Raw genomic sequence first — 288,358 nt, 5'->3', positions numbered from 1 at the left:
AAACATTGCTGACCTGATGGCTGTAAAAATGTATGTTGTTAGAGGTTCACAAATGTGATTTTGAAATGTGAACAAATGTATACTGTCCACATGCAGCTTCATCACTCCTCTTGAATGCAATACTGAAGTATAGCTGAAGTGACTGTGTAAAAAACCATGCAGGTACATTTGCTACAGCACTTCCTCTAGAGAAGATTGGTTATAGTTAGTTTTAAGATTTTCTTTTCTTATGGTTATGTCTTCTGGTCTTGGAAGACATATCTTTCAATGATGAAGTATGAAATAGAAAATTTCTAGAAGTTACAACTTAGCTAATAAAGAATGCAGGCAATAGGTCAGTGCAAAGATCTAACACATCTCATTCCAACTTCTTTCTTTCAGGTCTCTGACACTGAAGCACTGCATTAAAATGAGTTTCATAGAGGTGTACCTTGAGCATACTGTACATATCTAATTAAGTTTTTGCTGACATTTGTCTAGAGGAAAAACTAAAATCAGTTGTATCATTTGATTATCACTGGGCCGAACTAATGATGCTACGATTAAGACAGTGACAGCATTTTCATCACAGGACTCTTTAGCAGCTCAGTCATAGTTTTAAAGCTGAGATGAAATCTAGCATCTGGGATCTTACAGTAAAAGAGATTAACTTCTTTTTAATCACTTAAACAGAAATTAGTCTGGTCACTTCTGAACTACTCTGATTCCACACTCCCCCAGGTGAGATTAACTTTCATACTCTGGATTTCAGACTGACCGAAAAACCTGTGAATATTTAAATGTTTAATTAGTTTAAATACACCTGCCTAGAATCTGCTCTTAGTTGCTGAAATAAAACCTGTATAACTTACTGTTTTTACTATTAAAATAGTTTGTGCAAATACTTATCAAAAGAATGCCTCTTGGATGGAGGGACCTTGGTAGTTCCTATGCAACTATGAGAGCTAAGAAATGCACACAGTGAAATTAATTATCTGTTGGTCAAATTATTTTTCTGAGGGAAATAGGAAAAAGCTGAATGCTGTGATGTGAAATTTTGTTTTGGGCACAGTAATTTATGTTGCTAACAGATTTTTAACATTTTGCTTTAATCCCTCTTAAGCAAAGAATAAGATCCAACACTCCAACATGTAGCTGGTCTCCAACAGGCCAGTTAAAATTGACAAATAAGTTTGGCTTGTTTCTGGAATTGGTGTTTTCTATCATTTCCTAACATTGTTTTTTTTCTTAATGCCAATGTAAATTTTAATTTGCAGGATTTAGTTTCTTGTTGCCTAACTGTTGCCTTCCGCTCCCAAGTTGGAGAACATGTCTTCAACCTCTAAGTGAAAGCCAGTACTCAGACCTCCAAGCTATCTTTAACAGCATAGCTCTGCATGTCTGATGTATTCTGTCAAGAACTCGTTTATGAGGGTGGAACAATACCTTTGTTAAGCTACATTTGGCAAAACGTGTTTCCAAGCTAATGCTTTTTCCATAGGCCTGCCAAGGTACCTCAGGCTAGTTTGAAGACTGTTGCATTGTGCTTCACATGTGCTTCAGATGTACTACTACATGTTGTTCTACAGACGTGGCCAGTGTCTGTTTAAAACTAGTGTATGCAACTCCTCCCTTCAAATACAAAGAGCCTTCTACGAGGAAAACTGAACTTCTCAGCTTTTTTGTTTGGTTTTTTTTTCTGATTCATTGGCAACTGAAACATAGTTATGAGGACTAGTTCAAACGTTGTGCTCTCCCTGTTCAACAGTCTCTTTCAGCAGTTTAAATGAAAAGTTTCAATGTACTGCCCTATATGTTCATTAAAGGAAAGTTGAAGCACCAAATGTTTTTCATAGTGGCTTGTATTGTCACTTTAAATTAAAATCAAGCCACATTAAGGTATAAAAGTTGTCCTTTGAAAACAGGACAGATGGATAAAAATTTTGTATCCCGCTTCAGCAGGCAGCTCACCCAGAGTGTCTTTCAGGTATGTCTGTATCCTCTCATTCAGTGACAAATTCTAGCTAGTAGGTAGCATATTAAAGCACAAAAGATGTTAGTGTGACACTGTCAGTAAATATATAATTATTTTTCAGATTCCTTCCTCTTTCTTTAACTCCTGACATTTGGGTGGAAAATTTCTCAATTTTATCACTATAAATGTGTTAATGATGAACATGACTCCTGTGAAAGAGAGAAAGGAGCATGAATCTTTAGAAGCTTTATTCCAGTCGTGGAAAAAGAAAAATGAACATTAATTCATGATGGACTATTTTTATTTTTTCTTTAATAAAATCAAAGCCTTGTTGCTTATTCACCTTTGCTTGGTTTAATTTCCATAATCCCTGTCTGGATTCTGTCCTTTTTGGTATGGTACCTTAATTTCATCACTGAATGCAGGGTGTAATGGGTCATATTCTCTTCTCAGTTATACCCAACCAATGCCAAGAACATGAGGTCAGTGGGATTGTAGGGTTGTAACCAAGAACTTGTTTAGACCCATCACCACATTCTTTTTGGACAACAGATAGAGGCACAAGCTGGTGATACACAGGTGGAATAACCAGGTAGTCAAAGAAATGTTTGATCACATTATAGCTATGCTGGCCTCTGTGCTTTACAACCTCAGATTATTTGATGAACTTTTGACAGATGGCTTATTAAGAAATATTTCTGCTTTTGATGCATTTCCAAACTGGCTCTTAATTATTCATTATTAGTATCTTATTTTTCTATGGTAGTTCCTTGGAGTTGTAGGTTGCAGATGGTTACTACAGAAGCAATTAGGACAGGACCAATTATACAGATTCATCAGGTTCTGTAGTCCTTTGTGTGTAAACAGTGGAGCTTACTTTTCTTTTAAGATCTTGGTATGCTAGCAATGTCCTTAAACATAGTTCCCTTAAGACACGATTTATTTGGTAGCTATCTTCTTTAGGTAGAAATACACAGCCAGAATATCTGGATTTTTTTTTTTTTTTTAATATTCTTTGACCTGTACAATACGCCACCGCAGAACGCACTAATGCAGCACTGGGGCAGTACAGGTGTACATATGGTCTATATGATGTTTTCAGTGTTTTTATCTAAATATGGCATTCAGATTTGTTTTGTCTTTCCTGGAAGTAGATTTTTTTTATGATGTAGCTGAAAGCAGATGAGATTCATGAGGATTAGTTTATCACGTAACAGCAATTTTCCAGCACAAGAAGACTGTGTGGGAACTACATTGTTTATGGCCACTATGTTTTACAGTCATTCTATCTGTAAAACAGAGGCTCTCACTGTTTTAACATACACGTGTATGTGCTTCGTCTCACAGATTTGTAATGTTGTGAGCAGAGCAAAGGAATTCAAATGCCCTAAACACAGCTTGTTGTAAGGAAGTTCATCACTCCCATCTGTTTTCTTCCACCATGAGTCATCAGATACGGGAATCGACCTTTGGCTTATTCTTAACATAGAGGGCATAGCTTCACTCCTGGCCTTGTCTGGCCATCTCCTCTTCCAGGCAGAGGTCAGCACTTTCCCAGACTGCTCCCTGGGATGTGGGCTAAGTCTACAGATCTTCCTGAGAAAGTCAGGATCCACCAGCACACTGGAATGCCCTGAGGCCATAGTAGTGTTCTACGGAACAGGCAACTCACTGTGGTGACCTAGTCTGTGTTTCACCAGAACCGATGAAGCCTAAAATCTCACTTTGCACGGCTTTGCACTTTCATTGTCATCCCAGATCACCTTGCTCTACTGATGACTTTCCAGTCCAAATGTGAAGACATGAGATCAGAGTTATTATGAGACTACTCAACTTATCATGAAATTAGTGTGATCGCTTCCAAGTCTCTTCCCTTCATTTTATGCTTCAGATATTTTCTCTTATGTGAGTGAAGTGACAAAAATAATAGTTTAGAGAGAGGAGGAGATATCTTTGATTTTGTTCTGGACAAATTTAGATTCAAAATCAATGACACTTCCCTCAGGCGAACTACACCACTGTCAGATCTGGCATAAGGTTTCTTTGCTGCCAGGGTCATGACATTTTATCCTGCAATTAGCCCACCTGCTGTTTTTTGGGTGAGTTTTTCCCACCCACAAAGAGCTCACAGGTTTGTTTTGGGATGTTTACATCTGAAAATTTCTCCAGGAAGTTGAGTTAACAATTCAGTTTTTCCTCAGCCAGAAGGGTTCCCTCTTTTCTGCCAACATCTGTTGGCTATGCTGGTGCTTCATCACTCTGCAGCAGAAAATGCTAGACCAGTGTTTCCCCTGACACTCTCTGGATAAGTAACTTTGCAGCCCAACGGCTGGCACACTCCTTGAAGAACGTTCTTGGATCCCTATTCCTATCTCCATCTGTGTTGTCTGTAACCTAATAATTAAAGGTCTTTTTAAGAAGCTGAGGAATGAAGGACTAAATGCCATCAGTCTAAAAGAAGGTGTTGAATCCCAGCCTAATTACTGGCTAAGCCCCCTCATGTAAAGATTAGATGGTAGTTTCTGGGTTTTTTTATAAAATAAATGAAAGTATATATATGTTATGAAGGTCTTTATAGTTGTATGCAGAGAACTCGCTCTTCTAGGGAAGACAACACCAAGAGATCGGGTAATGTGACCACAGCCATGGGTAGGCAGTAGGCAAGAAGGAAAGGTTTTTGTACCTACATGCTTTATTTCCAGCTAGGACATGCCAAATTAAGATTTAAATTAATAAGCATGTTAAAGTGCACACACTGTATTTCCCACCAATGAGTGGGGTTTTTCTGCCTATTGTGTGCATGTGATATTGTCAGTAGAAGTGATTTAGTGGAAATAGCAAGGATTCTAAAGACTGTTTTGGCCTGTGGTGAAGGATGAAATGCACTAGTGTTGCAAATTCTTCAAACAATTTCTTTCACCAAAGCTTTGGTTAACATCCTCTTGGGTACTCATGCTCATGACTTCAATGGGAGTCATAGATTACATAATGAAGAGTGGAATTTACTCTGTTATGAGTCAGTAAAAAAGTTTAAAAGATAATATTTTTACAATTAGGCTTTTAAAACTTCTGTTTGAGTTTGTTTGTACTGTGGTTCACTCCATCCCTGAAACCCTCTATTTGAAGTGATAAATTCAATAGAACAACAGAGTTAACCTGTAGTCTGGGAAAATATTTCAGTTTGAATCAGGATGCAAAGTTAATTTAAAGCTTTACCAGCATTCCTCCCAAGAGATATTTTAACAAGGAGATTGTTTTTAAGTGGTGGTATTTTTTTTAAAGGTGGGAGGAAGAAAGGATATTGTTGATTACACTAACTCAAGGAATTTAATGTTGAAATCAAGACAGACTGAGCCAGGGTGACCCAACATGATACTTTTTTATGATGTGATTGTAGTTAATTTCTTAGAGTCAGTTTAAAATAGTTTTTTGCCTTGTTGTTATGGAATAAAACCCAATGAAGAGCTTAGCTGTTTGGAGATGTCTCCTTGCAGTTTTGAACTATTTGCTCTTATTGAACTAGGGAGTCTTAAATGCCAAGTGCTTTTGCTACTTTACTACACATGCTTTAATCCCCCTCCAGTAATTTGGATACATTTCTGTTTATAGAGGAGGATTTCTGACCATCCAACATATACCACAGTCTCTCTCATGAAGGGATTCATGAAGTGACTCAACACAAGGATAACTTTCAAACAACAAAGGAAAAAACTCTATTCTGGTAATTTTATTTCAGAATATAAAATGAATAGTGTGAAATATGTGTAGAAGATTGTCAGCTTAATAAATTCTTGCAACTCTGGACTGTGAAGTTGGAAGTGAAAATTAAATTGTAATTTTTGTCTTTATCATATTTCAGTGATGTTTATAAATTTTATTGCTGAATTTGCAAGTTAAGGGGTGTGTGTATGAAAAAAATCCTATTTGCGCAACTTGGAAACTCAGCTTGATTCCTGAACATCAAGTTGTTTTTTCCAACTTCATTTATTATTTCTAAATAGTAGAAATCAATCCTGTATTTAAACATTAATTTAAAAGAATGTTTCTAATTTTAGTGGATTTGTGCACTGGGAATCAATAGAGACTGGTGCATGAATCCTAGTGTGGAAAAGCATTTTCAGCAGTCCATTGATAATACAAAAGAAACACTACTATTTGCCTTGCTTTGTCTTCTGGTATCCTTAAGGATCAGAGAATGAGAGAAAATATGTATTTTGGCACATTCCCAGGTGCGATATGTAATTTTATAGTACATAAACAGTCTACAATATTTTTTGATAGCTATCAAGTTAGCTGATACAATACTTCATGACAGAGATGTAAGCCTGACTACATACCAGGTTCAGGTTTGTTTCATGAGACGTTCATTCACTTGTCTTTATCTCCAAGAATCTCTTTCTATAAAAATGTGAACTGTATCTGGACTTCAACTCTGTCTAGTTAAAAAAAAACCCACCTCAGATCAAAAAAAAGGTAACACCAATTTTGGCTAGTTCAATATTTAGTACTTTTGTAAACAGCATTGACTGTAAATAGAATGAATTCTGTCTAAACTTGGGCAGCCTTTGCAGACATTTGTTGGCTATTATTGATTATCATAGTTGTAAGGGATGAAAATCCTTGGGACTGAAAAAGAAAGGAAAGAAACTTATCCAAACACTGTATTGTCATAAGGGAATTCTCTGGCCACATTTGTTTCAGAGCCATACAGATATATAGTAATTTCTGAGCTTAATCTTTTACTTCGTTTTGTCTAGATGCAGCTGTGCTGGAGTAGGCATAGTGACTGAAAAGACATTAGAAACTCTTAAGAACACAGTGCACATAGAAAGTAATGCTTCCCCATGAAGCAACTTGAGGCACCTTTTGGAAAAAGTCTGTTATCTTTTCCAAATATTTTCCTGATTTCATACTAGATTTAAATATTTTTGTAATGGTGGCTCAAAAATTCATAGATATACATTTTCTTTAGATCTGTAGTTGTTCAGAACAAATTATTTTTGTGTTTCCTCTCTGCTAAGTTCTCCCACATTGTTTTACAGATGCAAAATCTTGCAGCAACAGTGTAGTTAATATGACCTTCTTGATTTGAAGGATGCTACATGGAATTAAGTGTTCCACTAGTAGCGTGGGGAGTTCTGTTCTGTGACCTCAGGATCACAAGTCACAACATTTCTAGGAGCAGTGTGGGATTTTAGATTGCTGGTTGATATAAAAGTACTCAAAAGTTCAGTTGGGTGAAAAAAAAGTGGTAGATCCTGACTTCTAAATTGTCTGCAACTGACACATCACCCGGAGGGAGACAGTACTTTACTTCCTTGAGATTTACAGTGTTCAGAAATCCAAGACATTTAAGTCCATGGGAGTTTTGTATTTCAATTAACCTTTGATACCTATTGCTTCCAATGAGAATAAATTGAGATGCAACAGATAAGTAACTTGCATTTTACATGCTTCAAAAGAATTGTTTCTATTTGGAGAACTATTCTAATGAGTTCTCATTGAGACTACACAGAACAGAATCCAAAGCAGTAACTCTGAAATAATTATTTTATATGATTCTGGGAAACTACAGGAAACAATTACAAAAAACCATATTTGTAATCTGTGTCATACTCTACATATCAATAGAATTTCACTGATTTAGAAGTTACTTTTTTGGGAAGCAATGGTTTGTATTTTATTAATTATGTGTAGCTTTAACATTGTCTAATTGTCTAGCCTTGATTTCTTTTGCTTGCTCTCATTTCTACATTATCAAAGGAGCTTGAACTTGTACATAAACTGCTGTTTGATCCTTTCTGAAAACTGGGCTGTACAGTACATTACATATAATCTCAGGGGAAAACTGTCATCTGGACTTTGATTTCTGCCTAAAACTGAGAGCTCTGATTTTACATATAGCTTGAACATGTGTTTACATTTGGAGTTAATGGGAAAGTTATTTCCTTGATTGGGATCAAAGCATGTAGTACTTTCTTAGATCAAATCCTCATAAAGTTAGGGAGTCGGATGCTGTAAAATGCAAGAAAGATGAAAATGGCTAGTATTTTTTTCACTTCTTATAACTCTGTTTGTTCTAAGTATTTCAGGGATACTTGGGTAATATGGTATATTCACCATAGAATATAGGAATGTAACAGTAAGGACCTTTTGCTGAACAAGCCTTTCTCATAGTAAATAGCCTAGATGTATTAGTCTTGCCAGATGTGACGGCAGGGATTTTAAATTGAACTTACAGACCTTGGTAATACAAAGGACATGTGATAACATCTTTTCCATTAGCAGCTATTATGATAGCTTTTTCTGCTCTCTGCGGTATAAATAGAGCCTTAATACAATAATCCCATTCCATTTCTCCGCTACTGTGGTGCATCCTCTTGTACACGTTTACAGAGATAAGAAGGAATGAGACTGGGGAGGTGGGGCTATTTTTTCCCCTTGTACTGTTTTTAAAAAACTATGCTCTTCCCTTTGTTACATTTTTGTAAGAGAATACCAGAGCCTCAGTTAACCTAAGTAAGGCACATTTGAGAGTTCATTGACAGCTTGCATTCAGATGAACAACAGAGGGTGTATCATAAAAGACAAAGAGGACACCAGCCTTATATGCTGTCTAAGAAAAATACTATTTTCAGACAAGTAAAATGTTTTCTGGAAAACAGAGCTGCAGCACACTCAGGAGAGTGCAAATGGCATTTCTGTGTGGCTTTTACAATGTGCTCAGACCTTGGTAATTCTGTGCCTTCCATTTTATTGCCAACATACAATATAATGTTCTAAAAGTAAAAAACAAAATACACTGAAGGTGAGACTAGCTGCACCACCTATTAAGGGTGTCTGTATTTTCACTGTTTCCAGTTCTCTGTGCTTTAAACTCTGCTGAACATTAATCATTTGAACTTCAACTTTCCAGGTGAGATGTGTGCTTCAGGCTAACCATAATTATGAGGAAAATACCTGTTTTCTTCAGATAACAAGAATGAACAAAAGCATGCTATTTTGTTCTTGTTAGAAAGAATTCTGGCAACTTTTCTCTGAGAAGTTCCAGCAACTTGAGTGCTGGCAGCAAAAGCTCCTTCTATGACGCATGTTCTTCTGAAAACCTTTATTAATTATAAACATTTTAAAGAGATTGTTACCTTCACCTGGAAATGGTGAAGATGTTTGTCCTTGATGAACGTGTCAAAGCCCAGAATCTGGCAGGACTTCCGTTACAGTTTCACCTGTAATCTCCTACATAGTTGGATTTGGTTGAACACTAGATACAGTAAAGGAGAGTGATCTCCTGTGCTTCCTTGATGTATTCCAATAGTACAGCAGAGCCTGCTTGACATAGACGTTGATGTGAAAATGCAAAAAGTATTGATAAGGAGCCCAGGGAGGAGGGGACGGAGGTGGAAAATGGGCAGACGTTGAAATGATGAATGAGAAGTTGGAAGTTAGTGGGTGAGAAAGAATTAGGTGATGAGGAGTGGAAAAGGTGGCACAACCTTGAACTGAACAAGAAGAAGACTAGAATGCACTGTGTTACAGAAGAAGAGAAACATATGTGATAAGGATCAGAGGTATATGGAAAGAGCTAGGCCTAGATGAATAAGAACTTAAACCACTGAGCACAGAGATGTAGAAGAAAACAGTAAATGAAGGCCACTTGTGATGAGTGCAGTTCAGGAAGAGAAAAAGAAGGAACGAGACTTGTGCGAAATCAGTAGCTGCCGCGCAAAACGGAATAAAGGAACAGTTACGTTTGGAAAAGGAATATGAAAACTGGGCAGGGATACTGTCAATGTGAAAAATTGTCATGACAGGGTGGAAAGGCAGAGGGCAAACTGGAGGGAAGAGAGCAGAAGAGACTGTGAGCAGGTAGGAAGCTGTGTTCTGCATGGAGTGCGCTCTACTCTGGAACTGGGCACAGACCTGGGGTGCTCCTCTCTCTCCTCTCTCCTCTCTCCTCTCTCCTCTCTCCTCTCTCCTCTCTCATCCTCTCCCTTACAAGCCTTTCTAAAATCTGTTTCTGTCCACATGGCTGCTGACAGCACAGCAGAGTTTCACTTGCTTCTGCTGGTTCTGTTCTTCCCTTAAGTGGCAAGGCAGGGTGTTAAGTGATTCAAAAAGTCTTAATGTGATGACTCACCCCACATGGAGATATGATGTCATATTTTAAGCTTGTTTTGTCCCCCAGATCTGAACTGTATCAGAAGTGCTTCTTGAAGATTGGAGGTAGACTGCTGTTGTTAATTATGATACTGTCTTCAATCTTAGGCACAGACTACTTTAAACTTTACCTTTCCTGATTTTTGAGCACATGACCCTGCAGTCTCACTGATTTTATTTTACTGCAGGTCTATGTATGTATTTGTGCAATGTGCAGGTGATTTGATATTACCCAGGCTCTGGTTGTGAAATACCCTTTAACAAATTTTATAGTAATAATACTAGAATGCTTCCTAATCATCTTAGGAAGGAAAACATCAGAAAGTCTCTAATATAAAAAGCAGAAGAATGGGGAGCTGCTGATTTGAGTGAGGCCCTAGCAGAAGCTGGCATGGTAGCAATATGCAATCATATACTGGTTATGGATGAAATCTAATCCACTTAAACTAGAATTTAAAATAAATAATAGCAGAGAAGAGAGGAAAGGAATGATGGTGGAAAGAGGCTTGTATAAACAACTTCCTTTATAACTAATTTGTATTATTACATTTCAACTGAACAGCAGATACAGTCCAGGTTTTTCTGAATACAGAAACCAGACGGTTTTTAAAGCAAAACATTAATCGCACTTATTTACTTCTACAGTGACAGTGCACATTTAAACAATGCATCTTTGGTTTTTTTTTCAAAGATTTATTGAAGTAGACAACTGTTAGTGACTCTCAGGAACCATTCAGAGAGTCAGATTCTGAGTCCAAACTTGGTGAGGAAACCAATGGTCTCTTCTGACAGTCCCTTGAAAAGAGTAGGTGATCCCACAGGGGAATTGGTGGTGAGGTAAGGGAAGATAGGGACAATTCAAGGCATAAATAAATAAGTGGGTGTTGTTTTGGGACTTCTTTCTGAAATTAAACGTGCTTATTTGATTTGTGACCCACTACAAGTTTATTGCATAGTATCTTTAAATGGTTTTGAAATCTCTTGTATATGGTTAATTATCTATTAGGTAGCACAGATGCCCATAATATGCAATGTACTTCTGCTAAGACATTCTTAATTGTTTTGTTTGGTTTTTGTTTGGGGTTTTTTTGGGTTTGTGGTTTTTTTTTTTTTTTCATTTTGGAGAAAAAGGTTATTACAGTCGTTTTTGCTATCAAGAACATTTAATAGTTTGATTTAATCCCTTCTGTCTAGACTAAAAATCTGACAGTCTATCTCAAATTCTTGCTGTGCTTTGAGGACCCAACACTGGCAACAGCTGTGGAGGAAGGACAGGACGGGGAGTGAGGTAGGAGGAAGCATAAATAAGCTTTTCAAGTTGAGAGATTGCAAGCAAAGTTTACCCAGGCACATGGGACTATTCATTCAACAATTCAGCTGTTGCTGAAAATTACGCATCTTTTTCTGACATCTGCCTTTAGGGATAGACATCTTTTCTAGCCCCTTTCTCCCTTTCTTCCCCCTGCTGTTTTCGATATGGAAGAAATGGGTGTTGTGCTTCCTGTAATGTACATTAGTCTGCTGAGCACCACATGAAGGATCTAGGTATGAGTAGTTTTTCAGGCCAGATAGATACGGATAGCTTCGGTGGTGTGGGTGATGTTAAATTCCCAGATAATACTGCTGCCGTTCTATCATCAGCTTAAGAAGTAGGGGGAGGAGTAGGTAAGCGGCAGCACTAGATTCATCTCCATGGCAATACGCTGATATTTTCTGCTTGTGCATGTGCAATTTTGTCAATTTGTATTTGAATAGCCTACTAAGGCTACTTCTTCATATTTAAGAAGAAAAAAATTTCAATATGAATTAATCTGGGAAGAGTTTTGTTGAGTGATTGAACAATTGTGCTACTTTCTTTGTTACTCCACTTGAAAATCTTGCTCCTAGCCTGCTCCTTGATCCTGCACTGGAGTAAATAATGTTACTGAAAAAGTGCTATTTAAAATAAGCGTGGTGGGTGGCAAACACTAGATGTTAAAACCTGACCAGGAAACTATAAGCATTTGTTGTGCAAATGGATTTGGCTTCAATTGGGCAAGCATAAGCTTGGCTCTACCAAGTAATTTTCAGAATGAGATGTCTTTAGGGAATAGTATATTCCACTTTTCTTTCGTGTTACTTTTCTAGGAAAGGTGCTTTTATTCTGTAGCAGGAGCTCTGCTGAGCACCTCCCATGAAGCTAAGAACTGACTTCAGTAAAAAGCATAATGACTACGTGTCAGATAAGACAGTGATGAACTGTGTTTCTTCAAAGAGCGAGAAGGAAACTTGCTTTCCTTCCGTTGACATCAGAAGCAAATCCATAGCCCACAGGACATTTAAAAGTAGATTTTCTGTTTTCAAAGGAGGATATTGCTGCTAATACAATAAGTGCCTCTGGCTAGTTTCCTTTGAATTCCTTTCTAATTTTTTTGTTAGACAAGTTAATTATTTCATCATTTAAATCATAAAGTGGTAGCAATCTGCTTCACAAAACATGAAGCCTTTACTGGAACATACTAATGTACAAATGTGAACAAGATTTTTTTCTTTCTTGTCTGGTAAAAATAGTCCACTCTGTTGGCTAAAGTTTTGCACCAGCTAAATGGCTTGGTTAGAAATCTTGCAGGACTGATTGTCTGATGAAGATTATGATTTTATATATTCTTTAAGAAAAAAAAAAAGGAAAACTAAGTTGCATTTTGGATGCCCCTTTACATTTATACAAAGTACATACAAAATGTTAATAAGAACACTAGTGTCCCTAAGCCGACTTTGCATCATCAAAATATGGTAATAATAAATCATAACAATGTATTATAAAAGAAAATTTATTCAGGTTAACTTTGTACTCAACATTGGTACTGATGTGCATTACCTGAAAATCATAAAGAAAGAAGCCTAGCCTTCAGACAATTTTCTGTAGAAAAACATAGCAAAGTAACAAATTAAATATTTATTATATTTTAAACTTGAATTTTCTCTTTTTTAAAAAACCTATAGAAATAAAATAAGCTGACTGTATTTGATACATTATTCAGTACAGTTGGTGTTGCCTAAAGAAAATACTTCAAATACACTCACTTCTCATACAGAAGAGTATTTGAAGTCTAGTGCTAACAATGAATTTTATAGCTTTGAAATTCTTGCGAGCCATGGTGAAATGAGTGATAGAACCTACTGCTAGAACTGTAGCCCTAGAAATATTTGGCTTTATTTTTTCTTTAATCACATGAAGGGAGGAGTTACTTTCACTCCCTTCATTGTTAGTCCCAGTAAATTTTTAGTGTTTCCTGTTCTGATAATCTGAACTGTTTGGACTTAAGCCTGTGTAATTTTTATCTGGTTTAGAGGGGTTTTTCTGGTGGTTATTAAATGCTACAGCTTGGGTCTTATTGCATGTGTTTAATTTGAAGATACTTCCTTTGTCTCAGGAGCCTGCTAGTGGAAAGTTTAGTCACTCTGACAGTAATGAGGAATTGTATCATCAAATTACATTGTTAATGTTTATGGTCCCTATTTTTTGTTCAGGGGAATGCCTGCTTAATCACAACTGAGTGATACCAAATAACTTCCCAGTTTTATTTCATTTGATAACTTGGCATACAATATGCTTGAAGTCAAAAGATCCTGAGAAGATTTTCAATGGTTTAGTAGCAGAACAAAATTTCAGTGTTTTACCTGGAAAGGAAGAGGCCTGTATTCTGGCCCTCGTCTAGGGATTATGTAATTATGCATTGTGCTTTGCTGTATTTGGATTAAACACACACAGTTCTGTGTACAACAGTCCAGATCTGTGGACTTATATCTGTGTTGCTTGCATAACACTATGTCCTGCTTGTTGTTTATTTTTAAGGTATTTTTCATATGATTATAAAGATTGATATAGATGTATAGAAGACTGGTGTGTAATACTGCTGGTTTCACTATATTAGCTGGCATAGCCCTCTTCAGAGGTAGGAGTTTCAACCCAGATCACTGATACCCTGGAAAAAACGCCCAGTTGGAGGCAGCACTCAAGTAAGCTTTGGGGAAAATGGATGTTTTTGGTGGAAGGTGAGCTCAGGGGCAACTGCCAGAGAACACCCTGTCTGGGGGTGCTCATTAGACATAAAGGATTCCCTGAGATGCTCAGACTTGAAAGGCTTGGGGTAATCCTATTGCAGCACAAGTCCAGAACTTAAGGTGGCTGGGAAGGTTTACTAAGAAAAATGTAACTGTCTGTGGGGTTGGTCATGGGTTCTGAGGATTCAGTTCAGATCCTAAAATTCTCCTAAAAAAGCCTTTTTGTAGGTCTGGCCATAAATCATTGCATAGGGTTGGGGGTGTTTGGCCATGGACATGATGAAATCTGCCGTGTTTGCCAGCCCTTTGACCAAAATGTACAAAGCAAAAATCCCACAGAACTGTTTCCTCTAAGACACAGAGATTTGTTCTCTTGGTGGGTTGAATGAGGTTGGGAGAGCTGAAAAATGATGCTTGTGTCAGGGTTAGAAGTTAGAAGCAGGGAGTTGTGACTCAGATGTTGTCTGAGCAATGGTCTCCTGGGGCTGTATCTGATATGGTGACATTATCCACAGCCCCTTGTTGTGAGCTATGCTTCATGTAATGGTGCAGCCCGTATAGAGTATAAAATGGCGTTCATCTCTCCTGTTCTGTTTCTCTGAATGTACTAATTCATGCCAAATGTTGGGCAACATACCCATAGCAGTTCATGCAAATAAAATGGATAAAGAGTGTTCCATCTGTTGGTGCACGATCTTGATTCAGGTACAGTCATGGGATCAACAGTACAGATTTATTAATTCACTCAGTCTAATTTATTCTGCTGGATATTTTTACAGTTGCTTGTGGGATTTAGTCTTCATTGTTTTGTAATCTCTGAACAGCAAGTTTTACAACTAATTGTTCTGTTATTCATATAACCAGTGTGTATGGAGAATTAAAACACTCTCAAATCCATTCTTTCCCTTGATACATACATGAATGTCTTTCTTAAGTCAATAGGAGTGAGCCATGCCTAATACAGTTGTGGAACTCATTGTCAAAGAATACGATAGGGTCCAAAAGTCTAAATGGTTTTAAAAGGATTAGACAAATTTGTAAAGTATGTCTTTTGGTGACTGTTACTACATGAGATGATCCAAGTGTTGCTTCCAACTCAGTGAGGCTCAGAAGTGCCAATGGGTAGGAGCTGGGCATCTGGGCTGTGTGATGCTCCTCCTGGTTCAAATCTCTTCCCTGAAGCATCTGTTCCTGGCCACGGGCATGTGTTGGGTTTGGGTTCCTTGGATCTTTGGCCAGGCTCAGCATGGCTGCTCTTACATTTTGATCCTATCTGTGCTGTTTTGTCTCTTGGGATTTGGACTTTTTCTTCCCCTGTTGCATTAGTTCATCCTATTGTCAGATAGCTAGCCTGGGGGGAGGAGGGGGAATAGATTCTGGCAGTCCTATTGACTAGGAAGAACATTAATTTCCAGATGGTTCTACATACTGCTTATTGATTTCCATCATACTTCTCATTATACCAATTTTGTAAGATTTATTTGCATTTATCATTTTATAGACACATGTTTAAGAAGAATAATTGAATTTTTTTGTATGTACCCTTCTGATTCTTTATACATTCATGCTTATTTCTTTCTTCAGTCAATAATGAACATCCACATTAAAGCAGAAATTTATTTAAAGATTTTATAATCCCTCAAAGTAGTTAAACACAATCTTGAAAGTGCAGATTATGCCTGTGCTGGATGGAATGGTGTAAGTAATAAATTTCATAGTGAAATTATTTTGTCATGGTCCTAAAGGTAGCATAATCACCTAAGTGCCTGATGCCAAAATGTTTTCTTTGCATGAGAGACTTCAGGATAACTATTTGCAGAGGGACGAAAGCCAGTGATGAGTGAAGAAACCTCCTATTTCACAAATATCAGTAGAATTACCCAGTGTCTCGTAGGACTGGACTGCATTATGTTGGTCAGTCTGACTTGCAAGATTCCTCTCCTATGGGTTTAAACTTGTTTTCAGTTTGCCAAGGGGAATACATCACAGGAGTACATGTGAGTCAGCATCTCAGCTGGCTAAGGCCAGAGTGTTAAGGATGCAACAGTGTACTTCTGGAAAAACATTTTTATTTTAAAACGTGTGAAAAAGACAGAATACTTATTTATATATTTTTAAAAAGGAAAAGAAAATGGGTGGGGCGGTTCTTGGACTGTTGTTCTGTTTTGGTTTTTTTCCAAAAAATTGTACATGATAGTGCAATTAGTTTAGGAAATGGTACTAGTGCTCATTCAAAAATGCTTCTGTGGGGATCCAGTGCAGACTGCAGACAAAGCATGCAGGAAACCTGTAGGCTGAAGAGAACTGCTCAGTATATGCCTTTACAGTTCGTTTTATATATGGAAGTGACACAGTGTAATGCAGATTTTCATGCTGCACATGAGAAGGAAAATGGAACAAAATGGTACAAAACGCTGTTGTTGATCTGATGAGTTTCCAGCTGCAGAATAATTCTGCTAAGCTTAGAACGTCCTCTGGCAAGTCTCAGATCTCATGCTGTCATCAGTAGGAGGGCTGCTGAAAATTAAATGGATTAGGCAAAGCTAGCTGGTCCTCACCAGTGGGGCATGTGATGCCTTCTCCTGCTCTATTGTTCAGGGTGAGGAGGCATGGCTGGGGCTTGGGGAAGAGACGTGCAGCAGGAGACAGTGATAAAAATTGAGGAGACTGCTGGTGGTCTCTAGGACTTTCTTTGAACTGTGCTTAACCCTGGGGTCAGTGGGTCAATTATTATGCCCTGGTGCTGAACGGCAGATCAGCGCAGTCATTGGCAGGTGGTGGGGGAGGATAGGGGTGGCACATTTGGGAGGTTTGTTTACAGTGTATGAGACAGTGCAAAGTGAAGAGCTGATTTACCAGAAACCATCTTGTCAAGCAGCGCAGCAGGACCTTTTCTCAAGCAGGGTAAATTAGCTCACTTGGAGATCAATGTTGTGTAGCTGGATTGCTTCCAGTTCCAGTTGGGTTAGAGCTCGATGTGTTGCCTTATGCTGTGTATGGATGTCAGTAGGGACCTACAAAGTAATTGGGAAACTGGAGAAAGGTTTTCAGTCTGTGCCAAAAAAATGATGAAGAATCAGTTTGCCAAGCTTTAGGATATTTACATGCTGGGGGCTCAGGGTTCTCCAACCTCCCTTCTGACACACAGCTCTTTGGGAACCTGATCAGCTGAAATACATGTGTAAAGTGACAGACAGCGGTGTGTATCCCCTTCCCAGGGCTCAGATGTCAGGTGTCCCAGCACAGTGTATGATTGGACTCACTGGAGCACTCTGATTACTAACTTACATGCCCTTTTCACTGGCTGTTTCCAGTGAAGGAAACCTCCTGGTAGCCTCCCCCAGAGAGGGATTAGGAACACAGTGTCCTTAGTTTACCTTCATTTTTGCTAACGTAGAAAGGCACAGCGTCAGTAAGAAGTGATGGAGTGCAGTGATGTCGTACTGCTTGAGAGCAGCTGAAGCGCAACCATCGGGCTCAGGTTCCTGCCCAGGTCACCCCCTCTGCTGGAGCTGTCTGGAGGTCAGCGTTCCCACCCGCACATAAAGGTTTATCTACTGATAAAAGGCTGCTGCAGACAAGATATGGATTTACAGTGTATCCATTACCACAAGCAGATACCCTAATAGCTACTGATTGGCTCACCCCCATGGATCTCTCTAATCCCTTTTAAAATCACTCATGCTCTTGGTCTCCAGGACATCCTGTGGCAGTGAGTACCACAAATAAAATGCACTGTATAACAAAACCAGAACAAAATAAATCTCGTCTTTGTTATATTTTAGCTTTTTTAAAAAGTTCTAAGTTGTGTCCTGATAAATTCACCAGGTGCCCTCTCTCTCTTATGACTTTATAGATCTATGACTTGTCACTCATCAACCACTTCTTTCCCAAGAGTTTTATAACAAAAATTTACAGCAAATCATTATATAAAATTTCCTCCTCATTAAATTAGTGTCAATTGCTGGATTAATATTTGAAATAGATAATTTTTAGTTTTTAAGAAAACTTTTTTCACTGTAATTGTTTCTGCAAGGAGCTCTCCATGTAGTTGTCAGGTTAGGTCATTTTTTGAGGACTTACGAACACATTTTTGAAGAATCAGTTTTGAGATATTACGAAGTTCATTCTGTAACTTATAAATATTTTGTCTTGTTTTCCAGCTTTTGCAGTTTAACAAAAAGAGTAAGACACGCCAAGCTCTCCCATTACAAAGTTAGCACTAACAATGCTGTATGTCCATCATATTTGTCACTTCTAAATAACTCATAGTAAATTATGAAAGAAAAACACTTTTTTGGTGCATTTCACTTTGCAGTACTTTGAAGATACTGCTTTTCTGATAAGACTGGATTCATGAATATAAATCTAGGTCATGGAAAGGTGAGAATATCTACCTTGTGACTGCATTTACTTTCAAAAGTGGAGAGGAATCAAAACTCAAGGAGATCCAGAGGCAGTCCCAGCCGGGTATTCTTGTTCATGCTGGTTCTTAGCTGCAGAGGCCCTTTCTTGTACAACAGTCTGTGCTTAGGTAAGGCCAATGTGGCAGGCAGAGAAACTGGGAGTTTCATGTAATGGCATCTTATGTTCAAACTTACAGGCACATGTGCCACAGGAGAGCTGACTGAAAAACAAGTGGAACTCATATATAGCAAAAAAAGTGTTAAGTGGAAACATCCAAACATTTTTCCTTGCTTTTTGCCCATAAAGGGAGAAAAGATACCCTTTTTTCCCATGCACTGAAAAAAAAAAAAAAAAAAGTAAAAAATATTCCAGTATTTTCCTTGTAATCTTAAAAAAAACAAATAAAAATGCATGCAAACTTGGGAAAACAATGTTTACTGTCTTTTTTTAAAAGTGCACAATTAAAACAATTTTAGCATACACAGGGAGTAAACCCTATGTAGGTAGAGACAAGGAGAGCCTGAGGTCAGTAAATCAAGCAGCAGGACTGCTGTAAAAAGGACTTCACTATTGCCTAAATCAGTTCAGGCCACTTACACAGTGTATCTATATTTCTAGGTACAGAAAATATTTTTTTTATAATACAAGAGGAAACATACTATCTCTAAAGAAGAAAACAAGAAATGCCATCATTTGGCATTAAGACTTTTTGCATTTTCCCTGGGATCCAAAGAGTATTTCTTCTTGTCATTCCTTTTGATAATTCTTCCTTGGGCTGATGTTTCATAATTACATCACCAGGGGAGGAAAACAGCCTCATAAGCCTTTTTTCTTTTTTTTTCTTTTCTTTTTTTTTTTTTTTTAAGAGGAACATCCTTTAAAGGATCATCTGTTGGAAATATATTTTTTAGAAAAAGTGGCATAAAGTGTTTAAAAAGTAAACTCAAGAAACCATAGGTTGTTATCTTCCTAATATATGCATTTTTAACACTTATTGTGCTGTTTTCGAGAAGAAAAATCTAAGTTTTCTGTAATTAGTAAGTCAGGCAGCGAATTGGAAACTCAAAAAAGCTGCCCTCTGTTTGCCCTGTTCTGGTTTCAGTTTGGTTAAATACACAGCCATTCATGCTGTGCATGAAAACGCCCCCCTTCAGTAGCTTGGGACCTCTCCCATGCTGTTCTCTGAGCTGTTTGAGAAGATTTAAGAGCAGATCCAGAGTGGCTGTGTTGTACATTCATTGGGTCTTGCATGTTAGTGGGGGGTTTTAGACCTTTCAACTTCATAGTGACTGCCTTCTTATGCAGTGTGAAGGCCACATGACAAATGACGTTGTAAACAAGTGCTCTTTGGACTTTTCTGGCTTGCTCTATTCCCTCTATTCCCACGAAACAATGTGACTGCTGATGCTGATGTTCAAATATAGAGTCACTTTTGGATTTTCTTTTTGGAACATCTCTGGAGGAGAGTTGAATTGGAAGGCTGAGAAAGACCTGAATAAGCATATCTGAACTGAAAAGGTTGTAGGTGAATTAATGTTAAGGACATTAGCAAAAGAGTGATAGAAAACATACATGAGGCTTCATGCCTGGATCTCACCACTACCTCCAAGAAATGAGCTCAAGCTGTGAATTTGATATGGATCCATATTTCAACCCCTTAAGACTCCAGAGGTCTTTAGCTCTAAGGGTTTGATTTGGGCTATTTCAAAGACAGAACTCAACTGAAAAACTTTAGATCTGGGCTAAAGTTTAAATCTAAACAGTCCCAGAGTTGAATAGCGTTTGAATTTGGAGTTATGGTTGGAGCCAGTGTTCACCTCTAAATACAAATTCACTCATAATACAAAACAAAACAGTAAGATATAGATGAGAAAGAAGCTGCAGTTAAATGAGAAACAGATTTGTTGCTAGCTCAAATGAAATTAAAAGAATATGGGAGCAAGCCAGCAAATATATTCTATTGTGAGAAAAAATGTTTAGTTTCCCATTTGTGATAACACTGAGAAACTAAATAGGGCCATGCTACGAATGTTCCTTGATGCAGCACTTATTGCTGAGAACTGGCAACATATGAAACCTTCCTACTTTAGGCTGCTTGCCTGAAACCTCTACCCCTGCCTTCCCTCTGAATTGATACTGCAATAGCCCTTTTGAAGACTGTCAGATATGCCTCAAAAAAGAAAATCTGGAAGAAAATTACTCGATTTTTGTACTTACATGTATTTAAGATGCCACCCAGATGCCAGCCACAACATGTGGACATTTTGCAGTAGAAGTCATGTATCTGTTTTAGCAATGGGTGCCTTGTAGTATCAGCTCTTGAAGGCCAGACACAGAAACCTTTGTTCTAAATATAAATATTGTTGGACTTGTAAATCAGTAATTTTTAAGTAGTAGAGGTTTACCTAGCTTACATGAAGAAAGTACATTTTCAAGCCACAACTTATAACACAGGGTGATCCTTACCCCATTTTCTTCCTCATGTTCTCCCCCTCCCTCCACATCATTTATTCCTTTTTTTGGGGTGTTTTTTTTTTTTTGTTGTTGTTGTGGTTTTTTTGTTTGTTTGTTTTGTTTTGGTTGTTTTTTTGTTGTTGTTGGTTTTGTTTTTTTTTTTAACCAGTGATTACAAACTACTGGATTTGGTGCTTAAACTGTGCAGGGTTAAAAGTATAGCTTTCCTCACATTTCTGAACTTTCTTCCATAAAAAAGCTTATGAAGATGATCTCTAATTTCACTTCCTCAGCATGAAAAGTAAAACATCTGGTTGTCTTAGTTTCCCACCCCAGCAGCTGACTTTCAAGAGAGCAAGTAAGCAATGACATGCTTAAGATTAAAAAACAAAAATCTGCTATGAGCATGTTGGCATGGGAGAACAGCAGTGTGATGGAGAAAAGCATACAAGTTTCTATAGCACTCATAATTACAGAGCATAGATAACAGCCTGCAGTTAACACTTTAATATATCCTGGCCCCTGCTCTATTTTTTCTGGCCATTGTCAATGGAAAGTTGATGGTAACAGCTGGTTAGGGATTCCCCTAAAATGAATATAACCAGCTGCTGCATGCTGGTTCTTGTTTCCCCCTTCCTCACGTAGACATACTTTGAGCATGTGTCTGGGTCAAGAGAAGGTTCTGCAGTGGGGACAGTTATGACAAGCAGGAGGGACTTTCAGCAGGACTTGGGTTAGAGCACTCTGGAAAGAACTCTTCCAGTGTCAACTTCCTTCAATACTGTCCACAATGGCCTTAAGATTAGGGAAGCTGGGGAAGGAGGCTCTCTGTGCTTCCATTTCTTATCATCAGGTAATGTCTGGGCCCAGTAGAGGATACGACTCTTAATTTATCCCCTTCATCCGTTCCACTTACTTGCACAGTGAAATTGAGCATTTTTCGTATTTATATTAATTTTCCAGGTTCCCATCAATGGCCAATATTATTATAATGACAGCTATAAGGAGATATTCTGATTACTTCAACTTATTTGTCCCTCATAGTGCTCAGCCAGGACAACCCATTCTTCACCATGTGTGATACAACGACACAAATTAGGGTAGGGGCGGAGGAGAGGTACAGTTGTCTTCCAGTTTTTGTGCAATGGCCGTAATTTTAGAAACAGTGAATTGGGATCATCTGGGTAATCTCTTGTGACATACTCCTCATTGACAAATGTCTTGAAATACACTTAAGGTGAGATTCTACTATGTCTGTTTCTCCACAGAAAGCCTGGCTGCTTCAGGACCTTACATTGTGTTTCTCTATAGAAGTCAATCTCCTGCAGAGGGCTGGAGAATTCATAGGATCAAAGGCTAATTATTAAGGCTAGAAGGGACCTCTAGGACAACCTCCTGGCCCAAGCAGGGCCAGTCTGAGTTTGTTCAGGGCTTTTCCCAGACAGGTCTTGAAAACCTCCAAAGCTGGAGATGGCATGGATGCTTCAGGCAGCCTGTTCCAATGCTTGACTGCCTTCAAACGGAAGCTTTTTCTCCCTATTTCAGGCTGAACCTCTCCTGTCTGAATTTGCATCTGTTGTCTCTCTTCCTGCCAACACTGTGAAAAAGCCAGCTCAGTCTTCTGTGTAACTTCCTTGTAGGTGTTGCTTTTAAGTTCCCTGGAATCTGTCCCTTCCCCAGGCTGAACAATCCCAGCTTCCTCAGCCTTAGAAAGTGCTCCAGCCACTGACCATCTTGGTGGCTATCCACTGGATTTGTTCCAGCCAATCAGTGTCTTGTGCTGAGGCAGCCAAAACTATATGCAGTATTCTAGGTAAAAGACATCCAACTTTGTTCACAAAGCCAGTCGTTTTACTGCAGAAGTCAATCAGGCTGGTCAGGCATGATTTGCTTGTGGTAAGTCCGTGCTGGCTGCTCCAAATGTCCACCTTCTCCTTCCTCTGACCAGAAATGTGCTCTGAGAAGGCTTGCACTGTGATTTCCCCATGAATCAAAGGCTGACCATCTTACAGCTTCCCAGATAGTCCTGGTCTCTTTTGAAGATGGGTGCAAGATTTGCCATTTTCCATTTATGAGGGACCTCCCTCAATTTCCAAGAGCTTTCAAATATGATAGAGTGGCCTTACAAGGGCATTCACATACATGAATTTTCCTGCAATTATCCACACTTCCTCTAGTTTCCCCTTTCATTACTAATGTGATAACACAAGAATTAATAAAGGGAAAGGGGTTGGTCTTTCTATTCCACAATACAGTCAGAACAGCATGCATTTATCCTTCATGGAACTCTTTATTTCAAGAGTGTTGAGTGACACTAGGAATAAGTTTGTCTACCCTGTTCTGGCTTATTGCCTTATCTTGCTTATATGTGTGATAATTCAGTCACTCTGGCATTCTACAGGCTCTATGAAATGCCAAGCAAATAAATTATTCATTGTTTTGCTCTTCCTCCTTTCCTACATGGAGTTTTTTAATTGCAAAAATGTAACTTGGACGTTTGTCTGTATTTGCATGGATTGGCTGACAGCGTTAGCAGTGACAATAAGATTATCAGTAATGGTTTGGTAGCTTTATCATTGTGCATCTTCCTGGATTTGCTAATACATATCAGATACCACCTTTGTTCTGCATAACTAACCTAGAACGTAGTCAAAATCTATTAATATCAGAGCTTTTCCGTTTATTTCTGTATTTCCTTGGTTTTGATCAAAACCACAAGTTACCATCTGTCTGAAAGGGAAACAGCAATTAGCTACGCTATTTACTAGCTGAATTAGAAACTTTTGTTTTTCTTATCATTCCACCATTTTCAATGTATAGAGTGAGTATGGTGACATAAATATTGTCACTCTTCAGTCAAATACAGATGCTTGATTTATGCATTCATGCAATGGATTCAATATAATGCTGATACTGTATTATATTTGCAGAATAATTTGCATTTAATGAAAAAGGTATGAGCATATGAACAATTTGGAGGGACCTGAGGTGGGGATTTAGAGCATGTTTGATACACTCTTGTAACTGCTGTTAGGCATGTTCTTGCCTTGAAATAGCATATACTTCATATGAAGTACGTTACTCTGCACTAAAAGTTGGATTACTGTAGGACAGGAAGATATATTCAGCCCTCAGCTGGCATGCTGAAGAAAGGATTAGCCATCATCTTTGTCCCTGTTCCCAGGTGAGCCATGCAAGGAATGTCCAGGTATAACAGAGGAATATCTGCTGCACCATCTCTCATCTGTGCTACATGTGTCATTATATGACGAGCCGATACAGACTTTCTCAATGACCTGTACCTTCTATTAGCAGAACAAGAAATAACAGCTTAGATTCTGTGAGAGAGCACTGAAAGAGAACACTGACAGCTCTGACAGTTTGTGCTGCCATGAAAATAAAATCGATGCATGTTTCTGAAGACGGCAAATTCCTAAGGCAAATAAAGTAGCTGTTGATCGAAAACAAAGGACGTAGTAGTTACAGCTGAGTACATGAAATGAAGTGTGACTCATCTCACATCTCAGACCAAAATGTAAACTTGCCCAGAGTGGCACACGTTTGATTCAGATTTTAATTAACTTTTTTTTCTCATTGCTGTGTACCTCTAGCTTTCTGATTTGGAATAAAACCTCAGACTAAGCACCAAAACATGTAAGAAGGCTGCTCTCTAAATACTTTTGCAAAACCAGAAATTAAAAACTCTGGCTTTATTATATTCTTGCAGGCTAAAAACCTTTGAACACATAAATGTTTTGAAGGCTGAGTTTGCCTAGGCAACAAAACTTTTGGTACTGACCTAAGCCAGCCTTTCACTCCTCTTGTGATTTGCCCATCTCTAATGATAGTGTGAGTAGACAGGCTAGTATAAAACAGGTTTAAATCCTCTTAAGCTGTAAAAGGAAAGGAACCCAAGGATGTCTGGGCTGGTTTCTTCATCAGAGACAGAAGGTACACACCCATCATACAGTAAACATCTGGACTGCATCAAACTATCCGGGTGGAGAGGGCAAATGTCTTTGCTGAAGTCTTTCATGAAAGATTAAATGTCTGCCTGCTTTTTCAAATATCGTCAGAGTAAGGTGCCTTAATTTTATATTTGAAATTAGTCTGAAAACTTAAGTTACTTGGTTTTAGGCATGGATATAAAACACAGATTTCATCTTGCAACAACAAAAAAAGAGGTTTCAATATTTTATTTTCATTTTGAAGCAGAATGAAATCTAAACTTCCTGGATATCCTGTTGCGGAAAAGCAAGTCTCTGCAACAGCCACAAACATGTGCAGCCATCATGACCATTTTACAGACGGAAAAAATGCAGATAAAAAGAAACTGAGTGATTTGATTTCCTTAAATAAGTGGGGTTTGACCGTCTCTCTCCTGCCCTCAGAATAACACTTTATCACATTTGTGTTCATCACTGGTCTCTTCTGTGATGTGATAGGAGCTTCTGCCTGATGTGATTTTAGTTGGAGAGATTTGAGTTAGCAGGTGGTTGTGCAGGAGAAGGGTAGAGCAACCCTGACGGCGCACGGCGTGTGAGGTGAGAACGACATCCTCAGATGCATCCTTGGCTGCTGACTTCCCCTCTGCACCAAGGACATTTCAAGGGCACAGCCTGGCATCCCAACAGATGAAGCACGTAACACAGTATGGTTGTCTACATCATCACCGAAGTGAGACAAGGCCAAAGAAAGTATCTGCCCAAGATTAGTCTGCTGAGACCTGGTGATTTTTTTTTTTTTTCCCTGACCTGAAAATGCCTGTTTCTGTGCACAGTGCACTGTAGGACACTCCCTGACTTTCTCAAACAAATTTAATGCTCACATTAAAATCTCTACAGGTCTGCCTGCTGCTGTGTGGGTGTAAGTCCTATCAAACAAAAACGAGTTTTTCCCAGTTGCGAGGAGTCATTGTTGGCTCCTTCAGGAGGACCTAGAAACAAGAGGGTGAGAGACCAGCCTGGCCGTGCTTCCTGCATGACCTTGGATTGAGATGCTTAATCTCGAAGAGTTTCCGTTCCCTCCACTCTCCAGTAAAATGGGGATAATAATAGCTGCCCTTATCACTGGGGTGGTGTGAGGATTAATAAGCTAATGCCTGCGAGGCTCTCTGGCACCCTGCTGACAAGGGACTGCCTGAGTGCCCTGACAGAGCACAGGAGTGCAGGAGCTCACAGAGCAAGAGTTGTTCACTCTCTAGCGTTGATTAGGGCAAAAAAAAACCAACCATGAGAGCAGGGGAGGGAAGACAACAGCCATAAAAGCTGAAGCAACTGCAGAGGGTGGGCTGCAGTGCCCAGCAAGGGTAGGAAATAGCTTGTTCGCCCACGGTGTTATTCTCACCGATTGAACGCGCATAAGTGCTGTAAAAGTTTGTGTAATAAAATTCATCCCATACCCATGAGAAGAAGTGGGTGTCTTCTGCATGTCTGCATGACATACCACATGAGACTGGAGCAACTCAAGGTAGTTCATCCACGGCAGTGGAAAGTGGTGGAAGAGAGATGGAGTAGCCGAAGACAAAGAATCCAGAACCACGTGCTTAAAGAAGTTTGTAGCAGCAAGGAAGTTTGTAGTGCCCCAAAGCTTGTGCTTGTGTGTGCCCATAACGGATGGCATAGGTGGGTTCTGCGAATGCTGAGAAGGTATCAACATAAGCTTAGGTAGGGCCAGACCTGAATTAGAGGCTGTGATTCCTAGAGACATGCCCATGTATCTTTTGTGCTTCTCTTTATTTCTTTTGATGATTAAATTATTTTGGTTTGAGGGTCTTTTTCCTTCTTTCCTCCCAGTAACTGATCCTAAAGAGAAAACAATCTTTCCACCATGAACTTAATCTATTAGCTATCAGCTACACAGAATAACAGTTTATATTTTATACAAAATGATTTATATTAAAAATCTCATATGTCAGAGTATTTGGTGGGAATTTCTGCTTTTGCAGAAGATTTTCAAAGCTCAATTCATGCAGTTACTGAAATGTTATTGTATCTGTGTGAGTATGGTCAGGACCTGATGTGAAATTTCTTGTGATCTAAATCAGGAACTACTCAAATGTCAGTCTAATGAGGATCCAGATGCGAGTAACTTTTTTTTTTTTTTTTTTTTTCTCCTTACACCACACCCTAGCCTAAGGATGAGAAACTTCCCTCGTTTCTGTGATTGCTGCTACTTGGAGGAGCAGCTGCAATGTGCAATTGCAGTGTCCAGCTGGAAAGGCAGAGAACCAGGCTGGCCTGGCAGAGCTGGTGCACTGCTTGCAGCTGAGCAGAAGGCTTGTGCAGATGACTACACAGCAGAGTAGTGCAGTGATGTGCTTTACTTCACGCTCAATGAACCTATTGTTTGTGGCTCTGATGGCTGGTTGAAGCATCATTTAAATGTGGAAGGAGAGACCTGTTATCATATAGGAGAGCTGGTGATGTGTTGCATCAGGGAGACTTTTGCAGGTGCTACCATTTATTCTGGAGGGAAATAAACACCTATCTCCTTCACTACGCTGAAGTTCAGGTGGTGGAATAACTAGTACTTAGCAGATGTATCTAGAGACAGACATGAGGGTTTTGCAAATCCTTATGCTATTAGGTTCTCGTTAATAGCTCTTTAAAGTGTTATTTTTCTGGTTCTTTAAAATGTTTTCTGTAAGTTATTCAGTAGGATGGTGTCCTACTGCTTTTACTGGTCTTACTAAAATACAGCCTGACTCAGCTGGGACTTCAAGTTTTTTTACTGCAGTGCAATAAAAAGAAAAAAGATACAAGTTTAAGCACTTAGTTTTAATGACAAATGACAATTAGTACCTATTTTAATGACAAATCACAAATAGTACTTTCTAGCACCTATAAAGCCTTTGGTCAGAGGCTGACAAACTTCATGGGAGCACTCAATGATTTCCCTATTTACATGCTTTTGAACAGCAATATCATTATAGTATGCCTTATGGCAAGGTAGGAGTGTGCTATGTCTACTCTGTTGCTACAAAAACCCCTTATGACTGTATATGGTGTGAGTATCTATAGTTCAGCTATAAATTCTGCTTAACAAACAAGCTCATTTTATTTTGGAGAGAAGGCAGAGTGAGCCTGTGCCTACCTGATTTCGTGCAGACCTACTGAATCTCAGGGAAGTCTCCCACTTTTCATCCCTGAGACATTATATCGTGACTGAGATCTTTCAAAATAACAGGTATTTGTGCACATATTTGACCAACAGGATACATGTCTTCATGGCATGTACCAACACCAAGTGTATTTGTCTATCTTTGCAGCTTTCCTCATCTTCCTTACAGCCCTGCGATGCAGGCTTTGGGAGATACTGGTAAATTGTTTCTATCACTGAGAAACGAGCCATATGCCTTTCAGCATTGCTCTATTTTTTTCTGGAGACTTCATAGTCCAAATAACTCGTGAGCAGTTGGGTTCCTTCCTGTGTAAGATGTGATGAGAAGTGATTAATTTTTATGCCTGAATCTTAATTTACTCAAATCAAGGTTTTTATATGAATGATTTCTGAAAATCATTTGTTTTGCTGAAGCATTATGGGAGCTTAAATATATTGTACAAACTAAATAGCATCATTTTCCCAGTTGTGGGGGGAGGTGTCACTAACCTATAATTTATTCAAAGGCAATCACTACACCATCTTAGTAGGTGAAAATATGCACAGGAAGGTCAATCCCAATTCACAATACACACTACAGGTGTATGTAAAACCAAAGCAGCAAAAGAAGTCTTCTGCTTATCTGTACTTAAGAAAAGAAGTCTTCTGCTTATCTTATCTACAGGGACTTGATGTGACCACCATCACAATGTGTAAAAGACACTGGTTTTGTGGCAGGAAAAATCCTGCACCCTCATCCATTTGTGTGAGGTGAGGTGATACACTGCTTGCGGGGGACACAGCCCTAAATGCACAGGGGATGCTGGAAGCTGAAGCTAGCAGTAAGGCTGATCTCTGCAAGAGTATCAAAGAAAAGAGAGTCATGTTTAGAGCTGAGACCTGACACCTCTGGTGTGACATGGGGAGAGCTTGCAATAACCTTTTTTTTTCAGTAAAGGAGGTCTGAATGCATGCTCTGTGCTGCTCGTGCAGGGCTCACGTGTAACAGTGACATCAGTCATCCCTGCTTTGCTGTTCTTGTAAGCCATGCTAGACGTGGAGAGGCAGAAGAAAGGAAAACACAATTCATCCAGAAGCAGGGACGAGAGGTCTTCTGGAGGCTGTCCCCTGCTCCCCCATCCCAGCTGCTGGCTGCCCCAGGGGCACCTGTCTGGACATCATGGGGAAAGGAGTCATGAAGCCAACTGTCAAGAGCTTTTTGGGTTGAGGGGCTGATCCATAGCACAGTGTTTTGCTTGTAACATATCTTCTGCCCCATCGGCAAGTCCAGCTCCTCCAAATTACTGGGGCTTGGCTGAAGGCATGAGTCTCCCACAACCTGATCTGTGTGAGAGGGGCCAGGTGTTGCAGACCGCTGGCTGGAGGGGTGCCAGATCCTGCTATGCCTTCATGGGATGCTCTGGGAGAGGGACCCGCTGATACTGGGTCAGGCACAGCTGCCCCAGCCCCGCTGAGGGCTGAGTTTGCAGCCGTGACTTCAACCCTCCTGTAAATCCCCCCTTGGCCACTGTAGCTGCCTTTGGCAGCATTACAGCTCTCAAATCCCTCTCACCATTCTCTAACAACCATGATGAGGTGCCGAAACATGGAAGCTGAAATCCCTGCATTATTGCTCTCCGGTGAAGCAGACTTGCACGGGAACATGCCTTGAAAACATCTGGTGTTGGGTTGGAATTAGGACCAGATATGGCTTTACGATGTCCAGATTATTGCACATGACACCACTACCAGCAACAGGGAAGTCCTTGTTTAAATTCCTCCAAAAAAACAACAAAAAAGCACATTTATTTATTATTTTTTTCTTAGCAAATGTATGCCTATGTCTGAAGACTGTATCTTATTCTGGATAAATTCAGGAAAGAATCAATTTTCTGTGATAAGCCTGGAGTAAAAATAAATAATTATTTCCTATATCCTGCAGAAATTACATGGCTATGAATGTCATTGTAACAGTTAACACTTCTAGTTCACTCTCATTCCAATACCATGCCTCTTTGCATACCAACAGCTGAGAATGAGAAAGATGACACATACCAGTTTTCTGTAGTCTGCTTAGTAAGAGAGTCTCTGATGAAAACAAGTCCTCTAATGAGTATGAATATCAGTGCTTCCTGAAAGAAGAAAAAATACCAATCTATCTTCGCTGTATTACAACTTTACAAAGTATATAAATAGGAAATCCATGTAATACTGACGTGTTTTCCCTAAAGAAAGGTGGACGTTACTTTTTTTTTTTTTTTAATAAAGCCAGCAACACAGTGACACACTGTTGACTGTTGGAGAATGGGGGCGGGGGGTGGGGTGTGTGGCATTTTTATTTTGTATTGTCTTTACTGTTCAGAATTGATGTCCTTTAGGTGCTTAGATTCTCCTCATGTCAAGATCTTGTCTGACATTGGTAATGATTCACTTTCTTCTGATTCTGAATAAAAAGTTTTCCTTGGAACAAAGGATCTGATGCTTATCCTGGAAGACATTCTCTCTCTGCCTTGTGAGCATTTCTTCCACCTCCTTCCTTGACATCCTCACTTGCCCAGCAAGCCTTTCCCACTAACAGCTCATGGCAGTGCTAAAGAAGGTATGGTATTGGGAAACAGAGGTAAGTTGCCAAGCTAGCCTCTTGTCATGTAAACACATGTGTTGAGTGTTCCCAGAACTGGAAAATACCTTGGTACTGAGGAGTCCCAAGAGTGACACAAAGATCTGGAAAGAATTGTCTCCCGTTTTAGTGGCCATTTGAACCTGTAAGAAATTAAAAATCACATTCTCTGTGGATTAAATTAGCTAACACTATTAGATTTGTCCAGAAGTCTGTAGAAGACACCAGTGTGTGGCTAATGATCTCTAGAGGTAATGCCTGCCCATGCCGTGAAGGTTAATGGAAGCAGTGGAGTGATATATAGTCATGTTGAGCCTAGTTATATCCATAAATACAAAAAGCTTAGCCCTTATAGTAAAAGATCCAGTCCAGTGCTGCACATTTTTGCTCAATTTTAGTGATTTTGTTCCAGTCACTCTACTCTCCCATTTATTCTTGGATTGCCTAGTCCAAAATTCACCAACAGAGAATTCACGGAAAATAAAATTCCTACTTCTCATTCACAGTGATGTTTGTGCCAGAAAATGTTTGCATGTTAACTGAACGAGAACAAATTCTTTTTGTATTATCTCACTGACCATAATTAACTCACAGAAGGCATATCTAATACCAAAGACAGTGAGCTGTTGGAAATCTACGTAGGCAGTTGAAAGGCAGGAAGACATGTTATAAAAAGTTCCAAATAATACATACCTTTGAAAAACTGAAACACTGACAGATATGACACATTTTGGGTGAAACTCTGACTCTTCATGAAATTCCCTATCCTTCTCTCAGTCCAGGATTTTATACTTTAGAAATAAAGTGGAGGTTTGAACTTCCTACTAGCTTGAAGGGGTGTGTTAATGTTTGAATGTTCAAAATAGTTTCTGCTCAGGCTCAGGTAAAATGGTAGAAGAAAAGGGGTGTTGTGGAGGATGAACTGTGGATGAGAAAGGCGAAGCTTAATTTTTTTTGTCTTGACTAATGTTGACAAATAAGGCACCTCACACTGGAGATGTCACAGAGCAGAATTTGGGTTTTGGATTGTGGTACTGGAATGATTCCTCACAATCCATGAATGTAACTTCAAAATCACAGGTGTTTTACTGAAGAACAAAAAAACCCCAATTTGTCTTCTGAGACAAGAGGGATCAGAACTGACCTCTTGCAAATCAGCAAGTAGTCGTGCTAACTCATCCATTTGTGTTTCTACTGTATTATAGTAACAAGAAATAGTGTAGTACATTTTGATACAGAGGCAGGGATTTTCTAAACCCACAATATAAATATAACTGGGACTACTTTCTATAAAATTTCAGTGGGAGTCTTCTAATTCCATTATAATCCTTTGAAAAATCCCACTGAAGACATAAAGTTGATTTTTAACTTTCTAAAACCTAATTTGAAGACATTTTCTAGTGCTATGCTGTATTCCAGTACAATACATAATCAAGATAAAGAAGAAATAATGTAATTTTAACCTTATCACTATATTTCTTGTCCAGAATTACTATGCTAAGGAAGAAAAAGAAGAGAAAGCAAGAATGACAAAAAAAAAAACAACCCACAAACCAAACCTCAAGAAGCTGTTGTTATATATTATCTAAAACATCAAGAAAAGATGAAATAAAATTTTTGTTCAGCGAATAATTTTTACAAATTACCACTTAGATATTACATATTGTACAAAATACTAAGAACCTCCCAGTTGAAATATTTCACGCACGTTTTGGTGCACATGACAGAACAGTTTTGGGTAAAACTTCAGCTGGTTAAAATGGGAAAAATGGTCATCTTTGTTCTTGTTCTTTTATACCGATAAAGTATTTGAAGACCCAAAGAACTTGAGGACTTGAGGGACTTGTTTTGGGGAAAGAAATTTCCTGGACACAGGAGGTTTTCACCTCTGATGTGTGGCATAAAGTATAGCTCAGCTTGAAGAGAAGGTGATAAACTCTTCTTGTTTTTAACCCCGTTTCTTTCTGAGGAAAGTATTTAAAAGACCAGCATACTTCTACGTCTCTCAGAGGTTAACTAACTGATGCCCCTAGTTTTAGGCTTATATTGCCTTGGGCTACTTTGAGATAAGGTAGAATCATAAAATCACAGAATCACAGAATGTTTTAAGCTGGAAGGGACCTTAAAAATTAACTAGTTCCAACCCCCCCTGCCATGGGCAGGGACACCTTCCACTAGCCCAGGTTGCTCAAAGCCCCGTCCAACCTGGCCTTGAACCCTTCCAGGGAGGGGGCAGCCACAGCTTCTCTGGGCAACCTGTGCCAGGATCTCACCACCTTCACAGGGAAGAATTTCTTCCTTATATCTAATCTAAATCTGCCCTCTTTCAGTTTAAAATCATTACCCCTCATCCTATCCCTACACCCCCTGTTCAAGAGTTCCTCCCCACCTTTTCTGTAGCCCCTTTAAGTACTGGAAGGACACTGAAGGTCTCCCCAGAGCCTTCTCTTCTCCAGCTGAACAGCCCCAACTCTCTCAGCCTGTCCTCACAGAGGAGGTGCTCCAGGCCCTTGAGCATCTTCGTGGCCTCCTCTGGACCTGCTCGAGCAAGTTCGTGTCCTTCTGATGTTGGTGCCCCCAGAGCTGGACACAGCACTGCAGGTGGGTCTCCAGAGAGTAGAGCAGTGGGGGACAATCCCCCACCTCACCCTGCTGGCCACACTGCTTTTGATGCAGCCCAGGACACGGTTGGCTTTCTGGGCTATGAGTGCACATTGTTGGCTCATGTCCAGTTTTCCATCCACTACTACCCCCAAGTCCTTCTCCTCAGGGCAGCTCTCAATCCACTCATCGCCCAGTCTGTATTTGTGCTTGGGATTGCCCTGACCCATGTGTGGGACCTTGCACTTGGCCTTGTTGAACTTCATGAGGTTTGCCTGGGCCCACCTCTCAAGCCTGTCCAGGTCCCCCTGAATGGCACATCCCTTCCCTCCAGCAAACAGATGTAGATCTGTTAACATTTTGCAGTGTCTTTTGTCAGAAGTGTCTATAGATGAAATCTTGAAGCCATAGGAGTTTTTGTTTTCCAAACTTAAATGCACATGTTGTTTAGATGAAAAAGTGGCATCCTGCAAGTTTCCCATTTAAGGTATGTAGAGTCTTCATCCAACCAGCTGGATTTCTTTTGCTGAACAATATAATCGTCACTAAGGGGAGAACTGGAGCCAAGAACAGGAAAAATAGCTGGTCCAAATGATCAAGTTATCTAGACTGACAAAAGGAAAATGCTGGGTGAGAATCAAGTTAGAGTTGCTTGGGATAACCATGAAAATGACTGCCAAAATGTAACCTCTTTTGTGCATCACATGCATGCTGATGTTCACTTATAGGGTTTAGTTCCTTTTAAGAGCTCAGAAGTAAAGGAAAGAACTAGGATTGTGGATGTAGTTCCTACGTGGAGCAAAGAAGATTTGGAGAGAATTGATTTCTGATCTGTATCTTCAAACTTGCTGGTGATGTTTATGAGTAGTTCAGATAATGCCTCCCAGTATGCCTTTTACTGCACATGCATTTGGGCCTTCTGAAACCTTTTGCAGGCATCACTAGCCTTAACTAAGGTAAATCATTGTATTTTATCTTCTGCCTGACTCTTCTAGCACAAGACTCCTAGGAACACCACTGTTAATCTTATCAATTGTGACTGCGGACACTCGTGTTTCCCTGTCTTGCAGGCAGGTCTTCACCTATGATTATACTACGCCTTTCACCTTGTGCCCACAGGGTTTTTATCAGTAGCCTCTTATGATAGGTCCTGTGAAAGAGTTTTTGCCAGTCCAAATAAAACCGCAGCTAAATGTCCTTTAGAACTTTTTCTTTAGCTAGAAAAGCTGTTTCCCTTTTAAAGAAGGCATTTTGGTTTGTTATTATGTTATGTTTGGAATATTGGTATGTTATGTTTTAAATCCTGTTTAAATTTATTCATAGTAATAAGGTAAATCATGGCACAGTATGATTTAATTTTAAACATTTTAAGAAATCTAAATTTAATTCACATTTTTAAGTGAAAAAAAGTCATGCAATTACCTATGCTAGCATGAGTCCACGGGTGTCTGAATTAATGGAGCAAATCATCACATGATATCAATTTTTATCCTTGACAGTTTTACTTAAAAGTATACATTAGATCTTGCCTAGGAAAAGGTAAGGTCTCGATTTAGATTAGAACCTGACTTAGATCTAATATGGGCTCTTTTCCACCCCATCTCGTTATAGCAGTCCAGTTGACAAGATAGGCACAATAATAATGCATGTCGCTGAGTTGCCATTCTCTGATGAGATGTTAAAAAATGTTATCTATCGCTTGGAAAATATTCAATAAGGAGTTTGGTGCTAATTGTTTCCACTAACATCTTATCATTAATAACTGCACAATACACGACTGAGAAAGCTGTGCCATTGTTGAGAACGTCAAGAACTTCCATCTTAGCTCATGTCATTAACATTTGACATTAGACTGTAGTAGTTTAGGCCAGCCAGTTTATATATTCTATATATACATTTTTCAAAATATTTTCTTCCATCTCGCATCACCTACAACTGTATTAAAAATCAATTTATTCACTGAGTCACAGGATTATTGTGCACATACTAAAAGTCTCTATTGAAAGGAGACTGTAGAAATGGTGATTAAAGTGTAGTACCTGGCTCTGCTTCCAAATTGTCTTTTAGATAGAGGGGTCATCTGTCTTTTTCACCAGGAAAATAATACGCTTCATAATAAATAGCTTAAGAATCTCATAAGGCAGCTTCAGACTATGGATACCTTTGCTTACATTTGATTCATTACTCTGAATTTTTACCACTCTATTTTTGAAGCAGCTTGGGGAATACTCTAATAAGATGGATAGATAGAGGCAGCAAGAAAGGAGAGATAAGTTGCAATTTTAGTAAGTGCATGGAAAAAGCCACAAAACATCTTCTGTGTTTTTAAAGCTGAAGAGCCTGACAAACTAGACAAAATGAATAAAAAAGTGTGGGTACATGTAGCTATTTTACTGCTTAAGAACGTCAGTAAAGTTAAGCATATGAGTAAGGGTTCATCTACACTGGTAAACAGATTTGTAGTATTGGTATATGAGACTCATACCTTCGTCATCTGACATTATCATTGACATGAACTTACATTCTTCTGGGTAAACTCCTCCCCAAAATAAATATGAAAGATTTTAGGATATGTATATCTCTGGCCATACGTTGTGATGGTGGCATCACACGACTTTCCACTTTAACTTGCATGGGCCTAAAAACATCTTAGACTTCTCCCCAGACAGCAGTTCACTGATGGATCCACCCTGGAGCTTCATATCCTGAAGCTTGTTATAGTAATTTACTCTCCAGAATGTTTTTTCCTGCGTAAAATTTGAAAGAGGATTTACTGTAGGAAAAGAATTGACAAAATAGCCTCCTATTACAAAAAATGGCCAGGGAAATACTGGCAACAGGACAGTCTTAAATGCTAAGTTTCAGGATTACCTGCAGGTTTGTTATACAAGAGTTTTCTTTCCAGTCTTTGCTGTGTGGATATTCATAAGTTGTTACAACATCCATCTTACTGTGTGCTAGTCTGGCTTTAAAAAAAGAAAAAAACAGTTATGAAGTATGCTGGAATTTTCTTCAAACGCAGTGTGATCCCAATCTAACTGCATCTCCCTGCATCAGAAACGCCTGTGCTAGATTTATGGTACAATAGCTATGAAATCAGAATCAGACCTACGGTTTCACACCAAAAATATTGGTACATTCAGATTTAACATGATACGTCAGAAACCCAGGTGTGAACTTTGGTTGTCCTATTACAAAACTTCACCAAGGTATATCTGAAAGATTTTATGATGCAGATATTGCTTAGACACTAAACTTCAGCGCTGTTTCCTTGCACAACTTGTCCTGAATGGTGGCTTTCATTTCAGGAGTTCAACTTCTTGGGTAGCTGGAATTTCCTGCCAGTTTTGTGCTGCAGGGAGGAAGGGGGTTGTTAGGCACTCTTAGGTGGGGAGACTTTTATGTCAGCAGTACTTATGGGAGAGTGTCAGCAGCATAAATCAGTGCAGCTTTGTTTGTGCTCAAATACGGATTTGCTGTTCATGTTGCTAAAACATGGCATTTTAGCTGTCATTTTCATTCCTGTTGTTTTCCTTCCAAAAGGCAGGTCTGTAGATTGCAGCTGGGGTGAAATTCTGACCTTGATTTTCCCCAGACTTCAGGAGCCAGCATTTATGAAAAATTACTTTCAAATGTGTAACAGGTTTCTGGGAGTTCTTCATATATTTGTATTTTTGAAAGTTCTTTTAGGCTGTGTTACATACCGAGATGCAGCAGATGTTGTTGTGCCTTCCTGCTGCTGTTGTCCTTCTGCTTAGGACTTGGACCTTGTTTCTCATCACATGCTAGTCACCAAGGCACTCTGCCTTGGTTCATCAAAGTGAAACTAAAGTTTAATTGCAGTGGGCTTATTTTTCCTGAATGTTAGCTCACCGATAGATAAGTGACCTTTCCACTAAAATTCCCTTTCCCAATTGTAACATTGTCTCTGCAAGACTTCTTCATACTTATCCACTCTCCATCCAAGATTGCCTAGTCTCTGGCCTTGTCTTTCTCTTCAGCTGCTCAAAATATTTCAGATTATTCAGTTATAAAAAAGTATTTTTTAAATCTCTATTATTTTTCTTTTTTTTTTCCCCAACCCGTGTGTTGATCTACTTTGAAACAAAAGCCACTTCAGAAATGCAACTTTTTCCACGGGGAAGAGGAATAAGTCTAGCTCTTGTCACCTCTAATCATAAATCGTGCTTCATCAGAATCTGCCCTGACTTCAGACACCTTGTGTGGTTTCCATTGCCTAAATGTCCATGTCTTGCCCTGGCCACAGAAACTGAGTATCATTTCTGACTGTTGCTCTGTGAAGGCACAGATCCTGTGTCATATTCACCAGACCAGCACAAATAGCTTGGATGTCCCAAGTTTATAAAGTAGCAGTAGTGGTCTCTTGTTGGCAATTAATTGCTCCCCTTGCATTTAACCCATGATGATGTCTACTGCTGAAGACATTCATAACGTCTACTGCAGGTTATATTGAATTTTCTAGCTGGTTTTAAGTAGTTAGCATTTTCCAAATTCTTGAATCAAAAGAATTTGCAAAACTGACAGTAATCTTTAAATACTTTTTTTTTGGGAAGAAGAATAACAAAGAGACCAAGAAGAAAGGATGAAAACCATTGAAGCTCAGATTTTATAATTAACTCAGTATTTGCTTCATAAGGAGCAAACGTGAAAGTCTACCGCATATGGGGCATCACATGCAGTTGATGACTCTTGTAGGAGTATGTCACTGAGTCTGTACAGCCATAGTAAGTGTTTTGCAGCTGGTTCATATTCACCAGAAAAAAAATGAACACTTATCAGTTCCACAGGGCTAGTCAGCGATCAGGGGAAAAGTTTGAAAGTGGTTGTGTTGGTCCAAAATTTTGGAGCCACAGTCTAGCCAAACACAGTAGTATCTACTAGATTTTTTTTGTCATATGATCCAGAGTGAGCATATAGGTTGAGATTTTCACAAGTGCTGTGGCACATGAAAATGTGACTGTGATGCTAACAACTCTCTTCACAAAATTGTTACCATACTGAGAACTAAACCCTGAATTTGTAGTGCTAAACACAATGCTGACGCAACTTAAGCTAAAACACCAGTATGTATCTCTGTAGTATCCACAGCTGGAAAATTTTCCTTTCATGAGCAGTCAGAGGGAGACACACAGCATTAGTACACTTGGGAGAGTATTTCCCTGTGCCGTAGGCTGTTCACTGAGAAAGAGGATGACAAGACTTTAGAGTTCTCTCTTTGAATCTTGTTCCCTGGACCTAGCGGAGAAGCTTGGAGCATGAGAGCTAATTATATTCCTTCTGTAGCAAGAATTGTGTGTTTCACTGGGTGCTTTATGTTTTTTTTAGAGAAGAAATACCAATGACAAGGCTCCAAAGTCTTGCCACTATGTTCCTCAATGACAAGTGTAGTTGGCCGTATTCTAGTGTCTTAGAGAAACATGTAGGTGACTAATTCAGATAAGAAATGTTATTCAAGCTTATTGGCAGCATTGGCATTTCTGGAGGAAAATTTTGAGGTTTTAAAATATTTCCAAAATGTATAATTTAGGGAGGAGTTATGCCAGTTTTACACTGTTGAGCAATCCTAACGAAGAGTAGAGTCCTGCTCTTGATGGGGTTCGTGGTAGCTTGGTGAAGATTGCTGGTTTATATGGTTCCTAGTCTACAATGACATTTAATCCAAAAATCAGTTTACATATAGTTTTAACCAACGAAGATCTAATAGTTTAAGAAGTATGTACTTTGGAAATCTGTATGAACTCTTATTACTGAAATTGTTTGTTTTAATGACCAGATTGCCAGATAAATGTCTATTATAAGTAAACATGATATGACATAAGACGTTCCTTGACATAATTGTTTTCATTTGATTTTGCAACAGTGATTTGGCACAGCTGCCATCTGATCCTGACAAAATTAAAACCTAACCATGAGGCTGGGCATTGTTCAAATAGCCTTATGGTCACATGGAATTACAAACCAGCTTGTAGATCTGGTTCTTTTGCCACATTGTTAACAGATGTTTTAATTTAAAAATGTGAGAATTTAGGCATCTCTACAGCATCTCTAAAATGATAATTCATATCCTTCTCTGTATGCATTTCTCTGAGAGACAGCTGGGGACTTGACTTTTGAGCTCTTCACGAGAATAGATTGGTAAGGTTATACTGTAGTTTCCATGTCCTTCATTATTCCAGTGCAAGTGATGAAAGCTTCTAGTAACAAAAGGACATTTGGTAAACAAAGGCCGGCTGACTTTTGTATGAAGAGCAGATCTGCCTTTTTGTCCTAGTTATACACAATGTGGTAGCCAGCTTGCTATTTGCAAAGAGCCCTGGGCTGGAGAACCAGAGACAGTCATGTACTTTCTCAAGATGATGTTTTAAAGCAGAGAGCAGCAGAAACAAGATTTTTTTGGCTGGCACAGTGGCCTTTCCTCTCAAGTTTTGCTGTCTTACCTGATCACTGCTGCTGTATGGCACCAGGGATTTCTTCTGTCCTGTGCATGGACAAGGAAGGGGTCATGCTTCACAAGTTCACCCACAGTGAAAAAGAAGCTGGTCGTTTTAGCCAGATGAGTGTTATTTTGTCATCTGCTAACTACCACAGACTCTGATTAAAGACAAGCAGCCATGTATTTGTTCCCCTACTTGATTGAATTTTGACAATTAGCCCTAACATTTGTGCAGGTTGGCAGCAACTTTTCCTGGTTTGGTTTATTCCCTACCACTTCCCTAATCATAATCAGCTCTCCTTTTTAGTGGAAAATTCCCCTTTCATCTCCATTTTCATGCTTGCCTAGAATAACGCACTGTTTTTTAACCAGATGTAATAGGAAAGAGAAATATTCTCCTATTTCTAGTCCCTTCAATTTTCTCACAGTTAAGAAGGTGAAAAAACAGAGATCTACTTAACTTCTGCAGATTTTACTGGTGTTATGTTTAATTAATCCTAGCATTTCAGTCACCCGAGCCTCTAGAAATGTAAAGGGCCTGAGGAAGGAAAGACTTTCATTTAATGTTTGTGTCATTTGTAATTATGCCATTTGATTTCCCTCATGGCCTCACAGTTTTCCTTGACTCTCTCTTCCAGGCTGCTTGTGGAAAGGAGCCCACCAAGAAGGAAACAAAAGAGCAAGAAACAATGGTCACAGAAAACTAAACCCTGAGAAAACAAACTCAGTATTCTTTCTTCAGCGTTACAGCCAGAAAAGCAACAACATTGAATATCTATCTTGCATGCATCAATAGCTGTCAGTTTTCCCTCAGAAAGAGAGGAAAATACTGGGCAGATAACCTAGGAGGTATGACAATTTCAGGTGAGATGTTATTTCTATTAGACTCAGCAGAAATAGTGTTATGTGAGTTATCCTGCAGGAATAAATTGGTGATAATCTAACATCTGAAGAAAAGGAAGTGTTGCACATGAGAATGAAACGGGGAGAGAAGAAAGGCTTCCAAGTATAAACACAATGGAGCATTATTATCACAAAATTGAGCACTGTTACCACAAAATCACAGAAATGGAGCTAAGTGGATTCAGGAGGCTATATTTGCACCTTTGACATGAATGATGTTGGAATAATTTCATACCAGTTGAAGCAGGGACCCAAGATATGACTTAAAACCATTTTGGTCCTGTTGGGGTCTTGGTATTTTGGATATCAACAGTTGTTAGATTAATTCTCAGTACAGTTGAATCTAATTTATATACTCGCTAATGGATACCCAGAAACACAGAGGAAAAACCACAGACCAGAGTGTTTTATTTCAACTTTTGTGCATTTTATTTTACATGCTCCTTCTTCCCTTCAATAAATGCATATTTTCCTCCAGTGTAGGATATTTCTCTCTCTCCCTAGTCCACACACTTGTGCTTGCCAGAGCATGTTGTTAAACTACTTCCATTAGTATTGTTGTAAATCACAAGGACAGCTAAGATTAGTTAGCACTTTTGGAAGAGGGATAGCATCCAGTTGGACATACTTTTATTGCCATTCTCTACAAGTATCATCTGGTAACATCGTACACATTTGGGGATTGTAAATTTAGTAGACATGAATGTTCTATGAGAAGCATCATTCTTTATATTTACATTGAATGGAAAAGTTTTCTTTTCCCTCCAAAACAAGAATATTTTATTTTGAAATAGGGAGTACTAATGCGTTTTCCGAGATAAAAAGTGTCAATAAGGGTCTTATTTCTAAGAAGAAAGCTTTCCAAGAGAATAAAACAACCATCTGCTGGAATAGAAGTTTTTGGAAGTAAAGCTGATTTAGGCACCCCAAGCGAGTTTGTTCCAGGTGTGCGTGCAATAGAGAAATAACATCTTGGAAGATGGAAATGACAAAACTCTGTAGGAGTAGCACAGCAGAATAGCACAGTACCTAACAATTATATTTATAATCTGTGATAAAGTGATAAAATATCTTCTTAAAGGTATTCTACTTTGAGTTATTATTTGTTAAATGACTAAGGTCTGGACTACAGTTTAAATTAACTAGTACTTGGCTAGAAGACCTCTGAGCAGATCCCACTCCTTCAGCTAATATACCTCTCTCTCTCTCTAAACACAATTTGGTGATCATTCTTCACATTACTTAATGCTAACTAATGGTCTATCTATAGTCTTGGCTGTCCTAAAATTGAAGCTGCATAAGGTGTTCCTTTCCTGCCCTGAGCTGCTAGCTCTTTTTGAGTGTGCTTAATGCTGAATGTTACTCCATGTAAACCTAGCAGGTGTTCTCACATGGTGGAATGAGAAAAGGTCTATGCCCTCCTCTAAAAAAGGTCTAAAGATCTGTTAGTGGATAGCTGAATTGCTCCAGATACCTGCAGGTATGAGAGTATATAGGTGAGGGGAATGCTGGGGCTTGAAGTACAGTAGCCTTCCAGGTGTAAGGAACTGTGTTAGACATTGTTTGTCTCAACAGTGCTGCTCCACGACCACCACTTCCTGCCCCCAGCATCCTGTTGTTCTGAAGGAGTACGCTTTGGAGGAGATGCAGAGTCCCAGAGGAAACCACGACATCCACTCAAGGCTAGAACAACAACAGCCTTGGCAGTACCTGCCAAGCTGTACTGCGCGCAAGCTGGGTGCGGGGCGAGGAAGATGTGCAAAGGCTGAAGGCACTGCAGGTCGACCCCCCACCAGCACGACCACCATGAACACCTGGGCATGCGCGCATGGAGGACCACGGGGCGGCACATATTGCAATGAGTTCCGTGGAAATGGGAGGACTCTTCGAAGAAATAGTGGGGACTGGGACAATAAAAGGACTGCGTAGTCCTCTCTTGGAGGCCCCTTCTTCAACACCTGTTACTTGGAGCTGGGACCTCAGCGGAGCTTGAAGCACCATCACTTGCAGTGTGGCTGAGCCTACGGAACATCGCTGGATCCCTGGTGGTGGCGGTAATTAGCTGCATCTCTACCGTTTTCTTGCTTAGGGATTCTGACTTTCTTTTTCTCTCTGTCCTATCGCTGTTATCAGTTGTTATAGAAAATAAAGTTCACAAGGTTGTACGGCATCTGACCTCGTTTGTATCTTAATCTCGCTCTTGGGATCGTTTAAGAACCTGCCCTGATACTGGATCGGGACACCAGGTTTCCCGGTTCCTGCTCCAGGGTGAGACTACCAGGTGTTGACGATAAATTACAGCAGCGTAAGGGCTGCTGTCTGCTGGCTAAAGAAGTACCCTAACACCAGTTTGCACCAGGAGCCACACCAGAGTGCCCTCTGTTTGTATCATATCCTTGTCACCCTCTCTGCCCGGGGTACTCCCTGATCCTAGTGCACAGATACTGGGGGAAATAAATGACCTAGAATTTGCAGCTGGGGGATTTGGGGGATTTTTGTTTTCTTTTTGGTGCCATTTTGTCTCCTTTGTGCTTCAGAATGATGAAAAGAGAATGCATCAAGTGTTGAGAAATTGATGAGGAGTTTGCAACAAAAGACCAGGCAGGGTCTTGTCTTTAAATGTATGAATTCAGTGCTGGAAGAGATCTCCAGAGACCATTGCAGACAACCTCCTAAAATAAAGTAAGATCACGCATAACTTGATGAAGAGTTTTTTTGTTGCTCCTAAAAGCTTCATGTGAAGATGCCTCAATATTTCTAATGGGGCTGTGGATTTGCTTAAAAGCATATCCATCTGTTGAAAACTCAATCAATTTTCTTTAATGAGGTCTCTAATTGTCTCTATGCCAGTTTCCCCATCAACAGAAAGGTATGCTAGAACCAGAATTATTTTTACACTGACTAATCTATCTTCAACATGCTTGAGATTTCATGCTTAAAAAAAATTGTCCATAATCTGTTTAAATATCATATTAGGAGGAATGGCAATAGAAATTGTTCAGTCACTTCCAAGGATTAAATGCTGTAATGTAGCTTCTAGAACTGGATTTAGAGGTATAAAAGGGAAGTCCAAACAGGAGTCCTGCTAAACTTTGAAGCTTGCTATCATATATCTTTGCCAGTTTAATACTGTCTAAGCAGATTCCACTTAGCCTTGTCCAATTCCTGGGCCTCAGGCAGCCTTGCCAGTACTGGCAGACCAAATGATGTGCTACCTGGCTCAGGCACATGGTGTTGACACAGAAATTTTTCAGAGGTCCTGCACCTCTTTCAGTGTTAGGGGTGAAACAGTTCCAGGAGTGAACGTGGGTTAAATAGTGATGGGACCTTGCTGCTCTCACTGAGGAGGTTGGAAGATGTATAATTAATGTGTTATGGGCTAAGAGAAGACAGAGAGCTTGATGCTCACCACAGCTACTGGGTGGCATTAGGCTACCTAATCTCATTTTTCCTCACATGTTCACTAATGTTGCTTTCCAACATTGATTTTTTTTCAAAAGTATTGGTTGATTTCAGGTATAGCTATAAACAATGGCAGTTGCTCTTTAAGTATGTGAAATGTTACACGGTGCTGAAAGCATTCTGAAATATTGTCTCTCAGGTCACACAAATTGGGTATTCAAAACTAGCCACAGATATGAAACCTCTCTGTGAGTAATCTGGAGTTTATTGTCCCGGCTATGGCAGGGCTTAAGTGAAAGGCATATATCTAAATCTAAGGAAGCAATCAGGAAGGCTTGGGACCTGGGGTTTGGGGCATAACATCCCCTGAGTGCTGAAGACAGCCCAATGTGGCTGTCCTGTGGTTTGGAGAATGAGGTAGTGAGCTCTGGTTGGAGAATTGTATCTGTACTGATGACTTTTGCTGAGAAATGTTGGCATGCTAATTGACTGCTTTGAGTGTTTACCCAGAAAGGAGACATAGGTTCTTCATCTTCCTCAGCCTTGGGTGCTCACCTCCTCTCTGGGGACAGCTCCCATTGGCCATGCAGGGAGGCACCCTGCAGCACTCACCCTGAAGCTGGGTAAGTCCAATAAATGATGAAATCCTTCGGATGACCGAAGCAGCACATGCCACTTGATTTTTTCTGCTTGCTCTCACATCTTCTCCTCATGTTGATTTTCACCAGGTATTTTGTTTTTCTCTATCTCCGCCCTTTCTCATTACGTGTTTTGTACTGTTCATCTTGAATCGATGGGGTGGTTTTGAAATGAGTTTGTCAGTCCCTAATTGAGCATGAACTTTCTGCCTGGGGAAGAGTTGTAGGGGAAAATGCTAAAGTTAGGGAGGTCTGGAGCATAACCAAATATCTAGGTCAACGTTTTCAAGACATGGACCACAGTAGACATAGGAACTGTATGGTCACATATTGCTTATGATGTGCTAAAACAGGTCTTAAAAGGCTCGTTTTCCTATTTCTCCATCTGGAGTCTGAACCCTGAGACTGATAAAGGGCAGGTGGTGGTTTTGGGACTGTTAGGACACAATCTGCTGGCTCAGCAAGGAGTTTATAAATGACTCCCCAACAGCAAATTATTTGGTAATGAAAGTGAAGAGGACCAAGCTTCCATTCCTGTGTGCAGGTCATGGCACTGGAGCACTTGTCTGTGTATTATATTTTCCTTCATTATAGCAAGGAGTGATGAGGTCTCTTTGTGTATGCATAATTCAGAGCCCCTCACCAAGGCATACTAAATAAATACAGTAAACTTGTCATAGGGAGCACTTTTGTGGTTTGTGACCCGTTTTTCCTTTAAAGCATATTTTCCAAATGTGAGATGAGTGGTCTGAATGAGTTTAGGGAATAGCCTATACTGTTATGATTCTTGTGAGCACATATTGAATCATTCCATCAGGTTTCCAAGCCAGCAAGATCATCACCTCAAATATGGAAAAGGGAAAAGCAGGGAAAAGCATGAAGTTTCTTCCTCTCCACGGTTGCAGTGTGTTGTGCTAGGAAGAGGCTGCACTAGTGTGACGGTCTTGAAGTCTAACAGATAAAAATAGGAGTGGAAAATAGATGATAAATGGGAAGAAACAGTGAACTTAACTGTTGGATCTTCCTCCCTTTTTAATTAGTTTCTGTATTTCTGCTCTCGGAGAGGAGGCACTCTTCCTTGGCAGAGCTGGACAGAGTAGCTCAGGTGTGGCTGGATTAATATCTCCGTGTTTAGGTTCCCCCAAGGTTTTAGGGTTTATCAGCTGAGTTGTCCTTTTTTTTGCACTGAAGGAAGGGGGAGAAATTTAGACATAAGACCGGAGCTTCCAGAACCAAAGAGCACAGAAGAAGAACTGTGCCTTAAGATTTGTACAGAGATTCTTGCACCATATTCAACACCATGCTACATAGCCTGGATAACAAAGCTTCTATGGCTTACATAAGGCATAATTTGGTGTAGCTACATAGTACCTTGTATCAACCAAATGCAAAGTGTTGTGGTCTGATGGTCATTTTCTCTGTCTTCTGTAAATAAACTGTGACCAGGCACTGCCAAGTCATTTTGAGTTGGTTAACTGGCATTCTGTACATGGAGTTTCAAAAGTAGTTATTTATGAATGGATTTGAAATGAAGAACAGAATGCTGTCTTATAGCCCACTGTTAGCCACTTTAAATGTATAAAGATCTGCACACAAGAGAAGAGAGTTGTTTAGAAGTTTGCTTTCAAACCTGGTGTTACTGCACAAAGTAAGGAGGAAGCGCCTTATCTGTGTCAGTGGGGAAGGAAAGAGTTCAAACAGCTGCAAAAGCAAAGGTGAAAATCTGGGCAGGACGGATATGAAGAAGTTGGTGGTGTGGACAAACCAACAGATCAGGCTATGACCTGAAGCAGCCTGATATAAAAGGATTTGTTTTTCCTTGTGAGAAGAAGAAGAGGAAACAATTTTTATTACTTCCAGTAGTCACTATGAATCCAGGGACAAAAATCTTTTCCATGCCTCTGGTCTCTGAAGGAGGGGGGTATCATCAAACTATTGATTGATGTCAAAACTTTTACCTTGGTAGACTGCAAGGAAGCAATATGGGGAAGAATACACTATCTAGTGCAATGCTCATAAACTCCTCTTGAACGAGGAGCCCAGTTCAAGCCCTCTAGCCTCAGGCACATTTCTAGTGATAATGATAATTTTAAGGGCCATCTTTGGTATCAGGATTTTATGTTAGTAATAAATAACAAAAATTTCAAATGTCAAGGATTGTTTATCATTAGGAAGGGATTTTTTTCTCTCTCCTGAAGTTTTACTAGTCTGTAAGAATCAATCATGAGAATTTGGAGTTAACATTTGTTCCAAAGAGGCTAAGATCAGTGCGCTCCCTTGGCTTCCTTTATTAGCTGGAAAGGGTGGGGGAAGGAAAATAAGCATGTAGCCTAATAGGAAATCAAAACTGTGAATGTGTGTCTGGTCTGACTTATTCATGACTGTGATACACATGTAAAATATGCTGGTGGTGCTACATAGTCAAAAAAGCAGCTTGCCAACACTGTTAAATTACTCTTTATTTCCTTCTAATTCCACTGGGTGTAACATTTATGTCCAAATACATCTATCATTTTGTTGGACTTTTAGTTAGCCCTACTACAGCCCTGAGAGGTTATTTAAGTTTTTGCATGTGGGAATGACCAGCTGTGAAGACTTTAGAATTGAAAAGGGTACTTTTATATTTTGACCTGACTTGACTTTGCTTTAAAACAACAAGTCTTTTGTGTTTTAAAACAAGTCTTTTTTTTTGCAGAATAAATGAAACCATATATAATTTTACCCTTTTAAAACCTTGCCTTCCTTTAGGGGAAAATACAGTATTTTAATCACTGAGTTTGCCAACAGTAAATGCTGTTGTGGTACGAGTGATGTGATAGTCTCCTCTGACTAGTTTATGTATGATGTAAATAGATGATGCAGAGGACGTCAAGGAGCCTGGTGCAGTGTGTTCGGATGATATGTGCTCACATCATATTCAAAAACAGGTCAGTGGCATGCCATAGAGCTTAATTAGGCCTACACAAACTGGTGAATTGGTCTACAGCTGAACCGGTCTACATAAATGTGGGAATTGACTGAAATGACGTCGCCACTGGATATGCTTACGGTTGTGCTGGAGATACAGGCTGACTGCTTCCCACTCACTTAGCTGAGCTGAGGGAAAACCTCTTTTCTCGCGGTACAGCTTCCAAAGAGCCCTTTCAAGTAAAGGAAATGATGTGGTGCGTTGAGACGCTCTCGTAGAAAGTTTTGCATTTGACAGAGGAGCCCATTAAGTAATTATCTCCTCTATTGACATAACAGGAGCTGGCAGGAGTAGTTGTGTCACTGGAAATGTTTATACCCAGATCCTTGAGAAAATACTGGTGTTTCACTCCCACGCCTGCGGGAATTACGTGAGTTAGTAACATATTCCTTTCGGAAGGTCTTTCTGATTTAGATTAACGAAGCGTTTGACAATCTTTCTACTGCTACTGGTTCTTGTGCAGTAGGAAGCAATGGATGAGCTGCAGTGCCAAGGGCTGTTTTATTTCTGAAGTCTCTGAAGCTTGAATGAAGACTCAACCTGACTGATGTTTCATCAGAGGAGTTTGGGCTCCAACTGTCAAGTAGCCAAACAGAAGGGTGCACTGTAAAGTGAGAGATTACTTACTGAGGACTACCCGTGGTCTATTAGCCAATGAACAGGTCATTAAACTTAGGCAAAAGTTGCCTGGAGATACATTATGTCTTGTCAGATATTCATTGACTGAAAAAAATAGATGTGCTTTTGGGCATAGAAACCCTTCATGTTTGAAACAAAGTCAACAAACTGAAAGCTGAGTATAGGTTCCTTCTTTGTGTGACATTTGTCATTTTAGACCTGAAGAAGATCATCCCTGTTGAAAAGCATGTGCTTTTTTCCAACTGTCAGCAGGTCTGGCAGAATGACTGTATTTCCCCATGCATTTTGCCTTGCTTATGACCTCAGGGCACCATGGAAAAAGGTATTATTTATAAAATATAAGAACTGTAGTCAAGCAAACAATTCAGGCCACATGTTCAAAACCTTTTTTTCAATGTGAGATGTATCTTCCATAACCAGTATGCTGATTGCATTGCATTACATGAGCTAAAGGAAAACTACTTTTCTAGCTAGCCAAATGCCATCAAATAACATGTGGAACATATATGGACCTCATAATGTATGTTGAAAGCACTCTTCAGCTGTTCCTGGAATGACTAACAATGTTCAAGCAAAACAAGAGAAAAGGCAGGAAAAGAACAGGCTGGAAAACCATTCTTAACTAGGAATGTTTTGACTAGATAATGTAAAGTCACCACATGAGTATGAGAAGAAGACTTAGATCACACTTTTCCTGGCTTCTGATGTTCTGAATCGCACCTCAATGACTGTGTTCAGTTTTGGGCCCCTCACTACAAAAAGGACATTGAATGACTCGAGTGTGGCCAGAGAAGGGCAACGAAGCTGGTGAAGGGTCTGGAGCACATGTCGTACGAGGAGCGACTGAGGGAACTGGGGGTGTTTAGTCTGGAGAAGAGGAGGCTGAGGGGAGACCTCATTGCCTTCTACAGCTACCTGAAAGGAGGGTGCAGAGAGCTGGGGATGAGCCTCTTTAACCAAGTAATGAGTGATAAGACAAGAGGGAATGGCCTCAAGTTGCGCCAGGGAAGGTTTAGACTGGATATTAGGACGTATTTCTTTCCAGAAGGGGTTGTTAGGTGTTGGAATGGGCTGCCCAGGGAGGTGGTGGAGTCCCCATCCCTGGAGGTGTTTAAGAGCAGGGTTGACATAGAGCTGAGGGATATGATGTAGTTGGAAACTGCCAATGCTAGGTTAATGGTTGGACTAGATGATCTTCAAGGTCCTTTCCAACCTAGACGATTCTGTGATTCTGTGATTCTGTTTTTTACCAAGGTTAGCATTTTAATCTATCAGGAAGATGTTGGTTTTCTTTTCTTTTCTTTTCGTTTTCTCTTCTCCAGAGAGTAGTTATGGCATGAATAGGCGGGGAGGAATCACTAGATCATGGTAAGCCTTTCTAGAATCAGATGGTGGGCCTTCCCACTGATGTCAACTGAATAGAACTGGAGACACTGTGCCTCTGTAATCCTTACTGGTCTACTGGGGAGACTCTGGGAAGGATCAAAAGGGTGGCTTTAACTGCAAGCAGTAATCAGAGATCCAGGCATGTTTTGGGGGGTTCGGCAGTGGGAAAACACCAGTCATAATACGGGAAGTGACAGTAATCCTCTCTGTATTTCTAACTGTCCATTGCCAAAGAGTATGTTTAATGCTGTGCTTTGCTTCTAGGCGCTGTAGAGAATGACTGCAGGTTACTTTATCTGTGAATAATGTGTTGTCTTCACAGGCAGTGTGAATTGCTTCAGCTGGTGAACAAACTGAGAGAATAAAAGTATCAGAGCACTAACAGTAATTATTTCCTCTACCACATTGCAACCTCACCTCTTAGCGACAGCTTATTTCCACTGCTCACTGGCTGCGGTTAACGAGGTAGAAAGGGCATTCATAGAACAATAACATTGTTCCAAGAACATGAAATCTTCGAGTCATCTTGGACTCCACTTTTTCTTTCCTCCTTCCCTCGCTATGTCTGCCCATTTGCTTATCAGTCTCTCCAGAACATCAGACCTTTACGGTGATCCCATCTCTTACTCATGCTTTACTCATTTCCCAACATGGCTAGTACTGCTTTTCAATTTAGTCTTCCTAAAGCCCTGCTTTGAATCTGAGGTCATTTAGAGTGCAGATGTGGATGAAAATTAATATAACATTAATCTAGCAAGTACATGCAAGGATATAAAATATTCTGCGTATTCAAAGAACAACACATCATGTTTCAGGTTTTACTGCATTAGTTTATTATTAGTTGCATTGTTAAGCAGTAAATTTGGGTTTGCATACAGCAAATAGATTGCCACATTTCGTTCCAAGATTGCAAATTTGTGCCATTTTAGCAAATTTTAGCTTGGTATACCTTTAGTGAAGCAATACCAATACAGCTGTGGTAGCACACAGCTCAGTTCAGTCCATGCCTGAGAAGGGAAGGACTTGCAGTTGAACTCCTACCCTTGCTTGTAATTCTGCCAATCCACAAGACAGCTCAAGTACGTCTCTGAGTTGCAATCACAAACATAAAATGCTGCAGAGAGCGCACACGTTGTGCCAAACACAAGATGTAGGGTCCATGCCTGTTCCTTCTGCTCATGCAACTCTTAGGAGGGAGAACACTTGGTATTTTTCAATTTGCATAATCTTGATCCAAGGTACGCTGTTTTATTGGAAAATGTTCTTCTGTAATCCTGCATTCTCCTTGTTTTCATTAGTAAAGAAAAACAGATGGGACCCCACCACTGATCTGCACTTAAAATCACAGCCTACGCCACCCTCACCTTTCATGCAATGTGTGCAACAAGTACGGATGGGGAAGCTTGACAGATGTTAGAGATGTTTAGATAAAATGATGAAGTCCCAACATGGAAGCACTTTTCTGTAGTAGTAGGCACAACTATAGCCTAAGTTGTATTTAATCACTATTGCGCTCACTCCCCATGCACCTTCCGGGACCTCTACATAGGATAAGGTGTAAAGATTTGCTGTAGTCATAAGCTCCTGTGTTTCAGCCAGAAATTCCTGCTGCTGTCTCCTCAGCTACCTGTGATAGCTGTTATCTACTCTGCCAATTTATGTAAAATCCTACAATTGTGTATCTGCCATTTTAGGCTACTTTAGCACCTAAATAATTTGGTAGTAAGCATTTCACTTCTCTACTCAGTCTAGGACTCAGAGCAAAGACTGAGTGCAACAAAAAAATATTTTCCCTGACACCTCTTCTGACAGCTCTATTGGAACTTACTATTGCTCTTTGAAAATGACACAGTTCAGGCTAAGAGTTTAAGAGTGACTTGTGGTAACGCTTTACCAAGTGTGTGTGCCCAAAGTTACACTCCTTCTCACATCATTTATAACTTGGTCAAATGTCAAGGCATTCTTGGTTTCTCATGTCACTTTTGCATGAGAAAAAGAAATCAAAGAAAGAAAAATGGCTTTAAGATTCTAACATGGGAAACCAGTATTTTCTTCCTATCTTAGTAAGAGAGATGAGGTATTAATTTGTTTAAAGCCAAAACTCATCTTGAGGCAAACACCTGCCTAATGCAGTCATTTCAAAACAACAGAATTTTGTTAGTTTTTGATTTCATATTGGTTTTGGCTACTTTTACTAGAGGCAAGTGTTGAGCGGCCCCACCACAGATGACACTTATCTGTGCCTACAATAATTTCTAACACTTGCATACAACCTAATGCTGCTGAACATATATATTGCCAGCAGCTGCTGATAAAGATGTTACTTACTTTGTTGCTAAAGTGACACCGTTGAGCAACCATGCAGCTAGTATACCACCAATATCCTGTAAATGTCATACAAAAAGGAAATAAAAAAGATCCCGAACTAAGAAATATCCGTCAACGACCTGCATTTAGGACAAAATGAAGAACTGATGCATAAGAAATAATTTTAAAGTTTGAACAACAAATGGCAAACACGAAAAGGCCTGTTTGTCTGAACTTCTTCAATGATAAAATGCTGTGAACAGGAAAGGCTTTTTTGCAATACAATGCCTTCATGTGAATAGTTCTCAGATTCTCATAACTAAAAATTTCCTCAGGTTGTTTCACTGGTATTCCTAGTCACAGCTAAACACAAGAGATAATTAAGAATTAATCAGATAACTACAACAGGTTTGGATGAATTAGAAATGTGTGAATATTATACAAACACCATTACTTATAATAAAGTCCTATAAATATTAAAAACTAGTGCATAATTGCTTAATATAAAAAGGTATCAGATGATTCTTCGCATATTTTGAACATGTATACACCCAACAGTCAAAACGCAAGACTCCTTAGGAACTTCCTTCCCCCATCTAGGAATGGCACCTTTGAAATCCAAAAATTAGTTGCTTTGACACTATGTTTGAAGCAGTATCCACATTTAAAATTACAGAAATAGATTTTGCCTCTCCTTGGATTTTCCTGCACATTTTAAGGCTTCTGTGTGTGCACAGTATGGTCATCATCATACTGCTCTGTACTCCTCTGAACCTGCCTGGTTTTACAGCCAAGGGTATTTATTTGGCCTAAATTGGAGAAATGTGTTTTTCCTGGCTCCTGATTAGAAAAGAGTTTTGGACAAGTACTTTTGATGGTGATTTAGATATGCAGGTATATGTGAGAGAATACAAAGGTAGTAAGTAATAATAATTTTCTTTCTAATGCAGGGTAATCTGAATCTATGAAATGAGTTTTTCAAACAAGAATGACAACAGTGACATACCTTTTCAGTGTGTTTTATTGCCAGCTTAGTTCATTCAGATCACACACCTTTTCAGAACAAAAAAATTCTGCTGACAGACGACAACTTTTTTGCCAAGAAAGGTTGGACCAGATGATCCTTGAGGTCCCTTTCAACCTGGTAATCTATGATTAGTGCAGTCAACATAAAGTCATTTAGTTGTGAAAACACACCTGTCAGGTGCTATTGAAGTAAGTTACTAGCTTACTGAAAGTTTGCAAAATTACAGAATAAATGCTAATGGCAAGTATTACTAAAGGCAATTGTGCTGGGTTTGTGTGTGTGGAGGGGTTTTTGGTAGCAGGGGAGGGGGCTACAGCGGTGGCCCCTGTGAGAAGCTTCTCGAAGCTCCCCTGGCTCTGAGTCGGAGCCGCCTCTGGCCAAGGCCAAGCCAATTAGTGATGGTGGCTGCACCTCTGGGGTAATGTATTTAAGAAGAGAAACCTGGGAGGAAGACATCTGTGCGAACACCAAGGTCAGGGGAAGAAAGAAGGAGAAGGGGGGGAGATGCGCTGGAGCAGAGACCCCCCTGTATCCCGTGGTGAGAGGGCTGGACCCCCCTGCCCCCATGGAGGTCACCGGTGGAGCAGATGCCGCCCTGCAGCCCGTGGAGGAGCCCACAGCAGAGCAGGCGGCTGCGCCCGAAGGAGGCCGGGACTGTGAGGGGAGAAGCACCCCCACTGTTGTAGTTCAGCGCTGGGAGAGCTGCAGCGTGTGGGGGTGACCCACGCCAGAGCAGCTCGGGAATGACTCATGTTGGAGAAAATCTGTGGAGGACTCCTGTGGGATGGACCTCATTCTGGAGCAGGGGAAGAGTGTGAGGAGTCCTCCTCTTGAGGAGGAAGGAGCGGTGGGACTGACCACAACCCCCATTCCCTGCCCCCTGCGGCACTGGCGGGGAGGAGGTAGAGAAATCAGGAGCAAAGCTGAGCCCACAAAGAAGGGAGGGGTGGGGGAAGGTGTTTTTAAGATGTGGTAAAGCTTCTCACTGTTAAGTGTTGTTTGCTTGAATTAAACTGATGTTCTTTTTCTTCCCCTAACAAGTCTGTCTTTTGCCCATGATCATAATGGGTGAGCCACCCACACCCTCCCCTCCCTGTCCTTGTCTTGATTCCTGAGCCTTTTGATTTATTTTCTCCTTCCCAATTCTGAGGCAGAAGGGGTGGGTGAGAGGCTGTGTGGTGCTCAGGTGCCCTCTGGGCTCAAACCATGACAGTAATCCAATCTTATATTAATAGTGAGTGTAATCTAATTCAGTTGTTTTCTTCACCTTTAGAACATTGGGACATGCAAGTTCCATATCTGCAGATTACTATGAAGCTAACTGTTCACTTAGATGACTTAGCAACCTTGTATTACACACAACAACAGCAGCAGAGCCTTTCGAATCCTTTTCTCACAATACTTTGGTCACAATCCTGAGGAATGATTTACCTGAGACCTAGATCTCTAAAAATGAACACACATGGTATTTTACAGAGAGCAGTCCAGGTTCTCAAATCCCACATCTGTGCCTTCTCAGCAGCTAGTCAGATATCACAACTACAGTCCCCACCTTTATTCCTACCTTACCTCCACAATAAAAATACTGACAGATTATTTGAGGAATTGGAAGTTTAGAAAATAAAAGCTGAATGTAACTTAGGCCAGGGGTCATATTTTTTGTACGCAAGTATAGCTATCACCAAATGACAGGAATTGTTCAGGCAGTAAGAACTAAAAATACTTTCATAAACGTATCCTAGAGTCACAATGCTCTTTATTCTTTTAAGAGTGGTCTTATTGCTATTCCTAGATTTATCATTTTTAAGTTTTATTAGCGGTCTATCAAATAAAGAATTAAAAGCCTTTTCAACTGCATGGTTTAAGAAAAGCTCCCCTGAAACAGACACCTTTTCAAGAGCTGCATCAGGAGAGTCAGTACTGACTTGACATTAATAAGCACATGTCATCTGGAGTTAGTTACATTATGATCCCTAATACTGTACATGATGGTCTGTTTGCAGGAGCAGGGGGTGCCCACTACAGACAGGCTCTAAAATGTGTGAGAGGAAACTTGATGGCCCCTTCCCATCTCTTCCTGCCAGCAGTTCTTCCACACTCCGCTGTTTGGTAGTAGGGTGTAGGGGACACTCTCCAGTCGCTACTGTACAAACAGAATGGTGAAGGCCATCACAACACAGCACACAGCCACGTAGGGGCTCTTCCGTTCACCTGAGAGGAGGGGAAAAAACCCAAATCAAACAAAAATTCAGGCATGACTAAACAGATCTAGGCTGCTCCTAGCCTAACAAGGTAATTATCCCATTGCACATGCAAATTAATGTTCAACATTTCTAGCTGGAGAAATGCTATTACAACTACAATTGTGTATTGAGGATGAACATGCATGAGACTGGGAAACTAAGATGTAGGATAGGACATATTGCTACATAAAGACAGAATCAGAGCTCTTTGGTTTAAGTACAGGTGAATGCAAGACTTCTGTCTTACAATAAATCATATTTTCTGAGATGCAGTTTCCAGGAAAACATTAAAAAAAAAAAAAATTGCTGCTATCTCTTAGTGACAAAGAGAGGCAGGAGGCAGGCATTGGAACACTGATCAAGACACCAAATCTTTTACTGGCGCTGTTCCCAGTTCTGGCTAAGGGCTATTGCTGCTCAAAAGCTGTTTGGTGTCAGCTGAGAGGAGGTGTACCTCAATGTGTCTGGCCATGACAGCTGCTATATGCAGCATGCATCTTTTATGCATGGTATCATATAGGAGACAGCTAACTGACTGAGGAGCTCACAGCAGCCCAGACATGGCCAGATGCTTGTTTTTTTCTTTGCTAGGGAAACACAGTATTTTTAGCATGTGGAGAGGGTCTGGGTCCACAGATTTTCAGGTTAGTGATAAAAATGATCCACAGATTACAAAAGTTGCACAGACACATCTCCTTCTGACTCTTTCAAATTAGTTTTCCAGGGGAGACCATGGATGAAAGTTAAGCTTACTCTAGTAACACTCATATTTGGTGGTGAAGGCAATTGAGAAAGATCTATTCCCACCCATTTGGTCCAGAACAAAATGTTACAGAGGTCTGTTGTTCACCAAATAAAGGTAGGGAACTGTCACACTATCAGGGGAATATTAGTAATATTAATCAGACGGCTACCTATTTACATGGGCACTTCCTCCATTTAATTAGCCAGCTGTTTTTACTCTTCTACTTAAGCATTACTCTTCACAAATGCACTGACTTCTCTCTGGAGAGCAGAGTCCCCTGGATGGTACATCCAGCCTACAAAACTGTCAGGAAGTGTTAAGAGAGCACTGACTCTTTAAAGGGAGAAGATTCCTGGTTTTACACATTTAGAAACATAAAGTCAGAGCTGGAGCTGTTTACTTTAAATGGAGTTCAATTTCCTTTTCCTGTGCAAGGTCTTCTGTCTTACGACAAACCATCTTTTCTGAGATGCAGTTTTCAGAGACACATTAAAGAAAAAAACCTGCCAAGGCTCCCAAGTCTAGCATTAAGGTGTAACCCTCAGAAAAAAATAGTCTTCTACCAGCAGAACCTTCAAATACAGGAGGAACAAACTTTCCACAGAAAAAGAAAAATAAAATACTTATAGCGACACCTCCCATACGCAGGAGTGCCTGCCACAGTGACATTACTAGATGTTGTCATGATCTGGCATATATTTAATTAAACTTCAAATAAGTGAATGAATTAATGTCTGCAGTTTCACATCTGTTTAAAATAAATTTTTGAGGAAGTCCACCTCCTACAGTTAGAGTATTACAATTTTCATATGGGTTATACTTTCCTGCTCTTAATTTTCTTAAAAGAGAAATAACCATGTGGCAGGCTTAAACATAATTTTGCACAATTTTGTAAATATGTAACCACTTGCTGTTTATTAAAATCTTATGCACATGTGAAAAGGTTGTTTAAACATACCAGGCAAGTTAAATGTAAAGGAAACCAGTATGCATTTTCATTTTTAAAAGCCTGCATTTTCTACATGCCTTTGTGATTAACACAAACAAAATGATCGGAATCATCTTCAAAGCCTATTTCCCATACTGAGGATATGGTACTGTTATGTGAGGAAAAATACAGAAGGAATGCTAAGATGCTACCCTCTCATCTGTCAGTCTAAAGGAAAGTCAAACTGGACCACTACAGATGTAAGTTGAAAAGAAATTAGTGTTTTACATGAAAAAGAGAAAAGGAAATAGTTTAGTATGGGAAACAAGAGTGCATGCATTACCTTGGATGCAGCAAATGCAAACATGTTAATGGCAAAGCAAGACTATATTCCAGATGAACTGCAGTCCTTAACTCTATCAAGTTGACAGGGGCCTCATAAAACCTCTTGTGTACTCCTTTAAATAGTTTTTTAAACTGTTTTCTGTGCATAGCTAATAGAAAAGAATACGTTTGCGTTTATTAACTAAAAAGATGATGTTAACGTAAGGTAGAGTGTTCTCTTCAACCTTCAACAAACCTTAACGCAGCTGAATTTCTACGTCTGTTTTTCCCAGTATAACTCAAAATTAATTTCTGACAGCTGCCGCCTTGACAGTATCCTTCAATTACAATACTAAAATGGGTTCTGCCATGTCTATTATCTAAATAGGACAATATCTGCAATCATTTTAACAACAGGTCTTCACAGAAAACTGGGGTTTGCGACAATGCTTTTTGACAAACTGAAAAACGTATGTCATGTCCCTTTCAAAGCCTCAGAATGCAGAAAAGGGAACCATACATTTTTCCTTTAGGTTCAATGACAAGTAGGAAGATCTAGAATTACAAGTTCAGCGTTTCTACTTTGCATTAACAATGCAGTTTGAAGACGACTGTTTTGATGATGGATTTATAATTTTTTAAAAATCCTGGGTATACCTTAATGCTAAGACTGAACTCCTGTTGCACATTCCCATTTCCTTCTCAAAATAAATTCACAATAAGGATTAAAATAAATATAAATATCAATGTTATGGGAAAATGTCTAAAATCAGATAGAGCTGATCAGCCTGCATATAGATGCCACCTGACATAAACAGCTTTGTGTAATTCAAAACTCCACAGAAGCTAACTAAAGAGAGGACAGCAAAAAGACATTTGTGATTAAACAGAACCTTACTGCGTTAAGGATTCCATTTTTTTATTATTACTATAAGGTAAATATCTGGCTTTTGTCAGTAGTCCATTTGAATTTCAAATAGCAGTTTATAAGGAATCACTGATTTCTTTGTGTGTTATTGAGAAGTATGCCCTTCATTATTTCATGTAGTAAAAAGTGCAAAATATTTTTGCAAATATGACACCACATATATGAATTGACATTAGAAAATCCAGGCTTCCATGATGCTAAGAAAGATAGTCATACCCTGCCCCACCTCCCCTTGTATTTCATGGAGGCAAAACCTGCATTTTTAAAGACCATGTGTGAGTATGGGTTTCATTGCTACATGGAAACACTGTCCTAATAAATAATGCATGCTGTAGAAAAAGCACTGTTCTTAAAAGATTTAAAAGAAAAATATTACCAATCCTGGCACATTTCCAGAATATTCCCAATAGTCTGCAAAGATAAAATAAATTCATTAGATCTTGGTTTAATAAAATAATTTAAGTCAATCAATTTTTTCTTCTATGCTAAAACAATCCAAATTAACAGTAGTTTGTCAACTTAACACTCTTCTTGACATCAGAAAACACCTGGTACCTGCACAGAGGGGTACAGGCTATGAACTAAACAAGTGGCAAAGCTCTTTCCAAGTTTAGCAAGATTTTTTGCATGCAAGACAAGAAAAAAGATGCATTTATTGCCTGTGTTCCAAATCTAAAGATTTCACCAGAATTCTACATTAAAGTACTCCAGAGAGAAAATTCTGTAATGAAAATAACAGAACTAGAAAAATACTGGAGTAAGAAATACCAACAGCTCTCCACGTCATTGTATATGGGAAACCTTTAATGTTAAGATTTTGAAGCAAGTATTCCTACAGGTATGTAGGATAAACCTGAGTACTTTAATGCTTTGTAGTCTCTTTTGTATTTCCCTTAGCAATAGTAGATAAAAATGCCTTTTCCAGAAAAGCATACTCATAGGTGCAATCTGATATAGAATACTTGCACTGAAATAAATAAGAAAACAATTTTTCAGGTTTGCTTTTACTCTTTTACCAAGGTTTACCTTTCTCATGTCTCTCTTAATGCTGCTTGCCCAGGACATTAACTCTCACAAGTGAAATAACAAAGAGGAAAAGCAGGATTCAACTATTCAGAGCACGTTTAAAGGAATATACAAGTATGTATGCCACAAATTTGTAATTTCTCTGTGTAATTAAAATAACCTCACACTGACTGCTCAAGAGGAACAAGAGCAGGGACTGCTTTAGAATCTGAGGAGGAAGATGGGAAGAATACTGAAGCATCCTCAACTAAAAGCCAGTTCAATTTCAGCCTTTCAAATGATGGTCAAAACTGCATTGAAAGCTTGTTTACAAGAAGGTTTTCTTCATAGTATGACTGGTTGCAATGCAGTAAAAACATCTGTATTCAACTATATTGCCTATTTATAGATTTATGGACTAGGAAAAAAACTGATTATTTTTCCTCCTTCTTCTGATATGTTTATCAGCAGTAACGCCAGCCTACATTATTTGTGGGGTTGTACCTGCTGTGATGGCAGTTCTCCAAGTGCTTTCCCACAGTGCTCTGAACCCCCACCCACAATGGTTTGATTATCTGTCTTCCCCCTTTCTTGGGCTCTGATAATTGCCTCATTTTTTCCTGCTTAAATGCAGACAGGTAGTTTTGGGCCACTTGCTCCTGCATACTTCAGCAACCAGCACACCCTGCACTTTAAAAAAAGAATTTCTGCACTACATATTTTATGGCCTCTTTTATGATCTTAGTTTAATTCAGCATCTCTCCCTCCTTCCATTTAGCAGCCTCCCCTTTATTTTTGAAACAAAGGTCTGGTGTTGGGCAGGTGAGAATCAAATGTTCCAAGAGCAGCAAGTGACTGAGGTTTTCAAAGTCAAAGTGAAATGCTTTTTGATCGATGTACCTCTTGCTGACCAATTTATTGTGAACGACATTGCAGCATTTTCATTTTTAGAAAAGTGGCTTTTTTGTCTGTGCTTTAGATAGTTTTACCTCAAGCCAAAAGTATTTCTATATAGTCAAAGCTCATTTCTTTCTGCTTTTATATAGCTCCACAAGCAGAAGTAATAATCCCTGCATGTCGACCACCACATTTTTCCAGGCTACGAGGTCATAAAGTAACCTGAAGACATCTATTTAATTTTTAAAGATGCATGCAGGTAAAGAGGCATTCATGTGTAAATCTTACAGAGCAAAATACACAGCCCCATAGTACTGTGTGAATGGCACTTCAGACTTTCAAAGCTGTTGTTACTCTCCGTAAAATTAAGATTTAAAGATCGCATGCTGCAAAACCAACACAAAAACTTCCACAGCCCAGCATCTCATGTTGCCATCTCTCACAAACCTGCCCAGGAACAAAAAGAAATAAAACATTACTGTCCTTTTCATATGCATATTTGAAGAACCTTACCTGGGAAAAGAATATTAACTCCTTCAGGCAGTCTACAAATCTGTTGAATTTGCCTCACAATCTCAGCAAGGTTATTTCTTTGCCTTCTCAGAGTTTTTTCAACTGCGTGTAACAATGTAAAGTTATAACTGAAGTATTGTACATTGTTCCTAGCCCTAGAAAACCCCCTTTTTGGTGAAAATATGAATTTTCCCTTCTGATGTGGCAGGTACAAAACAGTTACAATATGGATTTCATCAGCTACCCTTACTGCAGGTAACAAATAAAGTCACCACTGACGTGAGGACTGACAAGCCTTCCAACAGATGACAACAGTACCTATTTAAGATGCTTATGCTGTTATTGGAACATACATCTGTTTGTCCACACAGTTTGCTGCTGAGCTAAAGCAAATCGAAATCTGGACCTTCTAAACAGCTGTAATCAGAGCCTCTTGATGAACTGGGGACCTCGCACTGGAAGAAAAGCCTGTGCAGGATGTCTGCTCTCCTGAATTTTTCCATTAGTCTTCACCTCATGTCCACAACATGTACCACTTCAAGTCAAAACCTGTTTGATTATTACAGAAATGATGCTGCCTTGAATGAATCTGCTCCAAAATAATTCCTCCTGAAGCAACTACTGAAAGTAATTGCACTGTTCCTTATTCTTCCCTTCATCTTCATTGTTGTTTTAACGCAGGTGAAACGTGTCAGTCTGGCTTGCATACCTACTGTTTTCTGGCAGCCACAACTCAAATGAGCTGCTACATATTCCTGGCTTTTAGTGTTAATGTTAAAAGCACTGATCATGAAAGTGGTGTTGGTTATCTGGAGAACAAAAAATCCAAAGAAATGAAACTGAGTAAGATGAGAAAGGGTTAGTGGGGCTTTAGACTTTGGCTGCTAGACTGGGAATGCTGCAAGATGCAGCCGCCATGTGTTTACCAGGACAACCCCGCTGCCACTGCAGGAGGGAGTGTGGGAGATAGCCCACTGCAATGGTTATGGCAAGTCAAAGGAAATCTCTGCTGCATATAAGCTAACATATCTTTCTGGTTAGCAGGGAGGAGAGAATTATGTTGTGGTACGCATTCTCCTCTAGTTAGCAGGAAACAGTAAATCTCCACTTGCTTTCCCAACCTTAAACGCTATTGCTCAGGACAAAGCACATGGAAACACTCAAGATGTGTCGGGGAAAATGAAGGTTTAAAATTCTGTTTGGCTTGGTCGGAAAAGACACATTTTGGCAGAAGTCAACAGGATAAAATACAGTGCTATGAGGATGGGTGACATCACTATGCAACACAGTCTCTCAACCAACAGAAACATGTTTCTTTACTTGCTATCAACAGATTTAAATCTTCACTAAAGTTACCACTCAGAAATGTAGTGAATAACTACCAACATTTCTCCTCTCTGTCACTTTAATATTTTATTGCTACTTTTTTATGCTATTAATTTGGAGCAGGAATAATGAGGTAAGATCATCTCTGTGGTAAAATGAAATATCACTAGAATTTATTTTATCCAGTATGTCTAGACATTTCCATTTGAGCATGGAATATGTTAGTGAAGAGGGACAGGGGTTTAACAGCATATGAGCTCCATGTAAACATCTACCATTCAGGAAACAAATTTCATTGCTTCCAGGCCAAGGTTTTATTCTCCAGTACAAAGCAGTCTACATACGCATATATAAAACAAAAATAAAATACTATGTTCAACATCTATATAAATACAAACGTACAGATCAAACACCCAACTCCTCCACTGTGTCAGCACCCTTTGAAAACATTTTATGAAGAGAGTTCTATTGTACTCCAGACAGATTTGCCTCAAGAATAAACAGAGTAGCTCCAGATTAAAGGAAATACTCCTTGCCAAGAACAGCACTAAAATTTTAATCAGTAAAATAAATATTCTTACTTCTTACTGTGTATACCTCATTGACTATTGTGTTATCTTCCACTAGCAGACACTCAAATTCCCCTCGCCAAGTCCTTCATGAAGTCATCCTTTCTTTCCATCTTTCCTTTTATCATAAGAAATCTCTCATGTCAGTGGTAATCTCATGGCCTCATATGAAAGGACACAAGTATTTTCATGTTACAACTCCAAATTAAAAAAAAGCTAGCGTACTCTGGATATCTTACACTCCTAGAAGAAAACTTGTGTGATAAAACAGCAATTCCTGAGGTTAATTACAACACAGGTTTTCAAAAGAGAAACACTCAAGGTTCTCGGTGACAAGAGTCTACAAAACTTGACACTTTTTCTGAAAATTTAATGCAGAAGTGACAGAAGATACTTAGGGAAAAAACATTTTCTTTAACAGCAAATGATCTAATGGAAAAAGTGGACAAGTCAAACACCCAGCGCCCAAAAGCCTGTCTGTTTTTTCCACCTAAAACATTACCAGCTAGAGTTACCTCCTACTTCTATAAATATTATTTCCTTTGTATTAACCTTGGGTGACAGCATTACTGAAATACTATCGACAGCCTCAGTGGTTTCTAGGTCAAAATTGCCCAATTGTTACTTTAAAACCGCAGCATTTAAATCACATTTCTGCATACTGCTGATTGCACCCAATATCCAGTCACACTCTTCGTAGCACAAAGAAAACTGGTAAGCCAAAAGGTGAATGGGTATTAACAGCATGAGGCACAGATTTGGCTCTGTGGCTGTCCCCATTTCCCACCACTCCAAGAATTGTGCTGCTGAGCAGGGTAGAGAAGAACTGTTTTGCAGCCGTATTGGCCCCACCACATTAAGTGCATTCCAGCAGAACAGGGAACACAAAGGAGAAAAACATTGGTCACCCAGGCACATGGTGCTTTAGGAATAAAAGTGAGAGATGAAGTTACAGTGACAAAAGGACAAATAAAATATGTTAGGTTTTGTAGAAGCTTTCAAAAACTCTCCTACAAATTCCTTCACCTTAGAGAATACAAAACAATGACTTAAAAAGACGATACATAAGGATAGTGTTGCTTATTTGAAAAAAAAAAAAATATTTTTAGTTACAGATTATTGCTAAAGCTATGTTTCAAACTTGTACCTCCAAAATGCCTATCCTGAAAATGAACAAAAAGCCAGCTTCTGCTGTTAATGTTTTCTTACCCACCGTAAGAATCAAAATAAATCATTACAGCAACAGCCACATAATAGGTTTTCTTTCTGTCACTCATTTCTGTATCTTTAATAAGCATTTAACAAGAAAGTTGCAATTCTAGAAAATAACTAATAAAGCAGTATTAGCTGGCTTTGTTAGTTAATAAATTCTTACTATAAAATTGCAACTAAGTGTTTGCAAATATCTTATTGCATTCTATTGTAAGATACAAAATGAAGATTTTTAAAGAAGTGAGAAATTTTTCAAAATAGGATTTGTATCATCACACACCATTACAAGATACTAAAATGTTCCAGTTAAAACCAAACAAGCTTGTGTATTTTTAAAGTGATCAGACTACATACCCAGTTTTATTTTTGTCCAGTAAGCTGGGAGCCAAGGATCTGATGTAGGCACAGGTACATATGAGCAACAAGATCACGGTCAGTAGACTCTGAAAGTTGAAGATGGCAGACTACAGAAGAAAATTAGAAAAAAATTACATCTTTGCAGTATAAAACTCCTCTTACTGTATAAGCTGGAGAAAATAGAGGTGATCCCCTAGACAATTCCCATTAAAAACAAAAACGAAACCTACAATGCCAGTGAGCCAGAAATTCTTTTAACAGCTCACTGCACACAATGGTGGAAGAACAGAGTTTTTCCTTCTCAATCCATCCCAAGAAGGGTAAAGAAACAGCAGGCAAAATGGTAACCTTACAGTTTTGCTCCCAGGCACCTGTTCCAAAGCCAGTTTGTGGAAACCCATTAGCAGCAGGTTAAGAGTTACAGAAAACAGATGTTCCCTCTCAGCCAAGACTATGCATAACTGCGGTTTGCATCAATAGAATACGGTGGTGGTGGTGGTGAAGGTGGAGGTGAAGAGTATTTGACAAGTAAACCAGTGGCAGCCAAGACAGAGAATAACAAGAAATATGTAGGAGGATTATTAATATACCGCTTTATGAAGACTATGCCCAAAATTCAACAGATTTGTAGAAATACATACAATTAAGCCCACCTGAACTACAAAAAGATAACGGATTAATTTTATTTTCAAATCACGTTTTTATTTTGAATTTAAAACATCTTTACTGTAAATACCTTTTTAAAAGTGCTAATTACATGGAAAATGCGGGACAAACAGAGGACTTGTCTTAGGATGGAGAAATAAAGTTCCATTGTTTGATACTAATTTGCCTACTAGCAGTACAAAGACACAATTCTTGAGAAACTGCTAAAATATCGGGCTATTTGCTAGTTTAAAATATTAGTAAAATGCAGTAAGTGCATCTCTCAAACATATTTTTTTAACTGCAGTCTGAGCCTTGTGTGGCCAACATGTTCCTTAATCATTAACTTATAAACAACTATCATTGCTTATGTGAAGCAATCTTTTCCAGAAATACAAACGTTAAGGGGGGAGAGAAGGTACTCATGAAGGACTGCTGTAACTTCATAGCCAAGTACCAAATCTGGAAGAAAGATGGCTCATGCTGATTTCCAGCAAGAGCCACATCACCATTCCAATAAATAATGCACTAGCAACATTTTTTTTTTTCCCCCCAATAGGTTCACTGGAATTTTTTGTAGAAATATTTGCCTATCAGTCTTTGTGATTCGTAGCTTCTAATAATTAGCCCCAAATCTGAGACTCAGATTCTTCTTACAGTGTGAAAATAATCCAGCTACATGAAGCTGCAGTTTTACTGTTTACTTCAAATAGCCTTATTTTCTCTTTGCTCACCTACCCTAATTTGAAAATCCTATTTCATCTGAACTCCAAAAAAAATGGAAGAGCAAATACAATAAATTCACTTTTCATTCTGGAGTTCTGACAAATTTGTGTCTAAGTATCTCAAATTTTTTTCCAGAAGGCTGAGTAGTAGTCTTTAATTAAGTGTAAACATTTATCACTTATGAAGAGATATTACATTGTAGTTTCCTTCTTCAAGCAGAACCTGGTGGGATTTAAGAGAACATCAGAGCTCCATTTCTACAGCCTGAGACACATTTCTTTTGATCTAAGTGCACTTCCTTCCTATGTCACAAAATTCTAATGTTTTGAAGCTCTGATAATCAAATTTCTCTAAATGGTTAAGGAGAATTATAAAAGAGAATCACCATATTTCAGTTCAGTATTGCAGTATAGCAAATTAAGAGAGAAAAAAGAGAAGCTCTCTTGAAGGCAAAGCCATTAGAACATCTGTGATCCTTTTGACACTGGGATCTAAAACATTGTAACAAAAAGAAAAAATACAATCTTATGTAGAAGTCTTAATGAATCACATGAAGCAATACTGGAACATACATACAACTGCCAGCCTGAATACATGCATTAGACAGGACTAGATACACAAACTAATTTAAATGGCTAAATTAACGGGGTCCAACAGGCCATGCATGGGTGGGGAGCTACTCGTTAAGAAAGAACAGCGTAGCGGCTCAAGGGGCAAATGAACAATTCTGCCTCTGTGACCTGTATGAGATATTTCAGCATCCTTGCCCTCAAAGGCAGCATTAGCTGTTGGAGTGGGTGTGTCACTCTCCCCTTCTGCTCCAAGCAGGAGCCCTCTTGCATGAGCCATCCTTCTGCAGGAGCAAAATTCCTAAGCCAGTCCCCTCATTCCTCACGCATTTTCTATGACACCCTCCTGAGAGACAACAAAGGGGCAGGGTGAAAATGTGATTATTAGGATTCAGAGAGAAGGCAGGCAGTGGAGAAAAGTAACAGAGTGAATGGCAACTATATACAGCAGCTGACACGCAGAAACGTCTCTGTGATGACAGAGAACATGGAGAGGGGACATTACATGAGTGGAGCAGTGATCCAATACCCAAAGCCAGCCCTCAAGGTCCTCCAGGTGAGGCTACCTGCTCTTCTCCTGAGCCACAGCATTTGCTAAATCATGTTTAGTTTAGTATTTTAGCTCAGCTAGCCGAGTCACCATTTCTCTTCTACCATGTCATAAATAATGGACAGATTATTCACAAAGGACAAAACACTGCCCATCATTATAAGTAGACTCTTGCCTTTGTACTAGGCACAAGCTTTTGCCAACTTCAGACCACAAGGAAATTCTCAATTCCCCCTCAGAGGCAACTTTTAGGACCTAGCGAGGCAGCATCTCTTGGCTCCTGTGGGTCTAGGAACATGACAGGGCCGGATCCAGGAATGGCTGCCTCTCAGCAAAGCCAGATACTCCCTATCAACTGATTAATTTGATCAGTCCTCTGGGAGAGACAGCTGCTCTCCACATCTCACAGTGCAGTGCCTGCCAGAGCTCGGTTCCCATGAATTCCTGCAAGCTTTCTCCTGCAGCTGCTTCCCAAGAAGGCTGGCGGTATCGGGTACCTCAACATACAAAAATGGCAGAAGGGCACACTTGCTTCCTCTTAAGCACAGATTGTAAATGTATACTCATGAAATGTGTTATTAGTCAATCAATAGGGGCAGTATATAATTGTTCTTTGTTGGGCTCCTCATGTGTTTCTCCAGATATGCAGCGTAGGGCACCACTGTAATTACAGATGCCACCCCACTGAAATGTGCTCTGAATTGCACATTTATCTACACAGTCACTTTAAAAGGACAGACATGCATATTTTAAAATTTGTTTACAATTTTAAACTGGAAATAAAAATTTATTTCTGAAGTAGATGGCTTCACATTTCAAATCTGAAGTAATTCTTATAGCCCAGCTGAATTTACAAAGGGTGTTTTACACCCAGCTGCCTGTACTGATGTAATTAAAAGCTACTGTAAGAGTCATCCATTACTCGGAATCTTTTTAAAAAATACTGCATTCACATACCAAGCTATTTGGAAAATGTTGTAATGTAGGTGGGTTGCAGTTCATTTAGTTAAACTGTGTTCCTCTGATCCAGAAGTAATTAATTGGAATTTTTCAAACGTGCCGACTGGCTTAATGTAGACCCTGTGAACCTCATTCCCATTATAAAGAAATTTCAACACATGGAGAAATAGATGCTATCTTTTAGACTGTGTCCACATGCTGGTGAAAACACAACTAACTTCCCAAGACTCAGATTGCAAATGCAGAAAAAAATGAGCAGAAAATAATTAGCCAGTGCAAGCTACAGCTTTAATTATATACATTGAAATTTTTTACATATGCATTTGGCACATTTCTGTTATGGTGGAAACACCTTAGTAGTTACATTCTGTGTTACTTAAGTAATTACACTTTTTCACCCCCTCCCTCTCCACTGGGCTGTCTCCAGGTAGCTGTGGAACACTATCACATCACCTGCAGCACTAATGAGGCATTGTATTCAGCAGAACTTGCAAGAGCAAGTTTTTTCATTAGTCTTTAGAAATTTAAGACCATGGATTTTAGCTTTGAGAGCTACATGCCCAAAGGCTCTTTTAAATCCTTACCAAAATTAGACTTTAAAAAAATGCCTCAATATTATTTCCCTGATCATATTGTATCTTTGTAAGAGTAATTCCAGATAATACACCATAGAAATAAATAATGAATACTCTAAAAGTTCTTGTGTTCAGATTGGCAGTGGTGGCATGTATTAGAAATACTCATGCGAATATATGGTAGTTAGAAGACAAACATTACAGCTAGACACATTTGAATGTGTTCCCATCCAGGTCCACATCTGAACAGCATAGCTGTTGGCACAGAGGATACTGGGGCAAAACAGGGAGTTATAAGGAAAGAAATGGTCTCCAGTTGCCTCTGGAAGACCCCAGCAGTGAGTCTGGTACAACACAGCGTTGGAAGATGGTGCGACAGCTCCTTTTTCTGGGGTGAGGAAAGAGGGAAGGAGGAGCTTGTGGATGGAGTAAAAAGAAATCTGTGGAACAGTATGTGGTAATAAAACTTTAATATACTAAGCTACAAACTAAAGTTTACTATACTTTAGAAAGTGTTGATTTAGAGTGAAAAATTTCATATGTGGCTGAGAAAGGGAGTCCTGATGGGCCACAACATTTGCACAGCCCCTGTCAACCTTATAGACAATGTTGTCACTCCTGCAATTTAGTCAGCATTAAATTCACTACACTTGGGGAGAAGGAGAAAAAAAAAAAAAAGAAAAAAAGAAAAAAAGAGGCAGCTCAGAGTTCTGGTTATCAACAACTTTTGCACTTTATAAAAGTATTCAATTCAATGTGCTGAAAGGAAGGGCACACTCAGATGACTGCCTGAAGTTTTAGTGATCACTGGTAAATGTGTATTCAGCATCAGCACAGCCATAACAGATGCACTGATCCTAAACTTTATTCTACGCAGAAAGTAACTGCCATAGACCATAATATATCTACCTCTATATTCTTTATTTGCTTCATCACTGCTACATTCTCAGATACTGTTCTGTTCCATGTCTTTGCAAACAGCACCACAGAATTATGAACCACTTAATGACAGAACCCTTGGGTAGCACTATACTAAATTACATTGTAAGTTTTGATGCAACTATATGTGTCGTGGAAGGACTCACTGAATCTCCCCTTGCCTCATATACTTTAAAATGAAATAAACCACCCAATATGACTGTTCTAAGGGAAAAAAAATCATGAAGGAGGAGAACATAAACCCCACACCAAGTCCCCTTGGGTTGGTAGAAAGCCTCAAATAAACGCATTCCCTGTTTATCTCAACAGACTTACCACTGAAACCAAATCTTAATCTTCCCTAGACTTTCAGTATTTACAAAATGATTACTCTATCTCTGACTGCAGCGTGACCATAGTTTTCATCTGTGCACGCTATAAGAGAGGCCATAATAGTGCCAGCAAGTTGTTAAACTGTGCCCCATGGATACTATTATAATAATCAATTTATTGTGGGCAAACACAGATAAATTATTTGAATATTCTAAAGAAATTATACCCATGCTTGTGTAATATGCTCCAGAATATACAATCTTTCTAGAACAGTTTTCTTTTTTCCTCTTCAACATTATAAAACTGATAGATGATTATGCTCTCTGGAACCAAAGAAATGAATGCTGATATCCAATCACTTTGCTGTCTTTCTTGTATGAAAATACAAGCAAGAGCTCATGCTGTAGTAAAACTGTGGTTAAGCAAGAGCGGATAACAATGTAAAAAAGCCTGCACTAAAGTAGTAATGTAGGCTTCAAATCAAAGTGAAATCAATCTATGAAATGTTAATGAAGAGATCCTTAAAAAGCTGAAAAAGAAAATGCTTATTATCTAAGGTTTCCATTAGGTACTGCAATACTTATTTCCCTGGCCTCAATCTAATTTTTAGGAGTATAATATTGAAAAAAATAATAGGAAATGAAACATGTAGGATTACTCCCAACCTGAAGGCCAAAGCCATTGCTAAAAATTAATTAAAGCATGCATATAATTATATTATATTCCAATTTATTCAGGAACAATTTGTTTTCCCACTGCTGCCAAATATAATCTGATAAAAATGAATAGAAAATAAGCATTTGTAAAAGAGGCATGCTAATTAGAACTATAAGAAAAATACAAAACTTGCAAATCAGTTAAATTTGAAGTGATTATTAGAAAAACTACACTGTTTTAAGCAAGAGGTGTTTAGACAAAACTAGTTTGTGCTTACTAAGTATCCAAATACCATCCAGTTAGCAGTTATTGGTTGCTCCAACATGAATAGGGTTTTTACTGTAAGTTCACTGCACGTTCACCCCAGTATTCAGTTTCCAAGTAATTTAAGTACAATATTTAATGCTCATTCACATTTCTGTCTAAAATATTCAAAGTTCTGTGTAAAATATATGTGGTTTTGCAGTCATAAAATTTAGGCTAAGGCTTGATTAGAGTAATAAGGAATCTTTCCCCTAGACATTTCTGTACAATGTTGTCCAATTTAAATGGCAAGTACAGTACATAGTAACTAACAAGTACTCTTCAGTTGACTGAGAAGCATAATACATCTGTTTAAAACATAACCAATCTCTTTAAACAATTAGACAATGAATTAACAGATGGGAACAGTTGTCCTCTCCTGCAAAAGCTCTCTTGACTTTAACACATTTAGTTTTTTTACTGAAACTCAAATCCACAGAACAACACTGAAATGACACCTCAAGGTGTCGATGTTGAAATTCTATGATCACTTGAATTCCTTCTTCTTTGCCCCAATACCTAGACTGCAGTACCAAAACTGAACTTTTGGTGTGAGCAGCTAGCAGTTGCAGCATTTCACCAAAAATCTTACAATAAAAAACAAAGTGAAAAAGTGAAAGCTTTTTTATCAGGGTTACTGTAACACACAGGTGTATATGTCCATATATTTACTCAACAAACACAGACTTGTGTTAGATGCGGCAGTAAAAGCTTAAGATATCTCTTCCTCCATGTCATCTTTGCAGATTATATAGTTTTCAATTTTACAGAGACTTTTTCTCTACTCACTTCCACCATTAGATAATAGGAATAATTTTCATAATCCTCATTTTAGAATGCTGAAGTTAAGTATATTGTCCAGAGTAACAAGGAACGTAATGGAACTATGAATGGAGTAGGTGATATTCAGCCATTGACACAGAGCTCTTATAAAAGGACATAAATCTTGGTTTGCAGCTCTCTCGCTTCTGCCCTAAAAACCTGTGCATTAGAGATTTCTGGAGTGTAGTCAAACAGAAGGAGAAAAATTACCCATGTAAAGAAAAAGACATCATCTCCCATAATGATTAAGTTCTGGCTTCTCTTGCTGTTCACTGAAGTATGCCTAATCATAAACTTGTATCAGTCTTGTGCTTTTGATAACCAAGCACCATAGTTTCTGTCAAACTAGCTAACTCTCCCTTCTGAAGTTGCAGACCACACTGCTTAGTTTGTTTACCTTAAATTTACTAGAGAATCTTAAGAAACAGTAAAAACTGTGTGTGTGAATGGAAGAGGTAAAAGTCATTCTAACATGCCAGCACATTTTGAATCAGATGACATCCTTACTCTAATAAAAGCAGTGTGCAAAAAGCATGAGTTTGTAACAGATGGTGCTACAGGAATTTGAACATGGACATGGAAGAAAGTCAAAGTTCTCAAAAAGGAAGATGCTGAAATATTTTTGCTTTGTTGTATTGAATACTTCGACATTTGTGATACAGCTAACATTCTATCTGCCAGCGTTTGATAATTTTAAGAAAAATAATGTCATGCTTGTGAGTTTGGTATGGTTACCAAACTCAGAAGCAAGAATCAAAAACTAGAGATTGGGTCCATAGCATAACAGGAAAAAACCACATGCCTTCTATTTCTCTGAATGTCTCTTATCCTCACAGAAAGCTTGTACAATTCAAAGCTGAACTGCATTCCTCAACATCCTTACAAAAAGCCTAAGAAGTTGCTGCATGCAGTAAAGGTATAATATGTTCTTTCTGCTCTAAAGGCTGCACAAAAAGCTTATCTTTCAATTTACCTAAGAATTCAAAAAAGTTAATAACATTTTATGTATACTATCTATATACTTTTTTTGTTGTTAGTAGTAGAACCATCTCTTTAAAACATGAAAAACAAATACTTCTCTATCAGGAAAAAACATAGTCAAGAAATAATGAAAAGTTCTGCTAAGTCTCTCTGTCCCATGGCTCTGGGCATGGTCTCTTATTTGGCAGAGCTCAGGTACGTGGTTTGAATTCTTAGCATCTGTAAGGCAGGTAACATTTTTAACAACATGCCAGCTGTTTTCACCTTTCTTCCCTGGTCACAATGTTGAAAATGAAAACTTAGGTGAGTTGAACACCAAGCCCTGTGGATCAGCAGAAAAATGTATTCAACACTGTAGCTATCACAGTGGATGTGCATGGTGTCAAATGGTGCAGCCAATCAAAAAAACTAAATTGTGACATTGACTGTTTTATGATAACTTCCTTTTTTGTTCAACTTAGAGTTTGGATCATGAGTGGAAAATCTACAATGTATTATCAGCCCATTAATTTCGACTGACTGTGGAAAAATGCGATCCCCGCTTCTCATGCTACTACTGAATAAAATGAATATGTTTGATAGTGGACAGAATGCCAAAGATGTTTAGTAAGAACTGTTTGGCACTCAGCAGACAAATGGTTTCTCACAACTGCTGGCATTCTGGACTATTTAGGTATGTGGTAAAATTTGTAAAAGTAGACTCACTGCACCCAGATCAAATCAAGAGATTAATCTTGCAATGTCAAAAGAAACAGTTTTCTCTGTTCTATAATCACAGAAGCAAAATACTGAGGCCATATTTTCATATCATCTTGTAAACTGACACAGAAGTCTCTATACTGAACACTTCAAGTAGTAACTCACAACATGCCTACTCCACAACAGCATTACTATTTACAAGTGCATTTATAGATGTCATGAGATTTACTAAGCATCAATACCAGTGTAGAAACCATACTTCACTGTCCCTACCTAGCCATACTGTATCTCCTAGTTCTCCTTCCTCTCTCCTTTTCAATTCTCTGACAGGAGGAAAGGCACCCAGAGAGCAAATCCTTCTTGCCTTGTTCTCAATTAACAATGTTTGCTCCTACTGCTAGGGTCGTGGCAGAGCTGCCACAGGGGTCTGCTAGTGTCAGGTACAGGGACACAAGTTGCATGTTGCATGACTGGTGGAAAAGCATCTTCTTGCCTTACAGTTTTGGCGTAAAATCCTCAGATCCCCAGCAAAATCAGATTAGCTGGGTAGCAAAGCCTTTATCACATGAAAAAATTGTTACTGCAGCTGTAACTCCCTGAAACTCTAATTGCTTCTTATCCAAAAAATTCAATGCCTGATGGCATTATAATACTGAGAGGCAAAAAGCTGTCCATCATTCCAAGATAAATTCACAATACAAAGACACCTTAAGACTGTAAGATAACCTAGGAGATGTTTTTAATCCTATCTACCTTCAGGCCATGATAAAAACAAAGCTATTGGCAAATTTGAATCAGGATTGATTCCTCCTTGTAACTTTTAATAAGCCAAACACAAAACTTTGTACTTGAAGACTCCTCAAAGCTCTTTTGCTGAACATCATCTCCAATTCTGATATGTTTATATCTGAGAGCTTGGTTTGGATCAGTATTTACTAATAAATGTTTTTACAATGGGTTATATGAGCAATTCCCCTTCCTTCTATAAACACCATTCTAAGACAGGAACAAAGATTGTGACAGAAACGTTTGTCCTCATGGAAGGTTCCCAAATCATTTTTTCTGCAGTAATACAAGGCTCAAGGTCACTCCTAACCAGAGGGTGAAGGGAAAGAAGCCATCTTTGTGAAGTTTTCTGCAATTCTTTGTTTTATTCATCACCGAATTGCAATCACAGACACAAAACATGTCTACTAAGATTTTTTTTTTAATGTGTACTCATGTTTTGCTGCAATTGCTCATTTTTGCTACAAAGTGCAGACCACCCTTCAGCAGGTGAGAGGCTCATCGTTCATTTTAATGTTACTTGAGGTTTCTTCCCTCTTCCTGCTCACTGCACCACATGTGTGTGGCAATTTTTCAACCCCACTAGGAAGTTTTGTTGAGCTTTCAGATATAAAATTTCAACAGTTGACAGGATACACTGACAATGATTTGTGAAAGTCAGTAAACTACATATTCTGCTTCTAAATAAATTAAGCAGCTCTGTCATTAGAGTGTTATCCTTTCTGTTTCCAGTAACTTTTTAATCCACTGAGCAGCTTGTACCTGCTTTCAAAGATGGCTGAAGTTAAAATAGATTTTTTTTTCTTCTACCCACTGGCAGTGAACAGGAAAAAAATAAACACAAGTTGTGCTTTCACATAAAAGAAGACAGAAAGAAGCCAGCTTATATATATTCTGTTTGGCAGCAGCTGGTTGTTCACCCAGCAAAAGTTTTGACTTGCTTAGTAAGGATGTGGTAAGGAAGCCTGGGAGACAATGGGATGGAAATTTCCAAGGGATAATGTCCTTTGGAAATTATGCTTCAAAAATTATGCTATTCACAAAGCTACTGGCTTGCCACAGTTGCAGCTCATTTTCTTTGGAGAAAGAAAACTAATTGGAGGTGTAACTCTACTCTCCTCCATTTGATGATACACAGACAGCAGCTGTTTCCTATCTCAAGAGTCAAGTGTGAACTCAAAAGAAAGTGTCAGTAACTGCAGATCATGACTGTTAATCCCACAAGACAACAATGTTCTTATTGAGGAGCCATGACACCATCATGGAGAATCCAAACTCCTGGATATGACACGAGGGTCACTGTTTTTCTTGAGGAAATTCAAACACCCCAAGACTGAGGAATCTTATTTTCAACTCCTTTGACATAGAATCACAAGAAAAATGTCACTGAAAGATTCTGTCTGTCTTCAGATTTCTGGAAGCACACAGAATAACCTCTAACAAGCAACATGGACAAGCAGAGAAAAAAATATTCTCGCAAGATCTCATACACTTGCCATAATCTTTTTGCTAGATATAAACATTAGTGTTGTATTTAAGTGCTAAACTCACCACTGTAAATGTCTCACTGATCATCACGGTTCTCTTGCCTTTCTCCTAGTCTCAAATCCTTTTAAGTACTATGAAAAACAGCAAGGTGATGTTGTACTTCTATAGTATCTACATTTCCAAGGTACTGATTAGAGGTGAGGTATTCACTTCTCTTTTGTCTCTTGTTTTCTGTATGTGTGTTTTAGATCTTCTGAGATAGTTTATGTCTCTTATCATGGAAACCCTTTGTTCACTGCTTGAAGCCACAGATTAGAACAGGTTCACCTAAAAGATCTGCCAAAAAATACTCAGGTGAGCAACTTCCAGTAATTTCCTGCTGGTGACAAGATCTGGAGCCTAGGAACTTTTTTTTGAACTGAACCATAAGACAGTTCAAGAGATATTAATCTTTTAATAAATATGTGGGAAGTACAAAACGATTCAGTGAAGTTGTACTGCATACATCACTGGTAATGGATAACCTGTCAAGGTCAGGTTGGATGGGGCTTTGAGGAATCTGATCTAGTGGAAGATGTCCCTGGCAGAGGAGGGACTAGGTGATCTCTAAAGGTCCCTTCCAACCCAAACCATTCTAAGAAAGATTTTGAAAATGCTCATCTTAAAATAATTCTGTGTGAAGTAAATGTTACATACAAACCATTATTTGTACAGGGAAACCACTTCTACTTGTTGCTATTTCTTTGTTTTTCCTTTTAATTTTAAAATCATGTATCTACGCTGCTCATATAAAGCCTTAGCTGACAAAATTATTTCATGGCACAGCTTTTACCCAAATTCAAATCTTCCATTTATATTCTCTGTATGGAGAATGAAAAAAAGGCAGGAACCACAGAAAACATAAGTGGCAATAATAATAAGCCCCTAGGTCAAATTTATATCCACCATTCATACTTTTCATTAGCAAACGGACCCAGGCCTCTGATGCTACTCCCGAAAAATGAGAATGGCAGTCAGGATTCAGCTTACTGCTCAAGAAGCAAGACGTCAATCACCATACCCATTAAATCAGGCGGTCAGAAGAGACAGAAACACTATCCTGACAGACAATGCACCGAGGCCAGAGGAAGGACGCTGCCCTGCAGAAAACCCGGGCTAGGCCGTACAGATGGAAGAGGTGTCAGGCTGGGGGGCGGGAAAGGGACCATGGGGGCGCAGACACGCCCGGTTTGCGTTCCTGCTGGGCCGACTGCTAAGCAAGGCTTCACGCTAGAACTAGGCCGGGCCCGTTCCCCCGCGGCGGGGTGGGGGTCTCAGCCTCTGAGGAGGTTCAAAGGCCCGGGTGGGATGTGAGAGGCCCCGGGGGGGTCCCTGGGCCCGGGAAGCGTCTCTCGACAGAGACGCGGCTGGCCAGGAGGCGCAGAAACCGGCAGCACCGGCGGGAGGGGAGCGGGGCCGGTCCCACGGCGACCCCGGAGCGGAGCAGGCGCCCCCCGCCCGCCCGCCGCCCCACGCTTACCATGGCGACACGCTCGCGGCCACATCACACTTCCGGCGGGCGGCGGCGGGGCGGAAGAGCGCCCGGGGCCACGCCCCCTCCGGGGCATGGGCGGGGCCACGGACGGGATTGGCAGCCGGCGATAGGAGGGGTCGCGATTGGCGGGAGCGGCCGGGGGGAGGCGGGTCGGAAGGGCGAGCGCGGCTCTCATTGGCTGCCGCGCGGCCGCCGGGAGCGCGGCCTTTTCGCGCAGGCGGAAGCGGCGGGTGGCGGCGCGGAGGCGGAGGTAGGTCGGTCGCGGTGCCCCGCCCCCTTCGCCGTGAGGGGGGCGGCTGCCGGTGGGGCAGGGGCCGGCGAGACCGTCAGCTACTACCGGGCGAGCGGGCCCGTCCCCGTCCTCTTAGCTGACCCTGCGTCAGCCGCAGGCCCCTCGGAGCGGGCAGCGGGGCCCGGCCCGGTTAGGGTTAGGCGCTAGGCCCAGGGCAGCTCGGCCTTTCGGTCCTCGCCTGTTCGCCAAAAGTGGGGTGTTTTGGGTTTTCTTTTCGCTTGACTGGTGTGATTTTTTAATTCGGGCTGTCGGTTTTCATCGGGTGACGCCCGGGCCCCTGTGTCCCGCGGTTTCCCGCAGGGCAGGAGCGGGCCGGTTGTCGGAGAGAGGGGGCCCCTGGGCACGGCGTGGGGGGTGGCGGCCCCGTCCCCGGGGGGTGCTCTGCCCTCCGGACCCCGCGGGCGGAGACGCGGGTGCGAGCCGCTTGCTAGTGAAACGTAGAGAACTTAAAGAACGCCTTAACGAAGCTATCTTTTAATAAGTTGCTTTTTTTTGTAAAGTCAAGGTCCTGTTCTTCCTTAGGGAAAATCCCGACTGGCTTCCCTTCCGGAGGTCGTTGAAGAGAGCGAGTGGGGCGAGCAGAGCCTGGTCTTTCTGCTCCGGTCTGGTCTATATTTTTGCTCTTGTCCTGTATTCTCTCCATGTAGAGGTTTTCATCTTTCCTTTTCTGTACTTGCACTTATCAAGTCAAGTTGAAAATGCTTGAGTAAAGGTACTATACTTCCTGTTTGTGACTGCAGTATATTTTACTGTAACTAAAGGCACAAAATTATTAAAAGAGCTAAATGTTCTGCGTGGCTGGCCTCTTACACTTGCATATAAGAAAAACCTGTACAACTAATATCTGCAGTGACTCTTGCGTTTAGCGGGTGGTTTTCACAGTGCCTGCTCTACCATCAAGCCCTACAAAAAGGATAGGACTTCCATTTTGGCTTAGCCATGAAAAGAATGTGGCACTTGTTTTTTAAACCAGGAGATTATTATTTTTTTAAGGAAATACCTTTGATCCTGTGAGGGACATCAGTAACGTGAAGGCTACATGCATTTTGACCAGTTCTGTGGAAGAACTTAATCGTCATTATTTAGCATTTAGAGTGAGGTACCTAGGTATTGCTGTCACGACAAACTTCTGTTTTGAAGTTCTATGAACAATCTGTTCCTCCTTCTATAAGTACACTTTATCTTACAGAACTTGGAAAGCATTAACCCTTTCAAAGATGATGGCTTTGTTTTGAGGTCTCCATCATTCTGTATCTTTCAGCACTAGGGCCAAATTGTTTTTGCTTGTCGGTTGAGTGCGAAACAGGTTTTGCTTTTTCACTTGGTGAGGGGAAATGAATTTTTCATCCTACCAGAAGAAGTTGGGGTAACATTTGACATGATTCCAGAAGTTGCTGTAGGAGGCTGCAGGGTAATGACAGTATGTGTATAAAACATGTTTGTATAGTGGAATCAAGGCAATATTCTACTACAGGAAAGTACTCTAAAGCATCTGAAACAAACATACACAATCCACTCATAATGCTGTTAGTATTTTCTAAAGACTAACTTCATTTGCAGTAGTGAATTTGGTAACTACAATTTTGAATTGTCTGTAAAACTGTAGTTTCAGATTCATAATCACCAAATTGACTTCAAAGTTTTTCAACATAAGCAGATGTAGAATTTAAGTTGGGTTTTCCTGTATACCTAGTTTTTCTGTCCTGTGGATTTCAGACATTATATTGATTTTAGATTTGTTCTTATTTTTCTTGAGATTGTGTAAGTAGTAATTATGAAGGTTCATTAATTTGCAGATTTATCCATTGATTTAATAGGTATTCAGCAAGATGCGTGGTCATTTTTCATAATGTGTTCATACTTCTTATTCCTCTTTTGTTAGTGAATTACATTCAGTGGATCAATTTCTTTTATTCACATGCTGAAGTTTTGGATGAAGATTGGAATTCAATTAAAATGCAGAAAGACAGTTCTAAAAACAGCCTTATAATCTAGTATAACCTGATGTTAAAAGTGTTTGATTGATGTCACATTAAGGTAGATTTCTAAAGTGAAAGAAGCTATGATTATAACTGATGAACAGTTCAAACTCTCATGGTTACCATGACCCTAGATTTTAGAGGCAGTAATACTTTTGAACCTATTTATGTGTGTCTCAGATGGAAAAAGAAAGATGATATGGCTTTCCTTTTTGGTTTCACTTTTAGTTTCTCAATGTGGATTACTTATGAAATTGAAAAATTATTTCTGTAACTGCAGAGGAGACTGCAGCTGTCAGTTCTTGGTCGCACTGTAGTCAAGCCTGCTTCCAGGTGGTCGGCTAGCTTTCTCTAGGTCAGAAGTCTTGTTTGCAAACATGTCCTATAAAATAATTTTTATATACTGCTATCTACTTTGATAGATAAGCTCACGTATAAAATCCATCGCAGATTTTTGCAAAAATGCTTTTTGTTTACCCTAGCAATTTAATTTTCAAGTGAAGTTTCCAACAGTCTCAACTATTTGAAGAAAAATTTTCACTGATAACATGCTGTATGAAAATGCTTTCAGCTGCATGTTTTGCTCTTGTAGGGAAAAATGCCATTTGATCATTCATGATCTTGTGAGAGCCTTAGTGGCATCATTTAAAAGACAGCGTACCTAGCACGACAATGTCTTTTGGGTTGCATCTGTAATACACATAGGCTGTTGATTGAAACACAAGATTTCAGATGGTGGTACTCCAGTTTCCCTTATATTTTTTTCTCCTGATTAATGTATTGTCATGGAAATTGACAAGTGGCTGAGATAGCTGGGTTGGTGGTGTCTAGAGGAATTGACTGAATATGCACTCTGGTATGTTGAAATCTCAAATCAGAAGTTTAAAAAATTATACTGATCCTTGTAGCAATATTCAAATAGGTAAATAAAACCATATGACGAATACTGGTGTTCTGTGTTGCTGTTTTGTTTGGTTTTTTTTTTTAAAGGAGGCTTAATGGTATTGGCTGTGCTTCATAGTACATATGTATTAAGAAATGTTTTAGCAATGTGATTTGCCAGTGAAGAGATTGCATACTGTTGACTGTTCAAGCAGTAGAGCATACCAAGGAATGTGTGTATAATGAAAGGTAAAAAAGGTGGCTTCAGAGATAAAATTCTGGGTTGATTTCAAATGCAGGAGGAATTATAACAAAACAATGTCCATTGCACGTGGGAGGCTAATTATTTAGCTTTGCCTGTGTCTCTTAGCTTTTGTATGTAGTAGAAGGATTGGAGGAGATAGTTTAAAAATATCGCAGGTGGGTGACTGACATGACAGGTACATCTGTATAAAAATGTTTTTGTGCATAAGAAATGTGCATGTGTATATCTGAGGTAAAAAAAAATTGCAAATAAGATATAAATGCAGTTGGTTTTTTTGAGATATGCTAGTTTGAATGATTGGCAAAAGCTAATAATGCTCTTCTTTGGCTTTAACGTCATATCCACTTCTGTTGTTCCTAGTATCTTCCACTGGAAGCATGAATGCATAAAAACTTATTTGCATAGTTGCTACAGCTACAAATTCATTTAGCTCTCCCACTGGAATAAGGAGGCGGCGGAACATGAGGGATATGCATTATTCAGGCAAACGTAGTGAGTAGGTAGCATTCTGTATGCTGGCAGTGGTATTAGAACATGGCATTTTGTTTGCTAATACCGTTCTGCAAGAAAGCTATCTACATTTAGGTATGGCTCCTCTTTCTTCCTGTTTCCTGCCTCCCTCGGTTACCTGGCAAAAGTGCACACTGTATTCACTGTAGTAGGATAAACCACAATAGCTGTAAAACACTTGGAGGTTGCAGCTATTCCAAGCAAGAATTAATACTCGGTCCTCACATCAGAGGTGTTTGGGAGGAGGGCTTTAACCTAGTATTGTACCCATACATTTTATACAAAATTACTGTGTCAGGTGACATACAATCATGTTCATATAATGATGGGAATTCCTATACCTTAAAATTTCTGCTTTCCATGGCAGGTTTCATGTGAATTGCAGTCCTCTATCAGAATGATAAAACTCTGTGAATTGTGTAGGCTGTTTTATAGAGTTGATTAGAGTCTTGAAGGAGTGAATATGCCAGCTATTATGCTACACTTGATGTGAGACACACAGATACTGAGTTTATACTCTGGGGTGCCTTTGTTGGATCACATGATGGAGGCTACATTGTCCAGACTGCAGAGAGAAATCACTTGCCTATTACTTTAACAGTCAAAAATGTTGAGCATATATATGGAATGTTTAGAATGATTTGCTACATGAAGCTGTGGCATTACAGGGCACTTCAGGGTTATTTTGATTGATAGTGAAATGAGCAGAATAGCAGCATATTGGCTCTACAAGATGGTTCTAATGTATCGGTTGGTGAAATACATAAAACTAAACCAGGCGAGTTAGATTTTAAACACAAACACAAATTTTAAACACAAAGGTGTATAAAGGATTTTCAAAATTGCCTCAGCATTTGAATTCCATTGATTTCAAGCATTTATCTGGACTAAAACCAGTACATCTAACGTATTACTTATAACTTGCAAAACAAAGCTTTTCCATTAAGTATTATTTAAAAAGAAAAAAAAGAATCGCTGAAGTCATATACAACTGATGGGCTGATGCCAGGGTTACTGCACAACTTAGCAAGGCACTGCAGCTTGGTGTAAAAAAAGAAAAAATGGTGTCATGGCCTTGCTGTAGAAATAGTTACGCTGTACGTAACACTGGTGACCTTAGCCCTCTTCTGACATACACAATCCCAGTGCTGCTGCTCATGTCTTGGCTTGCCAGCAGGTTTGCAGTAATGCTGGATAGCTTACAGTGGTCTGTTTTGCCCAATAAACTTCCATTTCAGTATGGATGAGATAATTCAGATCGTTTATTATGCTGCATGTTGGCTTCACTATATGACATGTATACATGATTAAGAATGTGCGGAGCCTTACAGGGTCACTTGCTGTTTTGTCTCAATGCCTATTTCTGATGTCCTTGTTATCTTTCAGTGCCACTTGAAGATGAGAAATTTTAATCCTTACCTCTTGTCGCCTGGGGCTTAGCAGTAGGTGTAGAATGTTTTTAAGGGGCCATGTTAGAGCTCAGGAGCCCCAACTGAAAAAGCACTACACATCCTTGAAGAGTAGGTGGAATCGCCAGGAGTTTAGGGTGAGATTTTCAAGGTTTCAAACCGTTATTTATGTCTTCAAGGTTAATAGGATGCAGCTGTGATTTCTTCACTGTTATATTTGGCAAAAAGTGTGTAGTGCTTGCTGTTATTGTGGGGAACGTGTGAAATAATGTGCATACAGATTTAAGTTATTTTGTGAAGTTAATCCAGATCATAACAAATAATCAAAATTTAGAAAGCTATTGTAAAATACCAATGGTTCATGAAATGAAAATTTTTGCACCAAAAGAAGAGTTTGCTCTAGTTCCATCCCTGGTCCCTCTTCTGACTTGAGCTGTGTCTCTTTCCTGGGTTAAGAAACAGTGGCCTTCACCACCTACTGATTGTAATCAGGATGTCTTTGTGGATTTTAGTATTCTCCACCTCCTTTGTCTCTATACATGCGATGAAAAAAAGAAAGGGTGGCAAAAGGCTCCTGTGAATTTTAAGATTATTAGTGGAATTTAGTATCAGATAATGTAATAATAAGGACTGCTGTCCAAGATATGTGAAGATATAAAAGATTTACTGGATTATGTATGGTACCATGTTGTCACAAGCTAAAGCTAAGGAGAAATTTAGAAGAGAATTGCTAAACAAATTACTGTTTGCTAATCAGTCACAGTCAAATCTGATCAACATAAAGAATGTATCTTAAAGGAGAAGTTCCAGGCTGAAAAAATTTTCACTATGTGTGTGCCTAAGCAAGGGCCTCTGGCGTTACTGTCTTCTGAGGCATACTAGTGATTTCACAAATGAATTACTTGATTAAATAGTCCAAATTTCCAAAGTTTGGAAAACCGTTGAAATAGTTCTGCGTCTTGCTTTTCAAGCTTCTAAGTGAGTTTTGTGGAAAGGGGTGTCCTCCAACAGAGCAGATAGAGCAGAGATTGTAAAATAAATAGTAAAAAAGGGAGATTGATCTTATGTGATTTTAAGAGTGCAGAGACTGAGAACTTTTGTGTTCTTGACCTAGACATCAGCCAAATTTCTTGCTATCTTGGGATGGAAAAATTAATGCAATTAGAGGAAGACTGAGGCTATATATCCTATCACAGGCTGCATTTGTTTTTTAAAAAAATGATTCAGATGATTATGAAAGGGATTGTTTGTTTACAGGTCTACAAAAGGATCTTAGAGGCCACCCTTTTCAGCACAGTAGCTGGACAGGAAAGAGGGAGCATGGGGCTTTCCAAATGCTGTCAGCTGTGTCAAGCTTATGGTGAAAACTTCACAAAAACCTGAGGAGACATTTGTGTTGACTGAGCCAATGAGGGAAGCTTAGACGGTAGTTGGAGGCAGCAAACTGTATTGTGTGGGCTTATATTAAATTTCTCCAGCTGTGAAACTTAACATTAATTTACAGAGTACAGCACACAGTGGCCATGGGCATAACGGAGATTGGGCAGAAATGTTAATTTAAGTGAAAGCCAGGCATTGCTGTCGTAGAGGATAATTATTTTTGGAGATAAGAGACAAAGAACTAGCTGAAGCATTCTTGTGTGTGTCTTGGTAATAGACCTACTTGACTTACATTTCATAATCTCCTGAAGGCAATGTTAGAGAGAAGGTGGTTGGTTTTTTTTTCCCCCTCTGCCTTGGTCAGGAAAGTGTATAGATGAAAACTGTGTGTTTTATTTTATAATCTTTCCTTAACCTTGTCGGTTCCAGGGATTTGTTCTATTAACCTTAACCGTCCTAGAACTAGATGTTCTTTTTTTTTTTTTTTTTTCCCTCTTCTTTAAATAATGAGGTAGAGGAGGAATATTTTAGTATATACTGTTCATGTGAGGTTTGTGTTGTAATTTTGGTCCTTGATGATGCAAAAAAGTAAGCGTACTTGTAACACTGAAGAGGAGGAAGATACTGTATCTAAAATTCTACTGAAACTTTGTTGGAGCTGTGGGGAATTGACTTGTCTGCACAAAGGCCTGCGTTTTTTTTTTTTTTCTTGTGCTCATGTACCTGTGTTGTTTCAGAGTCGTTGTATTTGTTTGCTGTTTTATTTCAGATAGTGGTGTGCAACAGTGGTTGGTTTGGCTTCTGCAGTTGGGAACCAGAAAGCCCAGCAACATGAAGGTGAAGCATGACCCAACATGCAGTGAAGCCTAAGCTTAACTGAGAATTACTTTAAAAATATTTTTCCCTTTTTATTTTGTTTTGATTTCTGCTTCCACCACCACCCCCCCCCCCCCCCCCCCCCATTTTTTTTAATGTCATAAGGACTCATTTAACTTATCTGGGAAAGCAGGTACTTACAATCTTAACACTTTTGAGACCTCCACACTGATGCTCCACATATTTGCCTTGTACTGATTTACACTTTAAGATCTCAAAACTGTGTCGAACTGGTGCACTATCAAAGCACTTTTGTGCTGTATTTTCCAAATGAGTACCTAATTACCCTCTCAGTTCAAGTCCCGGTGGCGTTTTTCCACTAGTATGCCCCTGCTGTGTCCTCATATTAGTCTGCAAATTTCTTTTCACAGTGCAAGTTAACATTCTTTAGCAGTTGTGAGGGAAAACTAATATTGAAAAGTTGGCTTCCTTAAGTAGACCCCCTGCTTGGCATCAAGTATCTTGGGTAACGGTTTAATTTTTGAGAGTAGGTTTTGTGGTTTTTTTGGGGTTTTTTTTTGCCTAGCTGATAGTAAGAAAAAAAAAAATTACCACGTGAGAGCCAGGAAAACTACTTAGAAAAGCAGTGAGCTGATATGTCTTGAAAAACTTTGTATTTTTATGCATAGAATTTAAGATGTAAAAACTACAAGTGACTCTTGCAAAGCTCTTTATGTCATCTTTCCTTTATAAATGTGGTTTGTAGATGTAGTGCTGATTGAGCACAAGCTAATAGATATGTGATTGCCTAGGTTGTAGAGTCAGGGTAGGGTCTGTGGCTTAGAGGGTAGATTCAGTTGCTATCTGTTTAGTAGAACTGTGTCCTTATTTATTTTAACTGTTTTTTTTAAACTAAAGCTGCTTGCTTGTTTGGAACTTGGTGAGGCTGTGGGATTTGTGCACTGGGCCCTCTCCTTGCTAAAATACTGGCATGTCAGTTGTTCTTGGATATGGGCTGGTGCTTCTCCTGTTTTGGTTTGTCCAATGTGCATTATCACAAAGTCTAAGCTGAACTGGTGCCTCGCTTTTCTGTGAGTTTCTTGCCTCTTTTGTAGGTGCTATACCATGGGGCGCAGGCATCATATAATCCTATGTGTGTGTACCTGTCGTGTCACCGGGTATGTTGACTCTCATGGCTTGGCATTCAAGGCAGATTAAAGAACCAAAACTGAACTTGTGCCCACCTGTGGAAACAGCTGAAATCAATGTTCAGCATGGATGGATATGGATGGATGTCTCTTTGCCTTATCTTCAAATTCTGATTGCTCAGCCTAATCCATCAAAAAAGTAATTAATTTTCAATGCAAAGTGGTAAACATGCCTGAATAAAGAACTGCAAAATTGAAATTTAAGTGCATTGAAAGTGAATATCCCAGTTCACTGAAAATGTCTTGTGAATTATTCTTCTGTGGGGGCCAGATGAAACAAAATTAATTACAATGTTTAAATTAATAAAGTAGTGTAAGCTCTTTGTTTTCTGGGAGATCAGTGTTGCCTTTTCCAGCAGATAAATAGCAAATAGAAAGAAAAACATAATGAAACTTTTGTTAAGTGAAGACGGGGTAATGCAGGAATTTTCTTCAAAGAAAATGCCTTAGGAAACTGTTTAGCAAGATAAAGCGGTTTGGCGTCTAGGCCTATTTTTTATTATTAATTTGACAGGGACGTGAAATTAAAATAATCCATCTCTTTGAAAAGTCTTGGGTGTAGAGGTGGGAGGAGAGGAAGATATGTAAGCCTTCATATTTATACCTGCTCTTGTCCCACTGAGGCAGCTACATTTGGTGAAACTTGTTTTTCCAGGTTACTGAGCTCAATTTTTCAAAGCTCTTCATAAATCTTACATATAGGATTACATCCATCCATATCTAGCTGACACTGATTTCTTTGTTTCATTTATCCTTGTTTCAGATTTCTTACTCTTGCCTGTGGAGCTATTATGGATTCAATAGTACTGAATTTATTTGACTTCAAATTTAAAATAAAAGGCAGACTGTTTAGTGGAATCCATTGCTCAATGATGATAAGTCAAACATTTAGAGAAACGTGTCAAACTGAGTGGGATAGCAATAGGTCTATATGGGGACTAAAAAATAGAAAATAAAGGAAATCTGTAGGACACATTTGTTTTGTGTTGAATATCCTGATAATCCTAAAGAAGGCAGTGTTTTGGAAAACAGATGATACCTCAACCAGACTACTATGTTATCCAAATATACATCAAAAAGACATATGTATCAGTGTAGTTTTGGATGGGTGAAGGGTGGTTAAAACATGCTGCTTTTTTTTTTTTTTAATTCCTCAACTTTCCCATACTAAGTTACTGTAAACTGAAGATTAAGTTATTGAAAACTGGAGATACTAGGAATTCCTGAAGCTTGGTTCTTACTGATTGTATATGGCAGGCTCAAAAGTTGCCTCTGGCAGAATTGTACAGATTTGTTTCCTTTTTCTGTTTTTTATCTGCAAAACATATAACTATTCTAGTGCTGTCTTTTCAGAGAGATTATGGGGAAATCGATATATATTTAGACAGTTTTTTTGTTTGTGGCTTTTTTTTTTTTTTTTTTGAGAAAGTGAATTATCTTTCCAAATAAATAGTCTAAGGTTGCAGTTTTCAAGGGAAGGCAAAACAGGTGTGGCTCCGTGCCACCATTGGCTTTGGTGGGGCCTTGGAAAGCCAGGCTGACCTACTGCCAAAGTAGAGTTATAAAATATTTGTTGGGGCTTGCATCTCCCAGAGGCAACAAAGGTAGTGAGTCTGGGTCTCTAATGCTCGCCTGCTGATTTTGCATCCCAGATCTGCCCACTTGAAGCAGGTTTGGTGGTCATCTTTGATCCTTGCTCAGTTCTAGACACAGTTTTAGTAACATCAGTACTAAACCTAACTTTTTAATCAGGAAACGTTTTAGTTGTATGACTTAATTTTATGTTTTACAGGTTTATAACATTCAGTTAGTGTATCCTGATTTATCCAGGGAAACCTTAGGATTTTTCTGATACAGATTTTGGAAAGTAAGGATTTGACAGCGTGTGCACACTAAACTATAAGTGTTGGGAAGAATTCGTAGAAAAAAGGTGAAAAAGAAAGGTTTGTCCCTTTTGGAAATCTATCCAGATACTCCCTTACTTGCTAGTATATACTAGTATAATTGCCCCCTTGAGTGTTTGTTTTAATATATGAAGGCCTTTTTTTTTTTTTTTTTTTAACATTGTTACAGCTTAAACTGTCTCTTAATATAGATGCTTATAAGTAAGCTTGGCAAGCCTGGGTGCCTGGAGTTGGTAGTGGGTTAGGTCTGAGACTTCAAGAGGATGAAAGACACCAGGGTGGGCTTTGCCTCCAGGCTACAATTAAGATCAAAGCTTGTTAGTAAGATTCCTACTATAAAGGTTGTTGACTGTCTGCTTCCTTCTGTTTCTCCTCATTTTTCAGCTGGTGACTGTAGTAAATAAGTCTGACAAGGGTTGTTTCTTATCGTTGATTCCAGATCTTTTGTGGCAAGTCTTGCATATCCTATTGGCCCATGGAGTCTGACAAGCTCAAGACTGCTGTTTTTTGGACAATTGCACAAAAAGTATGTGCGTGTTTCCAATCCTTTTGTGGCTGCTACGAAACAGTGGGAAGCAAAGCAGTGTGAATGTGAGCCATGTGAGCCTTGCTTCTGCAGTTTGGTCCACAAGGACCAAATACTGATTGCAGCTGTCTTGAAGTCAGTCTCGTGATCGAATGTTGTGATGCAGGACTGAATTTTTAAAATGGGCCATTCACCCGTCTGCACAAAGTTATAGAGTCATTCAGTCATTTCTTCATATCCAGTGCCAATTTTTTATTCATTTCCATTATCTGCATCACAAAGTTGCATTGTTGACAAAATTGTGATCCTTCTTTTAACATAGAACGAAGTTAAATGAACAACTAGATACAATTTAGGTTGCATGTAATATAAAAATGTTTTAGCCCCCTAAGTTTTATTAGGAAACAAAGCTCTTTCAAAATTTTTGTCTTCTTTGGTCTTCAGATGTATCTTTAAGTTAACAGCTGAAGGTTATTACTGAACATTTCTTCAGTGTCAAACAAATATTGTAGCCAAGGGAATGGGTGGCTTATTGTGAGATGCGACAGGAAGGATGCTGCATTGTTTTCTTCATGTTTGTTGCCCCAGTCATGTTCATGCAAAAGGAAAAGAAAAAAGAGGAAGTCCTTATTAGGTCAGTAGTAGTTCTTAGATTAACAGAGTCGTAGTTGAAGTTTTTGTCAGATATTTTAACGCTCTTCCTCTTGAAGTATTGGAGTTAATGGAATTTTAAATTAACATGAGAGAATATCAATTTGTATGAAATCTATCTCTAGAAATGTTCATAAATATAGACATTATCTTATTTCCTTGTGTTAGAAAATGTGGTAATAGCTAGTTTTAATCTAAAAGCAATATGTGGGGTTTTTGACTGGTTTAAATCTCCGATAATCCACTTATACATATATATATAGCATGTCCTGAATCATACCTGTTCTCTGATTATATGTTAACGATTCACTTTCTTCTGATTATTACATTCTGATTTTTAGTGTATGCTGTGGTCAAGCCAATGAGAGAAGGGATCAAATTATAGACTTTTAATAGCAGTGTGCTGTATGTCCTGGTCTTCTCTTCTGAACTCGCTGTAGATAGCTCCCTATTTTTCTCAGCAAGAAAGCACTTAACTTAATTGCTCAATTGGAAAGACATAGTAGCTCTTTCTGATCTGTAAGTAGCCTTCCATGTATAGCTGCTGAAGTTTGGAACACCTGCAGCTGAAGCCATTTGAAAAAAAGCCATTAGTCTGCATGGAATAAAATAAAGTGCTGAAGTTCAAAATATTATCAATGATGCTGTGTTGGAGCAGCCTAAAAGATTTGGCTTTTGGTCTATGCCTAGTGCTATCCAAAACAACATATAAAATTCTTTGTAAACCAATTTTAAAAGTGTCTTGTTTATTCAGAAGCAACTGTGTACGCTGTTTGTTCAGAGAGTAGACTCCAGTCAATTGCACACCAGCCAACAGCTGATTTCTCCTTAGAAAGAAACATTGCCTAATAAAGATCATGGAAGCCAAAGACCAAAGGGACAAAGTGCTAAAGATAAACAGCTCAATCCTCAACTGTTCGAAGGCCTCAATAAAGCCTCTGATTCACAAATTTGGGGTGGGACTCAACTGTTCCCACCTGCAAGCTTGTCTCATATCCTTGGCTCTAACGCGGTGAGGTGCTGGTATGTGGTGTGACCTCCTGTGCCCATAGAGAGAAAAACACTGTCTTTCTTATGGCCCTAATCAATCAGTTTCTCTGCAGCTTTTCTTTATCATAATTAAAGGAGGAAGAAAGTACTGATTGCTCTCATTATATTGAGACAGTGAATGGGAGGAGCATGCAGAGACAATGTTGCTGAAGATTGAACTGCACTCCAAGGTACTCCTCTGGTCTAATAGACTCGGAGGTGGTTTTTAGACTGCAGTAGTGAGGGTCTGATATCAGTAATTTAGTTTGTTGGATAGTTATAAAATACTCTGGGTTTATGCAGTGATTATTTTTTTTTTTTAATAAGCTTCAGCAGCGGCTGGACTGTTAAATAAAGAGAGTGCCAAAATTCAGGTGGCTGTTTTAACCATTTTGAGCGTTAATACAGTTTTTACCAGTGTCCCTACCTTTCCACCCAAAGATGTGAAAGTGAAACTAACTCGTTAAAGTTTTAAGTCTCCCTCATCCTTTGAATTTTTGGTGGCCTTTCATAAGGAAATTATGATTTGGGGATGGGGATGTTAGTAAAATCTTAAAAAGCAGTACCAGCTTCTACAAGCTTGTGTGACCAGTTCTGTGGAAGTTCAGGTCTCAAGTTGGCATGTATTTTTCAGACCCCTTTGTCGGTACATCTGCAGTTATTATGTTCTGGCTGAGTGTCTGGCCTGGAGTACTTAAAATAGCTGTAACTGTTTATGCTTTAGTTGTAGGCGTAGTGTTAATGGATTATTTGAGACAATAGCCACAACAGAGAAATGGTTTGGCATTCGTTTAAAAATTTACTAATAATATTTCTAGTGGGACTACTTTTTGAATGTATAAAGGTAGCTTCTTAGACAAGCACATGCAGGACTGTTGGCTGGAATTTTGCTTTGTGTGGTGGTTATGACAAGGAATTATCCTGTTGAATAATTGGCCTTTTAAAGCATTATTTAAATATTAGGTTGAAACGTACATAATTTTTTTCTCTTTTAGAATCCACATTTAGTGTTTGGGAGATAATGATGTCAGCAGAGGCAATGGGGAGCCTAACTTGTTGCCCCCTTGATGCTACAGAAAGTCTGCAATTTGTGTGTATCTTCTCCTGTGGAAATGACTAAAGTGTAGATTCAATCAAATTTCTTGGAGGTGTGTTGTTGGTCTTCTGCCTTCCTGGAGAGAACATGCATTGGTAGCTGAATTGAAATATTTATAAGGGGTGTGTGTGTGTTTAAGTGTGAATTTGGGGAAGGCGAGCTGGAGAATATACTTTGGCAAATCTGCTCTTTGTGTGCCCCTCAGACTTTGGCAGTGCACAGCATTTTCCCCACAAACAAAAGCCCAGGGGCAGAAAGTCTGGTAGGAACACGATCACCTTTTACACACCAGTACTTGCTCTGTGAAGAGTGATGTACGCTTGGCATGTTGAAAGCTGACTGGGTGATGACGGAATATAGTAAGCAGGCAGGTGAATTGAGATAGGTTAGTAATAAAGAGGGTGTTTTAGTTTACTTCAGTTCTTGAAGGAGAGGGTGATATATCTTTTAAAGATGTTGAACAAAGTTACTTGTGAATCCTGTGAACATACAGCTAATTTCAGGTGTTCAAGCTGGATGTCCAACTTCCTCCCACTGAAATTCTTATTTTGGAACTATATTGGTATACATAGGTTATAAGTTTTGCCTTTAGACTGGATGAGATGCATGCACTCACCTTATAGTAAATTAATAAGGAATATGCTCTGCTTTAGTTTCTGTATTTTTTTCTTTCATTAGTAGTTGCTAGTTGCTGAATAGTTATTTTTTGCTGTACTCATGCTGTAGCTGTGTGTGGTTTATCTGTTTACTCAATACTACACTGAACTCTGTGGAAGGCTTGTGTTGTTGGGAGATGTGTGGAAGAGAGGTTTGGTGTGGGGTTTTTTTGTTTGGTTTTTTTTTTTTTTTTTCTCTTTACAAACAGGTTTTAAGAAAGCAGTAAGGTACAGTATTTTTGTTTGCAGTGATGTTTGTATATGCTGTGTAGGTCAGACTAATTTTCGTGAAGAAGGTTTGTTCCTCTTGAAGCCATTATGTACAGTCAAGAATCCTCAAGCTTTTGCTGATGGATTGGAACAGTTGAGTGCTTGGAGATCTCAAGCAAGGCTGAGCTCTGCTTTGTGAGGCAATTTCTAAACATCTATTATAGCTAATACTCCTCTCAAAAGGTCACTGAGCACAATGGAGGAAGTAAAAGCTGGGAGAAAAGGTGTTTTCATTTTTTGCTCTCTTGTAAAATTCTTTGTTTAAAGATGCACTATAAAATGTGGTAAAGCTTGACAACTGTATTTTGCATTTTATTATGAAATACAGAACATTCTTCTGTGTTGTATTTTGTTTATATCTGTTTGTTTTTATTGATGTCATGTTTTACCACAGGTGTACAAATGGTATGGAAGTTTTATTGGTTCTGCTAACAGACCCATCCCTTACACTAGCAACAGAACTTTTAAGAATGATGTCTAAACAGAATCTTCATTTTTTGCTGTTCCACATCACGTGAGTGAAATACTAATGTGTGAAGATAGATGCGTGGGAAGCCCAGTATTAAGATATCAGATGAATTTCATCTCAGGCCTTAGAGACCTTGTTAGTGTACCTTTAAATAAATAATTTCCTTTCCTGTGTGACTCTTGGCATCGCTTTTTCTGACTGGGGATGGACACTTCATTCTCTGTATTGCAATATAAATAGAAAATTCAACTCTCTTGCTTTGATTTTTGTTATAAACAGTCTACATTAAAAAGAAAGCCTCTGGTGCAGGTGGTTTTCACTGAATGCTGCTCTGCTTTGTGATAAGAATCAAATGCAACAAGCAAAAACTCCTTATTGATATATATATATATGCATCACTACCTTGTATGCTGTCTTCCTGGGTTGCATGCAACTGTTTTGCAATCTTTAAGTAAAAGAGAATAATTAAAGTATTTTTAAAAACATTGTCTTTTAAAGAGGGACTTTTATGAAAATATTTCATAACAGACTGTATTTTTCCAGAACAAGCAAAAAAGCAAAAGGGAACGTCTCAGACAAAGGAGAATACATGCCTGTGTGCTTAAACATGCTACACATGTCACTTGTGCTTCCTGTTCTGTGCTCTTTATTGACCCATGTCCAGGCAGCTAGCACACTACAAATCTTTAAAATGGCTTTAGTTCTATAATCACTACTTGCAAAAGTCTTGTTCCAGGCCTCTAGGCCCCAAATATTTCATTTTCTGCTCTTGATTACAGGTGTATAGACATACTGTAGATTTTCAGAAATGGCCAGTTGCTTGGTGATCGAAATAGAAGACCTTTTTTTTGACTCAAACTAATTTTTCAGTATTGCTTTTTACTAACTTTTTAGTTACTGGCACATTTTCTGTATGACACCTGTAATAGTATAAACAGTGGTGCTTTATGGATGTAAATAGTAAAGACATCTCTCTTGATGTTGTTGGTGAGAATTTATGATGCTCAGGTACATGTACATGATTTATCTCTCTCTATTCCTACCATAGCTTTTGAATCCTAAACTATTCGGAAAAATTTTCTAAACAGGGAAACATTATGGTGCTCATGTGTGCTTAAGCTTTAAGATGGAAAAATAAAGTTAGCACTTTGAGTATTTGATGATGAAAATGTAATAGGTAGTCAGAAATACTGGAAGTGCCTAGGGACATGTTTTAGCCAAAGTTCAGCCCAGAATTTGTAGCAGACACTTTATGTGGTGTTCCTTTTATTGTTTAGAAATGCTATTTGTTAGTACAAGGTGATCTGTATTGTGGTTTTATTTGCCATCAGAAGTACTTAATGTGTTCGTTTCATTAAGCTTATTGATATCTATAATAAATGTTAGTATTGACAATGCTGCTGTTGTCTAGCAGCTTTATTCTTGAAAAATAAGTCTTATAATCGTATATTTTGCTGCTTTTGAATGCTGTGCACTTGCTTGGACAAGGGAAAGGCATTTTTCAGATGTTGTTGGGTGCAGAGTTGAGCAAAGGTCAGACAAAATGCAGTCAACTGCAGTTAAAAATGTTCCTCCTAACCTGAAAATGCCAACCTTTTGGGAGGCCAATGGTAGTTAACTCTGTATCTATATTTGACTCTCAATTTCCCCGAGTGAAGAATGAGCTTCCCTCTACTACCTCTTGAAGAACAGAGTCCCCCCAGGGCCTGAACTGAGCATGATCATGAGTACTTATTGCTACACTTTCCGTGGAAAACTTGACAGAGCTTTCAACACCTAACCAGTCCAAGGATCCTTGTACTTAGTGCATGTAGTTTAAATGCCTCAGTTGTATTTTTCCTGCTTTTATCAACACATTATTTTTAGTGTGAATGAACATGTAGCCCTTTTTCATTCACTTCTAAAAAAGAAAATTTAAAAGCCCAAACCATCTGAACACCCCAAAACAAACTCTTCAGGCACTGGACAACATGAAGCATTCTTAGTGAAAATACTGTATGTCAATGTTGACTTCAGAATTGGCTGTTTCTTCATTATTCTGTGGAGGAAATTACTAAATGCAATTTTTCAAGTTCATGAGTACCATGAGGATTCATTGTTGTCAGATTAGACTATGTATAAATACATGGGATTCTTTAGAAGGATTTATGTCAAGTACATATTGCCAAATTGCTTTGATATTGAGCAAAAAACTCACTGTATGATCATAAATTTTGTTCTCCACAGCATCCAGTTTTTTAAATAATTTCTTTGGTTGTTGGCATCCACTGCAACCTCTGCTTTGCAGTGAACCTTATTAGCCTGCTTTCACATAATGGTCTTCCAGATGAATATTGATTGTTTTGAATTACATTCCATGTGCTGTGTGTTGGGTGATAGTAGACAGTAAATTAGCCAGGAGAAAGTGCTTGTGTATTGTAATTTTCTGTTCCCCAGCTTTCTGCCCTCAATTTCTTAATTTGGAACTATTCAAATACATTTGATTGTTGGCACTGTTCTTTTAAACCCTACTTATTGTAACCCAGGTTTCTGTTTGGAAATCTCATTGGTTCTTTGAAAAACTGAATTGCGGAGGAATGTAAAATGAAAGTTTAAGTATGCTTAAGTATCACTTGTTTTTGATTTGAAGTTAGTTATGTAAAACTGCTAAGCACCTCTGGAAAATAAGCCATTGGTTATAACAAGATTATCTTACTTCCTTAACAGGTGTCTGGAAAATGGAGAAGACTTTGAACAGAATTCATCCAGTTTCTGATCCAGAAGCAACGTACTTTCTACAAATATCATGGGAAAAAGATTTAGGCACTGGCTTTGGTTTAATACTTAGTGATGGTCAATGTGCATGGACTGGGACAGGTAATAATGCAAAGGGAAAAGAAAATGTTTTCAGTTATTACTCTTATTTATTATTGTCTTTAAATACTTTCTGAACTGTGACCTGCTACTTGCATCAAAAGCTTTTTATGAGCGTTACCCCTCCCCAGTGATGGAGGAGGTGGGGTTTATGATTCTGGGACATTGTCAGAGATCTTTCAAATCTGGAAAGATTGCGTGTCAAACCTAATACTAATTTATTTAGCATATGGATATGCAATGTTTTGGTTTTTCTTTAGCGTAACACTTACGTGTCTTCTCCAGATCCTCAAACAAATGTGTTCTGCAAGTTCCATTTAATTGAAGATGTTTTTTAAATGGTGTCATAAAATCTTAATCATTAAAGGTAGCTGTATTTGGTACTCAGGTGAATTTCTGGAAAGGAGAAGGGACAAGAAAATATTTTTTTCTTGGGCAGAAGTTATCAGAAGGAAAAAAATAGCTTGTGGGCTCAGTAACCTGAATAAGAGGATGGGTCTCTTAAGTGTGCATGCTTTTCTCATTCACACCTACTGCAAGAAGAAAGATTTGTGTGTTCCTTTAGAAATGTGTCACATACTTCATCAAAAGCCTTTCTCTGTGGCAAAAATATTTCTAAGGAAGAAAATGATATATTTTACAGCATATTGTAGGCAAAAACATGTACTATATGCGTGTGTGTGTATATAGTTTCTGTGTATAAAAAGAAGCTTAATCTTTCATCAACATTTTGAATACAATTTTTAGCTTTTTTTCTTTCAGACCTAGGAAATAAGACCAATTTAAAATACTTCTAGATATGTATGACATCTGTTTTTCCGTATTCCTTTTAACATTTCAAACACACTATTGATTAGGAGTTCCTGCACAAGACAAATACACATGTTCCAATGCTGGTTCCCTGTAGTCTAGTATGAAAGTTTTCTGTCTTGATCTGACAATAGGATAGTCAAACTATATATTTTGTGATAGGATGAGGGGTAACAGTTTTAAAGTGACAGAGAGTAGATTTAGATTAGATATAAGGAAGAAAATCTTTCCTGTGAGGGTGGTGAGGCCCTGGCACAGGTTGCCCAGAGAAGCTGTGGCTGCCCCCTCCCTGGAAGGGTTCAAGGCCAGGTTGGATGGGGCTTTGGGCAACCTGGGCTAGTGGAAGGTGTCCCTGCCTGTGGTGTTTAAGGTCCCTTCCAATCCAAACTGTTATATGATTTTCAAAATAGCAAGAAGGATGTTAACATTGATAAATACTTAACTAATTGAGCATGCTAATTTTTCTGTTTAAAAGCTTTTCTTGTTGTTCTTATGTAACTTTAAAATCCCTCATTTAAAATTCACAAAAAGCTTATTCTTTAAGTCTGTTATTTTTCTAAGTAAAGCTATGTTACTATAATTGGAAGAATATAGAAAAAGTACATAAACACAGTTCTCATTTTGTTAACTTCCTGCATCTGGCAGAATGGCTGGATGATCATTTCCCAAGACAGAGGACCAGTGAAAGCAAAATGACCTCACTCTATTAAAAGGAAGGAAAGAAACCCACAACAGTTTAGCATGAGCACTGGGTACTCATCCAAAGGAGAGTGCTTCTATTTCTTCTGCAAGAATCTGAGCCATTTCTAAGAAATTCCTAATGAGTTTGTATAGTCTGTTGAATAATTTCATTAGGAGTTGAAGCTCTCATGCATGAGAGTTTCTTATGGCATAGATCTGAGTTTTCATATACTCAGTGTTTGTTTTAATCACTTTTTCTAAGTTACTACATCACAGTTGAGAGTGCTTAGATTCAAAACCTGGGAGAAGGGAAAGCAGTGGTCAGAAAATTCTTACTATGGGAAATCCCTTTTGGGTTTCTCATGCTGTGGATTATTTTGCTTGGCAAGACCTACCAGGAAGTGAATGAGAGTTGCTGATGGAGTTGTCTTTTATGGTTTTTGTATATTTAATGTGATGATGAAAAGTGTTAGCAGTCCTATTTAGGGGGGGGGGGGGGGGGGGGAAGTAAATTTCAGGGGGTGGGGGTGTTGAAACACACAAATATGCAATATGATCTAATATATTTACTTGGTATTGGGTAAAAGAACTACAGTTATATGGATTTATACATTTTGTGTTTCTCTAACAATTGATCAGTTCTGCCAGTTTTATAAGATAGAGGAACATGCAGAACATACAGGCACCACAGGAGGAAAAACCTAGTGCTGTATTGCAGTATATTAGTATCTTTGGGGTTTTTTAGTTTTCTTATTTTCATTAAAAGTTTAATTTTTCTCAGTGTTGAAATCATTGTTCTAGACAAACACTTATTTTTACAAGTATTTCCGACTTACTTTTTTCTACCCCTCTTTGTCTCATACTGCAGGCGATTTCACTTTTCCGTCTGTACTGTTTTAGGGGACTTACGGGGATTGCTGGCATACTAGTGGCCTTTTCTCTCTCAACTCTGTCAGTGTCCTGAATAAGAAATAAGCTAGCTAATGAGGAAATGATTGGTGGCAGTAGCTTGTAATAAAATAGAAATGTTTTGATGGTAAATTTCTTGCCTTTCTTTCCCACTCAATTCTTGCTATTTGTAGTGGATTGTTAGCTCTGCAAGATGAGTGTTGACTAGCACTGTAGCTCCAATTGTTCACAGACTTGTAGGCTGAGCTTTTTTCCTGACAGTAGTTCCACTGTATCATTCTTTATATGAAAATTAAAAATGCTGCTTTCAGTTTTAAAAAAACAAGATGCAGCTGGCAATTGTTAAAGTCTTAAGCCTTTCTGATTAACATCCATTTCATGCTTAAAATAATTTTTAAAAATCTTGGAAAATACTTTTACTAGCTCATCTAAGATAATTCGATGTGTTCAGTTATGTTGGTGCTGAGGGTTGAACAGTTGGCTTACAATGAGGTAGGGAAGAACTGATTGCACGTGCAACGGCTGTTTTAAGTTTACATCCTTCAGCTTCGCAGCACTGTCTGTAACAGTACAAAGTCCTGTTCTGAAATTCATACCTGTCAGTTAATGCAGGAGGATTAATGCACAACTGACTTTAACTTAGCAGTTGCTTGCTTCTAGGTCTTTCTTTTCATGTTTGCAGTGCTGCATGCTGGCTTTGCTCTTGTTTGTATCCCTGTGTGACAGCTGCAGATGTGTCTGGTTTATAGGGGAGGATGCAGTGATGCAGCGTTGCAGCTAAATAGTGTGGATTTGCACTCAAAAATCCTGTTTGTAGGCCAAGTACTAGGTGGCTTTATATGCAGCCCTCTGTCTTAGCCTCTCTCTTCATGTATTAGGAAAGGGTTTTATGTATTACAAAAAAGATGGTTGTGATGTCCATGCAGTGAAAAAAAGAATCTGTTACACCTTTATCCATTTCTCTCTGTGCCCTGTGTTTCCTTCCATCAAGATTTTTTAACCCCAGTTTAGTGAAAAGGGCTGCTGCTTACTTTTGCTTTGTTTTAAATTTGTCTTGTTGGGCTGTAGGAATAAATTTGACAAGTGTAACATGTTCTTTAAATGATGATACTAGAATATAAATGTTTTGAATCTTTAGTTTATTAGGTGTCTCAGAGTATTTCAGTGCCCTAAAGCTCATCAGTATAAAAAACATTCATGTACTATTGTCTATTACATCTGTTAGAGAGCAGAGTACAGTTTCCATTTTGGGAGATGTGCTTTTACAAAGAGCACACATCTTGAGTTTACAGATCTGTAGGGACATACAGTTACAATATGCCATACCTCTCCCTGGCCTCTTTTTACTAAGTCCCTCCATTATTTTTTTTTTTTTTCCCTTCTCTGCAGTATAGATAATGCAACTTAAAATGTAAGGATAGAAGCATCTTCTCCAATCTAGGAATACTGATTATTAAGTTATTTTATTCCTGGTTTATTCTAATGCATGCTCCACAGCACTCCTATATTTTTGTTAAGGTATAATGACATTTTTGCAATTTATGACATCTGCTGAATGTTGTGTTGTTGCACATCTGATAAAATGCTATGTGTTGTGCCTTGTCCATTTACTTTATGTTAGGCTAGTGTGAGTGTGACAGGTTTCATCTTGTATCTTCAAAAGAACAGGGGTGCAGAGAATACTCATTTTTAAATGTTGTCTCTTAAGGAGAATATGGAGATCTTTGTGACAGACTTCAGACTGGCATTTCACATCTTAGTGTGACAAAGACTGACTTGCTCATATTTATTGACCCTAATTCCATTATTTTTTTTTTCTTTTTTTTTCTTTTATCATAACTCCAAAGCAATTCAGTTCCCTTACATCCCTTTGCTTTCTAGCTTTTGAATCTGCCTAGGAAAAAAATGCCTGGTGCTAGGGGATAACTAATGTGATTCTGACCTATTTCTGGTCCTTTTAACTGAATATATCTGCAGGCTGAAATTTTCCACAAAACGGGGTAGTTTCTCCTTGGTTCAACTGTTTGCTTCCTTGCAGTGGTGACAGTAGCATGCTCCTTTTTTGCCACCTGTGTCTCCTTTTTCACCTATCTGTTCACCTGTTTCTTATAAACAGAGTAATATAGTGGGGTGTTAGTGACTGACCTGCCTCACCAGGTTTTTGTAGACATATGGTAATTACCTAAGGTGATTAGCAAGGTAGTATTTCCTTTTTTGTGTGCACAAATAGTTGATTTATTTGTGAATAGATGACCTAACTGATTATTGTGACCTGTTATTAAAAAAGAAAAAAAGCACAAAAACCCCAGCAAACAACCCCCAACAAAACCCCTCTCGGTTAAGTCTATGATCAGTAAAATCTGCATGTTTTCCACATTGTGAGACATGTAGAGAGTAGGACTACTAAAGCTAATACTTGTGAAGAAGGAAGAGCTGGTTGGGTAAGTTAAAACTGGGGGCAGCCTTTGGTTGCAGTGACTATTGAGTGGTGGACTCCAGGTTTGTGTGAGGAGGGAACAGGGTAGAAAGCAGGATAATAACCCTAGATTTCAAGAGAGCAGACATCGACTTCTTCAGGATCTCTTTAAAAGAATCCTATAGGATACAGCTCTGAAGAGAAGAGAGGTCCAGGAGAGGTGGTTGATTTTTCAGGTATGACCTTCTCCAAGCTCAAAAATAGTTCATCTCACTGGAACAGGAAATCAAGCAAAGGTGGCAGGAGGCCTGCATGGATGAACAAGGAGCTCCTGGTTAAACTCATATGTAAAAAGGAAGTGTGCAAGAGGTGGAAGCCAGGGGAAGGTATCCAGAGAGGAGCATAGAGACAGTGACCAAACATGCTGGGATGGGGTTAGGAAAGCTAGAGCCCACCTGGGATAGCATCTGGCAAGGGATATGAAGGGCAACTAGGATGTCTGCAGGCTAATCGGCACCAGAAGGAAGATGAGGGAGAATGTGGGCCTGCTGCAGATTGGGGCAGGGGGACTGGTGACAAAGGACATGGAAAAAGCTGAGGTACTACTCAGTGCCTTCTTTGCTTTGGTCTTTGTTGGTTAAGATTTGCCTTTAGAAATCCCAAGCCCTCAGATCAGTGGGAAATTCAGGAGATTCAAGAGTGAGTCTCTCAAAGGAGACTTACTCTTGGAGGGGGATGAGGTCAGAGAATATCTTGATAAACTGGATGTACACAACTCCATGGGACCTGATTGGATGAGACTGAGTACTGAGGGATCTGGCCCATGTCATTGTGAGGCCATTCTTGGTTATTTTTGCAAGGTAATAGCAATCAGGGGATGGTTTTAAGGACTGGAAGAAATGTCTTTCCTATCTTTGGGATGAGTAAGGGGATGGATCTGGGTAACTGGCCATCCAGAGGCTGTTGGAGGAATAATCATGGAAACCATTTCAAAAATTACTAAGGACAAGATGGTGAGTAGTCAGGATGGATTTACAAAGGGGAAATCATGCCTGACCCACCCAATAACCTCAGAAATTACTAGCTTGTTGAATAGGGGAAGGGCAGTGGATGTTGTTTATTTTGGCTTTAGCTAACAAGGGTTTCAATGCTGTGTCCTCTAACATCCTCACAGACAAACTGGTGAAGTATGGACTAGATAAATGAACAGTGAAATGGATTGATCTTAGCCAGTTCAACCAGATTTCAAAAGGTTGTGATCAGTAGCATGAAGTTACGCCGGAGGCCAGTTACTAGTGGCCCTGTACAACAGGGGTCAGTAATGGGTCCAGTACTGTTAACATCTTCATTAATCACTTGCATGATGACACAGTGCATCCTCAGCAAGTTTATGGGTGATGCAAAACTGGGGGAAGGATTGATAAAAGGATTGGGTTGCCATTCGGAGGGACCTGGACAGGCTGGAGAAATGGGCTGAGAGGAATCTCATGAAATTCACAAAGGGAAAAGCAAAACTATATAACTGGGGAGGAAGAAGGCCCCAGACTGTATGGTGCCTTGGGTGACTGGCTGGAAGCAGGTGCCTTGTTGAAAAGGACCTGGGAGTCCTTGTGGACAAGAAGTTGAACATGGGCCAGCAATGTGGCCTTGTGGCAAAGACGGCCAACAGCCTCCTGGGCTAAACTAGGAAGAGTGTTGCCAGCATGTCAAGGGAGGTGATCCTTCCCCTCTGCTCAGCCCTGGTGAGACCCATGATGCAGTGTCCAGTTCTGGGCTCTGCAGTATGAGAAAGACATGAACATACAGGTTTGAGTCCATGAAGACAACTGAAGGACTTGAGCATCTGTCATGCAAGGAGAAGTTGAGAGAGCTGGGACTGTGCAGCCTGGAGGAGAGAAAGCTCAGGGAGTTTTTCTCAATGTGTGTTTATTAATACCTGATGAGAGGGAGTAAAGAAGATGTAGCAGGCTCTTCTCAGTGATGTCAGTGAAAGGACAAGAGGCAATGGACACAAACTGAAATACAAGGAATTCCATTTAAACAGAGGAAGAAACTTTTTTTACCATAGGGGTGACCAGAACAGATTGCCTGGAGTGGATGTGGAGCCTCGGTCCTTTGAGATATTCAAACCCCATTCAAAACATAGTCCTGAGCAACCTTTGTGGTTGACCCTTTTTTGATCTAGTTGGACTAGACAATCTCTAGAGGTCTCTTCCAAACTCAACCACACTGAGTCTGAAAATAAGCTAAAATTACCAAACGTGCAGAATTAATCCAGAAATCCTGAGGTGTGTGAGGATATAACTGTTCTTAGCAAATAATTATACATTTACCTCTTTGCTTTATTTTTATATGATGGATTGATTTGATATGCACTGCCTCCTTTGCAATACGAGGTTAGCTAGGGTGTCAAGAAGATTGGAGAAAAATGAGGCAATTTGAACAGACTCATGTTTGATTGAAATGCTGTTCTATTTCGGTATGATTGCAGTACATGTGCAGGCTTATGTCTCAATATGAAACTATCTTCAAAGGTATTCATATAGAGAAAAAATACAGTTATTAATAGGGGTCTTAAGTGGCATACTTTTTAAAGTCACTTTCAGTTCTGTGAAAGATGTGTTTTGGGGTTGGTGGGTTTTGGTTGGGTTTTTGGGGGTTTGCCATGTATGTTTTTGTTTGCTTTTTTGTTCACTGTTTTTTTTTTCAGGCTGTCACAAACTAATGTCCTTTTGCATATCTTGCTTTCTCAAATGCTGAGCAAATGCTAGGAAGATCTAAGAGCAAGCAGGGGTAAATGACAATCTAGAGCAGTCTTCCTCAGAAGGTTGTGCAGAAGAAGAGGAAGCACTTCTGTTAATCAAGTAAACCATCTAAAATACTGTATTGGTAGGCTAGACATTAAAGCCTACATTACATTATATACATCCTCTCTTTAATTTAGAGCCTGTGAAAGAAGCTCTGCACCCCTCATTGACGTCATTGTTCTGATTAATATTTGATCTCTAAAAATACTGAAGAAACAGTATGTAGAATAAAATAAAAAGAACGGAAAATAACCAGGGGCCCAGGTGGTAAAATCAAGAACTCCTCCTTGCTACTCCTAGTGAAAGATGATGAGTCTTGGTAACTTGCCATTTCAGTTTGAAGGTTAACCAAAAGAAGATTTAGGAAGAAATAAATGATCAGAAGCAGACAGGGAAGGCTATAATGATTCTTAATAACATTACACTTTTATTGACCTGTTCTGTACCTCAGTCAACCATTCTTTGTTTTCAAAGGAATGGAATAAAATTTTCTTCATGGACCTGATGCAAACTGGAGACGCATCCCCCATTTAGTGGTCCTTGAATGTAAACAGTAAAACATGGATTCTCAAGTTGCTAGGTGTAGCTTCATTTGTAAATTGACAGTGTATTTTGTTTTAAGGTTGTAAATTACAAACTTGGAAAACTGGATCAAGAATGTGTGAGGAGACAGTTGCATCTGTTGTCTTACAGGGTTTAGATAACACACTTTCAAAGAGAACTGAGAGGGTACGATAAATCATAGTTAAAGCATTCTACTCTGTAAGGTTAGTGTTATTCTGAATTACTTTAGGCAAGTAGAATTGTGGACTAGTAGCAATAAATCATTTTCAGACAGAAAGAGAAGGGACAGAACTTAATTCTTAGGAAAAACACAGTATCTCTGCTACATTTCCATTAGTGTCTGGCCCACTGATATATGTCCAGGAAAGAATAGTCTCCTAATATTTGCCTGTCCCTTAAGGGGTGTGTGTGTCTATATGTACATATAAATACATACACATGTTCACATACATATGAGTATTTATTTCTCACATGTTTCTTTCTGATAGTTTCTGAAGCTGAAATTTCTAGGGAGGCTGCTGACATGGAAATGAATAGAGAAAAGTATGTCGAAGAACTGAAGAAGGCACTGATAGCTGGAGAAGAATCAGCTGGCAAATATAACTTTGCTATTTCAAGAGATGAAGAAAATATGGAGTGTCATTTCTCCTATGAAAGAAATCTGAAAGATGGCTCTGTAAGTATAGTTATATGTTTGAATTTGTTAAACTACGAGAAGGACCTTGGTACATTTCTGTATCTTATTAGGTTCTTCAAAAGCAAATAGATCTGTGATATGTGTTTCAGGTTGAATGAATATTGTGAACTCTGCCACGGGCCAAACTAGAAACAAGTTTGTGGTTTCCTATCAAAACCTGGTATCAATAGAACTATTTCTGTGTTACTTTCTTAAATGCTACTGAATAAGAGTATTACTTCTCTATTTAAGTTTTGGATTAGTGTAGTGATAGCATGAGGGGTAACAGTTTTAAACTGAAGGAGTGCAGATTTGGATTAGATATAAGGAAGAAATTCTTCCCTGTGAGGGTGGTGAGGCCCTGGCACAGGTTGCCCAGAGCTGTGGTTGCCCCTTCCCTGGAAGGGTTCAAGGCCAGGTTGGACAGAGCTTTGGGCAACCTGGGCTAGTGGAAGGTGTCCCTGCCCATGGCAGGGAGGTTGGGACTAGATGATCTTTAAGGTCCCTTCCAACCCAAACCATTCTGTGATATATGTTTTGTTTTTTTTAAGCATGGTATGCCTACATGTTGGAGCTGCAGTTTAGAATTAAGCTGATAGGTTCCATAAGTTGTAACTTTGTTTTTAATTCCTAACTTGGGAAATATGCTTCCCCTTTGAAATTCCAGCCCCCTGTGCATTTCTGCTTTGCTCATTTCTTCTTTCTTCTCTATACTCACCTAAATAAAGAAAAATATTAAAATTTAAGCAAGATTTTTTCAAATGCTAAAACATACTTTTTAAATGAGCCCTTCTATTACTTAAAATATGTTGGAAGCTAACACTAAAGTTGTTTCCTCCTTGAAAGTGCATTAAATTACAACTGGTAATGTGGTTCCATGTTGGTTTCTTGGCTGCAAGGGAAAGGACCTTCTTAAAGCAAGAAAGAAACCAGTATAATCTGTATCTGTAGGTACTTTTGCTTATTTCAGGTTGTGACTTGGTGTTAAAGCTTTCCTGGGTAAGAAGCTAATTTAAGGTAATCCTTCTTGCTTGTACTCTTTTCTTTTTTTTTATTTTTTAATTTTTTCTCCTCCAGAAATTAATGCTTTGCCTTTCCCAAGGTTTGTCACATCTTCAGTTGTGCTAGGATAGCAGTTGGGCTGACTGATCACTGAGCTACATTAGTGAAATCATTTGGGTTTAACAAGCACTGATTTAAAATTGCACTCATCCAGTTCAGGGCACAGTTCTGCAATCAGTTCCACTGACATTATTGAGGGGAAGAAAATTGCAGGGTGAAATGGGAGATGAGATTGCAGATAGAGAAAAGTAGGAATGTCTTTGACCAGATCTCTTTTTTTCTTGTGGAAAAAATCTGGCATGGAGTCTGGGAGCAAAGTGTCTAGGGATTGTCATATCTGCTTTGTTTTGAAAGACTTCTTCAGACCATTGGGACATACTTTGCTTCTCATTTGGTTAATTTTGGCAGGTATCACCTTTTAAGAAACTAACAGAAGTGTCTGACTTGAAACAAAAAAATCAAACCAAAACAAAGAAACTACCTTCTCTGGGATATGTCTGTTGGAAGTGGAAGGCAGAAATTCTTTTTTCCTCTAAACTGGAAGTAGGCAATGACTAGGTATTAGTCACAAACCTGAAATGGGAGTATGGGCATATTTCATGTATGTGTATCTCTTAGATGAGATGAGGAAAAACATTTTAAAGAGGGGGCGCATTCAGATTATCTAACCAGTAGCAGCTCACATTGTCAGAATTTACTGTCAGAGTCTTGGCTTCATTTTAGTAAGCAGAGAAAGAGAGATTCAGTAGAATGAAGTTTGGCATCTTAAGAGTGCTTCATTATAGGCCTTTTTCTTGTGCAATATAGGAAATTTCAGCATAATTTGGTTCTTGACTGAGGTGATGAAAGTTAGGTGATGTAAATATTCTCATCTGCATTATCAATATTTCTGTGGATTCACCCAAGGCCTTATGGGCTCTATACCCCCTTCTTGACACTTGTGAGCACAAAGGGCTGAGTGCTGTTCACAAAGGGTCTAGGTCAAAAGTACTACATTACAGCAGGGTTACAAGGTTAGGACCAAATTGTACTTAGAAAATAAGAGCAGTAATTTTAAGAATCCTGTTTTTCTTGTCTGTGTCACACATAATATATTCTAAATACCAGACAGATGAAATACATACTATATTTTTATTAAGGAAAAATATCTTCATATATGTGGGCCTACCTAATATGTTTCCATCAATTAAGGCTTACGAGAAATTTAATTCATATGAAAACATCTTTATGTCAATTAGGGAAAATAATAATCTGGCCAAAGAAACTGAAAATTCAAAGTGTCCTGATTGCTATACATGCTTTTAGCTTTGGTGTCAAAAGAGTGGTTTTAGAAAAGATGTCATTTCTTGGGTGAAAATACACCTTTTTCCTCCCGTCCTAAACTAATCCCTACAAATAATATTGCCAAAGCCTTTGTCAGAATTACAAATAGTTTTCAGGTGTATAATAGAATATGTTTCAAACATTTTGCAAATTCTATGTGAAAGTATTCATGATGTATGTCTTTTAGCATCAGATTAGGAAATTATCTTCCAGGCTCTCTACGTCCAGAGGACTGATTCCGCTAAATGTACCTCCTCCGCGGAGGAAGCCTAGAGAAATTAGCAACTTAAACATGACTTAAATTCAGTGTTTATCTCTTATCAGTACTTATTTTTCTTACTGGGTGTTTGTCCTTGTCTTTTGTTTAGTTGTTATGAATATTTTCTCTTTTCATATTTCAGCAACTGTGTATGTACACAAATTACAGCCTTCCCCATCTTGGGAAGAGCATTGCAGGGCGACGGCGTGGTGGGGGGGACAGCGAGACAATGGTCACATGTGTGTAGAGAGAGGGCAGCTTTCGGTTAAACTGTACTGCGTTTCTTTCGTTAGATGTGCTACCTGCAGTCAAATTGAGAGATGTAGTTAGTTTTCATGTTTTTGTTTAAAAATGTGCGCATAAAGGAAAAGAAATAATCATTTCCAATTTTGACAGTAGTGCACATAATACTACTTTCAAGTTCCCTACTTCTCCTCTCCTACCCCATTATATTATAAATCACCATTGTGAGAAAAGTCCATTAAATTATCAGGAATAATTAGAAGATTACTATTCTTAAACCAGTGTTTTTCTCATTTGATATATAACAAAAGGAAAGATTACAGAAAAGTGTGCATGAAAATGAGGTTGGTTGTGTTTTGAATACTTAATGTTCTGCTTAGTCTTAAATAATACGGTTAACATTTTTTAGTTAAAAAAACCCCCAAACTTCTGAAATGCATTGCTATACTTTGTGAGCTATAAAATGCTTATCAATTCATGCAGCTATCTATCATTGCAGATTTTTTCGTCCAATGAATACACAGATGCCTAAGAATAAATGTTTGACTCTTGGAAAATCAGTATGCCTTTTGTTAGAGGTATATGCATGCTTGTATACACAAAATTGATTATTTAAATTTTAATGAAATCTACATACAACACGATGTTGATCACCAACAGTTACCTATGCCCATCACAGCCAGTAACTTCCAGTGCAATGCTCTGCCATAGTTCTCCATCAGCCTGGATAATCCACTAATTCCTATCAAAAATTAAGAGTAGAATTTCTACAAAATAATGTGCCCTTTTTCTTATGAATACATCATAGATTCAGTTGAGTTATGTCCTGGGCCCTTATTTACAAGTAGTATCTATACAGTCTATAAATAACTGCTGGCTGAAAAGTCTGTGAGGTTTAGGTATGTGATGGGTATACCCCAGCTGGAATGAGCATGTTAAAAGCTTCTTAGAGAATTCACAGTGATAAGTTTTTGCAGTTTGTAAGACAAGCTGCTTCTTATTCTGTCTCCTTGTTAAAAAAATCCATATTTATTTGTAGTTACCATAGCTTAAATGAATCATTTCAAGTAACAGTCTTGATGCATTTATAATTCACACTAGTTAATAATAGTATGGTGTTTACTAATTTTTGTTACATTAATTCACAAAAGGAGTGTGTCTGAGAAAGCAGAAAAAGCTATAAACTACAACTCATTGTTTTGTATGTCGCATCCATGTGGAAGAAGTATACTGCTACATCTGTGTGCACCATCTTGGTGTATCTGTTGATCCCTTTTTCTTGCAAATATCTGCAAATGTGAAACACACTGCACGTGATTAGCATGCTTTGTATATAGACTAGTGACTTACTAAACAGATCTAATTTGTCATAACAGAAGCTTTCATATGGTAGTGCATCACAAGTTAGTCTTTAAAATTTTAAGCCTTAAAAAGCAGTGTTTACAGTGTTACAGATCAGTAATTTAATCATTGTTGACTGATGTGAAGTAAAGTTAGCTATGTCACCAGTGTCATGATTTTTCTCTTGATGAGTATAATTTTCAAGTTTGTAATTACCAATGTTGAAATATACTATATATATAATATAATTTATAGATGCATATGCAATTTTCAGGGGCTTAGTGAATGTATAAATCTGAAATATTCTGTTTTCAGTAGTCTATTTTTCAGAGATTTTTCTTTTTCAGTCTTGCTCTTGCATATTTGTTTTCTAGTCTTCTGGTAGAGGAGTATCTGTAGCTGATTTTGGACTAGTGACTGGTAATAGTCACTTGATGATGATAAAATGTGTTAGATACTGAATTTTTGTTTCCATAACTGTCCTAAACTGTGGTATTTGAAATAATTTTTGCCTTCTTTGGAGCAGCCTGCTAAAGATCTGCTTCCCTAAAATATAATTATGTGCCAAAACTGTATTGGGTGGTCTATAGAGGAGTGCAAATAAAAATAACAGAGTGATGTTAAGCAAAGGAAAATGTAGGCATATTATTGGGAAATATTTTCTGACCTTGAAATTTGTTTTACTGCTGAAGTGTTTGCCAGAAGAAGTGGTAGCAGCCCCATTGCGTTAGTCAGTTAAAAATGGACTGGACAAAGGAATGGAAAATGCACTGTAAGTAACTATTCTGCATTGGCAGTATAGTACATTAGATGACTTAATAGGTGTTCTGTATCCCAAAAACCTGTGATTCTCTGCTTGCCTGTCCAGACTACTGTATATGTGAGCTCCACTGGTCCATGGTGCAATGAATGTCTTCACTAAGGAACTTGTGATTACAGATAGGCACACACACACAAGTTGAAGAGTGGTAGGGTGGAGGATGTAGTTTTTGCAAGTTACCTCATGAAATCAAGTTTAGCATTCTTCATTAGGTGCCACGGGTTGGTTGTTCAAAGTTTGTTGTGTCTTTTGAGTCTAGAGTGGCAAGTCTGACAGACGATTCTCCACTATAGCAATAAAAGTTGGCATTGTAAACATCTCCTCATTGAGGGAAGCTTACAAACAAGTCCGCAGTGGTCAGTTTGGTTTTCGTTTCCTAGCTGATAGGGAAGAATAATTATTCCTTATTTGCTCATGGAAGTAAATAAGTTTAGGGATTAAAAACTTGTCTGTGGTGCCTCATGATTACTTCCCCCTCTTTTGTACTAGGTCATTAAGGATGGAATTACAATTGTTAGCCAGAGTCCTGTTTTGAGGGCCAAGGAGACAATTTAGAGGGGTGTAAGAAGGCAAGCTGCATCCAGATGTGAAATGGCTTTGACAATTTATTGTACAGCTTTTAGCATCAGCATAAGTAAAGATCAGGGGAGTCATTTACAGCATCTGTGTAACAGTCATTCAAAAGACTACAATTTACAATCCAATTCACCTGTTGTTTAGCTGATGAACAGGTGATTCCACGAAATGATGTCTACCACCTAAGCTAGGTGCTTAAAAGTAAATTCTTGCTACTACTCCAGCACTATGCTGGTAGGATGAAACCAAATCTATATCTCCAAATCCTTTTAAAAGGGTTTGTAATGATTAATGTAGAATAATGATGTATATGTAAGATTTATGTAATGAATGAGTCTGTTTAGGTGCTGATGGTTTTTTTTTTGAATGGATGCAAAACTTCTACAAGTCAGAGATAATTCATATTTGATGTAGAGGAGATATCTATGTAACATGTTAATTTTGCAGCGTCATAATTGCATGTAATTTTAAAAGAATCAGAATAAAATAGTAATCTAATGTAAGGGAACTCTGTAAGGATTTTAGTACTTTCACAGAATCACAGAATTGTCTAGGTTGGAAAAGACCTTGAAGATCATCCAGTCCAACCTTATCTTTCTGAAACGGTGATCAAAAAAGGATAAAATGCTGTCTTGAGTTTTATATATACTTGTTCTAGCTGTATCTCAGCCTGATGTAGCTAAGCCTAAAAAATCATGCCTTTAGAAATTTTGATGTGTTTTGTGATTTATCTTCCTTATGACAGGTGGCTTTGCCGTAGGGTGTTCAGCACTCTGCCCTTAGGAACTGTTTTTAGGGTGGTGAGGGCAAAGTAGACTGTTAAGAGTCACATTAAAATAACAATGGGTTTGGTATACAGTGAGACTTGTGTGTCAAGCCAGCTGCAGCGCAAAATGGGCCACACACACAGAGATCTCAGTAAGGGGCCATTGAGGCTGGGCCAGCTAAACTGCTGCCACCTAAACAAACACCATCACAGAGTCAGTGATTTAGCGCTTGATCTAAGTAGGTGACCACTTGGAAGTAAATCTTTCCAAGTACTTTAGCGAGTCACTCCACATATAATAAATAATGGAAATCCGGCAAGATTTTTTTTTTGTACTGGCAATTAAATTGATTAAATAGCCTTTGATAAACAATTATTTGAGTGCTAGCAGTCTTCTTTTTTTATGGTAATGTGACAGGCTCTGTTTTTTCTTGCCCTTTGCATAAATTTGTAAACGGGGAGGATATGATCTTAAGAAATTCCACCTTAGATACAGTAGTGTTGTTAATTAGACTGATGGAAGAGATGCTGTTGTCTCTTTCATTTCCTAAGGCTGCTTTTCTGTATTCAGTTGTGAGTTCATTATGAATTTACTCCAAGTTAAAAATAGTTGGAGAAATCTTGCTAACCAAAGCTTTTCCCAGCATACTGAATGAGTGAAGCAGAACTAGTAGAGTTCTCTGTGCTGTCCAAGCTGTCTTGCTTCAAGGTTTGCATAGTTACTTTACTCCAGACCACTGAGGATATGTTGTTTGGATAACAAAGGTCACTGAGAGTTCAGATTGTTTCCCAGGCAGTTCGACTAACTGCTCAGCTGAAAAGGCAGAAAGATGAAATGATTAATTTTTAGGTCACTGTAAAAGCAATGACTCTTCTGTATCATTAATATCTATGTACTCCAGGATTTAAGAGCGTACACTTGAATGAGTTTCTCTGAAGTCCGGTTTAGAAATAGCTTACTAATGTGCCTTATGTAATAAAAACATTGTGTTATCTTTTGCATAGTCTCAAACTTGTAAGTGCTGCACGATTTTCCCCATCTCACCTCATGTACCTTTATGAACTCTTCAGATCTTGTAGGTACACTTTAAATGCAGCAGATCACTTCTGTAGCCTTGAGGTAAGAAAAGCTTTCTGTAAAAAAAAAAAAAAAAAAAAAAAATCTTTTTCCCCCCCAAATATTAATATGTTACAATATTTGACAAAAATCCTGGGGAATTAAGCTATGCTGTTTTCCTTGTTTAGCTATTTGATTGCTGCTTCCAGTGAGCATTGGTTTGGAGAACTGTTGCGGGGGAAGTACATTTAAAATGCCAGTAGTATGTATGTATGTTTAAAAATGAGGGATTGTTGAAAAAGGAAGAATCAAACACTGCAATGAATAAATACTCCTGCAGTATCTCTCTACCTGTTAGGATTTGTGGATTTCACTGGAACTATCCAGTTGAACAAAAATAGTGGTTTAACTGTTTTAAAGCCTATTTTAAATGAAATAAAGGGCATTTTCTTATTTTATGAGTGCAATGACGGCCTGAATATATTAAAAATAGCTGTAAAATGTTCTCAAAATAATGAAATAACAGATATTGATTTGATTTATACAAGAAAAATTGTCAGTTGTCCTTTCTTCCTCTTGATGTTATTATATTGTCTCCCCTCCCTTCCTCTCAATTCCTTCAGATTTTCCCTTTTTGGCATACCTGCTGTGCATTTCAAATCTCTGTGTAGACATCAAGGCTTACTTTTACTTGTACAGCTGAGTACAAATGCTTTCATTTTAGGAGGAAAATCTTTAAATCATGGCATATTGACAAGTCTTAGTTTCCCAAGAAAAATATAGAGGACAGTAGATGCTCTGGAAAAGAGATTAATGTGTGGGTTTTAAAACTTCACTGCAAGACTGTAGTCCCATATTCTCGGTAAGGCTGAACAGTCAGAGACTGAAGGAACAGCAAGAATCTCACCTGTGTTTCTCTTCAGAAACGCATTTACAGCTCCAGAGGAAGTCGTCTTCTTTCTACCTGCAGTAGCACAGGGAAACCCTCAAGCTCAGGATAATAATGTTTTGTTAAGTTTTGTGTTCACTAAAATAGAACTTTTACCAGTATAAAATATTGAATGGGTATGTTTTAACTCTCAAAGCTTTGAGTAAATGTTTCCAGTTAATTTCAGCAGATATACTAGTTCTGCTACAGTTACAATTCTCTTGAAATGTAAGAAAAGAGCAAATTTGAGATGTCCAGTATTTTTTTAAAAAACTGACAAATACAGAAATGCCTTTGTATAATGTGATGCAGAAATAAGGTATCTGTAGTACTTAAGATGAGGAAGGTGTTACACTTCCTGTTGTTTTCTTCCCTTAAGTTGCAGTGACTTGAAATACATACATCTTTGCTTGTTCACTTATTTTATGAAGTCACTGTGTATTAGTAATTCTGACATAAAAATAAAGTTTGCTCTGAACACTTAAAACAAGTCCAATAAGCTGAGCAAGGACAGCTGTTTTCTGGTGGGTCAGGACTTCTAATTTTGCTACCTCACTACAAACACTGTAAACTGTTGTGTCTGATTTTAGGATTTTACAGAATGCTAATTACTGCCTGTTAGATGTCAAACAGCACGTGGAGTTAGTTTGTTTCCTGTCACAAAGGACAAAGCTGAAGGCTCTTTGGTTTGAATTTTAAAATTTGAGGCCAAATTACACATAGATATTTGAAACTTTTGGTGAGTCAAATACTCATTTAGAATGGTTCTAAAAGATATTAGTATCACTGGAAAATCCTTTGGGAAGTTAGATTCTTTGTTTTTTTCAAATCTTTAACGTGGTTGTCTTACAGAAATATGTTTCACAGAGAGGTAAATACAGTTTACAATTTCAGGAGTAAGTTTTTCAATTGTATCATTCCAGGAAAAGCTCTTCCATAGAGGATGATTTATCTTGTTATTTTTATTCTTTTTTTATTCCTCTGAGATGCTCCTGCAAATAGTGTCTGGCATTTCATTTAAAATTTAGTTTTAATTTCTTTGTTGGATATAAAATGTAACTGGTACCAGTTTGGGGTTTTTTGGGTTTTCAGAACACAAATCCTTGTCTTTTTGCATGTGTTCATCTCTGGCAAATCTAAGTTTTGTTTTTTTATATGACTTTGAGGTACAGATTTTTGTTCTGTCCCTAGAAGCAGATTGTCTTCTCAGTGCACATTCTCTTCATGTTGTCTTCTCAGTGCATGATTAATACCTGTAGGTTATTAGTATAACACAAATACGTAAGCATATGCTAATTTGTGGTAACAGAACCTTGCCAGTGCTCTTAGGAGCTGCAGAGGTACCAAGAAGTGGAATTTGGAAACAGATTTTTTTTTTTTTTTCCTTTTTTACTGCTCATTCAATCCAGATTATTGCAATATTGCATTACTCTGAATCTTTTAACCTGATTTAAATGGGGGGAGGGAGGGGATAGGGAGTGGACGAAACCCTTCAACACTGAGATATCAGTAGGAAAAGAGAAATTATGCATGTTTGTCCTCATCCTCTTCGTTAATAAACTGCATTCTTCAATCCAGGAATTGCTGTTGTGGCCTATTAGCAAATAGCATCCATCACATTGAAATCAGATGTGTACATCTCATCAGATTTAGTCTCCTACATACTATGTGACATTTAAAAGGGAACCTCTTAGGTGAGAGAAGGTCCTCTGGTTTGCAGAGTGATGCTTTTTGTAGTAGTTTCTGTGAATAAACAGAAATACTTCATTTTAGTTTTGTCTTGCATCTCTACATTCCTATATTTTCTTAATAGAAGCTGTTTATCAATTTTTTGCGTAATCAGGTGCAAGATTTATTATAGTTTGTGTGTGTATATATATAAACTGGTAAGTGTGTGTTATTGTGCCCTTAGTCTCAACCTATTTTAAATTGTTTTTTTTTTTTTTCTTACTAGAAAATAGTGCATGAATCATACTCTTCATTATTGGATGATGCTTAATATATTTGCAGTTTAGAATGGGATAAAATTCTAACTTACCTAAAATGACTTAATGCAGAACTCGCATTACGATCCTCAAATTTTCAGCTGCTTGTTACATTTTTACTAGTTCTCTGTGCACTTAGTTGATTGCTGTACAACTCACAAAACAATAGGAGGTAGATATTCGTGACTTCACACTGAACTCTTTACCTTGCAGTTGTGTTTTGTGGCTGTTCAGTTTTAACTAGAATGAGAATTTGTTACTCTATGTATAGTTAGTCCATCTCAGAAACATTATATGGATGGATTTTTCTATTTATTTGTAATAAACCTGACCATATTCTTTTACTGTGGCCTGAATCTATACTCTTCTCCTCTGAACTGAATCAGGCAAAAAAAACCCCCAATGTTTAGGCACTATCCAATGTAGCTTTATTTTTTTACGGCTTTTTTTGGCTAACAATTGAAAATAGAAGAATTTGCTATCATCTTTTACTTCTCTGGGCTCACAAAGGAATTAAAACAGTGTAGTCTTGCTACCTGCTTTGAGAAACGGATTTTCTAAAGCAGTCATTCACCACTTCAGTTTTTTGGTTTTGTCAGTGTAACTGAGATTGCATACGGAAATACATTAAGCAATGTAGTATTAATCTCATTAATAGATAATGAGATGTTGTCTAGGACATAGGTTGAAACTGAGAATGTTAAACCAGAATGCAAATACTAGTGAATAGCAAACAGAAGGATGTTTAAAGGGATATTTCAAGTATACACACATGTAATTATAATCAGAAATGAAAATTTTGCACGATGTCAATGGAAATTATTGAACACACTGAAATGGTAGCTTTCTTCATGTTGCCTGTTAAACAGTGAAGATTTCTGTAAGGTCAGTCATCTTGGTTATCCGTTACTCTCCAAACATCCCCCTCCCCCCAAACTGTAGGGGGTCTAAGGTAGTAATATTGTGTATTAATAGTGACAGTTGTCTACAATCTGACAACAGTTTACTAGAAAGCAGTCCTGAAGTTTGGTCTGTCTATGGATCTTGTCTTAATCTTACGGGTCTTGCTCTCAACAAGATAACATGACTACCTCCTGTGAGGTTCCCTTCCACTGAGAACTTACCTGTGCTGTTACAGTGAGCGTGCTGGAGTGAAATCGATGCCTGAAGGTAGAGAAGTAAGAACCATGACTCTCCGGTCACTCCCATTCCTACTTCTCCTAGTGTGGAGATGTCCAGAAAACAACTGTTGTATTTCCAAAAGTGGTTCTCGTGGCATGTCAGCAACAAAAAAAATTAAGTATTGAACACATTTATGGATTTTTCAGGATTACTATGAAGAAAATTTATATACTTGCTGAGATCTGTTTGTGTTTGATCTGTCAGTATTTTTTATTTTTAAAGAACTGCATTACAATGTTCAATATTTATTTTATTTTTATATGCACTAATTGGTTCACAACAAACCAGTTATATTTCTGAGACACCCAGGTGAAAGTTTGTTAGCTGTGATGGGGACAAAAACATGTCTTCATTGTCTGTAAATAACTAAATGTGAATTCTCTCTTGTTCAAGAGATCAGAGGAATAATCAGCCTGCTCGTACCTTGTGTGTTAGCTTGAAAAATCTGCAAACTACATAACTAAGATGTTCTGCTTTCAAGAGTCATTGCAGGCTCTGAGTGAATCATTCAAGGTATTTGGGAAAAGGATATTTTAATAAAGCTGTTATTTGGACATGTGGTAACAGAAGTATTGTGCTAACCAGTGTAAAGGAATATGTTGTGCAGAAATTGTTATGAAGAAATTACTAGAAATTAACTCACACTAAGCATCGTAAATGTAAAAGATAAACTTGAGTAATTATGTGATTCAGCAAACATTAGATCAGTTTTACATGTGTGACTGACATAGTTACAGTTTAGAAATCTTTATTTCAGTGATATAATCTGGGGATAAAACCAGCATGATTGCAAAAAGAACATCTTTTCTCTGGAAAAGAAAGTTCATGTAGCAGTCCTGTATTTCAGAGAGAATGAGTAAAAGAAGCTAACCAACCAAAGCTGTTCCACTGTTGCCTACAAAATTGATTGATTAGTAATGCAAGGTTTGTTTCTCTGCTCTTTCTCTGCAAGCATTCAATCTATCCTGTAATAGCTTTAGTAATATTCATTGATTTTTAACAGTTTATCCTAAGCTCTATCGCTTTATATTTTGTTGTTAAAAAAATCAATGTTCATGTCCACCTTTAATATCATCTAGTAATACAAAAACTTACCAATAACCAGTCGGTGCTCTAACAGTTTAATGATTGAGGGCACCACAGAGTGCAAATTATTCCAGATAAACGCATTCTTAATTTATGGTAAAAATAATTCAGCCAGATTGTGTGTGGGAGGGGTGCATGGACGAGACTTGTCTGTTAACTCTTAGACAGGCTACACCTTGATTTTTGAATGTCAAAACAGATTTAAGGGGCATTGGAAATGGATGAGTACACTGTTTTTGAGTGTGACAACAGTGAGGTGAACACTTGGGCTCAGCAGCTTTCACAGGACCCTCACACATGTCACTACTGAAATCCTGATGAAGGCCTGACTGTATATATGGCAAACGTGTTTGATTTACATGCTAATTTAGTTTTCCTTTTTGTCTGTGGTCCTTGAGAATTTTTTGATCCATTTTTCTAAAGCATCTATTTTCTTTGTAGCTAGAATGACAGGAAGATGTTAAGTTACACAGTATTTACCACAGAGGAAGACTGAGACCATTCATTGTGACTAAGTATCTTGATTTGTGGAAAGTAATTGGGGCAGGTGCTACTCTTATTTTCCCACCATTATGTTCTTTGGTCAGGGTGGTGGATCTCTGTAGGTTCTATGGCATAAACAGAAAAAGTGAGTACTACACCACCCGACAACGCAAACACAAGAGGAAAGATGACAGATACACATCCTTGATGTCTGAATTTCTCATAGGGAAAATAAACCTGCTTCTCTTGTGGAGTAAAGAAATTGCAAAATGTGGCTGCCTTTAATAGCAAAACTAGACTGAGAAGATCCAGGGAGAGACTTGAGCTGAATGTGTTGCCTGGTTCACAGACTGTAATAGCAGACATGATGCTGATGCCTGTATTAGCGTAGAGAATAAATGGCAGCATCTGAAGGAGGCAGCATCTCTGTTCTTCAGTCATGCTGAGCTTGAGCAGGCAATAAGGTATTCCGGAGATGGATGGAGGGAGGTATGAGGTCTTGGAATAGAAATGAGACTGAGAGTCATCAACTTAGAGAGGAGAGGTGAATTTGAGTGTGAATAACAACATCAAGATTTAACGTACAGGAAAAAAGAGACCTGGTTAAACAAGAAGCACGTATTTTAAAGCTGGCCTTGTGAGCTAGCAGTTTCAAATAAATGCTTGATCAGAAACAGGAAAAAGAAAAGTATTAACTTATTTTGGTTTTAACTTCGGTTGGACAAGCTGATATCTAGAATTGATGCTATAACAATTTTTTTTAAACCTTTATTACTAACCATTTTTAGGCCTTGGAGTTGGGAGGTAGTGTATTTCCAGGTTTTACCCATCCTAATCTAGCTGTGTGGTTCATCTCACATTTGTCAGACAGTACTTGTATAACATGAATGCAGCGGTTTCTTTCCGGTGTGCTGCCAGAGCTGCATATGTTCATCAAATGTTGTTTAGTCATTGCAGCATATTTATGCCATCTGGAAATGCATGTGCTTCCCTTCCTGAACAATGGTCTTTAATCAAGACCACTATTATGAAAAGGATAGAAAGAGTAGTATACATAATCAGTAAGATGCCAAAATTAGAATTACACATACATTTTTCCTAACCCTATCGTGTTGCACTGAGGATAACAAGCTTCCAGAGTGTACCACATCTCTGGAACTAGTACCTTTATACATGATCTCTTACTTCTGTGTATATTATTCAGACTCTAAATCATTTAAAGAGTTTCAGGGTAATAATAACAAATCAGGAGTCATCATGGAGAATTATAAGGAATTGCCTGCTATCTTTTTATTTGTTAGAAAACTCCATTTTTCCAGGTCTGTCTAAACAGAAACATCCCCAAAATGGTTTCACATCTGTTGTACTCCTTTCTTCATACTACAAAAGCATGAGCTTTTTGTTCCACACATTTTTGGAACAATTTCTTGATTGTGATAAAGCTCCACTAGCTTTTTGCAGTTGGTACTGAAAGAACATGTAGAGAATGCAAATACATTTGAAATGGTGTTAGTTCACTTGGTAAGAGCCAGGAACTGAAGTGTGCCTGGTAGCATTCTGAAAACGTGTGCATTCACAGATGATATTCAAGAAGCAGGAATATATGTTCAGTCACACATGTAAATTGATCTGATGTTTGTTGAATGACAGTTACTCAAGTTTATCTTTTACATTTATGATGCTTAGCGTGTTTGTTATTTTTCTAGTAATTTCTTATGCCAAACAAAGATGTTTTGTTTTAACAATACCTCTTATATTCTCAAGTTGGTCTTCTGTTGTGGGTTTGTTTGTGCTTTGTTTTTTTTCCCATGAAAGTCAGTAGCAAGGGCTGGGAGAAATACCTCTTTACAGGTTTTCTGGTAGTGCTGTAGTGCTTGATAAAGCTGTACTAGTTAATCCCAGTATTTCTAGAGCTGGTTGAGAGAACTGCTGTGGATCTTTCTCCCTTCTTAAAACCATTTTTTTTAGGAAGCTGATTTTTAAATTCTTAAATTTTTGGTTTTTTCCCTGACTGCAATTTTAAGGCTTTAGACTGGTCAAAATCTAGCTGTCTAATCATGGATCAATCCAGACATGTATTTGGCATTTATCGTACTGCTCTTACAGGAGTCTTAGAGTTTCCTTGTTGAAAGAGAAAAAGAGAAGCTTGAAACTGACTCTGTGACAGGTTTGTCTGCCTGTCAGGGAGCTTCTGGACCTTCATAGATAGGCTTATGATTTCATGATACCACCATGTCTAAGTGAGTGGAAGTTCTCTGTGTGATTGCACAGCTAATTCAGACGTTGATAGAAGATACCTGTCTTACATGTTTCCTGTTAATTTTACCGCAGTTGACATACTCATTTTTGATTGATCTCAGAACATTATGAAGATGTGGATGCAATCAAATGTTTATCAGTTATCTGTCAGTCTAGGATTATAGTTAATTAGTTTTTAGTTCTCTGTTACTTTTACATAACGAAACACTTGTATTTCATGGCGTGTGAGTGACTTAACTTGGTAGCTTGCACATGTGAGGATCAGTGATATAGCCAGTTTTGATCCTGGCCTCTGTGCTGTCTTTTTTAAAAGAAGTGAACTTCCCCTTCTTCCAGTGCAGTACCCTCTGCAGGGAGGAAGGAGCAATTTTCATCATCTGGCAGTTTTTCTGATACTGGATATGTCAGTTCCTGGAACACATGCTTCAAATTTGATAGCACTTCTTCAGCATAAGCTGATGCTTGAATCCATGATTTCATCCTTGATATTTTTCTGGATACATTAAGACCCTTCTGGGCGATGGCTTTTTTTTTTCCTCTGGAGTAGTTTCTGAACTATGACAAGGAGCTTACCTCACAAGTTCAAGTGTGGCACTTGAAGCGTAACTGCTATAGACCATTCAATTGGAGTAGTACTACCTAAAATGTAACTCTCTAACCAAACAACAAAGAGTACGAAAGAAATTGTAACAAATTGCAAAATGAGTAGCTTGTGTACTTGAGCATGGAAAATGATGTATTTCAACAAATGGCAGCTGCTTTAATTAAGAATAAAAAATAGAAAAGGCCCTAGATGTCAGGTCACATGCCTTAGGAAAATAACACATAGCTTCCACAACATATGAGCATTTTCCTTTCAGCTACAACTTCAAACTTCATCTGGACCATGACATTGGAAAGAAATATATATGGTTAAGAATTTATTAATATTTGTTAAAAAATTCATGTGGGTTTCTCTATAAGGCATAAAACTGTTAACATTTCAGTAGTCTGGGGGGGTGACATACAACCTCTGTGCCTTACTGTTTTCAGTACCTTTGAAGGGCAAATGGTTAGTAAGAGAAAGTTGTATGCTCTCTTTCTTTTTGAGAGCTAGAATGATATGACTTACTAGTATATGATGGAAAGCCCAAATATACCAGACTGTATTGAGTTCTTGACTTAATTCAGGATGGCAGCAAGATGCAATGGTTCTGAGAAGGAAATACATATTTTGCTCGCAGGTTAAGGTAACAGCTGAGGAAAAAATATATAAGATTCTGAAATTATTTAAGTGTTGAGATACGTTGTGGGAAATAGTTTTACTGAATGGACAGGTAGTACTGATGCAACAAAGGCTCTGAATGTAAGTTTTTCTTTGATATACATGAATCCTTATCATTTATTGCTGCTGTAAATTATAAAATTTCAATAATAGCACTGAAATTCCATTCTGAGATGGAATAAAATTTCTTCCTTCTTATTTTAAAAGAAGCAATTTATGATTCATTGGAGTAATTTTGGCTTAGTGGCAGGTTAGTAGTCTCTTGAATTTAGTAGAATCCTTGCATAAATGTTTAAGTTTCAACAAATTGTGGGAATAAGATAAAGATATGGAAGTGTTTTTTTCTGTTTCTTAGAAATAAAAATTTATAGTGGAAAGCTAACATTTATATGGTGAGACTCTCTGATGAATGCTTGAATCCTTAATAGATGTTGTGTAATTATTGTTTACAAACTACTGTGCAACACAAGATGGAGACCCATGTTCTTCTTGTATTTATTATTAAAGCTTTTGGCTAGTGCTCAAAAACAGCTTATAGCTGACAAGTAACATAAATTGGCTGTTGTTAACGCCCAAGCTTTAGACATTTGCTACTTTAGAAACTAATCCTGTCTCTTACATTAACACAGCTTGGATTATGCAATGGTCGTCTAAGCTGAAATGGTATGTTGTTTCTACAGAAGCACCAGTGGAAGCTTGCACAAGTTGTAATTAGTTTTGAAAAGCTATATTTAACTGCTTAAGCAACTTATGTGGCCTTTTTTGAAGGAGAATACCTTTTATGAAGTGAATGTATATTTTTACTTTATAAAACAAGACAGCGGGAGGTGTTACTTTGGTAAAGCCCCAGTAAGTGTGGTTTGATAGAGATATTCATAAAATAAGCGTTGAAAAACAATACTGATAAGATTTCTTAGTTTGAAGTATTGCAAGCTCTTAATATATCAAGAATTTTTATAAACATTTGTTTTAAGAGATTGTCTTTTAAATTTATAGCCACCCAGTTGTTTCTCTCTTATTCATCAGACTAAAGGTAGGGGGAATCGTGAGACCCAGGAAAATAGCACAGCTCTTCCTTGTAAATGAGGATATAATGTTTTGGGCAATGCACTGAATACAGCTTTGTGATTGCTCATTGGTCAGACTGAAGATGCTTGAGGCTCAAGAAGACTTGAGGCACTTGTCTCTATATGAAAATCACAGGTTTATGATGACTTTTTAGAGAAGTTTATGAGAGGCATTGCTTAAGTCTATTGCTTTGCAGGAGGAAGGGGATAGATTTAAAACAAAAAAGATAGAGGTTGGTTTGTTGGGGATTTTATCTATGTCTTGAGTGATGGGTGTCTTTAATGAGCACTGTTTTAACCTTCTTGCTTTGGTTAGATTTCTGAATCAAAAACTTCATGATAATATCACAATGCACACATTCTATTCTAAGTTTGCCTCTTTCTTTTCCTTCAAGAAAGCCTGCCTCCTGCCTCAGTGGTATACTGTAGTATCTCTATATGTTAAAATTTCAGTATGCACTTTGTGTAGCAGACTAAAACAGAGTCCAGGCAAAGGGATCTCTTCAGCAGATACACCAGGCAAGTTCTTTGTTGATCAAATCAGGACCCTCTAGTAGGGACCAGGTGTAGGGTGAGAGAAATTCGCCACATGATCTTACCTTCAGCACAGTCCTTAAAGTAAGGAGAGGAGAAGAGAAGATTGTCATCCAACTAGTCCTCTCCATTTCACTACAATGTTTTTTGTGTGTGGTGGTCTTTCTTCTCTCTCCCCCCTTCCTTATAAACCTTTTTTTAAAATACAGATAATAAAGGTGCCAGTAAAACCTGAAGTTGTAACTAAGACACGGTCAAGCCCATACCATTTTTTTGTGACAATTAAGAATTTCACAAATGCTGTCTGTAATGAATGAACTCTTGGTTTCCCCTGAAGTTGGGCATTTAAGTTGGGAGATCATTCTGTTACAGTTCCCAGCTGCTCTCTTTAGTGAAGAAAAGTAAGTATTCATAGCCATAGCCTAAGGAGAGCTGTTTAAGAGATAGGATCTGGTTTCCTTCAGTGTTTGTTTTCAAGGATTATCTTTTGGTTAGAGTAGATGCGCAGCTGTTTCACAGGTCCTAAATTTTCCATTCATTATCAACTTGACACCTATGGAAGATAGGCGAGATCTTGAGTTTCCATCAGTTCTTTCCCATGGGCATGGAAACTAATTTTAGAACCCTTGGTAGATAAACAGTTGAACTGATTAATTCAGAGCATTTTAGGTCACATGCCAGTATTCTCTTTAGTTCATGCAATATTGTAATTAATAGAGATTGCAACAATTGCAGACAATGGCATAAAACAGTAGATATTTTTACAGTAGTGCTATTACTTGTAGGCACTTCAGTTTGGACACTTTCGTCTATGAATAAAATATCTTTTTGCTGAAAGTTACACTAGGAATAACACTGATTTTGCTGAAAGTTAAACTAGGAATAATGCTGATTTTTTGCTGAAATCAGTTTTTCTTAGTCCCCTACATGGTGACTTTTAAACTGATCTAGCTGCTTGTTGTCCTTCTTACCTTCAGGGAGACTTTGTGAACATATTCTCTCTGAAAAATCTTAGTCTGTATTTTTTGTTAATTGTTTGCTTATTCCAAACTTTACATGAGAAAGTTCACCTAAGTGAGAGTGATGTGCAGTAGTTAAGTTAGCAGTAGAACAGATAACCAAGAAAAAGAACCTGCAACTTTTAACTTATTTGTCAAACACAATTACATCTGAGTGTGAGTTTTAGAAACATGATTGTTCAGTCCATTAGTTGGATCCTGTTGAAACAGACAGAGTCAGCTGAAGTAGCAGCTTTTCAGTTGAAGCCTCTGAATTTTTATTCAGCTATGTTGCGTCCTCATCAGTTGAAAATTACGTCTTGGTTCAAAACTAATGTTACTCAAAAGTTTCATTTGCTGAAAGGGGAAGTGCAGGATATCAAGGGAGGGCTCGGTTCTCATATTTGTGCTGAGCCTTAAAAAACTGGCCACTAGGTCAGCCGATTTATGTCTCAATAGCTTTGGACTTACACAGCAATCATTCTTCGCTATGTCTTCACAGTGACTCAGCCCAGGCAGATTTCCATCCCCTTTTCCACTCCACTCCCCTGGATTAGTCATATGCAATTTCGCAGTATCAGAGAAGCTGTTTCTTGGCTCTATCTGCAGATAGTTTCTATTATCAAAAGACAAAAGGACTTCAGTCACGTATAGCTTGCAACTTGGGGACTTAATTCTGAACAGAATACAAAACCAGTCTATTTCCTTCCTTTTAAAAAAGTCACTGTGATAAAACTAGTGTCTGGATTTACTAAAGAAAAACGTAGTTACATTTTTGCACTAACTTCTGTCAGCACAGAATTCAGCTCAAAAAAAAAAAATCAGCTCAACTGATTCTATTTCTCATGGTCCACTTATAGTGTTCATCTCTTCTGCATTGTTTACACTTTCTAGTTTTCTGTTAGCTTGCTTTTTGAGTTCCTTTCGTGAAGTTTATTTCTTAGTATAGCTATAAAATTATCAAACTGAAAAGCAAAACAACTAAAATACAGAGTTAATGCATGTTACACCTTAGAATTACATGAGTACATTATAAACAAAGAATTTCCATGGCTTCCCTTCAGTGTCACAGTTTAAGCAGCTCATATGGTATACATCTGTGGTCTTTTGGCAGCGTGCTTGGCTGCTGCATGGGAGTTTTTTGAGTTTGGAGCTAACCTCATATCTGTCTTCCCATCACTCTAGAAGTTATGAAACTCTTGTGCTTCTTTACATGGCTGCCATGAAATGAGCTATTAAATGTTACAGAAGCAAGGAGATTGAATTAATAGTGCTGCATGATGGGAATGAATGTGTTTTTGTATAACAAAACAAATACCTTTGTGTTCTGTTCTTTTGTTGTGTGTTTTGTGTGTATAGATTGTGGTGGTTTTCCTATACACAGATATAAAGAATGATTGATCCTTGATTGGATCATTTGATTCATGCATTGCTTTCAGAAAAGGTAGTAATGACCATACAGATGGTTGAATCGAGTGCATAGATCTGTATCAGCAAATTTTAGAACATTTAGATGGTCAAAAGTCTCATTGCTTCTAATTTAAGAAAGCACATTTAAATGAGGCTTTTCCTGCTCAAGAGGGATTTTAAAAAGATGAAAGAATAGATGAGAAAAAAAACAAATTTACAAAAAGCCATCAGGATAAGAGTAATATAAGGGAAAGATCTGAAACTGATAGAATTATGGGCAGGAATGCTTTTTGAAATTTTCTATGAATCGTACTGGGTTTATATTCTTGTTAGGCTTATTGTATTTCTGTTACTGAATAATGATGAAAAAAATGTTACCATCACTTCAGAACAGGCCAAGATGTTCCATTAGTATTTCTCTTCTGAATCTGAAAAGCAAAAATATTTGTGTGTCACAAAGACAATCTATTAGTTACTAAGGAAGATATTACGTAGATGAGCACATTTAAATTATTATCCTCCTCAAATTATTTGTGTCCAAGAGAGCAAAAAGAATTGGCTGAACTGATTTCTGGCTTGCTCAAGTCAAGTTTTAATGTTGAATCCTTGGGAAGTTATGGAAGACTTGAAAATGTGCTACTGTTCTGTCAGCATACAGTGGGTATCCTATCCCACTTGTCCGTGTTGAAATCTGAAGCTGCCTATGCTGTAGTCAGTCTGGAATTAAAGTAATAGACAAGTCTGCTCAAAATACTACGGGATTACAGAATGAAAATGTGATTGTTGCTGGTAAATTTCATTTGTAAAAAACCCCCTGCATCTCAATGTCTTAGGAGAGGATCAGGTTTTACATTCCTATAGTTAGTCATTTACAAATAAAAGAAAGTTAAGATCACTTAGACTGACCTAATAATGGAGAAAGGATTGTTAAGGAAATCTATGGGTGAGCAAGGTTGCAGTAGACTTTTTTGAGGTAATATATCAGTGTTCTCTGTATTTTACATAAAAGCTGATTTTAATTATTTCCCACAAAATATCTGAGGATTTAAGACTCTGTGAAATAATAGCTACGGTTCTTACATTTGTACCATTCATCAAGTATAAAATAAGTGTTGTATGTACTTCATTTCTGAAGACACAACCATAGATAGGAAGTCTCCAGGTATGACCATTGTAAAAGCATTTGTAAAACAAAGGATGTGGCAAAGAGGAATGGAAGACTATACTAGAAGTAACAGCTCTGAAAAATATGTTGGGATCTCAGGGGGTGAACGGCTTAGAAAGACCTCCCAGTCTGATCCTGTGGTAAAAAGATTCATCTTTTTGATAGTTGTTTAAGTAAGAGTAGGGAGTTGTACATTTTATTATATAGATCACTTAAGACTTATGCTAGCATATTGTGTTCTGTTTTGTTGCCTCAGTATTTTTCAGCAGAATTCTAAAAATGTATGTATGGCAAAAGGCCACAATGGCTTTCTCTATCGAGTGTGGTAAGTCACAGGAAAGAACTATGGCTGGAAGCTGAATCTACGTAAGCTGACCTACAGCAAGTAATAGGGAAACAAGTCGTTTATCCCCTGTTAAGACTTCCCATAGCCCCTTCTTGAAGACACACTTCCAAAAAATACTTTCACTCAAAATGAATTTCTAGACTGGGTAATACTTTCTTGGCCTGTCAGCTGCAGGGTCATTTGTGGATCCCTTGAAATTTTGTTTTCCCTTGAAATCTGAAGACATACCAACAGGTTGTATTCATGGTGTATCACTGCTGTGTTTTAATGTGTTCAGAGAATAAAATGTCAGTGAATTCCCATGATCTTTTTTCAGATCTTATATTGTTCTTTGTCTTTATCCTACCTTGCTTGGAAACTTAGGAGGGTCTAACTGACATGCAAGTTCTGAATTTCAGTCACCCTTTTTGTTGTCTCTTTCTTTTCAGCTTAAACCATTTACAGTAGCTTAGGCTGCAGATCTTTGGAACAGGGTTCCTTCTGCCCCCCATTCTTTAAAAGTCATAGCCTCATGGATTGTTTGTTCTTTTTTTTTTTTTTTTTAAACCACGTAAAATTTCAGCCTTTTGGTGGATAAGGCAGAATAAAATCAAGAAATGAAAATTGTGCCAGAAACCAAACATGTTAAAATGTGCTGGGTAGTGATATGGCTCTTCATTCATATATCTGTTTTAAGGCTTATCGTCTGCATAGTGAAGAAATGTGGTATCACTTAAACTGACATGGAGAACAAATAGGAGTGTGTAAGTACATTCCGCAAATGGTGGAAATGGCAGTAGGTTATCATGAGGAAACTAGTCAGGTTCTTGATGTCATAATGAAAGCAAGTTGCATGATGTGATCTCTTTAAGAAATCTAAAGCACCTGAGCAACTTTAGAATTCAGGAGAAAAAGATGCTCAAAATAGGAGAAATGTTTTAAAGTTTCTTTAGAGGAGCGCTGTCGAAAGAGGTTGGGGGGAGTTTGGGCTTGTACTTTTTGCCAAGCAATTTTCCTGTGTTTGAGAACATCTTGGAGTGATTTGAGTGAAGGACAAAACTTAGAAATTGGAAGTGTAATTGATGTATTCTGTCTTGGTACATGTATTTTGTGGATGCTTTTTGACACTTGGAAAAGAAAATTATTGTTTTCTCTCAATAAACTTTTGGTCATGGCATTAATATTAATGAATACATGCATTTAAAGTAGTTGTGTGATTGTAGCTGTGATGGTTTAGAATATAGATGATTTAAAGTTTAGGAAAAAATAATCTTTTGATAGGTAAGTTTTGTGTAGTTGGGAACCCTGCAGCATAGCATTTCAGGTACACAGTTCTTTATCACTGAAGATTATTTGTGTATTTTTTCTTAAATGCATTGGTTCAAACAATAAACTAGTATTTCTCTGTCTATACTTTCAGCTTTTACAGTCACCTTTTAAAAAAAATAAGAAAATGGCTGTGTTTTTATCATGAAATTTAATTGCGTAGAGAACTGCACTGTCAAAATTTTGTGTATTGTTTTAATTGTTTCAATTCCAGACAATCAGCAGGAATTGCTGAATAAAACTTGTGCATCATTATTATTTCCATCTGTAAATTACAGTCCGTAACACAGATCAGGCTATTCATTGCTTTGCTAGAATGGTAATGGATTTCATGCCATTGATGAGATGATTTTTTTAAGTGAATGTGTGCAAGTACATTCTCCTGTGTACTAGAGGAAGAAAAAATGCATTTAAAAATGTATTTAAAATTTAATCTTCTAAAGAACTTAAAAGAGGATATTTCAGTTTATTTTTTCATTAAAATTCTGAGACTAAAATGGTATATTTTATTGAGAAAAATTCAATCAGTTATGTATTCTGGGCAATCCCATGATGAAATGGGATTGCAGTGGGAATGCAGTTGTGAAACAGTTGAATTGGATTGAGTATGGTGAGCAGAGACTGCCAGGCTTCAGAAATTGGATGGGAACATAGTGATGTACTGACATTAAATATGGGAAGGCAAGTATTAAATAACATTGACATCAGTATAAGTTGTATAGGACAAAAATTTCAAAAGTCCAACAGTGGTGGTCTGTAGTGCACAGGTAGCTCCACTGGAATGAATCTAAGATTTCTGGAAAACTACAATAGCTTATGTCACTTGCAGTTTGCTTGGCCTTAAAGTATTTTGCATAGGAAATTTTATGCTGCATTTATTTCATAAGCAGAACAAGAATGGGTGATGATCAATTTCAATTCATACTTATCTTTGTAATTTATGGATTATTTTTATTGCTCAGTAAGAGTTGTGAAAAAAGCCACTTAGATTATACTATATCCATGCAAGAAATTATATTTTACTTCATATAGTGTGTATTTTTGTGAAAAACGACTTTTCTAGGCTATCTGATTTACTTACTGAAATAGTAAATATTTTTTCAAAGTCTGTAAAAATTGTATAAAACACTCTTTCTGAAGTGGATTGTATTTGTGTGCAAGTCAGAGATGCAAGTGAGAAAAGGAGGACATAAAACAGGATACTTCTTGTTGAGATACCTACATTATAGATAAACTGACATTAGGTCATCAGCTTCCCCCTGGGGAGAACAGAGAGGGTGACTGGATTAAGCTGGGCATTACATCTCTTCATTAAGGCAGAACAGCTGTAGTTTGACATTTTGGTGTTCTAAAACTGGGATTGGCTAAAGTTCATTTTGGATTCTTTCAGGTTTTGTGCATTCAGAGTCCTGTGTCCTCTTTGGCCTCAAATCATGAGTGCATGTACAGTATAAAGCTGAGAAAAAAGTGTCTTTAGCAAATGCACTCTCCATGTAATGTTTAAAACAAACAGGCAGTGTATTGCTGTGGCAACCAGACAATAAACAAGTGAAAAAAATACAATCTCTCTTAAATTCACAATATGTGAGTAGTTAGTTCATTTAACAAGATTATCTCTGCAGAGAATGATCACTGTTTTGCAGCGGCACTAAATATTTGTAGATGTCTGATATTTCTGAATCAGTCTTTTATTCATATACGTTTAGATTTCAATAAATGTAAGAAAGATTGTGTGAAGATTTAAGATGATTGCATAATTAAAGAAAAAAAGAGCAGGAGGATAACTGATGATCTTAGAAACCTAACAGAACATGTTGTCTTGTTTCATTTTGTTTCTTCTCCTTCCAGACTTCAAGTTCATAGACAAATAAACAAACAAAGTTAAGCTAGGCCCTTAGTCTATACATATGTACCTTAAAAATGCTTGTTGCAGCTGATGTGAAGCCTGAGCTGGCAGGCGGGGAGGCGAGCGCCTGCTCCAAGACAGGGTGGTTCCTGTTGGTTACTCACCCACTGGACAATAGCAGTGGAAAAGCTTGCAGCACTGTTCTCTTCACCAAGTTCCTGAGTTATGAAGGACTTCTGTTTAGTTCTGGTTACAGGCCGTCACATATTGAGTGGCTGCTCTTTCCATGCTTTTATTGTATATCATTTAAATTGGGTTTTGAAATGCCTTTTAAAATTTGCATTGGTAGGTTGAAGTAATTGCAATGTTCTAATGTGGTTTACTTTGGAAATACTCTATGCTAATCTTTAAAAAAGATTTCTTCAATATTTGTAACTTTCCTAGCAAATCTTTACACAGTCCAGATGCTGCATTCATCCATCTTATGACAGCTATATTCAGGCTATATCCATTAACCTGAATGGATCTAGTTCTTGCTGATCTGGGTCATGAAGAGGAAAACCTTGTATTCTCCTTGAGCCATATCTATAGCAGCTCCATTATTTATAAAGACAAACACAGCAACGCCTCTGACAGTCATATACTGTAGATGATCAGATGCTGGTGTTTCTCTGGCTCCATATCTAGTGGTAGCCAGATATGGAGTGTGCCTTGTTGCCTCGAGCCCTTCACTGTGAGCATGCAGTTAATTTAGAAGTATCTGGACACTGAATAATTATCAAGTAATCTTGACTCCCATACCTAGGCTGTTTTCTGCCTCCTGACCTGTGTGGCAGAATAAGGTGTGCAATCTTCTGATCTGCAGAAAAGCAGCTGTTTTAAATTTTAATGATAGCTAGGGATTTGTATTCTTAACATAGTTTTTATATGTTGATCCAGATTTGAATTGTTTTAAGGCCTTTTCCTCTATCTCTGTTGCAGGCTAGCAGTCTTATTGAATGAAAGTTTCAGTCTGTCTTTGAAAAAAGTTTCTTTCAACTTTGTTACTAAGACTCATATAAACTTACATTTTATTTCTCTCTTGGCTTGACCGAAGAACCACAGAGAGACTACTGTGCTCTGAGCCTCAGTGGGGCTGAAATGTAGTGTAACTCCTTCTCAAATCTGACTGCTGTAAATAGAAGATCCAGTATAAACCAATTGCTAGTTCTGAATGAATAATGGAAATACCAGGTATTTACATCAATTTAGAAACAAAACACCATATTAAGGGCATGTTTTTTCTAAGGAGAAATGTGAAAGTGATGGTTTTGTATAGCTTGAGATGAGAAATACACATCGTCTGAGCTTGCTTTAGTTATGCAGGTTAAGATTGTGTCTTTCATTTGGAGCAGTTTCAGAGTAATGTTTATGAAGATTTGTCTACGCTTGAACTACTCCAATGATAACTTAGCTCACTGAAGGTGACTGGGGTGTGCAGAGCACTTTGGCTGCATTCCTGATTGTTTCTGTGAAGCACTGTACCGTTGAGGGGCAAACTCATTCTTTGTGCTTCGTCAGCTGCAATACTGGAAACAATATGAATTACCTTTCAGTGCATCTTGGAGAAATCTCCTGTCTCCTTCAGGCGTGTGATGGGATAGAAAGAAAGCTTTGATGGATTAGAGGCCCTTGAGTGGGGTGATCTGATAATGTCTTTGTGGAAAATGGTCTTACTAGCATATGAGCCATTCTCATTCTTCTTTTGACAGGAGGGAGAACCCAACTCGAAAGGCAAGTCTGATAAATTTGAGGATTTTCTTACATGTACCTAGAACTTTAGGTCAGAAATTGTTTATAACTCAGCCTTGCAGGGAGAACAATTAGCAAATGGGAAGATGGGCATTGCAGAATAAAATGACAGATGCCTGCTGATTAATTAAGAGTCTGGGTTTAAATAGTCCAAGACTTCTGCCACAATCTTACTGGCAGAAGATAATTTCTGAGAAGAGTGTTTCTTCCTTGTCAGGGAGGAGTGACCTACTGGGAGTGGCAGAAAAACCTGAGGGAAAAAGTCTCAGCTGCATCATAAAAGTTCCACTAAAAATACAGTGATTTGGTGCTGCCTGATGGCCTGAGTCACCACACTGGGCGGCGTAGCATGCGGTGGTATGAGCCAGCTCCATAAAAGGGCATAAAATAGTTAATGGCTACTGAAGAGAAAGCCATTAATAACTCTTACTTTTCATTCAGGCCTACTAAATGCAAATAATAATGCAAGCTGAGCAGTAATGTTAAACAAAAAGTAATCTTAACTTTTTTTACTGATGTTATTTACAAATTGGATTAAAGCTGCTGCTGTTTGCTACCTTTTTGTGATGCTTCCCGGGAAACTGAAGTGCAAAGTCAATTAATAGATTTAGGACTAGCTTTCTGATGTTGATAACTGGATTATACATGAAAAATAGATTCAAAATATTTTGAGGACTATAGGGATTGTATTATCTTCATTGGGTTTGCATAGTGGTGTGAAAAATTGAAGTAAATTCTACAAAGAAGAAGGTAATGTGTAAATAATAATAATCAAAGTGCTTAGCTTCCTTGACATTATAGTCTGCTTCCTGTATCTATTGATAAAAGTACAATTTTTAATTGTGCTTCAAGTTTTTTCTGTGGAGTTTGTATGTATTACTGTGGCATCTAGACCCCTTTTTTTAGGTCATGTCTTAAAGAAAAAGAATTATTGGTATGAAAAACATCCAACCTAAACAATCATACACATGATTCGAAGGGGAGGCATGTATATTTTTACTGATTTTTTTTTTGATTGTTTATTTAGAGCCCAGCTCCCACAGTTGCCTAGCTGAGTAAGAATTTTAGCTTTCATTTAAGTTTTGAGAGCCTCCATTGTGAATGTTAAGGAAAAAGCTTAAAATACAAATTTTTGAGTAGAGTTAATTGAAGTTAACATTTACTTCAAAAAAGATCTAACTTTAAACTGATATTATGATTTGGGGACAATAAAAACATCTGTTTTATCATGGGTTATTAATAGTGAAGTTTAACGTGAAAAAAGCAAACAGTATTTTGTCTTTCCAGTGCCATTACTAACTCTTTCTTCACATCTCTTTCTGAATTACAATTATTTGAAATATTTAAACGAGAAAGGACAAATCTTAGAGGAGAAAGACAGGTCGAGGATGGAAGGCATGTGTGAGTCCAAACTGAGGAGAGTGTGAGCAAAAGCTGGAGAAGTGCTCATTTGCACTGCCAAAGAAAGAGAGGAAATGGATGTTGTGCTTTGTTAATGTGCCTTCTCAGTGATGTCTAAGAATCCCTAATCTAAATTTGTGATGTTGGAGGGAAATTTGAATGTGTGTGGATCTTGGGCTATTCTCTCATGGAAGATACTTGTTGAGATAACTTTAAGGTAAATAATCATGATTTCTATAACTCTGGAAATATAAATGGTGTAAATAACTGATTTATCAGTCAGCTGTAAACTGCAAAAACTGTTCACTTTCATGTTGACATAACTCTCGCGTGTTGCGACTTTTTTATCTAAATGTTAGAAAAGAATAAAGAGAAGTTAAGAACATTTGGTTTTGAATTCAATTATATTTCTAAGTTTAGTTTTAAAAAACAGTGAAATGGCAAGAATTCTTAAGTAATTTGAGCTAAAAAACCTACTTTTGATTTAGAAAATACTCATCTGGACTAATAAACCAAAAATTGTGGGAGGGAAATAGTCTATGGCAAAAGCAGTGCTTCAGTTAAGTTGTGGAGGAAGGGAGAAAAATAGTGGGATAGTGGAAAGAAAAAGTGAAAGGCAAACGTCTAGATTTTGTGTCTCAGTTCACAGTGAAAGTGGTTCATGGCAAACAAGACACAATGAAAGTCAGGCTTGCAGAAAGAAATCTGTGTTTTCTAATGCTTTGTGAAGGTCTCAGAAGCAGTTGAAAGATTATCGTTTTCCTGGAGTTTTAACTGTCACAAGATAATTATGCTCATTGGAATTGTATTGGAATTCGTCCTTTGCTACGATGACAGTGTGTGTATGGGGTATTTTCTGTTTTGTTTTTGCTGAAGACAGAGTTGGCAGCTTAGAATATGGAAGGAAAAGGTTTTGGAATAGGCGCTGTGACACTGAAACTGAAGTATTTCAACAGCTAGACAAAATGCATTTGTAATACTCTGACATTTATTTCTGCTCAGTCATCTTTCCAGTTAACACCCTAATAGTTGAAAGATCATGTAACAAAACACAATAACAACTGGTAATATGTGATGAGATACCATTATGATCATAAATTCGGAAAAGATAAGACAAAATGATAAGTTAAAATTTCTACAGGCTAGGTATGAACCAATAGATAGTGGTACTGCTTTTCAAAGCACTGACCCATACAAATACTGAAAGGTATCAGAATCTTAAAAGAAAACAAAAGTTAAAATGTAAGATATTTTTTAAATTTGCATTTTGATTTCTGTTTGCATAGGATGCGCTGTAATCAAATTTCCAGTGTTCATCTTTCTCATAAATTTCCTCATATTACTAATTTCTCTGACCTTTTTATAAAATATAGGCAGCTGCATTGTTTTTCATTTGTTTCTTCACTTACTGTCTTATTCTTTTGTTGGATAATATGTAAGTGAAAAGGGAAGACACGGGTTTTTTTGTTTGTTTGTTTTTTTTCAAAAGAGCCTGTCATAGGATAGTCTGGCAAGAATGAGCAACCTAAGCTGAAGTGGAAGACTACATTGACACAATCAGAGATCACTACTATGTGGCCTCTTAATTATTGTATAACTACTACTAAAATTCTGTTTAACTCAGGGGTCTCAAACTAAAATACAATACTTTAGAAGGAATTTGTTTGCATATGTTGAATCACACAGTAAGGGGAAAAACAAAAGGCAAAAACAGAAAATGCTTTTGTAAGTAGAGTGGATACATGTTATTTTAATCATATTAAAAATACCTTGATCTAGTATCACCTTGCATTTTACTGGTTTGAGTCCAGTGTAGGATCAGACATCTTGACTGTTCATATTCCCTATTAATGGAAAACAATAGTAAATGTAAAATGATAAAGTTACAGGGATAGTATATCCTAATTTAAAAGATGCTGTAAGAGTACATGAAAGATTAAAAAGAGAACCCACAGTATTGTGCATATTTGCTGATATTAGACTTTAAGATGACTATGAATTGGAGTAGTGCTTGAATAATATCCCTTTATTTTCTGGTCATGGTAACCATGACAAATTAGTCCAAAACATTCACTGTCACTGGAGAACATAAATCTTCCTTTTCTAATATTTTGCTGTATGCAATTAAAACAAACAGTTTTATTTCCTGTAAGCCCTTGTGAAATAGCCATTATGAATCAAACATTGAGAATTTCACTCTCAAGCATGAAAGTCTCTGAACAATGTATATTTTGGTACATATTGAACATTTTCTGTAAGCCCCCATAAATAAATCCAGGAAATGTCTGTCCCTTGAGTACTACCTTCATTAAATCTGGAGCAGCTGTTGTTGTTGAACTTGCACCCAAACATATAATGGACTCCTTGACATCAAAAACTCTTCCATGACTGACATATTATTGTAAACATGCATTTGTTCTAAAATAGGGCTGATTCTACTACAACTACAAACTGGTTGATGTTATAGAAAACGGAACTCTAAACCCATATGCTCTGGAATATGATTAATATTAAACAAACTTGCATTAGTCTTTTGGTGGGGTTTTTTTGTTGGTTTTGGGGCTGGGTTTTTTTTGCCTGTGGATTGAGTATTCTACAAGATGACAGAGTGGCAGAGAAGCTTGTTGTAATAATGTAAGCATTTTACAGAAGTTATGTGATACCTTCCCTCAAATCACAGTGATGCCATGTTGTAAAATATTAATGCTACAAAATTGTAATCCTCTTACATTCTTACCAGCCAAGTAGGGACAAATAGCATTAGTAGGCTTAGTATTTGGACAGAAAATGTTTAGGAAACTCCCCTATGTATTCCACAAAGTGATACTGATGATAAGATGTAAAATGTCGTTAGACTTTGGACCAAATGAACTCCATAGGTCCCTGCCACCTATATTGTTCTACAATAGTAAAAATTATTTCTCAGTTTTATCTACTGACACCATGAAATAAGTAGCTTCTGACACAAATTTTTTTAAAGTTGGAAACTGCCAATGCTAGGTTAAAGGTTGGACTAGATGATCTTCAAGGTCCTTTCCAACCTACATGATTCTGTGATTCTGTAATTCAGTTGGCAGAAACATTGGCAGTTACCAGTCTAGCTCAAGGCACAACATCAAGGTCTAGATCAAGGCTTCCAGAAAGTTATGTATTTTTTTTTTTAATTTAATTTAAAAGCCTTCTTGGTAAGATCAATAAAGTTGCAGTAGGCTATTATGAAGTGTAAGGAAGCTCAAGGAGGAGAAGGAGCAAGTTCAGAACAAGGTTGAAATAAGTTGTACAAAATCATAGGTTATATTTCATTACTGTAAGGGATGAAATTGCCCCTAGTTTGACTGACTGACTTTAAAGTCATATTATTTTCTTCTGAAGACATACGTTTCTGGGTAAGTGTGTTCCTGATTTGATAGGATGGTTAATTGGTTTATTTTTCTTTAAGGAGTTTTCAGATTTAAGCATTTCATGGAGGAAAATTTTATGAGTGCATTTTGTATGATGCACTCACATTTTCCTCAATTATCTTAGGTGGATGAAATTACATAAAGTAAAAATGGACTTATTTAGCTTTTTATATTGTATATAGAAATTATAATGGCAGGACAGAATTCTGTGTTAATGCATTCACGTGTGATGCAAAACCTTTTTCTTTGGGAGTCTTTTGCAGTTGACCTGATCAAAGACAGATCCTTCTCCAGCTTCTAGTATAGCATAGTACACAATACTAACCATAATAATATTTACTGATCCAGAGGGTGATGGTGATCTTAGGATATTCTCAGATATCAAAGGAGAGGATATAGACTGAGCTTGTTCAGTATTAACAAATTGTGTTTAGGGGGATCTGAGCTATTGTTGTCTATGTGCATCACAGACTGCTCATATGTCTTCTCTTGGAAATCCCAGATGCTGGTGTGGGTGCATGATGATGCTTGAATCAAAGTTCTGGTTCATAGCAAAGTGAGGTTTTGCTGATTTGTTCTTCTTTGCCTGAGATAAGGCTATGGGTCTTCTGGATCTTAGGAGGTGTCAGCTTGAACACTCCTTTACTCAATGTGCTGAAGTCAGTAGTTTCTGTTATTAACCCCAAGAGGAAAAAAACCCAAACCCTGAGGACTCAGTGTTTAGGTTGCAAAATTCTGTCCTTCATTGCTGGCTCTAAGTAGGAAAGTGAATATGCCTAAAAATCAAGTCATAAGAGTTTGTAACAGTGAGGTTCCCCACTCTGATTTTCCACAGCAGCTGCTATCGTTCATTAAGTGACAGGAATTCAGGGTTCCTCTTGAGCAACATGTTACGTTTCTGCACCTGCTCCTTTGTGCCTGCTGCAGGGGGAATGGCAGGGGACCGCAGAGACTGCTGGCTCTTCAGCAGCGTGAGGAAATGCAGGGGACGAGGAGCTTGCTCTTGAAGCACGAGCTTTGAAGGAACTGGAGGCTTATTCCTTCTGTGAAACTCTAGCTTTCTACATCAGAGGAAGACTTACCTGTGAGCATCATAAAGTGATGGCCCATCATTGAAAATGCTGCTGAGTCAGTGTGACCTTCAGTGAGAGCTAAAACTCTAATCTGGTCCCAGTATTTATAGACTTTTACTCTGTAAGTATCTGTCTAGCGTCTGACTTCACAATGTATTGGACATGGGCAGGCACCCTGTCTTTTTGGAACAGCATTAAAGACTGTTGAGATTCTGTGTTTCCACCATCCAGACATCATTGGATGCAAGAATCATTTGCAAAATCAGTCTTAAATAGTATGAATCCAATTTAGGGAAAAAAAGAATTGTAGTGGTGAAAAGTCTTCCTTTGAACTGTTTTCTTCTTCAGTAGAATTACAACTGTAGAGGTCAAATACTTATGCTAGGAGTGCGGGGTGACGTGTGGCACACTCTGAAGATCTGATTTTGGCAGCCTAGTTTCAGCCAAAATCCCACGCCTGCTGCCTGGTTCTGGATCTGAAAGAAACAGTAGACATAAGGGCTTATTAAGCTGCCTGAACCGGGCCCAGCTTTTCTCTCAAATCTGTCAGGTATTTACCCTTCCCACCTGCCTGTGGCTTAGTGTTCTTGTGGAACTTGTCTTTACAGTCCTTATGATACAGGCTTTTCCAGGGTAGGAGGAATTGTTTCCTGTACTTCTATAATGCTGCAACTTCCTAACATATGTCAGAAAGTGACTGCTTTCTGGACAAGCTGACAATTACAGTTAAGCATTTGATTTGTTTTATTGTTTGTTTTACTTATGGCTAATTTAAATGTATTGTAGTAATTAAATATTGCTCCTAATTTATCAAGGAGGAAAGTGAGAGGAACCATCCTGTTTGGATTTTACTTTTCAATTACTACTTTTTTAACTTGAGAACTAGTGGAAAGCAAAAGGAAACATGTATATAAGACTTATATTGCTGCTTTATAAAAGAAAAGAAAGGAAATAATCATGATACGATAGAGTACTTATTTTTATAAATAAATCAATCCTTAGCTACAATTAATGAACTTAAGTAGAAGAGCACTAACTATTCTGACCTCTTTCACAACAGGATCCTCCCAGTGGGTTTTGAAATACAGTATTTGTTTTCATAGTAGCTATGATTTCTTCCAGTTTTGACATGAATTATCTTGCAGTTCTTCTGCAGGGAGCTATCTTTTCTCTTGGGAGGTGTATGACAAAAATGTTTTGTTCTCTATTGAGGAGAGCTGCCTCAATGTAGGGGAAAGAGAATAATGTCCCTAAAAACGGTTTTGCAGTTGCCCAATTTTAGATGCAATTCTATGATTTTCATAGAATACTACCCTAAAGTATTAGTCTGTGAAACTTATCTTCATGTAAGATATCAGTTAATTCCTCAAACTTTGTTTAGGTGAAAACAGCCCGTTTATTGCCTCTGTAGAACCGGAACTTGCTGGAAGTTAGGATTGGCAGATGACGCATGGAGAATTGCATTTGTTTTTGAAGATATACTTGTGGATTGTGAAGGCTAAGTATTTCCAATTTATTTTTAAAGATTAAACAATTAAGCTTCCTTCATTTGCTATGGAAGACTGATTTGCAGGTGGATTTCATCATGCAAAGGCTCTTCATGATTATTAGGGGTTTTTTCCTGCTTGGAAATTTTGTCTCCATGTTCAGTTAGCATGGTATCACTCTCACTTTAATTTCCAACATACTTGAATCGTTACACTTTGTTAGAGAAAAACAAAATATAAAAAGAATAAATGTGCTGCATTTGCAAGTCTCAATGTGCTCTGACTTATAATTAATGTTATAACAGAAATCTGGATAGCAGTTACCTATTTTCTTTTGCTCCTTGATGTTCTTATCAAGCAACATTTGCTGTAATTAAGCCAGCTGAAAGCGATGATGATAAAGTAAGAGGAAAGAAATTATTTAGCAATGTTGAGCATACTTAAGTTTTATTTATTTTAATGATTGTTTAAATCTTGGCCTGCCAAAAAATCTAGCAAACTCTGAAGTAGGTCTGAGTGGTATTGGCTACTGACTGCAGGATGCTAGTCTTGCAAAACATGACATAATATTCCTCACTTCACAAGTCAGGAGCAGGGTATTGACATCCTCCCCCTCTTCTTTTTTTTTTTTTTTTTTTTCCAATGAGTTCTTATACTTCGGGGTTTGGCAGTGAAGAGCTATTCAAGTCTGCTGTGCTCGTGCTCTGGTTCATCTCTCATTTGTGTTTGTGTGTGCTGGTATAGTTACTTTACACTATTTGCTTCTCAGTCTGGGCTATTTCACGCTACTAGTCATTCCAGTTCAGCTATGTAGGGCTTTAAAGCACTACTTCCTTAAGCTTACAGATCAGAATAAATAATCATATGTGTTTAAACTAGCTGTCCCAGAATGTGATGTGGCTTCTTTTCAAAAGTGCACAAGACGGAATTTGCTTAAAGGAGCAGTTTCATGGATCTTACTTGTATATGGCTAAGAAAACCATTGTATTATTCTAATGGAAGCAATTTTAGTGATCAGTTTGGTAGTTTCAGAAGTAGTGGTGGATCTTTTCTTTGCTGTTCCCTCAACTGGAAATAGATTTAGATTTTATTTGGGGCCAAGTTTTTGCAGCTCTCTAGCTGATCACGCAGTGAACCAGATTGCTGAGAACCTCGGTGAAGTTATATTTGGCAACGTGGAGATAACTACTTGCCCGAGGAGAGTACAGACCATGTAAGTACTTGCTTTATCCTAGTCCAAAAAGAACCTACATGAACATATCGGATCCTGTTTAACTCCGGACATTCCATTGTCTCACTGAGCAATGTCCCTTTGACAAAATGAAATCCCTGATACAAAATTAAATAAAAAATATAAATTTAAACTTTTTACTACTCTCTCTATGTGCAGGCCTCTAGGTTGGGCGCTTGTCTATGTAGGTCTTTGAATCAGTTATTCCATCACAGCTTCCTGGGCATGACACAGATCATCAAGTCACCAAAACCAGAACCTTGCCTTGAGAAATGGTTGAGTTCTCAGTACTACTGTGGTTCTTCACAGACGTGTTGTCTCTCTAGTTCTTGTTTTACCCATATATTAGCATACTGATTTTTAATGCTGGTAACTGGTGGTTAACAGGTGACATTAAGAACATTCTGAGGTTTAAGAGAAAAATTGCATCTCCATCTTTGGCTATTGCTTGCATTTGCTGCTGTGTATGTTCTTTTCTAGTTTGCTGCTAACTGAATTATATGTGTTTATTGACTTTTGCCTTGTTTGCCAACCCACTGTATGCACTGGTTTTTTGTTGTTTTTTTGTTGGTTGTGTTAAACAGCACTGGGCCAATTACAGTTTCTTTAAGGTACTTCACTGCTAGTATTTTACTATTCTGGAATATGATAATGTGGGTGTTTAAAAAACAAACAGAAGCAAAGCAAAACCCACACTAAAACCAAACAAAAAAACCCAAACATTTTCTGATTCATAAGAAAATTTTAGTTCTATTACTACTATAGACTCAGAGATTTCAGAAAATCATTGGATTCTCCATTTTGCACTGGTTTGCTAGAATGTAAAAATAAGGAAATTAAAGTATAGAAATACAACAGACTCGAGAAATGCTGTTTTCCTCTACTGAAATTACAGTAAAGATGAAATTAAATTCTTTGGTTCTTTCCCACATTGATCCATTTCTGCGATAAGTAGAGCATACTGCTGTTGGCATCCGAAATGTCTGACAAACAGCTGGGACTGCCCAGAGGGAGTCTGTCCATGCCTCTGGGTTTGAAGGCATACGGCTCATGCTCTCTAATTACACTGTAATATAAAAGAGATTTCACTCTTTACCCTGGGTCCCTGAAAATTTTTGCCTTTGTGTTGTGCAAATAATATGACGTGACTGTGACCTGTGGATCCAGGCAATGTGGCTTTACGGTGCTTCACCAGAGCTCATGGTCTACCCATACCCTGACACCTGGCTGAGCAGTCCTCAGGGAGAAAATGTGCTGTCAGCTTGAGCTGTGCATGAATCTAATGATGCAGGTAACTATAGGGTGGGAAGAGTAGGTGGTCTGCCCTCTTGTTTCATAGCACTGTTGGTTGAAATCTTAGTAATTGGCTTGATTACTTTTACTACTGGCATTTTTTTCTATCATCCTAGTGATGAGGTATCAGTCCACGTACAAAATATATTCACTGTATCTTTTGATACAAGTATAATGAAGGAACCTATTTCACTGTCTCATCTGAAAAACAGAAACAACTTTCCAAAGCAAATAGTGTGCAGAACTTGTGCAGGACTAATTGAGGAATTCGGATCCTAGTGAATTAAAACACTGTAACTTCAACAGCCTGTATATTAACGTGTTGTAAAACACCGTCCCTCGAAGTAGTCAGTTATGCTCTATAGAATTCTAATTGTGAGAAAGAAATGCCTGCCTTCTTCCAGGATTGTCTTGGCTTCAGAAAACGTTAATTCACTAAATACTTTGTAATGACAACTTTTGAAAATAGTATTGTGTGGAAAAAAGTAAATGTTTTGTTTGTGTTGCTAGCAACCACTTTAGACTAACATTTTTATCTGTTAACCATATTTCTTTTGCGGATGAGAATTTATAAGATTTCAAGGAAAATATTTTCTAATTGAATCCAATCCAATTTTTGATCTCAGTAAAAACTTCCTTTATGAAAAGACACGTACTATAATTTTGTCTGTTTTAAGCGTTAGGTTTGTAGATAAGGAATTTTTTTATCTTTACATATATGTACATATATATTTAAAATATATATAAATATATATGTACGTATATATAGACGTATGAAATAAGTACATATGTAGAAGTAGAAATATGTACATATATAGAAATAGATTAAGTGGATTTGAATTTTCAGAAAAACATTAATTTTTATTTGATCTTTATTAGAATGTACTATGACTTTCTTGATTGCAAAACTTTTCATGCCTTTTATCATGCTAATAATCCATATGGAAAAATTATTTGCTAGAATTTTGTTTATAGTTTCAGTGAATGGATCTGACATATCAACTTAGTAGTTACCTTGAATCAATCAAAAATGAAATTACATTTGATCAGTCAGAAATGACCTGTGATCAGGCAGTGCTCTGAGATGACCTTTACCTGTGGAATAAAAATGTCATACTTTAATTACTCTTACATGGTAGAATGTTTAACACGATATTTTTAGCAGTAGTGCTTAGCCTTAAATCCTCCTCTATCATAATGAATCTGAGTAGTTCCAGACTTGAGAAGGGAAACCTTCGTTTCAGGCCCAGAGCATAAAAAGATGTAAACAAGATTGTTGTAAATTCCCTTTTGTTCTGACTGTAGGGAAACCTCTGAGAAATAAACTTTTCTTTTCTCTTGTGTATTATTTTGTTCCTTTAAGGAGCCTGGGAGCAAAGCAATATATCTGTAGTAAGAAGAGTTGAATGCTAGCATCCTAAAATGAAGTGTACTGATGCTGTAGAATCACAGAATCATTTACGTTGGAAAAGACCCTTAAGATCGAGTCCAATCATTAACCTCACACTGCCAAGTCCACCACCAAACCATGTCCCTAAGCACCATATCTACAAGTCTTTTAAATACCTCCAGGGATGATGACTCAACTGCTTCCTTGGGCAGACTGTTCCAATGCTTCACCACCCTTTCAGTGAAGAAATATCCAATCTAAGCCTCCCCTGCCTCAACTTGAGGCCATTTCCTCTTGTCCTATCACTTGTTACTTGGGAGAAGAGACTGACCCCCACCTCATTACAACCTCCTTTCAGGTAGTTGTAGAGAGCAATAAGGTCTCTACCGAGCCTACTTTTCTCCAGGCTAAACAACCCCAGTTCCCTCAGCCACTCCTCGTAAGAGTTGTTCTCCAGACCGTTCACCAGTTTATTGCTCTTCTTTGGACACACTCCAGCACTTTAATGTCTGTAGATCCTCCTTGAAGGCCAAAACCATATTGTAAGCTGCTACTTAGCCTGGACAATGTGAAATAGAATATTTTCCCAAGTCATTCCTATACCTAACTATTAGGTGTTGAACTGCTGCTGGCCTAGAGCAGTTACAGAGAATGACTTTTAATAATGGTGTCTTAATTCCTTAACTTTCCAAGTCATCTGCAGCTGCTGTTTCATTATATGCCTCTGTTTAGATGCATATATCCAAAGGAAATGGGGTAGAAGGCTGGGAATTTTGTGCTGGGAGTTGTAGTTCTGAATGGAGTCATGCAGTGGTTCCTGTAGATGTTTTGAGAAAAATGGCTCCTGTCTGTTTGGGGTTAAAGATGTGCTGATGCTGCTACTGAACCCATAAATGGTTCAGGCTTGAACTGTCTTCCTTGTGTTATAATTTCATGTGAGAGTTGGGTTTACTTGATGAGTCCTTGCTAGGATAGTACCATCTGGCACTGTAGACACATTACTGTTGTTGGAGGGAGTATTCTTGTGACAAAAGGAGGGGAAAAAAATCACAACCCCCACCCACCCCAACACCTCCCAACAAAGTGAGAATTTCTCTTAACTGTAAAAATTTATCTCCTACTATTACTAGAGCGTTTTAGCTCCATATAGCCTAGAACAAGTTTTGGTTGTCAGATTTATGCATTTCTGACAGTGTTTTACAAGGAAATACAGGTGAATACTTCTTGATTTTTCTTAAATACTCCTTTGATTTTTATGTTTTTTATGCTTACATAAAGATGTCATGAAAGCAGTTACAATATAGATTCCTGCATGAAAGCAGAAGAGGTGTTCATTGAGGAGGGCTAGAGGGGCTTATCTTCTGTTTGTAGGATCCCACTCTGTGCATATCTGTGGAGTAATTTAAGTCTTAAAAGGGCTGGGGGAAGTCTCTTGGTGATGAAATTGAACAATAAGAAAAGGGACATTAGTATAGACAGATATAACTCAGTAGAGTTTTTCATATACTCCTGAATCTGAGCTGGTGATTCTTTCTTCCGTCATGAAAATAGGAGTTTGGCTTTTTTTGGGTTTTTTCTTTCAGATTCTTGGATGGAGAGAAATACGCTATTCATATCTTGATAATTTATAGAAGAGTTTGTGTCCTTCTGTGTACGTAAATGCTTGGAATTTTGGCTTTACAGGAGCTTTGTCATATTCACTGCATATATCTTGTGATGCATTGAGTATTTCCATGTTTGTCGTGGAATACAGTGTTCACCCCATAGCTCAGATAGGTGACCTTAGTACTATAGAGGAAAATCTTCAATCTCTTGTTTTCTTGAATGGGATAAATAACTCCATTCAATGAAGTTTTTATTAAGTAGTCAGATGTTTGAATCCTAAAGGTTTTAGCAAGTGGCTGTCAACGTCCTGAAAGGATGTTGTAAACAAAGGGTAAAAAACCACCCTGAAAACAGTCAATGGTTGTTCTAAATGAATCCTGTGTTATTACTCACCCTGGAAAATTGTTTGTAGTACTTAGTTAGGAACACTTTTCTATTTTGCCTTGGTCTAGGCATTATCTCATGCTTATTCACGTGGTTATACATTTACTTTCCAAGCAAAAAAAAAATCATGTGCAATCATTGAGCTGTTAACTGTCAGCGTACAGCATATGCAGGGGGAGTCAGACTTAAATTACTGCAAAATGTTGGCATGTTAGTTCCAAGGGTGTATTCAAGAAGCACTTTAGAGTTTCCATTACTTCCCAAACCTAAAGGTCAATGTTTGAAGGGAAGTAGCTCCCAAGACAAATTGTCTTGATATCTGACAGTTATTACTCCAGACATTTCAGTTATGTTTTATTAAAGTTTTTAAAGAAAGTTGCAGTCTGGGTTTCGCATGAAGGAATATGATCAGTTGACAGGTGGTTTTAAAATACTCCCATTATGCAGCAGCTAACACATAATGTGGTGGTGTTTTTTTAATCTTGGAAGTATTAATCATTCATATTTTGTTACCTTGGAACTTCTACTGACAGTAATATCACAGGCACTCCTGCAAGCCTTGCTTTTATTTTGGAGATTTTTGCTAAAAGCACATTTATCTGGATCTACCTTCCATAACATTTGTAGAAACCTTTATGGATCTTATTGAAAGGGTTGCATGGAGGTTTTCTCAGTGTTACATGTTCATGCTTTGTGTACTTTCAAACCATAGAATGGTTTGAGTTGGAAGTCGGAAGGGACCTTAGAGACCATCTAGTACCAAGCCTCCTCACCGTGGGCAGGGACACCTTCCACCACCCAGGTTACTCAAAGCCCCATCCAACCTGGCCTTGAACCCTTCCAGGGAGGGGGCAGCCACAGCCCCTCTGGGCAACCTGTGCCAGGGCCTCACCACCCTCACAGTGAAGTATACGTTGTAATTAACTTTCAGAACAAGAGCTTTACACTCCTAAAGTTTTTCTTTAAATAAGCTTTGTTCTGAAGTAACTCTTGAATTATAAACCTTACCATAAATGTAAAATATTTGACAAAAAATGCCAGCAGATTAAATTAAAAATCCTTGGCAGGCATCCTTTCATACTTTTGGGAGACTCAAGCCTCAAAAACAAGTAAGTTGCTATGTGATAACTTTGTGTGCCAGTTGATTTATGGTAATGGCCCATGTTCTGCGCTTAGCCTGTAGGAAATGCATTCTGATTTAAGCTCTTTTATTAGGCTTTCCTTCTGAAATCTAAATTAACATAGTTGTGAACTGTTCATGTATTTAAGCCCTGAGACCTGAATCCAGATGTTATATCTAGAGTCTATTGTATTATCGCCACACTATAAGTTACATGAAAAACAAGGAAGAAAACAAGTTTAGATCTCCAAGTAAAGCTCATTTCCTAATTCATTTAGGGCAGCTTTTAAAATAATAAAATGTGCAAGTGTTTTACCCTGCTTCCTAAGGAAACAAAGCTTATGTGATCATGCTGTGTACCTCTGCTGACTGCCACTCTCTTACCTCCTCCCCCTTCCCCCCAATAACTTTTGAAACTACTGGCCAATTTCAAACAGATTTGACAGGAGTAAAGGTCTCAAAGATATCAGGTTCCTACTAGTTTCATGGAAATAGGTGGCTGGATGGAGAAGAGAGACCCTATTCATATGTCTGCTTTGGAAAAAGCTGTGGAATGAGATCAACTGTATTATTAGACACTAGCAAATCCTCAAGGGAAAGAGAAGTTATGAATGCACTAAATAAGGGAAAAGCTTTGACTGGTTTTCTCACCTTCTTAGACATTAGGGGATCCAGCACAAGAGTCATAGCCATAGGGAACCAGCCTTCAGTAGTTCCATTGCTCACAGACCTGCTTGCTACTCAGTGAGGTAGGAAAGTATCTGATTATTCCTGGAGCCATTGAATTAATGAGGAAAAAGATAAAAAAAAGGTCTTTTAAGGATGGCCTGCTTCAGTTGTCTTTGTAAACTCACTTCAGAGGCAGACTGGTAGCAGAGAGTTGAATGGACAGTATTGCCTGAAGTCTAGAAGGAAACGATAAAAGAGGAGAAGCATAAAAGAAGTTAACGGGCTTGGATGTACGCTTAAAATGCAAACCTGCCAGTTTTTGCATGGTGAAGTTGTAATTTCATCCCAAACTGCTTGAATTGTTTGTTAGTTATATAAGCATGACTCTGTTATCACTATCTGTTGAACTATAATGTAGTTGCCCGTTCCATATTTATTATTCTAATAAGTAACTAGTGCACCTTATCTTTCTGGAGTTTTGCCTTTGGCCTTTTTACTGTAGTTGCTCCATTTTTTTTAGTGAAGTGGAACATTGTATCTGATTACCATTGGGAAAGAATTGAGAGAAATACCTAATATTACAGGTGCTGAGTATTACTGCTGCAATGCATTTTAGTATTGAGAGTACTTCTAATTTTAAGGGATTCAGTTGCATAGTGGTCAAGAAAATTAAGTGGAAAATGAGTAGCAGCTTTCTGTAGCTTAGCACCTTGAGAGATAAATATTGCTTTAGTGCAAATACTGTCTAACTTTACTCAGTTCATGCCTTTTTTTGAAATGTATCTCATTTTTTACGAAGATATTATTTGATTCTTGATATATATGGGTTTAAGGTTGGAGGAGGAAGTACTCCTATGAGCAACAGTTTTTAGAGTAAGTTTGGGAAAATGATTACAGAGCACTTTAGGGTAGTGAATCATAGCCCGGGTAGATCTTGACCAGACCATGTCACAGCTGTCAAAATTCAGTAGCTAAAGACCATTTCAGCATGGAGGGGATTAAGCTTCACAGAAGTAACTGATTGTATAGATATGTGAAACATGATGTTTCTGAGGAGTGTAAAGATTTAAACAAGGAAGTTTTCCAAAGTCTTTAAAGAAAGACATACAGATGTAATGCCATTTATGAAAGAAATCAATTAGTTTCTTGCTCAGTAGGTGTCTTCCCAGGACACAAACAATTACTCTTACCTATCTACATGGCTCACTCTTTTTTTTTTTTTCCTTCTTTTTTTTTTTTCTTTTTTTTCTTTTTTTTTTTTTTAATAGGTGTATATAAGCCATATCTGATTGTTTACTATTTTCATTTACCGTTTTCTATTCCAAAACTACTTGAAGAACCAGGCCTCCTGAAATATACATAATCCCCATATCCTGGTGATTATTACAGGGTAAATGTGACAGGGTGAAAGAAGAATGAAACAAGCAAATAGACTGAATAGTGATTATCTGCAAATGTCACATAAGTTCTATGTCTATTTTCTGTGTATTTGCACAGCCTACTCAGTCATGCTTAGTTATAATTCTGAAGATTTACTTGTATAGTTCTGGTCATCTACAGTCAAGAAATGCAGATTGAAACTGGGAGGAAGCTTGTATGATATGAGGAATAGAGAACCTAACATATATGTACCCAAAGCTACAAAACTGAGTTTTAGTTCAACAGAATAAAAACAGACAGAGAAAAATAATTATCTGTAAATAACAGAGTCTGAACACTAGAAAGGGAGGATAATGCTATAAGCTAAGGAACAGTCTGTCCAAGAGCAAATGGATACAAGTTGATCATGTGTGTGTTTAGGAGGCAAATTAGGAAAAAAATGTCCCAAACAGCTTTCCAGCTAGACTAGTGAGATTAAAAACCTCTTAAAAACTTCGATTCCTTTATGAGAGGGTTTATATGACATTGTTTCCTGTGATTGGAAAGACTTGGCCTTAGTGAGGTCTCAGGAAAACGATGTTCAGATTTTGGTACAATATCAAAGTCTTCAGAGAAGTCCTCCTCCTCTTTTTTCCTGCACAGAGCAGTGGGATTTTATGTTGAGAGCTTCTTGTTGGAATGATCTCAAATATGGAGAGTCAAAATGCAGTGCTTCCAAGGACCTTAATGAATTTCAGGGAAATCCAAGTAAGAATAAGAAATTTAGACTGCTGAGCAGAGCTGGGTTTTCATGTTACTGTTTTCTCCACCAAGACAACTCATCCAAGTCCACTGGACCAGATGTGCCGCATCTAAGTGTGCGTAGAGAGTTGGTCTTTATGAGACTTCTTCCTATCAAATCTGAAAGCTCACAGAGATTGGGAGAGGTCCCAAACAACTGGAGAATGGCAAACCTTCATGCAGTCTTCATAAAATGCTGGATTGATGCTAAGAGAAACTACACGTTGGTCAGGCTCACTTTGATTTCTGGGAAAGTCATGGAGCAGCTCCTCTCAGAGCATATTTCTGTGCACATGAAGGAGAAGGTGGTGACTGGGAGCTTTTGGTGTGGATTTACCAAATGTAAATTATGCTAGACCATGCAGACTATGTCTGCCTCTACCATGACTTCTGTGATAAAATGACTGGATTTGTGCCTGAAGAGAGAGCGGAGGATGCCATTTGTCTGGAGTGTGGCAAGGCTTTCAGCACTGTCTCCCACAATATTATGCCCAGGTTGGGCTGTTATGGTTTGGACGGGTGGAGAACAAGATGGATGATGGAAATTAGAGGACAGTGGTTAGTGGGTCATATGGGCCTAGAGACTGCTAACAAGTGGAGACCAACAGTGGTCTCTCCTGGACCTGTCCTGTTTCATATCTTTAACAATAACTTGAAATAGGTGATGGGGTGCTCATCCATTGAGTTGCCAGTTGATACCAAACTGGAGTGACCAGTGGATGCCTTTGGGAGGGCTGCCACCCAGAGAGGCCAGATGGGGGAGTGGGCTGACAGAGACATATGAAAGTCAGGGGACAAATGCAAAGCCCTGCTTAGGGCCAGGAGAACCCCTGCAAGGGGATGAGATGGGGATGGTAGGACTGGGGAGCAGCTCTGAAGGTAAGACCTCATGTTCTGGTGGGCATTGAGCTGAGTCTGAGCCCTGGCAGCAGTGGAGGCCAACAGTGTCCGGGGCCTATCAACAGGAGCCCAATTAGCAGAGCATGTGAAGGGGCTACCCCTCTTTATTTGGCATTAGTCAGTTTGATACAGCATCTAGTTTTGGGTTCCCAGCATGAGGAGGACACCAATCAGCTGGAATTAATCCAATGGAGGGCTCTCAAGGTGGTCAGGGGCTGGAGCACTTGCCCTGTAAGGAGATGCTGGGCAACCAGGGCTGCTTTAGTCTGGGCAAGAGGTAGCTTCAGTACCTCCAGTACCTCCAAGGAAGTTATTGGAAAGACAGAGCCAGGCAGTTTGCAGTGGTGCACATTAAGAGGATGAGGGACAGCAGACATAAATCGAAACCAGTTTCCAGTGGGATACAGTGGAAAAGTTTTTCACTATTAGGCCAGTCAAATGTTGGGACAGGTTGTCCGGAGGGGTTGTGTGGTCTCAATGCTTGGAGGTTTTCAAGAGCCAAAGGGATAAAGCCCTGGGCAAGTCTGACCTCTGAGCTGGCTCTGCTTTAGGCAGGAGGTTGAATTGGAGACCTCCAGAGGTTCCTCCCAATCAGTGACTCTATGAAGAGCTTTCAGGATGGGAATCTGCTTCCAGTCTGGCCCATGCTGCAGTGTACAGCTTGATGAGGGATGGATGGAATAACTTGTGTCAGATCTTTCTTCAGCCTTATTTCTACCTTTTTTACCCAGGATCCAGATATTCCATCTAAAGGAAACCTGAGATGTCCTTCTGCAGTGTGCCTTCGTCCTTCTTAATCTAGTAAAATACAGTGGCTTCTGCTGCAAACCCAATAGAGCATTATTCCAGGGACTACTGTGGTTGCCTCTGCACCAGTGCATTAAAATTTCCCGGGAACATGCCCAGATACAGAGGCCAACTGATGGGGAACGATCTATGTCCATGCTATTAAACTCTCTCAGCTTCCAGAAGAGGGTCCTGCATGCAAACTGCCCCTTGGGAGTGGTCCCTGGGGTGCTCCAACTCCTGTGATGTACCCGCAGTGTTTGGTGAGGTGGTCGCTGACATGGGCCGAGGACACGTGGTGGCCATTCTAGTGCTTAGACATGTGTAATACCAGTGTACTCTAGTACCTGGCGATGTTCACAGTTTCTGCTTAGTTTACTGTACAGATGTAGCCTCCTTGCACTGCGATTGTTAAGGGGGCCGCAGTGCCATGAATGTGTGGGTTTGAGGGTGTGAGAAACAGCGAAGCACTCTCCAAAATATTTGGGAACCCCTGCCATACAAAATAGTGAAACCAGATGGAATTTCATCAGTTGATGTGGAGCTAATATGATGGCAATTTATGTGGAAGGTTTCTGCAGCATGTAGTAAAAACCTGAGAAAAATAGCAATCACTTATGTCAGCTGTTTTGCTCTAGAATAGATGCCTTCGTCAAGAAGGAGGATAATTTGAGGATGAAGTAATACTTTTCTCATAAATAACGTTTCAGGAGGGAAAGGGAAGAGTGGAGAAAGGCAGGATTCTTATCTTAAACTTGATTTTTGTAATTGGTGATCATATTTTTATGCTGACTGATGTAACCGGCAAGATTTCTTGGCTTCCATGGTACTTCGTAATTTTTCTAGCTTCCTAGAGTTTGCTGTTACAAAAGCAACTTCTGCTTTCATATTGTCATCACTGTATTGTGCAAGTCTAGTGTACTCATTTTATTACCACACCCAGGGATGTCATGGTTACTGTTGAATGATTTCCCTGGAGATAATAATGGCACAGCTTTAAAAAATCAAGACCACTCACTGATTGACTTAAGAAATAAAAATGGTATAATGCTTTCCAGATTCAAGCTTGTAACAATACTTTCTTTGTATAAGTGTCAGCATCATTCATTTGTAGGTCATATTCTTTAACCCTGTACATGAATTTTCATTAACATTTTCCTCTTTTAAATTCATAGGTATTTTCATAGCGAAAACTTATTTTTAGCAAAGTATTGATTCTATCTTAGTTCAGAGTCTGTGCATATATGGAGTAGAAGAGGTAGCTGGTACTTAACTGGTAGGAGCAAGGATGATTCTAGAAATCACAGCCTGTCTGTCTTGCAAGACTTCCAACTCTCAGCTGAGAAAAGAAGGTATCTTACGCTGCCTATTGTAATGCAAGGGACATCTTACTTCTGAATTAATGTAACATTCACTGTTGTCCTCTATGTTATGGCTAATTTCTAACTCTGTGGTAAAGAATTTACTTTCAGTACCAGCCATAGGCAAGGTCATAGTTTAGCTGACAGATTTTAATATCTTGTCCTAGCAAGATTTTCTAGGTATAAATTTGTGCAAGTGTTGAAAAGTAAGCAAGTAAAGCATTTGTTTTGGTTTGGCTCTTGAGATTATTAAGATGGCTTTTTGAGTATTGAAAACATATGGTTTCAGACAGAGGGATTTTTATTAATAAAAAAATACCCTGATTGCTCCTCCATCTTACCTAGTTCCCAAAGACCCAGCTGAACTGGAATTAATAGGTAACATGGAAAGACCAAGCTCTGTTAAGACTGAGCCCTACCATACCACTATCCCTACCAGCATAGCTCCCTTCTAGCATAGGAGAGGCGTTGAGAGATGCTCAGGATAGGGCAATGACAAAAGGATCTGTTGTTATATGGGTCTGCAGGGCTTTGCTGCTTCAACGCAAGGGTCACATCTGCTATTACAAACTGCAGGTCTTGATAAAGACAGAGAGGGACTACACAGCTGCTCCATGCTGGTGGGCTGCTGTGGAATTTCCCTCCCCCTCCCCAGATTGTTCATTAATATTTCCCTGGTGAAAGGACATTTACTTAGACAATACCTTGCAGGAGGCAGCATCTGTCTGCAAGGACGTAGATGTTACTAACTATGCTAACCCAGCTGATTGTTAGCACAGTTTGAAATACTATGATTAGAAGCAGAGTGCAGGGTTCTCTGAGTCCTACTCCAAAGGTGTAGGAAAAGTGAAAGATGAGTGAGGTGAGTTAGAGGTGATTCTGTTGTAGGCTGTAGGTTGATTCATGCAATTAAAACTCCATCAATTAGTTCATACACCAGGAATATTTTAATTTCAAAATCAGACCTAAATATCTGTGATTGTACTCACTGTAAAAATTATTTGTTAAATCACTTTCAAAATAGAGAATGAAAAAGCAAAATATTATAGGTTAGAATTTAAGTATATAATATAAATAGAAGAGAGGGAGACACTATATAGCTGGTATAGCCTGCCAGGACAAGGAAGGACAAGATCTGTCTGTCTAAATAAATTTTTTTTTCTAGCTTGTGGAAATATGGATTCTTTAAATATATTTTGGATAACAAGTACTGTTAGAAACAATTGTTAGGATATTTAAGCAATACAGAGAGATATCATGGCCAGCAACGCAGATGCAATGAGAATTTCCAGCATGAAAGTTTTTTTTCTTATAGACTAGTATGTCATAATGAAAAATTGTTGTTATTGGAAATTGGTTCACTGTGTCTAGCATTGGATTCTGCCTCAAAAGAGAGAGCATGCGGGCATTGCTGTCTAAATGACTTCTCCTTTTAGTGCATAAACTTCGATACTTATTACCTTAGGTATGGTAACTCTCATTGCTAGTGGAATGTAGTGATGCGAAGATTATATTTCATATATATGTTTTTTAAATTAAAAATTAAAATCCACCATCTCTGTAGAATAAAGTAATTTTTCATGCAGCTTTAGAATTTTTAATGAAAAAAATATGTTGTCTAATATTTTAATGACTTTTTTTTCCTCTGTGAAGCATCTTCCTGTAAACATCAGTAACTAGAAGAAAAGTTGCTTGAGACGCTTTTCAGTTTACTTCCAAAATGTTTTCTGTCTCATGGTTGAGATCACTTCTTTCCTCATCTGTAGAAGACAAACAGTGGGCAGGGTGAGAAGTGATGGGAAAATGACAGTTTGTCATAAGCTTCTAATTCTTGTTTTTATTTCTAAGCCTAAAATACCGGTCTAATGGGTAAGTGCTGAGTGTGATTTCTAATTGAGGGAACACAACTTGCTAAATGGTTCTGTATTTGTCTGTCTTTAAAAAACAACAATTAAAAAAAAAATCCAACAAACAATAAAGCAGATATTGAAGGAGAGAAATATATCAGTTACAGTCAGACTGTTGTCCACTGGGACCTCTAGCCGATCTGCTTATTCTTGCATAAATGACGTGTTTAGTGCTTCACTGTTTTACATAGTTTTCTTGAATGATCTGAAAGAGGAAGCAGAAAGCATATTAATTACATCTGCAGATGATATGAAGTTAGAGAGCTACAGCAGCTGGAAGAATGACGAGAAATATAAATTGGTCTAGAGAGCAGCAATGTGCAGGAATTTACAAAATGAGGCTCACCTTGGAAATGTAATCCAAATCGTAGACATGTTATATGTAAAACTAGCTAGTGAAGTGTTAATGTTGAGCTTTCACTCATGCAGTAAGCAAGATCTATTTATCTTGATATCCCACCGAGTTAACTGCTTCTTACGGTATCCTGATCTTTAACTACATCTACTGAACCTTCCTAGAACTGGTTCCAGTTTCACTACTGTGGTTTTGGTGATGAAGGACAAATAACTGGACTATTTCTCAGTTTAGTTGGAAGCAAAAACTAAGCAATATGGGCAAAAACTAATGTGTCCTTTTTTATGATTCCCCCTGCTTCAATTTTAATAGAATTCTGCCTTAGTCAGTGGTGCAAATTACATGTCTGTCCCAAGTTCAGAATCCTTGGATCTAAAATTGTGCTGTTTTGTGCATCTGCTCCTTTACCAGTTTGCTTTCCAATTTGGGATGCCAACAGGTCTCCAGACCAAAACTGTGCTGAGATTGCGTTTTCGTTATGTTGTTTTACAAATGGCTCATGCCTTGCCTTGATGCTTTGGGAATGAAATGGATCTGGCTGCCTTTATGGTTTATCAGTCTCTGAGCACTGAGCTCTTTTACAGGGGTGAATGCCAATCAGTTGTAATTTGCTCAGTTAACAATGTTGCTATTGTTAGTGCTAACATTTCTGTTTGTTAACTAGCCGGTGTAATAGCTCATTATAACAAATAATTTCATGTTGAAGAAATAGCCTAAGAAGGCTTTTTGGTACACTTTTTATAACATTGTGTGTGAAGGAGGCAAAACAAAACTGTATATCCAATATCACATTACTTTCAGCTTAATTAGGGCTGTATCTAAATGTCCCATGTTTTTCTGTACTGAGTGCTGGAGATAGTGGCAGTGTAACCCAGATACTTCGTTACTACAACTATCCCAAGTTAAGATTAGATGACTGGGGTGTGTGTGTGGGAGATACAGAACAATACTTGTTTTGCGGAAGCCATATGATTTTTATTTTTTTTTCAGTTGATATGTTGAGCACCTGCCTAATAAATTTAAGCTTCCTGGTGATGGGCTTGCTTTGCTTACCTTTTGTGGGCCTCCTAGAAATGGCCCACAGATCCCAATCTATAAGGCACAGAAAACAGCACAGTGAATTTTAATCTAAGAAAGTATGTAACAGTCAATTGCTTTGTATAAAGACTGGATTAAAGACTAACTGTTACTGTGTTGGATTTAGAAATGAACACCTAAAAAGATGGCCAACCCAATTCAGTGTGTCCCTGTAGCAGTGTGGCAAATCTGTCCAGCTCCTCCTCTCTGTTGGCTCGCACCTTAGCAGTGGCTCATCAGGCTGGCATGCATTTCTTGCTCTGCTCTTTGCAGCATGAGCTCTTCCCCTCTCTGTTTTGAGATTCATCAAAAAAGGTAGCATGCCCAAGAGCCTGGTTTGATTTCTTTCGGTTATAAAGAGAAGGACATTGTTTTTTCACATATTTTCAGGAATTCTTTCATGGCAGAGGTCCACAAAGATGAGGATGTATTTTGCACTTTCGAGACTCCACGTTGCACTGGCAGTATTGGTTTATGTAACATGTTTAAGTAAGAGGCTGAGCTGGTGTTTGCTTGTAATTACAACTGCTTTTGAAATGTCTGCTGTGTGTAATGGCATGATTTTGGTTGTGAGTGGAACCAGGCTTTTGGCTGAAATCTGTTGTTATTCACTTTAACCTGTTTTAGGATTATTCATATTTTATTCTTTTGTGCTGAGTAAACTGTAATTTGGACAATGCTTATTTGTCCTGATTAAACATATTTGTCTATACCTTATCTCAGCTGATTATATTAAAAGCATAAGACAAAAAGAACTACTCTTCTTGCTATTTCCTCCACAGTATAAGTAGAAGATTGTGTTGCTATTTATCTGTGCTACTGTGCTTCTCTATCTCTGCGGCTAGTGTTCAAGTGTGGCATGAATTCTTTATCCGTATAGTATGGTGGTGGCTTGCAAGTGATGAAAAACAGTTTCCTTTACGCAAATGTCCATCTTTGTTAATGCTGTCAAACAGCAAGTGTGATATCCAGGGAATACACGTCACTCTGGGAGTTACTGATAATGTAATCTAATTTCCAAAAATAAATTAAATGCATCTTTTCATCTATAGCCATCAGATGTATGTAAGCTAAAGAAAAACAATGTGTTAGAGACAGTACATGTGAATTTGAAAGAAAGGTCAGTGGCTAATTTTAAATTAAACCTTTGGGTTTGCTGCATTTTCTGATAAATTAAGCTTGCTGAAGAAGCTCATGATGGTATTGTGTTGTTGCAGAGACTGCCACAGATAAAATATCTAAGTTGAAGGACTGTTGTTTGTTTCAAATAATGCGTTTAAAATCTTTATGAGAAATTTTTACCATGCCTTTTTCAGCAAAACCTTATGTATAGTAGTAGTAAACTTCACTTTTTAAAAAGTGTTAACAAATGCTATACATTTTTTTCAGGAATGTCTTTTATTTAGTTGTTTTTCATGCCCTCCCAAGTAAAATGAACTAATGTGAGGAAAAAAATCAGTGAAATGGGATTTCTGATTTTAGTACGTAAGGTGCCACAACACAGTCTGAACTCTTCCCTAACATGTACCACTTCCTTTTTTTCTTTTTAAGTTGTTATTCATAGAATCATAGAATGGTTTGGGTTGGAAGGGACCTTAAAGATCATCTAGTTCCAACCCCCCTGCCACAGGCAGGGACACCTTCCACTAGCCCAGGTTGCCCAAAGCCCCGTCCAACCTGGCCTTGAACCCTTCCAGGGAGGGGGCAGCCACAGCCAAAACCTTTCTGGGCAACCTGTGCCAGTGTCTCACCACGCTCACAGTAAAGAATTTCTTCCTTATATCTAATCTAAATCTACCCTCTTTCAGTTTAAAACCACTACTCCTCGTCCTATCCTTACACCCTCTGATCAAGAGTCCCTCCCCATCGTTCCTGTAGCCCCTTTCAGTCCTGGGAGGCCGCTCTAAGGTCTCCCCAGAGCCTTCTCTTCTCCAGCTGAACACCCCCAACTCTCTCAGCCTGTCCTCACAGGGGAGGTGCTCCAGCCCCCCGAGCATCTTTGTGGCCTCCTCTGGCCCCGCTCGAGCAGGTCCGTGTCCTTCTGATGTTGGTGTGCCCAAAGCTGGACACCACACTGCAGGGGGGGCGTCTCATGAGAGCGGAGCAGAGGGGGAGGATCCCCTCCCTTGCCCTGCTGGCCACACTTCCCTTGATGCAGCCCAGGGCACAGTTGGCTTTCTGGGCTATGAGCACGTTGCTGGCTCATGTTGAGCTTCTCATCAACCAACACCCACCCTCAAATCCTTCTCCCCAGGGCTGCTCTCAATCCACTCATCGCCCAGCCTGGATTTGTGCTTGGGATTGCCCTGACCCATGTGCAGGCCCTTGCACTTGGCCTTGTTGAACTTCATGAGGTTTGCATGTTCCACCTCTCCAGCCTGTCCAAGTCCCTCTGGATGGCACATCCCTCCAGTGTGTATTACTGACATGTATTCAAGTTGAAAATATGGGTAATAGAGCATTTAACATAATAGAAACAACAGTTTTCCATTGTTTCTGCCAGACCAGGCGGAACAAATCTCTTCAGACTTCTTGTGTATCCTGTATAACATCCTCATTACTGAAGAAATACAACTATTCATTATACATCCTACCCTTTAATCTCATTGAATTATTAAGGCTACCTGTTTAATTGAAGGACTCCTTTCACAATTAAGAAGTTGCTGTCCGAGCCCTGAGGGAAAAAACTTGTGGACTAGTTTTCATCCATCAGGTGCATGGAAGCATTATAGAGAGGCATTTGTAGTGCTACTTTAAATCAAAGGTAATTAATGTTCATTTGTTTTATCAGTAATGTTTATGTAGTTGTTTTGCTGCTGTGGGTACCAGAATTGGGCAGATGGCAAGAACATGTTAGCAATACCATTGGGTTTTGAGTTCCTGTGGTTCTGCATTACATCAAAAATGCCTTTTATATAAAACCTGTGGTTGCACCTTTATACTACTGACCTCCTCTGATCTGTACAAGAGCAGGTTGTTGCTATATCATGTTACACTTTCTGCGTGGCATCTATTTTCCTGCCCGTTAGAAAATATGTCAGTGCTTATGTCCTGTGCCTATTGAATTATAAGTAACCGTTAAGATGTATTAGCTGCATAAATAATTGGTGTGTAGATTAATGTACATATTCCACAATTATTCTTGTGGCAAATTTATTATATCCCTTTGAACTGGAGGACTGTAAAATATTTCTTATGCTTATTAAGTATGTATTCAAGTTTATTGGAGCAAGGTTTTGTGATTTTTGTAGTACTGATGAAGTAACTCATTCGTTCCTTGTGTTCTAGTTTAGACTTGGATCTCTAAAACTACAGGAAGTTCCGAGTCCAGCGGAGGTGGTTAAGGAGCTGATCGGTTACTGTCTGGACTGCCTGGGAAGACTGCAGGCAAAAAATGAGCATCTGCAAAAAGAAAATGAAAGGCTTTTCAGCGACTGGAGTGACGTGGAGAAGCGGTAAGTTTAAAAGAGCAGGTACTTGATAAACTCAGAAATACACTGTCAGCGCCGGCTTTACTGATGAGCACTTTTGAAGTCACATACAGAAAGAACACAAGTTTTTCTTCTCTTGACAAGTGTTTTGAGCCCAGTTATCTACAATCCACGTAGCTGTGGATCTCCTTCCTGTGTCAAAGATATGGCTGGTATTGCAAACTTCACAATTAAAGCTGGTTTTAGCTTTATGAAGTAGAAAAAAAAAAATCAGCTCTTTTCTGTAGAAACTTCTCCACTTTCTTCAGGAAGCTTTTTCCTTTCTGTGATTTCCTGTAATTCTTAGGACTAGCAGTTTAAGGTGTTTACATTTTTGAGTGGGAAATAAGTTGCCATTGCTTTAATGTTTACATTGTCAAAGCAGCCAGAACTGGGAAGCAAGTGAGTTGTTGCAGGAAAAAGTACCATTATTTTGCAAGAGATTTTTATAACTGTCATTGCATTTATGATCTAGGTTGTGTGCCGCTGCACTCTATAGTTAAGTAATATATGTTTATTTCAGTTAGCATAAAATGTTTAGCACATACAAGTCAGGGATTTATCTTGTTTTTCTATAGGTTTATTTGAAAACACACATTTAGGAAGATTGATGAAAGAATGTAGCTAATTGGTGTTAATTTACCTTGAAAAAGAGAACTGACTTTTGGGAGGAGTTAGTTTTGTTTCCCTCTCATTAAAATGAGTAACAGTTTCTCCTGACAATCTCCCAGACAAGCTATGGTCTTCCTAAGTAGTGTTTTACTGCTTAACAGTTTGTTGAACAATAGCGTATTGTATAACCAGTATGCTGTACTGCATTACACGCTAATGTGTAATAGGCATTAGTGCTTGTATCAATTTCCATGGTGGTGTGGCACTTTTAAAGAGTGACCCCAAAGAAAAAAAAAATCACAGTAGCCTGACTGTCTTTGCTCTCGGAATCAGTGTATTCAAGCTTCGAAAGCTGGTAGCTTTCTTTAGTATGTTTATATTTTGAATAGCCAAAATATGATTTTTCAAAATAAATACTGAAAGTTGAATGGTCACCAAACTTTGGCCATGTCTACTAAGTCGAGAATAAAAATAATTTTCATCCGAACAGTGTTGTTTTTTTGGTTTGTTTGTTTGTTTGTTTGTTTTTTTTAATTCTTTTGGCCACAGCCTAGTCTACCCCGCTGTCTCTCTGCTCTTTTGGCTCCAAATTTTGGACCTAGTGTTGTGAGTTTCTTGGAGCTGAACAAAAGCTTTGCCTGTCTTTGTTCAGTAGACAGGATTTCATGCTTCACATTCTGTATCACTCGCAGTGTTGAGTGGTAAAACATCAAATATAAAGCACGTGATGTGGAGAATTGTGCTCCCTCATTGCCTGGAGCTAAGGCACATCAGCTCCAGTTTCAGCCCCTGCAGTTCCCTTTGCTTAAAATCTCTCTCTTCAGGACCTCATTAGAATTAAAACATAGCATGCAGACTTGCAAGAGCTGTGTTTATTCTGTTTAAGCACGAGGCACTGGATGAAATAATACAATCATCCCATTTCCATTTCTCTAATTTTCTTGACCATCATGAAGGTTTTCTGAGCTCAAGAACTTTACCCCATAGCTCTCTGGGGTCTCTTGAGATGTAAACTACTTCTGCTTTCCATTCAATCTGTAAAACGTCAAGCAGATTTCATTCAGGAGACTAAATCTGCCAAGTGAGCAATACGTAGGCTGAATACCAGCCCCAATGTACATGAGATAATCTGCTCAGCTGTGAACAGCTTTCTGCCGGCAGCCCTGTGCCAGGTACAGAAATGACTCCTGTGGCTTCCTTCTGCAATCCAGGTTCATGTAAAGGTGAAAGGCAGGAGCAGGCCAAAAACACCTTTGAAGAGAAATCCCCTGCATGATCAAACTGTTAAATTACTTATGCACTCTAGTCTAAGCTGTGTGGTGTCTAAGGTGTTGAGACTGTTTCTTGGTGAAGCTGTAACTATCTTAGTTTTCATCGTCTTGCTTATTGTGATGACCTAAGTGTAGGATTTTACCAGGCTGAACATATCCCTGCTTTTAGGAAACAATACATAGGCAACATCAGTATGAGAGTTACTGGCTAGGTACACCATTCAGCACTTGATCTAAAAACATAAAAATTGCTAAGACACTATCTGGCAAGATCCAAATAGAGAGGCTATGGAAATTTTCAAAAGGATTATTCTGAAAATGCTGCAAGTGGGTGCCTGGGGGCAAGTCTGTGTGTATTTGCACACCTCAGGGATGGATGAGTTAAAATATCAGAACAGAATAGCTCTTTGTTTAATTTCATGTGGATAATTAAGATGGTAAATGTAAAGTAATACTAATCTGTAGCAAAATAATTCCTAGGCCAATAAAACACAAGTTAAATTTCTGATTTAGGTGTAGTATGTATTTTGTGTCAAACATCTAAAATTACTGTAGACAAGCCAAAATCAAAACAGCTGCTAATTTATGTTGTGGTCAACTACAGTGACAGTATGTTTAAACTACAAAGAGCTTATAAAAATGCAGGCTAGGTAGTCTGGTGCTTGAAACTGACTCTTCAGCATTAGCTCATCAAGATTCGATACCATTGCCCATCTTGGGGGAAGGGTGAAATGTAATAGAGTGCTGTCATAAGACCAGTAATTATTTTAGAGCGCTGAGGACAAGGATAAATAGCAGAGATGTTGAACTTTTTCTTTCTAGTATCGGAGTGTGGAAAATGTATAAATGCCGTTAAGTTACATAGTTCAACATTAACGTCTGTGAAGCATGTGTGATTGCCCTACGTTTAGGCAGCACTTAAGAACTGGACAGTTACCGTATTTTTTCAATTACTGATCATAACCATTCCTAATACTAGCTGCTTTCAGTAGGCTGTGCAAGTTTTTTGGTGGTTGTCAACTTGGGCATGTTGACATAAAAGCATTTCACTTACATAACAGAGAGATCTAAGAATATAAAAATTGGAAGGCACGTGCAAATAAGACTTGCACCACTCTAGCCATTATCATTTGTTTTCACAGTACCTGAAAGTTGTCTTTCAGATGAGCAGCTTCTTTATTTGGCCTCGGGAGATGGTAATTTAGTGAGACAAATCACATACAGGCACAAGCACGTGACAAATTGCAATTACAGTTTGTATTTGTAACCGATGAGGTATTGGAATGAAACCCAGCCAGCTTTGCTTAGTGGTCACATAATTCAGGTAATGCACGCCTCAGTGAATCCTAAAGACTATGCAGAGTTATAGCCAGAGCCACCCCACACACACATACGTTCTGTGTAATTAACGTGTCCCTGTTCTCAAGCAGCAGAGGACTGTTGCTTTTTACTAATCCATTTCTGAGTATCATCATACACCATATAATAGTATATTTTTTAAAGGGTCGTAACTTGCAAATATAGCATTAATGTAATACTATTTTACAGTGATTGAATGTTACGCCAAATTAATGTCATAGTGATGTCTAGAATGGATTTACATACAGATTACTTTAAACAACAGGAAAAAATAAAAAAAGGTGTTCACGTAAATGAAAACAATCATAAGATTAACTGATGGCATTCTACTAATTGATTTTGCCTACAGAGAAGAGTTAGTATTCTAATTATGCATATAGTCTGTATGTATATTTTGAGAAGGTAATATTTAGCTCCAGAGGCTGAAAAAATTGACTATTCTTGCAGTAGGTTCCTATACTGTTCTTATTAGCGTCCAGACAGCATCAACTTTACCTCATCGAGAGTTTACATTTATGTGGATTTTCGTCAGTGGATGTCTGCAGGATGCAAGGGCCTCACTGAAGTTATCTCATATGACACCTTTTTGGCCAAGGATGCAAAATGTCTCAGTGTAACTACGTAAACCAGCCTCAGCTGCTCTGACACAAACCAGTCCATTGGCAAACTAAAGGCACAGTAGTAAGCACTTTCTTTAGTTAGTATTGTTCTGTGTGCGGGGAAGAGGACTCTTCTGTAGGATTTGATACAGACAGGATTACCATATATTACACAAAATCTTTGTTTTCCATTTTTATGTGTACAGACATAATTAGTTTCAAGCATGTAAATGGGAATTTACCCAACGGCTGTATTTTTTTTTTTTTTAATCTTTTTTTTTCTAATGGCTGAATTCTACTTGACAAGTGGAAGGCAGTTCCCATCCTTACCTTTCTTCTTCCATGAGCTGGCCAAGGCACTTCTGGAACCCGTATTAGGGTTTATGATTCTTTGTGAGTTGCCTGTTTGCTCCCCACTAAACAGTTAACTTTTGTAGGTGGAAAGTCTCCCGGTAGTTGATTAGTACATATGATCTTTCATTTAGGAATTATTGAACTGATCTATATGGTAATGATGTTCTGCTATTTGCATTTAAATTAGATGAATTATTTATCAACTATCAAGCATATCCCTAAAGCATTGCACAGTAGACTTATTACTTTATGAGATTATTTTTCTATTGTCTTTCTTCTTACATCATATATGGTTTTGATCTATGAACAAAATAATCGGTATTTATATAGGAAGTCTGTTGAAATTTCTTATCTTATAAATTAATATTTTTTTAAATCTGTTATGTGTTCAGGTTTAATAACAAAGGAAGCCTTCTAAACTTTTTACAAACCTTGCACAAGTTGGTGAAAAGAATATTGTTTATAAGCTATGACTGGTTGCTGTAATGCTGTAGTTACCACGATCAGTCAGATTATCAAGATGTTTATTTGCTTGTTACAAACACAGCTATTAAAATGTTTGTTGTTCAACCCAAGGACTAATAAGTTATGAAATACAAGTAGTAAATACAGGATCACATTCACTATAAGTCACATCATTTATTGTGCTCATGTTTGCTTATATTCCAGTTTTGCTTTGCTTATGAGACAGTATACATCCATATTCTTAATTTTATATTTCCATTGTGCTTCATTTTGTTGACATTGACTTACCTAATGGTGCACATTATACCTTTAAAAACCTGAAGAATATTTTACTCTGAAGATATTAATTAAGAGCATTGCAAAAACATTTTTATATATATTGTGTTTTGTCCTCTACCAAGTAAATGTGATTGCTTCAGGTGGAAAAACAAAAATAAAATCTGCCTAGTGGTGGCTGCGAGTGTACCAAGATCTCAGCTCTGTATCTGTGTAATTCGAAATGGAGTCTGTGGCACTGGAGTTATTAGCATTGTAGGTCTGAATGCCTGTAAGAGATTACAGTTGCCATCAGGTGTTGCTGCAGTGTCCTGTTGTGCTTTGCCAGGAACGGGTTTCTATACCTTGCCAGCTCACCAGAACAGAACATGCAAGGGGAGTCCTGGCCAGGAAAGAGTTCTGGAGCTGTCCTGGTTGCCCAAAGTATTTGGTGGTCATCTCAGCCCATGTTGGAGTGGAATTGCCTATTTCTTGTTTCTTTTTTTTCCTGTTCAAATATATTTCAAGTCAGAGTGTGTGCTCCAGATTTGGGACATATCAAGCTTTATCATACCTATTTGTAATCTCAATATGTGAGTCCTGCCCACTATGGTGAATTCAGCATTGAAACTAAAGAACAGTTCCCTATTTAAATTTTAATTGTCATACATGCATGTTTTCAAGAACCTATCAAAAAAAAAGCACAAAGAGAAAATTTTCCCCTTGGAAAGTTTCCCTTTTTGGTAGGAAAGTTCATTGTACTTTTCTGTGAAAAAAGGGTTCTTCTGGCCTGTTTCAGACACAAGATGCTTGACTAGTCATGCGTGGTTTGGTATGGGATTCGTGCAGTAGGAAGGCTGGCCTCACTACAGAATTTTCTTCCAGGAAACACAGAATTTTGAAAAGAAATAGCATAACAGTTAATTTTACATTGTAGGCTGGAAAAATGCGTGGAAGCTAAAGAAGAACTAGAGGCAGATCTTTATAACCGGTTTATTTTGGTGCTGAATGAAAAGAAGGCAAAGATAAGAAATTTACAGAAGTTACTGAATGAAGCTAAAGAATTGGTAGCAGATGCCAAATGTACAAGGTATTTTTAATTTTCCTGAGTTACTTGATATCATGCCTGATGCATGTTTTAGTTTAGTTTCCATTTCTTTGGCTCTAGCAGTGAGTGACAGTTCTTCCTGGCTAAGTGCTTGGTTATCCAGAACAATACTGTGGGTCATGAAAGCAGAGGATTATTTGTGGCATCACTGAATATAACAGCATATTCCTTTGGATGCAGTAGCCAAGAACTAAATATTCAATGAATCTGTCCTCTTTTTTCTCTTAGATTGCAATTGATCTTCCGATCAGGCTATGATTCTGCCATATCCATAGGTTTTATTTTCATATCCATTCTTCCTGAATTATTTGATTCCTTTTGTCCTTTGGGAAACAAAAATGGCAAAATCTAAATGTTTTTATGTACTTTTCTCTGAATAATTTTGAAATAAAGATGAATCATTCGAATGCTACAACACACCTTAATTTGTTTGCCATTTTTATCCTGTTTTTTTATATATTAGCTTACCTTTTATTGTCTGTTCTTGTCTATGAATGTGGTAAGCTGTTCTGCATGGGGACTTTATGTTGACTTCACAAAATCACAGAATCGTCTAGGCTGGAAAAGACCTTGAGGATCATCCAGTCCAACCATCAACCCAACATTAACAGTTCCCAACTACACCAGATCCCTCAGCACTATGTCGACCCGACTCTTAAGCACCTGCAGGGATGGGGACTCCACCACCTCCCTGGGCAGCCCATTCCAACGCCTAACAACCCCTTCTGGAAACAAATACTTCCTAATACCTAGTCTAAACCTTCCCTGGAGCAACTTGAGGCCATTACCTCTTGTTCTATTGCTTATTACTTGGTTAAAGAGACCGGCCACCAACTGGATTTAACTCCATTCACCACAACTCTTTGGGCCCGGCCATCCAGCCAGTTTTTTACCCAGCAAAGCGTGTGATCATCCAAGTCATGAGCAGCCAGTTTCACCAGGAGAATACTGTGGGAAACAGTGTCAAAGGCCTTACTAAAGTCGAGGTAGACAACATCCACAGCCCTTCCCTCATCCAGTAAGTGGGTCACCCTGTCGTAGAAGGAGATCAGGTTTGTCAAGCAGGACCTGCCTTTCATAAACCCGTGCTGACTGGGCCTGATCATCTGGTTGTCCCACATGTGTTGTATGATGGTACTCTGGATGAGCTGCTCCATCAGCTTCCCGGGCACCAAAGTCAAGCTGACAGGCCTGTAATTTCTTGGATCATCCTTCTGAGCCTTCTTATAGATGGGCATCACATTGGCCAGTTTCCAATCTGTCAGGACCTCCCCGGTCAGCCAGGACTGCTGGTAGATGATGGAAAGCGGCTTGGCGAGCACCCCAGCCAGCTCCTTCAGCACCCTCGGGTGTATCCCATCTGGGCCCATAGACTTGTGTGTGTCTGTGTGATGCAGTAGGTCACTGACTATCTCCTGGATTGCAGGGGGGTCGTTCTCCCAGTCTCTGTCTTCTGGCTGAGGAGGCTGGATTCCCTCAATACAACTAGTCTTGTTATTAAAGACTGAGGCAAAGAAGGCATTAAGGACCTCAGCCTTCTCCTCGTCACTTGTTACCATGTTTCCTCCTGCGTCTAGCAGGGGATGGAGCCTCTCCCTGGTCTTTCTTTTGCTGTTGACATACTTATAGAAACATTTCTTGTTGTCCTTGATTGCTGAAGCCAGATTAATTTCCAGCTGGGCTTTAGACCTCCTGAATTCTGCCCCTGCATAGCCTCACAGCCTCTTTGTAATCACTGTGAGTGGCTAGCCCCTTCTTCCAAAGGCTGTAAACTCTCCTTTTCTCCCTGAGTTGCAGCCAAAGCTCCCTGTTTAGCCAGGGTGGCCTTCTCTGTCGCCAGCTTCTCTTACAGCACCTGGGGATCTTGTATCAGCTTGCATTGCCTCTAAGACAGTGCAGAAATAATTATAAATTCTTTGAAGGAATAATAGATGAAAATGAGGTGTTTGCTTTTTTCCCAGTTTTTTTTTTTTTTTTTTTTTTGTAGGGGTAGTATAGCTACCACTCAGATGACTACAGTGAGAGAAAATGACTATGATGGCAGCACTGATGAGGAAAGTGAAAATTTAACACAGGCCTCATTACCATCAGGTAAGACAGAATGTATTGTCTTTGGGGAATATCATGGACAGGCCAATCACTTTATGTGAATAAACCTTAATGAAGACAAAATAGTACCTGACAAATTGCTCTGTGACAAGCCAACCTGCAAGCCTTAAAAGTATCTCTCTTGAAGCAGATATAATACTGGCATTTTCGAATTAGAGAGGAAGTTTAAAAGCATGTTGCACAAGTGATGGTACTGTCGTTTCTTCCAAAATGACAAATTACATACTTTGCAGAACTAATGACAGTCTAACAGTATCTGAACCATCAACAATTCCATTTTAAATTCTAGGAATCATGATGTGTATGCAATGATTGCTAAAATGTAAAATGTAGTTCCTGGCAGTTTCAGCAGTGTTTAAAAGGGGAAAGAAAGGATGTGTAATGGCTATAAAAAGACCCGTGTGCATAAATGGAATAAAAATGTATTTATAGCAGAATTAATTTTAATTTGTTAGTGAATTTTTGGCCTCATGAAAGTGCTCATGAAACTTGACTAGTTTTTCCAGGACTAGAGAATTGTAAAGTGTATGGGATACAGCAATTGCCCATGCTACAATACAAGATATTTAACTGTGAATCATAGAGATTTTGGCATATTTTGGCTGACTAGTAGGAATATGCAAAACAAATGCTATCAGAGTTTTAGAACTGCATTGACACTTGCCATATAGCTATTATAAACTACTCTTCAGATCTGCAAAATTTGCTAGAGGTTCTCTCACTGGAACTTTGTATTTCCACCATAGGCAAGAGTAATCAAGATGATAACTTACTACAACTGTTTACTGTGCAGTCTGGGAACCAGAAGTGTTCCAGACCCTGATACCAGTGGTATCCAGCTTTGTAATTTGTATCAGCCTGTTTTCTGAGGAGTTTCTAATATAATATAAAGTAGGCAGAGCTTCAGACAAATGTACAAAGTTGCAATTATGGAAAGAAATTCTTTTGTATAGTACTATGCTCTTCAGAAATACTTGCTTTCAAGTGGTATTTGGTCAGTTCAGATAATGTAGGGAGAAATACTTTACATTTAATAAAAAGGCAGGGGAAGTAGAAAGGATTATTTTGCTAGCTTCAGTAGGACTTAATTAGCTCAGTGTGAGTTCTGAGACAGACATATGTATTTAAAAATGAAAACAACCCCCCACTGCCCTACTCTGGCAATCATGAGGGACTGGACTGATCAATATTATAGGAAAAAAATAGCAACTGTATTTTTACTTGAGTTGTAAACAAAAATGTGCCTTCTGTTGCCTTTGAGGGATACAATACTCAGGATTTTGATCGTGACTAGACAGTGCTCTCAACGGCAAATCTGCAAATAATATGAAGACTATAAACTTAATCCTTTGTGTAACACACTCTAGTTTTTCAAGGTAATGGCATTCTTGAACCTGCACAATGACTATCACTTGGATGGCTTGATACTCTTCCTGTGTACAGAGCCTTCTCTTTTAAAATTGCTTTGAAAGAAAATGAAGGCTGATGTGTATATGGGGCACATATACACATATTAAGCATGCATTTGTGTGTGTGCATGTCCAAAACTTAAAAAGTGAAAAGCTCTTGCTGGTTGTCTTAAATGAAAAGTAGGAACTGAAGGATATGGGTGAAGAAAGCCACACATTATAAAGGCAGAGAATCTCAGTCCAGGAGGTGGAAGGCCAACGACCAGTCTTAAAGTCAGTTGAGAACATATATGCAGCTGTTATTGTGCAATTATAAAAAAAGCAGTCGTAATTCAAAACACAGCCATGTTAAGGGCTTTTGGTTTGTTTTTAGGGGGGAAAACTAGGTGTAGTTGCATCGTAACATACTTCCATTCTAGCGACTAAGGTGGACATGAAGCAGCAGCTGTGAAATGTAGACATTTTAGAATTAGTCAGCCAGGGTATGTTGAAATGCAGAGCTTAAAAATCTGCCTGGCAAATGTTTTTGGCTACCAATAATTGTGGAGGAGTGTTTTCTAGAATTTTCAGGGCACTGAGGGCATCCCATGGTATTTGGAAAAAAGCTGCTAATATTTACCAAAAGAAAAAGTGAATACAATATCACATTCGGTTATGGGTATATCAGTCTGGTGTTGATCTGATGCAAATATTGGAATGGGACTCAGTGAAGAAAAATATTAAGAAAAGGAGAAAGAATGGTTAATTCCAGTTTTTGTAAAGGTGCGGAAACCAGAGGTTGAAAAACTAGGTACTCATCTTCTGTGATGAGATTACCAGCTGGCTGATGAAGGTAAAATTAGTAAAATAATAGACTGACTTCCGTAAGATATCATGCTGCACCACATATTAATCAAGAAATTGGAATGTGGTAATTAACATAACACATGATAAACACAAATGAAGTAATATGTCTATCTCAAAATATAAATGGAAAGTTGTCAGTCCTTGTATCTGAGGAGTGTGAAATTGGATATGTATATAATGTATATAAACCAGTTTGCATTTTGTGATACACCAACTATAAACAGAACATATGCATTCTAATATAGTGTAATACCATGATTTCCACTCCTTTGACAGCTATGCTTCACTTGAGAAAACCAGCAATGTCACAAGCTTTACTTTGTCTATCTCCTTCTGCCACATAAAGCTGGGTACCTCCAGGGGTTGCCATCATCTTCCCCACATGGACCCATCTAGCAAAGCCAAGATCTACTTGGACAACTTTCGGACTCTGTTCCATATTGCACCCATTCTGGCGCGGTGGAACTGTTCTGCCTGGCCTTGCAGGAAACAGACTCGGTCTTAGCCCACGTTAGTTCAGTTGGTCTCCGACCTCTTACCAGTTTATAACTCCTGCCTTACCTGATAGAGAACCACTGGTCTAGTGTAAGGATACTTTGGAAGATAAAGAACAGAGAAAAAATTCTCTGAAGCAGCAATGACTTTCTTAAAAAAAGAAACAAAGACAGACATTGAGTGTGAAAATAAATAAGCAGATTTGCAGCGTTAAGGCAAAAGGGACATTGAAGTCAATATATGATTTGGCCCCTTGATGCACTGCTGTGTTAAATTCTGTGTTAAAGATTTGAAGAAAAATGATAGCAAGTTAGGGGCAATAAAATTATGATAACAATGGAAGGATTAGCAAATTATTTAAATGAAATGCTGAGAAGGATCTTAAACGATCATTGTTTTCATGGTCTAAGAGAAACTACATTGGAAAATGATGTGATGGTAGATGGTCTTTCCATCCAGCATATAGGTGTTTAATGAACTTGAATAACTGGAACTCAACATTAGGCAAAGACAAAAGTGGGACATTATTCCTGACAGGATAACTAAATGTTGGAACAGTTTGGAGTGCGTTATGATGGGTTCTGTCCATCACTGCCAGTGTTGAAATCATGATGGCATGCTTTTAATAAAAAGACAAGATCTTGTTCATATAAGCATGAACTTAAACGAAGTACACAACCTATGTATGTTGGGCGTTGCAAATAGCTGTTACTGTGACAGCTTTTCCTCTGTAACAGCAGATGAATTGCAGAATAAAACCATTTCCTGTGTCTTCTGCAAAAATGAGTTTACTCATGCATAAATACTCAGAAAGGCTATCAGGTAGGTTTTCAGTCTCTGAACAGCAGGCGTTTATTTGTTCAGCTTCAGATAAATTTTGTGTAGAGGCTTTTTCCCTACAACAGCAGTTAAGCTGTAGCCTAAAAGTTTACCTAGAAATTTAGTTCTTTGGCACTTATAGTACCATTTGTAGATATAATTTATGGTTTCCTTTTTGACAGTAGTTTCTACTTTATAGCTTGAAGCCAAAATCAACTGAACCATGGTAGTTTTTGTCTCTACACACTAATGTAGTTAATGCTTTGTATTGTAAAAGAACAAACTAAAATTTAATTAGTATGTACTAATATCTACTAGTGTAAATCATTCAGGAAGACAACTGATGTATATGAGAAGTACAATTTTTAGAAATAGTATAAGTTTTATAAATAGTACAGTTTGTCCTTCTATACAATAGCTTTACCCATCATGTCATGAGCATGGGGGAAATTTGTTTGACATACTGGTTAGGATTATGAATGTGAGATTGAAAAAGTCACACAACTCTCGCTTTCACTGCAGTTCAGTAAATTTTTAAGCAGCAGCTATATATGATGTGCCAGGTCCTTGTAAATGCCTATGAGCTGTTTGAGAGCGTTTCTGCTCTGGAAGAAGAACAAGAAAGAAAACCTCCTACTGTTAAGCAGCTCGTCACAAATGGGGGGAGGTATGAGTGTTTCTTGGGAGCAGGGGGACATTGTTTTTGGTTTGTTTTGTTATTTGTTTTACTCCAGGGTTGTTAAGATTCTGGCTGAGCCACCCAAACCAGGTATAGTTGTTGCTTTTACTACTGGTGCTTCACGAAAGTTCCAGCAACTTTGTGAGAGCCTCACACTTGAGACTGCTGATGTGCTGTCTTGTTGTTTCACTCCTCCCTCACGTGTTGCATCTAGGCTTTCACTTCAAATCTTTAATCAAAAATCTGATACTTTCTTTAGCTTGACTAGTGCCTAACATTTTTAGGGTCATCATTTTTGGTTGGGACCACTAGGTCCTGTGACAGTAGAAAGAACGATATATACATGCACAGATGAAATGCACCTGAAGCCGTCTTGGAAAGATTACAGAGAGATGTTGATTGGAGTAAGGCAGTTGTTTTTTGCATCTTCTGTTGCCAACAGGACCTGTTTTTTTGTTTTTGTTTTTTTTTTTTTAAAAAAGCTGAAAATTGCCAGTCTGTATTTCTCTTAGCCCACAGGGGTGACTTGGTGACTCAGCATGATGCCACCGCAGTGATGCAAGAGTTTCTCTCATTTTAGAATGCAGAAACCCTTATTCTGATCAAGGACAATTTAGAATGCAACCCAGCTGTTCTGATGCCTCTGCTGCTCAGTGCTAAATATTACTGTTATTACTTACTCTAGCTATTGAGTCCTTTCTCCTAGGGGACCTAAAATGACAGTAAGATTATCAGACTAAGAAAACATCATTTGGTGTCATGATTAGCAATCACATCTTTGTCATAAAAATGAAACCCTTTTATTAGCTGAAAAATACTTCAGTGGTCCGTATGTCAGGAAGCTTTTAAAACAGGAGTAAAGATTGAATAAACTTCACCCTTTTTGCTTCCTTCCCAGGACCTTGAAAGGTAGATGAAGGGTAATAGTTTACCTCTTCACAGTGTTTGGAATAACCAGAGAATAGAAGGTTATTCCTCTTCCCAGGTATATGACAAAACTGCAGGGAAGGATGTTATGTACTGAAATCTATAATAGATATAAAGGATAATATAGAAGGTGGGAGATAAGCGATGGAAGAAATTATTTTACAATTTATTATTGTTATTTTCAGTTATAATGCTATTATATGTGGCTGCCTGTAGACAAAACAAGGTGACTGGGCACCATTTTACAGTCAGCTTTCTTTGTCTGTTTTATTTTCTCTTGCCTGTGAATTCCTTAGTCATATTTCACATTGAAATTGGTGGAAGTTACAGCTCCTTGGAGTAAGAAAGGATCTCATGATCTGGTCTGTTGGATTAAATGAAATGTGTTTCTTGCCACATGTATGGAAATATTCCATATGAAGTGAATCTTCAGACTTTCAATGCTCATACTCCTCTACATGTTTGATGATGAGGACAGATTGAAAACTGGTTCCAATAAACTCGTTATAATGCCCAAAATAAATAAGATCAAGCACCTTGCCATTTTCCACTGTTTTACTATGCAAATGTTCTCATCCCCTTCATTCAGGTTCCTGCCTTGGGGATTACACGTTGTGCCTTCAAGAAGGCTATGGTCCTTTAAATTTAATTAGTTCTCATGTGTAGTCCAAACCACCGACGGCTTGATGCCGCTGGTTAATAAGCTTTGATCAAAGTTATTAAAAAAAAAAAAGCCTATTATAACAGCACCCGACTGTGCTGTGCAGTTAAAGTTCCATCTGTGAGGGCTTCTCTTTTAAAGCCTATTTTAGGAGTTTTAGAACTTGGCCATTTTAATTGACTTCAGGCTTAAATTATAATTTTATTTTTTTTGTCAAGCTATAATTGGAAGTGGTTCATCCCAAGGAATAATCTCATTTCCCTTTCCCTTAAAGCTGTAGATACCTGTTTTCTGAAACTTGATATTGATCTTTTTTTTTTTCCCCCGTAACTTGATAGTTTTATGCCTGTAAAATATTTGCAGTTTCCATACTACTTTTCCTCTGTGTTATACCAGGTGCTAGGGTCAAAATGCATTTACAGCACACATATCAATATGTTTCATGTCCCTTTAAAAGTCCTGTTATGAATATTGCACTAAGAGGGATTAATAAAATATTACTTTGAAATATTACTATGAAAATTATCAAAAGTGCTTATAACTCTGCATAAACCTTCTTATTGTATGTGCTTCAGTATATAAAGGGATGTAGCTGAATGTGGTTGCCTCTCAGTGAGTCGTTATTTATTCAGTGAAGTGGTATAATAATGGTGATATAATTGTAATCAATTGATGCTTTGGTAAGACTGTTGCAGATTACTAAATCTGGTGATTGATCAAAAAAGTAGAGTACCTAATGACCACACTGCAGGTTAGGTGCAACAGCATTGACTAATGTAAAATTTAAAAATGTTTGTTTGTGTATTATCCACATATTACTAAATATTACATATGAACAAACTTTATTTCCTTGGTGAGCTGTAAAATTTTTTGAAGTGTAATTAAAGGTGTGCTTAAATCATCAAATTAACAGTCCTTATCAGATCTAAGTTAAATTGTAAGACTCTGATTTTAGAATCATTTCCAGTCCAAGCTGGAAATTCCAAGCTTAATGCAATTCCATGAATACTGTTGGGGTTTTTTTCCTCCACTTAGAAGCAAAGCTAGTTTAAGCAGTTCAGCAATGTACATTTTGTACAGAGGTGGAATTATTTCATATTTCTGCTTTGAGTTTAATATATCCATGCAAAGAGGAACAAATAACAAAAAGTTCCAGTCATTAAAAAAAAAAATCAAAATCAAATCCGTTAAGGAAGCAATACCTTTTTACATTTTATCTTCTTCCATTAATAAACAGGTTTTCCCCCTAAGGAACCCAACTCTCTATATGTTTCTACCCAGCTTGCTGAAGTTGTAATGTTCCTTCTCTTCAAAATGTGTTGTACTTTGCTATGGCTTGAGAGGCTGAAAATATTAAGCAGCATTAGCCAGAGATAACACATCCTCATTGTATTTATGTGGAGTACCAACATGTTCCTGTGGGACACACGAAGGAAATGTAGAGCCTCCTTCTGTTCTTGCTCATATTTCACATCAATTTGATGTGTACCTGACAGGCTGTAATTAGAGCAGAGCTAGATGTAAATTCTGTGAGTCGAGGCACTTTTGCACTGAGCATGCACATTCTGATACCTGTTTCCTTTGCGAAATCCTTCTTTGTACCACCTACAAGACAGCACTAATTCAGTGGGACCCTTTCTTTTGTTTTCTCCATGAACTACAGAAGACCTATTTCAACACCCATTGGTTGAGAATGTAATTCATCAGTTGTGAAACTATAGCATTAGTGGTGCTGGAGAGGTGCCACGAACAGCCCTGCTCTGTTTTATCCTCCTTCAATAAATAGTTAAAGAACAACTGCTTATCAGGAAAATAGGAAACTTCTGCCAGTCATCAATAACCTGCCTGGGGTAATCCCCATTCTAACACTTTTGTTCTTGTGCTTTTAAGTCACAGACTCTGTGTGTATTTGTTTAGTATCCAGCGTAATGGTCCTTTTTGGATCTGTTGTAATTAAAAGAACTAGCAATAATTATTCTTATACCAAAATATGCTTCCATACACATACTATGGACCACAGAAATTACCAAATGCAATGTACAGTGACAACAGTGCTTTATTTTCATCTGTGCAAACCTGCCAATGAAACTGCTCTATCACACATTTTCATTAAGAACTTCATGTCGCATGCCTTCTAAACAATTATTTGAGTTGCAGGTCATAAATTCGTTCACCAGAAGGTACAGTCAGAGGTTTCATTTTCCTGCAGTTATTTTGGAAAGGTAAAACTGAGCCAGACTCTTCTTTTTCCTTTCTTTTTTTTTTTTTTTTTCTAAAGTATGTTGTACTTTATCATGAGTGTTATGGTTTAACTGCTTTTAGTGTAAATAATAATGAGGTCTAATTTAACAGGAATTTTTTATTTTGTGTTCGGTTCACACCATTTTTTATGATAGTTTTCTTGTGAATGTTTACAAAGCTACATATTTGCTTTTGGTGTCTGGATGGTTTTATATAGACATGCCATTCAGAGAGGAAGAAAAGGCATCACAAATATTTAAGTATACTTCATGGTATACCGAAAACAAATAAAACAATTCACATGCAAATAACAGAATGCATTTGTATTCCCTTCCCTCTTGGAGATATGGATGTACTTCAGAAAAGTTGATCTTGGGTTTAGCAGTATCAGCTCTTGGAGAAGTATCCTTTCATCAAAGAGAAATATTGGTTCTTGAGAAAAATGGTTCCTGCAGGGGTACTGATAGGAAGTTTCTATAATCCTGAACATTAGCATAAAAGCCCTTATCTTCAGCTATTGAATAAGCCACATATCAGTGGCAACCAACAAAAGCCTGGATACTGCAGTTTCTTGCAGACCAGGGAGCCTTGTGTTCAGTGAGCAGCACATTCAACCTAGGTTTGCTGGCATGACTTGAAACCTGTGGCTGTTGCACATATTAGAACAGCTCTTCTCACTTTAGTATTTTGTAGGTTGTGGTTTTAAACTTCATGTTTCATATGCATTTTGTCATGGCTGGTAGTGAGTCTCGTAATCAAAAGTTTCCACTGCTGTTTACCCACGCTGATTTTTTTTGCATGGTAACAAGCTTCCACTTCTGAAGTTTGAATGTTGCTTCCTCTCTGACAAAATGCTGGAAGGGCATTTACTCTGGCCACCTGTAAAACATTCACTGTAATAATTATCTTAATTACTTCCCAACTGTATTACAATGTCTCATTCAAGCAAACAGCCTATCTTGATTAAAAGCTGGGTTGCTGAAGATCGCACTATAACCTGTGGTTGTTTCCTTGATTTATTACTTTTCCAGGTTAAAGTATGCATCCTTGTGTTTAATGTGAAATTTTCTCAACTGAACTTCACACTGTGAGTCTGGTAGTCTTCGCTAGATTTAAGACTTGGTTTCCCGTTTGGGTTTTCTTCCTGCAGCACTTTTTTGTTTCTTCAAACCCAGTAAATACTTGATTGGAAACATAGTTTACATCTAAAGTAATGCCAAAATCTTCATACTATATAAAATAAGAAGAGAGAAGAATTTTATTTTCTTTAAATCCTTTGAAAAGCCTTTGATTAAGAAGGAAATCCCTTTGCTCTGTGAGCTAAAAGTCATGAATGTAGTAATCCCCTAAACTTTCTGTGTTTGGGTTTGGGTTTTTTTTTTTAATTCTTCCCTCCTTCTGTCCTCTTCTATCCTGCTTATTTTACTGGATATTTTTGTTATTTGTGTCCATCTCAAGTAATAGGCACTGTCATAAAATCACTTTCCTATTTGTCCTTTAGCTTTTATTCTCAAAAAAAGCACGTGCATCAATCTAGAAGCTGTTGAGAGTGAGTTGATAAAATTGTATTAGAAAAAAAATTGCTTTATTTAATAGAAAACTTAAATGATAGCTCTGATACACAAATTCCACAGAAATCATTTGTCATATGCCAGATTTCTTGGAAAGCAGTTTTTTGTTGAAAAAACTGGAAAGCTGAGAAGTTCCTTTTCATCTTTACAATGAAAGGCTCTCCTCTAGGACTCTCTTCCTCAGTCTGCATTAACAGTACATATATCACATACACAAGTTTCATGTAGGCATTTGTAAAACTCAGAAGGAAAAATATGGCCTTAAAATAATTCAGACACAATAGGCAAATGACTTCTGTAATTATTATTCCAGTTTTTATAGTGTTTTGCTATATTCTGCTTGTTTTTAAAGATTAACCTGGGCTTGTTGATTTATGCTCCTTTACATACAACAGGCAAATGATCTCATAAAGAAGCTATCAGTTACAAAGCCTGTGTTCAAGGAGATCAAACGTTAAGTTACACACACTGAAAGACAGCTTACTCACACGTGACCTGATGGAGGAGAGACATTTTCAAAACTGGAGCTGTAAGCAGCATCTTACTACGTTTTTGACTTAATGTATAAACTAAAGGGAACAAAAGATACAATGGCAAGTCAAAAATACTGTAAACTCCATCTTCTGCCTTTTTTTTAATTGGGTGGAGACTAGAACCCAACATAACTGAAACAGATACTGTATTTCCTCATGCTTACAAATGCCTCGTTTCATTGATGTAGTTTTTGATTTATTTTACTCTGATATGACACATAGAATGTGACAAATGCTAACGCTCTGTAAAGAGCAAAATGGCAATTCATGAGGTTCAGAGCTTTGCATATATATAGGAAGACAGGTGCGAAACCCAGTCTATAGTGTTTTGCATTATCTGTTCTAAAGCAGGATCAATTTTACTGTAGTTAGACTAAATCTCTATCTGAAAGCTGTGTGTTCAGGTAAAATGGTATGGTCTGCATCCTGAATGTGACTCCCCTGTCTTAGAAGCTAGATACCTAACTTTTCTTTAAAAAGGGTAGATTTAAATAAAAGCATGATCAGTGCTTTCTGCATTTTTCATCCTCAGTTCACAAGTCTTTACCGAGTGGCAGCTTTTCTCATATTCCTGTGAGACGGCATTTAGTAGGCGTGATCTTGATCACCTGGGACTAATCATCATACTGAAATCACTGGGCCTTCTTTTGTATTCTTCACAAATTTAAACCTAGTAATTCACCTTTCCCAAGAAGGTATCCCTGTAGTCCAACTGCTAACCTTTTCTTCCCTTGCAGCTTATAAAAATGTCATTAATAGCTTATTTATAACTCATTACCAATTCTGTCAGCATGTAAAAAGACACACCATCTCTCTTTTCATACAAACAAGATTTGGATGCTCAGTGAGCTGTTCAGCACCCATTGTTCTAGAAATTCGTGCATGCATTTGGATATCTAAATATAAATTAAAATGGTGGCCATTTTTAGCTGTCTCTTTTAACGTGGATTAAAATATAGGTCTTAGCCCTTTGTGTAGATATCAGTTGTGTCCAAAATCACCATAATTAAAATGAAAAAGGTTACATTAGCATATGTTTATATGTACCAGTATTTTGCAATATATTAAGAATATAGTAAAAATTAAAAATTGTGTCATACCATAACAGTATTTCTTAGCCTCTCTTAACCAAACAACTGACTCAATCATTTGAAAAACACAACCAAAACAAATTAATCTTCACTATTGATGTCCATGGCAGAATATTGGTTTACTATGCTGATTTCAAACACATCCCACTTTACTGTCAGGGCATTGCTTTGTTTCATTTGAGAAGAGTTTATTTTTTATTTAGTAAAAATATTAAACTTCCTTAGCATGAAAGTGAGTAACCACCTCATTGGCAACTGTGATGATAGCTAATAATCTCAAGTTTGTAGAATGACCAAAGTAATTTCCCTTATTTCATTAATTAATCAGTCAATTTATTGGAAATTTATTGCATGCAACCAATTCAAGCAAGACCAAAAATCTCAAATCTCTTATGCTCAAACTTCTGCAGAGCGGGCTGTTGTGTTCAGTTTTAGACATCTTCAGAAAACAGTGTGGCCTGAGTGGACACTGAGACACTTTACTGAGAACAGTAAAGGTGAGCTGGGGAGGAGGAACTGGGTGGAAAAATGTAAAATGCAGGAAAATAAGGAGAGACTGAACTTAATATAAAGCTGCATTTAACACCAGCGTTTTATGTCGGTTTAACTTCTGTTCCTCAGATCTGAGGTCTGTAAATTACTAGAGTAAACTTCTGATACTGCACAAATCACTGTTACATATGCTTCTGATGGTAAAGTACTTCTTTGTATTCACCATCACCTTTTTGCATATCAGAGGATCATTTTGTGTAATTTGTATACCTGCCACCACATTTGTTTTCCTTGTTCTCCTCTCACCATGCACCTTCTTTTGCCTACAGCCTTGTCCTTGGTTAACCCATATATGGCAGTAAATTAAATTTTGTCTCTGTAAGGAACCTGTTTGTTTCAAATGGAGAAATAAACTCAACTTGTAGGAGAACACCTCTCAGCGGTGCTTTGGCTGCTAAGTTCAGATCTGCTCCAGCAGCTGAGACTTTGAATTTTCCAGGTCTGTTTACCTGGCTACACTATTGTTTCTGCTTATACAGTGCTGTCCCTAGATTTTGATCTGCTGATCCTGCAAACTGCAACTCTCTCCAATAAGGCAAAAGCGGTGCTTGTTTGGGATCAGCCATACCGTGAGCTGTTGTCTCAGTCAGGAAAAAAGTAGCTCTTTAATCTATAGCCATGAGTTGAATTCTCACAAGGATACTCATTACTTAGGTTCCTGGGAGAGAAGGGTCAGGTCATGAGTATCTGATTGCCAGCAATTTCCTTAAGACCTTTCCTGGGAAACATACGACGCAGGCAATTGAAAGGCTTTGGAGTAGGAGTTGAGAAACACTATGTGAAACAAAGGGGTTAACCCATCTGTAACCTCCAGGAGTTCTTGCATAAGGGTAATGTTGGCATTCCAGGCGCTCTCAGTTGCTTAAGATTATATTAATTTTGTTCTACCATTTCCATGTTTTGTGAATGCAGCTCATTTGCTGAAGACATTAAAGTAATTTAAAAGAAAATATGCAAAAACATAAAGCTGTTGTCTGTTCCCTACTTGAATGTAGTTTACTTCACTGTGCCTCACCAAATATTAACTTCTTCAGTTACACATAAAACTTGGTATGTTTTCAGAACAGTATCATTAACTATATGCTTCAGTAGTAGTTCATCACTCCTGCTGAACACATCAAAATATTTTATATGCAATGCTTAAAATCAAACAAGACTCAGAATTTTGATGAAGGTGAAAGTTTCACTGCTCTGTCTTTGTTCTTTAAGAGATGAAGAGAGAAAGCACATTATAAAAACACTCAGTCACTTCCCTGAAGTTGCCCCATGGCCCAGGAGTCATGGAAGTAATGTCTCACAGCAAAAAGTAGAAGACTTGGGACACTGAAAATTGTCTGTGAGAAGTGAGACACTCACTTCTTGCATCATTCATCAGTGTATGCTAAGGAGAATATAACTGAAGTGGGTAGCAAAATACATGCCTTCATGTTTGAAACAGCATACATGGCATTATATGACAGAGAATCAAACTGCTAGATTGTGTGCAGTAAGGAGGAGTGTTCAAAGTGGGAGAACCACACAGGCAACCTTGAAAAAAACCTCACGGAAATGCTGTTTTTCCAAGGCAGCTGCATTTTGTGAACTACTGGATATCCTTTGCTAATTAAGATACTTTGTGCTTGGCTTCCACTGACGCCTGTTTTTTAAATGTGAAAGGTTTGCAGCATTTTGTGTTGGGATTTCCAGAAACACCATATTGATATGGGAAAGAAAAAAATGGGTGTGCAATATGAACAGGATACTTGGTAGTAAATAATTTTCTTGGCCAATTTGTTTTTAAGAAATCCCTCAAAATTGCTGAAGAGAATTGTGTGTAGATCTCCAGTCACTATGGTTTTTACCTGGCTGCTTTTCACGGCGTGTAATTGCAACACATCATATAACAGTTCATTTTATGTTTAGTCCTAGTGCTAAATGAAGCTTAGTAACAAGGGCTTTCGTTTGACAAAAATCACCTGCCTCTCGATTTGCTGTGAAACATCACATTAATTGCTTGGCATCAGCTTTCATCTGTATCCAAAGTTGAATCCTTGTGCACAGCTTATTCAAACACTGCTCCTTGGTTCAAATTAGCTTTAAGAGCATTCAGTTCATTACTTGTTCCTTGGTGAAAGTCTGTCACTTACTTGCAGTTTGCTTTAACTGAGACTGATTGTAGGCTGCCTGAAGACTCACTTCCCTGATTTCCTCACTTGACAACAGCAAGTCTGAGTCACAATTCCCAGTGCTCGCTTGTTTTAAACTGTGTAGCAAGGTGTGCTTAATAAACCTCCCTACAGAACAGCGCTGCTTGTTTGTCTGGCTGCTCCTTGAGAAATGAGCCTTTATTCAGGAGATTAAAAACATGTTGATACTTGTTCTCCAGTTGAAGCTGCTTGTAAATTATATCTGATTTTATTTTGGTTCTGTTCAGCAAAAAGGTCAACTCAAATATTGTCACCTACCTTGATTTTAAAAAGAAAACTCCTACTGGTAGAGCTTAGCCCTGTTCCTTAAAAGAAATTTATACTGTTAAAAGGTGAGTTATCTTGGGGATACAGCACCTAACTTAACCACTGACTTAAGGACTCTGGTTGAATTATTAGAGTCAGATGCTCAGATAACTGGGTGGTGATTTATTACTGACATATCAGTTAAGACTCTTGTCTTGCATGTGTCAGAGTAGCATGTAACAACTCAGTGGTGGATTTTCAGGACTAGTACTGAAGTGGCCAGTTGGCTTACTGCAAAGCAATGCAACTATGCAGCTGTGGGGGTCAGAGGAGATAGAACACATACCTCACAAACAGGAGGAATAACACTGAAGAGTATCCTCCATGCAAGAAAGACAAAAGATTTGGGGGTAAATAGAGGAGAAAGGACGAAAAGGTATGAATGGTCAGTTTTTGAGAAAGAGTCACATGAACAGAAGTGACTTTATGGCTGAGCTCGTTGAATGCCTTTGGCTCTTGATTTAATGGCAGGGGAAGGGTGATGGCAAATTGGGCAAACATCTGCTTAGATTTTTGGTAATTATGGCTGTTGAAATCAAATCATTTTGGACAAATATAGCTACAGTTGCTTTTATATTGATAGCTAAGACTTTGAGCCCGTGTAGAAAGCTGAACTGACACACAGTGACAGAGCAGCTCTACTGACATTGAATTATAGAGAAGATGAGAAACTTGGGAATTTTTGATAGATGTGAAATGCAGATGGAACTTTAGATTAAGTGAATTTTCAGTCAGTATACGGTGCTGTCATTCATTTTCGTATGATGTGCCTTATTTTTATTTTACTTTGTTGTATTTTATGTGTGTCCCCCGCCATGTTTAAAACCATATCATTAACCAGTGAAATTTAGTATGTGTTCTGTCAACCGTTTGTAAGCTCTGAGAATATTAACATATCATTAAACAAGCACAAGTTCCCATCAAGATACAGAAGAAAATACACATCCTCTCTGGGTGCGCAGGAGTGGGGAACAGAGCTGTTTTCCTTCTGGAATTTCTAGTTTATACTTCCAAGAAACAGCTGAGGCTTACTGCTTTTAGGGAGATGTAAAAAGCGCTTTTGGCCACCAAGGACTTGATAAAGATTTTTGGAACTGGCAACATGAATACATCTGTCTTTTCCCTGTGATCAGAGGTGGAGGTGTGTCATAAATTATGGAAATGTGATCTTCGATTTCCCACCTGCCTGCACCTAAACTGATTTTTTTTGAGAAAGAAATGAAAGGGATTGCACAGCTAGCCATTACACTGGGAGCTGACCCCAATTATTGCACGCTGATGGCATTGACTACATCGGACCAAGGGTAAAATCAGATCTCTATCATGAGTCCTATCATTTCGGGAGTCTCTTGCCTGTGAAACAGGGCAGGGATTAGAAGATTCTCACTGGAGAATTTTTAGGGGCTATGAGTGCTTTCAAGCTATCCTTAAACTGTTTGAACCATGAGATTGATGTCAGTCATTTTAGGAAAACATCAGCGAGGTCAAAGCTGTGATTTGCCTTTCATTTGTGCGCTTGTGTGAGTGAATTATATTACTTTCTAGGCTATTGAACTGCTTACTGATGGTTTATTCTTTATTCGGTTACAACACTTGGTTCAGGAGCTGCCTATTGAAAAAAAAATTCTTTCTAAGCATGTGAACACCAACAGCTGTTTAAATATCCAAGAACTTCCTGATCAGATTTGAAGCATAATAAAATTTTGATAATCTAGGAAAATACTAGGTGGAAAATCATACATACTCTGGGAAAAATCATCATTCCCACTGCCTCCTGAGAGGAGGAAGGTCTTGTCCACCTCATGCTGGACCTTTGAGGAAGTAGTCATTAAGCTCTGGAGAGCTGAGGAGCTGATTTATTGCTTCCCTGCTTATCCCCCAAGACAGGATGACTAAGGATAGAAGAAATACAGTCATCCCATTGTAGGTAGTGTATCATCCCTCAGCGTATTCCTTGCTTGAGATTTGGCTGATATTTGGGGGATTGAAGTTACTTTTATGTGCAGAGAAACGCCAACTCTGTGAATGTTCCTCTGTTCTTTGAAGTGGTATAGACATTGAAGAGCTGTACTGAGCATCCAGAGAAGCAGGCATTTTCAGGAGGTGTTTGTATTTTATGGCTAAAATACATTAAATAGTTTTCTAAAGATACAGCCCTAGTAGAGTTGTCTCTGGCCTACTGAGGAGAATTTTCTCTGCATGAACGTGCAATGTTGCCTTTAAAAGAACTCTGGGAAATTCCCCCTGGGCAGGAGACTGTCAGCAAGTCTCTGTTCAGCAGGAAGGAAAGGAGTAGGCACAGGGAGACGTGCCTTAGCAGGGCAAGGGGGAAACCCAAGTTCCTGTCTTCTGGTGGGAAACAAGGTAATAAATCTGTGGTACAGGTTAGGGATTTTGCAGCTCTCTTACAAGCTTGAAGGAAGGAACTGTGTGTGTTCCACTCGGTGCTGCTCCATCTTTCTGCAGCAAGAAGTAGTAGGAAGAAAGGACAGATCAGTCTGTATTTTATTTTTTTTACAAAATGGGATGTCAGACAGGAAGAAGTGTTACTGCTTTTTGGTGAGTGTAAGCTATTTACCACATCATCCTCTTCTCTTTACTGTGGCTTGCTAAAATACTGCAGTACGGAAGAGAAGTGAAATCACATTTGTTAACAGTAGCCACCGGTTCAGTCAGTCTTGACTTTTATCTTGGTGGCAGTGTATTAACCGTGACCTGTGCTATATATCTGTATCCTCTATCTGGGGTAGGAAACTAGAAGGCAAAACAAAAAACAAGCCCTTCCTTCCAGCAGTCTGGTGTCTCACAGCTGAACTGCCCGTGTCTCCCAATTACTCAGGATGGATCCGTGCTGCTGCTGTTGCCATTCAGAAACACACTGACACTTTAATTTGCGGCCGCCTCTCGGAATAAATCATCCCCTTGTTGTACATGGATCTGAAGAACTTTAAAATCCCTCTCTGGGAGAAGGCAGCATTTTGAACCGCTGAGCTTGCGCAGTGATTTATGGTAGGAAAGATTCTGAATGGAGTTTCTGGTAAAGAGGGGGTTGCTTTATTTTCCTTAGATATCCTTGGATAACAAGATCAACACAGTTCTTGTTATTAATAAAAATAGTTGTAGAGAAAAGAACATGTATTTTTGTAGTAAAGACTACAGAGAGTAAATCATGAAGGTACGTAGCATTTCCCTTTTTATGCCACCAAAACAAGAGTCTCCAAAATGGCTGCCTTGATATGTGACCATGCAGGCTAACAGCAATCCAGGGACCAGCTAGCTGCATGGGCTGGGAGCCCATTGTAGCGTCTGGGAATGTCCTCCTCAAACAGGTCTTGCCACACAACTCTGGCTTTTCCAAGGTTGGAAAAGGTTGTATCAAATGGATTTTCATATTCTGGGATATAGGTATGATGTGTTAAGGAGTTAAAACTGAACATTTTACAGAATAGTCATGGTGATGCTTTTTTCCTTGCTAATTCAGAGCTTGTGAGGAAATAAAAGAGGAATTGACTGTAAGCCCTTTTGTATAATTTAAAGAAAAAATATGAAATTACTATGTACAGCTTTTACTAGATGAAAAATGGTCAAGAAGGATTCCAGGTGTTTCTCAGGTAGTGATATTATTCAGTTACTTTTTCAGGAAATACAATTTAAAATGACTGTGTTCATGCACAGCATGCAATTAGCATGCTTTGTTTGTGTATTTCACCAGCAAGCTATCCCAGAATAATACACTGAATTCTCAATTGGTGTAATTCATTATAGTTTCATTAACTTCCAGAGAGGCTACTTTGGTTTATTCTGGCTCTGTTTCTGGCCAAAGTGTTCAATTCTGAATATGTAATAAAAGTGTTAGTCATCTTAACAGCCGTTATTCACATTAGTATTTTGTGCCCAATCCTGGATGTTTTAATGTGTTTTCTGTTGATCCACAAAGAGGGTGTTGTGCACAACTGGGTATACATGAGCAAAGATTAGATGTATCTTTCTCTGCTTTTGAAATTTATTCTGACATTTTTACTCTCCTTCACAAGCAGTCTAATCAGAGCTGGACTTCCTGGGAGGCATGCTGCAAAATAAGTCAGTACCAGCGACCATGGGATTGAGGGCAGTACTGTGAAGACTTCCCTGCTTAAACTTGAGCAGACAAGAAAAGAAAACATATTTTTAAATGTCTGATTTGGAACTCTGTGTGATTTTAATTTTTTTTTTTGTCAGCTATATCAGTATAATAATGATTAATCCTTTCCAGTTAAAGAAAATTACAGGTTCTCAAACATCTTTTTAGACAAGTATTATGGTGGTTAGCAACAATATTAGTTAAAGGCAAAAATTCTAGCATTAAAGAATATCAACGTTATTATTTCTAAGGATCAAGATGTCAAATATAGTACTATTTAGGATAGCTGGAGTACTTGAAAGATGTAGCCTGTAATGTGAGAAAATATGATACCAAGATTCTCTGTTGTACATTTCTTTTTTTCTTGGAAAGAGTAAAAAATATCAATTGATACAATATTTTTTGCTTATAGAACCTTGTTACGGCTTTCTGGCATCCCACACATCAGCCTTATTCTGTGACCTTAGTCTGATTTTACTGTTAGTGAACTGAATTCTGTAAGGTTTTGTAGTCTGAAACACTTTTTTTTCCTCTTGGTTCTTCAGAAAATGTCATAAAATTGTGCATGCTTTCTAACATCTTCAGCAAATTTTGCTGGAAATAACCCACTAACATTCTTTCTTTGAAGACATCATGTTTTTATAGTATTTCCTCACTAGAATTTAGTATGTGGTTTATATCACAGTGATCATTCCTTCATATTCTCCCTGCACCAAGGTGCCAGAGGAAAAACTCTTCAGTCTAAATCAGTCTGTTAAATTGTCTGCTGGTTCTAACATAGTGATTTTTTTTCTTAACCTCAAGCAGTGAATATGTAATTTATTCCTATTTCTTTAAAAGTGTGGGAGCAGTTTTTGGAACTGTTAGTTAAGCAAAAGTTTTTAATCTGCCATTGCCATTTGGTGGATTCATTTTTGAATGCCTTCTCAATTCTCTTGTAAGATCAGTGCTGCCTTGCTGCCTCTTCCCCACCTTTTTTACTTTGCAGATGATCAAAGTTACTTTTTCTTGCAGATAGAAGAGTTAATTAATCTCCATGCATTTCTTTGCACTTACATTGCATAATCTGCACACATATTTGTGTGTTCTTCCTGTGTAAAGCGGGGGGCGGGGGGGGGGGTTGCCCCTCATCCTTCAGTGATCTTCTGGACTGCTATTCTGATAAACTCTGTTTCTGTAGTTTAGGCTTGAGCTGTGTTGTGGTGGGGAAGGGAGTGTGTATTTACACCCTGTATATTTAAATCCCATTTTTCTCTAAGCTTTTTTTAGGGAGACTGTATTATTTTTTTATAATGAAGCCACCTTATCATTCCAGTGACTGTTGTTTTGGAGGAATGTCAGGAAGTGTTAAAATCTCCACAGGGCCTTAATAATGCAAATAAATTTTTGGTGGTAAAGGTGCATGAGAATTTCCCAGTGTAATGAAATTACAAAATACAGAATATAGAAAAGTATTTTCTTCTTCCGTATAGATATTTTGAGCTTGCATAAAATATTAAGCAACAATAAATTATCCCTATATATAGACTTCCCTGTTGATTTTTTTTTTTTTTTTTTTGGAACCTCTGCACATTGATGGAGGGGTAGAAGAACCGCATGAAGCTTTGCCAGTCCAAACTGTGTTCTACCCTTAAGTAATTTCTCAGGCTGCTGAACACTGCAAAAGGCTACTCTGAATATCAGAAAGGCTTAGTAGTAAGATTCTTTATCAGAAGAAAATAGTAGTTTCCTAGGCTCGAACATGTTTTGTGTTATCAAGTGGATTTGGTGATCTGTGTAATCAAAAGCCTGTCATTCCCATTTTAATAAAGAATTTGCGTGATGCCTCTTTGCCCTGGTGACTCGTAGGGACATTGGCTGGGGAAGGATACATGGAACATTAGCAAAGCTCAGGGCGTGATCCTGTTTTTTCTTAGTGAGGAGTGGAGTTTTTGCCATATGGAAAGACTATCCCAGAGTTAGTGGATCCCAGGGGAACAAAGCCAGTTCTGTATAACGAGTCTGGCTGTGACTCTTACCATCACACCACACAATTACTTCATCTTGCATCCTGGCTGTTCATTTCTATTGTCTGATTAACTTGGGGCCAGGCTATTTGCCATAGTCTTTTGCCACTCAACTTCACCATTACCCTTTTAAATTTCCCTGAATATCTTCCAGCTTGTCAATAACAATGTGTTTCATAGATGGTTTTATGATGTAGGTTAAATCTTCTGAAGTTGAGCTCCTTTCTAACTACATCTTCAGCTGTGGTCTGTTAGTGGTGAACTTTGCACATGTGTACAGCCCAGCCACATCAGGAGAGCCCTGCAGATCTTCAGGGACCTGATGAGGAAAACCAGCCCAGGTCAGAATGTAAACATCAGTCTTGACTCCTATCATAAGTTTTATGATCCATTCACAATGAATAATAAATGATGAATAAAAGTTAAAATTGTGATATGTATGTGTCTTACGGACTGCAATGTGTTTAAAAGCATCTAAATAGAAGTTGTTATAGATTAAACCAGCCTCTTGATTCTAATTGAGACATGCTGATTGATAATTTTTTCTTCGTCATATATTAATGTCTTGTACATGATCAGATTTCATGTTCATTGCTCAGTAAATGTTGTAATAAATATTAATGTATTGCTGCTCTCAAAGTACTTATTGAGATCTTTAAATTTCTTTAAATATATTCTCAGAACCTCTTAGAGTAACCAAAATTACCTGTAGCATTTTCCACAGCAAAATTATCCTGTGATGTTGATTGAAATTGTGCCAGAGCATCTGCCATAAAAACGTTAATGTCATGTCTGACTGAGACACATGCACCTTCTATGTTCATCATTTCTGAATCCATTATAAAGACCTTAATGGCAGCTGTATATAAAGACATGCCATAATGACATCTTAAATGCTGTCTTTAAATTCACAGCATGAAAAGCCTCTTAGAAACTCTGTGAAAAAAGCAGGTAGCTAACAGCAATTTGTGGATAGTATTCATGGTATGTCTTTTATTTAGTGGAGGTTTTGTATTAATTTCAATAGAAATAAATGGGTACAGAAAGGTAACGGTGTAAATAGAACTTTGTTCCTAGTAAAAGACATTTGAGACCTCAGTTCAGCTTGCTTTTTTCACAGCAAACATAAGAAAGTGCATGTCAGAGTTTGGAAGTGTATCAGCTGGTTTTACAAAATAAAAAAAAAATACAGTAGAAATGTAAGATCTAAAGCATATTAAATTTGGAAAAAGGGTATATACATGCAAAACACACAATATAAATATTCTAAAAATCCCTTCTGCATCAAGATTATTCGGAAAGGGCACAAGCTTCTCATGAAACAATCTTTCAGAAGAAAGGGGTTCGGACTTTGTTATAATTCAGTCAAGGACCTTGTGTAGTCATTTTCTGGGCAATGACCTCCTTTTACCAGTCACCACAATACACTCAGTTTGTCTCAAATTTTGCTAAAGGCAGAAAGAGAAAAGGGAAGTAGATGGAAAAGAAAGCAGTACTAACTCTTTTGGGCTTCACCTAGAATTTTTGGTAATCGTCAGTGAAGCCCAGGGGATACTGGAGCAAAGCAGGGGCTTTTCTGAGGATGTCTCCTAGAGTCATGTATAATTTCGCAAGTTTTTCACCTCAATATTCAAGACATTGAATACTTCGGGTTAGTAGTTTAGTCTTTAAATGGTTTACTTTAAATAAAAATAAAAATGTAAAAAAACCCAAGACAAAACCAAAAGAAAACAAAAACCCCACAGTTTTGATCCATGACTCTCTAAATTTATTTTCTTAATTACACAGTCTATAATATTGACATGACCTTTGATCATGTCAGTAGTACTGTTTCATTGTACTAATTGGACTTTATTCTTTCAACTGTTTTCTATCAATATTGAAAGACTATAATAACACTTTATAAGCTTTCACATGCTGAAGAATCATATTGGCCATCAGAGTGACTCCCTGGGCTGTTAGAGCCCAAGCTCATTTGTGACTGAGCCTTGCTTCACAAAGCTGCCCCTTTCCTCATGCCTAACCCCCCCAAGACTCACAGTCTCCTCCACAGAGGATTAGCCTCTGTGCCCTCTGCACCCTCCAGAGTCCCTACGCACGTGCACTTAATTGGTGACTGAAGGAATAATAATGCCTCTTAGAGCTGCTCTTATGTTTACAGAGGTGCCTCTATCCTTTGGACCTGGCTTGTGTGATCCTTTTCATTCCTCAGTGTCAAGATATTTTATAAAGTCAAGTAAACATTACTCATGGTTTACACACAAGGAACCAAAGCATGGATATTCATCAAGGTCAGTGGTAGGATCAGGAAGAGATCCTGGGTGCCCCTGAATGCAGTGCAGGAACCTGTGTGTTGAATAACTCTGATCCTTAAAAAATTATTTGTAGTATGGGATGCCAGAAGAATGTGGGGTTGGAGAAGAAGTTATTACACTTCTGTTTATAGATTGCAGAAGATTTTATCCATGCTTAGGTACCTCAGCCTGTCTTGAATATTGCAAGAAACAAATATGCCTGAGGAGCGGGATGAAATTAAATCATTTCACATGAACTACAAAACAGCCACTAGTAACGGTGAGTTTTAGTTACCACACCATAGTCAGAATTGAAATTGGGGAACTAGAGGTAAAAAGCATGTTAGCCACTTTCTGAGTAAGCAGCCACCCTCGACAATGCTGTTGTTAGTGCCACCCCAGTGCTATTGTTAGTGATGGAGCACCACTGTATAAACTGCAGGAGATGCTCCCTCCTTTTTACTCATTTAATGCTTTCTCAACATTTTTCATCTGATGATGACATTATGAATGATTAGGCTCTATCCAATCATTATATTACATATGTTCACATGTAGGGACAGTTTTAATGTACCTGTTTTGTGTTCCAGGGTTAAAATTGCACATCTTTTATGAAGGGACATAGTGCTTGTGTCACTTTTAAATTATTTTAAAGCTTGAAATCTTTTTGTTTCTCAAAGAAAACGGATAAGACCACATATTTATGTAGCTATATAAATAGTATAAGTAGCAAAATAGCTTCTGATCTAATGTAGTATTTGTTTAAACATTATTGTATTTCCTTACTAACATAGAGTGAAATACGGGCAGGCAAAGTTCCTGTTTAAATAGATTTTTATTAGGTTTTTCCACCTGAAACAATTGTTCAACCTGAAGTAGAAATATATATACTCAAAATATGGAATTTATAATATAATTGAAAAAATCTTAGAGCAGCTTACAAGATACCACACAATAAAGTTATTGGTAGAGGTTAGTAATTTATCCACCATAAAATGCCGTCATTATGAAGACACACATTTTCCAGAGTTATTGCAGCCTGTGGCTTCCCTTGAGTTGTATTGATTTCCTCAAAAATAGTTTAATGGGGAAAGAAATCATTCTCATGGCATAAGTTCCAGCTATTTCAAAGCACTATGGTGCAACTTCAGGGCAGTGGGTAGGTTATGGGCCGACTGCAGCTCACACTTGTTTTTTAAGACTACCTTCAGTACACAGAGGTAGATCTCTCCGGCCTCCTGATCCCTGCAGGGTTCTTAGTGAATAAAATATGTGTGTGAAGATGATGTTCTTCTAAACCAGCTAGCTTTTATGTGCATTTCCAGGAGACAGTCTATTCAAGAACAAGGGCGACCCAGCACTTTATCCAAAGAAATAAAAAATAAATAAAAAAAGTTAAAAGGCTTTATTGTTTACAGATCTTTTCAGTCACTGTTACATATTTCACCATCTAAGAGATAGTGATTTTGAATGAAGAAATTAGCACAGGAGTAGCTATAGTTCTTACAAATTCATACCTGAGAGGTTTGAGACTTATTGTTAGTATTAATTCAGGAGCCCTGTTTCCAAGTGCTCATAAATAGCTACGCTACTTTATCTTCACATTCTAAATAGAATTACGGGTGACCATTTTATGTAAAGGCTAACAAAATAATCTCTTACTGATTTGAAATTGGTAAGTAGTCTAATTGCCATTATTCAAACTCTTCTTTAGGACTGGCTTTCAAATGTCAGGCTCCGCACCCACACAGCTAGGGGTTAGGCATAATAAGTATTGTCTGACATCTGGGGTAACCTTAGAGATGGTATCTGGCAGCCCACCATTGTCAGTGCCAGGGCCTGGATCAGCTGGGCAGGTTTAGCAACATAAGTTGTAGACACCAGAAAAATTTCCTAGAGCAAATGATGCCAGTTGGAATTCCAAGCATAAGGTATATGTTTTACATGCCTGGTGAGAAGTGACTTTGGGCTTCACTGCCTCACATTGAATTGAAAGATCACAGCCCAGAAATTTTTTCCAAAGCTTTTCTTAGTTTCATGTTTTTAATTCTTCCATCCGTCTGTTTTGTTGTTTTGTTTACTTGACCTGCATGCTGTTTAATGTCTCCTGGGGACACTGTTCAGAAGCCTCCTACCTCCACCCTGGGTGGTACAGATGATCCAAATAAGACATCAAGGGAGTCCAGAGAATGACTCCAGCAAACAGTCACACCCGGGACAGTTAGGTCATCGAAACCTTTTCAGGCGACTTTTTTAATGCTCTTGCCTGAACTCGGATGTGCTGGTGTGCTAGACGACAGCGAATCCAACCATGGTACACGAAAATTAGCCTTATTGGGCAGCGTTTATATAGAGTTTCAAAAAAGTTTGAGGGTCAGAGATGTAAAAGGATTGCTAAAACTGCATGTAATAAACGTGGACTTTCAGTGGATCACTGGAAAGCTGGAGGATGTTGTTGCTGAGCAGCCTCATCACCAGCCAGCCTTTGGCTAGTCACAAACCACCACAGCGTCTGAGTCGCCAAGCGTCACTGCTGCTTGTGTCAAACACCCATAAAAAACAAAGCAGGGAAAGCTACTTTAATTGTTAGTAGGTTTCAGATATCAAAGTTGCAATCTCTTAGCTTTCACTGCTTCATAATGGAGCCTCTACCTGACACACGCCAGGAAAGATTTGAGCACATTATAAAGCTTTCTGTTTGTACTGTAAGGCAGGTACTAGTTTTTAGAGGCTGTAGACACTACAAATATATAGTATGCAGCTGTATACTGTGAGGATTTTCAAGATTGCTGGATTACTGATAAATCATAACCTTTGACAATGTTTATAACCAGTCACTTTCTTAGAATTATGATATTACTAATTTTTAGCAACACACGTTATTGTAGATTATTGAAAATTAGTATCTCATCTGATGAAGTACATATGGTTCATTGAAATATCCCATATGAAAGTATTTTTAAAAGAGGAATTTCTATTAGAGATCATGGGTTTGATGACTAAAATTAATGAGCTCCTTCAGAGTCTCTGCAGATATTTGTAAAAATGCATTTTTTTTCCCTTTCTGATATTTTGATATATGAAAAGAGACTTTTTCATGCTTCCTGACCAAACTCATTATTTGGTTGTCAAATTTACCCTGTTTTTTTGCCATCTAGTTTCAAGACTATGAACTGGTAACAGATGAGCACCTGAGTTGTCTCCAATAGATAAGCATTGAGAAGGAAACCGTATGTCAACCAGATTTTTATTATACCTTGATAAGTTTCCCTGCAGGTTTGAAATAAGCTTTTTAGATTAAAGAAAATAATTGTGTTGTAAAAGCTTTTGGAAAAGGATGACATCAGGAAAAGAATAGTCTTTGCAAATACACAAGTCTACATGTTGACTTAGGACGCTTTGTCAGTGATATTACAGTCTAGCAGGGTGAAATGTAAACTTCCTTACTGAGCTAGATACAATTTATAAATTTCTAGTTCTAAACTTTTTGCTGGGATTGTTTTAAAATGTGTCTTCATAAACACTTCGAATGGAGTTACTATTTATAAAAATAAATGTTAATAACTAACTGACAGAGAATTTATAGAACTGCAGTCTCAACTGCCTTTAGGCCCCAGGGGATTATGGTACAGTTAACCCAAATTTATACAAAGAATGAAATATAAAGTAAAACAGAACAAAGGGAATTGAGAGTAGTTCTTACTGTTTTCCTAAAATTAACATAGTGACATATTCCTGTGACTTTCACTGAAGCATATGTGTGAACTGTAAATACCGATGTTTAATTTTGGATCTCTGAGTGATCTAAATGGATCTATTTCTTATGAAAAATGCCTGATTACGGCCAGAATGTGTCTATACAGGATAACTTCAACGTAGGTAGAAGCGGTGTTTCCTAAACTGCCTGTCAAGAATGACTTAATCCTACTTTGCAGGAATTGCCTACATCAGTGAGACACGTTCATTTCCATACCCATTCATTTAGGAGACTCTCTTCTGAGAATGTCAAAGAGATGCTAATTATTGTCAGCTATGGTTGATCCCTTAGGAATTAGGCTAAAATTGAGAAACCACACAATTACTGAAGTTATGCTATAGTCAAGGATTAAAGTGATGAGTTCTGTTCCCCCGCCCTTTTTTTTTTCTTTCGTAGCTCATGGAGCAGCTGTCACAGGCAGTTCTGGTGCTCTTTAGGTGGTTGTTTTGTGACCACTTTGTCCTCTTTCAGTCTAGTTTATCTGATATCAGTGCTGTGCAAGGGCAGAAGCAGGAGCCTCATTGTATGTGCAGCCTGATTGTTTCCCAAATAAACCATCCTAGAGAAAATGTCAAGGTATTTGAGGAAGGGACTGACTTGAAGCTAAATCATCAGCTTCATTAAAGAGAGACAGCAGAACTTGGAAGTTCAGTTGAGTAATACTATGGAGCAACACATTCTGCCTGGACTTAAGCAGAATTCAACCAGGAAATTGTGTTCTGTTAGCAGGGGTGCTCTGGGAGGAATTTAGGGGATCTATGATAGCATTAATATCTGAAAATCTGAACAAATTTTTGTAAGTCCTTACTACTCTGACAAAAAGGAATCGGGTAAATTTTCATTCAGAACAGAAACTAAAATTGACAGACTTTTGTGCTGCTGTTGATAAAATTTCCAGGATAGGAGATCATTTTAAATAAAGGCTAGTCCTTTTCTTGAGGATAAATGCCTCTGTCCTTTATAAATCTTCCGTGTTCTATTCTGATCCAAAAACAAATAAAGCTTTTTTTTTTTTTTTAAATAACTGCAAATCCTTTATTGTGAGGAAAGCAAGTTTACAATGCTAAATACATTCTACTTGGTGGTACATGCCAGAAATGTGAGTGTTCCTTGAATCTGTTAGACACTGATGATTGGTTTTAAAATTATCATGTTATGTCCTGATAATTCATTGATGTAAATCTGATAGCAGTACAGTGTTCAAATATGTTTTCCTTTGCAGTGTTTCCTTTTGTGGAGTGACTGGTTAACCTAGAATCAATCCCGTGCATTATAAGCAGTGGGACTAATCCCCTGGGGTCTGTGGCTGTAGGGCTATATTTGCAAAGGACACATCCCATTCTAATGTAGCTCAGCACGCTGAGGAATACAAACATTGAGAGAGAAAAAAATATTTTATCAAGGGAAACAAATGATCAGTATTTAAGATAACAAAAAACACATGGTACACCTGTGGCTAGTTACCAATAGGATAGAAATACAAACAAATGATAACACTGATGTAATCTTTCAGCTATAAATAGCAAGGTCCAGGTTCTGCTTTCACCCATATTGCATTAAAAGTCAGCAATAGATCATTTGCAAAATACTATTAGAGTACATGGCTTTAATCTGGACCTACACAGGACAGTTTAGCTAAGCAAGTGCGGCAGCCTACCAAATGTTTTTAATGATAGGAATGAATTAAACAGACGTGTTCAAGTTTGGGCATCCTTTGTTACATCTTAAATATATGCTAACAAGGTGAAAAGACGTGATTATGTCTGAGACTGCGTTTCCTATATGTAAAATCTCATCAACTAGGACTTGCAGTCTTGCTTGCAGTCCACCTTTCAGGAATTTGGACATTGAGAGTATGTTTTCGATCTGTGTGAATTTAGGTCATTATGGGCAAACAGATTGCTCAAATTTGGAATGCTTGTACTCATTTTCTGCTTGCTTTGCACCCTGTATTTTTTCTTATGGCAAAGCTAAGCTTTTAGTACTGGTTTTAGTTGTTTATTGAGAATAGAACTTGTGCTGACAGAAGCTGGACTCTGTTGTGTCAGTGAATACAGCACTGTCGTTAGCAATTAGACAAGTTAGAGCTGTAGAATTTTCATTACAGGTGATGCTATACAGAGAAAGAAGGTGGGCGTGGTGTTTTTTCAGACTGAAAAGTAGATATAATAGATTGGAAGGTAATTATTTTTAAGTAATTGACTTCTATATATCAAAATAAAGTAATGCAAAAGTCTATTTTAAAATATAACTGGACTGACATTCTTTAACCAAACTACAGAAATTAATTTTAAAATGCCTGTAGTTTCCAAAGATCATGACGCTAAACAATGCCAGGATGCGGCCTCAATGCTGGCAGTTGAGTAAAGTTGTCTGCCCCCTTTCATTGCTAGTATGTTCCTGCAATGATTTTGCTCTGTACTAGCTCAACCAGGCTGTTCCCCAGGCAGAGCCTGGCCTGCCAGAGACTGTTCCCAGCAGAGAGCGTGGAAGAGGCAGTGCTGTTCTGCATGGATGCAAATATCTTGAGAATGGGTCCTGGCATTTTTCAGTATTAGAGTAAAGGCATCTTCTGTTTCCAGGCCCCCAAAATTATGGGTCTGTATTGATTTAATTTCATCCTGACTCTACGAAATCAGTGAAAGCTATTTTTAGTTTTCAGTTTAAATTATTTTCTGGAATATCCTTTCTTACTTGAAAACTCCCTCTGCCCACCAAATAATATCACTTTTCAAAACAAACAATAAAAAAATACATCAAGTGTTTTTATTTAAAGTCTTTAATCTCCTTAGCACTTTAGTACTTGAACAATGATTCTTTTTCTTGCTCTCTTATCAGTATTGTTTCTTGCAGTTTTTCACCTGCAGAAGGTATGTTATGTATTGGGAACATTTCCTTTTCTTGATCAACATTTGTTGGTTTAGGTTTTTTAATTAACTGACTTTCATCAAACAATACTCTTCTCTGTATTTAAATTGGTACTGTTCTTCTCAAATGTATAGCAGTCATTCATCTTGTATTACATGATATCAAAGTAAGATATTTAATTTCATGAGAAGTCAAGGAACTTTACTTCCATAAAATGGTGATGAAATTTAGACAGAAAAGATTTTCAGAATGAAAAACTAGGTTTGTGTTGAAGACTGTCTCTAATATTTCCAAATTATTTTGTGTCGAGCAATGAATAATATTTTGCTGCAGCTTTCTTTGGCTTTTAGTCAAGTACTATAAATGAATTCGTTAATGGGAATTATTTTTGGGCAGCTGTAGTGAGTTTGTGCTTAAAGTCTTACGGTGATGCATCATACTTTGAGCTTCAAGTGTATGCTGTGTTTTCATTAGCAGTGGTAACCTAAGAGGTAGTTTGACTTAAAAGAAACAAGTAAACAAACAAAAAAAGGAAAAGAAAAAAAAAAGAAGCCTATGGTGATCAACCATTATCTATGAGCCACTCTACTACTGTTCATAAGATTGCATTCTAGGCTGTCTGAATTAGAAGCCTTCTCCTTGGTATTATTAAAAGAAACATTTTCACAATAAAAATTGTCAGCTTGATTGCAGAGGTTTACTTGAACCACTTAGGTCAATATTTTTTATTCTGCTTGGTTTTAATAGGTCATAAAAGCAAAATTTGTTTTCATGAGAAAGATTAGATTGAGATGTTTAGTAGAAAACTGAGACCCTTTCCAGCCTGAAATTAGCACAAATGCAGTATGCTGCAAAGATGAACATTTCTCTTCCATTTTTCTCACTCGAGCACCAGCAGGACTGTTGTAGAAGACAAACAGGATTTGTGTCTAAACAGTAAACAATGCTGAGCTTGAGGGCCATGAGCACTGTTGCATATTACACAAGTAAAAGCACAGAGACATTATTTATTTAACATCAGCATTATGTAGGTTTTGTATATGTGACTAACCTCTGGATCTACTTTTTGGCAAAAGCACAGTGTGGGAGGAGAACAGCAACAAGGAAGAATAAGAGCTATGATAGTAAAATTGTTCAAGTTTGTTTGGTTCTTGACAGTAAACTATTTTATGTGTATCAATTAAGAAGGGGCCGACTTTAGGAAGTGATGTTGGAATACATAAAATAGTATTCATTTAAATGTTAGATATGCTTCCCTGAACACGGTGCCAGTAAATAGTGACTAAAAATCACAAACATATTTTCAACATTTAGCACTGAAAAAGTATGCACAGCTAGTTAAAGTTTAGTGTGGAGAATTAGGCTGTAATTTAACCCTTTTCAGCATTTATTATAGGCAATGTATCTTGTCTATACTGGACTTTGAAACTTGCTAATTAGCTCGTGCCTTGGAAATATGTCAGCTAATACCTGTTGTCAGCCTACAAAGAGCCGTATGTCTGTTAAGTATTATAGTGCATGCTGGTAAAAGCTAAGAGGTTCTGATATTTAAGCATATGCTTCATTGTAAGCAGTGGTTGCACTGGCCCTAGGGAGCCTCTATTTACATGTTTTATTTAGCAGTGTTGTTGGTCAGAAACACATTTTTTTTTGAGAAACAGTGAAAATGTTACCTGTGGGTTCCATATTCTCTTCCTGTTTCATTTTCAGTAGACGTGGATAACAACTGTGAAAGGAATGAAGAAATAGGACCCATTATTTACTTTCTGTGAAGCCCTTTGGTATTGCATCTCAAATTATGGTGTCTTTCATCCATGTGAAGATTAAACCTTCCTAAAACACACAGAAAGTAATAATCAGGGAAGCTACCATACTAGTATAAGCTTCAGTCACCACATTATTATTTAATATATTTCAGTTGAAGTGTGTGCTGTTCTGTATATCATTATCTTGGAAATACAAAGTAATTAAAGATTTTATTTTTAAAGCAGGCATACCAAATAAAAGTGTGTTGCAGGATGTTGATAGCTGGAATAAAAATGTCTACATATCTTCTGAGTGCATTAATAGCAAGGGAAGGGAGAGTTTTAGCTTAAGGAGAGGTCCAGTTATCTTGACATTTGAGCTTCAAGTAGATAATTGTCAAAGCAGAGAGGCAATTGTTTCTTACATGTAGGTAATGAATCTTTTATGAATTTACATGATAATATAAATGTGAATCAGGTGTGAAATCGTAGTTTATGCAGTAATGATAGAAATTGAAATTGTAGGTAAATTAACCTGGACAGAGCCTTCTTTTCTTACCTTCAGCAGAGAAGTCGGTGGAAACCTAGATGAGTTATCCAGTTTTGGGTTCTGTGGTGTTAGGAATTCTCCATTTTCTTTTCAGACTGCAGCTACTCTTTGTCACTTTGAGAGGTAGTGAGAGGTTTAGTCTGAACCAGGGCCACCTGTTTCCCAGGTAGAGCAGTAAGCTGGTGTTACTGCTATTTATGCATGGGTTTCCTCCAGGTGGATGGTTTCTTGCCTCGCTGAACAGACGTCAGGCTGTCCATCAGTCTTTCTGCCCGTTGTCTTCAGGGAGTCTCCAGCAGAAGCTGTAAAGATTTATTGCCTGGAGGTCTGTGGAATCACTAGTACATTACAAAATACAGTGCTTGATCACAGCAATAAGCTTCTCTCAAGGGTTTATCCTAATGAATATTGAAAATTATTTAGTTCTTTTTTGTTCTGGGTGTGTATTGCTGTCCATACTGCAGACCAAGAGTCTGAACAAAGCTGTGCAGTAAACAGAACACTCAAGCTCCTTTCCCTGTGCCACATGCACATCTTACTCAATTATTCTGTAGGTGACAAAGACTAACTTCAGGTAGTGAAACTGGGCTCTATAGGCTACCTCTCTAGTTTCTGTAGAGTCTACAGGGAGGAATGAGAACACCACCAGTATATTTCTGGTTTATAACTGCCCATCTTTCTCTCCACTGACTACAAAAAGATGATGAGGGAAGCTTATCTTTCAAGTTCAAATTTGGTCTTTTTGAATTTCCCTTTATGTCATCTGTTTGACACCAGCTGCTGTCAAGTCTGAGCCCATTGTAGTAGTATAGAGATTTTAGTAAACAAAAAATATTTTAAGAATTGTCTTGTAATACTTCACAATGAGGTTCTTTTCAACTTTGGTCTTCTTCATTTTGGCAGCACCAGAACGGAAGGATTCCCTTCTCGGTAGCCCAGATGTCATTGATACCGCTCCAAGAAGAAAGCGAAGACAAAGGACAGCAAAGCCTGCTGGGACAGGAGCTAAGATGGCTACTTATGAGACAGAACTGCCAGCCAAGGAAAAGTAAGCGGTTTTCAAATGTATTGAAATGTTTTTATATCTACAGATGTCAGAGGGTTTGTGGTTTGGGTTTTTTTGTGTTTTCTTGTACAGTTTCATATTTCAGACTGAGTACTGTTGTGTTGCGTTCTGTATAGTCATTTACAGTAATTTTACCCAAGTCTGAATAGATGTGAATGATTGTCAGGTCCAATGACATTGATTTTAATACACCTCTAAAGTGACAATTGTAAAATTATTTTCATTAATTGACTTGGATAACTTTAAGCAAATAGATTGGAGTGTACTAAAACAATGTTCTGTACGTTACCATATAACTCTGCAAGCAAAGAAGGATGCATTTATAGCAAGTGTTAAGCTAAGATGGACAGCTTCAGCTGTGTCACAGAAAGTAGTAGAATTATGAGTATTTTTTTTCAGAGTGAGGGTGTTCAAACACAGGAACAGGTTGCCCAGAGAGGTTGTGGAGTCTCCATCTGTGAAAATATTCAAAACCCGACTGGGCGTGGTCCTGGACAACCTGCTCTGGTTGAGGAGGGAGGTTGGTCTAGGCAATCTCCACAGGTCCCTTTCAACCTCACTATCCTGTGATTCTGTCTTTGTAATTTCAGTGGAAATTAATTCACAATAACATTTTCAATAGACCAGAATAGATTTCTTTTGAAAATAAGATCAACGGTGAGAAAAAAGAATTCACATCTTAAACACAAGGGGGGTCAGAATTTATAACACAGTAAAAGTCTTTCTCTTCTTATGTCACTCTTGATTTTTGGAAATACCTTCACATGATCTGGGAGGTGCTTAGTTGTGCACAATAGCTGCAATATAATTGGTGGTATTTTCTTCAAAAACTAAATTTTTTTTAAGATCTATTCTAAGGTAGATTTGAAGATACTTATTTTCCCTTTTTATCTGTAGTAGCCAATGGATAATCTGCTTAAAGAGAGATGGACACAAGTAGCAAATGATTAGCAAAGATTTCTGCTTAAGGCAGTTAAGAGAATTATCTTATTTTAACATAGAAGGTTGTGGCTTGATGCCAGCTAGGAATGTTTAAACTTACAATCCTGTTTAATTAGTTTAAAAAGTTTTATTTTTTTAGAACAGTCTTCAAAAATGTCAAATACTGCTCTTCTGTCCTCTTAGAGTCTAATATATTACAATGAACAATGCCCTTTCCCCATTGTATGTAGTCAGTTTGATTTTGAGAGTCTGACTGCATTTGCCTGACATACAATTTCACTCTTTGTAGTATTGATTGTGGAAGGAAGACCTACGGAGATAAATGATTGCAAAGGAGAATATTGAGGCCTTAGGCTGAGTAATCCTCAGTGTATGAACATCTGAGTCTTGGGTGCGGGGGAAGGTCTTAGAGGATATTGATATTTTTCTTTTAATTCCTTTAAGTAAGGCAAATTTTAGAAAAAAACAGAACAACAGTATGTTTTCCGTACTGTGCAAAGTATTTCTAATATGCTTATAGATTCAAGTCAGAGTTGAATCTGAAGAGTGGCCCTTCTTCTTGGCTGTAACATAGTTAGTAATATTTTAAGGCTTACCATAGGGAGCATCCGTTCTATCTATTTATATTTTTTCATTGAGTAGGTATGAACTGTATTGTAAACAACAGCTTTGCACTACAGGTCATAACACTGCTTAGTGTGTGACATGCCTTCCAGTACTGTGAAGATGCATCTGACAATGAAAGATCCATGTTGCTCTATGATCCCATGCTGATTTCAGAAATCAAATGTGATATTTCTCGATACTGGAATATGTTTTTTAATCCTTTCTTTAGTTAAAAATACAGTGGCAGTGCTAATTCTTTGTTTAGATAAGAAGATATTCTATTCAATCTCCCCATTTACCTGAAACATTACAAAATTCAAACTGTAATAATTTATATTTTTCTGATTATTTTTCTGTGTCCCTGCTTAGTTCTTTGGTTTTGAACTTCATCTTAAGTCTTTTGCCAGCTGCTAATCAAGCTTTCAGTCAATTTGCTTGGCTAATTCACATCTCTTAAACCTGTCAGAAGTAGGGAGATGTAGAATTAGTATCATAATCCAGTTCACAAATATAGATGTTTCTTTTTATGAAGCCTTTTCAGTAATTTGTACTGACAGAAGGCTAGATCCTACACGGTGCGAAAGGGTTTATCTTAAGCTGATGGTACATTGGGGTCCTGCCCAAAATGTTTTCCAGTATTGTGTCACTTAGCAAAAAATTACTAATCCAAGCAAACCACCCGTCTGCTGGGGTGGTGGGGAGGAAGTTAACCTCTAAATTCCTTCACCTTTGGAAATGCTCCATCACAAATATGGAAGATGTACAGCCCTTGAAAGCATGACATGCTTTTCTGTTTGGCAGGAGGATCAAATGACAGATTGTGATCACATTTGCAAACGCACGAATGAATCCTTATTTCTGAGCTCTCCTGCACAAACCTGCAGAACGATTTGATTCTTTACTCATAATGTAAATACTTTTAAGGTGCTATCACATAAAATTGTATCCCACAGTTCTTTCTTTAACAACCTAAAGCTTATTTAGAATTATTTTCCATTTGCAAGTTTTGCTGACATCATCAGTGCTTGTTTCATGTTTGCCAGGCAATGAAAGGGCAGTTACAAGTCAAACATCAAGAGCATAATGCTATCTTTATATTGTTGCATCGTAAGTGATTGATACAAGATCCTAGATCAGAAGATAAAATACCTCTTTACTGAAGGAGTGCATCCAGGTTTTTCTTTTCTTTTTGGCTTTCAAATTGTTTTTTGAAAATACAGTGTTTTTCAACACAGTCATCGTTATCACATAATAGGAATTATATCTTAACTTTTATATATTTCTTCTAAGATTTTAAAGTATGGTAAGAAAGTATTGTTTATGCTTAAATTTAAGAGCATCTAAAGTAAATATTGAGTCACAAAAAAATGAAAGGATTCTATTTCCGCAAATATTTTAGATTTATGGATGTTGAGGCTAGTTCTGTAGCAATCCTCTAGTCCTTTGGAATGAAAATATATTCCAAGATATGACCAAGAATACTGAGAAGAATGCAAATAAAAGTCTTGTTTAACATAAAAATTAGAGCAAAAGGAGTACTGCCTTTCTCATGCTTTGTGTATGGGTGCAGTGGCAGGAAAGGAGTTGTATTTATCTATATAGACATCTAGTATTACTGTGATGATTTATTCAATGACTAAATCAACATTTTTAATGAAACTTGGAAATGTGCTTTGAATAATATTGTTTAGTGAAAGTAGTATAGACATGAAATCAGCAAAGAACTGAACTAGGATTTGTGGAACAAGGTTTGCTAAATAAACTGTTTAATTATTTGCTGAGGTAAAGATGGATATCCTTAGGATAATGTAGAAATTCAGAATAATTTGGTCAGTGAACTGCCAAGATTCAGGTTAATCCAGCTCTCTAGCATGTTGTTTTTCAAATCTGAGATATCCAATGAAAGGAAATGATTCTTTAGGCAGACAGATGTTACTTATAGTTGATAACAGTCAAACTATGGCTCTCAATTTACAAATTTTTAAAATGTGACAAAGCATGGTTCTTACAGTTTGAAACATGATTGAATTAGGAAGTCTGATTCCAGTAAAGTGTGATGGTATTGGTGAAGCTTTAAACATAACTTAGTATCTGGCAATTTCCTAAGGTGCAAAGCAGAGATAATACGTAAGTCAAGTTAAGATGCAAATTCTACTTTTCACAATTTGCATTTCATACTTAGAGGAGAAAAATTAATAAGAGCAATCCCCAGTTAGAAATTTCGCTTATTGATGCATTACCCAAATCTCTCAGGGGACTGCATATGAATAATAACACTATTAGCTATACAGAATATGCATTCAATATAGAGGCTTAAGTGTATGGCCTGTCAGCCTGAATCCTATACATAACTGGATGTTTCTTTAATAATTTCTCTTTAAAAGTATTGGAACCTATTTGAGAGAAGAAAGTACCTACTGAAGATGACAATTTTTTTTTTATATAATTTTATAAATTAAGCATAGTCATTGAATACAGAATACTTTGTGTAGTTTATACAGTCTGTAGTCCCAGAGTACAGTGGAACACAACCGGTGCTGGAGTCTCTATAACTAAAACAAAAGTAAATCAGGAAAACCCTTCCTTTTCTAGTATGGTTTGCAACTATTACTTTGTTTTCACATGTAAAAATCTCTTCTTGCTTTGGCTTATCAGAATTATTTTTATTTAAAGAGGTAAGGAAAGCAAAACCTTTTTTTCTGTCTGTCTTATTCTTCCTGATAAAGAATCTAGTTTTATGGTCCTCATTCACACATGGGTTTCCTAGGAGGAAGGCTTTACGGCACAAGACTCAAAATTTCTTTAAGTTATTCTGTATGTTTCAAAATGTAATCCATTCTGGTTGCTGTGTAGTGTTCATAATTTCTTTGCTATTGAATGTGTACATACGGTGAGGATGTGTAAATTACAGAAGTGGTTTGGGGGAAAGCATATTAAATACAGGAAAAACCTTATTATGGATGCAAATATGCTGGATTCTCATGAGAATGGGAGTAGAAACAACCAAAAAAATGTTATTACAGAGAAAATACTTCACAATTCTGTCAAGCAAGTGTTAAGAAATACTTTTAATTCAGTTGACTGAGAAATAACAGGTATAATTTGCTTGCCTTTTCTATAAAGAGATGCATGTTTACACCAAGCACAGTGACTCAGACTTATTAGTTATTCTTCATGTCAGAAATTTCAGTTTCATATGTATAAGTCTAGTTTTGTACATTTGATGTAGCTGATTTTGATTTTTTTTTTTTAATTGAAATTTGACTTTTGCTGGCTTGATAGTTCTTGCTTGCTTGATAAAACTGAGTCACTGTCAGAATCAGGCCTACATTTAAATTGAAGGAAAGAGATGCTTTTCCTTAATTTCAGTATGTTAGGTTTTGCTGAAATATTGAGATGCAGTCATAGCCCCATGGAATTTGCTAGGATCTTTGCCACCAGTAATTTAAATCTTATTTTTTTGAATTTGTTTTTTTTCAGAGAGCTCAAAGTGTTGAGCGTATATCTAGGAGCCCTCAGAAACCTCCATATGAAGTACAAAACCATATTCAGATTTCTGACTGGGTATTTGGAAGTGCCAGTAGTTGCCAGGGGCTGTCTTGTGCCACCTGCATTGCCATCACTTGCTCCATCAGAAGAGACCAAAGAGAGAATGTAATTTTTACTTTAAATATGATTGTTACAGTCCTCATGCTCAGTGTTTGTTCTTGAGTTAAGGGTCTGATTAAAGTTAGTCACGCGTGTAATTGTGGGTAGAAGCAGCTGCATATTTTTTGCTTGTTAATGATAGAGGTGGGTTTTTTTTATTTTCATACTCTCATCTCTTTCTGTACCTTCAAAAGGTTTTTAAAGTCTTCATAGGTATGTATCATTTATTTGAAAAGATAGCTCTTCACATTATAGTCCAATACTGTATGGACTTGTCTTTCTTTTGATAACCTTCCACCCCGTTAAAAGCACTCAGAGCCTGTGGTGTGCCAGGAATCCCCTGGGGATCATCTCTCTGCATTTGTTTAATTTATTGCTTGCGGTTCGCATTTTTAAAGTCCTAATGCAAGGTTTATTTAAAATGTGGTTTGCCACCACCAGTGATTCAGGTAGCAAAACCAGATTTGTCCTGGAATTTGGCATTCTCAGAGGGTTACACATAGACATCGGTATTACTGTCTCACACAAGTAATTCTTTCTCGTAAAAGTTTAACCAAATGAAATTTGGATTCCACTGAAAATGATACCATAACCTTCCATGGTCCAGAGGGGGTATAAAGTTTATACCACAGTTACCCCCTTTTAAAAAAAGATGTATTTGAGATTTCATGTTGACATGTCACTGTTTTATTCATTAAGTGTATTTATTTAAAACTATTGGAGAGAACTTGCAGAGCCTTGCATGGTGTGACAAAGCGCTGTAATCACTGGTATATCAGTGAGTCAATGTAGTGTCTGTGTACAGGAGTGATAAGCTCATTCCTGCCGTAATAAATTCATGGAATGCAATGCTTAGAAAGTTTTTCACAATTAACTCAGTCAGGCTGAAATGTAAACAGGTTAAGAAATCTCAGTCAGGTTCATTTGAAACTCTAATGTGAGAACCAAACCAAAAATTTTTTAAATAGCTGAATTAAGTCGTTTTTGTGTTTCATTCATGCTCAGCATTTTCTTGCACTTTGGATGGTTTCTTTCTTTCCCTTTTTGCCATGACACTGGCAGCACCAGTCGGTCACCAGTCATACCAGACAGACAGTTGTGACTCACCTGTGCAAATATTAAAAATTGTACTGTAACTTTGTGTGTCCTAGGGGAGCTTTGATAAATGATACTCATCTTCTGAACAGTCACCTGTGAATATTTAAGGTTGCATAAGGTTGGAGTAAAAAGAAGAGCGGTGTTTAATACCTGTGTTATGTGACTTGAGGCTGTAAAATAATGGAGTGTCATCAGAAGAAAAAAAAGGATAGAAGCCTTTGATTACAATGCATAACGATATTTGAAAAAAAAATTGCAAAAAATCATAATTCCATATTCAACTGAAATGAATAAGGCAGAGATAAATGCAACACAGTACAGTTACCTTTCTCTTGGTGGCACCCTGGCTTTCTGTGCAGCAAGCGTCTTTGTTTTAACTGAGTGGTAGATAATTAAGCTTTCACCATCCATGTGGGAAGGAATGATTTATTTCCATAGGAAGTGCAAGGAGTTGGTGTCCACAATCACCATTTCTCCTGACTCCCCAGGGAAAGATGGGAAAATATGAACACTGAAAGCCTGGGGCAGGGAAGAATGAACATTATCTACTGACCTCAGAGGTTGCAATTTCTTCTGAGCAAAGTCACTCAGCTCTGTAGTTTGTAGCACATCTCACTAATTTTTGTCACTAGTAATAGCCTAAGAATTGACTGCTGATGGAGAAGTTACTGCTCAGTAAGATTGACAGGACTCTACCCCGTGTTTTCTCAGGGCATGTTCTTTAGAGCAGGATTTTACTGCTGTGACAAATCTGGTGAGATATGTGTCTCAAATGATTAATCTATAATGTATTTTAGTGAAACTGGTAGCTGTGAGATTATAAGAGGATTACTTTAAAAATGGAAACCATATCTTCTTTCATTACCTTTCTGGCAAATTTTGGGTTTTTTTTTTCCCTTGCCTTTCTAACAAAGTTTTCATATTGGTATCATGTTTGAACAAAATTTTGTATTTTAAGCCTCTCTTATGTAGGTTGCGGGTTGGTATAGTTTAATTTATCACACTATGGATTAGTTTTGTTAAATACTGTGATCCCAGATGGGGTATTTTAATGTGGTAGGCAAAAGAATTGCTTCTCAGGAGTAAATTACAGTAAAAAGGAGGAAAGATTGTGTGTGGTTGAGCTAACTGGCAGTGCTGGAATATTTGTTGGCTTTTGATGTAGACCAAGCTATAATATTTTCAGTCTTTTAGGGGGAAGGGTGGGAAATAAGAAAAAGAGATTGCATTAAAAACAACAAAGAAGGCAATATTTAAAATTCCTTGTACATCCTTGTGATTAGCGTATGGCAGCAAACGTGCACTCCCTTTATGAGCACTTCTGTAAAGGGCTCTTGATGATGGTGTCAATTAAACCTCTATTTCCTAAAACATCTCTTCAGGCAGAATTATTTTCACATTACTTTTAATAGGAAGAAGCAGGTAATGTAGATGCCTAACATTTTGATTATACACATTGGCAGGAGATTAAGCCTAGACTGATGGAAAGCCTAAGTAACCATGCTTGCCAGCTCAGTCCTGATGTCAAAGATAGACAGCACGGAAGAGAATGAGATGAAAGCTTGGCTATATTAATGAGATAAAGCTGCCTCAAGTATCTGTTTTTATTGTTCGTTAAACTGATCATGAAGTATGTCTCCTTTACTAGATTAAATTAGAGTATTCCATATAGCACAACTGTCTGTGAAGACCAGTAATCTCTTAACTCATTATAGACCCCAGGAAACATTCTGGAGAAAATCCCATACACAAAAAATACACTAAAACGCAGGCTTTGGGAAATGATTTCACAAACACTTGCAAATGCTCCTGCTCTATTCAGGTGATTGCTCAGCTTCTGCTCAGGTCAGTGCACTTTTTAAATGTCAGATTCACCACATGAAGCTATTAATCTTTTTATATCTATTTGTCCTTTTTCTGTACTGAACTTTTTACCAATGAGCCATCCTTTTTGCCTCCCTCTGCTTCGCAAAAAATGACCCACCTCAGCAAAGCAGGGCTAAAAAGCTACCATTTAGAGTTAGCAACACTTTTCAATTTCTTTATGCTAAAATAAGTGATTAATCCTCTGTATAAAAATCACAGAACTAAACCCATGGAACTTATTTTTCCAGTAGTGACTTTGCTTCTCAAACAGTGAAGGCTGTGTCTAGATTGCCTATTTGTTTTCACCTGCTTAATTTCACTGATTACTGTTCACTGTGCAGACCTACATCCAGTGAGTGGAGACCTTACAGCCAGTAAGAAATACTGTATCAGACAGGTGACTTGCTAGACCTCCTGTATATAACGTATAATACAGAGTACATTCAGTAACATTTTCTGTGGCTTTCTCTCCATCTCCTTTTATGTCTTTTATGCCAAGTTCATTAGATTTACTGTTTCATAGTTGCCAAGGATGCTGCTGAAATGGAATAAGATACAGCTATCAGGACATTTTCTGTTCCAGAATGCTTGAAATATAGTGCTAAAACATGGGAAAACCAAGGGGGAAAGGACTCCAAGTAAACAGACTTGTGCTGAGTTTTGTTTTAATCCTGTACCTTCTGCCTCACAAAGCAGATTGATCTTTCAGAATTACTTGGAGAAGGAGCAAGAAAAGGTCTGGAGAGTCGTACAGAAAAGGGTGAGAGATGACACTGGGCACGTTACCGAACAGACAGATGAGGGGGAATATGGTAAGAGGCCCTGATTTACCCATTTGTTTTTCCTATTTATCACATATATATGTTTCTCCAAAGCAGTAGATTAAGCACTTAAAGTCCATGACAATGGATTTTCAATAATATTTAGAGCATCCCCAAATCTGGTCTGTATGGATAAATATTCATAAATTTATACGCTGTGACTAATACCTACGATATGAGCAAATGCACTTTCATGGTCGGTTGAGAGGACTCATCTGTTTCGCTCAGCTTCTATCAGGATTCAGCATGACATTAATCAGTATCCTTTTTGGTGAGTTCTGCCATCTGTGGGAGGGTATATAGCACATTCTTATGCATCAGTCTAAAAACTTGTAGCATAACAGAAAGAGTTGGACAAATTTCACATTATGTCTCTCTCAAAGTAATTTAACTACGCTTTCGATCTCCTTGAACATAAATAAAAACAGGAGCTTATTAGAAACTGCAGGAGGTACAGAATTAGATTAATACAATCCTTGTTTACACAGCATACTGCTTGAAGACTTCCCTGATTACTTAATAACACTTTAAAAAATCCCTCACTTTATTCAGCTGTCAAACCATTCATAACAGTTTTCATGTAGCTGTTGCATCATCCAAGCTTGTACATACAAATAGTAATTTGAAAATTAATTACATGCTTTTATTTTCTTCAGATTGTTAACTGTATAACAGCTATTATAAGTGGACTTGTTATAAAACTGATGGTCAGTATTTAAAAACAACCAGCAAAAGAGTCAATGTTGTAATGCGCATTAAATAGCTGAAGTGAGATAAAAGGCTTTTTTTGAAAGTATCTCAATTGTTCAAAAGACATCAAGTACTGAGGTGAATTCAAATGTGACAACAGTCTAGCCATTGACATCAATATTTCATCCTGTGTGTTCAGAATGAACACAGTAATAAATGACTAAAACTAAGGAAAAGGGCCACATGTGCATGTGAACACTACTGTTTGATGAGGGTAAGTTTCATTCTAGGTTTCATTCTAGAAATAGAGGAGATTTGTAACATGCTTCTTTAAAAGTTGATAATTTTTCAAGAGTATAAAAATAAATATTTTGTATACCACTTTTACCACCTATGTAGATATCAGAAAGAGAATTCAACATCAGAGATTGGTCTGTTACATTAAAGAATGGATCCTCTAGCCTTTTGTTTCTCTAGAAAAGATAAAGAGGATATTTATCTTGAGAAAATAATTTGTGAGAAGGTTGTTGAAAAAGGTGGTAATGGTAGAAGAAGGTTGAAAGAAATTTGATTTAGTTTTAGAACATCTATTTCACAGAGCGTGCTTTACTGAATTTAGCAAAAGTTTGGAAAAAAGATGGATCTTCTTTTCCATATTGAGCAGTTAACCACATACTATTTAAAACTATCAGGTTCTGAATTATTATTCGACCACAGGAAGAAAACTGTTATCAACACTTAATTCACATTATGATTTGCCCCACTCCACTCCATAGACTCGTAAGCAATACTTTAGAATATTTTCACACAGGTTGTTTTTTGCTCAGAAAGGAATGTGGTACATTATTCATCACTTCAATGTTCAGGTGCAACTTGCTAAACCTTGAGGTTGCACAAGTGTAAAGCTGAAGTAAAGTGATAATAAATCACGTAATTTACTTTCTAGTGGTGATATGAACCATACAGACTATTGTTGCTTTTGTCTCTCTGGAGTTGCTCCTCGGATAACTGTTAAACTACCTGAAATTCTACTTTTATTAAAGTATCCTGAAAAAATTATATATTTTTGTAAAGAAACTCTCAAGCCTTTAGGCTAAAATACACCACTAACTAGTAAAACATTTCTACAAAAATTATACCTGCTGGATTTGCTGTTGATCACAGGATTATTTTTCTGCTTAGGTGCTGTATCACTGTGAAGCTGTACTGAAACATCAGGTTAAGAAAGAATCCATTCATATGTAAATACTCCCCTTTAGTTATATATCGGTGTAGCAACAGCATTGCCTGAAGTTGTTCAATGAGGAAAAAAAATCAGATTATACCCAGTTGTGTTGACAAAATCCAAAGTGATAGAATCTGAACAGCTATTTCAGTTAAAGTAAAAACAGATTTGAAAACACAAACAGATCTCCAAATAAAAATAAAATATCATCAGGACATGATGAATTCCCTGTTGACTCTTTAAAGGATTCAAAATACTTTGTGAACTCCAGATTCAAAGTTTTAAAAAGAGCCAAAAACATCAACATTATTCAGAGTGATCCCAGAGCTAGTATAAGCGAAACTGCCAAACCGGTATCCCCCAACCAGTGATAATGGTGTGGGTGAGAAGCAAGGGAAAGAACAGGAGCAGAGGGGAAGAAAACAGTCTTTCTACAGTATATATCAAGTCTGTGCAATTTCCCATCAGGGTACGTGTTGTACTTCCCAAAGCTGGGAGCAACAGTGATTGGTTGGGCCTATGAGCCACCCAACAGCAATGTCCTGTTTGCCCCTTTGCGAGCAGGTGGTGACTGACAAATCTAAACACAGATAATACTTACTGATCTGGCTGCCCGTGGGTTCAGGTGTACCACCACTAGCCAAACGAACAGCATGACCACAGCTCTTCACGATATGCCTACAGTTGCACCACATCAGTTTTGTCCAGTTGGTGTCTTTGGTTGGGTGGTAGCTGAGAGCGTGCTAGTGGAGCAATAATGGACATGGTTGTTTTCCAACAGGAGGCAGAGGAAATTAGAAACATTTATGTATATAGCAGGAGACTTAGAAATATTATGTCAAGGCACTGAAATAAATGGGGACAGGATTGTAAGAGCTGGAGGGGTTGTAACGACATGGGATTTAGCGTTAGAGGGATATAGTGTTGCCGAACTGAGTTTTTATTCACTCTTTCATGTAAGACCTCTCAGTCTTCTATTTGTCTTCCTACTTTTTCCTGTACAACATACCACTTGAGAGGTGTATAATGATGACCTTCTGCATGCCTGATATGCATCTACACCTTTTCTGCTCTAAATAATACCAAATCAACCATCACATCTTAGGACAGAAGTAAGAATGCTTGTTAGACTGTTTATTCAGTATGACTTGGTACAGGATGTTGCCAGAGACCACAATCCTAAGTTCACAGTGTCTCTAATGAAATTATTTGCGAAGTTGAGATGTTTCTCATGCTGTTATAACCTTTTCTTAGGCTAGATTTACAAAAAAGTCAATGTTTCATGTTATCCTAAGACAGTGTTAGCCAGACACTCCTCTTTTTCACTTTTTCTTGCATACCGCTCCCAGTTCTGCACTGACTCCTGTGTCCTGACATGTTCTCCTTTTGCCAAGTTAAAAAGATACAACTTATTTCTTCATTAGTTCTAACCTTTCTGTTGCTGAGGTCCCTTTGCAAAGGCAGCTCATATGTAGATAGGTCATATTAAATATGATATGTGTTATTGGCATATATATCTTCTGATGTTAGCATTTGACTGATCAGAACTTTTACAACTAACAAGATAAAGACTGCAAAATGACCTGCCCTTTTAGAGCACTGAAAATACTTTTCAAATGCATTGAAAGTTAGCTCAACTTTCAAATCAGTGGCAAATCTCATCTAAAGACAAAGTTGAGCCACACTGAGTGCTTGAGAAGAATTTTCCGAACACCGTTGGAACCTCATGATATATCAACTGAGAGATGTATTTCTATTCAGTAGAGAAATATGTGAGTGAAAGAAAATGCTAATTTGAGAGACATTTGTATTAGTACTAAGTTCAGCATCGATTTTTATAGATGGTAAACAGGATCAAATGTCATTGACCAGGTAAGTGCATATTCTATGCAAGCCTTTAAAATGGCTTGAATCTTCCCAGATCTAAGCTGGCTTTTCATATTTTTGTTTCACATCTTCACTTTTTTATTAGACATTCCTGTTTTGAGTAATATTTAAGCATAGTATTTAGTTTTAAAGCATTCATATGGTACTTATTTAAATGCTGTTACCTTAGCATTAAAAAGTTGAGTCTCAGTTAGGACTTCCAAATCATTAGCATTAAATTTTCTGTCACACCTAAAATTGCTGTCCTTAGCAGGGCACAGACATTCCAAATGTAATTGAGTTCTCTGCTTTTAAATATATTCCTTGGCTGAGCCATGTTGACAAGTGCTTTTCATCTTGAAAACTTTCCAGTTGTTAGACTTAGTCAATTTGACATGGAATTCAGAAAATGAACCGAAGTGGAGCCTAACACTCTCTGCATAAAGGTGCACCTGTGTGTAGGTTAACTTGCCATCACTTGACATCTCCAAATATTATTCTTCCATTGTATGTTCTTACAAAAGTATGTTGTCTCCTGTAACACAGTCTCTATTGTCTGCTAGAGCAAACTGTGACTGCCTTAATTATGTGAAGAAACAAAGAAAAGAGAAGTCAGATTGTTTATCTGAGCAGTTTCACCTAAACATTTAGATGCACAAGAAGGAAACACAAATATAAGATCCACAGCTGCAAATTTTTTCTTGAAGCAGCTCATAACCTTGTCAGTAGCATCTTGAAATAGCTTTTGGAATCCAGTCTACTCCATTTATGGTGTCTAATTCAGGTGATTACCTCACCTCAGTTTTAGGTCTGGCCCAAGATAAGGTAGATCCTGTCTGACAGATGTACCAGCCTAAATTTCTTATAGGATAAATTGAATAAAGTAAGTACCTTGGAAGACTGTGAAGAATAAGCTGATTCATCTAGCTTAGATTCAGCACACTCTCCATTAGTTGTCCCTCAGGGGACTCTAGAGAACCAATAGGAAAAGTTGGGTTCTTCCATCTAAATATCTGAAAGCTGCTGGGTTTGGACCATCTCCTGGAAAAGAGATGTAGTGCAGTCTCTCAGGCTGTGTCCAGTCTCACTAGGCAAGTATTCTCATACAGACTTTGGAGAAAAAAGGGGCACAGTGTGGAGTGATATCAAGCTTAAAATTAATTTCATTTGACTTCATATAAGTTTCTGAGCTTCTCTAGACTATTCTGTTGATCGTCATGGAGCTTGCCTGCTAATTCTAGATTATGTCAGAGCTCAGTGCAAGGGTACTGCAGGACACACGTGTAGCTAATGGTAATTTTCCAAGGAACTTCTAGGATATCTAGAGAGCTGCTTAATCATTTCAGATGATTGTGAAGTTGGGCATTCCTAGAAACCGTGTAGGCCCAATAGCTCTTTTATTTAAGTGGGCTCTTTGTAGACCAAGCTCATCCAGACATTCCAAAAATTTTATAAATTAATGTATAGGTTATTGGTTCAAATGTATTGAATCATGTTGGTAGTGCAAAATCCCATTTGAACTAAAAACTTCTGAATGAATATTCAAGATGATTTATAAGCTTTGATGACAGGTTCTATAATCTTGGAAGCCTGATACTCTTCATCCTTAGACTCTGTAGTGTAGAATAAATGATATAAGGTCAGCAGAGTGACAGGATGTAATCAGGGTCCTCAGTCTTTAATAAGTTCTTACAGACATTATTAAAGTGTCAATTCTTCAATAGTGTTATGGATCTATTGCCAAAGAAGAATTTCCAAGTCTTAAAGAAGAAGGTGCGTTGTTGTTTTTGTGGGGTTTTTTCAAAAGTCTCTTTTACCCGATGCAGAATTGATTTTTAGTTAACCAGAGAAGGAATCTGTGCTGCAGTACAGGATATTACTGGGATATAATTGACAAATTAAAGTTTTATTATAAATGCGTGAGCAAGACATCTCCCTAGACTCCTGTCTTCTTAGAATCAGGAAAATTTAAATTTATATTGTTTCATTCTCCTTCCTTCAATAAGGTACTACTTTTATTTTCTCACTCTTCATCTTTCAGCAAAATGAATTCTCCTGCCAGTAACCAAGCTCTCAGATATATTATAATAAAATTTGTATTAACTTGCGAAGAAACTGAAGGATTAATCCACATTAAAGTATACAATATTCATTCCATTCCATATTCAATCTGTATATGAAGCTTACATGAGAAGTCACGGATAATACCAATACTGAAGCTACTGTTTTTATTATAACACTTCTTGATTTCAGAAGAATTTTGGTCTAAATTTTAGCGTACACAAATTAAATGAAATGGTACAGGGCTTCAGCACCAGGCAAGTATTCAAGAAAAAATGTAATACGTTGACAATGTATACCTCTTAATTTGGATAAATAGGACAACCTCCTAGATAAATGTTGACTGAGAGATCACAAAGCTCTCTAGTGTTTAATTATACTGACATCACAAGTATGGCAGAGATGTGTGACAAGGACTTAAGCAACAGGCTTCAATTTTATTAAAAAGCACTTCTGAAGAAAACATAATTAAGCATAAGAAGTGCATGGATATAGATAGGGCCCAGAAAAACTGCTTGGAGACTAGAGGTATAGAGCCTGATTATTTCCTCTTCCTTTCCCAAAGCTCAAGTTGTGTCTTGTTGCTGGCTGGACCTGACCATTTCTCTACACTGACCAGCTTCTGTCATACCTTGTGCATTACAGAGATGGCTGTCAGTTGTCTACCACACTAGACTTTGCCTGTTGGGAGATTTTGAAAGTCACAGATCATGACAAAATTTGAATAGTATCCATCTTGTGCAACTTAATTTTTCTGATGCTGTGAAGACAGTAGAAAACCTAGTCCAGCCTCCTCCTCCCAGAGGAATTCCTTCTTGCTCCTGCCTATTTCAGGCAGGTGGCTATAAACTATAGACTGTCCTACAGAGTACTTTGGTATCCCTTTACTGCAGACAGGTTGCTGAGCTTTCTCTGGTTGAAGGAGACAAACAGATGAGATCTCAGCTGAGCTATGACTTATCTATCTTCCTGCTTACCAGTTCAGCTCATGATCAGATGATTTAAGAAGGTAGTGGCAACTCTAGGAAAACAATCCAGTCCATCTATGTCTTTTACGTAGGCCAGTGAAATCCTCCATCCATCCGGCTGTGGAAGCATTTCTCTGCATGACAGATAATTAGGATGTACAATACGTGGTTGTTCTGTGCTAGAGAAGCTGGCTTAGAGTGTTCAGTTTTCATTGCATCACTTTACTCTCATACCTTGACTCCAAAGCTGGATATATTTCACTCCTTGTATACTTTCCAGGCATTAGATGCTTCCCAAAATGCTTAGATGCTTATAGTGGGGCAGGAGTTTTCCTTGCTGATCACTGTATAGATCTGGTTAAGAATAGAGTACCTCTTCTTCAACTGTGAATAGGTGATCCCTTGTAAGCACAGGACCTCCTGGAGCCTTTGTGAATCCGTGGAACAAGATACCTCCTGGTCCTTTCGAGGACCGTGCAGCACTGTGTTAATTGCATCATGAGTCAGTGCCTGGTAGGATCACTCATCTAATCTAATCAGTCAGGCATTTATCTCCCCATGGTACATTGGTGCATGCACCCTTTTGATTAGCTTCCTCAAATTACTGTAGGCTCAAGCCTGGTTCAGAACAAGTGCATTTCAGGCATAATCTGTTGGTTGTTGACATTGGCCAGCAACTGATCATTAGCAAAATCAGTATGGATTTTACTAACAAAAGATGCAGTCTTTAAAGAGTTTTTTGACTTTATTCAAAAATCAGGGAAAAATATTTCATGAACTGAAGAAGCAAATATTTGCTAGAAAAAAAGTCTGCAAAGTTGTTTTGAATTCTGCGTTAAATTAATTTTTAAACTGTGAACCCCATCACTGGAATATTTATGCATTTTCTTTTTGGCTCATAACCTATTAATTAACAGTACACACTTTGAAATAGACACTTTTTCTTGCTTTTTTATTTTAATGTTTCTTATCTCTTCTTCCTCATACCTCTAGCTGGCTGAGTACACCCACTGCTTTTCCCTGAAGCTAATGAAAGAATTTAAAATTCAAATTACTGACAGACGTGGATTGCTATTCAAACAAAGCATCTAAATGTTCTCAAGCACCTTGATGAGTTATGCATTCAGAGGGCATTAGATCAATGAAATCTATCATGTGTTTTTATTTATAGTCTCTTTCCTATCAATGGAGTTGTCTTTTACACAATCTCCAAAGCCCAGTCTGACAATTGCTATAGTGTTTTAGGTATTTTATATACTTACCTCTCACATACGAAGAACAGATTAATAGATATTGCATGCATGACATGTGGTCCCTAGACTTATTAATCAGCACAGAAGTTTAACTGTTTGCAATTTACAGTTCTCTCTTTGCTTTCAGAAAACAGAAATATTTTCTCTCTGGATGCACTGGAGATACCTTAGACTTACTTTATTGTACCATGTATTCTAGTACACTGTACAACTATTCATGATATTAAATGATGCAAAGCTATTACACAGATGATAAGGTGCCTTTGTAGCCCTAACTAGGAAGCGACTAAAGATTTCTTCTGCATCCTTTTGCTGTTCTAGTAATGAAAAAATTACGTGTTGTTCATTGTCTGAAAAAAACATATACTTATCAGAGTACTAAGTGTAAGAGAATGACCCTATAGAAAGGGGATTGCGTGGATTAGGGAAGAAATTCTTTCCAACAAACACATGATCAATATAGTGTGATTAAATGGATGAGTATAGATACTTATGGAGTCTGAAATAAATATGTTTCCTTTGATGTATGGACCCAACTTCCTCACTTAGTCTCATCAATTGTAAAAATCATTTGGAGGTGGACCCATTTTTAGCCTTTGAATGGTTTGTTTATACACACATCAGTCAGGTGCATACTGCGGTGGGCTTATCTTCTAGAATACTTTCATAGGGCCTCTGGTTTCCTCTTTTTTTTTGATTACACTGTGTTGTTGTGTGTATGTCTTCCTGAGATTTTTAGCCAGAAAAAAGAAGAGTGTAAAAATATTGATTCTGGAGGACTAAATCCTCTGTTACATCAGAATGCAGCTTATATGTTGCACAATGCCATAACTACGTGGAACTGGAGTAAACTACTAGATTTTGACTTTTGTGGATTGAAATTTAGATTTCTTATACATTTCACGGGAATTATTTTCATAGGTGAGGCTGTGTGAGAAAAGATGTGACCAAAATCATAAGATTGCGGTTGTTAGGTCACCTGCAGGGCTTTGGTAAAGAAAGATCTTTATTGGATCCAAGCAAATTTTCATCTATATTTCTCTTACATAGCATGAAGTTTTTTGTTTGTGAAAGAATAATGATCGAAAATGTAATTACTGATCTCTCTTCCTGTGGTCACATAAACCATTAGGACTTTCATCAAAAAATAACTTCATAAAGAGGCAGTCTGCAAAAGCTTAAAGTCAACCCAACAGTCAGTGGCAACAACCTAGTTTCAGCCTGATTAGGAATATAGCCTATGACATCCATTCAAGTAGATGGAAACAAGAGAAGATAGGAAGCCACTGCGTCCTATGGCTGCCTGAAAGACTGCAAGAATCCAGGGACGATGTGAGGTGAGAACAGTAGGTCTTGTGTATAGTCATGTAGCAGAGGTCCATCATGTCTCTGGAGACTGCTCTTCTGAGAAACCCCACCTTCTCAGAAAGCCGCTGTTGATTTGGAAGGGAATGCGTCTCCTTTCTAAGGGAAGAATTTTTATGGCAGAATATTAAAAGCGTAGGCTGCACTCTTGGTGTAAATGGGAATGGTTTCAGTGACGTCAAGAACAGGATGCTGCAATGTGATACTTCAAACTTGTGCGTGGTGAAGAAATCATCACCCGTGTGATGTCCCACTGAAACCACCAGTTTGAACTGCACTGGCATAAGTATTTGCATTGCTATGTTAGGTTAGTGAAAGCGTAATAATATGACAAGAAATGCTCAAAAATGCTGATGACAGACTGACAATACTTGCAGTGCAGCTATGGGGAAGTACTAAATTCTCAAATATGGATTATCTTTGTATTTGTACTTGCTGGTAATCCACTATAATTCCCATCAAAAGAGCATTGTGAGCAATCTGTTGTTTTTAGAGGAGTTAGGTGAGCATCTTAATGAATTAAAAATGCACCATGTTTATCAGTGGAGAAAAAGGGTTTCATCTTCATTCCCTCAGGTCCCTCTGCCTTTCTAGGGTGAATGGTCACCTGCTGAATTGAACAGAATAATGTGCTGAAAATTGCTCAATAGGAGGAGAAGCAATTTATTACTGATCTGTTTCAGGCTTGCCAGAGGTGATCTCTCATTTTGAACTGTAGCTGTTGAAGCTCAGAGGGGTGGTGAGTGAAAATATGCAGGTGAAATTATTCAACATAAAAGCTGCTTGCCACCAGCTGCATTCCTAGGAGTGAGGTTTTGGAGAGTACAAGTACTGTTTAGGCATCTAACTCCCCTTAATTACCAGTGGAAGGAAGATGTCTAATCATCCATGACTGGCGAGTTTAAAAACCTCTTCCTCACCTTTCTAAGAAAGTGTCAGAATAGGAAGTTTGAATTTCAGCAGAGTGAATATAATGAGGTCAGGGCAGCTGCAGAGCACTCATCATTCTTCAGAAAAAGGCCACTCTGTGCTCTCAGTATGGAACATTTCCCATCCTCAAACATGCATTTTATCCCCTTTCTCTCCCTGGCTTTTGCAAGTAGACAGCTTAGTCACCCCGGTATTAACAGTTCTTGTATTCTAGGCCGTGCTATAAGCTTGATTACGCAGACAAATTATTGCAAAATAAGCTATTCATTTAATAAGTGAATTTAAAGAGCAGTGGTATTGTGCAAGTCCCTGAACTACACCCTTACTCCACAGCTATCACTTTTTGTGCTCCAGCTTTCGCCAGCTCCAGAGGAGACAAAGCTGAACCCCGGGGAGGCAGCCTTATAGCACAAGTCTCCACCTGAGGAGTTGTTCTCCCGTTGCTCTTCCTGGCTGTTTCAAAAATAGAAAAGTCATGACTGTTTTCAAGACCTTTGAAAAACATTATTTTATCACATAGATGTCCTGCTCTATGAACTTGCTGATAGTGTTAATTTCTGGGAGGTAGTTCAGCCTGATCAGCTTTTTAAAAAATGTCCCTGGAGCTGAGAAACCTGAGCATTTCACTTGTTTGGAGCCAAATGACCTAATGTAATCTGATTTAAAATTTGCTTTATTTCAGCGCCTGGGTAACGTTGGTAAAGTTATCTGTTTTGTGCATACACTGGTGCTATGTTTGGCGTTCAGCTATCTGATCTGTATTTTTTAATATATCTGCAGCTTAACCCATGAGACTGCAGCACCAGCTAAGAGTAAGTAAAGTTATAGGTCAGGATTTGTAGTGCTGCTTAGTCTGTACACAGCACAGCTGGAGAAATAATGCAAAAAGTATTTAAAATTATTATGGAAAACATGAAGAGTTCTTATGAGAACTGCAGGCTTCTGAAGCACAAGAAACTGTACCATATGTGAGGCTGGCAGAGAGTGTGTTTTGGGGGAATATAGTCCTTGGAGGAACTAGTCCTGACAGTTTATCAAAGGCACAAAGCAAGACAAACTGGGAAAAGTAAATAGACTGACAGAGCTGCCTTTGTCAGGACAGGTTTGGGATACAATGACCTTGTGTTGGTGTTGCTTCCTGTTATATAGCTGTGGCAAGTGTTCCTGCCCCATCTCTGCTAGTTAAGCGCTTTTAGTGTGCCTGATTACTCCTCTTTCATCTCACTACTCCTCTCTTCAGTTGGGGTAAAGGGTGGAGGGTAAAGGGGGCATAAAATAACAGTTTGACCCAGTGCTGACGCTGTTGTGCTGAAAACTTTTTCATAAATTGACCATTTTCTATGTGTTTTTTTCACTGAGATGCCAGAATTCTGGTTGGGTCCAGTAAAGAGTGAGCTTCGTCAGCCCCTTAAGACTGGCTTTTTAAATGGTATTTGGATTCCTATGGATGCAGGCAGACGTTTACTGGGATACTTCTATGTGCCTTGGCTCGCAAACTCCCAGGGGAACGATTTGCTGTGTTCAGTCAGCATCTAAGAAAAGAAATAAACCTCTAACATCTGCAGTACAGTAAACATCTTGAATAAAAAATTTTGGTACAAAGTATCATTGTAGGTTTTCTTCACTCCTGTAGGCCTCATCTTGGACAGAAATAACTGTAAAGTCGTACATGCTCTGAGAAATGTGCTTGTGGTTGTTTTTAGCCAGTACACATGCATTCTTTAATGGTATCCATTATTAGAAATAGGCTCTGTTTTCAATGTTGAGAAAGCCTTAAAAAGGCAGAATAGAGCAAATTTAGAGGAAAAAATCAGCATACATTATATATTATTTACAGATCATCTGGAACATCTTTGCTCTCTCCAGCAGGAGTTAGAAATTTTCTTCCAAAATAATTTTGCTGCTTTAAGAATTCTTTTATGTCATAAAAACCTTGAAAAGCTGCTTGTTCCTATTCTGCCTGCAGGCAAATTATAAAACTTACTGCTCTGAATAGAAAGGAGTTGATACTTTTATACTTGCATGACTTTGGTATGGCACACTTTGGTAAGCAGACTGTAGGAGAGAGATGCAAGGAGCAAAGGACAAAAGGAGGAGGTGCATTTCCATCTTTTCTTCTTCCAGGTTTAGAGTTGAAGACAAAAATCTGGTATACTGAGGTCTACAGGGCAGTAAGAAACCATTTTTTATTTACTTAGGTACTAGCTGCAAGAGAGCCACTGGAAATGTAGTTCATGCCAAACTGCTTTGCTTTGAGAGCAGGCAATGCAAGTACCCAAAACCTGTAATCTAAGTCTTCCACGTGGAAAGATGTTTTGGTTTAGCTTTTTTGATCTATTGGCTTGAATATTAAAGCTCATTATAATTAGAAAGTCAGATTTCCAAATGCAGTAAATTTACTATAACTAGGAGTTTCAGCTTTGGAGGAAGGACCAACCAAGTAGTAACAACTGCAGAACTTCAGCGAGCTGAGTGGTGCTCTGTAATGCTGTTCCTGTTTGCTAACCATATAAGCTGACATTGGGAGCTGTCTGCTGCTCGTTTTCTTCTCTAAAGTGCAGTACTGAGCTATAAAACCCACCCAATGAAAGCCCTTAAGGTCTAGTGGGCAATAACTGAAACAAAAGGTACAGTTTTCTTTCAGCACAACCAACATAACATTTCTTTGATTAGGCAGCTGAAAGTCCGAGTAAATAAAGGAAGAAGATCATCACTTGCTCTTACTTTGGGAGCAATTAATAGTCCTTTGATAACACACTATTTCCTTTTTTCCGGCTTTTGCATTGCCCTTCCTTTCCTTTTGCTGGTTAAGCACTCTCAATAGAGCTTCATCTAAAGTTGTGGGCAGTAGAAATCCCTATGTTTTTTATCTTTTCCAGGTGATTAGTTTTTGGGGGTTTTTGTCTGTTTGGGAGACAAAGGCTACCTTTCTAAAAAGAAAAATATAAAGGGTTTTCTCACATTACTTTTTTACTTTCTTCTGTAACTAGCGCAGTTAGGCTAAAACATCTTGTATATCCTGGATGGAAAATTTTGTAATTTAATTTTATTCTATTACCCATTTATTTTTATCTACCTTAAGTTTGCATGTTAGAAAGTTCCTGTGTATCTTACTGGATTAAAAAAAAAGCAGGTGGGGGAAAGAGAATGGAAAGTCACAACTGGATGCATTTCTGAAACCAGAAAATATTCTGGAAAGTATATTTTTTTTCTTTCCTGGTGAATGATTTTTTTTTTCTTAAAACCATGCTCTGTGCCATACGCCATTGTTACAAGTGCCATAAAATTAGATATACTGTTGTTCCACTTATTATTGATGATGATACTACTTTAGCAACAAAACCCATACTTATCGAACATGCATAATTAAATTTGTAAGTTTCACTCTGCAGCTGTGCATTTGTTTACAGTCCTGCCTTACTGCCACATTTAGATACCCATTCCAGGACTTTTTTTTCCCTTGAAACTGTTTTTAAGAATTTTTGTCAGTCTTTCAAATACCTCTAGAACTGACAAATTGAAATCCTAGTTCCTAACAAAAATGTATTTACATACGGTTTAGATCGACTTGTTTGATTTAGTCCTAGCATAAGGGCTATTTTCCTCTCATGGTAACAGTGCAGAGTTTAAAGTTTTTAATTTATTTCATTGTTTTCCTGACCGTTTTTTTAGACACATAGCTCTCAATCTGTAATTTCATATTGGATATATTTATAATCTGTAAAGTCTTTGTTTTGTATGTGCCCTGAGGAGGAAAACCATGGAGCAGCCATACACCAAGTCCTTTTCAGGTTTCTGTACATTTTAACAATGTTGGAAGTGGTGGCTCAAAACAGCTTGTTGATTGGTAAGAACAAACTGCAAGTAAACAAAGTTTTGCAGAAGCAAATTAAACTAGCATGTGTTCCTGCCAAAATCCAGAAATTATTCACAGCAGACAATCCCTTGGGCTGAAACGGGGCATTTTGTAATACTGCTTCATTTCTCTAGTCTTATTCCTGTGAACATGTGAATTTCTGATCTTTTTTTAATGCTTTTGAGCTGTGCTCCATGGTAGAATATAGCTTCCCCACCCTTCTGCAGTTCTGACCTTGTCTGGAAACATTAAATCACAGAAGCAATCTTATTTTTAAAATTAATGAAGATCCACTCTGGTTTTACAAGGCTTTACACCCAACACTTGACATGATCTGTTGAAATTGGTATATGGATACAGCTGATAATTCTTGCTGAATTGTAGAATGCCCGTTAGGTGTGAGGTTCTAGGCCTAGTATATTCAGACCCAGGCTGGAACATAATGCACATCTGGTTCAAAGGCTATGATCAGGTTTGGAGGGGCTTCCTGCCCACTGTTCTTGCATGTGGATGGCCAAGTAGTCATTTGAAAGGGTCCATGTCATGCAAGAGCATCCACATATTGCTCCTTTGCTCTTTTAGCCTTTTCCTATTTCTATAGCTCTGAATGTTTACTGCAAAGAGTTTTTAATGTTCCACAAATTTATTGCCATCAGATGACTAATGCAACTGCACTGCTGAGACCAGATCACCCACTTTGAGGGTAAGACAGAAGGTGGCTCTCAATTCCCCCTGTGCCGGCATAACAACTATTTGAGTCATAGTCTGACTCATCTTTCACCCCCTCAGAAAGACCTACAGCACAGGAGATACAGAATTCCTCATTTGTTTCTTTTATTTTTTTCTTAATTACTTATCAGGCATAAAGTTACTGGGCCCATAAAAATAATAAACAGATTTGTTTCTTCCCGTAGTCTGTACAGAAGGTCCCTTCTGCTACCGCCCTCACCTTATGTCAGCACTTAAAAACAACACTGAATCTTTCTGTTTGGAGAGGTTAGACACAGTGACTCCCAGTCTGTCTACTTTTTTAACTATGAGAGAACACAAGCCTTTGCTGATAGCCTTTATCAACTTCTGAAAACCTTTCCAAGCAACTTGCTGTTTTTTTTTCTTTTTTTTTTTTTTTTTTTTTTTTTATGGGTGCGTTGCTTTTGCTGGATTAAGTCTTAGCCAGCAGCTTTTAACCAAAGCTCTGTTTCCAAATGCTGTATTTCATCAACTTATTGCAGTGACACTGATTTTGTCTAGTGTTTTTAATATTTCTTCTGTGAAACAAGGCTCAATTCTTGTCTCTATTCCTGACAGGTAACATCTGATACCTTTAGGGAATGAAATGGTTCTCTTAATCAAGTAGAAGGAACATTTTTTAACCACTACCACAAAAACTGGGTCTTTAAAAGGATTGAAAGCTTTAGGGAAATGCTGTAGCTGAAGGCATGTGTTTGAATACCTGATGATATTAGGTTACTGCTAGATGTTATAAATAGCATTTGTTTCACTATCCCAAAGTGTTATGCCAGCAGTGATTGGATTTCAGTTTTGGTGAGCAAAGTGGCTATATTTTATTTTTTTAAAAAAATCAGTATTTATGAAATAGCTTGCCTGCAAAGGAGCTGTATGGAAGGGAAGACAAGATTGTACAGCACAAGTCACATCTCAGCCCTTAAGCTCCTGATGGAGCTGAGAGTTAGCATGCTTTCCTTTCTGCTCTCAACACCAGTGTTAACCTGATTTTCAGAATCTGAACATCTGAAACACTGGACCCCGTCCATTCATCTCCCCCACTTACGTCTGTTTCTTTTTCACATTGCAGCTTTAGCTTGCAGAGGTCATTGCTGAAAAATGAATTAGTTGCCAATTTTTGAAGCTCAAAACATTAGCAAGGAAACTGAAAAGTTTTGATAAGAAATTGATTGTATGTGTTAATAAGGACCTGGGGGTGCTATTTAATTAATATTCCTGAATTTAGACCAGCTTTGATTGTGCTGTTATGGTACTGGTTTGATATTCTTCAGGAAAGACATGTATTGTAAAGATAAGGACTATTTCTGTGTTCATCTGTTTCAGAATTTTGTGATACAAATATAGTACCCTGAGAAACAACATATCTTAGCAGGCATGCACTGACAAGCCATGTGCTTACCCTGAGGTATTCTTATTCTTTATGGTGGTATCAGGAAGGTCTCCACAAAATCTCCCTAGAAGTTATTAGTACTTTTCCCTTAATTCCTAGCCGGGTCATTCCTCACAGCCACGTTCCATATTCAAAACTTAAGAAGTACATGCTTTCCTAGTCCATAAGAGTAGAATACACCCAAGGGTTTTTTTGTTTTCACTTTAGATCAAAATAAGAAGACTGGGAAGTGAGAGCAAGTGATATCTTTGTGGCTGAAGCCTGCACCTGTTCAATTCACATTGGCTGAAAGTCTACAGTGAGGTTAAGAGAACATACAAAATCTGAAAAAGAGCAATTTTTTTCTGACCTATATTTTTTTATGCCATATTTCACATATTTCCCAAGATATGCAGAGCTCTATTTTGGGTTAGGGAAGGGGAATGGATAAGAAGAGCCAAATGAAAAAGGATGAAATTTACAGATCAGGAAATCAGTAGGACTTAGTGAGACCAATCTTAAGAATACCAAAAAAAGAATAACACTCCTGCTGATGTGGTGGATTTGTTAGAGGATAGGCTTTCTGCACATTCAGTGTATAATTAATAATTAATAAGGCTGTCTAGAATATTTAAATTACAGCATGCACCCAAACTGCAAAATGTACTTGCATATGTAATCAACATAGTTGACCTCTAAATATTTAGTTTATTTAAACTGCTTTGACAAAATAAAATTAATTTAAAGAAGAAATAATAGAAAGTGTAGATTAAATTTAAATTATATTCTGGATTAAATTTCTTCTGCAAACTGGTCTGACACATTCAATCCTTCATTGTCCTCTGCTGAGGTTGCCAAGAAGTGGGTGAAACAGCAGTTGCAATGTTGTGTGGATACCCACCACATCAGTCTGCAGTTGGGGCAACCAGGTCTTTTGAGGACCACCACAAAGAATCTTTTACTTGTATCTAGCTGAGAAGAATGTGGTATTGCAATTGCAAATCTGATTGTTTTTGTGAAAGTGAAATTCTTGGTTAGTACTTTTTATTCCATGTTTTAGCAGGCAAGAAGTCATCATATCAAACTTTTCCTATTCCATGCTAGGAGGGAACTCTTCATAGCTTTAGCTCTTTCACTTGTCAGGTATCAACATTAGGGTATGTATTTTCATCAATATTAGGAACCACATCAGCTACTGTAGATCTGAGTTTGTCATCAATGATACCTATTTTTCTCATAGGTTTTATTAGTTGAAACTTCTGTAAAAATAGATTACTTCTCAGTTTTATAATAAAAATATTTTTATGAGTGTATAAGAATTTAAAATAACTTAATACCTTCCTAACAATGCCATTACATGTAAAGTATTAAGAAGTAGTATAATAACGGTGATTCACATTAGTACTTTATATTTCTACGTCAAATGAAAAGTAGTATGAAGTGTCTAAAAAGGTGAAATGCAAGTGTTATCAATATTCAGGTTGGTCTGCATAGATCAGTTGTTTTTTTGAGTTGCCACGTTGGTAACACAGGACATTTTGATTTCTTTTTTTAAAAAGGCTAAATCTCTTTCTTTATTTCTACTTCCTCATTTGATCTGATACTTTAGTTTATGTAAATCAGTGAAGTTGAGGATTATGTTCATTTGTATCAGCTGAATCCTCTGACCTGAATCTTCCAAATAAACTTTAAAAAACAACTAGAACAATGAGGCAAGCAGATAACACATTTTCAAGCCACTTAAACTTTATTTCTAACAGTTCCAGTGCTACTCATGGCAAATGGAGACATAAGTTCTTCACAATATTATACACCTGGTACCCAATTAATTTTCTGCTGCCAGGCTCATTAACACAGTCGATATAATCATTTGTTCTCTCTCTTTTTCTGCTGGACTATTTTATTTCTTTGATCATTGCCCACAAAACATTATTAATATTTCATTTCTTCACTCTATGAGCCCCTTGGAAAAAACACAGAGTCAATAACTGTGATTTAACTTGCCTTCTTAGTTGTGTCTTTCTCTCAGTGAAACAGCTCACATATGCACACTGAATTTCAAGGCAGTGTACAGATTTGCAGATTATCCCCATCTTTAATGTAAAGGGAAAAATGCAATTTAAATTCCAAGTCTGTAGTAGGGTAAGTTTTTGCGAGCTTTGTATAAGCTAGTATGTAAAGTTTGACCAGTAACAGTAATTTTTCTGGTTTATCATAAGAGTTCAAATACAATGAAATGGGAGACATTATGTATTATAATGGATTAAAGTGGGAATAAAACAATCCAGATACTCTGTAATCTTTATTGGCTTAATGTGATGTCACTTACTGTCTGCAGATGTCTTTGAGCATCATTTTCATCCATCCAAGACCAAAATGTGTATTTCAGTATGTACAAAGACTGCCTGTATCCAAGGGCATAAAAATATTATTTAATAAGAAATTACCAGGTTTTTTTCTTCTTTAATTTCTGTTACTGTTGTGCCTTAAATTTACATTTCTGTGAGTAGAAATTTTCAACCATCTTTCTAAGGTCATTAAGCTTTTATTTAGTAGGGGTACCTTAGGGATTGGAATGAGTGACAGCTCATAAAATTTGTAGGCATTGGAGACCTCTGTATATGATTGACATGAAAAGCATTGAATTTCTTGATTTTAAGAGTGTTTGCAGAGCTGAAGGCATAAGGCTATGCATTTTTTAAACTGTCTTTTTTGATACACTCTGTAAAATACTCGTGTATTTTCTTTTTGTTTCATAGCAGAATCATCTGTATCCCTTAAAATAACTAATGGAAAGGATAAAAGGAATATAGACTATAGCATATTTCCAGGAGAAAAAAAAAAAAAAAGACAAAAAAAGAGAGAAAAGAAACTCCCTTATGGAAGGTGCTTTTCTCATTATTTGAAGTGGATAATTGTTTCATTATCTGAATGCTACAACTTCTTTTTCCTTTTGTGATTTACTTGCTTGTTTTTCCTACAAAGCTATTAAGCATAGAGAAACTTTGTTCACCTACTATCCTCTGTAGGATACAGTGAGTCATTTGGTTAAACACGTATTTTATACAATGTGAGTACTTCACTGCCTTGTTTCGCGTGGGTGTAACACGTGCTTGGATGTTGCGTAGGTAGCTCTTGCACTCTGAGTGGCACAATGTTGGTTTATCAGATGGAAGAAAGGTGGTGTTTGTATGGGAAGCTCTCAGCTGCCTCTTGGCACCCACCATACCCACGCCTAGGATGACCACATATTCCTCCTCTATCACTTCTAGCAAAGTGGTGAGGTGGCTCTTTGTTCTAGACTCATCTCCGTGTAAAACGTGTTTCCACTCTGCTATTAGTTTCTCAAATAGTGCAGGGAATGCTGAAAGTAATGGAAGATGTGCTGCTAATATAAATCTCTGCGGTGAAGAATCATGACCAGCTACTTTAAAACTTCATCATATGTAAACAAACCCATATTTTATAAAGTTTGTCATCCACTGAAATGCTAACAGAAGCAATTCTCATGGCAGGGTGTCGTGACGGAGATCTTTTGAACCTTCTGAAGCCTTCTGAAAACCTGGTCCCGCTGGGGATCTCAGTGGCAGTGGAGAGGATTTTTATTGTTCCTCTGTTGTTGTTGTTAAACTGGGCTCATGGTAGATGGTAAGCATTTGAAAATAAAACCCACGTATTTTCTCACCTAGCTGTCTGAAATCTATGCTTCAAGAGACCTCAAAGCTGCCTGTTCATTAAGTCTCTCTAGTATAATTCTGTGAGAATATCCCCCTTTATTCTGTACGGGTAAACATGGTGGCTTCAAAATTGTGGTGTTGTTTTAAAAGAAGGCTATAATAGCACTTGAATAAGTTAAAGGTCTATATTAAAGACTGTGTGAATGGTAGACTCAGTGGGAAAACAATAACAATAGGCATTTATATTTCACTCTTAAACATGCAGATCAGAGATTTCTGAAGCAGGCTGATGAATTTTGAACTAACATTGAATTGCCTCTCTTAGTTCATAAAATCCATCTCTACTGCTAGGGAAGACTCTACAAAACCAATGTAAATATCCGACTGTTTTTGTATTCACTGTGCAGCACCCTCTAAACACCCTGTCTACATTCCTCAGTCTAAACTGGTCTCCTGGGATACTCTTTTCTTTAACAGTGTCCTCCGACTTCAATGGGATTCCTCAGTGTAGTAAGCATTACACCTGGGAGTAAACATTTACATGATTTGGTCTTGAATTAAGATGCATACAGAGAGGTATAGACTACGACAGGGGAAAGAGAAGGATGAGAGAAATTATAATGTCCTTTTCAAATTGTTTTTTATCATTTTAACTCAGCTTACATTTATAAATGTTAAACAGTAGTAGAAGGGATGAATTTCCTTATATACAGAAAAGGCTCTTTTGGAGTTTGCTGTTTTTCTACTTCATATAATGCAGAAAATGATGCCTTTTGGAATTTGAATTCTAATTTTTATGACCTATCCTACCAAGTCACGTTACAGAAAAATACCATCTTAACTCGGTGCAGATTTCTCAATTGTTCATATTCTTGAAATAAAAAATCTGCCATCTGTTACCTTAATAGTAATACTACTTTCCCAATAATTGCAAACAAATTTGGAAATATCTTCCTACTGGTTTTCTACTTATCAGAAAATAAATTATAAGAAAATGCATCATTCCTTTGTGCTAGAAACTCTCACTTTTGTGTAGTTGTTATGCAGTAACAGATACTGCTGCAAGAAATTTGTGAGGGAAGACAGTATAGTGGAGAGAATAAGAACATCTGTAACTGCCACATATTCATCTTCCTCCTCACTGAAGTCCTTCCACACTGACCAGAAAGGTGTTGCCACTAAACCTGCTCTATTTACTATGAAAACTAAACAAGTGAAAACAACTATGCAGAGCTAAAGATGGGAGAAAAATTAAAGTTTCAGTGAAGTCTTCAGAGAGCAGATGAATAAATCTCAGAAGCGTGTTTGCGTTACAGTTCTGAGAAATTAAACAGTGGACTTCATTGTAAGATGGAGAACCTTTAGGTGTAAACAAAGCAAAACTTCAAACCACATTGAACTTAATGCCCAAGGACAAAAAGGGTGAGAAAAGAAGCGCAGTGTTATTGCCCAGTAAGAGGAGAGTATTGTACTACTGCAGAACTATAAAAAATAGCCCCTTTGGAAAAAAGAATTTTTTAATCTGACTTCATATAAATCCACTGTCAGTTTATAAATCAACAAGGAAATTATGGCAATGCTGCAAAGGGTTTTTGTTAATGTGGGATGCACAGCTGAGCTTGTGCAATTACATGTCCGTGGCAAACTTTTTATAACAAAAGAGAAATCCACCTCAAAGTAAATACTCATCAATCTTTCTGTATTCCATGCAATTTCCCATTTTCACAATCAGGCATCTTAATATCACTGCAGGCAAGTATGGAAAACTGAACTCATTATTGCATCCCAATAAACTGTAGCTTCATAAAAAGGTTGTCAATTCAAGGCATTCATCTTTCAAATCTATAGCACTTCATTTTCTTTCAGGTATTGCCAAAGGAAAAAATGAATTAGACCTGCCTGAATGTTTGCTTAGAATGCTTATGTAGCAAAAATTGTTGGATTGTTGTTGTTTTTTTTATAGCCGTGTTGCTTAGCTGAAATAAAATTGTTGGAGAGAAGTTTACCAAGTTGCTTCATACACCAAAAGCCATATTGCTTTGAAATTTTGAAATCACTGTCAAGTCCAAAGACAAGCAAATAATTTTGCACAGAATTTTCTTCATTAATACAATCTGGTTTGTATGCAGATATGAAAATCTATTTGTTCATCAAATGAGAGCATAAAACATAGCATTTTCAAAATTCTCATCAATTTCCAGACATCATTATGCTGCACTATCTATTATTTCCATTTGACTATAGAGTAATGAGGAGAAATTTGAAGCATCTTTTGAGTAATAACGGTTAAGTCACACAGTAGGGTATGTCTTTTGGTTGCAATGCAGGTTACTACATATAAATGTCTTGACTTTTTGCAGTTGTGTTGAATATTCCTGCTACTCTTGTTACTTTCAGGGTTAGCATGCATAAATGTTGCTGTGTCTAATCATTGCATTGTACAGTGCCTAAATCAGAGAAAATAATGTTCTACATCATGTGAGCTAACCATTATTAAACTTGCTTCTCCCAACCACCCACTCCCATATGTACAGTTTATTAAAGACAATGGTGGAAGGACACCAATGTAAGATAAATCAATGACTTGATTCAGGATGAAATTAAGATGTTAGTCCTTCCTATTTGCATGAAAATTACTCAGCCATACAAGCCATAACATTAATGAAATACGAGACTGTGACTAATAGTGTCAGTCTAATTTATTGTGCTTCCCTTTGTCCCCACTCTTTGATTTTATACTCTGTCAAGCAAAAGAGACAGCCATAGTAGTCTTGTTCTGCAATGACTGTGCTTTGCTGTGGCAGCTAATGCAGTGTCAGAGACGATATTCTTCTATATGATCGTGGTTCAAATCTAAGCCAACCAACCATGTGCATATATCAAAACCTGTGCTATTTTCTATTGCTTCATGAGCAGAGGAAGTAATGGGATCTCTTCTTCATTGCTTTCTGACTGCAATAGCTTGTCATTTTGAGATCATCTAAGGAAGATACTGATACAGTCACATCTGGTATAAAGCATGTGCTGTTCAAAAGAGACAGAACTCATCAAGTAAAAATGTATCGAAATGTCTTATTGGGATTTTTTCCTGAATGATGCCTACATGATAATATCTTTGCTGCCTGTAATCTGATTGGTTTTGTTACCACGTTTTTTTGAGGGAAAAATATACCTGCTTGAATTTTAAAATAATCAATGGATGAGGTTGTTTTGCAGTCTTACCATCAATATCTTTTAGCTGACATACACTTAAAAAATTCTTCAGCAGTGGCTATCAAATCTTGACAGGTTGCTTCTTGTTTACCCTGGGCAGTGTTTGTACTGTCCTGCTTGGTTTGGAAGCATCGAATGGACTGGTACAAATAACAGAAAATTATCATAGTTGTAGGTCTCCCATACTGAAGTGTCACTGAAAAGTCTTTTGTAATACAGGAGAGAGAAATCAGATAGTTAGAGGCACAGCCCATGAGTAGAAATGATTTTTTATAACTTGTGGGGACTTTGCAAAGATGGCAACGTAGGATAGTTACATTACTATACTGGAACTGCTTTAGGAGAGATCAATACGTGAACACTGTTCCCGCTACAACTGCAAAGAAAACTCTTGTTATTAATAATAAAAAAAAATATTTATGTGATAGCAGTCGTTTCAAACAATAGCTCTCAGGGAACCCTGTAGGAATAGAATGCTTCAGTGTTTGATGAGAAAGTCCAGTATTGATTCAGGCTGATAAAATATTTTTCTTTATCTTTTGAGAAGTCTTACTACATAGATGCTACAAATAAAAGTATGGCATTTCTAACATGTTGGGAGTCCCAATAGATACAATTCTTTTTTCTTATAAAAAATCTATTCTCTCTGTCTCGTTTGCTGTTTGACAATGTATGTGAACAGAGAACTGCACATAGAAATAGGGAAGTAGAATTCTCTGTTTTTCTGAGGCTCAGGCTACTGAATAGGTATCATTGTATCCATGTCTCTTGAGAAAACAGCACTGCAAAAACTTCTTGGAGCATTTTTGGTGTGCAGCCTCCTACTGACAGCTGCAGAGAGAAATGTCTTCTGGCCTTTTTATCCCTTCCTCTTGCTGTGTGCTTTTCCTATCAACTACCCCATAAATATTTTCCTGTAACTAGCACAGATTATGCGCCTGATGTGCCTTGCTCCGGACCTCATCAGAAATGAGACACGTAATTTTAATCTGCACAAAGACAGAAGCAGTGACTTTAAGGGAGGTGGAAGCTAGGTCTGAATACCAGTCATCTTCCGTAATTTGAGAACTTCACAGTCCCTCTTGTTCTCCGATCTCAGTCATATGCCTGATGTTTCATGACCAATTCACATTTATTCATGCTAGTGCCAAAGTTTGTCCTTTGTCGTCAATAGTTTGTATTATTTATCCCTGATCCACTTTATAGGTTGCCTTTATATCTCGAAAGTCTTCCTTGCAAAGACGTCTCCATTCTGCACATCTATGGGCTTGTCTCATTGTGTGACATACCACTAATATGCTAAAGCACTTCAGATTTCCAGATTTGGCTTAATATTTCTGAGAGATTTTGTCTGGCATTTCACAAGGATGGATGAAATTCACCATGGTATGCATTAACATTGAATGGGGTGGTACTTCTCAGACTAGGACAAGTCTGCTTCCTTGCTAAATTTATCCTGATAGACACTTCTTTCATAAAAAGGGAGGAAAGGCATGCATATTCCATGCTCATGTTTGTGCTACTTGTTTGCCATTTAAGATATTTATTTGGGATATTTCACAATAAAACTAAAGTACAGGTTTCTTGTTGTAAGTAGACTGGGGAGGATAGTGATACAAGGAATTCTAATTTCCCACTTTAAAAAAAAATCAGGTCTACTGTAAAGTGTGTAAGAGGTGCTGACATCAAGGTGTTCTGGAATTGTGATTACATGAATTACTGCATTTGGGATTTGAAAACAGAACAAGTTAGCAAAAAAGACCCTAACTGTACTGTTATTTTCAAACTATATAATCTGACTTACAGAGACAGTTGAAAAAAATCTCTTTTGTCTGTGGCAGCAAAGATTAGCAGAAAGATCACAGATAATTTTTTACAGTAAATCACATTGCAAGATAATATTGGTTTCATCCTAGGGATCTTTAACACTATACTTTGGTTCTTGCAGAGAGCAGTACTATAACTTTTCTTTTTAAGGGAAAGCATAAACTTGCTTATGGGTAGATGTTGAATAGTTACACAATATGGCTGTAAACTTTTCCTGCAATTAAAGCCTAATCCAAAACACTGAAGCACATTATCAATTTTATGCTTAACTAGAGCATTTTTTCAACAGGCCTATTCATCTACTTAAAATTAAGCACATGCTTAAGTGCATTGTTGAATCAGGGCCAGAGTTGTTATGATGAAGCAAAAAACCCACAAAAAATGTCTAACAGATAATATTCATATTTCTCAGATTAAAATGTTCATTTCAAGAAGAGGAAGAGCTTAAATATCAGTTAGCTTCAGGCACAGGTGAAACAGGCAGCTGCTTTGGACATCACTGTTGAAAGCTATGGAATGCTTGCTTTTCCTGGGACAGAGAAGATGAGATTGATTATTCCAGCAGTATTTTCAGCTTGACCAGGCGATTCCCTGCAGATCCTGCTGAACTGAGAGGTCAAGCTACCAGAAGCAGCAGCTACTGCTGTGGATGATGAAGCTGCCTGAGACAAAGAGGTCTTTGGTTCCTGATGGCCCTGTCCTGAGCATGCGTAGCAGCCCTGGGTAAACTGAGGAAGGAGCAAAAAAAGCAACAGACCTTACTCACAGCTGCTTCCCACTTCCAGTCCCACACCCAATCTCCCCACAGACTGTATTTTTCTCTTTCTTAAGAGAAAACCAAAACTTCCATTTAAACCATCTCCCAGAATATTTTTGCTTGCATATTAAGTTTTTCCGATGCTGCTAATAACCTCTGACATCTGGACTCGGTGCTGTTTCATTATTGGTTTTGCTGTTAGGAGTTATGTGGGTTAAAATTGCAGCTCTTATGACTTGTTTGCATACAGGTAGTGACACCGGTAGCAGTGAGAGCACTGTCATGTTGTGCAGGAACCTCCATCGGATAGATTTGTAGTGTGGGATGTGCTGCTACGGAGCAGAGATCAAGTGTCTGGTTCAGGAGGAGAGCTGTGTGATCTGGGCCATCCCCTTGAGCTGTCAGGCTCGTGCCCAAGCTGCCTACAGCTCCTACGAACTTCAGAGGGTGCCTTGGGCTGGAGGTGAAACTTGCTTGTGCTGTAAATTATTCAGCTAAGCTTTTGACGGTGACAGCATGTAGAGGAAAAGATTGCTCGGTACTGATAGGACTTGAGTGCTACCAGGTACAACCCTCAACAAACGCTGGCTTAGGAGGAGTGGGGATTCCTGTGTGAAAGCTGGAGGTAATGTTGAAAACTGAGCACTTTGACAGGACAGTCTGGGAAAGGAGGACTATCCTTAAGTGAATAGATAGTTGCATTTCTCCTTTTCCTTCAAGTTGCGTGGTGTCTTCCCTTTTTGCCCCTGAATTGAGCAAAGCCTCTACACAGGGTACCAGCACTCCCACAGGAACCCTCTAGCTTTAAAGTTAAGTAGGTGTTAAAGTGCTTTGTAACATCAAGGAGGCTTAGCAAGGAGAGGGAAGAGGCCATTGTGTTGTAAACAGTATAACTGCTATGGAAACTATGGTGACTTGCAGAAAAATGGAAGGAGGGGAGGAGAGAAAATATGCACAATCTTTTCTTAATATTTAAATCATAACTGTGGTTAGTGGCCTTGCTTCCTGTATTTGTTTAAATAACATGGAAGGCAAATATAATTGTTTTGTAACTGCGAGAATATTCCTGTGTTATGTTGCATGCCTTGTTCGTGAGGTAAAGATGCTTATACATACAATTATCTAGTGAAAACAGTTGACCTCATGCTCATGTATCCTAAGCTATTTTGCAGATTGCTACAGTTCTCATACAGAGCAATGTATGTTGTCTAATGATTTGTTAACTTTTCACTTCTTGGCCCATGTTTAGCTGTAAAACCACAGTCCTGTTAATTACAAAGAATCTGTGTCTGTGTTTTCTTTACTTTGCCTTGTGGGGGGAAAAATTAAATGGTAGGGAGGGGAATTTGGTTTTTCTTTTCTTTTTTTTTTTCTTTCATATAAAATGTTAGTGACCTGTGGCAATTTCCAAAGTATTTCAGTATGTTCTCTGATGTTTAAATTGAACTTTACATCATTTGTTATAGTGACACCTGCTGCCCTTGTAATGGTTAAGTGTATGTGAGTACATAGAACCCACTTTTCAAAAATTTATAACTCCACTGTAAAAATTTTATTCTGTGCTGAAACTTGGCATACAGGCTTTTTGACTAGGAACAAATTATTCTGTAAAAAATGTGGTGGGGAGAAGTTGGTCATTCATAAGAGCTTACTGTGCAGTAAAGTCAAATTGATTTTACTGCCATATTTATCTGTTTATGCCTCTGTAACTTGGAATATGAGCAGAATGAAATAGTGCGTTTATTCACTTTTTATGTCTTTAAATCTCAGTTCAAGCTTCTGCTTAGGTCACTGGTGTAAATGGATCTAATTTTCTTTTCTTAGTTCTTCCGACTATTTCTCTTTGTTACAGACACCCACCAGACAATTTAATTAAAGATTGCTCAGCCATTTTCAAGCAAGGAGCCCAGATGGTGTTCAGCCAGAGAACAGGCATTCCTGGATGAAATCTTGGAAAATTCTTTTAAATCTGTCCCAGTTTCTAGATCTTTTAAACCTGCTGCTTGTGGAAACAGCAACAGGTGCTTTTCTTTCATGTTAGGGTTGGCTTTTTTTATAAATATTTCCCGCAGTACAGAAAGTAGGAGGTAGACATTACCTGGGAAGGTAATAACAACTGATAGGTACATTTGCTTTATGTAGCATTATCACTTTTTTTAAATGGCTATAAGTTTTCCAGTGTGTTTGCTGAGGATGCTTAATCACCTCAAACATCTCTTTTACAGAATCCCTTGCAAACCAACTATGGTAGTCCTTATCATCTTCGTAGTTATCTTTTACTATGAAAAGTAGTATAAATAAAAATTGTTTGTCCTTTTTGTTTGTGTAATCATGAAACTATAGGAATATTTTTTTTCCAAAGCCACATTGTCATAGTTTATAGTTTATATACTTTGTGCCAGGAAACAAACTCTGAAGCAATTTTGAAGGTAATATTCAACTAAAAGTGTGGTATCAACGTGTAGAAAATAAAGCAGGTTGGACTTGTATCATCAAGTTAACAGAGAGAAACTACAGCAAAGTATACTGTACTCCTGAAATAAACTATCTGTATCTAGTATTATGCCCTTTTCCTTTACATTCTCTTGATTCACCTTAAGTTTCCCTTGTGTCTCTGCAGACTGTCCTGAATTCTTAATGTTGTTACATGAATTATATGAGGACCCTGTAACTGCAAGGGGATGCCTTTGCGACTCAGTGAGCTGCATTTTGTCGTGCTGCTGAGGAGACTGGTGTTAACAATTATAAATAATAGTAATACTGATAGAGATATTGCAAATCCTCGTGTACTCCAGCTGGGTGTTAGGAGGTGAAATGTGCTTGAGTCCATAAGTGAACTGGGTTGAGGATTGCTTGCAGTTGGCTGTGAAGGTCTGCTCTGGTGAGTGAAGCTCAGGGAATTGGTCCTGTGGCTTCACCTTGGGGACTGTAGGTGACTGTATGGATCTCTGGAGGGCAAAGATTATCTTAAACCTGCTTCTCATCCTTGAACGTGACTGACATACTATGCATGTACAGCTTCACCTTCATGATAATTCAGTAACTAGCAACAGCACTGGCTTTGGTGACTGTTTATCCAGAGTCTAGACATTTTATACGAGTTTAGGGCTCCCTTCTGTGTTTTATAAGGGAGGCAAACACACCTTTTCTGGTCTTGTGGTAGCATGACGGGTGCATTGGCTGTGTGCTGTTCTGCCTAAACAATCTCCAAAATAAGCAATCTGCTGGTGGTTTATCTGAAACTATGGTTTAGCAAATATGACACAGGTGTATCAGCCTCCACCTGTGGACAAGAATAGTCGGAACACACTTATCACTCAGTAACAGCATCACACATATAGTTCAACAAGCTTTAGCTGTCATGCAAAAACATTAGATGGATGGATAGAATGGCTTTTGTGTAGTCTTCAAGATTAAGTGCTGATTTTTCTTCTTTGGTCTGAACTTTGGAGGGAGACACTGGTCCAGAAGAAGAGGGAATATGATAAAATGCCTCATAACATGACCCATAGTAAATAGGTTTGTTAGAAGAAAATACGGGTGGAAGTGAAGATACACCATCCACCTCCCTTTGAAGTGAGGCTTGCAGAAAATTTGTCCCTGAGCTTTCTCAGTCAAAACTTGGTAGAGTCAAACAAACCTGAGTTACATGGTAGTCCAATCCTGGAGGGTGCTGACTGTGCAGATCCCAACCAAACAAAACATGTAAACAGAAATTTAACCTTCAAGTCTCTGAGTAATTCCATTGACTTCTATGGCAAGTGATTTACTGGACCAGGACCAAGAATGCAGCATTTTGGAAGAACAAACCTTGCCAACCTATTTAATGCCTGCGTTAACAAATTATCTGGGTCAGTTTCCTTCCTTTGTCTCCCCAGCGCTCATTGGCCCCTTGGGCATGTGCTTTCTGTTATAAACCCACAAGCTATGAACTGTGAGTCCCTGAGGGCGCCGTGAGACATCAGCTCCCGTGGTGAGAATGGATGCTGCACAATATCATCTGCAATAATGACAGTTTGCAGTCTTCTTAATTACCTGTGGTTTAAAGGTGCTAAAGTGTACAGGAATATTTTACATTTCTTTGTGGAACAGAACATTTGAAATGATACGCCTTAAACTCAAATGCTAGGTAGCAAAAGTACAGGGGGTTTTTTGTTTGTTTTTTGAATTATTAATACCTAAGCTGCCTAAACTTACCAAACGTCATTTCATTCAGTATTGAACAATTCCCTGCACCAGACGTTGCTAGACAGTCAATAATTCAGTAAGACAGTATTTATACACCGAAAATCAGTGTAAAATACATATGCAAAATTGCAAACTGGACTAAGTTTCTGTTTACATTAAATCATAAACAACAGAGTGGTTTGAACTATATTTTGTGTATGTAGCACATACAATGTGTGCCCCAGTTCTTATGTGTGCATAAGCTACACATAAATATTTCCCATTAATGTATTCAGTTTAGTAATGCTTTTTAGAAAATCAAGTGCCCATGACCAAGGACTATGCATAAAGTGTGTTGATGTGAAGTTTATGTGACAATGGTAATGGAGCATGTTTCCCATTACAGATAAGGATACTTAATATTTATATAGTGCTTTCCATTTTAAAAGCATTTCAGAAACATTAATTAGTGCAAGCCTATCAAGGGAAAAATAATCTGAGACACAGATTCCTATGAGTGAGAGAAACCTTGGAAAGCCATAATGCCGAAAGAGACTTAAAAGTAGTAGCTGATGCATGAATTTAGAATACTGATTTGACAGCAATAAAGACCAATTCAATTTTAGTCTAATAAGCAGAGGTCTCCTGTCACTCGGGATGCTGAAGTCTCATTAGCAGAGAGATATTGACAGCTGGAGAGATGGAGAGAACAGCATACACAGGAAAGGTATTTGGAGCCTGGATTTAGAAGGAATGGGTTTAGGTTAAATACATAGAGGCTGGCTAAAGGACAACAAAGGAAAAATTTGATAATATTTGAAGGGTATCAACATGAAGCAGAGAATGTAATATGAGAAATGGGATTAAGAAAGATGATTTGAAATGAAAAAGAGTTTTTGGACAATATATTGAGAAAATGTCAGTTATTCTATGGGCTTGAAAATAATATTTCCTGAGAAAAATGAAGCAGCCTCTATTGCTTCTTGTAAAACTGCACTGTAAAAATCCTAGTAACGAGGAAGTGTTCTTCTGTAGCAGGAAATAGATTAGTCTGACAAACTCCGCAGAGGTTGTTTCTCTTCACATTCCTTGGTAAGGAATTAGAGGTAAATAAAGACCCCTCATCTAATACTATATTCTGAAAAAACAACATAAATAGAGAAATGAATTAGCTCATGCATGTGAGAAAGCCAGTACAACTTTAGATTTCTATACAGAGATATATGCAAGAACTGAGGTCTCTGGCAAATTTCTCTTTTAGTTGTCAGGGTATCCTGTCTCCTTGTCATTCGTTTACTTAGAAATTATTTATATAGATAAAAGGTGTGTTCTCCATTGGTGTTACCTCATTTTCCCTGTCTGTACTTCTTGCAATCACGCTTTAATGTTTTGAAATCAGATGAGCTGAACATGATATAAGTTGAGATTTTATTAAGGGTATCAAGGTGAGTAGTTCAAATGATACTATTGCTGATTGGTGTCTCCAACTGCATTAGGATGTAGTTTCTGCTGAAATGAGTTACTGTGATTGAAGAACTCATCTTTGATCTGTGTGTAAAAAAAGCCTGTAGTATTTTCAATACATGGTTCATATGCAGAGAGTATGGATATGTGCCTCCTCTGCTGTCTGGTCCTGCAATTCTCAAGTGATGCTAAAGTATTGGGTCTGTCGTAAGGAAAGGATACAGTTTTCTGAGGCAATGAAAACACTGCAGAACCTAAATCTCATGCTTTAAACACTTAGAAACAAAGCTCTGTTAGCTTTTAGTGAGTGAAAGCATGGATAGATCACGTAAATAGAGTGATCCTCTAAGCATAATACGTGAACAGGTTTGTAAACCTATTTAAGATAGGCAGTGGGAAAGAACATTGCTGACTTCCTGTGCTGGTTCTTCTTCCATCAGGAGCAGGTGGGACAGGCTCTTCAACTAGTTGAACTATAATAGAGAATAATACTGTCTCTCTCTTAGCAGCAGCACACAGAAGAGTAGTGCTATGGGATTTTTTCAGTTCAACCATAGCATTAAGTAGCACGTATGCATCTTCTGTAAGATCAGTACAGCTGAGTGCATTTTGTAAAAAGTCTGCTATGTCTTTTAATTTGAGCATTTTGTTCAATTTATTCTTCAGGGTTTTAGCCACATCCTCTGTGGAGTCAGATTTATGGCTCTTGTGGACTCTATTTGCAGCTTTTTAATACTCAGTGCCTTTCTGGGGTTTCCATCTGCTGCCCTCCTGCACTACACACTAAGAGTAGTCAGCCAGGTGAACCCCAGGGTCTTTATTTTTAGGGATGCAGGAGCTGCAAAAGCATGAGGGCTCAAGGGGCAGAGAATCTGATGTTCCGGACTGTAAGGGTATGTGTAAGTCTGACTGGCATTGGTAGTTGGCCAAAGATGGGAACCATACCTTAGTCCTTATGTTCAGATCCCTGTGTAAGTGTTTAAAGCCACTGGTTAGATCTGCATGGCTGGCATACAGTAAAATGAATACCCTGCTGGTTGCCCCTACCAGATCCTACACAACTACTGTACTTTGATATATGCATCTGTCCATTCAGTTTCATATATTTTTCTGATTCCTTTTATGTTCTCAAATCATCAGTTAAATCCATTGTGTTCTTATTGGTCTGGACTGAGTAGCAGTGCGTTCTCTGCATGTTTGGGGGAGTTTCACCTGTTTGAACCTTACTGCAGCTTCCTGTTACCAGGAGCATTGCTTTCAGTAGTATTACAATAGCCAAGTTAAGACTAGCGGAATGAGATTACATCCAGAGTCCCTTCTTTTTTCATCAGTGCTCAAGATCCTAGTGTACAGAATTAGAGAAAAAAAAAAAATGAAGTCTCTGAGGCCTCGGGCATCTTGAAGCAAGGGCTCTCAGAGAAGGCTAATAAATTTGAGACCTATTAGTGTGAGGGACCCCACTGACAACAGTCAGGAAGAAAAAACTATTAGAAAAGACGAAAAAGAGCAACATTTTTTGTCTGTCCACTGCAGCAGAACCCAAAAAACCCCAGCCACGTTGCTGCTGAAACACACTCTGTCAGAACAGGTCTTTTTTCATACCTTCCCCCCAGTTATGGGGCAGGGACATTGCTCGGTGAGATGCTTGAAGGCAAAGCCTTGTCAGAATTCACAGAGGGTGTTATTTTGCAATTATGGTCTGATGTTGCCTAAATCTCTCCTGGAGATTTAACCTCACTGGAAAGCAACCAAATATTCTTTCCTTTCTGAAGCTCCTTCTATGAAAGCTGTGACTGGAGGCAGCAAAAAATTCTGTAAATTCATCCATTTAAACCTCACTCGTGCCAAACCTCACTCATGCCAACATGAGTGCAAGTTTGTGCTTTGTCTGCTTCTAGTGATTTTTTAACAATGCATCAACAGGATGTAGAGTGGAAAATAACAATGAAAGCCGAGTGCTGTTTGCATTGCTACATATGCATTATGCCATATGCATCGCCTTTACTGATTTATTACCTTCACATTTTGCTCTGTAGGTTAAATTAAGTCCTTATCTTCTGAATGAGTGATTTACTTTCAGCTTAAAATCTTAATTCTTCTCTAATGCCTGTGGCTAAACGCACAAGAAATTTAATGGTAGGTTTGACGTAACAGAGAAATCTTTAAACTGCTTTGGTAATCCCTAACAGAACCTATAGCATTTTTCATTCACTTAATTGTAAAATCTATTACAAATATGTTTCGTTATCTAGAAAAGATATGCTGTGTCATTGATTTCCAAAGATTAAGGCTTCAGGGACAAAAGTTAAATTTCCAAAACTTTTCCTATTTTTTCTAATACTCTTAAGAAATTGCTTTGTCTTATTACTTGGCTAATTTCCCTGAAATGTTGAATTGTGGAATGAGGTTTTGTTTAAACAGCTCCAGACCATGGAAGTATTGTGTTAATGTGGATGATTTTAGGAGGAGTAAACTGTGTTCCAGTAAAAATACAGCAATAAAATTTGCAACCTACGATTCTTCTTTGATCATTTAGATTCTTTGGGATTTGATTCCCAGCATTGCAAATTGGGTCAGTAATTGATAGTTCATTGTACTGCCATATAATTCATGTTTTTTGCAAAACCACAGCAGAGGCATGACTGCCTCCTGGCTAGGGTGAAAGGACTGATTAGGCAACAGGAACTTTGGATCACTGAACTGCTTCTTCATGCTGGGCTCTCACGCTCTTGGCAGAGTCCAAAGTCGGAGGAGTTTGTAATCCTGGCTCAGCTGTTTGTGCACCAACAGTAAGGGACTATAATGCAGAAAATAGTATTGAAGGGGAGAACAGTAGAAAATAATGTATGTGGACCAAACAAGAAGGAGAAGGGAAGGAGGTTTGTTCATTCACAGGAGTCCTTATAAAATCAGTCGATTGATTGTTCTGTGTGAGGTGCTGAAAAATTAATGTTAGTGCAGACTGACAGCGTTGGATTTCAGCTGTGCATGGAGACCATGGATGGAAAGGAGACGAAACTGCTTAGTCCTTGGGCCTGTGATAAAGGCAGGCACATTTCTGAAGGCGTTTCCTGCCTGTTGCTGCCTGCGATGTTTGTAATCATCCATGTGCCATACGGAGAACGTCTGTAGGGAGGGGAAAACAGAAGGGGAGGATTGTCTATGAATAGGAGACCCTAATTATTCAGTGAAATGCATCTATAAAAATCAAGCCATAAGAAATATAACCAACATGATACCTTTATGGAAAATTAATGCCAACTAATCCAATTGAGTTTAAAATGTGGTCTGTCTTTATTTCAATGATAATCCTCTTAATAAAAAGCCTGCATTTCTTACAATGTCATCAGTACAATGAGACACTGTTTACTAGTCTAAGGAAATAGTTATGTCTTTAGAATGAGTTTTTTATATGGGAAATCTGCCACAGTCGCATTAAAGTATTATTCCATAGAGCTGCAAACCAAGAAATAGTTTATAGTTCAAATCAAATCTGGTAAATCCCAACCTGGAATTACTCACCATTTGTTGTGTTAGTGAATGTCATTTTCCAAAATCAATTTTGTCATTTTGGATTATTTTCTGTTCACTATATGTCACAAGTGTTTATCTTGACAGAAACCAAGATACACTCCTCTCTGTTCTAAAATTAACTGTTTGAATTGAAAAATAGCATGTAAGGATGAATTGCTGTGATAAACATATGCAAAGTTATTTTTACATGTCTTTTGTTGAGGTAACTGTAGTTCTGTTGGAAATTTCCATTCAACTTAAAGCCATGGCTGGCCAGATCAGAGGACTTGCTCCAATTATTATTTGTTAAATGCTCCTCTAACATACAAATATATAGAGAAAGGCATGTTTGATCACTTGCTTTTATTAGATTATTTTAGTAGGTTTCCAGCAGAACAGAAATTCAAGCCTAAGTGATTAACGTACCGAAACAATTAGCTTTAAGTAAAAGATTGTCTCAGAAAAGGCTTTTTATTCACCTTACAGTTATTGGTTTAATATTTACCTCTAGATTCTCTTTAGTGTATTCACCCAGAAATACGAGTTCGACTGTATGACAGAAACTGAAGAAGCTGAGAATAAAAACTGTCCTGTCACAGCGGCAAACAGAACAACTCATCTGTTTCCTTTTCTGACAAGACTCTTCAAAACCAAATTTAAGTTAGTGCTTGCTATGTGTGGTTTTTGTCTGGCAAACATATAAAATAAATGTCTGTCCTTCACCTGTTAGACAGTTCCCACTATACAGTGATATATCTGGTATATTTTAAACGGAAATATTAATGGCTTTGTTCTGTGATGGGGAGGACGCTTTTAAAATCTCAGGTGCAAAGGAGAGTATAATCTGCATTTCACTTTCTGAAAATGCCAAATTAAAAGCTGTAAACATTCATTTTGCTAGAAAGGGTTAATTGCTGTTACATTCTTCCAGATGGACTTCAGACCCATCAAGTGGCACAAGAGACGAGGGGGGTTGATGTTGAGTATTGGTAACAACTTCAGTGCTGCACCAAGCAAGATGCACGTGCTTCATCAAATGAAGTGTGGGGTTTTTTTGTCTGTCCCGGGCAGATCAGACCATGTCTGGCCCAGGTGCAGTATGTTGCAATATTCGTTAGTATTGGATGTAAGACTTACGCTGAACGGTGCCACATACCATTCTAGTTTGTAAGCCTTTTTTAACGTCTCTTCCCAAAAATTAGAGATTAAAATTTGAGGGAGATCTAATGATTTTCTGACAATGTATGTGGTTTAGTCTCTAAAATAGTAATTTCTAAGGAAGACCAGAGGACCACTGGTGACAGGAACATTGCACAACAAATTTCAGGAAGGGCAGTAAGGGTTGCTAGCCATTTTATCTGTCACGAATAGGAAAAATGCTCTATGTGGGTGAGTATAATTAGGTCATTGGTTTATGAACCCAAACCCCTAGTTTCTTAAAATTAACATGGATGTATATTTAATATGTATCTTTGATTTGTTTGAAAAACGTAGCCAGAAAATTCCCAACTGGCTATACATATAAATAGCTTCACAGACAGAGATTATTCCAAGGAGGGTTGGCAAGAACATATCCTCATGAAATTTGCTCAGTGGCCTCCAATTTCAGATACCGTGACATTGTCAGGCTTTAAAATACACCCTTGGTGCCACAGAGCTCCCTGAATAGCTGTTATGTAGGCAACAAGTTCAGGGGGTCTCTGGACCACAGTTATTTCCTTAGAGTTCTTGTGGAGGTAGGATATTGCAAGATGCGATGACTGCTGTAGCCCAGAGGCTCCAAGGGTGGCTGGGCAGTTACTTAGCAAACTGACTTCAAGATGTGTTGGAAGAGTCTGTTTCCAAATCTCCTGTTTAAGGTTGTTTTATTTTTTCCTTGAATGGTAGGGTTGGAATCTGGCCTTGCAAAATAGTCGTTAGTGCAGCACGCATTACTTATCATCGTGTTTTTTTGCAATAACAACAGTTTTACCAGGACTCTTCTCTGTATGATTTTTCCCAGGAGTCTTCTCAACAGACATCTTGATACATCTTTGTGCTAGGGTTGCCATGCTCCTTGCTGGGTGTGTTTATTCCCAGGATTGGGTTTTTGATATTTTTTTCTTTTTCAGAAGATTCTCTTAATTTCCTATAGCACAAATAAACAGTATTAACACATTAACTCAGCAAACCTTTTAGTGATTCTGGGTCTCGCTTCTCCGTTAAGGGAGTTCACATTTGAAAAGGGTAGCAATACATCATCCATTGGAGGTTCTGCTAGAGTGTGGTGTACATAACCTTTGAAAACTGTTCCTGCCACCAAAAGCTGCCTGTTCTGTAGCTGGCCCAGATCCAGCTTCTCCTGATTTGGACCTATACTGGGTTTATGCCAGCCAGCTACTGTGTTCCTGTTCCCGTCAGAGGCAGCACTTGGATTCTGCCATTTGGACTGCTGGATGAGGAGGGTGGAAGCAATAAATGAAATGCGTGGAGAGGCACGGTGGGAAAATAGGTGTTTTTGGCACTCGTTTGGGACAAGCTGTATAAGCCACCACAGCTTAGACACACATGTGCAATGTGACTATTCTAAACCTGTGCCAATAACAACTTGCTTTTACTACATAGCATGACATCTGCTCACCTCTCTCCAGCAGCCACCTTCAGTCTGCCAGTGACAGCCTCTCTATAAATGTGATTTTTGTCCAAATTTGTATTGCTTTGAGTGGTCCTCAGGAGACCCATACATTTCTCTCCCTCACCCAGGTTTAAAACACTTCAATTTTTAATCTTCATACATATTAACATTGAAGTAGGGATGGGTGTGATATTGCTGGTGCAGGCAAAAACGAACAGAGTCCGTGGAGCAGCCAAGTGCCGTTTTGTGGTGACGCAGAGCGGTGTCCAGGTGGTGTCTGCTGGTGAGCCTTGGGGTCCCAGGGTGGAAGGCATCCCATGGGTCTCCTAAGGGGCTTGTGAGCCTCTGTGGCTGCTCTCTCCTTCTCCAGGTTATGGAATGGAGAGAGGAGGGAGCCCCAAAGACCATTCAGACAATGACACGATACTGCACAGGTTGATTTTCCCTTTTTTTTTTTTTTTTAGGCATTTTAGCAGCACAAGCCTTCATCAGCTTCAAGCCTTGTGGAGGCCAGTCAGCTCCAGACAGTATCTGTGAGGGAATTTGAATCACCTGGGTTTTTTGCTTTAAAGAGAAGTGTCTTTGGATTCATTATTCCTTTTATTGATTTAAACTCTATCTGTTCGCCTCATATTGATCTGGACTGCTCGCCAGAGACAGTTTCACTAGAGTTTTTGTCTTTTCAGCCAACGATCAAAAGAAAAAAACCCCACACCTTTGAATTAAGCATCATCTATAAGAAGTGCTTTCTAGGAATGGCTAGTTTTATCACACTTCTGTTGTCCAATTTGTGATTGCTGGCACATAATAAACACACAGAAGTACTGAGGATGAATGACTCAATATGACAAAGTAGTAACTTACCTTCCTCTGCCCCTGCCCCCAAGGCTTCATTCCTTTTTTGATCCAAACTTCAAAAGAATTGTCCTGACTGTTCATGTTATCTCATTTTCCGTCTCAATCTGTAAAAGAGGGATGGCTGGTTTCTTCCCCTCTCATTTCTGAAAGCAGTAATACAGAAATATTACAAGACGTATATCCTTTCATGATTTTCTGCTTTTTAAAGGCTTGAGAAAAACTAGGTGGTTTTGTTAAGCCTCCAGTCCAGTTCCAAGCCTTCTAAATCTGCTCTTTTTTGTAATGCTGGGGACAGCTCTAGGATGCTTACAGGAAGCGAAATACTATCTTACTATACAAATTCTGTCTGGGAGCATGAGTATTTCTTTCTGCCTTGGTTTTGCAGCAGCTTTAGTAATCAAATAAGAGTTTTATTCTTTGTATCTTGTCTACCAAGTCTTTCTTCTGTCTGTTGAGCACTTCCTGTTATGAAGAGAGAGTCAGTTAAATGTGCCTATCTGTTCATTAAACTGTTGTGCAGGGAAGAACAGAAGTAGTTTAAGTCCAAACAGCCTCCCTTTCTGTAGGTATAGGCATCTTGTCTGTGAGCAGGAAATGATACTATGCCCATCAGTTGCTTTTATATTTACTGCATTCTACCCCTTGTGCCTGGGGACAGCTTTAATTTAATTCATTCCCTAAACAGTCTCCTAGGCAGCAGATTAACACATTAATTTGTTGTTGTTGGGAATTTTTTGGCTAACAGAGGAAAGTTGCTTTTTAAAAAAAAAAAAAAAATGAATCAATTGTCACTAGTCAAAGTCATTAATACTAGTTTTATCGAAGTCTTAGTTGTTCTTCACATACCATGCTGATTTATTTATAGCTTGGTCACACCTCCTCTTTGCTGGAGGCAAGCAGATGTAACATTGATAGTATAGATGGCACTTGAACACTCCTAGATCCGGAACTGGAGTTTCCTTCTGTGGTCATTCCTGCCTAGGTTATGCATCTCTGCCAGATCTCCATCACGTTATCTAGGTCCCTTATCTATCCCTGTGCTGTACTCTCTGTCACAAAGTTTTAATGCGCCTGGCCCCACAGTGAAACAGAAAATCTTATTTCCCTTAGTATAGAATTAAATCGAGGTGGGGTGTTTTTTCCACTGAAGTTGACTTCATGCATCATTATTTATTGCTGTCTGCTCACTGGCCACTCTGCAAGCAGTTCAACTCCAGTTCAGATCCATTATTGACTGACAGTTCTTGTTTCAGGAAATACTTGAAACAAACAGGTGAAGTAATCTGTCTCTGTGAGCGATCATCATTCAGGATGATTTTCACCATCACAGGGAGCTTCAGCTGAGGAGCTGAAGACTGAGTTGATGTAGAGTTCAAGGGGTGTCTGGACAATGCTTTTAGTCATACAGTGTAGTTTTAGGTAGTCCTGAGAGGAGCAGGGAGTTGAACTCGATGATCCTTATAGAACCCTTCCACCTTGAGGTGTTCTATGATTCTACAAACCCAGTGGCACTTTTCTGTCAGTGCTGTGGCACTAACTCCACTGGACATTAGAGGAAACACAAATTAGGTGCCATACTGTCAGTGCTGCTGTCTGTACCATACTTGATTTTCAGACAGATAGGACATAGAATGCACCTTGTTTTGGCAGTTCAATGTTTTTATGATCACAAAGCTTGTGCAACTTGGAAGTATGTGTGTAGGGCATTAGCGTCAGTGCTAGTTTTGCAAGCAGCTGTAGGAAAAACTTTAGGCAGAATATGTTCTGCTGATAAATGGCAGTATTCAGGCTAAAACTAATGACTCATTATTATTTCAAATTATTTCATTGTTTCCTCCACAATGGAACATGTCTCTAGCCTAGAAAAACAGAAACAATTGATAAAATTTAAATGAACGTGCTTCCTAGACCTCTGAAATTTCTCACACCCCACTCCACCAAGGGCCTCAAGGCCCTTGTCATATTTTTTCACTAGTACTATCCAAGAGTGCAAGACAGGTCCCTTCCTGAAGAATTGCTGTGACATGACATATAATTTTATTGGTGCTTTATGTAGTGTTTTGGCGTTCTGCAGTTAAATGGTCTGTTTCCTTGGTCTTATTGCATTCTCAATAGAAAATGGCTTGCAGTCTTTTTCTTCTAGAATAGAGAAAGAGTAAGCTCTAAAGGATTACATTAAGCTTGAAACTTGACAGTTTGACAGTACCAAGCCCTCACCATAATTGCTTTCATCGTTTCCCACCAGATTTAGAATGAGCTTTTATTACCGTTGCCTGAATATCTTATTACAATTAGCAATACCGAGTATGAAAAGGTAGAATGGATTCCTCTTCTCATAGCGGCTGGTGGAAAGCTGGTCAATAAATTATTTTAAAAGCTATGCTGGTTATTAAACAGCCACACAGTTAAACAGCCTTCTCAGTTTGATGCTTTGTTCTAAATATCTATTTTGTACCATGATTTTTGCAGGGATCGATATCAATTATTTTATTATTTCAGTAATGTTTCTTTAAAATGTTCTCATAGTTAAAAAATGTGAATAGAATCAATATGTCAGCGCCTATTAATTTCTATATTGATTCTCCTGTATGCTTTACATTGAGGCAGACATTTACAATGAATGCTATGTACCTGACAGAACAATGCAGAAGCAATTACATACAAAATGAACACACAAGTATCACCATCGAAACCTAACCAGTGAGTAGGATGTGCTTTGGGTTTTTTTCCTTGCTTCTGGTTTGTCTCAAAACCTAATAGCACACACAACTGGGACAGTCTTGTTTGGTTTTTGTTCTGTCATTAGTTTGAAAAGATAAAAAGCAATAAGATGGCCATATAATTTGGACTACTGTCTCGCTAGTGAATCCAGACATGTCTAGGGGAAAAAAATGAATAGGTTAAAAATACAGTCCATTGACCTCTTGCTGAGTCTTGGGAGGCTGATGTTGGTGTGCTGTGTACAAAGAACCCATACAAAGCAAAATAAAACTGGTGGAGAAACTCCCATCCTTTATGACCAGACCTATAATATTTAGCAGGCAAGAGTATGTATGTGTACGTACAATACAGTCAGTTGTTATGCTACATATTATTAGTAATAAAACTCTTCAGAAGATTCACTGAGGGATTAGGAGAGCTGTGTGCCAGCAATGTCATGGAGGAAACTGCAGCTCACCCTGCACTGTGCTGGAACAAGTGAAAGTGGGAACTCGTCACCCCTGAGATGAGTCCTCAGAGCTAAAGAGCTTTGGTAATTCCATGTGCAATCGTTTAAAAAGTGCCAATGACTTAGTCTAACTCTGCTCTGAAAGAAGCTGCTTTTATTAAAAGGAGAGCTAAGCTAAGCTTGAACTGAAAATCCAGGCTTCAGACTGAATTCTGAAAAATTACTCTTTTTTTTCCTAATGACACCAGAAATGCCTTCTGTCTGCCACATTTACTGAGAAGCTTTTCAAACAACCATTTTTATTTATAAAAATGCTTATTAAAACAAACAAGGCAAACAAAAAAATAACCCCAGGCTTTTAAAATGACTAGGTCTTTTAAATTGTTTGCATCCATTTGTACTATCTGAACTGCTCATTCTGATCATGAGAATTTATGCCAGGGCTGAGGCAGTTATGTGCTACATTTCAGGTGGGAACTCCACTCTGTCTTTCTCTTTCACTTTTTTTCCCTCTCTGTCTTTTGCAAAGACACCTATTTCAGACAGAATCAAGATTCAGAATGTTAAAACTGTCACAATGTTAATTATCAGAAGACAATGACTTCCCTGCGATATTGGACTATAACCTTACTATCAATTCTTTTTTTTTCTCTGGAAAGAAAAAATGGAGACATCAAATAAGGAGGTACACTTGAAAAATGTGAGTTACTCTTTTCATGTTTCCCAGTACTGTAGTGTTGATAAAACCAGACGGGTTTTCAATAAGTGGACCTGTTACCAATAATCCAAGATGCAGAGTAACTGCATTTTCAGTGATTCATCTGTATAGCACACTGTTGTTTTACACAGGCAGCATCTGTTTCACATGTACATCATGATTATTCTACTCTGATTGACATCCACCTTCTCCTTATAAAATCCCAGTTGCCCACCTGTATGGTGCTCCCTTTTCTCTTAATGCATTTGTAAGATAAAAGAATCCTTTAGAGCACTGTGCTGAAACTCACAAAAAAGCAAACTATCTAAATTTGTCAGTAGTGCAGCACCAGCACAATTATCAAGGCTCTCTGTGGATTAAAGTTCTATAAAGTTTGTGGTTTGAATGCTGGTTTGAACCAGACCAGTACAAGAAAACTTTGGTGGAGGTACTTCAGGTTTATACTGATATATCACAGCTGAAGATAAAATCTGGCTTATGCTGTGGAACTGAAACAACTTCGTAAAGAAAATTATCGTATGTTGGTATCTAATAAATTTTGTCATGTTTTCCTCCCTTTTCATTGTATTCTATGTTTTTTCCTGTGTTTTTCCTATTCCTATGTATTATCTGTGGACATCCTTCAAGATTTTGGGAATATTAGAAGTTTACAGGGGCTTGGGGGAGACAGGGCCATTTTGTGAAAGAGAAATATACTGAATGTTACTGAATACATAGAAATTAACCCCAACTCAGGAAGCCTCTGAGCTGCAAATAGTTGGAGGCTGGAAAAGCACTTTGTACTCTTCAAAGAGCATCTGCTTTTGGCCGCTGTTGGAGAAGGGGTTCTGGGCGACATTGGATTGACCCAAGGACAGCTGTTCCCATGTTGTAGATGTCTGGTAAATTATCTTTCTCATTACCTGTTTTAGATTGGCTGACAGGGCCTGTTTCTTCATTGCAGGAAGGCACTGATTTCAGCCCAGTGCAGGTCACAGTGACCAAAATTGCTGAATGTTTTTTAGTTACGCTGTGTGTGAAATAAAACTTGCAGGTGTCCATGCCTAGTGCCAAGTAAGGCAGATGCTGAGCAAACTTGGAGTGTAAAGCATAAGGTGATCTCTCCAAGTAAGGGTGGTGAACATGGGGGCATGGCAGCCTGAAGGGCCTTGGCTATGACACCAGTATTGCATGTTCTTGTGGTTGCATTTGTGTGTCTGGTTAGTAGTCTTGATGAGCCTGATAGTCCAGCCTCAGATGCCTGAAGTCTATCCAAGACCCTACTCTTAATTTTCTGGTTGCCTAAGTGTCTCTGAAAGCCTGGAGCCTGAGAAAAAACATCTGGTAGAGGGACTTGTGGTCCATGGGGTCCCTGAAGCTGCACCTATATCTGTGGAAAGGTAGTAATCAGAAATTTCCATTTAAAATGCAGGGTTGGTTGCTGTCTTTCAGCTTGCTGTGCTCATTAATTCGTGTCTTGTAACTCCTGCTCATTGGTAGTCTCAGTTCCTTTCTCTAAACCAAGATGGGTGGCCTGCTAATGCAGAGACAGGTCTTAACTGGTGGCTCCCCTCCCTTCCACCTTTGGGGACAGATCTGCAGCAGTTCCAGCACAGTCACAGCCAGCTGGGGTGTGACTGGTGTTGGCTGAGCACCAGTTAAGTCTCCAGCCTTCATTGCCATAATGCTGGGGGAGGTCCCTGTGTGCATGAGTAAGCAGAGACTGTCCCTTGATCCTGGAACAACATATATGCAAACTGTTCTGCCAGGAAGGGAAATCTCTGAAGTTTAAGGGCTAAAGAATCTTTCTGTGAATTTGACCATTTACAGAAATAAAAAGTAGAGAGTCTCATTAGGAAGAAAAACCCACTTTATACAAGAATTTTTGTGAAAGAAACACACAAGGCCAGTCCCAACCTTTTGGTTAGTTGGGGTTTTGTTGATTTTGGAGGTAGTTCAACCTTTCTTAAAAATCTTATAGTCTAGACTCTTTCACTGCATTTGTCCAACAAGTAATGAATTGGCTATTTGGTCTATTGTTAAATGCTCCTGGTAAAGTACTTACTGCAGATATTGCTGCTTAGACAGACCCTGAGAGCTCAAATAGATGGAGACCAGTTGGGGTTTTGGAGAAGAAAAAAATCACTTTTGAAGCCTGCTGTACAGGCTCTTACAGCAATTACATCATGAGCTGCAAATGATTCCTTCTTCATATAATAATAGAAGATGTATTTTGAAAGTGGCTTCTTTACTCCCCCAAATAGACATTTTGATAGATGGGCTGTCTAAAGAGAAGATTGTTAAAGCATCTTAACCACATGTCCAAAGTAAAAAGAAGTAAGTTAAGAAGTTCAGGAATCAGAGCCAGGCTCTTCAACCCACATTCATTAGCTTTATGCACCCCAAAGTAAGGAATAGGGTTGACATCAGGTGGACAAACCCAGTATCTGTTCTCTACTCTAGGTGAGCAGACATCTCAAGGATGGGTAAGGTATAATGAAAATGCAGAGGAGAGAAGCTTCAATTCTAGCCAGAAAACACTGGCTGTTGCAGTGTCCAGCTCTGTTCTGTCTCAGCCAGCCGTACCTATTTTTACTTTTTCCCTTGTATTTTCAAAGGGCTGGATGTGCTTTTTTTTTTCCCTTTTGTTTTTGGTACTGTTGTTTTAACATGTTTCAGCTCTCACAGGTGTCACTGTAGGCAGGGATTTGATCTTAAATATCAAAGGCTTGATCTTATTTCAGAAAAGTATGAATGAATTCAGATCTGCGGCTGGGGAGGGGGCAGGAGGAACATAGGAGAGGTTGAATGGGAGTTAAGAGACAGCAGAAAGGAAAGCACAATTCTCAGTACTAAAACAGTTTTACATTTAGTAGAAACCTATTAGAAACCTATTAGAGGGGAAAAAAGAGCTTGTTATACTTTATCTGCTCTACCTTAACTTGTAAATTGAAACCTGCTCCCAGTTTATTCAATTTACTGCTCCCAGATTTATTAAGAATTCACTGTTGCCCTATCTTTCTAAGTGCATTTTGTCATTAGAAAATACGTAGATAAGTCATATCCATATACTGTACTGATCCAAGGTGGTTTTCTGCAGTAAGCCAATTAAAGTGAATGATCCAAAACCTGCTGAGCAGATCTGTGGATAATAGGTAATCTGGGCAGTAATAGGTTTCTTCTGGTGCCCAGGTATACATGTACAAATTGTGGAGCAGGAAGAAAGAATTTACTTAATTCAGTCATAGGAGTTTTTTAATCATTTTTAGGATTACGTCCATGGATTCTCCTACATCCTTCTGAGAAGAGGATGTTTTTAGCTATACCTTGTAATTTTGTAAAGGTATCAGAGTACCCCAGTCTACTATTAAGAGGGAACTTTTCATCCTATCAATGCTAGACTAATCCATTTTTCTTTAAGAATAATTTTAATTTTATTAATTTGTGAAGTTGTGGGTTTCATTCTGTAGCCGTCAATGGAAACGGTGGACCCCACAGAGTTACAAGCTGAGGCTGTGGTTCAGGAGGCTTCGTAAGCATGTGCTTAACTTTAAGCAAGTGCTTAGCTCCTGTTGAAATCATTAGGATTTAAAACAGCCACTCAGAAACTCAGTACCGGAAAGGAGTGAAAAAGATGTGGAACATCTGAAGCACAATCTAGGTTTTAGGGTTGCTGGATTTTCCTCCAATTAAATGCTCTTATTTTTGTGATTTGATTCAATGTGGTTTTGCAGTTGTAGCTGCCATCTGCAGGCTTCACATTTTCAGATGGAAAACCTGTCCCTCCACTCTCCACCGCTGTGCGACGGCTGCAACAGCTGTCTCGACCTGTTTTGTCCTCAGGGACAACAGGCAGAGGAGCACGAAGACACACATTTCCTACCTGAGAAATTGGTTCGGGAATTTTTATTTGCCCCCTTAGGTCTCTGGCTACTGTTTATGATCACCCTGAGGGGATAAGAAAGGGTTAGGGAGAGAAAGCAGCTCCAGCGTTTGACAGCCTGAAAAAGGGTTATGACACAACTTAGCCGGTGCTGGTGTTATATAAATGTATATGTGATAAATAGTGCTTAATGATGATGAGAAATGTCTTCTAGCATTTGCCAATGAATTTGCAATGTACTGGATTTATGAAAGACCTTGACAAAATTCCTAAACAAAGTAAGTTTTCCTTTACTATGTACTCTTGTAGTTAGGATTAAGAGATTTGTGTTTTTTTCCTAGTGAAGGCAATGGTGTTAGTATGTTCCTCAAAGTGAATGTGGTCTAGTTTATTTAAGCAAGAAGGAGTTTAAGTGGAAATGAGCCACAGAAATGTGTGCCACTCGTCTAAAACAAACATGGTTTAGGCTTTTCCTTATAAGTGACATCTATTATTACATTTTTAAGTAGATCTTTGTTAGTAAGTATCCGCAAGTGTGTTTGATCAGATGAAAAGATCCGAGACTATATTACTGAACTAGAATGTTCTTTTTAAATAAGGACCTGCACCTATGACAGCTGAAATTAATTGGGAATTTGCAACTGAACAGATACAAGTCCCTAAGAAAGTACCATCAGCATTGTTCATTTACATGATGTGTTTTCTGTGCAGCCATTTTAGACATTACATCCGGTTTTCTGAGAATCTTTAGACCATCTGTTTCGTAAGACCAAACAAATAGAGTGGATTATTAATAATGTTGAGAACTGATCTAGACCAGTCATTGGAAGTTATATCAATACTAAAAGTTATATCAGTAAGAGATATATGAGTATCTTCTCAGTGTAGCAGTTTTATTTGCAAGTTTGTTCTTGCTGCAATCACTATTTCAATTTTTGTGATGTTTAAGGAATTCCCAGTTTACTTTTCTCCTCTGAAGGATTCCAGGGATATGTAAAGGAAAAAAAAAAAACACTTGTATAAGCGTAAATCAAAATTATCCCTCACCTGATAGCTTCTAGTTCTAGAGAACAAAAAGTGGCACTTGCAAGAGCTTAAGACAGTGTTTAGCAATTGTCCTGTTTTTTGAAGTTTTCCTTTAAGTTTTGTTTATTGAGGGAATTCCAGACTTATCTTGTTGCGCAGTGGTTGTGATGAATGCAGGTGCAGTTGCAGCTTGGCTTTCCGCCAGAGGTGGAAGCTTATTAAGAAACATTGATTCCCTGGCTGAACATTAAATTTGTGGTTGCTGCATTGAAAATATTCATTAACTGTGTAATTGAACAAGCTTATTATTATTATTATCTGTCTGCTGACCTTAACTGAGACTAGACTGTTTGGTTGATACACTGAGCGTTGGAAAATGGCCACACATGGAAGGTTCTCTAATAGCGATGGAGACAGTATCTCTGAAGCTAGAAAACATTCTTTTCAGCTATTACTTGAGTATTTTTCTCTAGCCTCTGTGAATTTGTATTGGGGCCAGGTACAGCTTGGGCTCAGATGATCTGACTCTACAACTCTCTTCAGATGATTGAAATTGGCAGAAAAAATTTCAGTTTCTTCACTAACATAACTTAAGGAAAAGTCCATCAACTGTAATTTCATATTGTGAAGGTGATTGTATCCAGCAAGTTCTTCAAGACTTGCTGGGGTTTACATTTTGCAAGATCAACTAGAAATATATGGGTTTGTTTTCATACTATTTTTTTAGGAATAAATGCCAGAGTAGACTATATCTGGATGTTGAATACTCATAATACTGCCAAAACCTAAACCAAATTATTGAGTTTCATTTTCCATTTTAAATTGAAGAAACCCCCACCTTTGTAATTTACCTTATATTATAGTCCTTGTAGCATTTCTGTAAAGGGGAATATCATTGTATTTTTAATCACATGTAGTTTCAATTTAGTCTACTTACATTTTTAATATTCAACTTTAGAAGAGGTCTGTCTGCACATAGTGTTCTTGATGCATCTATTCACGTAAGAGGCTGTTCCCCCTCCTCCATTACACCATTTCTTTTTCTTTTCGTGGCTGAACTTTCCTTTTTTTGGCCAGTAGCCACAGGCAGTCAGTATGATGTCTCCCAAGAGCTCACACCATGGGGCATTGGTTTTTCAAGGCCAAGGTTTTACGTATTGCCATGAGATTTACTCAAAGCTCCTTTCATAATCCTTCCTTAATAATGGCTGATGAGTACCTTTCTTCTAACAACTTTCTGTGAGGACAAAGTTTATACAGCCTAGACAGCAGATTGCTGATAAAGAATCCCAGTTTTTCCTCTCAGGGTGGACTGAAAGCACCTTCTCTGGAGCACAATTGTTGCTCAGAGCTTTTGGTCTGTCCGTCGCAATGCGAGCGTTTGTTAGTGTTTGAGGTGCCTCACCTTTGTTCCTATGTTAATTATGTAATGACTACCAATTCTCTGTTTATGAGCTGCTGCTGCCATCTATTTTTATGATACCAAAGAAAGTATATATCATATTATATTCTCTGTTAATATCTACTCGTGGTATTAAGCCTTCATTTTTTTCAGATTAATGACAAAAGTGAACATTAAAGCAAGGTAAGAAAAGATATACACACTGAGAAATTCAGCGTTTTCCTGAAACACTGCTACGCATCTTCTGGGAGAGCTGAAATCTCCTCTCTTAGTAAAATGCCAGGTTTTGGTTGGACCTGATTATTTTAATTACTAAAAAATGAGGAAAATAAAGTAATGATCCAAGGACACAAGTATGTCTCCTAGATTACTTAAGTTTCTTGGGGAACTTTTATAGCTGTGTTAATTTACAAGGGTATTTCTCTTTTCAAATCCCATGAGAGTTGCTAGAGAACAAAAACTTGAGTAAAATCATAACCACAATGTGCTGGGTTGGCTATACAAGCATAGCTAAGTGCAAGAATCTTTCATCTTTCCAGCAAGAAGTACCTTGAGATGAGCAGTTGGGCTGATGTTTCAGCCTCTGACCTGATTTTCCTTCAGCACAGCTACACCTTGTTTGATCTTTTTACCACTAGGAAGCTCTTTTTAATCATGTCATTTGTAGCAATCACATAGGAAATTATTTTCTACTTCATACTGCTTCACAAACATTATCTTGTCGAACTGGCCGTCTGTTGCAGCAGGGACGGTGTTGTGCAGATCTTCTCTGGGGTCTGTGTGAACTCAGGAATAATTCATCACAAGAAACAAATGGTAGTGGTCCATCTGTCTTACTGCAAAAGAAGGTGCTGCATTTTCTCCCAAGCTATGGAAACCCATCACCCTGCATGGCTTTGAGTTTCTGTGCTGTTTAGTTAAGTACTGAAGTGTTGCGTGTCTTCTGTTTCTTATGGCTCTTACCCAGCTGTGGAAAGAAATATCAAGTAATGTAACCACTTTCTTCCAAATCTTGGGCCAGAATCTCAGCTGGTGTAAGTCAGCAGAGCTCCATTGACATTATTAGTGCACCAGTGATTCACACCAGCTGTGGATCTGGTCTTCTGTCTCAGTTTATGAAGGGCTTGAACTAAATGTCAGGAAATATGAAATGATCTCTTATAGTCAGCAGTTCTCCAGATGTGTTAATGGAGTTTAAGTTTACCAAAAGGCAAGACTTCAAAAAGCGATCCAACAGAAGAATAAACTTCCAAGAAGAATGCCTTACTTACAGGCTTTTTGGCAAGAGAGGACTATACAGCTCACTGTAATTTAAAGAAATTAACTCAGTTATGCATCAGGATATGGTAATACAGTTTCAGTGAGAATCCAAGATTCAAAATCATTTCACAGCACAAAGCAAGCTGTTGGCATTCAGTGAATAATTGCCATGCAAATAGGAATCATCAAGTCTTAAAACCAAAATTAAGATGCTTATGAACTTCATGTAAAGAGCCTAATGCTTCCACTTCGCAAGTGTAGTTGGGTTTATTCACAGGCGTGGTATTACATCTTTTGGAGATTAAATGAGGACCATGTTGTTACAAGAACACAGAAGCTCAGTAGTTCTAGCTGTGTAATGTTAAAACTCAACAGTGATTTGGCTTATAGATGTGATCTCATGTACAGTGTTGAAAACAGTTATTTTAGCTAATGAGAATAAAATTGTTGTTGACATTGCTTAAGCACTGTCAGCCTTACTTTTCAAAATCAGAAAATGCTGGAATAGGTGAAACCTCAAAGTCAACAAATGTGGGGTCTCAGAAGTCTTTTATGACTATATGGCATATGAGCATATGCTCTAAAAAAACCTTCCAGTACCTGAAATAGGCTGTGGTGTACAGAGGTCTTCACAGCCTAATTTATTTGCTGATGAGACCTTTCAGAATTAATTAAAATGATCAGTGTGTGACTCCACGCTGTGTGATTTACATATGTTCGTACTGGAGACTTAATGCTTTAGATAGACCTAGAAAGGTAAAAGAACAACACACCTCAGTAAGTAAACTTGAGCATCACACTGTGTTAGGGTACGCCCCCTATATATATATATACATAAAAAAAATAAAAAATAGGGTACAAATAAGTTAGTTCTGCTAGCAATCAGAATAGCATGGACTGATCTGATCCCACTGACCAAAGGTCATGGCTAAGGTTCTGATTCTGGCAGGTTTGTTTCAGTTAGTCCAAGTGTCTTTTGGTAAGACACACGTCTGTCCAGATGTCACTGCGTACCAAAAGTCAAAAAAAAATCTTGGGCACAATTTATTCAGACCTGAAGGGAAGAAGTTTGGAAGAGTTCTCAGAGAAATCTAGTTAGACTTCCAGAGAAAGTAGTTATCATAATCTGAATATACCAGTACATTGAATTTAAAGTGGTTTGCAGAACTGGAGTGATGGATAGAGTGGTGAGGAAACCCTTCTGAATACTGGAGAGGTCTTAGGAAGTGACAGCATCCAAGACTCAGCATTTACTGGGCTTTTGCTGATTCCGCAGGAGCACAGGGGCTCCACCTCGAAATGAAAATCTTTCCCCAGGTCCACAGCAGGACACATTGTAGTGAGACCTCTGAACCTCCAAGGGCTTGACAAACTTGAAGTGTGAGAGACTATGAATCACGCAGTGGCTGGTGTCTGAGCAAGCTCATTGCATTTTCAAGATTGCAGTGTTTTATAAAAACTGTGGCTCCCTAGAGATTTCTAGGTAGGAGTTCTGGAAAACTTCGTTCTGAAGCTGTTTGAAACCAAATTTAAAAAGAAAAAAACCTGCTGAATTTCACTATATCAGCTCTACAACACAGAGCAGTTGAAGGCAAATGCTTGAATTAGTCTGAAAATTAAGATTGCTTTTGCATACCTCATTGCACTAAGCCCTCATATGGCAGCATTTGGGACTAACACTTTCCATCACTTCTGTCTAGTTCTTCCCATCCTGGTGGCTCATGTGTTGGCCTTGGTAATATACAAATTTTTCACCTTCTGTCAGGATTTCACTAGTGGAATATACCTGGGCATGAAGCCATCAACCCTTATGAAACTCCAACCAGTCCAAAATTCTACACTAGAAGCACATGAGGTCTGCTCCCTGCTTCCTACACCAATTCCCTACAGCATACTGAGTCAAGATTAATAGATTACGGCTTATTTTTAAAGTAACTAGTGATAGTGACCTGGAGTATGTTGTCACCGAAAACACCCATATTTGTGATCAATAATTCTCCTCTTAAAGCTCATAAAAGTAAAGCTGTCTGTGCAGGATTCAAAAGATTTTTTGTGAATTCAGCCTATACATGTAAGATTAATTCCAGCAGGGATCAGAAGCTGTTGCAAATGCCACCATTTTTGGAAACACAAGAGACCTTGCCTTCCCAGGCATAAGCACAGAGCTGTCTTGGAGAGAGAGGAGAAAGAGTGAACATGGGCTCTTGGCAAACAGCAGGAGCTCATATAGCCAAGACATTTAAATGATCTGCATTGATGTGGACAGTCAAAAGAGTGCTAAATAGGACTGACTGATGCAGAGTAGCACGTTATTCAATGTAATGGACGTATGATTCAGGAGTGGGGTTTTCAGGTGGGACTCTGTGGTGTCCAACAATCTGAGGGCAAACCTGCACCTTGGCATACACTTATCAGTGAATGACCAGTGCTTCTATTTGCATACATTTATAGCAGATGTAAACAACGTACATACAGGGGAAGGCTAGGGATTTGAAAGTCCCTGAATACTTGGTTTCATGTATTATGGAAGGATTTTCTTCATTTGCCTTTGTTTTCTTCTGCCTTGCTGTTTGGAGAGAAACTTCTACCTTTGGGGGTGGAACTTTGAGGCAACTCAGTCTGATTCTTCATATGCTTCCATGTCAGACTGATGAACAGCAGACACATGCTTAGCGCCAGGGAAAAAATAAAGAGCAGTTAACAGAGCATCATCCTGTGCAGTAGTAGAAGAGCACATCCTTTATATGTTTTCTGCATTTGTTCTGCTCTCCCTGGCTCTCCATGTGGAAATTGTGGGTGAAAAGGTTGTTCTCGGGGTCCTAAAAATTATAACAAAATAGCTGAAGCCTTGACATTTATAAACTGAATTTCATCTGTTTGTTTTGCCATTGCCATCTCAGCAAGTAATTAGGTCTTACAGAAAGCACTTTTCTCTTCATGTAACCTTAACAAAAAGCTCAGAATACACTATTAAATGGTTACCTTGGCAGTGTATATGTTGGAATTGTTTATATCTGTACCTAAATTTGTTTCAAATCTCTTTGCTTTGTATTTTCAGACCTGATCTGGCCTCGCAGAAGACATCGGGCAAGCGTTCCCCGGACGTGATGTCTCTCGAAACACTGGAAAACACTTGTGAGGTGGAGGACCTCTTTGATGACATCTAGCTATGTGTTGGCCGAGAAACTGAGAGACTGGTGCTTCTAATAGAGATAAGCTATAAAACTAAAAGGCTTTGTTATAGACACTGAGCCAAAATCTTTACTCTGAGGTGGTATTCGATAACATATTGCTCTAATCCTCTTGCACTGCACTTGTCCCCATTCTTCACTAAACAGTTGTAGACCCTTCACCTGTTAGGCTTGATTCGTGACAGCCTTGAAATCAGTTCAGCCTCTGTGTAGATCTTTTATCATCTGTATATGGGGAAGGAGAGAACCATCACAGCATTTTTACATCCCAACAGTCTCTGGCTGCTGATTGTATCCATGATCAGCTGGTTTCCAGATGTCCCCAGAGAATAAGTCAGACATAAAGGGCTACCACTGTCCTTACCTTATATACCACACCTTTCTTGAGAAGCTCATCTTAGACGTGGTCTAGCTAAATCATCTTCAACTCTGATTGAGATACAGCTTCCTAAACTGTGACTTTAGAATGATAACTGCTGATGTGAAGTAGCCAAAGAAATGTCCTTTCACTTTTCACTCAAAGTTTCTCTGTGGCAGTATGCATTATAAAGGTATTCTTGCTTTTGGGAGTAAAGTGCTTATAAAGTCAATATTGACTCTAACCTTCTGTAGAAACCCATAGCCTTTAAAGTTGTCATTTTTGATACTTCATCATTTTTCTTAAGGTGATTTCTAAAAAAATAAAATACATTCTAAAAAAGCATCAATTTTGGTTTTATTTGCTTAGACAATCTATGAGTGAAGGGACTAGTTAGCAAAGTGTGTTTAATGCATGACCTTTTCCTGCCCAAGGCTGATGTATTCATTCTGGTTTAAGGCTTCGTCAGAGGAAAAGTTAGCAACTTTTATTTACCTTCAGCAGTCAGAATCAAGTGTACAGAACTAAGTGTTCACCTCAGGTTTCTGCTTTGCCTTTTTAAGATCCTGAATCAATTCTCATTTAAGGGAGAGTGAGCCAGTTCTTCTGTCTCAGAAAGGACGTGATCCAACAAGGGTTTTAAATATGTGAGTAATGCCATGAAGTCAGCAGGACTATGCAACGTAGTCCTGCTTCTGTGCTCTAGGGCTTACAATGGTCCGTGGAAGCTACTTGGTATTTTTGAAATGGCGGCTTATTTAGGCCCTGATTCTGCCAAAATTCAGTCCTATATTTAACTAAAAGCATCCGTGTCAGTATTTGCAGGATCAGGGCCTCACTTAAGAACCTACATGCAGATCTGGGAATATTATATTTAAGCGTTCCTTTCTGAAAAACAAGGTCACAGCATTTTAAATTCACAAAGAGCTTTGGGACAATGTTATAAATCACACAGTAAAAACATGAATGGCCAAAATATTTTGCTTTCTACAAAGGCTTTGTGCCTGAGAAATGACAGGACCACAAAAGACCTATTCATACACCCATTCATAGACATTGCCTGATTTAAAATCTTCCAGTGCTGATCTGACAATGCTTTCAGCAAAAGCTTGTATATAGTTTCAGTTTTAATGTGAAAATGTTCCATGACTTAACCTGAAATACAAGAGCTGGGTTTAATTGTGCCTGCAGCAGAAAATGAAGGTAAATGAAGCTGAACATCCCACAAAACTCTGCTTTCAAGAAACTGTTGGTTTCTAATAGTAAAATGTTTTTATATAAATAGGAAATGTTACACACAGTTGGCAGATGTAATAAAGTCTGTCAGAATGTTTATTCTTTTCTGTTTTTTTGAGGTTTATAGAATCAAGCCAGGAGTTGAGCAGAAAATTATGTGATGGTGGATACATATCTTGGACTGTGTGAGCACAGGTGTGTCATCTGGTTCAGGTAGCCATGGTACAGAGCCAGCTTCCAGTCAGCTGAGAATTTTTGTATACACAGGGACACTGCCTCTCCCCCCAAAGCCTGCTTACAATATGTCAGTCTCCACAATCGTTTGAGAAGTGTTAGTGAAACACTCCTTTCTGAAGAATTATGTGAGAAACTATTGCGTTTCTGCCGATAAAGTTCCATTTTCTAGTTGACTTTGAAGAGGAAAGACCCATCAAAATGAACACAAGTTATTTGTGAGAGCAGAGGTAGTATTGCAAAAGCTGCAGAAAATCAGTGAAACTTCCTTATGATGCATATTAGTCCACAAGGAGTGGGGACAACCACTTTATCCTCAGACTTATTCATCCCAGTGCATTGAAATAGACCCAATGGCCTTCCTGAACCGAGCCAAGAAAAATCCGTTTCAAACTAACCTGTGGTGTTTGGGAAGGGAAATCAGTAATAACGCCTCATAACATACTTTTTAAAAACCTACTGAATTAATACGATACTCAGTGCTGCTTGGTTAAGTGTCCGAAAAAAGCTGGGATCTTTGCTATCCCTCCATGCCAATGGAGTTTCTGATGCAGGGGCTTTCCAAAGCTTACAGAGCAGAAGGGTTCCCTCGTGACTCAATAGACAGTGGTCCTATTCATATATCAAATATAATCAATGGCATAACATCTCCTAGTTTATGTTCGTGCTGTGATCCACCATAATCCTTGGATTCTTCTGTGCAGAGTTAATGGGTACTCACTTGATCTTCCTTTCTGTGTTTGTGCAGCTGACTATTCCCATATGGGTTTAGTAACTGGCATTTAACTGTATTGACTTGCAGCCCATTTTTGTAGCTGATTTCTCTGGTTTATCAAGATGATTTGGAATGCGCATTCTTCCTCAATTTGGTATTATGGGTGAATGTAGTAAGCTCATTCTCCATTACTAACATCCAGACCATTAATGAAAACATTGAACAGTTGGACTTAAGCCTCGCTTCATTCATCCTTCTATTTAGTAGAGCTACTAAACGTAGACTTACTCTGTGAGCATGGTTTTCTAACTCACCTTTTGGAAGGCCATGTTTTCCAGGAGTGCCTATAAAACTGTCACATGCAATAGCCTGACATGAGATGTCAGTCAATTGCTTCCCCCCTGTCCAAAATATTTTAGTGGTGACAGAAGACCAAATAGAGAAACATGTCCACAAATGGTTTTTCAAGACAGGAAATTAACCAAAGTCAGGAACCGCAGATCAAATTTCAAAGGCCAACCTTAATTAATACTTCTCTTTGATATTACTCTGCAAATGATTTCCCAGGTAAATTTTTTCTTCAGTTTAAACTGTACTTTTGGGGAAGATAAAACAGGCAGTTGTTTTACAGGAGGAAAAAACGTGCTATCTTTCATTAAAGCTTTAGACTTGTCTAGAGTTTTATATTTTTAATGTAGCTACTCAAACAGAATGTATGTTTTTATGCGTAACAATTTGTCATTTGAGGTCTGGGTTTATCCAGCAAATCTTTTAGTTGAAAAAGATTTACAATATTTTTTTCAAGAGAGGAAAAAAATTGTTCTGAACCAAAAAAACCCCTCTTTTCTTGAGGAAGTGCTTTATAAAGTATTACCTTTGTGATGAAAATATTATTTTGATTTTGAGATAATGTTTTGGCAATCTATATCACTATTTTAGCTACCCTTTCACTATTATTCCCCAAAGTAGACACTCGTGTGTCTATACGTGTGTATTAGATATATTGTTCTTCTTTGCTTTGTACCTGTAACATATAAATGATCGTGTATGTAATCATGATTCCCTGGAAATGTTTAGTATAGTCTAGCTGGCTTTGACAACTTCTGCAGTTTGATCTAGCAGCCTGGAGGTACTTGAGGAAAGAAAAAGCCTTTACACATGGGAATTCAGATGCTGCTAAATGTTTAAGGTAAAGCTGCTTTTTTCTGGCTTGCCATCTGCTATGTGGGAAAAACAAAATGTGGAAACAGTGAAGTAAGAATGGTAGGAAAACAAGGCAATAAAAGCATGTCCAGACTGCTTAGAGACTGAAAGTAATATATTTGAACATCTTCTGAGCAATACTAATTTAGAAAAATGTGCCAGGAGCAGTAATGCATCAGTTCCTCTCATCAGGGGTTAGTACCACTTTTCTGCTAAATATTCTTCTGCTCTAATTTTATTCTAATTCCCTTCACAAAGTCTGAGGCCTCATCAAATCTTTTTCCTAAATTTCCTTTTGGCAATCTGTCATCCTCTGTCTCATTTCTTTTCCATATAGTGTTGATCAACATCTGAATTTTCATCCTTCTCTGACTCTTAAAAGATTCCCTGCTATTACAATTACACTCCAAAATACATTTCATTCATAAAATCTATCAGTATTAATCTGCTAGTGTTAGGAAAATAAAACACTGTATATTTTTAAAACAGACACTACTAAAAAAGGAAAATATCAAGCTGAAGGAAGGTTACTTTTGGAGGTCCTTAGGGGTGAGTCTTGGGACCAATCTCATTCAGTGTTTTCATCAGTGGCATTGACACAAAAAGTGGGAACTCCAGTGAAACCTGATGATGATGTGTATCTGAGAAGCCTTATGAGAAATAGCTGTTTCTTTTTTGAAGTGGAAGCAGCTGCCACCTTTAAACAACACATGAGTAAGGCATGCAGCATTTGAAGTTTCTGATGGGTGTTGTGGAGATTTGTATGCCTGTACAGAGAGGGGAAAAGCACGGCAGGGGGGAAACAGTAAAGTAATGAAAAAACAGGGGTATGGCTGGTAAAAACTCTGGGTGTCCAGCCTGAGAAAGAGAGAGAGAGCATGTGAGAGATGGCAAGAAAGAGAGAAAGAGAAAACGAGACCACTTTAGACCTAAATATTGACTGGAAAAGGGGATGAGGACTGAGCAGAGACACTTGACCCTGTTTAATTCATTCTGTATGGGAAACAGGACTGCAGCAGATGCCTGGCATTGTCTGATCTTGAATTGCCTGCTAATCCCTCTGGTCAGAGGGGATAACAATAACCACAAATTGCTTTTTTGCCAGAATTCTCAAGTCTTGTCAAATGGCTATAGCAGCCTTAGTATCATCTGAGGTGAGTTGTTTCTTAATGCCCTGGAGAAAAAGCATGATTATTCTGTTTTCAGGCTACTTCTTGGGAAGGAAGGGTAGCTCTGTTTTAGTTTTTTTATGTCTCTATTTGTATTGTGCAGAAATATTTAACTGAAGAAGATTTTACCATCATACTTCCAACATCACAGAGTCACAGGACAGTTGAGATTGGAAGGGGACTCTGAAGGTCATCTAGTCCAGCGCTCAGAGAAGGGTCAATAATAACAAGTTGCTCACGCCGAGCCCAGTCCCTTGCTATTTAGTAAGCAGAGAATAAATTTCATCTACATCTTCAAAAAAGTTTTAATATAAATAGCAGTTCTGAATGTAAATCACTCTGTCTGTTGGGATTTTATGAAGCTTTCTGCACTCACCTGGCAGCACCACTAAATGAATGCTGCAGTCCCATCCTATTTCAAGGGACTCTCTTTTCTTCAATGCTAATATGTACCTCAGGTGCCATAAAGGTTTTCACAGAATCACAGAATCATCTTGGTTGGAAAAGACCTTGAAGATCATCTAGTCCAACCATTAACCTAACACTGACCATTCTCAACTCCACCATATCCCTAAGCACTATGTTTTCTTCTGGGTCTTAGCCTTATGCCTCTGCTGAGACTTAAACCAGTGGGTCCTAGCTGGTATCATCTTCACAATTAGGAAATAAATACATCAAACTGTTTCAATATTTAAGATGAAGACTGCTGTACTTGCTAGCCTCTGTTTGTGAAGGTCCTCTTCCACACAAAGGTGTTGTTTATTTGAGAGAAACTGAGAGGAATATCTGATGGGAAAATTTAGGTCCAGAGGTAGACATGCACTCTAGTACTTTCTGAAGGGCATGAAGGCACATACTTAATTATCTGTATTTATGCAACTACTATTGTTATAGTATTTGTCATATGGTAGTCATCACTACTGTATGAAGTACCTGTATTGCTCTGAGTAAATTAAATAATATTACATTGTCCTTCTTTTCGTGTTTAATTAAATATCACTTGATAGTCCTGCTCTCATCTCTAGTGCATGGTTCTGACTCACATAGGTTGAGCATGAACCCTGGGTTTAATCAAAGCATCTATCCCAGTTTTCTCATGTAGCCCATTAGCTTCTGGTTTTCTTTCTGGACTGTTACAAGATCCTCTTTGACTTCCAAGGTAGTTGAAAGATGGTTTCGAAAATCAGTTTTAATTTTAACCAGAAGCCAGAGTTCTAAACAGAAAAGGCTGGAGATAGTTGCACACCATCCTCCAGACTCACCTTCAGACCACTTGGGCCATAAAAAGGTAGTAAAATACATTTACAGAATGTATTTTTCAAGCCCATTCACAAGCCCAGTATGGACAGTTGATTCCAGAGGGAGATTAAAATCACTGCCCAGAACTACTTAAATTTAATGCTATTCTCATTGTCAAGTGAGAAAGAAAGAAAACCAATGAAGGCACAGCTTTGCTAACACTTCCTCAGTGCTTGGCTGTTACTAAAGCTTTGAAGTGCAAAGGGAAAACCTCTGTCATAAATGACAAAAACTAGTGATGGAAAAGCCCTACCCTATTAAGTCACCTCATCCCCCTTTTGCCAAACTTGTGGGGAAGAACTGCAAGATTGTGCCCAGAGGCTCTGGTCAGAGAGGTGAGGCACGGGTGGAGCTTGGGAGGGCAGAGAGTACAGTTCCTCCCGGGGTGCTGGAGCTGCTCAGCCACGCCGTGCTGGAGTCCTGCTGTCCAAGTTGGCTTTGCCCCCTGCAGTGAGCCCAGGAACATTGAGAGCAACCCATCAGCCTAATGTAGTATCCCAAATGGTGGGAAGCTGCTGCACGTAAAGAGTGTAAGTGAGTGGAAAACTCTCTGGGCTGGATTGAAATGTATGGGTTGAGATGTTCAGCCTAAGACCTTGGCTCCTTTGGCAGTGAGGAAAAGTTGGGTATCTTCAGCTTTCCTATCTTGAGATGACTTGCTCCCAGGTGATACCCCTCTCCTCTGAGTATTGAGGGAACGTAGATGGCAAACACTGAAGCTTGTGACTGCTCAAAGCTGAGTAGATGACCACGGGTGGCCAGGTAGCCACCATTGTTGTGCCTTCTGCACTCTCGAGAGCGGTTCAGAGTACCCAACATACAGGGTTATCAGACCCTTTCAAGGTGGTGGGCCAAAGAAGTCACAGTGCACAATGAGGTAGGCAGTCTGAATGTGGTCCCTTGTGTTTCACCTGGGCACAGCTGACGTCCAGACCTCCAAGGCCTGCCTGTACATCACTTGGGGAAAGTCACGTTTTCCTGCTGCCTTCCCTGCTCCTTGTTCCTCATGTATCATGCAGATATCAATCAAAGTCACCTCAAAGAGGAAGCTGGCTTTTAGATTTTTATTTATGAAGTCACTGGAAGAGCTCTTATGCCACAGAAAATTAAGGAGACAGAGAAGCAATGAATACGTATTTTAAATAGTCATTAAAAAATATATCAAAATATGAACTATGGTGATCAAGCACAAATCCATCTGCTATGACACATATTAATTTGTTTGAGATTCTTGATATTCTGGGTAATTAAGAGACCTGTCTTATGAGTTTCCCACATCATCCGGCTGAATTTTTTTCTGCTTTTGACTTCTTGCTATATTATGAAAGGAAGTACTAGCAGTACTCTCTGGTACCATTTCCACATAGTGAGCACATGGTTAATTTTCCTTCATATGGAGGGAAGAAGTTAATCTTTATCCTTTCCGGTAACCTGCTGGAGAGGCTCCTGGCAGCCCCGGAGTGCACCCTGATCTAAATACCATTTGCTCCATCCCTCCTAGCCTCTGTCTCGCAGCCACATCCAGAAAACCCTACAACCTGTCCTGAGCCCAAAGGGCATTTATGAGTATGTTCAAACTGAAGTGCTGCCAGGAGGTAGCCGTCTCAGTGCCAAGCACAACCACGCTAGCACTTGGCGTTCAGCAAGGCAGACACCCGTTAAATGTGGCGTGGTCCAGCTTTCCCCGCTGCGCTTGGAGGCACCCTGCAGAGCATCCCACGGAGCTGCTGGCAGGCAGACGGGGCTGGCACGCAGGTAGTGAAAACTCCTTCTGCGAGGGGAGTGGTCGGAGCAGAAAGGATCCTGCATTCGTTCGAGCTGCTGTAAGTTTACTTTGGAAAATCAAAACCTCATTAGACATTGTCTGCAGGGAACTTTTACCAGACATGTTGAAGTAAAGTTCACTCCACCCTCTTTTCAGCAGCTGTGGTGTAAGCCAAGTGCAAATGTTATATTAGGTGTGGACGTAGCGAGTGCAGCAGTACGACCGGTCCTCGGGAATGGATATGCAAAGCTGAGTGCTCACATGCCTGACACACACAGTAGAACCCTGATATTAAACAACCAAACTGAAGCAAATAATGTCTGCCACATCTATACTTCTCCTGCAATGCTCTCTCTACAAACGCTGGTTAATTATTCTCTTCAGTTGATGCAGGCAGTAACCATCACGTAATATGTGTGACTGAGGATGAACGAGCTATGTACCCCCAGTTGTCCACAAAGTTGTTCACATGAGAGTGGAGAAAGTGCAGCAGAGCAGAGCACCGGTCTTCTGCTCAGATCAGACCACCCCCATCTCATTTGCCCAGGAGACTGCAGTATAGTGATTTTAAATCGTGGATAAGTAAAAGTTAATATACACAATGATATGAATCTTTCCTACTTGTGAGTTAGAGGCATGTGTTCCTGCACACCGTTTTTTCAGCAAGACAGCCTGTCTTAGCTCAACTTTCATTCAGTGGTCATGTGCAAGGCTTGCCTTGCTAACAACATTTCTTCCAAAGGCTGTGGCAGGTCTACGGGAAAAGAATAGCTAAGAGTCTGTTTCTGAGCATCTTCTCATCCTCCCCTCGTTAACCACGGACTGTGGTGTCAGCGTGGCTGATAGACAAAAGCCTGTGTCCTGCTTCTTATGTCTATGGGTATTTCAGTTTTATGACTCCAACCTTCCCACAACAGAGCCAAAAACAAAGAGATGGGAAATTAAATCAACTGTCTAGAAGCTGTACTAATAAATATCTATAAAAATAAGATTGGATTCCCAAGAACAAAAGAGCAATTGAGACATTTAACCTAAACATGCATAATAAACTAATCAGAGCTGATTTATGGCAAGAAATATTTTATGCTGCAAAGGAGTGGAGGAAGTGAAATAATTTCTGCCTAACACTTGGCCTCTTGCAGCCTGTCTCATTCCTCCTCACGCAAGCTTTGGGAAGATGTGACAAACCTCCTCATGACAAATCCCAGGAATGTTGTGTCTTCCCCTTTGACTTCAGCTGAGCTGAGCAGCCAAACTGGATGATGATTTATTGCAACTGCTCAATAATAAGCTGCAGTAAACCCAGAATAAGCTGTTGGTTTAGAATTTTTTTAATCTTGATTTTGATTTCAGTTTTGTGTGGAGGAACAAGCTATCTATTTTCTAGTTTTGCAGCCTTCTTTCTCCAACGGGAACTGCTGTGAGGACCTTTTCTGTTGTTATCACCAGTTTCAATGGATGGTTCATCTGCCTTCAGGTCAGCTTTTTGCATCTTTCAGCAGGTGCATTTGCTTAATTAATCAGAGGCGTGTATGAGCATATGATTGGGATTCAGGCTACCAGAGGAGGTAGGATCAGTCAAAGGAAAAACTCAAGCAGGATTAGAGAGATTCCTTTTTTAATGGAGTGGTTCACTCAGATCCAAGACAGAGATTCAGGTACTGCTCCCCACTGCTTAGAGCTGTTCCCAGTTGGACAAACTTGCTTTCATGACAGCAGGGCATACATGACCTGTCAGTAAGATTCACAGGAGAAGTGATGTTGTGTGAAGTTCCTCCTAAAGAACAGCGGTCCACACCATGAAACCTGTAGACTTGATTGATGCAAGGCTCTTGCAGAGGGGACATCTCTGAAGAAGTCCCCAAATAAGGCAGCCAAGACCAAAGTTTTATGCATGAAAACCACTGGCAGTTCTCAAAACAATGGGATGTGGGAGGGTGACCCTGTTTGGTTTCATCACTCCAGTTCAAGACCATAAAATGAGAAATGAAACTTAACTCGCACAAGAAAATACGCAAGCCAAAAAATTAAAGATGCAGTCTCTGATTTCACAAAAGATATACGTAGGTTTCACAATAACTTCATATCCTTTCCCTTCCCCATAGCACATAAGTGATTTTGAGAGAAATAAAAAAATCAGGCTAAAGTGGAGGCAGGCACATTCTGGGCAGCTTTTACTGTTTAACAGTGATTTCTGTTTTCCAGCTCAGGGGAAAATGTTCAAAATGATGTTCACATCTCGGTCAGGCTGGTCTGAGGCTCTTTGTTCTCTTATTGCTTGTGATTGTAACACACTTGCCCTCCCTCTCACCGGGACTGCGTTGCCAAATAGAAGTTACTCCACACCCGGCTCTGTGATTACAATTTGAATAGAAAACTGTCACAAAATAAAATCCCTTTGAGGGCCTCAAAAATGTCTCAATAAATTCTAGTGACAGTGGTACTTTTTCTTTATTTGCCTGGCTAGATTTTTACTTTAGCCCATTTGTAATTAATTGCTTTCCATTGTAGCACATAACTACTTGACAGAGTTTTGCTAAGGGGGTCCATGAGTCAAGTCCTCACCTCACTACAGTCAACCCTTATGCAGACTTCAGGGAAGCAAGGATGTGATCCACATCCTTTTTATAGTTCATAAAAGTGGTACAGCATGGCTAAGATGACAGAGTAGAAGCAAAACAGACAGTGCATGGGGGCACCTTACAGGCAGGAGGGCTCTGATGGTTAGGGTAATGTATGAAAAAGGACCTGCATTATCTGTGCTTTGGAGGAATAGGGTAGTCCTTGGTTGAGTATTTGAAAAACAGGAGGTTGATTTTTTTATTTACAAGACAGAAAAGCCTAGGTTGCAGGATGTTGTACCACTGTCGGCCCCAGTCCTAAAGATGGGTGCAGTTTAAAAGGTCCTCCCTGTCTTCCTGCTCTCTCTGCTGAGGGATGCTCTGAGTTATCCAGGGGTACCAAAAACAGCACTAGGGGATTTGGGCAATTCTGAATTAAACTCACACACCTATGAGTTTAATTGCATATGGCTGCCCTGAATATAGGAGGGACTGAAGACCCGCAAGCCTGTGCAGCTAAAAACTACCTTACCCATAAGATCTTTGATGGATCTTTTTGTGATCTTTCAAGATCCTGAGCAGAAATACTGGGTCACATTTCAGTATCCTCCGATGTTTGGCATCCATGGAGGGTATGTAAGAGGACTATAGCATAAACAAAAAGGGTTTGGAAGGTAGCACGAGACAGTAGGGAATGTTAGAGGGACTGAGTAATGGAGCTTCAAATGTAGCTAAAGAAGAACTGACAAACAAGCTGAACAAACTAAAACAAACAAAAGGAAGTGGCTCTTCATGCAACCCCTGGAGCTCACTGCCAAAAGACAGGGTGCACGCTAAAAGCTAACACAGCTCCAAGAGAAAATGGGTCAAGTGTTCTGGAAGAGGGTCACCAAATGTTGGCCCAGGAGGTCCCCTGGGCTGACAGTGTCTGGAGACTGAGAGAGTACTGGAGGAAAAATATCATATGTATTACCCTGTTCCTACGTGTCTTTAAGCAACTGCTTCTCACCTGTTTTGCTCAGATGCTGAACTGAGTAGAGCTATGTTGTAAGCTAGGAGTGACTGTTCTTATGGGTATAGCTTAGTGATAGGTTGCTGTATGCTTTCACTAGGAAGGAAAGCAGTTGCAAGAGCAAATGGGAAATTCCTGTACACATTGGTGTTGTAATGAACCAGGGTGATGTTGGCTTACAACCAATGAATGGATTTATGAGGAAGGCAGGTTGTTTTCTCCTCAGTGCTCCTCACTCCCCATCTCCTACCTGTGTAATCCTGCTCCACGTCATATGGCAGCACCAAATGTGATCGTTATGTCCCTCTGTCCAAGGTCAGAGCTGAGTCTGGCCCTGCACTAAATCATCATCTCTTCAGCTTCCAGAGGTTAAAGTAATGCTTTGCCGTGGTATTTGATGCATCAAAGTGAGTTGTTTTACAGACAGTGTCAGAAAATTTCCTGTTCAGGTATTTCAATGTGACACCATATAATAACTTTTTAAATAAGGTGCATATGTTTGCAACTGCTGCAACAGAAAAGCCTTTGCTGTGCAAGCCAACATCTGGCCAGCTGTTGACATGGACAGGTATCAATGCATAAAGGGGCGATGTTAGGCACAAGTACAACTGTGGACCATCCTTAGGCTTCATGTTGGAGGTCAGTGAAAGAAAAATGCAGTTTCTGTTTCAAGAGCAGGAGCTGTAACCCTACAGCCGGACAAGGCCTAACTTGCATTGCAGCCTGCTGTCTACCCGTGTGTCTTCTTGTAAAACATCTTGGTCCCCACTTACTTTTCTACACATTTGCATAGTGTTGCCCTGTTTGAAAAACGTTTCTTGTGTTTCAGCTTGAGAGACACATTTCGCTGGCTAATTATAGTATTTGGTTTCCGTGGCCAAGTGCTTTTGGATTTAAGTGCATTATTCCTGAGATATTGTTATTACAATTTTTTTATTTGATCATAAACAGATAATAACAGACCTGGTCCCAGGGAATCAGCCCAGTAGCTGCTTGGTCCCTCCTCTCCTCTCCCTGCCAGCCGCGTTGCTCAATCTGTTGGGAGGATCATTGCAGTGTGATTGCTTTTTTAGCTGTCTCCATTAACATACCAGATCCAGAAGCTTAGGGAGGAGGATTGGTCATGGTGCCTCGTTCTCCTGTTCGTATCTCACACTAGTTCATTAAAATTATGAACATGTTGTGAAATGAAAATAAATATAATTCAGGCTTATCCGGTGTAAAACTAGCTTAGTCATGCCGAGATAGTGGCTGTCTACATCTGTTAATTATATCCTGACAGGCCTCAGCTTGAGACTTTTAAGGCATCACAGGATTTTCTGAGTTCTCTTGATACAAACTTTTTTCCCTAAAGTGCAGGAACAAGGGCCAGAAAAAATTTTTTTGTTCTTAAAGACATCACCACATTTGGTCCATCAATCGAGATGTGAGTTACACTTACTCTCCATTTATCTGGCACACAGGATTTGTCTTCAGAAAAGCCATTGACTATGTGCTCGTATGCCACTTCCATAGCTGCACACGACAGCATGTGCATCCCAGCACTGGCGCCTGTCACGCTGGGTGCCAGAGCTCTCCAAAGACTAATTTCTTTGAGAACTGACGTGACATCAAATAGCTTTTGTCAAGGAAATCTTGCATCCCCAGAGTGGTCTTAACTTCAGGATCACCAAACATCAGTTGGTGCCCTGCAGATGCTGGAGGCTAACATTCTCCCGTTTCTCTTCTGAAACATCCCTTTGGTGGTGGATCTGCTAAAAGTCCACAGCTAAGATCACGTCTTCACGCAGTCAGAAAGGGAAGACAAAAAGGCAAACCCCGTTTCTCATTGGAGTCCCACCCTCCAGGATATGTGTATTTCACCTTCGTTTTAGTATCTCATGTTTCACTCTTAGGTCTCTTGAGCCCTCCTGCTCATACGTGGTAGATCTGTTCAGTGTACTGATGATGATGGTGCTGTCAGCAGCGATGTATTGCAGATACACCTAAAGGGGGTGGTGGTTTCTCCATTAGACAATTAACTGAACTTTATACAAAACTACGTGCTAACTATTGCAACTTAGAGGTGAATCTTCATTAAAGAAACTCTGGAAAATAATGTTATCATTTACTGCTTAAAGAATTTTTCTCTGTTTTGAATTTTAAAATGCTGTAGAGAGTCCAACAAGTGTTAAACCTTCTGTAAGAAACACATATGGAAGAGGAGGGAGTTGCTAAGTACAAGCCAATGCTGGATACCTAAAGCCCAGAGAGAGAACAGATGTTTTACCACCTGCACACTCTTTTCTACCAGAAAATAACTCAGATTTGGATGCTCCGCACTGGATCAGTTTTTATTTCTTTTTAAAAGTTGTCTTCCCTTCTCCTTATATTTAAAGTGTAAGCCGGGGGGGGGGGGGGGGGTGGGGGGGGGGGGGCGGGGGGAAGACATTAGTATTATACCCTAGGTTTGCACGGTGCTTACAGGAAAATGTTAAAATGAAGTTTCTGTCTCTGGGGGTTAATATATGGTTAGTGTAGGGTTGTTATGAAAAGAACATAGTTACAGCAAGAGCATATGGCCAAATAAAAGAAGAAATCCAGCCTTTCAGGGATGCTGTTCTCATGGAAAGGGAAAGGCAAAAACTGACTGTAGCATAGACATATTGTTAGCTGCAACTAAGCTGCTTGTTTTCCTTCCAAAATATAAGGGTATTTCTTCAAGACATGCAGTATGCTTCAGTGGTGATTTTTGGTGAAGAATTGTATTTCAGCCACAGGGGTGAGGCTTTAGGGAGAGACCCAAGTGAAGGTCAAACACTGTAACACAAAATCACCGAGCAAAAAAGTGTAAGGAATGGCTTAGACTGGGGAGAAATCCAATGAGTGTGCCTTGCCTAGGTGGTAAGAGGTGATGGAGATGGTTCCTGGGGGACTCTCCTCTATGTGCTAATGGATCAGAGTGCAAGAGAGTAGCAGGAACACCAGCCACAAAGAGACTGAATAAAGGGGTAAGTTAAATTAACCTGGATATGTTTTGTAGGTGTGGATCTTGGTAGATCTGAGCTAGCAGAAATAATTTTACTTATTGGAGTCATAGAATGGCTTGGATTAGAAGGGACCTCTGAAGATGATCTAGACCAACCCCCGCCTCCACGGGCAGGGACACCTTCCACTAGACCAGGTTGCTCAGAGCCCCATCCAACCTGGCCTTGAACCCTTCCAGGGAGGGGGCATCTACAACTTGCCTTTGACTCTAAAGATGCATCATTTCTGTCCACTGTCACCCACGCAGGAGCTCTCGGCTTTGTACCGCAGTGATCCCGCTGAAGACAACAGGAGTTTTGCCTCTCGTTGTGCAGAGCATGGCTTTCTAAGCACTGCTTACAACATAATGATAACTCATAATCTGCTGCGAGCGGCACAGTGCCTAGACACTATAGTGCAGAATACTTTCATTTCTAAACAACTAGAAGAGAGTTTACTTTACTGACAGATAAAGATAAACAGGAGGAGGCAGCTGTAAAAAGAATTCCATTGACCACTGACCTGAAAACATGTAGTTTTCCATAAAATAAGCACAAACTAAATAAAAGTGAATATTTAGATTCCACAAAAATACTTCATACAGAACCAAGATAATTAATTTTAGAGGGTGATATGAATGGAATATGTGAAAAGGGAAAAGGCCTGGCTTTCCAGCATGAATTACCATACATTTCAATATTACTATGTGGACATCTTTACTCTCTCAAATTAGGCCAGAGCAGATGACCTGACTGCTTCTGACTGTACGTGGACCGAAGATTAATTCTAACTCTGGCTTCGCAAAACAAGCCGAGATCTACACAGAGTAGGAAACTCCTATTCTTATGCCTTCAATAATCGAAAGAAAAGTGTTCGTGGCAGAGTACCAGAAATATCCCTCATTTTGTTGGTTCTTTTGGGTTTGGGTAGGGTTTTTTTGCTTGGTTTTGATCAGTTTTGCTATATACCTAAAACAAGTGTGTGTGTGAGGGGAGGAGGTATGCATGAATGTCATCTTAGTCAATGCTCTTTTTCACTTGCAAAGACCTGAAATCAATTTAGTGATGGCTGCAGTTAATATATGCAAAGTTAAATCACTGATAAGATAGAAGAACTTAGAGCAATCTCAAAACTGTATCCTTCCAGCAAATAGAAATACTGGTTTTTGTCATCCTTCCCAACCACCTTCTCCATAACAGTTACCTGAATTTAAATCCAGTTGCGCTTCTTAGTGGGATAACAGGCTGATAAACGACAGATATCTCTGGGGTTGGGTTGGCATCCCAAAACCCAAGAGATTTGTTTACCTGAATTTGTCTAAATGCTGTTGAAATCTCTCAAGAACTCTGATACCTGAGGTGTCTGGGAAAGATGACCAAGCTCTGTACATGTTCTCTTGAGGTCACCTGCATTAAAAGTCAGATTGTCTAAGCACTAAACTTACCTGCTGCAAAGTTTAAATCCAAACCTGAACATCCACCAGATCCTTCCAGGACACCGCCCCTGGTATGTAACTCCTGTCCAAACCCCAAGCTTTGTTGTAACACAGCTACAGCTGGCTTAAATCATAGTAAAAAACTTTGAGCTTCTATATAGTATTTCTTTCAGGTATCACCTGTGTTTACCTGCAGACTGAAGGTTCAAACCAGGCCTGGTTTTGGGGAAAAAAAAAAAAAAGATGAAAAAACATTAATGGCAAACCATTCATCTTCTAAAATAACAAACCCACCCTTGTTCCTCACAGGAAATTTTACTCTTACCTGGATGCCATAATGCATGACTACTACTCAACCACTGTAGATCATCTAACGTATACTCTTTCTTACCAAGTTCAGACTGACTGGTCCAAGAAAAAGAGCAAAAAATCCTGAAGAAAGTCTAAGGAGTGAAATACTGCCAGCAAACACTCACAAATCAGTGATTTCCCAATGAAGATTGAAGGAAATAAATGGATGTCCTTGGGCTGGTAGAAAGTGCCTGTAGACACCATATACAAGCCAGAGCCTGAAGCAGTAGTAGAAAATGGAAACACAAGGCAAGGTTTGGTCAGAGATGCGTCTGAAGAATGCATAAGAGGAGTGACCACCACGAGACATGTTATTAAACCACCTGCAAAGGCAAACAAGCTCTTAGTGGTTGCAAGGAGGCAGCACCTACAGCTCAGCTTCGGCAGTAACACAGCCTTGGAGAGCAGCATGGGACATGGGCAGAGCTGGCTCCTGCCAGTGAAAGGCACTGCACAGACAGCCTTTGTCTCTGCAACCACAAATCCTCGCAGACACCCATCATAAACCATCTGATCCCAGGATGCTGCAGAGCGTCAGCACCCACTTTTTGTGGAGTAGCACACCAGCAATGCTCCCATCCTGCACCAGCCTCTTCTCTTGATGCTGCATCCACGTCCAGGGTGAGCTCATGGCATGGTGGCGTGGTTAGGGGCGGTGGACCTCTGCACCTTGGATTGCCCCAGGGTTTGGATGTCTCAGTAGCTTGTGGATCAGCAGCTGGTATGCCAGAGTTTGCAGTGTGGTATTTGAAGGCAAACAAATGTTGGCTTTGCTTCCAAGTTCGAGCTGTATACATTTTTGATGCCTTACCACATCCCTACAAAATAGTAATTATAGAAGAGTGAAACACTGCTTGGAGAAGATATAGTCCTACAATCAAATAGAAAAATTGTTTTTATTTTCACTTCCAACTAATGGACTAGTTATTAATGGGAAATAACCACCTTTCTGAGCTGTATTTACTATGGTTGCCATATGACACTTCTGCCTTGTGCATTAGTTTGTTAGAACTGGCTAAAAATTTCTTCTCTGAAACATACAGATACGGTGATATCATAACATTTTAGAAATTAAAATTCAATTTTTGCCAAGTTGTTTGTCCTATAAAAATTCCCAGAGAGTCTGGGAAAAACTGGAAACAGAAAGGAAACAGAAGTCCAAGCATTGCTTCAGATTATTTTGGGGATTTCCATTCAGGCTAGATTTTCGTTCATCATTTTCTTTGAGTTAAATATCTAAATCCAAACCAAAATTATTTTTTAAGGATGAGAAAATATTGCTTAATCCCAAAGTAATTTTTGAGTTGACTGAAAGTGATAAACTTTGGATTAGCCTGAAATAAATTTATTTTCTATTTGTCCTTTATTTTGTTTGTTTTCTATTAGCAGTTAAAAAAAAAAAAAAAAATCTGTTCTCTCCTCAGCTCTGGTTATAAGCGAGAAGTGCCAGTAGAGCTGCTGGGATTTATCTGAGTGAAGCAATGAGGAGAGTTTGAACTTTCCCCATCCTCCCCAGGCAGCCTGACTCTTCTGCCCTTGGGGCCTTCTGAATATATTTAGGAAAGGTGAAGGACAGAAACTGTCTCAGAGGTGAGGTCATCTTTGATGAGGAATTACTTTACAAGTTACATCTTTTGCCATCAGCATTAATAGCTTTTTCACGCTAAACTTTTCATCTGTTGGTTTTATACTGGAAACCGGGTTTTTTTCAGATATTGTGATGTATAACTTGCATTGATTAACCCAACTGAGGGATATTCCATGCTTATTACACAAGTTAAAATGTGACCTCTTTGGGCACCTTCTTCCTGGCAAACCACCAGAATTTCGGTACTTGACTTCTATCTAGTGGACATCTGCCAGTTTGGCTTAGCAGGGATCCCCTTGGGACACTCCCTTTTTATTCTAGTTGGACTTTCCATAACTAAGCAGAGTTATAAAGCTTTTGCTGTCACTAACCATACCCTTTCCACTGGAGAAATGATATAGATAATATGTCATCACGAGAATAAAGTGTTTTCCAATGTTATCATATTATCCAGAGGCATTGTTCTTATCTTCTTAGTTGTCTGGGGTTTTTTATCATGCAGAACATACAAGCAAAAACTGGTTGACAAATATTATAGTTGCTTTCAAAATATGAAACAAATGAATCCTACAAACATTGGCCAACAACTACATTCTGGGATTTGTTTTGAATGCAAAAGAGACAAGTGTGAGCTGAGAAAGTCCCATAAATCTATCCTGTGCACATTGCCAGTTTATTTAAGTGATACAGTGTTATGTTAGTTGAAGTGATCATAGGAGAGTGCTAATAGCAAGTGATTAGTTGCTTAGGCATATTTATTTAAGAAATATAATAGATTAAAAGCTTTCTGGTCAGAGTAGATACTCCATCATCTTTAAAGTAAAATAATTTCTGCAATTTATAACTTCTTTTGTCATAATTCAGGCTTTAAAACCATGAATCACAACTGAATTGCTGTTGACTGGGCTGTAGGCAGAGACATTTCTAACAACAATAAAAAGAAAGTGGAAATTTGTGATTGCTGAACTTATTTTCCTCTTCAAATATGTTTGAAAAGAGAACACTGAAATGCTGATTTCTAATGTCCCCATGCCTCTGACATTTTCAACTTTAAAATGTCTCTTTAGCAACTGAAAGTCCTATCACATTATATAATAAAAGCATCTGCTTTACATTTTCATGGTAAGTCAGTGGAAAATGATACATGTTAAAAAGACAGCAATAACATGTATTAATCTCTTTGTATTATTTATTTCATTGACATCCTACATAAGCATCACAAATGTGATACTTGAGCATAAGAGGCTAATTATAAAAACACAGCATAAAAAGGAAGAGAACAGAAACTTCAGCCACTGTGTGCTGGTGGCCCCAAATCCTGGAGAAATGGGAACTTTAAAGGCTGATTGAGCTTATCAGAACCAGGACTATTTCTCTCACTTCTTTCATGGCAGCTTTCTGATAGGTGTATTTCTGCACATCGGAGCTTCACCTCTGGGTAGAAAACTACTTACAGAATAAATTGCTAAAAGGAGGGAGGACAGCAAAAGATGACATGCAATTTTTAAACCAAAGTGGGGTTTGTCTCTTTTTTCTATATGCATGGCTGCTAAAAAGCTATGGTCTTTTCTGTGCGTGATGGTATAGCCTAGCGCTCGAACAGGAACAAAGGCAAGCACCCCTCAGCTGCTGAAAAGTTTTCTGGAGGTGAGAGACTGGCTCAGTTTCATTATCAAAAGATCTTGGCTTCTTTGCCACGACATGCAATGGCAACAGCATCTCAGCAAGGTCATGCCAGGTGTCCGTCACATTGTTTTGGTGTGACAAAGAATAAAGGTGGTCACACATTGTGCTGGTTATGTATGCTCAGATACAGTTGAAGTGATCTGAATTTGATCTGCTGATCTCACCTTCCTCCTTGCAAATTTCCTTTTCAAATTACCATACACCCTTGTAGTTCACACACTCCCCCGCAAGCTACATGTGCCTTGTGACTTCAGTTCATCCATCTGCCTCGCTTTCCAAAGACACGCTCAGTCACTGCTTAGTGCTTACTCACTGTGAGTTCCAACCATTGTTTGACTCTTACTTTCAGCCTGCCTGCCTTGTAAACATTTCACACAAGATGTAAATGTTTTAAGTTATTGCTCAAGGATGGAAGAAATACAGTATTGCTGCTCTACAGCAGTTGTGTATTGGATGACCATTGCCCAAATGATTTAATGTATCTCTCACTAGACATGAAGCTCCCTCAAGCTCCAAATACTTCTATTTGAAAAGTGATAATGTAGTGTTATTTTATCATGCACTTAGAGAAATGAAAGAACAGATGTTGTGATTTTGATTTTTTATGTTAGAGCGGTGAGGTGTATTTTGTACCACATCCACTTCCGTGTTCTTACAATGTACAAATATATTGAATATTTATAGCTTAACATTTTGTCCATGGAGATAGATCACTTGTTTCATACTAGTAGGGGTGTAGGTCAGGGATGGGTAAATGGAAAGGCTTTTGGGAATAAATGAAAGATTTAGTGGACGATGCCTCATACCAAACTAGAAATGGCTACAATATTAAAATATCTGCTCTTTTTAGTTTGTCTGGCTGCTAATAGAGTATCTATTGCTCTAAAAATAAGGGCTAGCTGTACAACTTTTAATCTGAATAGGTCATTGTGTAAGTCCTTTTCTGTGAGAGCTTTCATTTGCTATCTGGGACCCAATAATGGAATTGCTCTGTATGTGGGAGCACTTTTTCAAGTTAGAAATATGAAAAACATTATTGTGTGACTTGCTGCATGGCAGTAGAAATGTTAATATATGGGTAATATGTAAGCAGAAGGTCTCTAATATCAAATCCTTCTGAAGGACACGTGATCTGTGGTTGAACTAAAGCTCCTTTATGCTACACACCAGCAGGAGTTGTGGTACTGGTGCATATAAGTCACAGCTTTTTAATTCAGAGCTTACTTTTATTGGGCCAGTCCTTACATGAACACTATAGCTGGCTTTACACAGGATTCTGTGGAACCTGCTCATATCTTTCCTCCGAGCAGATGACAGATGCGTAGCCCAATCTTCCAGAGTAAAAATCTCAGTCTAAAATTGTGATCATTTTCCTGAATCAGTCATCAACATTGACTGTGCCCATAAAACACCTGCAACTGTACTTATGTTAGTTCCCTTCCATAATCCTTCATTCAAAAACCACTTCACCTGTATATATAAAAGTGTATTTGTGTGAGTAAATATGTCTAAGACCAATGATACAAAGATTATCAAGATTATTGATAAATTATTACATTGGGCTGTACTCCTCTGTGTTTAAAATAATATCTATTTTTCCTAACCTGGGGATGGTCTCAGAAAACAAGAAAGCCAACGTTCTGTTTCTGACCATTCTGTAGAGGCACCATTCAAAGATACCTCCTGCTCTTTCTGACAGGCTATTGTACACATGCTATTAACACACTGATTTGTGGACTGATAGGATGAATGCCCAGGTGGTCTCCAGTCTCCCCAAGGATCTCGCTCTTTTTCTCTGCCTTCAGGCAAAAAGAACCGCTCACTTACTGAGATTAATGCTACCTTATCTTGCCTTTCTTCAAAGCTTGCCTAAGTCAAATCAGGGCTCAGCTTTCAGCTTGCAAACTCAGAGTTTGCCTGAGCCTGAACTGAATGTTAATGTATTTTTTCCGAGGGTAATAGGCACGCAATAACAAAACCCTGGGAATGCTATTAGTCCTCTTGATAGGTGAAGTGTGTGGTGTATGTATGTGTGGGCATGGGTGCATGAACTCACAGAAACAGGGCATCTGATCTTAGTCTATTAAAATAATTACATTATTATGTGAAGAGCTTATTACAGTCTTCTGGGGAGGCTTAGATGCCTGGCCCTGAGAACATGTATTTCAGATTTCTCTATTTAAATGCTTTCGGGTTTCCTTTTATAGAAGCATAAGCACAGTCAACATATTCCTTTTGTTTGGCAAGGGAGCCATAAGTTACTTTGCTCATCCAGGCTGAAGAGCGTGGTACCATTAGGCAGGTATCAGCTATCTTTTGACAAAGTGAAAACTGTAAATGGATAGCTATAGCACAGAAGAAATAGCTAACTTTTTTTTCTTGACTTAAATCTTTGCTATTGCTTTGCTGCACAAACCATTAACTCTTATGCAAAAATTGTGTAGAGACTCTCATGGATTTCATGCATGTTACTTTCAATCTTAGAAGTCAATGAGTACCTTTGTAGCTTTTCAGCACCCAAGGATCATCTATAGTCAGATGGTTAATACATTCCAACAACAGGACATTGCTGGGGAGCTGTCTCAGAGATGGCATTTGTATAACCCAAAGGTATTTTAGTTGTGACCTTAACTATAGTGAATAGCTTATTACTAATTTATATCTTAGGGTGCTTTTTTGAGCTAGCTCCTTAGTTTATATTTACCACTTATTATCTGTAAAAGAATGGAGCAAAATCTGACAGTCTAAAGATTTCCTCAACTTTCCCGCTTAAGAGACGCTCTTTATCTACTTAGATCTTTTGTTGGGATGGAATTAACTCCCTTCTCATGTCAAAAGAAAAGCTTCTGCAAAAAGTTTTAGCACAGAGCAATGAAAGTAAAAATCTTTTCTTCCTCTGTTTTCCCTGTTCAGCCCTCCCCTCTTTAGTTTCACAGTTGCTTAATTTAATTAAGAGGAACAAGGATTGTCAAGAAGATATGTGTGACGGGGGTATTAGCACCCATGATTCAATCTCCCTCATGCTGATGGAAGTGATTATGATTTCAGAAACAGAATTAGTGCTGCTGAATGCTCCTCGGACACAATCAGCTACTCTGCGGCACTGGGAATTTGAAGAACGATCCTGTGAAAATAGATGTTGACAAGACCTCAGATCCTGTTCTCCATCAGCGCCCTGAGATACTGTAAGCATTGGTGTGTGGGAACTCAAACACAAACCAAGAGTAGGGATTTTTTTGGCTTTTAAGTCAAAATAGAAGGCATGTTTGCCCAAGAAAAGGAGAGGCCCTGGAAGGAAGCAGACATGTTATACATTCAGGAAAGACATGTATGAACAGAAGACACTGGGCAAACTTTGCAAGAAGAAGCAAAGCTCATGGAACGATTTCTCCAGTTGCTGCTGACAAGTACAGCAGCAGATACACCAGGGCCTAACAGGGCTCTAGGACATCCACTGGCCCGAAAGCACTTCTCTGGAGGGTTTCCTTGTGCAGTTCAGCATCTCTACAGCACTCTCACATGTCCAACAGTCCCACTGCCTGTCCAGGGAAAAATCACAGTCAATACAGCATCTGCAACAATGAAAAAATTCTCGTCTTCAGACACAGACCACTTTCAAGAGATTTCACCAGTGTTAGAGCCCTCGGCTTTGGTCTTGTATTCACAAACTTGAGCATACTTTTTGCTGTCAGCTTTGAAATATTGTAGGTATAAAAACACTTTCATCTTTTATTCATCTAGCATTTTGTATGGAGCATTTGTTCTTTTTTTCCCCCCATCTTGCATACCTGGATTGCATATAAGGCAATGATTGCAGTGTGTGCTTCAGTGACATGATTTGTATTTGTTAATAAGGCACCGAATCTGTAGTCCAAAAAGTGGTGCACTGAAGATCTTCAGTGTGATGCTGAAAGCAGCAGAATGGACTGAAATACGTTAGGAGGTTTTAAAAAGCATTAATCCTGAAGGATACTCACAGGCAGAAACAATTCAGCCCTCTGTGAATCAGAGGGAAATGATTGCAGTAGTGCAGGGAGTGGAGGGCCATCAGCAGAGGTTACACTATGTGAAGGGTTTAGCTAGAAGCCACTCAAACTCTTATAGAGCAAAACCAGAAGTACAATTAAGTGAGCAAATTCTGAGAAAAAGCATTGTTCAAGACTTTGTTTGTGTTGCTTTAAGCCTATGAGAGCTTATTAAACCTTTCCAGAAATACGAAATTATGTGTTCTCATTCAGTTTTAAAAAAATACAGATAGCTCTATTAAACTGAACATCTCAAGGCACTCCACAAAAAAGCCCCATGCAGCTCCTGCCCTGCAAACTAAGGTCTCTATCCTCAGACAGCAGTCCCACTAAACACAGAGGAAAGTGGCTGAGCACAGAAAAGCACGCAAGACTTAGCAAAATGAAGGCCTCCAAGTTCACCAAAAAATGAAGCTAACAAAGATAGACAGATAAAAAGTGAAAGGGGCAATGGGAGTGTGCAGGTATGAATGGATATCTGGTTGCATCACAGATGATACAGTATAAATACATCTGTGCACACATTAAAAAAACCTTTAAATCCCCTCGTACCCTTTTTCCATTTGCATCCCACATGCTTCCGCCGAGCCACTCAGGACTGTGTAAAAGAGCCCACTGTTCACCAGCAACCAGGGAGCCGGGGGCAGCTTCTGAGCCTGGAAAAAGCCACATTTCACTTATCTTTCCTCCTCTCCTCGCGCCCAGATGCCTTGCAAAACAAACAAACTACATATCTACATATCATAGCCAAAACTACGTATCAGACTACATTCACTGAAAGCCTCACTGTCTGGAGCTGTAAGATTCAGCAAACCTTGGCTGGGCTGTCCATGAGCCTGCTGCTTGATTTATGTTTTCAGATGGAAACTATATGAAGCTCTTAGTTATGCCTGGTTTTCTGCCAAAATCAGTTTGACCTAAACTAGGCTTTACAGAAACTTAAAGCACAAGGTGAAATGTCACATAATCCACAGTAAAATCGGGCTCTATTTTTTTTTTTTTTAAGAAAATGTACATTTTCTTGGGCCAAACTCTGAAGTTTTCGCTCATTTTAAACTTTGTCTGTAGGTGCTGTGAAAGGAGTAGCTGGAAGGCCCAAATTGTCTTTCCTGTCTTGTCTTCTTTCACAGCGTATTGGTTGAGTCTGATACCAAGGCAACAAAGAAGGAATGAATATTGAATTGGGACTGAAAGTTGTCTGTTTTCAATAACAAGCACTATCTCTGGAGGAAAGGATCCAACTTTATATACGTGTAGGAGGCTGACAAGTTTCAACAAAACAAATGCAGAGACAGAGAAATCATTGCGAGCTCTGAGCATCTGAAAAAAGCAGAGATAAGAAGTCGAGTCGGAGAATATTCACCAATCTTGTCTTAAAGAAAAGAAAAATATATATGGTACATCAGCTTCCATCCCCTCTAGCCGATTAAAAAGAGTGGGCGACGTTCATTAGCGGCACCAGCCGCTCGGCTTTAATTACCGTAATTTGTAAGAAGGGAAGTGTGACACCTAGTGGCCGGAGCGCGCCCGGTGGAGCCGGTGCGCGCGGCGCTGCCGGAGGTCCCCACAAATTTCCTAAATACATTGCTATTAATTCTTTATCAAGTGCCAATGGGAATCATGGCACCAGGCAAACACGGGGGGCCTCCTAGTCTAATTTAGAGGGGACAATAGGGCCCAGAGACCCAAGATGGATATCCCCCGTGCAGATGGATTCCTTTTAATTCTGTTTGGTTTACCAAATAGGAATTCCTCTAGGAAACCTCAACAAAGAAGTGGATTAATGAGAACCCTAGCAGAGAGTGTTTGCTGTATAAGCAATTCCAAGCCTAAGTAAAGCAAGGGGCAAAGTCTGATCAGCGTTCAGTACCAAACTCAAATAAATTCTGACAGAAGTGGGTGAAAAATGCACCAGCTGCAGGTCAGCAAGAAATGCTAACAACTCTCAAACATTGACCTGCCTATTTTCATTAAAAAGCAAACAGAGAGCAAAACAAACACTTATTTTTCTCCTGCCTTTTGTTGTTCTGTGGAGTTTGTTTTGACACTTGTCCTCCTTCAGCTATACTGCCCTGATTTCTTCTCTTTCATGGCATCTTGCAGCTCCACAATCCCTTTTATCTCTACCTGGCTACATGCAAGATAGACTGTTCCTGTGATCTGGCTATGTCGTCCCTCAGAGTGCTTTTGCCTTGCTGCTGCCAGGCCCATTCTTTGTCTCTGCTGCCCCAATGGCTCCTCAAATTCCCCGCCGCAAAAGTTTGCTTGTATGTGTAGAAGCAGGAAGACCCTTCTGCCCCGAGCTGCTTACAGCTGCTCCCTGCTCCCCTGGAGCATATCAGGGGGATCCCCTCTCCTCTTGGACTGACCTGAATCTGCCATGCTAACGACTTGCTGAATGTGAGAGAGGGAGGTTGTTGTACTTTAAAGTGCTTTGTTGTAACAGCTTGGTCATAGCTGGCATGCAGCAGGTATGGCCAAAGGACCAGACAGCTTTAGCTTCACTATGAGTTATTGCTTCCACGCTGTGGGATTTCCTCTAACTTACACACTCTGTATTAATTTGCTTTCCTGGTAAGGCCCTATGCATTTTGAGACCATGGAATAGTTGATGGGAACTAGCCAGAAGGCAGTATGCAAGAAGCAAACTCCCCCAAAATTATGATCTCTCCTACCATTCCATGACCAGCATGGCCCCTGGGGTGGCTGACACCATCTTCAAATGGTTAGCTGTTCGATCCACTGCACACGAAAAAGTGTGATGTCCTGCAATGCTGGTAATAAGCAAGGCACAAAAGCTGTGAAACTGAGTGTGCTACTTACTGAGTTGCATTGCCGTTGGTTTCAGTGGAAACACTTAAAACCACAGCTTCCCTTATCCCTCGTGCATCTGAACCAGGGGAAGAAAAAAAAAATGAGAAAGAAGGTGATCAAACAGCTCCTTCTTAAGTGGCTTTTCTTGGAATATTCTGTGCAATAATGTAGCTGAGGCCAAAGGCAAGAAAGAGAAATACTTCCCCTCCCAATCTGAGCAGACCCACACCACCTCTCATCCTTCGAAATAAAATACCAGGTAGGTGGGCTTATCTATATTTATCATACAACAGTCCCCCTTGTTTCTTGGCTCACAGGACTATTACTGGTGGCCAGACCAGTGGGAAGGACCAGCAGCAATTACAAAATATCTGTATGGCAGCAGATTTCGGAGAGTCTCAGGGGAGCTCGTGCCCCCAGCGTGAGAGTTCCTTATCTGCTCCAGAGCACGTCACCAACCCCGTTTGCAAACTCACCACCCAGAGGAGATAGCACAAGCTGCTATCTAAGCACTTTGGGGATGGAAATGTCAACTGCTGGAGCTCTTGTGCTGAAGGCATGTGTGCAGCCAGGTGTCCTGTTCAAAATAGAAAAGAGGACCCCTCTCTCGCACTCTTGCACTGGGCTAACAGCAGTTGTAGGTCCACTGGCTTTTGTACAGAAGTCTCACAAAATTTATGTTTCTTTTGTCTGATTTTACAACAAAAAGGGCATTTTTAGCCAATGTTATGAACACTAAAGTTGTTCCCATTCTTCCTCATCCTGAGAGACCCCACTCACCATGGCAGAGGAAACATTTCACTGAATATCTGGATACCAGAAACACTTATTTTTATCTTCCTTCAGCAGATAGAGCGTAATAACGGCATTTGTCTTCAGGAGGTGGCCGTTCCTAACAGAGTGGCAAAAATTGGTGACTAATTCTTTGTTATAACCGAGCCTTGCTGACAGTTGCTCATAACAGAGACCTAGGAACAGTGTGTGGGGGATGTGGAGCTTGAGGGTCCTTGGGTCCCACTTTAGCCTGCAGAGACATTTTAGCAGCATTGCCTGACGCTTGGCTTTCAGGGCTGCCCTGGGAAGGTGTCTTCGTTTGCTGTACCTGCCTGCCGCAGCTGTTGGAGGAGGCGTGAGCTGCA

The 288,358-nt window shown here is 38.4% G+C and overlaps 2 protein-coding genes across 4 annotated transcripts; one reads left to right on the top strand and one right to left on the bottom strand.

Annotated features, from left to right (window-relative positions):
* Positions 1–53,038: 53,038 nt before the first annotated feature.
* Positions 53,039–76,723, bottom strand: TMEM167A (transmembrane protein 167A). Of its 2 annotated transcripts, none has more exons than XM_074855564.1 (4): positions 76,641–76,723; positions 64,107–64,216; positions 58,607–58,641; positions 53,039–55,273 (listed from the first exon to the last, which is right to left on the bottom strand). In XM_074855564.1, exons 1-4 carry the CDS (start codon positions 76,641–76,643, stop codon positions 55,203–55,205), a joined length of 219 nt encoding a protein of 72 aa, XP_074711665.1. In that variant the 5' UTR covers positions 76,644–76,723; the 3' UTR covers positions 53,039–55,202. The 2 variants fall into 2 exon arrangements, with proteins under 2 accessions (XP_074711665.1, XP_074711663.1); XM_074855562.1 differs by lacking the exon at positions 76,641–76,723 and adding an exon at positions 75,185–75,223.
* Positions 76,724–76,863: 140 nt separating this feature from the next.
* Positions 76,864–261,465, top strand: XRCC4 (X-ray repair cross complementing 4). 2 transcript variants are annotated; one of them, XM_074856531.1, is made up of 8 exons: positions 76,864–76,905; positions 94,704–94,853; positions 103,526–103,713; positions 157,698–157,864; positions 163,732–163,884; positions 165,890–165,993; positions 198,571–198,715; positions 260,630–261,465. In XM_074856531.1, exons 2-8 carry the CDS (start codon positions 94,715–94,717, stop codon positions 260,736–260,738), a joined length of 1,005 nt encoding a protein of 334 aa, XP_074712632.1. In that variant the 5' UTR covers positions 76,864–76,905; positions 94,704–94,714; the 3' UTR covers positions 260,739–261,465. The 2 variants fall into 2 exon arrangements, with proteins under 2 accessions (XP_074712632.1, XP_074712633.1); XM_074856532.1 differs by lacking the exon at positions 163,732–163,884.
* The last annotated feature ends 26,893 nt before the right edge of the window (positions 261,466–288,358 follow it).

Source organism: Strix uralensis, chromosome Z (assembly GCF_047716275.1).
Source record: "Strix uralensis isolate ZFMK-TIS-50842 chromosome Z, bStrUra1, whole genome shotgun sequence".
NCBI classification, from domain to species: domain Eukaryota; kingdom Metazoa; phylum Chordata; class Aves; order Strigiformes; family Strigidae; genus Strix; species Strix uralensis.
This window is presented reverse-complemented; position numbering and strand designations above follow the sequence as displayed.

Coding starts and splice junctions, on each gene's coding strand:
- TMEM167A (XM_074855562.1), bottom strand. CDS start 75,208: ATGATCAGTGAGACATTTACAGTG. Junction 64,217..75,184: donor TCAGTGAGACATTTACAGTG/GTGAGTTTAGCA, acceptor TTTCTTCTGTAG/TCTGCCATCTTCAACTTTCA. Junction 55,274..58,606: donor CTGGAAATGTGCCAGGATTG/GTAATATTTTTC, acceptor CCCTCCTCTCAG/GTGAACGGAAGAGCCCCTAC.
- XRCC4 (XM_074856531.1), top strand. CDS start 94,715: ATGGAGAAGACTTTGAACAGAATTCATCCAGTTTCTGATCCAGAAGCA. Junction 103,714..157,697: donor GAAATCTGAAAGATGGCTCT/GTAAGTATAGTT, acceptor CTTGTGTTCTAG/TTTAGACTTGGATCTCTAAA. Junction 163,885..165,889: donor GCAGATGCCAAATGTACAAG/GTATTTTTAATT, acceptor TTTTTTTTGTAG/GGGTAGTATAGCTACCACTC.